Source organism: Corapipo altera, unplaced genomic scaffold, assembly GCF_003945725.1.
Source record: "Corapipo altera isolate COAL_440 unplaced genomic scaffold, ASM394572v1 48b, whole genome shotgun sequence".
NCBI classification, from domain to species: domain Eukaryota; kingdom Metazoa; phylum Chordata; class Aves; order Passeriformes; family Pipridae; genus Corapipo; species Corapipo altera.
The window spans coordinates 15,812,355-16,100,712 of record NW_020884884.1 but is presented as its reverse complement, the minus strand read 5'-3'; the positions used below and the strand labels follow the sequence as shown (position 1 = coordinate 16,100,712).

The following is a 288,358-nucleotide window of genomic DNA, read 5'->3' as shown; positions in this document are numbered from 1 at the left end:
TCAGTCATGTCCAGAGTGCTTTATAAAGGGTTGTCATTGTCATTATGGAGTAACAGACAAGCTTATATGTGTCAAGTCGATCTATTCCACATGCTTTCCTTTCTTCAAAAATAGGCAAGATGGACAAGATTGACTTCATATACGTCACAGAAATGACATTTTGGCATTATTCTAAGTTATTGCCAAATTCAGTCATGTATTTAAAATTTTTCTAAGCTACAGCAGCTAAAATTCACCATTTCAGGAGGAAAAAACCCACCGCTAATATTTTCACAGCATAAGTCACATAAGTATTTCTCCAGAAAAGCTTCATTGTTCCATGATTTGAGGTAAAGATCAAAGATATTAAGTAATGGAGCATACTTTTGTGGCCTGAGATTTCCAGCCCATCAATAGTTGTTAGCAATATTATTTTTGGGTGTGGTGGCTTTCTTTTGGTGAGATTTTTTTGTAGGGAAGAGATCTTTTTTGTTGTTGTTATGTCTGATGACATTTTATGTAATAATTAAGCACATGAAATGGGACTCTTGCATCCGTGTACTGTGGAGTTCAGTGAGAATTACACAAGTGAAAGGTGGAGATGTGATGTGTCTCATTCATTGTATCTTCTCATATTTCAATTAAGAGTTTTCTGACTAATCCGATAGTAATGTCCCTATGAGTAGTTGAAACAGTTCCATGGTATTTATTTTGAGTGTTGTGTTTAATTTATGGCTAAATATCTGCTTTACTTTTTTTCTTGCTTTAGTTCTACATGCCATGAAAGAAGATAGCGAGAAAGTGCCAAGCTTGTTAACAGACTATATTTTAAAGGGTGAGTGTGTTTCTTGGCAGGGATTTTATTTTATTCTAAATTAACTTAAAGTACATTTAAGGTGTATTTGAAAAGAATGATCCTACAGCATTCATGAATTATGTTGCCCTTCTATCAACATAACTTTCATTTATATTCTATTTTGTTCAAGATTTCTGATTATACAGTTCATAAATAAAACATGTTTACTTTGTTTGTGTTAGTATAATGTAGTAAGTATGCAGTGTATATTCAAACAGCTGAACAACAGCAGCAGGAGCAAAGAAATCTGGCTTATGAAGTTAAATAGGTACAACTTATGTTTTACAGGTTTTTCAGAATCAGAACTCAAACTGCATTTGCTATATGACTGCTTATAACTTTATTTTAAGTGTTACCTTCTGATCAATAGTAAAAATTATTTATCTATTTTACTTGTTATAGCTTCTTCACATTTTATTTTAAAAGTTTTTATATGAGTCATTTTTTTTCCAGTATTATACATTGATGATATTAATAGAATTTCAGGCATTGAAAGTCACTGCTTGCTTTACTTTAAGGAGGTGTTCCAGGTAGCTTCCAAGTTGTTAAATTATTTTTAAATGTTCTTCTTCTGACTTCATTTTGGCGTAGATCTTACTGATGCTCATGGTCTTACTTCAATTCTTGGCATATAAATGATACCAATTTTTTTTAGTGTTTTAAATTTAGCATATGCATCAAACTCCCAAGATCTGAACAAACAGCTGCCACTCAAATGTGTATTACATTCTGCTTTTCATGTGCTGCAAAAGTTTTTCTCTTCTTTTGATATCATGCTTTCCAAGTCTTGCTATTTTTTCAAATATACAATCATTTGACTTAACTCCAGGTGATTTTTAAAGGTTTTTGTATTTCTTACACAGACATTCTCATCTTACACATATTTGACAGTACTATCAGGTTTAAGTTATATAGTGCGTTGTTATTTAAGAAAATCTGAAAAGAGCTGTTCAGTATTCCAGAAGCTCCGACAGATTCCTGTTGGAAGAGGTCAATTTCTAAGTTTTGTGTAGGGTTGCACAAGTACCACATACAGTAAGAATGCAGAGATCCTTTCAGTTAATTCCTTTGATTTTTCCATTGTTTACTTACCCTTTCTAAAAATTCATCTCAAATTAGACAATTATTTGCTTATGAGCTGAGAACCATGTAGGATCAAAGGTTTTTTAATGGCGATGGCACTAGTCTTTAATTTTGTAAGTCACAATCTTTGACCCAATTGTTGTCAATAATTAAAAATTTTTGCTCTTCATAATACATCTGGTAGAAAGTGATTGGATTTAATAGTGCTGTTTACAGTGTCTGCTCTTATTTTTAGATGTAGCTATCTAGAAAAACCTTCAGATCACTAGGATACTGAGAAGAAACTGGCTGCCTAGGGAAATGGAGCAATCTCCTGTAAAGAAGGCTTGTAGACGTAGATTACCTGAACGAATGATAAGATGATCTAGGAAGCTTGAACTGAAGTTTCCTCCTGCCTCTGCATGTTTGTGACTTACAATCACCAGGGATGTTCTACTAGCTAGATGTGACAATTACAAAAACATCATACATATGCAAGCAAGCGCTGTTATCTCTAAATAATAAAACACAAATGATGGGAGTATAAAGTCTAATCACTTACATCGCTCATACTGAAAGGAAAACGCAATTTCCCCTCAGCTGTCATTTCCATAGTGAACAGGACCAAGCCTTTCTTCATCCTGTGTGGGTCTGTGTGCACAAGTGGCAGGCGGTTGTACAAGCTAGGGAGCATAGAATTTTACTCTTCCTTTCGGTGTGGCCTTAACTGAACTGTTGACATTATGTTAAATATTTATAACTCAGCTAACAATGTTCCATTGTAATGCAGATTTATCCTGTGAAACAAAGTCTTCCAGTTGTTTCTGAAGTTGTAACCTGTTTCTCATTTTCTGCCACTAAAACTTCTGGCCTGAAACCTCAGTGAGGCTTTCATGGCACAAAATACTTCCAGCCACCTGTCTATTGTCTGGAAATTACTTTTAAAGATTGTTAAAGGGAGATTAGGTGAATTCTCTACAATCACTAAGATTAACTTTTAGCTCAGCTTTTGTACCTGAAATTCCAAACTACTCCTTACATTCCAAAATAAAAGTAGTGACTTACTTTTTGAAGATTCTGCTCTACCATCAAATGTCTTGGCAAGGTAAAAATCTTTATGAAGATTTAGGGGTTTGAATTTGTTTTCCAAAAGAAGTTCTGTATCCACTGGTAATAATCCATATGGTATGGTGGTAACTGTATTCATTTTACAATTTTCTCTTCTGTGATCCAGCTGTTGTCTTAACTGAATGGATTTTATTGCTTTTTCTTAAGCATTAATCAAGAAATGAAATTTTGAAATGTGTGAATTATATCACCAAACATACTTTGTTCTTTTAAAATCTTTTAACTGCTTGTTCCTTTGAGGACCATTTTGTCCAATCTTACAACAAAAAAACCATGTGACAGTAGGAAATGTGTAGCTGTATGGAAAATCTGGTTTTTTTGGCATTTGTCTGCACAGGTAAGTGCAGACAAGGTTTCTATTTTATATATATTTATAAATATATATATTTTTTATTCTACACAGCAAAGAAAAGAAATCTTAAAAGTAAACCCTTAATGATTTTTTTAAAGCAGCACTGTCTTGTTATTCTATGGTATGTAAGAAATTAGAATATGCAGTCTTATGTGGGTGTTGTGGCTGTCCACAGAATTATTAGTAAACTTTCCCAGATATTGGTGGCCACTGTTGAAAAGTTACTTAAATTGTTTCAAAGCCAGAGCTGAAGAAAAAATATCAGGAAAAAGATTATTTTAACAATCGCCAGAGTATTGTTGGCACCATGCAGTGAGAAAAATAAAAAAAGAATGCTGTGAGCCTGGAAAGGTAAATGGAACCTTAAGGTTGAGCAGTAAGTGGTGATGTAACAGGAAATGTTACCACATTACTGGTGTTCTGATAAAAAAACCCCAAAAGTCAGTGAAATGAGTTTATGTTTTCTTTGAAATTCAGAGTGTTTTGTAGCATTCACCATCTTGAATAACTTGAACTAAATGCCAAAATAATTCTGAAATTTGGATCATGTAGGAAGACACGCACAGATCCCTTCCATCTGCGTTGTCTAATAGTCACTATCTGCATTTAATAATGATTGAATAGATTTGTTTTGGCAAGATATTTTGGGCAAGAGCTGGAGCATGGAATTGAAACTTGAAGGAGAATTCTGCAGCCAGATCACCTATTGATCTTCCATGGATCATTCTTGTATTTTTTTTTTCACAACCAGCTAATGCTTCTGAAATGCTGCAAATAGAAATCCTCAGAGCATCGGTTGTGCAAATCCAGTATAATAAAGAAATTACAAAGAACAGTGCAACTTAGTGCATTTTCTGTTAGGGAAAAAAACATATGTACTTCTCAATAGGATTATTAGGTTTGACATTATTTCTAATGTTTGCTTTTTTAAAAGCATCTTCTTTTCCCAATTTCTACTGCCCCCTTGTGTCCCCTAAAATGTTAAAAATACCATTTTTTTCCTCATGCTTAAGTCCCTCTTTCCAGGGGTCAGTTAGCTCTCCCCTGGCTCTTTTCCACAGGGAATATTTCCTCACAGGTAAGTGTTCAGAAACCAGACTAAGTACATGTTCTGTGTAGAGTTGGGTCCAATGCAGTAACTTACCTTCTCTTGTTCATGTTGCTCTTACTGAAGCCCAAATTATTTTCAAGGGAATTTTTTCCTTTTGTTGGGTTCTGTTTGTTTTTACTTTTCAGTGAACATTTCTATCCTTAACTTAACAATAATGAAAAGGACTTAGTGGTTTCCTTGGCAAGTAAATTTTAGTTCTTCTCCCACCAGCATATGATTAATATTTTAATATTGTGTAGCTTTAGAGTTAAAATAGATGGTAACATGAAATTGATTAGCATGTGCAATTGTGCTTAATTTTTTCTGAATATATTTTAATATATCGATATTGTTATTATATTTTATCGGTAGAGATCATGAAGTGAAAACTGGGATTTGAAAAAGAGTGTGGGAATGAATTTGCTGACAGGGAACGAAATACCAAACCAACACTGAAATTCTTTATCTTAAAAGGCACACTTCTGGACTGAATGAATTAATTAATCATTCTCTGTACCTTTTCAAGGTTAATATTTTCCTTATTCAAGAACACAAATAAGTGTAAATAATTGTGACATCCTTGAAACATAACTATTATATAACAATATATGAGTATGTATTCATAGTTGAATGCCTTTGTAATCAGATGTGTCATTACAGTAAACTGTTATAAGATGTATTTATTGATAAGCTCTGTGTTCTTTTCCTTAACAGTCTTGTCCTTAAACAGTAATCGTGACATAAAAATACAGTGCTACAAATAATATGCTATACATTACTACTTAGTAAAATGCATGACATACCTAGTATTGTTTTTTCTAAATGTAGATGTCATGAAAACAGTCATTTTCCATCTTTCACCTTGCTCTTTCATATCTGTCCTTACAAGTAAAAACTTAAATATTTTTTTGTTTTAATAAAGCCAGAATTTACACCTTATTCCATTTTTAAATTATGCAAGTATTTCAGATAATGAGAACATTTATTTTCTTGACTTTGAAGTTTTTGTTTAATTGTTACACCTGACTTCTTTATTTGCTTTTGTGTTGTGCTAGCATTGGTTTGAAAGCTGGATTACTCTGAGGTTTGTGTCTTATGTTGAAACAGGAATGAGAAACACATGAAGGACATGTCTTATCTTCCCACTGTGTGATTCTTGTACACGCACCAGAATTAGAAAGTAGAGTTAGAATCTCAAATTGTCAGTGCATATTTTTAAAATATAACTGCATGTGTCACCTGTTATTTAAAGTTCTGTTTTCTCATAGAACACTCAAAAAGCACTGTTTAAGACATGACCTTTAGTTAACTCATTTCTGGATAGCTAGTTAAAGATAGTGGGTTGTGTCACTTAATTACCTTTTGAGAGAGGCTGATAACTTAATTGCCAGTTTCAAAAGATTTCTAGATTTTACTGTGTTACTAATAGGGTAGAATTCAACATTTAAATATTTTAGTATATACATTACATTTTTATACAGACCAACTTCACTGATGTTTATCAAGATGTATTTGTGGTTCTTTTGCAGTTCTCTGTCCTACATGAAGAGGGCTGCCTTTCAGAATTAGCCATGCTCCTTTCTGTGATGAGAAGCTTTCTGTGGATATAACTCATAGTATTTTTTCATTTGGCACTATACCTAAAAGAAGTATGCATTTGCCTCCTCTGTGTGTACGTGGATTTTCTGATCCTACAGTAGGTCGTCTGGGCATGACAACTCATTCATTTTAACTTAATAGTGCAATGAACTGGAGCAGGGAACAAACATTGTACAGTTTTACTTGCATTGTTCAGACTTTTTAAAGTCTATTTTTACATTGTATAGCATGTAGTAAATCCTCCTGCACATTTTGTTGTTGGAAGGAAAAGTAAACTTTGAATAGTGTAAATAAAACAAGGCTTATTTCAAGGAATCCATATTTAAAAGCATCTTTAGTTCCTGTAGCAAAGATGAAAAAAGGATCGTAGCCAGACCTGGAATTAAGGATTCAAGTGAGTTCTCCAGGCCGCGTCCCAGGATGGTGTTGGTGAAAGTCTGCAATCAACACTTCTTTGAAAATGATAATGTTGAACTATACAACGGTATCGTTCATAGATGAACAAATCCAGATGCTTTGGTCTGACATAAGTAATTGTGTGTTACCAATTCTTTAACACAAATATCTGAAAAATGTAATGTTTCATATTTTGTTTTATTTTAATTATTAATGTTCACGTGGCTTAGATATGCTCCCATATTGCTGCTATAGTTTTAGAGGTTTTAATAAGTGTTTGATCTTAATGAAAATGCTTCAATATATAAACATTTTAAAAGACAATATCTTTTTAAAAGTACATGTACAGTTTGAATAACTTGCACCTGGCTTCCAAGTTAGTATTATATTGAGACATTTGTTGTTGTGTTTCTAAATTTTACTACAAATCTCTCTTATAAATTGTATGCACTGTCCCTTCTGTGATGATGTGTCTGCATTCAAACAGATGAGAATGTATTTTACAAATCCTGTACAAGAAACATACCCCATAATCTCAACCTTAAACACTTACCACAAGTAATTTTGCCAGTCTTAAAGATTAGATTGAAGTTTAAAGAGTACTAATAAAAAAAAAAAAAGGAACTATTTTCTAGATTGAATTCCTGTTGATTCTATACCCAGATTTATATACTGAATGTCTAAAGGCACTGGAATATAAGGTTCTAAAGAGATAAACTTGTGTTTTCTTCAGACAGTTTTTTCCATTTGAAATCTTCAGGGTTTTTGTTAGTTACAGAGAAATATGCTCTTGAATAGCTTGCATCACTTCAATGCTCAATTTTATCATCATCACCAAATACTATTTTGATCAGTAAAATATATTCAGTTTAAGAATGGTTCTCATAATGCTTTTTTTTTCCTAAGGGCCTCAGAATTTTTGTCTTTAGTGCCTTTTTCAGATCATAAATTTTTCAGTTTAAAATTCTTTTTCTCTCTTTCCCCAGCTTGACACATACTTGCCAGCCTGCTCAGGAATAAATAGATGCTCTGCATAAGTGTGTCATATGTAAAGTTTTTTCATTGCTTTATTTTATTTCATTTGTAGTTTCTCTACAAAAGAAAGCTGCCATTTATTTCTGTAGCTGTTGTGTTATGAACTCATTATGGCATGCTTTTTGTACAGAAATTCTTGATGTTGACTTGATGTTGATGCCTGGAAATTGGCAAAGGGGGTGACCCTGCTTTATTTTTAAAATGGTGCACATGTGAAACCCACCATGTCTCTATATGAGATCTATTCAGAGGTGCTTCAGTCTCCTGTTGAGGCTTGAAGTGAAAAGATGGAACAAAAAAACCCAAATAAACAAACAAACAAAACCAAACAAAAAAACCCCCACAACAACCAAGGGAAGAATTAAAAAAAAAAAAAAGGAAAGAGGAAAACAATAACAAAAAAACTTTTGACAAAGTTTGTGTTACTTGTAGCAAATCTTGGATGACTTAAAGTCATGAAATACTGAAAGTAGTGAAACGGGAAAGAAAACTCATCATTAAAGACCAGAAACAGCTTTAGTGAGCTAAGGAGCTGCTTTGTTATTTCATGCCCCTCATCAAACTAAGCAAAATGTCATTATGAAAAGTACCTGTTTACCTTGTATGCATTAAACAACAGCTGCCAAAGATGGCAAGTATTATATATATACCTATATATGTACATAAAAAATTAGATCTCAGAACATTTGAATAAAAAGAACCATGCAAATCTCCTTTTCTGCTGAGTTCTATGCACTTTGTATTCTCTATTATGCATCCTTTTTCCAGATTCAGATCCTGAATCTTGCATTCTTTCAGGGAGATGGATTTCACTGTTCATTTTAGTTTTTGCATGTGACAGCTGTAAATGGCCACCCAAAAGCAGTAGCTGAGAGATGCCCTACCAGAGATTTAGTAAAAATACATTTTTTACCAAAATCCATTTCATGTTTGATATGAAGAGTCCTGGAAGCAAAGTCCTCCTAAAGTCAATGAATTTTAAGGTACTTAAGTTATTTGTATCACTTGCTATAATAGCGTCTTTTTTTTTCTTTGTATTTTTTTCCTGTTTTGTTTTTTAATCTAACTCTTCTTCTGTGTTTTCAGCTGTTTCGTTTGAAGTTTATTTACTTGCTGGACAGAGCTGAATTTTGAGTCAGGAACTGTGGACAGTATGTCAGAGGTATTTAAGAGTCCTAGAATTATATTTTCTTGGTTAAGGAAAGAAACGGGAAAACAACGTCAGTTCCCTTCTGGTGAAAGATAATGATTTAGCTGGACTCTCAGCTGGTGTAGGAAATTGGTGATAAAGAACATTTGCTGTTGACTGTGCCAGGTAATTGTAGCCTTTAACTTGGAGTGGTCATTTACTGTAGCTGTTCACATCATTTTTGCTTCCAGAGTGTGTTACCTTGGGATTCTTTCTGCATGCTTGTCACTTGGAAGCCATAGCTAGACCAGAAACGGCATTCTGCCTGCTTGGCGACAGCGTTGATAATCAGGTGTGCGTCTGCACAGCCTCTTTCACAGCAGCTGCAACCTCACTTCCAAAGGGACAATTAAAAATGCAGGTTTAAACTCCTCCTGAACCTGTAGATGGTGCAGAGCCTGTGCAGCAGGAAGCCTACTTCTCCAGGTCTGGCTGCCATAGGCAGTGGAGATCAGCAGCTTCACTTAAGACAGCATCTACCCCATTCAGTTGGGAAGGGCCTATTGGCAAAGCTATTGGCTCTGATGCGCCCAAGCCGGAACCTACTGACTCCTCTTGTCATTGTACAGCCATTCTGACTCTTCTTGTCATTCTGCAGCCATTCTGACTCCTCTTGTCGTTTCTTTTGACCAATGGTGGAACTACTTTTTGATCAGGTATCAATCCTAATTTTTAAAACTTCACATGAACCTCCAAGTTATCCCTGGTTATAAAGACACTTCAGAAAACTCTGAAAGTGTCATCTACAAAAAAGGAAATATCAGAACAAAATGGTTCTTGAGACATATTGTGTGAATTTATTGTTCTGCTTCTCTTGGGGGCACAGCAGTGTTATTTTAAGCTTAAAAAGAAACTGTGATACAGAAAATCTACCTATTGTAATGTGAAGACAATATGATTTATTTTCAAGGTGTTTGCAATTTTGCAGGTAGCAATGTGCTAGGAGGGTTTTATAGGGTCCAGCTAATGATGGAGAAGTGCTAGATACCTTCCTTGCAGAGTTTCTTGCCACAAGGAATGCTTTTGTTTAAGTGCTTTCACTAACTGGTGAAAGGAACGTTACGTTCTTTTGACCAGGACCTACCTCAGGAATTCTTCCTATTTTGTTTGAATGTCATGATCAGCGATGGCTGTCTGGATTAGCTGATCAATGTCTAGTCATAACAATAATTCTTGAAGATCAACTATATGAACTGGGAGATCTAGTTACTGAATTTTGTTGCTGCAGGATTTTTTTTCTCGTTTATAATCTGCAAAAGTTGGATAGAAGCCTCTCTTTGCACTTAATGCTAATTTAAAAGCAACCCATAATTCTCTTATTTGTTTTCCAACCCATCTTTGTGTTTGGGTTTTATGTTAGCTTTATGTAATAAATATTCATTTTCATTTTCCGCAGCATTGCATGCAAATTTATTCAAGTTCATACTTCTAGGAAACAACATGTTATAACTTACACTGAATACAATGAAGATGAAAATCTCAGCAAAGAAAGTAAAGTGTTTGGATTTTCTTTATCAGGAAAATGTTTGGAGAATGCCTCATTTTTTTTTTCAAAACTATGGAAAGCAAATTCAGATCCTATGTCTGTTCCTGTCGATATGCAATCCTGCACAGTTCTGTGGTCCCCTGATGATATTCAGTGGACTGATCAATTCAAAGAAAATAATCCAGTTTTGCCCACTGACTGCATTTTTGGCCTTCAGGAATATTTTGTTCCCTAGCTCAAGCAGAGAGAGCACAGAGGTTAGTGTACTGGAAGTCTTTGGAGTGGGATGGCAGCATTACTGTTAAAATGCCAGTTCATTTTTATTTGCAGACAAATCTTTGACTGCTCCCAGGAATGTTTCTCCTTCTGCTTGTATTGCCTTCACAGGAAAACAAATCATGCAAAGTAAACACCGTATCAATCATGCTGCTTATCTTTGTATTTTGAAATCTGGGTTTGGAAGATTCCTAAATTAGCACAGAAGTCCCTCAAAATACAGCTGTTCGTTTCATCATGAAAAAACATCACAGTATTACCTGCATCGACCTCTTTCCAGCCTGAGGAATAGAAATTGTCCTTGAGATAAATTTGAAAAAGACACATGCAGAAACTCTGTCACTTTCATTTCCAGAAGAAATTGATATTGTCTCCTATGAAAATAGTTGAGTAGAGATCTGCTTCCTTCTACATGCATCCATCATTGATGCATGGAGGAAACAGTTATATTAGCGTGATCCAAACCTCATTGTCACCAGAAACACTGAGCTTTTGCCTAAAACTGAAAAATTGTTTCCTTTAAATCCATATCTGAGATCATAAAGATTGAGGTGTGCTGCATAAGCACTTGGTATTGAGTAAGGGTCTCACAGAACCACTGCACTGTCCAGTGGTAACAGCTTCAGTAGGACATGGTCCTTAACATCCTTGATATCTCTATAGTGCATTTCAGCCATGAAGGATAGACAGAGAGGTTTTTTTCCTAATTCTACTGGCTTTCCAGCATGCCACTGAATTTTGTACTGCACTGAACTGACTTAAGAAGTTAGAGTGAAATATGACTTTCCTGGCTTAGGAAAGTAATGTATTGAAATTTAGGGTAAAAATCAAGTAAGATCCTGTAGTCTTCAGGATAATTATAAGAGCCCTGCGATGTGTCTTTGGGTTAGCGAACTACTAATGACCATTCCTTGTCATGTCCCTTTGATGTAAACTCATAGCGACATTTTCTTTTAAAAGTTGATCAACAGCTCTGTTGGCTGCCTACAGATAATTCTGCACTCTTACAAATGGCTCCCAGAACAAAGTTGACCTATAACCAGATTTATTTTCAAAAAAAAAAGCTCAAAATTTGAAAAACGTATTTAAATAAGGAAGGGTATGACGAATCATAGAATCATCCAGGTTGGAAAAGACCTCTGAGATCATCAAGTCCAACCCTTGATCCACTACCACTGCGGTTACCAGAAAAGAACACAGAATAGATTTCAATATACTTTCTATTAGTATTATCTCTAAATAATCCACAGACGTGTTTTAATAGCTAGAGCAGTACCGGGAACATGAGATGAGAACATACCATGCAGACCATACCTTTAGCATCCTTTTGTAGAAACTTTATTCCCTGGAACTAACAGTCCTCACAGCTGAAAGCAGTAACAGTTTGAACTATTACAAGGTGTTAGAAGGTCAGGAGACAGCTGTGCTCTTTGCCACTATGGAAGAACTTGGGAGGAAGTGGAGATCACCTGTGGATGGATAGACCTGAGAAGGTAAGATCAGATACTCAATGTTGCCACCAGCAGTGACTCATTGACTCAGGAGATGAAACAGCAGGACCAACTGGAAGGTTTTCATTGCTTCCTTCCGGCCTGTGCTTCCTGAGCAGAACTGAGTCCCACAGTGGCCAACTTTCACCGTCTCTGCCCATGTTCCTTTCCAGGGGGACCTTTTTACCCCTTCTTCTGTTTGTGGTCCTTCATATTCCTGCTCATCCCCATTTGCTGAAGGCTACTTTCATGGTAACCTTTGCTCCACGCCTCAGCAAGAGGAACGTGGCAAGACCATTGTCCTCCCCCTGCTACTCCAGTGTTTTTAATTTTCCCATTTCCCCAGCATGGAGGCTCCTCATTTGTGTTACCATTTGTGTAAGCCTCTTCTCCTTTTTAACTATCCCATGTAGCACATGAAGTTGAGACTTACGTCTTTGAAGAGGGGAAGTTGCATCTCAGTAAGCAGAGAAGCATCTCAGAACCCTAGCAAAGTATATGTTGGGGGTTGCTGACAGCAAACAGGGAGCTGCAGGGCTGTCTGGCTGTGAGAGCACAGAGAGGCACTGGCAGAGGCAAAAGCAGCAGTGGGTGTGAGGCTGATGGGCAGAAACTGTTTGCCTGGCTGCTGCAAGCTGTTGAGTTTTGAGCCCAGAAGGAAAGGGGCTGTTGAGAAGGTGCAGGTCTGGGTGAGAGTGGAGGTTATCAATATAAATCAGTAAGAGAGAGCGTGCTGGAAGGCTGAAACTCCCATTTGGTCTTAGCTGGTTTAAGATGGTCTGTTTGTGGAGGCTGTTCAGTCTAATTCCCAGTTAGCTGATTGTTAAGGGGACTCTGAGGGTTTTCTGCCTGCTTTGTCATGTACTAAGGGGAAAACAAGGTTAGGCTGCACATGTATCCATGGGGCACAGCTCTACCGTGGTCTGTAAATGGCTTCTCATCAACTTTGCACAGATCTCAATTCAGAGATGATGCACATCATACCAGCCTTCCTAGTGTCTACCTATCCTTTAGGTTTAACAATCCAGGCTTTTTTCCTAGGGTCTTATTTAGAACAGGTGAAGTTAACAGGAGATAAGTGATATTTACTCTGCTGTGAATTGAACTTGGACTCTCAGAGAAACCTGATATCTGCAGAGTGAAAGAGTTTTTGTCTGCCCTAACTCTTGGAAATTGGGGCATATACAATCTGGCATCAAAGGCAAGACTCAAAACAGTACCTTTGGTGCTTGTGAATTGTTTCTGGTGGTGTCTAAGGGTTTGTGTTATCAAAGAGTGGGAGCCTGTCTACTTGCAGAGTGTGTAGGAGTTCTGCAAAGGTTGTTAATAGTGATATGAATCCTTCAGTATGTTGCTTTATGGCTTCTTTAATAAGTGTATAAGATTTTGCCTGTGAGAGACATGCATGTAGAAAGTGCCTTTCTAGAGGAGAATGTGGGTGCCGAGGTGCAAAGTCTCTGGGGGCTCACTCTATCCCAGGGCCCATTCCAAGGATGCACCATAATCTGCTGTAGGACACAGCAGCCTTGCATAGGATGCCAGCTAGTTTTCAGTCTCTGTGAAGTCTTTGGTTCGCTAACAAGAATAAGTTCTAGAAATCTGAGTCTCAGTTGTGGCCATGTTTGTCAGAGCCTGCGGAGTCTCAGGCCTCTTGAAGACTCTCTACTTCTCTCTGTTCCAGTCAGTTTTGGGGTCTCAGTCCCAATATCATATTTAGTCTTGGCCAAGGGTGAGATTTAAGTGCTGCACCTCAACCACAGGGAAACACCTGGTCTTTTTTGCGAAGTGTAGGTTTTCTGGGATTGCATGATCACTGCACTGTTTCAAAGAGTTCAAGTTTTCATAGAATCAAAAAATATCCTGAAGGGACCCAGAAGGATCCTCAAACTCCAACTCCTGGCCCTGCACAGGACAGCCCCAAAAATCACGCCATGTGCCTGAAAGCACTGTCCAAATGCTTCCTGAACTGTGTTAGGCTTGGTGCTGTGACTGCTTCCCTGGGGAATCTGTTCCAGAGCCCAAACACCTTCTGGGTGAAGAATCTTTTCCTAATATCTAACCTAAACCTCCCCTAACACAGCTTCATGCCATTTCTTCAGGTCCTGTCACTGGTCACAAGAAAAGAGATCAGTGCCTGCCCCTCTGCTTTCCCTCATGAGGAAGTTGTAGACTGCAATGACGTCTCACCTCAGTGTCCTCCAGGCTGAACAAACCAAGTGATCTCAGCCACTCCTTGTAAGGCTTCTTCTCTAAACCCTTTGCATTCTTTTTGGCCCTTCTCTGAATGCTGAAGCTTTATATTTTTCTTATATCGTAGCACCCAAAACTGCACACAGAATTCGAGGTGAGGCCACACCAGCACAGAGTAGAGTGGAACAGTCATCTACCTTGACTGGCCGGCAGTGCTTTTCCTGATTCACCCCAGGACACAATGGGCCCTCCTGGCTGCCAGGGCACTGCTGACTCAGATTCAACTTGCTGTCAACCAGAACCCCTAGGTCACTTTCCGTGGCACTGCTCTTCAACCTCTTGTTCCCCAGTCTGTATGTACCTCCAGGGTTGCCCTGTCACATGTGCAGAATCTGACACTTGTCTTTGTTAAACTTCATGCAGTTGACGAGTGCCCAGCCCTTTAATTTGTCTGGGTTTCTCTGTAGGAGCTCTTTGCCTTCGAGGGACTCAACAGATTCTCACAATTTAGTATCATAGGCAAACTTACTTTTGTTCAGGCTGAGATCTCTTAAGCCTTCAGTTTGTCTGTTTCTCCAATTTGTCTGGAGCTGAAAAGCATATTGCTGTCACACAATTGCAGAATCCAAGAAGGGGTCCGGTTGGAAGGGACCAGAGTGGGTCATCTGGTCCAACCTCCCTGCTCAAGGAGGGTCATCCTAGAGCACATGGCACAGAATTGTGTACAGACAGTTCTTGAATATCTCCAGTGAGGGAGACTTCACAACCTCTCTGGGCAATCTGTTCCAGTGCTCAGTCACCCGCACAGTAAAGAAGTTCTTCCTCATGTTCAGGTGGAACTTCCTGTGCATCAGTTTCTGCTCTCTGCCTCTTGTCCTATTGCTTGGCACCACCAAGAAGAGCCTGGTTCCATCTTCTTGTCATACTCCCTTCAGATGCTTAGAGACATTGATGTCATACCCTTGCAGTTGTCTCTTCTTTAGACTGACAAGGCCCAGCTCCCTCAGCCTTTCATCATCTTTGTAACCACCCACTGGACCCACTCCAGGAGCTCCATGTCTCTCTTGTACTGAGGAGCCCAGAACTGGACAAGGCACTCCAGATATGCCTCACCAGGGCTGAGTAGAAGGTGAGGCACCACTCGACCTGCTGGCAGTGCTTTTCCTAATGCGACTCAGGATACCATTGGCCTTCTTGGCCACAAGGACACACTGCTAGCTCATGAACAGCTTGTTGTCCACCAGGACCCCCAGGTCCTTCTCTGCAGAGCTGCTTTCCAGCAGGTTAATGCCCAGTTTGTACTAGTACATGGGGTTATTCCTCCCCAGATGCAGGACTCTGCATCTCCCTTTGTGGAATTTCAGTAGATTCCTCTCTCTCCATCTTTTCTCCTATTGAGGTCCTTCTGAAGGGCTGCACAGCACTCTGGAGTACTGGCCACTCCCCCCAGCTTTCTGTTTTCAGCAAACTTGCTGAGGAGTCATCTGCCCCTTCATCCAAGTCACTGACGAATAAGTTAAACGATACTGGACCCAGTATTGTCAATCTGTAAGTTCTCACATGTGTTCCCAGGTGCCTGGATCGCAGAGCCGTGTTACAGAAAACTATTTCTCCCACCAAACACTAAAACTCGGGAGAAGATGTGAGAAATAGAATCTCACAAAGTAGCAGCCCATTGGTCATTCATTGATTGATTTATATCAAACACCCCCCACAAACACACATCGTTCAATTTTAGGAATGGTGCTATTGTGTTGAGTTTAGATACAGTCTTAGCAGAAGGCTCACCTTATTCGAGCCATCTGATGGCTTTTCCAGTTGAGGCCACCAGTACAGTTACCATCAGAAACAGAGATTTCCTTTTATTTATGTGCATTCTGGAACTGGCAGTTTTATATGGTTAGGGTTAGAATCAGGTTAGGGTTAGCATACTTTCTGGAGTTAGACCACTAAATACTGCAATACATCTCCAAGTAAAAAAGTGACTCGAGCCCATTCTCACCTGGTCCTTATTTTCTGCTTAGGAGAGTAATTTCTAGTAGAATCGCTGTAATGGCCCACGGCTTTCTAAGCTCTGAAGATCGTCGTTTATGGAGGACTAGCTTTCCTTCTGTGGCATTTAAGAATAATATGAGTTAGTAAGAGTTCTTTCTAAAATGACACCTTCAGAAGGAGGTTTTCTCTCAGGCAAGCGTCGGTCTGAATTACATGTGCCTGCCACAGGATGGCAGCAATCCGTCACCGCTGACGCATCCGCTTCACTTCGGGTGTTATATTTCAAGATGAAGTCCGAAGATAAACTGTTCACAGTAGACCACTATGTGAAGGTGATATGACAAGCACAGGAAAGCCTTTGCATATACTTATTCGTTATTGGTTAAAGCCATGTTCTTCAACCTTTATTACAATATGAAATTTACTTAGCTGCAAAAGCTGGCCCGGGGGTGAACTCTTATCATATAGTAGTTGGTATGGGAATTCATTCTGTGGATGGTTAAATACTAAGGGTAAAGTATGGAATCTCTTTTTAATATGTCCCAGTGAGTACATATTTCCTACCAAAATCTGAGGGGTTTTCACCTTTAGACTGCATTTCCACTGCTTAGAATCATCTAAACAATCCATCACTGCAGCGTGATGCCCATCTGCAGTATACCTTCTGTTTCCATGGAATTCAGTGCCTGTTTGAAGACAATCAGTGACTGGAGCCAGTCATTACCATTTTCATTTTTAGGTACATTTGCTTGCAGCTAGTTTGCTGCTACCTCATCTGAAACAACAAATTAGTTTTTACCTTCAGGTTTTTTTAAGTCACTTGTAGTGATGCCTGGTTGGTTCTGTGGTCAGTGACCTGACCCAGCACCGACTGATAAAAACACTGCGTTCAGGAAGGCTCTATGTGAAAGCTGAAGGGGATTTATAGCCTTTACTGTGTAAAGGATTTTGTGAAACTAAATTATTCTTTGAAGGTCTTACTTGGTGAAAGCTGAGCCTTTTTGTTAGAGAATGCAGCTTTAAAAATCAAAGTGCAGGGGTGAAGCAGGATTTGTAGCCAGGGAGTTCTCTGCCCTGGCAGACAGTAAGTCGTGCTGCCTCCAACCATGGATCCACATCTCCCTCTCCACCACTGCAGGTGCACCCCCCAGTGCTGGATTGCAGGGCCAGTTTCTCTCACCCCCAAGACTAATAAGGCTACAAATGTGAGTCATGCTAATCGTAATGGTGCAGGGGTGTTTTGGCTGCTCACAGGCTGCTCGCAAAACAAAACTGCTCACGGTTTTGTTTTGGAACGACAAAAGAGTGGGAGGCGTGTCCTCTGGGCGGAAGGAGGCTACCCTACACCGAGGGAGCACTAGAGACTAGAAACTCTTCCAACAGGGCATAAAAGCTGGGGTGAGGCAGTCAGCATATAGTGGCTGGTATGACAGGGGGCGTGAGGAAGGCAAGTGACAGAGAGAAAGCCCTGGACTTCAGGGAAGCATATTTGGGTTCAGATGGCTTGTAGATGAGGTGCTCAGCTTCATAATGACAGAGGTAACAATACAGAGGAATAAGATGAAGGAAAATCTCAGCCCCACCGTGAGCAACAAAAGAGTGCTATAAACTTCAACTGTCTTGCTAAAATAATAATCTCATATGACTCAGTATGGAGAGCCCAATATCAGATAAGACATGAGACTCTCTTAAAGCTATTAAGCACTCTGACAGGTAGACTTTCCTTGCTGCTTCTGCTAGCCCACATAGCAGTGTATTAATTAATGTTCTGGAGCAGTCCAACAACAATATGCTTGGTTTTGCCCATTTTTTTCCCTGCACAGGTGATGGAAAGTGTCCTAAGTGTCTTTGCCCAGCTGTTCAACATATCCCTTTGGAGTCTGAGAAGTTATTTTCAGTCATTTGAATGAAAATATCCTGTGACAGTATAATACTGGGATGACATATTTGTATACCACCAAAGTGGATAATCTGAGGCTGTGCCAGGAATAGCACTGAGAGAAGGGCTTTTGTTCCTCTTTACTGCATAACCCTTTTTCCCATGGTGTGGGAGACATACTCCTTCCAGTGTCAGCTGCATGTAATGGGGGTAGTTTGGGGCACATACACATCTAAAGTGAGAGAAATCAAACTCTCTGGTGAGGGGTGTGAAGGTGCTCACCACCAGAAAACAAAAACATATGTGGAAAGTTCTGAGGGAAGTAGAAAAGGCACAGCTTAGAATTATCATAGTTTAAGATGTCTGACCAGAGGCGGGACCAAGGAGCTACTTAACAAAACATATCTCCTTATTCCTGAGATTTTAGCAAATATACAAAAGAAAGGGAACAACTGAGCTATTGGCAAGATCTATATGATCTCACATGGCACATAGATTTAGGTTACAGATTTAAAGATTTGAGAAGATAATTGTGAATTAGCTACATTCAGTCAGAGCTCTCCGCTTGTCATTCCTGCAGTGCTCCTCAGCTGTGTTTTGTATCACGGGGACAGCATCAAGCAAGCATCTGAAAGATGAGATTTCTTTGTGGTTCCCTCTGCTGTTCACACAGGTCAGAAGGTTTTCATTCTTGACTAACATCTGATTGCAGTGTTTGTATTCATCCTGCTGTATTCATCCTGCCGCCAACGGTTAATCTTTCCAGAAATCCCAAACAGGGTGAAAAATCTAGCATTTCTGCAGAGAACCATCATGGCCACTATGCTGTGAATTACTTTCCTGGTGGTTTTGCTGTGGGAAGAGAAGGAGCCTAACAGAGAGTGGAGGCACAACTTTCTGTCTATGACTGACTGCTAACATTTTTGTGAGTTTGTCACTTGGAATTACCCAGATGTCTTTCAATCTGACTTTATCTTGTTCCAAGTGGAAATGAACGTTCAGTTGCAGTACAGCCACATTACAGATAGCTCTACTGGCTCCTCTTTCCAGTTAGGATGTTTAAGAATCATTTCTTGTAGCCTTTTAAAGAAAACTCTCAGTAGCCTTGGGCTTTACAATTATCCTTCTCAAGAGACACAAAGTAATTGAAAGCATTATGAGAAAGCAAATACATCTTATCTCTGACCTAGTATAGGAAAAGAACCCTAAAACTCACCACAGGTGCAAACAAGGCTCAGATCACGCAGCAGATATGTGGCCAAGCCCTCAGATTGACAGGGATTCGTTGGGTTTTCCTAGGCAAATAAAATGTCCTTTGTGAAAGGCCTTGGCACCTTAATGGTGAAAAATGCTGTTCAAATTTGAGGCTTTATTTTTCCAATTTGCATTGGTAAAGTGACCTGAGGACAGTCTGGCAGTGTTTTGGAAGCTCACTTCTTGTGTTTCTGTGAACAGTGATGGTCTCTGTTTTTCCCTCAGCAGATGCAGCCTTGGCTGACTTGCTCAAAGGATTATGAGCAAAAATGGGCAATGTGGTTGCAGTGCCCAACTCCTTGGCCATGTTGACAAGCTGCACAGTTTTGATGTAACTCCTCACCTCTTCTGACCTTCTACCTTGCTTGGTAGTGTGTGCTCTTGCCCAAATAAGCACCCCATTTATTTGTACACCAAGCAAACAACCCTAGAAAACTGATACTCCTCTTTTTGAAGTGCTGAAGAACTTTGCCGTTCATTTACAAGATCAGAGAGACTGTAATTTTCAGGCAAGCCACTCACAAATCTCTACTGAAGTTGTTTGTTTCCGTTTCTTCTCTGAGAAGTCATCTGCTTCCATCCTTTACCTAAACTTGTGTCAGAGCAGAGTCCTTGCAAAAAGCATTGTTGTTTTAAAACTTTCCAGGGAAAGAAGATATGATATTTTCTGTTCTGTAGGCTATATGTTTTGCTGAGTCTTTTCTTCTTGTACGAATGCTGCATTCCTTCACATGGAAGAGCTATTTGCAGCCCCATATGTTTCTCCAGTGGAAGCTACCGATACCTGTTACTTATCCATTGTTGTCAGCCTTTTGATTTGAAATCACAGTGTCAATACCATTTTGTTAAGGACATGGACTTGGAAATGTGAAATACTTCAAAGTTTAAAAAAAAAATTGTCTTTAGATATGTATAGATATATCTTGCATTAATGTTTACCATGAAGAAGGCTGGCATCTATAGCCTTTTTGTGTACCACCGTGGCATCTTAAAATCTGCTGAGGCAATGATGTCTCTGTCTTCTGTAAAACTGTTGATCCCAACCTTGTGGTAGACATAGACAGATAACCACTGTTGCCCTTTCTTAATGTCCTTTTAATAGACAATGTTAGTAAAGTATATTAGTAATTCTCACTTGGCATTATTATAGGCTTAGAAAGCTTTACCTTTGTTTTACCTCAGTAAAACAGTCTTTGGCAGTCTTTGTAATCCTTACATCTGAAATTACTTTCCTGTTGCAGGTGGTCAGGACTGGCACATAGCTTCAAATTTGCAGGGAGGAGCAGGTTGATAGAGTGATGGCACACATGTTTTTTCTTTAGGAAATGCTGCTGGAGAGCACTCAGCTTCAAAAAAAAAAAAAACCAGTGAAGTGAGATAATCTACCTTCTGGTTTTGTACAAACCCTGGTTTTGGATGGGAAAGAAAATAAATGAGCACTTCAGCTCCGTGAAATCCTTATAGAAGAGACTGTAAAGAGAATCTGCCTTTCTCTACATATAAAAAGCTCAGGAAGAGAGAGTGGGGCGGGTAGGGCTGATGAGGGGAGAGACAGGTTGAAGTGCTGCAACAGACACAGGCATCTGCCTCTGTGCCCTTGTCATCCCAATATCACCCCTGTTTTTTGACAAACATGTGATTTCATGCATGCTTTATCCATCTTTGAGGTAGAATGTGGAGCTCTTGTAACTTCAAGAGGCAATGACTGTTAACGGAGGTGCTGGAAGTGCTGGGGATGAAGCTTGGCTGGTTGTGGTGGTGGGGCTCAGGTGTTAGCAAGTCGTGGAGGAGCAATGCTACCTCTCCTTCTCTGCCCCTTAGGGGCACTGTTTTGAAATCATCAGCTGGTTGTGTTTTACCTATAGGTTAACCTACAGTGTATCTATAGTGTTTCCAAAATATTCATAGACAGAGTTAGAGAAGCCTGTGCCCTAACATTTGACAGAGGTCTCCAGCGTTACAAGATATGCAGATTTTGACATTTTTTGCTTTCTTTCACCTGTCTTTTGGCAAATGAACATGAATCTAGCCTTTAATAAATAAAAGCTTAATGAAGTCAAAATTTCTTCTGTAAAATACCACAGCTTGCATGGATTTGCAGCTCCTTCCTCCCTCAGAGAGCGAGTATGCTTTAATTTGGTTATAAAATATGGTCTATACACAGTATATTGGCAGAAAGCTGTCTGCTATAAAATGCCAAATTAAATTCTGAGCCACAATGGAGTCCCTGAACACAACACTTGTATTCTGTGGCATAATAATAGTTCTGTTAAAACTGTTCATGTGAGAAAATAATGTTTGTGATAAAACTCGTGGGTTTTACTACATGGCCCAGATACCTTGGATTTGTACAGAATTCCTTTGACCGTCACACAAAAGAGTCAGTAGGTACCTAGTGGTAATCCAAACTCAGTCTGCTTTTCCAGAAATTGCACTCCTGACTTCTTCCCCAACTTTGGAAGAGAAACATGTGATTTGTCAAAAAATAATGATCACGTTAACTTTCCAGAATGTGGACATTAATATTAGAGTCATATATCCTGTTCAATGAGGGAACAAGCGACCTTTACCATTTTGTAAGTATGAGTACAATGTTTGTGTTTTTTACTATATTTTTATTCTATGGAAAAGTACTATCCTGAAGTAAATTAAATTATGTAATGGGAAGGATATTTCTATTTTCCTCTTTCTTGGGAACTTACACATACAGACTTGTGAGTGCTGATATCTTAATATATGGATCAAAACCTAGTATATAAAAAGAAATAAAAGGATAATATTTGATGTTAAGCAATGCATAGGCAGTAAGGAAAAGTGTCTTGTTCTCCATAAAAATTTCATAGCCTTGGGTTGATTATGAGTTGTTATATAGATAGCAAGTAATTCTCTAGACACTTATACTGTTTTCAAGTGATCTCGTAACATGTCAGATGCTTTCCAAGCTCTAATCTTATCTGTGTGAATGACATTCTCAGTACTCTGGAATTGTCATGACTGCTGTTAGTCCATGGGATCCTCAGAAGCATAAACTAGGTATCAGGAAAAAAAGGCATTTTTCCTTTTCAGCATCCTGAGAGGATGCATTCTTTCTGGTTTTTAACAGAAAAACAGTAAGTAAAAACAGTGGATCTAGAGGAAGTCCATAAAGGGTAAGAGCAGCAGAAACCAGCATGTCTAGGACTCCTCTGCTACAGCAGTTTCCTAGACTGGTCATTGTTATGATACACTTCTATTATCTACTTCTACACCTGCTGGAATGCTAGTATTAAAGACTTCATAAGAGTCTATTGTATATAGTTTATAATAGCAACTGGCACCTGGAAATATTTAGGTGGATTCAGCTGACAGAAGCATAATGCCAGGTTGAGATTATTTATATTTGCAGTAATTTCCTCCTCGTGTGATGTATTCTCTTAATCCAGGATTAAATTCTAATTGTGGCTAAGTCCTTGGAAAGCTCATCACTTTGAGTGGAAGTTTTAGCAAGTCAACATACCTGAGGTTTGAATGAGAAGCTGCAGGGTGTGAATCTTACTATACTGTAATTTCTGGATGTTTTGTGCAAGGCAAACATCAATTAAATAAAGGGAATGAAGAGAGAATCATCATAGGCTCTGTTCTCAGACATGATGGGAAAGGCAATGGATTGAAAGCATAGTGCCTTAGGTTTTGCTCTATTTTATGCTACCTGCACACAATCTCAAATTAACATATTAAGATAAAAATCTGTGTTGTTTTACTAATCTGGATGTTGGAGCTGATCGTGTAAAGCAAAAGCATCGTCAAAAAGGAAACCCACACTTTTTTCGAAGTGGTCAGAATGAATCTGTGCATAATTTGACTCAGGACAAGAACAGACGGAATTAAGCAGAAGGCTTACTTTGTTCTATAATTTTTTATATGAGTGAACAAAACTTTACTGCAGCCAATGCAGCTCTATCCAGGCTCTATCTGCCTGATCTGTGTAACCTGTAGCCCCAGAAATACAGTTATTGCTATTGCTATAGTTTTGTGCCACAGACTATGTACTGGCATTGCAGTATCAAGGTATACCAGGCTTGCTTGGCCTCAAATTGCCTTGGTCTGCCTGGAACTTCATTTTACCTGGCTTAGTTGCGATAGAAATTTATTTTAATTATCAGGTGACTATTTCCTGATCTGTTTTACTTGTTTTTTAATAATCATGGGATATAACTACGATTTTTGTACAAACAAGTGTAGCAAGTATTTATTCTGTGTCAAGTGAAATATTTATTACATCATCTTAATGTTGCAGTGTAAAAGAATATAGGCCTGGCCTGACAGTCAAGGACTTGCCTGTGGCAACCCAGGATGTGGGGGAGAGGAGTACAGACATGGAGGGGATAAAAATAGAGGTCATGAGAATGTCAGTTCAGGTCTATGAACAGCTCAGCAGCAAACAGTTAAATACAAACCTTGGAAGCTAGTACAACTGATTTATAGGCAGCAGAGAAAACAGAAGTATACAAGGTATGTAAGATATGTCATTCAGACATAATGTGGAATTGCAGACCAAATAAAAAGAAGGTGTAAAGCATGAAAAAAATGTACTAAAGGGTGACCCAAGTGGAATTTAGAAAGAAAAGGAAGAAATCAGCAGCTTCAACATCATGCTCCTTGGGCACCACCGTCGTACTCCTCCCAGGAAAAAAAAAAATAGGAAAAATGGTGGGTTCCCTGTAACTATTCCCTACCCCTGACTGAAGCCAACAGCCTGAAGACTTTCAAGGGAAACAGCAGAACAGTAGATGCTAGGAAGTATATGTTTTATTGAATAATTATTGAGACTTTTTTCCATGTCAGTATTCTTTATTTATTTTCTTTTGTCATAAAGCATTTCAAAATGTATTTATGTTTCCCTTTTTTTTCTCTGTCTAATTCCAAATTTGCTGAATTTGCAATAGTCCCTAGAATGCAACGTTAAGTTTCTCCTGACGTTAGTCCTGCTGATACATGAAACGGTGGGGATTTTGTTCTTCCTTTTTCTGCAGAGAGTGATTTCTTCACATGAGTCAAAGTGACAGGTTATTCAGTGTATCTGCCTCTGTTAGTGTGCTTCCTGGTTTGGTAAGCAGAAAAAAACCCCAGTACATTCTGCCGTTTTGAACCAACACCTAAGCAACTAAGGATCAGTTTTCATGGTTCAAAACATGTAAAATATCCAGAAATTCTGTATGAGATTGCAGGTGTATGATATGAGGCAAGCCCATATTTGGGCAAAATTGATGCTCTAGCTGGGCTCCCCTCTAAACTGGAGCACTGAAGCGCTGCTGCGACACAGATAGTTAAAGGACCTCGGTGACAGAATACCCAGTCAGTAGGTGTGAAGTAGGTTTGTCTTAATCTGTAATGAGCACCCCAAGGATGACTGGAATACTTTTAAAGCCAAAAAGCCAAGTTTTGCTAGAGCAGGAGCTATGGTAGCTTTCTTTCAATAAAAAAATAAATCAGTGCAACTCATGAAGACAGGGAGCTTGTACTCTCCTGTGCCACAGAGAGGCTCCTACCTTTCAGCCACTCTTTATCTGCAGTTGCCTAGAGTGGTTCTCTCTCTTCCTTAGGAAACTCTCTATCTCAGAAGCAGGACTTCCCACACTTCACTGGGATCTCTCACAAACTGATTCAGCTGTTCAGAAGATTTTAGTTTCCTTTACCATCACCTAACCTACTCAGTGTAAATTCAGCTCAGAGCAGGGAGTTTAAATAATACAAACCCTCAGTAACCTAATCTACACAAAGTAGTTTCGATTCTCTTGAATCTTTCAGCATGAAAGTGGTAAATATTTGAAGCTGCAAGGCAACCTGTCCTCATATTAGCATCAATCTAAACAGTGTTCCTTGAGAAATTGTTGATTTTGATATATTACTGTATATTGCAGTAATAACTGCTGACCAAGCATTCTTTTCCTAACAGGTAGTTTTCTAGATCTGTCACAAGCTACAGAGCACAACTTCTCAGAGAAACATTAGCATTCAGGATTGACGAGAATAAGAAGAAAATAGGAAGCAGAGGAGGCTAAAGTCCATTGAAAAGTCCATTTAGGTTGGATATTAGGAAGAAATTTTTTACAGAGAGAGTAATCAGGCATTGGAATGGGCTGCCCACACAGGTGGTGGATCCTCCGTCCCCGGAGGTTTTTAAGATGAGACTGGATGTGGCACTTAGTGCCATGGTCTAGTAACCACAGCGGTGTTGGATCAAGGGTTGGACTTGATGATCTTGGACGTCTTTTTCTACCTGGTTGATTCTATGATTCTATGAAATCATGGCAGAAGTACAGATTTAACAATACATTCATTATACGATGCAACCATTTTCTTAACTGAATTTGGCAAGTAACTTGTTTTAAGCATTACTGACCAGATCTGTTTATAATATTTTTTTCTTTTCATTCAGTGGGTGTTAGAAAAGACTTTGTGTAAATCATTTCAACAATTGTATTTTACTGGAATCAGGGAGCAAATACATGATCTGATTTTGGAAAAATCATCTGTTACTGATATGAAATGCATTTTCTGGCTACCTCAGTGAAATCTATAGGCATAACTATCATTGTGTGATTATTCCTTGCAAGATTAAATGATGTCTTGTTGAATATTGACAGTTTTTTTATTTTATAGTATTTTATAGAATATTCTAATGAAAAATGTGAAATAAAAATTAAAATTATTTATAATTATTTATAATAAACCATTGAATTTGGTTTGAAATACCCAAATTATATTTCTGTAAAATTTCAGAAAATTTTATGCCTTACACGTAAAAAACTGTATTTTTGTTTCACACACACACTTTCTATCTGCTTATGGTTTATTTTAACACATCCCTTCTGCACATTTTTCCTTTTGCCTCCTCCCTCTAATGTCTTTTTCTTTAATCCGTGTATAGCAGGTGTCATGCAAAAATAGTGCTGTGAGAACTTACATCAGCTTTCTGACAAAACCATTCCTTTGGCAACTGCCCCATTCTCCGTGCTCCTCAGGGAAAACAGGTGCTTGCTAGAAACATTCATCATATGTTTTCTGTCACACACAAATTTTAATTTTTAGGATTTTGCTGTCACTATATATTGGAAAAAGTATGCTAATTCTAATGTAGCTAGCCTGAGTATGTCAAACCAGTTAGCGCTACTGTGATACTTGCTGATAACACTTTGAAAGTGTTTAGAGAGGCAAACAGGGATTAAAAGGCTGTTGCACATTTTTAGCAGCCCAAATAGGAGGTACCTGCTGGCTTATATCCACAATTAATTGGCTTTGCCTGCCACCTCAGAGACCATTGTTTGGTTTGGGGTGTTCATAAAATGGGCTGTATTGATCTGTTGTCTCATAACCTGGTCATTTCATCGCTTGCTTTACTCAGGTGTCCTGAGGTATCAGTGATTTCAGAGGGTTTCTTCACTCATTAACATTCGAGCAGTAGCTGCCCTAAACCCTCAGGTGCAGCCATCCGATTAATACTGAGCTAGCAGTAGTTTTAGTGAGGTCATTAGATGTCAGCTGGCAGAGGCGTGTGCAGGGTTGGACCCAATCTGATCGTGCTGCTTGTGGAGTCCTTTCCAGAAGGTCTATGGAGAGCACTTTGCAGGAGGACTAAAATGTCTGTCTCAGACAGATGTTGCTGCTCATAGACAGGGCTCGCTGCTCTGGTCCCAGACCTGCGTAGGCAGGGGTGTGCCTGCTTCCCAGCTCGGCAGGGGTTGGGTAAGGCCACCTGTCGTCTGCTGAGAGAGCACCTTTATGTCCAGATCTCCAGAACTGCCACAGCCAATCTTCTGGCAGGGGGTGGGTCATGTGGCTCTGCTATACCTGGCAGACAGGTCACAGTGGGGGAAAACAGATGCATGAGTTTTGGGCGAGCAGAGGGAGTGTAATAGGAGGAGCTGTGACACCAGTCTCCCAAGGTACATTTGCATCACTTGTGTCTCTTCTGCAGACCCAGTCTGTAGTTCCTACATATTTAGGAAGGGGTGCTTTACGGTCTTTTCATGTCCAAATCAGTTTTTTTCTCATGCCTTCCCAGAGGCATAGCTATGTCAAACACAGTAATTTCCACCACAGCACTTCAGTATTCTCCTCTTACAGAAATGGCCATAGTGAATGCTGCTCTATTCCTTTCAAAGCGCTTTGTGAAGATAGTGAAGGCACTTGGGGAGCCCAGTAAATTGGTGAGCCCAGTAAATTGGTCACCACCAAAGCGCTGAGAGACATGAAACTAAGCACCTGTAATCTGCAGAGGGAGTGTTTCTCTCATTTGGAAGCACAGTGACCTGCAGATACAAGAAACAAACCTCAGGAGTTTGCAGAGGCTGGAAGGAGGAAACTGCAAGTAGGCCAAGATATTAATCACTCAGTGTAATGGGTGAAGACCAAGGCGGAAAACATCATCCAAAAGGATGCTTGACCATGAAAAACATTTTACTCATATTTATTTTTTTTCCTTGAATACCAAAAAATATTTTTTTCTTTTTTCCCCCTTCTAATTATTGCTGTAAGGGGCAAGGCTTGCCAGAGGGCTTTCTCATTGAGATGGAAAGTTGAAGTGTCCACAGAACTGTGGTATTTCTATGAAGCCGAAAGAAACTCACATCTGGGAAAAATTAAAATTCAAGTTCAGGATATCAAGGCGAATAGTACATTTGCCTTTTATTGTAGCAAAAGGGAAATAATTATAATTGTTACTTACTACCAATTAAAGTGCTTATGCCTAAAGAGGTAACATCTATGTAAATCATGTAGTTTCCTTGAACAGTTTGCATGAAAAATACTCTCTGCTAGTTGTCCCTCTCCCTATTTAATCAAAGTAGTGGGCATTGGCACTATTGTGACAACAGATGCCAAACTCAGACTTGGAAGCCCAGGCCTGTGTCAAATGCCATGGAAAAACTGCTTGTGCATAAAGGGATGTGGCTCTGCCACCTCAGCACTCCCTGTGGTGTAGGAGATCAACTCACCCTGTGCTTGCCATGAGTATGGATTCCTTTGAGCTGCAAAAAAAACACCCAGTTTTTTTTTACCAAATCCTGGATGCACAGCAGCAGAGATCTGCATGGGGTGAGAAGTGCCTATTTGCAGGAGGAAACTCCTCAGGGAGTTGTTATCTTTCCTCTCACAAAGCTCGGACTTGTCCCACAAGTGGGCTGTTGGGTGGCTGTTTTATTTTCAATGAGAGAGTAGAAGGAGCATGGACCAGGTATACAGTTTTTGCCCAATGTAAAGTGTCATCCTTTTGCACATCTTTCTCTTGGTAGTTGATAAAGTACACTCCAGTGAAGACATGAGCATCCATGGACAGGGACTTTGTGATGGGTTCTCTGCTGATGACTTCTTCTTTGACCCAAGCCCCTTGTCCCAAAGAGTAGGTGATATTGCTGGGCTTTGTTGCGGGCCTTCTTGAGCCCTTGTGAATGTCCCTGGGCACTACCTTCAGGCACAGCTTTATCCCAACCCTCCATCTGAACAGCGATCCACTTACAGGTCGATAACTAGCTAGAAATTGCTGCTGTAGCTCAATGCTGAAAATGTGTGATTGTACACATATTCCCTGTGAAAGCTGATGCACATCCAGGGCTTTGCTGGGGACCACAGATATTTACATGGCAACCTCAGAGAGCAGCAATACAGTAGAGAAAAGGCCACATGTGCTGGGCATGCCAGGCAGTCCTGTGAGGGCTGTTGGCAAGGCCAAGAGATACCTGAAACTGGGTTGAGGGTGGGAATATTGGAGGCAACCTGGGATTGTTGCAGGACCACAGTAATGAAGGACTGTGGCCTCAAGACCACTGCTAGGGCCATTTTTAATCACTGAGCTGGTAAGTCCCTGGTCACTCTGTCAGTAAGATTAGCCTACTAAACGGTGAGCTTTAGTAGCTTGTCAGGGTTCAATTCCAGCTGTCTAGAGACAGAGGGAGAGGTCTTTCAAAGAGTCAGCAGGAGGCAAGTAGTAGTGGTTGGAAAAACTGGGCCACATTGATGCTGAAATGTGATCTGTGGGCTCTGTCAGACCCGTCCTGCTGGAGTAAGAGAGAGCAGCACTCCAGTGACTGGTACAAGAGCAAAATGGCTGGGGACAAGTCAAGCCTACCATCCTTGCAAGAGACTTCAGTGAAGCAAGTGTGTGGGTCACTGTCCTCACCATTAGCAGGAAGGTGAGAGGCTTCTGTCTTTCATCACAACATGGCTATGCCTCCCTTCTCACTGTAAAGGATTGCTCTCCCCTTTTATTCTCATCATACTGCCACTATTCCCCTCTTGTGCAGTGATGCTTCCATAAAAAAACACAGTGAAAGCTTGACAGGAACAATCAAGCTGCCTCAGGAGGGACAAAACCAGCCTGTGGACAGTGGAAGTTCACAAGTGAGGTGCTTTGCTCCCTCCAACTGGGTGCCACAATTGGGGCAAATATGCTGCCCAGGATAAGAAGGAACAAGCTAGTCCAAGGCAGGCACAGGGATTTCAGTGCAGTAAGAGTGTTGCTCACCAAGAAAACTTTGCTGCTCCAGACTAATTAATTCAGACTCAAATTTTTTAATTATGACTGCAACCAGATTGGTAAGAGATGCCATATCTGAAATACAATTGATACCTCAGAAAAGCCTGAAAATACTCTAGGCTGACTCAAATCATGTGTAACAAATCACCTCAATAATACAAGATGTCATTTTTCAATAGTGTGGGAAAACCTCACACTGTACTTGGAGCTTACTCATAGAATGGAGGATGCTTAGGAGTCTAAAAGTATGATTTAAAATTTTTTTCGACCTGGGCAGGAAATTATCTTCCCTTCTTTTTAAATTAACAACTACCTTGCTGGTAAAGTAACTTCACAGCTGACTTTTTCTGCTATGTTAAAGTCATATCCTCAGGTAGTGACACCTCCCCATTGCTTTTTACTACGTTGTTTTTTTTTTAATCTATGTGAGAATTTTCCTGAATTTCATTTGAAATAAAACTCCACTTGTCTTCAGTGAAGACAAAAAGATGAAAGTACAGCCATTTTAGCCATGTATCAGTATGGTGTGGGTGGGCCTGTGAACCTGCAGGTTATGTGATATCACCTTATTTTAAAGGAAGTTAACTCTTTGTCAGATAAATGCTTTTCATTAAAGGTTTCTGCACATAGCAGTAATAAGGATACAAGGAAATCTGCTGTCTTGTGCTGGCCACAGGTTCTCAGGATGTATTAATAGATAGGATTAGTGAAGAATAGGTCAGAAGGCTGCAAAGCTCCTGTCCCCTGAGATTTTCTTCTTTAGATCATTAGTCTTATTGAAGAGCTCCCTTGAACACAGGGAGCAGAAACTGAGGAAAAGGCTGGAACCATTTTATTCACCAGGACATACTGAGGAAGGGGTAATTTCTGAATCATAAGCTCCACTGAAAATGTCTGTCCAGTTTTCTGCACAGGCACCCTGGAGGAACAACAACATCAGTTTTCTGACCAGAGAGGCAGCTGTAACAGAGCAAGGAGAGACTATCATAGGTTTCTACCTGTTGGCTTTAGGTATGTATTTGGCTTGGATGTGAAAGGAAGCTCTTAAGGCAGAGTTTGTTATCAAGTTCAAAGTGATTCATTTAGGTTTCATCCCTAATGGAACAGGATGTTAGAAAATGCAACTTTTTTTCTTCAGCTATTACAAGATCAGAGAAGTACAGTTTGTTTTTGTTAAAATGATTCATAATCAAAGCAGAAATCTTGAGTAAAAATAAATAGTCAAACATGTAAAATTTCAACTAATGTTCACCGAAATTAATATGAGGGAAGATTAAAAATGTACCCTATCTGAAGTACATGATAATTCTGCATCTTCTTGTGTCTCGGTAGCACTGAATTAATGTTCTCTGATTTTCAGAGTTACGGCTGTTAACAATCAGTTGTCATCCTACAATTACCTCCTGCAGAGACACAAAATATGGTTCTGTAGTTTTAACTTTTTTAAACTGTACTGTTCTTGTCTTAAATGTTTGATCCACATAGAAATTGACTTCTTCAAACAGGATCTGTGTTAGATCTAAGTACTAGAACATCATCCTGTGTTAGCAGTCACAATACCAAATGTTTATTTTAGTTCTGCTGGAAGACAGCACTAAGAGTGTACAATAAGGATTTGAAAATGGCAGTCAGGATGAACTGACTCTGATCCCAGTGCAATTTTGGTTTGCTTGTTTAAATATTATCTATTTTGGGCAGACTTATTGCTGAATACAAGGAAACTTTATGAAATTTCAGAGTGCAAGTCTGCTAGGTAATAAAAAATTTCAACCATAAAACCTCACAGGAAAATACAATAAAACTTAACTTTTATTAAATCTGTTCTTCTAAACAGCATATATAAAAATGTTTCTGCTTTTAAATGGTTGGTCTAAACAGATTGTTTTCTTATTCTAAGCTTTTTACATATTTCAATTAGCTTATTAGACTGCAACTTATGCTTGACAAAGGTCTATGGAAGTTAAAATGTAAAATGATAAGTATTTTAATATGTTTACATGAGAATTTCTTTTTTATCTGTAGGAACTAGGGAGGAACAAGTTGTGCTTAGAACAAAACCAGAGATTCTAGCAGAAACATGTATGGCTTCTATCTTAGGAGATTTAATTTGAAGAGTGGTCATAAGGTAAATTAGATGTATTCCAATTTATCCCCAATCTGTCCACATCTGTGTATTCCTTCATGAAAAGCTGTGAAATGTCTGCACCATCAGCTAATGAAATAATCAGTTGCACTTAAGACTAGAAAGAATATCACAGGTCAGCAAGGCCAGTCCCCTGCTGTGACAATATATAATCTCATTCACAAAGCTATCATGCTCCCTCATGTAACTGGCTAGAGTTTTTTTGATGATGTTACTCAGCCTTCCAATTGAAAGCCTGTTCTTCATTTTGTTTCTATGTGGGATAGGAGCCTTTCCCTGAGTTCTTAGCTAAAGTGATCACACAAACTTTATACCCTTTTTTGTCACTCATTTTAATTGAAATAATTTTTCTACCTGCAACTAACATCCTATGGCTGTTTCTGAAGGTATAATCATGCCTTGAGGTTAACTTTTGTATTCTTATTTTAAGCAATTGAGTGTTTGAGTTTTTTTGGTTGGTTGATTTTAAGGGGGGACAGGGAGGTTTAATTATAATTAATTTCTCTTCTGTCATAACATCCTTTCTCCTGTCATCCCAGCATATCATCCTAGCAACCTGATAGGCAGGACTGAATATGGCATCCAGGCAAGGTCTTGCCATCACTGTTCAAAATAATATTTACACTTTCCCAGCTCTAGTGATTCCTCCTAGTGTTGCCTCTGCATCACACTGGTAGTTCAAACTTCTTCCATCCATCGACCAACAGAGATATTTTCCTCTGCTGCTTCATGATGGTGACCCTACATCTTCTAGCAAATATCTAGGTGCCTAAGCCTTTAGGTTGTATGTTTATTGGATTTTGACTGCTCCAGATCCTTCTACCCAGCTTAAAAGTACTTGGCATGTCATAGCTGCTGTTCCTGAAACTTATCTCTGGATTCAAGACTCAAGTCGCATTTCTAGCAAAGTATATACAAGCAGCAGTAACACTAATCCAGTTTAAGTGTAGTGTGGATCTGGTTAAAACTGATGGATGTAGGTATACCTTTTTGCAATGAGAACTTTTGGAAAAAATCTGTTGGTAACACATAAATCAGAAAAGTCCTCAAGTCTTTTTCTCCTCAAAGATCTAGTGTCACACTTCTGCAAGCACCAACCACAACAATTTACAGCTATTAGTTTTATGTACACCAATAACACAGTCTATCCAGGGATGTGGTAGAACAAAGCAGTCTGTCATGCAGACACCCTCTTGCCCTTTTGGCAGCACAGGAAAAAGGCCAGTCCATGCATTACCTTCCTGTACCTCCATTCCTTCTAGGGGTCTGGCAAGACAATCTGTATTAGCAGGAGTCTATGGATGCTTCCTTACATAAAACTCCAAAGATGTTCATATTTGATACTCTTGGGTTTTTGATGCCTTGAAAAACAGCTTCAATGATTAAACTCCCATAACTACTGTTTTCTTTTCTTGAGTCTTAATATATCAGTGCAGCTTCTTGCAAATTCTGACATGCATTTCCAGCAGCAAAGGGATGTATGTGGTTGGTGTTTGCACTTATCTTGAAGATGGAGTTCCTCTGAATCTCTTCACCTTCACAGGATAAACTCCAAAAATCATTATCCTAGGCCAAGTCTTCCCATAGTCTTGATTGAGGATGTGAGTACCCAAGAACCATGATCTAACACCTTTTGCTGAGATAAGGCCTCTGTGTGCATCCCCTTCTGGAAATTCTCACAGGTCACAGGTAGCACAGATGTCATATGTGATAGACAGGACACTACTGTATGTGTTGTACATGACACACCAGCCAGACAGTTTAGGATCCAGACAAGGGGTCCTCAGCACACTGCATGGAAACCTGAGCTCACTGTTTTAGCACACTAACATCACAAGCAAATCATCATCAAAGTGTGTTTTGCAAATGCTGATGGATTTTGAGATGACTGCGCTGCTTCATGGCATCCAAGTCACTGTTTCATCACTCCCCTTGCTATTGCTTTGGCCAGGAGAACAGCAAAGTGTGGGGAAAATGCAATGCCAATTGGATAGAAGTGATCTATTCTCAGAGGGACTATCTGCAAGTGATAGCAGCCACTGAGTTACCCTTCGTTAGGTCATCTGCATCAGCATCCTCTTTCTGAAGGCAGCACTCTCTTTCCCTCCTCCCCTTCAATGAGCTCAGAACTGTCAGAGACAGACAGGTGAAAGCTTGTCCTTCTGCTAGGATTACATCTGATCCGGTTTTGCCTATGCCCTATGAGGTATAGTACTATGGAAAATCCTTGCGTAGTTTAAATTAGGAGGTGCAATTTAAAAGTACTGTCCACTGCTGCTGGCTGCTAGATATGGGGGAAAAAATATAAAGAATATTTTTCTTCAAAATTATTAGTTGGAATTCATAAGTTGTTTTTTTCCCTGCATTTATACACAATTTGTTCTATCCTTGTTTTCCCTAGTGTCACAGTTTACTGGGACTGTTAGAATGAATACTTGGCATAAAAGGAAATTTTAAGCCAGTAGGAGAGAAAAAACTTAGAGAAAAAACTCTGATTTTTTGTGAGTGCTTATATCAGAAAGACATGCTGAGAGCATTACCAATCCCATCAGAAAACAGGAACAGACCACAAGACCCAAACATGTCTTTAAAAGGCACACGTTTTCGAATGGTAATAGTAAACTGTTACTTGACAAGTGACAGAATGAGTGTTATTTTGGGACTTTGACAGATAAATCTAAGAAGGTGAGAAAGGAAACAAACTATTCACAGAACATTCATCCACAAAATGATTGCATTTATTGAACAAATAATCTCTCCATGCTTTGTCAAATCTGAAACATGATGACTTCTTCTTCCTGTCAGAATTGGCAATATGCCCTGGACAGGATATTGTGTGTGTACAATTGGCAGCAAAGACTGAAAAAAGAGCAGAGTCACTTCACAGTTGCAATAGTTAATGACAGCTTTGCAAATTCTCTGGATTTTATCCCTGTTTTAAATAAAGTTTCCTAGGCTGAAAATCTTTTACAGCAAATCTCTTCGGAGAGGCATTTATGCTTGTGCATAGGTAGTTGAACCAGTAACTGACTTCATTCATGCCTGCTCTGTATTGAAATGCTCAATCCCATTTATATCCTAGAGAAAGGTTATTTGCTGAACGAAGACTCTAGTTTGTCTTTTGCTCTCATTTCTTGGATTCTTCCACTTAAGGCTCTATGTACGTTTTAAACTGCATATGAGTGAATTGTTACACCCATTTTTTCTATTTTATTCTTGTCAGAAGGCCATACAATAATGTCTAATAAGAGTAAGTCTAAGTACAATGCATAACAACCTGTCTAGGTTGGACACAGGTAAAGTCATCTATTGGAAATGTGGATGACCAGCTCAGAGCTATCAATTCACTTGTACCACATTTAGTTCTGCAGAAACAAGGTTAGCATGAAATTTCATGCAGCCTCAGATGCTTATTTCTTGTTCAAAGACCATCTCAGGTACATAAGAGAAAAATAGGATAAATCTGGATGCTCAGGCTTGAGTCACTTTGCAGAAATCTTTGCGAAATTATAGTGTTCCTGCTCAATATTCCCAGAGTTAAACAATCTTAGTGTTCTCAGTTGTTTTCAGCAAAGAGATTTGCAATGTCCTTAGTCACTCTCGCTGGCTACTTTTTTGGTGCTTTCTTTGCATGGTCTGGCAGTCATCATGCTGATACAGGACTTTGTCAATAGGGTTTCAGTTCCTGATTACCACCAGCTTGCTTGGCAGCCTTCCTGTGCCTCCCCTTCTTTCCTATCCTCTGTTTCGTTGAGATGTCACCTGGTGACACCAAGGCACTTTAAAGTTCAGAGATTTCTTTCTGGGCTCTTGATCTACCCTGAGGCACATACCATGTGCAGTGAAATTGAGGATATCTTTGCCCTGACTGAGAGTGTCAGAGCTATTGCTGTGCTTTCTCACAATTGCATTTTCAACCTTTTTCCCTGTTATGGGTTTAGGGGAGAGAGGTTGTTTGGTTTTAGGTGTTTTTTTTCAGTTGGGGACGGTTGTTTTTCTGTTTTGGGGTGGTTTGGTTTTTTTTTTGAACCAGTGAGTCAATATAGGTAGCAACCTCAGACCAGCACATCTATCTGACGGCACAGAGATCCAGTGTCCCACAGTCACTACTGTAGTTGGTAGCACTTCTATGTGACCACTCTTTTTGTTAGTCTGTGATTTGCTGAGAATTGAGTTCCTTCAGTGTCTTTTTTTTTTTAATCCTGGTATTAATATGGTCTACTACCCAGACATCATTTTAGGCACTACATATGCCAGTGCAGGTTCTCCATGTACTTTGTTTAAAAGGACCGTACCTACCTGCAGAAGTCATACTTGCTCTGTAACCTTATCTCCCTCAATGCTTCCCTCAACTCCACCCTCGGTTTGTGAATGTAGTTCCAAAAAATCATCAAAACCACTGTGTCTCTGTTGTCTCCATCTAAAATGCATAATGTTGTTTTATGTGACATTTTGCTCAATTTCTTCTTAAGATACTTTAACAAAAAACTCCCTTACCCTCCAGGTTCAGGGGAATTTGCTCTATTCCTGGGAAGGGCAGGTGTCTGACACTTTAAGGGTAGCCCTCCTATACATTACACTGTGTTGAAAAAATTTTGCTGTTTACAAAGAGTGTGATTTTATTTTGTCTGCTATCTTAGCACTACATCTTCATAATGACAGGGAAAAAAACTGTCATGCCTACTGACTCGAAAATTATCCTACCTTACAGAAGGTAGAACTGACGTACACAAGCAACACAACTCCCATGTTTGCATTGCAGACCATCCCTATGCGCTCCCAAAATCTTCCTCCCCCAGTGCCCTGCTCTACCTACTTATAATACCTAGACTCAGACAATAGTCAGAAAATCCCTGACTTAAAGTGCATCCAGTTGTTCGAAACAAGACTTGATTAAGAAACATTGTCACCTAGTGGCCAGAATAAGATGTATTTATCATTGTTGATCTTATAACGAGATATATATAAATTATATGTGTGTATCTCAGTGTATCATTACACCAGTGACTATTTCTGGTTAATACCATACACTGACATTTCAGCTCTTCCCGTTTCAAAAGCTCTTCAGTAAACCATATGCATTTGCTAAGCAAGACAGAGCAGCAGCAGCTTGGCAATGCTGCAAAGAGAAGCTATTAAAAGGAAATTGCTCCACAGAAAAAGCAGTTCATAGTACTGTACAGAGATTGTCCCATCAACCACCTCCCCTCCCACTCCAAAGTATCCAGAGCACCTCAGCAGGGGGTAGGTACCCAACCCCTCTATTGGCAGAACGAGTGTCTTGCTCCTCAGCATTTCAGATCCTGATGCTCCCACATGGCCTGGAGATTCAGAGGCAATTTTCTCCCCTCCCTTCCTAGCCAAGGCAACCTGGTGGTGAAGTGCTGGGTTCTTGACATATGAGGTAATGCTTCCTGGAGGAAAGCAACTGCCCTCTTGCTGTAACATTAAACACACCAGCCATCTTTTCTCCTGTGAACTCCTTTGAATATCCAGAGATGCTGTGTAATACCATCATGTTACATCCCTCTTTATTGTGTATATCCATCTCTCACTGTGTTAATATACAACAGCCTTGCTCTGAGGTATCTACTGTTCGTGCTGGATAGAGGGCTGTGGATCAGCTCTTTTCTTACTTGCCTGGTCATACCCTGGCATAAACCACCAGGTGTTGCATTCCTAATCCTGTCCTAGGCTGAAGACACTTAAAAGAGGTCGTGTTTTGCTCCACCCTGCCAAGGTGAAGTGAGGCCACCAATGTCAAAAGTGGCAGAGCTGGTCTGTAGGACAGAAACAGGAACCAGCAGGAAGCCTGGTGCTGCCCAGCCTGCTGCTCAGCGCCTTTCCATCAGCCACCCTGGAACCATCCCCTTCACAGGCTAAGCCACATTTTCAACACTGAGCCTGACACTTACAAATAAACATTTTGTTAAAAATCATTCATTTCCATGTGCCTATGTCATCTCAAAAAGTGGGATGAAAATGAGTGGAGCAATAGCCATGAACATCTGGAAACTCTTAGGTCTCTCCAACTGAGTAATTGTCTGACTTTCTACAGCTTTATAGTCATCTCCCTTGTGTTTTCTTTATAAACTTAGACATATATATGTCAGGCATCTCTGTTTCTGGAGAGTAAGAGAGGATACAATTTTCTTTAAAAAATAAATAAAAGAGACTTTAAAATTCTGTTCAAAACCTTCACTACATATGGATTATCAGGTGCATTACTGAAAAATATTCCCATCTGGGACAGACTTTGCTGCAAGGAGATCCTAGACTGTTCTAAGAGAAGACACTTAATTATGTTAGCTGCCCTTCTCAAGAGAGGACTGGTAAAGTGGCTCTCTGGCTACGTGCATGAATCTTCTGTATCCATTTTTGTATACAAGGTACCTAAACAGCTGCAGCTTTTGACAGATTGTTTGTAGTCTCTGCTTAGCTCTAACAATCTTTCCTCCTTCCTATTTTCCCCAGATGTTACACTCCATGAGTTCATCTTCATGAATTTCACTTCCATGAATTTCATCCACTTATGGAAAAAAAACTTCTCTAGGCCCTTGAAGTGTGGATCTTTGATAGTTGCAGCAGCAGCTCTTTGTGTTTGTTCTATTACTGAGGTTATTCGCTCACTCCTGCTTCTGAAATGTACCCAGCTACTCAAAAAGCCTCCATGCCTAGGTTTTCTAGTGGATAATCTGGTTTAATATGCTTCTAATGGAGCAAAAGGGTAATTTTAGAAGAGATGTCATACATTGACACACTCAACCGCTTCTTGCTTTATTTGCTTTTTATATTATAGAATCATAGAATGGCCTCAGTTGGAAGGGACCTTAAAGATCATCTAGTTCTATGGATTTAATTTTTCTTTTCCAGGTTGGCTGTCTTGGTTTGGAAACAGCATTGTGATTTTTGTCCTGTATAAACAAAGACATCTTCTGCAGCCTACTGACTACCTCACATTTAACTTGGCAGTATCAGATGCAAGTATCTCCGTGTTTGGTTATTCACGAGGGATCATTGAAATCTTCAATGTCTTCAGAGATGATGGATTCATTATCACATCAATATGGACTTGCCAGGTAAGACTGGATTACACTTAATTAGACAAAACAAGTGCAGCTATTTCTGTGGGTGTGTGGGTATATAAATAACCAGACAGTTCCCAAAGAATGAAAAGAGATAGTGACTGACCTTTGAAAAGGGCAGTGTTCTGTTTTGTTGCACCTATAAATCTATGCATTCGATCAGTGTTTGACGAATTTTCAGTGGTTTTTTTCCTATATATTTGCAATAGTTCTTACCAGTCTGGGGTTTTTTACTTCATGTCAGAGCTCACGCTCATGTTGGAAAGCTAAGGCGTAGGCTCTGCTTGTCTTCAGCTCACCTGAAGTCAACCTGGTTGTTGGCACTTTAACATTTGGCTTAAAGCAATATAGACTCTTACTTGACAAGGCATGTAGAGCAAATCTCCATACAGCATTTGGTCATACCCATATATTTTAGCATACAACGTTTTGCACTAAGTCAATTGTAACTCGTCAATCACCTTCCTAAATTCTTGGTTGCTTCATTGCCTGTAGTAGAATGAGTATTTTTACTTAATGGCATAGTCTTCCCTGAACTTGGAGGCAGCTTTTTGTTGGAGAACTTGGAAAAGTTATTGCTAATTCTGAAACATATGTGCATAGACAGAATATAAATGCACCCCATGGACAGATAGGCACAAGCCTGGTTCCCTGGTGCTTTTAGTAACATCTGTGAGAAAGATTACACTCTGTTTCATGAGGGAATCAAAAATCTGAAAATGACAGGATAGCCTACGGCAAGGTGTAAAAGAGGTCATGATGAAGGAAATGGGAGAAAGAAATAATCCTCTTTTCTTGGTGTTTTGTGGTTTGGGTTTTTTTTTCAAAGAGGAAGTTGAGCTATTGTGCAACACAAATGAAAGGACATTTACAGTTCATGTTCTCTCCTTTTCAATAAAAAGGTTCAGTTTCTGCAGAGAAAACTTCAGTTTCCCATTGAAGACTGATTAACATAGGAGCTGTTGCTTGAACTTAAAAATTATTATTTTATTGTTTAAAATGCATGTCTAGTCATTTGGCACAAAAGGATTTATCAAAATGAAGCTAATTATTTCCTCAGCAAAATCTACTTTTTTGCTAATGACAACATCTACAATTGCAATCTAAGGTCTGTTGAGAAAAAACTTTGACTTTTTTTAAAAATTGAAAACTTTGAAGTCATCAGATAAATAAACAAACTGCAAACTGCAAACTGTAAAATTCATTCCCACACTCAGAACCAAACAGATGCTCATCTTCCCCCTATTCCAAGGATGGTTGGAGCTGTGACTAAGAAAGGAAAGGTAAAATCTGTATCTCCAGGTTTGGTTGTATCTTTGTTGCAGATTTCCTCTGTAAGAAAGGTTAAGCCATTCAGTGTGAAATCTTGAACCAAGATCTGTGGCGTAACTTAACATTTACAGCCTAACAGGTTGAAAGAGGTAATGTTAAATGACTCTTCTGCATCCCTACTCCAAGTTCTTTCAGATAGTTGCTTATACTGTGATTCCTTTTTTTGTGGCTGTAAAAAACAGCACACACAGGAATTGACAAGGCATGGCACACTGTGTCTGTACCTCTGGATTTCCATGAGGAACCTCTGTCAGCAACCTTACTGATTTCTTTCGTGATGCCTCTGCCGGGAATCCCTCTTTGGCTGACTCAGAGTTATTTAGACTTGTTATGATGATCAGACTTTCCTTTTTGAGGTGTAAAAATACTGGGATGGAGGTGTGCTTGAACTTTATGTGATGGAGGTGGGCTTAATCTCGCTGTGCTTGAACTACCTTTACAAGGAGAAAAGCGGACCCTAACATTTTTAGGGCACCCAGACAGTTCATTGGTCAGGCTATGTTAAGTAATCTTTTTTAGATCTTCTGGTTTTAAACAGCATTCATTTGGAAAGTTTGGATATCCAGCAAAATTTTGGGATCCAAAGATGTTGTGCAGGACACTAATAATTTATTGGCTTTTATTAACACTCTGATTTGCAGAACATTAAAGTTACTGCTTTGATAATCGTCTGTAGGCTCTAAAAGTTAACATTTATCATTCAAAATAGGAACTTATACTGTACTAGTGCTAAGTAAAAATTAGTGGTAATCTGGAGAAGTAAATTTGTACTCTGAATTAATAGTCTAAATTGATTGTGACTTGTTGAGTGGTCAAGCCGGTTATAGTTTTTCGAGAGAAAATCATGTAAGATTCCCATTTCAATCAAGATTTTGTTCTGTCTTGGGGGAGGGGGAGGGGGGAGCTCCAAAATATGTTTAAACCCTGACATCCATCTTCTTAATTGTTAAACTTGACAAAACAGAAACCAATGATGAAAAACTAGGTTATGGAAACAGTGGCTGTTTTTTAAGAAGAATATTGTGTGGAAATAACAGGAAACTTCTGTGCATAAAAAAGATGTGAATGTTCCCATGTGTATGTGGATAACCAGCACAAAGATCATTCTAAAAGTATTCCATGTTGAACCTTGGTAGTGTTTCGATTGCTTGCTTTTGGGTATTTATAAAATATGATGAGTTTGTAGTCTGACCAGAACAGGTCTCACATCTAGAACATGAGAAGTAAGGAGGTTGGTGCCAAGAAGGTAAAGCCCATGCTCTCTGTCACAACCCCTCAAAGTCAGTGTCTCTTGCTTCCCTCACTGCACTCAGGCTCCTCTGCAAGTAGCTGAGGTAGCAATTTGGGCTGCTGCCCACATGAACATGGCTCTTCCCTTGGCATGGCCCATGTGTTTTCCTTTACTTGGTTTGTTTTGCTTAGTCCAGAGGATGACCTTAATTGGCTTTCTGTCATTGTCTGGTTCACTACACATTTGCTCCTATTGATCAGTCAGCTTTTGCTTAGAGAAATTTTATTTTCCCAAGTTAGCCTGTCATTTCTGTTTATGAAGAAATTTCATCAGCTCACCTCACTTAATCCACCTAACTATTTTGTTTTCCTCTGAGTCGGATCTCCTTCTGTGCCCTCAGGTAAAATTTTTCAACATTAAAGTTCACCATTCGTGGCTGCCTCAATTAGAGGGAGTGGGGAAGACAGACCAATAGTACTTCTCTCAAATCAGCCTAGTCTTTGAAAACTCTCTGTAGCAAAAGATGTATCTCCAGCTACAAGGACCATCTTGCTGCACACCTGTTACATGGGACAGATAGGTGTGATCCTGTTCTCCTCCTCTGTACGGAAGAAATGACACTTTTCTTCACCATGCCAAACATTTTTTTTTTTTGACGTCTGATAGAACTCTTCTCTCAGGAATGAGGTAGTGTGGTAGGTCTGTATCCAAATGCTGCCCCTGTTGAATGCTGTGTACAAATATGGCTCTTGGAATTTGATTTCACTTCTTTTTTATCCCTTCTCTGCTCTACCACTGTCTCTTATTCCTGATCTGAACAAGGGGAGGATATTCAGTCTCTAGCACATTCATTTTTTAGTCTCTGGTAATATTATCAGTAAGCAAACTAGTTTGTATGGTAAATTTCAGATCAGAAAATGTAAGCTAGTGATGAAGTGGCCTCTTTCCCCCTTCTTACCATATTTCTAGTGAAAACTACCTCAGGGTATATTTTTGTCCTTCCCATATGTTTCTTCTATTCTACTACTATTCTACTATTATTCTATTCTACTGTTCTATTCTGTTCTACTGAATTAGAATTTGCACTGAAACCTCTAAATAACATTGTGTACAAATGTTCTTACATGTAGGAAGTAGAAAAAATATTAATTCTCTTAAGGTAAACACCACGGTTTTTACTAAACCTTATTCATCAAATGACAGAAAGTTTTTCTTGTATCTCTTAATCATGTGGTGAATACAACAAAAAAAGGAGACTTCAGGAAGCCTCTAAATATAGGGGAAGGATTAAAACTTATCTGATCCCCATACGTCTGTTGCAGTCATGTCTGAAACCAAGAATGGGCTGTGCAGTGCATTAGGATTTGAAATCCTTCATAATCCTGGTACTTCAGTTAAAACTTGTTTCCACTGGTTGACTCTTCTAAATTTCTTATTTTATTTTAGATTTTGATAGTACCGTTTGCTTATTTTAACATTAATTTTATAAATACTTAAGAATTTTACTATGAGCATCAAAAAAATTGACAGCTCTTATCATGTGCTCACTCTCTTGGCATAAGTTTCTTGAAAAAAACATTTTTTATTTCCAGCTGCTTCTTACATCTGAGATGTGTCTTGGCTGAGCACAACGTAGTTATCTCCAGGTCATGGTACCATCACAGACATACCCACTGTCACTGACGTGCTGACTGACGCTATTACGGCAGATGCCCTCACCTCACTATCAGCCTAGGTATTCCCGGTCCATCTGGCTAGCCAGATGGTGCCAGAGCATCCCCAGCAGATCTGAATATGCACAGAAACAGCCTCAGGAGGAAACATAAAAAAAAAGTTCTGCTTTGAGGTATTTGTTAGCACCACAGGATCCTGTCTGACAGGACCCACCCCCACTGCCTCTGTCCCTGCAGCCTGCCCTCACCATCCCAAGGGCCAGCCTGGATGGACCTGCCTTCACCCTCTTCTGCTAAAGCTGCTTTGTGTTGAATAATAAAGACACTGAGGGGAGCAGAAGAGAGAGAGAAATTACTGTCTCACCCTGTAGCTGGGTTTACTACAAAGCAGTGAGGAAACACAACATTTCTGTATTCTTGTCTGACATACCCTGGACAGAAACTGGCATTGTGGTGAGCAGCAGTAAGTCCCACGCTGCACGCAGGTGTTGTCCTACTGCATTAGCCATAATACACTTGTGTACAGTTGCCTGAAAGCATCATCTATGTGGTGTATGTGTATCCTGAAAGGGCGCTTCCTGGTATGGTCAGGGAGTCAAAAATTTTATAGAAGCATCAGACTTGTGCATTCATTGCATGTACATGCATTGAGGAGTACATGGCCCACAGAAATATATGGGATTTCTTGCACTGTAGTAGATTTTCCAAGTTGTGGTGGTGTAGCTGATCAATTTGCCAGCTGAAATCCCAGTTAAATGAGGGTTCCTAAGAAAAGCTAGATTAGATGTGCAATATCCCTGCTTTAACAATGCTGCTGTTGGACAAGGAGGGTCCTCCCTCCGGTAGGTGTCTGACTACTAATGTAGGGAGATTCTTTTTGTCTCTGGCCCCAGTATTTGTTTGCTCTAGGGATAGTAGGACATCCCCTTACGATGAATATTTTTGAGGCTATGGGGATATGGGTCTGGGCACCTTTGGATGGAGAAAAGTAAATCCAGCTCTCCCACACACTGCATGGAGCTAAAGTGAGAATGGGTCAGCAGTCCCTCTGCTTTTTACAGTGACACTGCTTAATTTTTAAAAGGTCTTGCACAGTTAAGGGAAGGATATGGCTGTGAATACCAAGAAATCCCAACCTTTTGCACCAAGAAGTAAGACTTCTAAAAATCAAAAGAGAGGTGAGATATGCCCCTCACCCTGTTCTCTTGGCTATTAGGAGCCTCATTTGCTCACCAGCTTTTGCCACCTCCAGTCTAAGAGCCAAACTTGGAGCCACAACCCTCCTTTCACCAAGCAAATGACCAAAGCCTACAAGGCTGAGCACAGCAGCCCTTATACTCTTTCATAGATGCAGCTTCCAGTCAACGCCTCTTGCTAGCACCTAAAACATCTAGAATCTTTGGTGTTATTATATGTTCAGAGGTCTAGTATGACATTTCTGAGAAGGAGTAATGTCTATCTTTTATAAAATTGGAGCTGAGGTTCTGAAACACCAAAATGAAAAGTGCAGAAGTAGGAAATTCTGAGAACAGTATGATGAAAATACGTGTGCTCTTTTCAGAGGGAAGGACTTATCTCTTTTCCTATACACGGATTGTAAAATATTGCTAAATCTTGTCTGAGGAGGAAACAGAGAATTAATACTTTCTTCTTTTAATAAAATGTTCCGTAAATTGTCTGATAAATCAAAAACACTAAAGACATTTATGTTCTTTTTTAAAATAGAGTAGATTTGGAGAACATTGATTTCTGTCCATTTAATATAACTCATAAAACCAACCAATTGTTTACTTAGCTAGACTATCGACTCTCTTGACTCAGTTAGTGATTTTATGCATTATGTAAATACCAATACAATAAATGTTTACATACTACCATATGTAGTATTGTTCTGGGGGAGATGAGCAACCAGGGGTAGCTCAGCAGTCAGTGTGACCAGATAACAAAAGCAATGTCAGATTGAAAGAACCAAAATGAACCCTCATAAATTTTCTTTCTCCTGCCTTCCCAGTACTGGGGAGATTACAGAGGAAAATGGCAGAGAGTGTCACTACTTCCCAGTATCTGTAGGCATTTTTTGTCAAACTTCTTCCATCTTAAGCACCCATTAACATTGCTCCATCATCCACTCATTTTTTCCTTCACCAAATCATCCAGCTTTCAACCCACTCCATATGTAACAAGCACCCTTTGAGTGTATGTCTCGCCCCCACATCTACCTCTCATTCTCCGCATTAGCCAGCTCTGTGACTACCCTACTCACCACAAAGCTCTTGCTCATAAACCCCACACAAATCCAAAAGGTGTTCATCTAGAAAAGTAAGTCCACTGAGGTGGATAAAGGTTTGCTCGTGCTCACACTCTGCTCCAGATTGCTGCTGCAAGATGTAGTGATGGTTGCCGTGACTGTCCTTGCCCACATCTGAGAATACCTGAATGTTCTTCCATGCTTTTCCTCCTCTCTCTTCCTGTGGGAACCAGTCTGTGCAGACACACTTTGAGTTCACCTGTACTTTCACTTGTGTTCTGGCTCCACTGCACTGCAGGAGCACCTTCCTCCTTAGCACGGTTTTCTGCAGTAGGCTAACTTTGGCAGAGGTTTTCCACCCAAAGATTGAGCTAATTCAATCTTGATTGGTGTAAAAAAATCATTCAATATCACTGTATATCCCAGTGTCCAAGCAGGTTGACTGAGAGTGGTCCAGAAAAAACAGGGTTTTTTCTCAAATTGTAATAGACCAGGAATGTCTGTTTAGTTGAAAACTTTTCAGCTATCTACCTATAAGATATTAAAAGAATTCAAAAAAAATGTAAAAGGGAGTGAAAAATAGTTATATACTATCCTAGCACAGTACAAGGGTGTGATAATGCTGGGATTTTACTTATATATAGCTTATCACTCCTGACATTTCAGTAAGATGAAAATAACCCAAAGTTAAATCACGGAGCTGGCACTAAGAGCATTAACAGATAAAACAGGTGTTAAAAGTGCTGGAGAAAAGCTGTGTACTGTTACCTCTGTATTCAGCTCACCTCAGCAGGCTGATTCACTGTGAAAGGTAGGATGTGGAGACTGATCTATAATGCAAATTCAAAAAAAAGAGTGCCTTTTACTTCACTTGTGTTGTGCTACTAAGTCTTCCTCTTGCAGATAAGTTTTTCTGAAACAAATTTATATCTCAATTATGAACACAAGAATGTATCCTCATTCTTGTTTACTTGCGCAACTGACATTTGGACACTGAAGAAAAATGTTGCAGAGATATTAGTCTTCCCTATATCTTTATGTCTGGTCTGCCTTGATATAATCTGTAGAGTGTGCACAGTGCAGTCAAAGATATTAAAGCAACTCATGTAGACATCTGTGAGCTAAATTTTAATGAGAAAAATACTTCATCTGCAGGGAAGGGGGGGAAAACTGCCTTAGCACAAACAGAACCATTAGCAACACAGAAGATCATTTCAGTGTAACTAATGTGACTGCAGGGAAGTTCCGCCAGCTTTTGTTATCCATGAGTTTTCCCTCATTTTCCTCTAAATTATTATTTCTGCAGTCAATTGTGAGAAATTAGGGAAGTTATATATTTAGTACTTGAAAAATTATGAATGCCCAAACTATCTGTTTCCTTGTTTAACAAGTCTGACGTAGCCCCTCCTGTGACACTCTAGAACAGTGTCAGACCACATACTGCTGCCTGGAAAGGCCATTGGTTGCCTGATAGTGCTCCTACAGAACCAGGAATTTACAAAGCCTTAGCTTTAATTCCTGCACTTGCTTTTCCTCTCAAAGGGCTTTGAAAAATCCTTTTCTTTTTTACTTATTTGGAAAATAGTAGCCTTCCTCATTCTTCTGTGCTGATGTGTGTTTCTAAGAGATTAAATGTCTTCCCTCCAAAAAACCTGTCCATCGCTCCTTCGTCTTTCAAGATCTTCCTAGCATGGGGCTGAACAATTGGTGTTCTTCTGGCTCCTGCCAGTGTTCCACATCCTCTCACTGACTTTTAAGCAAAATTTAATTTGAATCTTAAATATCATCCTGATAATATCTGTAAATATCTTAAATAGTCTTACCTCACACTTACTCATCTTCTATTTCACAAATATCTATTCCATTAAGTCAATACACTGCTAGTGTTTAGGAAGAAATTCACAATCTGAGCCAGATCCTATGCTGGCTGAATCAATGACAAGATGACTGTGGCTTGTAATGAGCTGTATATGACATGACGTTCTGAATTTCCACACCACTCTCCTTGCAGAAGGGATGACATTGCACCTGGTGGGTTTCCAGGTAGCTTTAAGGCCAAGAATAACCTGTATATATTTCAAAGTTTTCCAGGCTCTCCCTGGGCTATCATGACCCCTTGGCAATGCCTGGGACTCTCCTGTTAGAAGCTGTCTGTTTCTCTGATTATTTTGGTACAGGGTCCATAGGAGATGAGTACCAACCTAAGAGGATATCTGCTAGTATCCATGCAGCTTTTTCAGGCTTTCAAGGATGTAGGATATGCCTGTCTTGGCCACTCATGGCTGAGATGGTACCATCACTAACCTGCCCTATCTTTTTTCTAGGGACTTTATGAGCAGAAGAACAAGTTCACTGGTAGACGTTCATCCAGCAATCAGAGATGACTCTTGTATTAGAGGGTGGCTACGTAAACAGATTCCTTCTTGCTGGGAAACAGCACAATTGTACGTTGTAGAATGTGGAGGGTCACTTGTAATCTCTGGGCTCTCCTGGTGAAGTCTGTGAATGATGGGACCTCTGATTCCCTTTAGATATGAAAGCCTTCAGAAGCATTTAGGATGATAATCTGAAAAGACAAAGATGGTACTTTGAAAACAAAAGCATGACTTTAATCTGATGTGCATGGAACTCATTTATCAGAGTAGGATCACCACAGGCCACAGAGACAAGCCTTGCCTTCACATCACTGATGTGGAGAGGAGTTTTGGCTAGGCCCACTAGAAAGAGTTTTACACAATGTAGCACAGATGTTCCCAAAGGACACTGCTGGAGTTTCCTATCTAGTGCTTCTTAATTTCCCTCTACAGTAATTCACATTAAGACAATGGCAATTCAGCAGCTAACCTGAAGATGGGAATCTTTCCATTGTATCTGGATCATCTGGTGGTATGAGCTACATGCTCCCAATTTATTCTTCATGGGGGAACAGGAGAGACATTAAACCTTCCATGGTCCCATGGCCTCTACCCAGAGCTAGATAGCAGGTGTTCCCATGCGTTTGGAGATGGGGTACTTGAAATAAGATTATAATCTGATGAGGCTGTCTAAGGAAATTCTGAAAGCAATTTCTATCTATTCATTAAATGATATGCTCTTGGTGGGGTTGTTGCATTCATAACCATGCTCCCAGATAGGGACATGTGCTGCTATGACTATAAATTGTAAACTGAGAGGCTACAACTCTAATAGCTAAAAGTCAGCCTAAAGTAAGAATACACGTTGAGCTTCATTTGATTATCCTGGTGTACAAAACTAAAATAACTACAAGAAAACAAATAGATTTTTTCTGGGTTATCCAGTATTACTAAAGCCAAAACCTGACCTGCATGTATTAATAGTGGCACTGAATGTACATTAACCATATAGTATAATCAGTATAATTACATATCCGTACACATAATAATATAGCCTAAATACTGAATTCATATTTTTCTTATCTTTAGAACATATGATATCAACAGAAAGATTTAATCACTCGGTGAGTGCAAAATACTGAGTGTCTGATACTGTCAGTTAATGGTTTAAACTATCTAATCCTGTAGCAAATCAGTTCTCATTGTTTACCTTCCATGGCTTGGGTTAATGTCATCACCTCTAAGAATAGCTACCCTTGAAGCCTACTAAGACATTTTAAAAGGCAGAATGCAACCATAGCAGAGAAATGTCTCATGAGCAAGAGATGCTGTGGAAACTGTAGTAAATTATAAGTCTCTTTCACCTCCTGTATTGTAGGAAATCTTAAACGAACTATTTGAGTGCTTTAGGAATGCCGTGCATTGCTAGTTTGAAGTGGTCTTCTGTGAAGACTTATTTTGATTATGGACCTCAGTAGTTCCTCCATGTGACAAAATAGTTCTGTAGTCTAGTTGACACATTATTGTATATTGGAGGGATGGGAGAATTATGTTGTCTTCAGACCCAGGTGAGATACTTTTGCATTTACTGCAAACTAAGAAATTGTTAAATTTTAAAACATTTAAATTTTTTAATTTTAAAGCATCTAATCAAAAGTATCTACAATTGCTTTTACAAGTGTATTTCTGGAAGACTGATTTAGGTGCTTTTTTATCTCTTGGTGTTGAAAGGAGATTTATTGCCATTATCTATTTACATTATGATCTCGGAATAATCAGATCTGTATTAAAAAAATATTTTGAGACAGTTTGTTGTGGCAACTTTAAATATATGCTGTGAACAAATAAACCCTGTTTAAAGTTTATCTTTTTCTTTATATACTCATTATCTCATTTTCAACAGAAGAAAAAGACAGGACATGTGGTTCTGGAGGGAAACAAATGGACTTGGGGAAATTGCAAAAGATTCACCAGCTGGCCAGGGGAGGGAGCGATGCAGCCTTTCTGGCTGGTGAGATCAATATTTCGGCCTAAACTGAAATGAAAGCGCTATTTTGGGAATCTGCTTTTGTGCTGTGAAATCTTGATTAATCCAATAATAAGAACAATAGGTTAATTTTACCCTGCTTTAAATGAATCAGTAGGGATTCATAAGTACTAAAGGTAGTATAAGTGGAGCACACCCAAGCTCACAGCCAAAACTTTGATAGTGCACTGGGGATTCCTGACTCTCCCCACGTTGAAGTCAATGAATTTGCATGCAATAGGAGCTTTATGTATTGTGGGTTGTAAATAGTACACCAAGAGCATTAGTGAGATTTAAAGTCAGGCACAAGTACAAAGCAGAACAAAACCACAGTTTTTTCTCCAGTTATGTCATAGCTTTCAGGTAGCATAAAGATAATGAGCAAGTTCCATGAATATCTGTATAGCCAAGGGAGTAATACTGGTATAGCACTGAGAGAAAAGCTTTTAAAACTGCTAAGCTAATCATGTTTCTTAATGGGTAAAAAGGAAAGCTGGTGAACCAAAATTACCATGCAATTAACTTTGTGTTAGAATAATGTCAGAATTCATTATTGCCTATTAACACTGCTGCTATCTGATCATAATTAATAACAGAAAGGACAACATTTCATTACACAAAAATGGAGGAAATATTACAGCTATGGAAGGATGGGGTTGGCTGTGGGGTAGAATAAAAGAAAGGGAAATCCAGAACTGTGTAAGGGGAAGAGCATCCATCTTCCAAAGTAATTAAACGTTATCTACTATTCTAGTGTTTCCTTGGCTGTCATTCCATGTATCTTTAAAGATGCAGGAAACCAAAATTATCACACATTCTTGTAACCTACAGATATTAATCTTGTCTATAGAAATTGGTACTATATTAAAACAGTTTTTCTGTTGGTAACTACTTTGTGTTCCAAGCAGCTGCCTTGCCACCTATGATCAAAATTGTCTGTTCAGCAGCAGAAAAAGTAACAGAGATCTTTCTTCCATATCCAGTAGATATATGTTTGAAGTAAGTTGGTTACAGCTAGAGGAAGATTTCTTGTTCTCTTCTGAAGACATATGTCTAAGTGACACCAATATAAAAGCATTTCAGAATTGATAGACTTGCTGGGAAATAGTGTATGCATAGCTGTGCTCAAGAGGTAACTTGTTGCTAATAGAATTTTGGCAGGGGAAAGAGTGGTTTGAGAATCCTGCTCCCAAAGCAGCCTGTTGGATGTTCTCTTGTGTTTTAATGTTCCAGATGGTGTTGCCTCTGTATAGGCTGTTCTACAGCTTGAGAGCCACAATTTACCTCCTTTATTCAATTCACCTGAGCACTTGTCAGCCCCAGAGCTCCCTCTCCTCCATGATATGTCACCCTGTCACCTGTTCCTAAACCACCGAGCCTGTGGCCATCATGGGGACAGTGAGCACAGCTGGGCCCAGGAGATTGCTGCCACTTAGACGCTTACTAACCATATGCCCTAGTAACATCTCTGGTGGTCGCCCCCACAGTGGCAGAAGCAACAGTAATTTGATCTGATGAAATGCTGTTAAGAAATAATATGGAAATGAGACATGGCACTGACAGTGACTCAGTCCTATAAGCTAAGCTGATTTAGATAAAATTGCATTTTTTAGCAAGATACCACCCCAAAGAAAACATTTAGGCTTATTCTTATGGTGATACCTTTGTCTTAAATGGTAAGGGACAAGAGTGTATTTTTAGACACACCTTCCTCCCTTGTAAGTGTGCTCAAGGGCTGTTTGAACTGATCACTCAATATCATTGTCTCTCTTTGGTCTGACATCAGGGAAGGAGGGTGGGAGAAAAATATCATCTGCCAGTGATAAACCATACACAGATATGTTTCAGGAATACTCCACCAATTTCAGCATAGGGCTATGATATATAGCGAGAAGTCTGTCCTGCTATTTTAGCATTCAATCTCATAGCTCTTTAGACTTAATTTCAAAGTGTTTATTCGCATCATTGTTGAAATACTGCTTCCTTTCTAATCCAATAACTAATGCAATTGCTTAATTTTATGCAGCCCTTGGCCATGCATCTATGAAGCATTATTAGAACAAACGGAGAAGGGACAGCTGTTCGCATCAATAAGGTTAATGAAATGCAGAGTACATTTACACATCCAGGTATTTCACCAACCTCCACAGCACATAACAGGTCAAATTCAGCCAAGTGCAACTTCTACCAAGTAGCTGAAACATCCAAGGAAGTTTGTTTTGTGGTTTAAACATGGTTGCATTTATACACCAAGCATGAGCTGATTGTAAGCAGAACACAGGTGCATGTAGATTGTTGTAGGAGCAAGCCTGGCATGGGTTTAAAATGTGGTGGGTCTGTAAAAGCTGGCATTAAGAAATATATAATGTCTATAGAAGGTAGTAAGAAAAAACACCAGTAAAACAAATGATGAAGCAGTCCTTTCCTAACCCTTCACCCAATTTAATTTATACAATCTGCCATGGTCTTAGATTTAAGCCTGGATTAAAGCCCCAGATTCAGAGCTGGGATAAACCAAATTCCATGGGAGTTGTGCCCATTCACACAAAGACAGTTTGTTCCTGTAAAATAATGATGTGCCTTTCCACTGATAACTTTACCATTTGAATGCCAAGTGACAGTCCAGAGACGCTTAATATTCATGCTTCACTTGATATAAAACTGGCACCTCCAAGAGCTTCTCTGCTCAGGACAGTTTAGTATATCATTGCAAACTTTCAAAAAAAAGGACTTGCCTTCAGCATTTTGCCTGGATCATTTCCCAGTAATACAGTGCTCCCTAGCAGATGGCTACATCCCTCTCTACTACAGTCAACAGCAACTTCCTTCTTACATCCATAAGTGAAGCTTGCAGAGTTGTGACCATCCTGTGATCTCGCTGAGACACTGACGTCAGCAGGAGCCTACAGAGCTGTGCAGCTCTGCCTGCATCAGTCAGAGGTGATGAGGATCAGGGATTAATAAATAGCTGGCAACCATGAGCACCAAACATTGAGGCGCAATCTATTGGAATGATTTAGGTTTTATTTTATTTTTTTAAAAGCTTTTCTCACTCAGCCAAGCTCATTACCCCTACATTCTTCCTTCTTTGGCATAAATGTCGTAGGATCAGTTTGCACGTTTGTTCTGCCTAAGTGGGGCAGCTGCATCTAGTGCATTTTTGCCTATTCAGGGGTTTTCTTCTTTTCAGTTCAAAGTTTTTCTCCTTCATTTGGCAATCATTTAGGGGAAGCATAGATTTAAGGGTGCGTTTGCTTGTTTATTCTATGTACATGACAGATTACTTATATAATTTTTGAACATTTACTTGCTCACTGATCCTATAGAAGATAACTGCACCTGACATTTTGTATTTCCCTGCTAGTTGATTTTCCGGAAAAACTTTTGAGATCATTAACATAAAAGTGACAGAAGAAATTCCTGTAGTTCTTTTCCCCTTCGGCTCTCTGCAGTAAAAGAACATCCTGCACTGCTTTGTTTTTCAGGTTGATGGTTTCCTGACGCTTCTCTTTGGCCTGGCTAGCATTAATACCCTTACAGTGATCAGTGTGACTCGCTACATCAAGGGCTGCCATCCTGAGAGAGGTAAGGAATAAAGGCAAGTCCTATGCTGCCTTCACTGAACCTGGTGCAAATCTGTATTTCTCTCAGTCACAGATTATATTAAATATAAATTAAATTAATTGAAAACCAGGACATAATGCAGTCATACACATTGCAAACATGTTTCCGTAGAATCTTTCAGGATTAACTCCAGTAAGAGTCAAATTATTACTATTACACTTGGGTCATCATGGGTTAAATTCATCTTGTGCCAAAGATACCACAGGTCCTGCTGACCCTCTGTATTCTTCAAAATACAACTTCAATTGCTCCTAAGTGATACATCATCGTCTGGATCTGAAACAATGAATTTAATCTTCTATGAGATGATGTTTGGGAGGTTTCCAGTCAGATCCTTCATTCAGAAGGCTGCCCTACATACAAACATTTTCACTCTTTAGTGTTTTGCCAGGGTTTGCGCACAAAAGGCATCATGGACTGCTTTAGATGGCACTGGGAACATTCAGTCAGTGTGTCTTTCCTCCAGCTTTTGTAGCACTGCGCAACCTGCCATCCCCACATGCCTCTCCAGCCTCCCCTTAGTGGACATTTTCACACCATGAGAGATGAAAATTACTCCTGCCATTCCCAGAACTGACCATGACCCAACTCTGTCTGGACTGTCCCAGTCTCCTGCTTGTCTCCAAGATCTGTAAAGCATCATCACTACACCCTTGCACTCACACTTCTTCCTGCTCTAGTGCCTTGTTGATCTGTAACCTAAATATCTCAAACAACTCCAGTTCATTACTCTCTCCAGTGCTAGAAACCTTTTACTCACCACTCTCTGGTTTTTTGAACTCTGTTTTTTATTAATCTTTGGTATAAACGCCTCTGTGAGGGCATATGAGTGTCCCACTGTACAAATCTAGTCTGAAATCCTTTACACATTTTCTGCCCTGTGAAGCCTTCATCAGCAAGCCTATATAAACATGCCCATTCCCCTTTATGCCTCTTTTTATGATTATGCTCACCCCAGGGACTCACTTTCACAGGATCAGTAGAAACTTTTCCTCAACATTTGCCCAGTGTCTTCCACCTGCTGGAAACTTTGACTTCCACTGAGAGTCATATGTAATCTCTCTTCTTTATACCTACACCTACCTTAAATTTTCCCTAGTCTTTCTTTCACTGATCTTTAGACAATGTATGATCAGTTTTCATGACTTTGTTATGATTGGCTTGTACCATCTTTCAGGGAGGAACCTATTAAAATCTGCAGATAAGGCACATGTAAATACAAAGGATACATCATATGAGTTTTTCTCTCTAATAGCACAAGTAGTATTAGCTGTAAAAAGAACTTCTGCAGGGAGCTCTTTTTTCCACAGGAAGTTCTTCTGCAGTTTGTTGTAATGAAAGACTTGTTGAAGTTAATTTTCAACACAAACTGCTGTTGAAACTGCTAGAATTTGTCTCTAATATAATTCTACATCTCCTATTCATTTCATATTATGAAGTCATATTTAAAACCCATGTTTCTCTTTTGCGAAGCTGTACCACATATCCGTCTGAGGGTGTGCATAATTTATGTTTGACTCCTGAAGAAATCTTAGCAAGTACCCAATATAACATTAAAAAAATGTTGAGGAATGTTGAGATTGGTGGACGCACAAGTATTTCCCACATAAATGAAAAAATAACCACAGCGTATGGCAACAGCAGGATGGAATGAATCATTTGTATCAAATGGCTAATGCAGTTTCAGCAATTTTCTCCTTTTTAGCAGGGAAAACCTTAAAGTACGTGAGACTTTAAATTTAGACTTAATTTGTTTGTTTCTATGTAAAACTTAACACGCAAATGTTTTCTCTGTTTTACAAAATTGCAAAACATAAGTCTAACATAAAATTTGCTAATTCTGCAGTGCTCATCAAACTCATTGTCTCCTGCTTAAAAGACATTCATTTCCACTGTTCAATGGCCTCAAACACAAGCCTGACAGATGCTTTCAAAATCAAGTTTTTCCTATGAATATGCATTTTTTGTCTTGATTTTTTTTAATAGCCATATTTTACTTATTGGGTGTTGGTATAGATGTACATTTAGATTTCAGAGATATGTTTGCTTTTCTAAGTACTATTTTCTTTCTAAGTACTATTTTCTGACAAAAGCATGCCATTGCAGGTCACTGCATCAGCAACAGCAGTATGACAGTGGCTCTGGTTCTCATTTGGGTAGCAGCTTTCTTCTGGTCTGCAGCTCCATTACTTGGCTGGGGCAGTTATACAGGTAACAGGTATCTTTCAGTTGTACTTATTTGGCACCTCTCCACTTAACTGAACAAAGATACTTACCTTGCTTTCTTGCTGTTTGTGATAAGCCAGACCGACTATCAGTGGAACTAAGAAAATTATTCATCATGCATGATGTACTCACAGAGTGTTGCCTGCTTTAGTATCAGCTATGAAGAGGTTTTTTTTGAAGATATCAAATGAAAGACTTGGATCAACTGCATATTACCTATGAAAAAAATAGAGGCCAGAAATATTTGGCATGGTTAAGTAATGAGATAAAGGAAACTATCAAAAGACATCCTTCAAAAACTGTCAAGATTAGGAAGCTAGAAAAGAACACAAGTTCCAGCAAGTTAAAGTTGAAACTATAATAAGACAAGCTAGAAAGATCTGGAGAAACAGTTTGTTGAAAATATAAAACTAACATACTAAAGGAAGAAAAAGATATTGGACAGTTTGTCAGTCCAAGAAAGGATTAGGGTGCAAGATAAGGCCATATCAAAAAAGAAGTGGGAGGAAAAAAAGGAAAAAAATTGTATAGTGAACACTGCAGTAATTCAATGGCTAAGGGATATTCCCAAGAGAGAATATTTTCTTATGATGAAAAGCTGGGGAAAATGTCTCAAATTATACCTCTAAAAATTCAACAAAACATATATCTAGGAACAAATGGTAATGATACAGGAGTCCCAACAACTGAAATCATGTGACTAATACTGTCTAGCACTTACCTATCTGGATTCTGTAGGCTTCTGTATACTTTGAGAAGTCACAAAATCTATGGAGAATTATTAAACCAGCTACATGCATGTATCCTCTCAGTTATTAAACCCATAAGTGCTGAGGTATCTCTGGAGCCTTGAAATATGGATGGGTGTGAGAAAAGCATCCATTTCTATGGTTACTTAAATTTTTTATCCTTCACAAACCAATGGATCTTTGGTTTGAGACAAATTCAAACTGTTTATTAGACTGTTCCAATTTTGTGGGTTTTGCAGTCTGGACATGACATAAACTTGGTGGGTTTGGAGGGGTAATTTTCTGTGTATCTTCAGGTGATCTGTGTTCTTTTTATGTTAATCTTACTAGCTCTTCATTCGTAGAATGATTTCTGATGCCCGTTTTTGGCCTTAAACTAGAGCCAGGGACTTCTTGAGCATCACTGCCTTGTCAGGGTATTAAAGTGTCCCCATAGATTCAGTTTGTACTTTGAATTCAATTCCTTGACAGTGGTTTTCAAGACCACTTCTAGGAGTGCTTTTCCCTACTGAGACACACAGCAGTTTTATGTTCCTGGGCTCTCTGTCTCTAAACAGATTTTCTATTGAGGGCATCCGTGGAGATGCAGGAGCCCAGCAATGGCAAGTCCAGCAGCAGGTACCAGCAGACCATAGCACATTACACCTGGTTGCCTCAGACTTCTCACTTCTGCACAGTAGCTGCAGTGGTCCTCAGGACCCCAGTGATTTTTGGGAATGCTACTTGTCAGTGTCCCTGTGGAAGGAGAAAACACAGTTCTGAATTCCAATTAGCAGAAAATCATCAGGATTTTCTTTCCATGTCACCTGGAGGTTGCCTTCATTCTTCAGTCAAAATTATTCACAAAGCAGAAACCTGGAATTAATCCCGATTTTATGGTTATACTTTCGAATTTTGAGGTCTACGGATGAAAAAGGCAAAGGAGACAGAAATCTATTTCTATTACTGAACACACCCAGACAGCAACACCTAGAGTTTTTGGTGATAAAAATACCGAGCTATTTTTTATGAGAATCATAAAAGAGATTTTAATCTTTTGCTCCTTTAATTCATCCTGTCTAAACCTCCTGTCATCTGTGAGGAGTTAAGGAATTTTTTTTCTCTTCAGAATTATCACTGGATGTTAGGGAGAGATCTGCTGCTAAATCATGCAGTCTTCACCAGTATTGTATCTTCAGGACCTGTTAATACTTGACTTACATAATTTTGGTTCATGCTTCATTTATTTGTAATTCAATCTGCTGCCATAGCTTTCAGAAAAAACACCAGTTTTTTCCACTTAAAAGGAAAAATCCTCAGTTCACAATCTGCAGAGAACCTCTAATGTAATAGAACACAAGTTTTCTATCAGGACACCTTTACAAACACATCAAAAGGATCTAAAGAAGTCCATTGTTATTCATAAAAGCATTTAAGCCACGGACTGCACATTATTCCTACTGCCTTTTCCTTAAGTACCCAATCAGTTAGTGTCCCACTAGGTATAGATCCTGCAGTCTGCCTGACTTCATTTTTAAAAGTATGCAACTCTGTGTTGCAGGACTGTGTTTCCCAATTAGCTAAAGCTCTCCTATCTTTCGAAGTAGTTATGTTTATATAACATAAATCTTAATCATTAGCTGTATCAATTTTCTTTCATGGCTCTTGCTGCCATAAAAACTTCATTGCCTCAAGAAGCCCCAATGTTTTTATTTCCTACTTTGCTATGTAAGTAGTGAGTTTTTACATTTGGCATATTGCATCTGGAATTCCTTGTTATGCTGTTACAGTGATCATTTTAGGAAGTTACTATGTAGAGTATTATGACAAATAAAAGTAGGTATCACTCAAGAGTATCAAACCTACTGAAAGACCACTCTTTTTTTTTTTTTTTTCTGGTAAAGTATCACAATTTTCTATCCTAAAACAACAGTTTGTGCATTATGGATTTACACTGAAAATACAAATTGGACAGAATGATAATACACATTAAAACTTGTTACAGTCTAGCTGGTCTTGAAAAATTGTTTTTGTAGGAAACAGAGTTACGTCTCATTAAATCAGAAAGACCAATCTATTCTTTAGTGCTTAACAGAAGAAGAATTTAGCATCTTAACTGAAAAATTAGTGGCTCAAAAGCAGATAAATACTCTAAAAATGCTAACCAACCTATTCTTGCTTTCCAGATCGCATGTATGGCACATGTGAGATAGATTGGGCAAAAGCCAACTTCTCTACAATCTACAAGTCCTACATCATCTCCATTTTTATCTGCTGTTTTTTCCTACCTGTCACAGTCATGGTCTTCTCATATGTGTCAATTATCAATACTGTCAAACTAAGTCATGCATTAACAGGACTGGGTGATCCCACAGACAGACAGAGGAGAATAGAGCGAGACGTCACCAGGGTAAGTTTGGCTTTCACGATGGTTGAGATCTATCTTAATGAAATCTGTATTTCCTAAAATTGGTCTTAATTAGAACAGAAGACAACAAAAACGATCAATTGCATTTCATTTTGTTATAACCCCTAGTGACAGAGTCTGAACTCAGTGAAGAATATAAAGTTTGTTTAAAACTTCTACTGCATCAATTGGCTAATATTGGTGTTACATCTCATGTGAAAAATAATCTAAATATAATTGGAGTGGGTTATATAGCACGAAACCCAAAAATTTGGTTTGGCATATGCTGTTTTCTTTCAGAAGTTACATTACTTCTGAGCATACTCAGAAGTTAGAGTGAGGTTTTCAATTTACTTACCATTTACTTAAGTCTACTGGAAACCTTCTGCATTTATATAAACATACAGGGGAACGTAGCTATTTTCATTCCATTAGATGAGGTATCACCTAACCACACCATAACGCCAAAATTCATTATATTGAAGTCAGGCCTGCCTGACCTCGTCAGAGCGAATCATTTGCTTACCTGTATTCTCCTGTAAGCCATACCCTCAGGGCTACCTGAACATTTCCCTTCTGGTCAAGTGTTCAAGCTACTGTTCCCAGTGTATTGCTTCCCTGATGTAGTCTTCCAGAATAGATTTAAGACTATTCTTCTTCTGTCTTTCAGGTTTCTATTGTCATTTGCACAGCCTTCATTATTGCGTGGTCACCATATGCTGTCATCTCTATATGGTCGGCCTATGGTCACCCTGTGCCCAACCTTACCAGCATCCTTGCCAGTTTGTTTGCAAAGTCTGCTAGCTTTTACAATCCCATTATCTACTTTGGAATGAGCTCCAAATTTCGGAAGGACATTTTCATCTTGTTCCATTGTGCCAAGGAAGTCAAGGACCCTGTGAAGCTCAAACGTTTCAAAAACCTCAAGCAAAAACAACCACAGCCTTCTCAGAAAGAAGAGAAGTATGCAGCAGAAATGCACCCCGCACCAAGCCCTGATTCCGGGGTGGGAAGTCCAACCAATACCCCACCTCCAGCAAAGGGGGAAGTGTATTTTGGTGTTCTCGATACACCATCTAATAACCCTGATATTGAATGTGATAGATTGTAAGTTTTGCAGCTACTTAATACATACACACTTTCTGTTCAGGAAGACCCTCTTCAGATTCATGCTTGAGTGACTTCCTAATTCCCATTCCATCTGTTTCTTGCTGTTGCACTGATGACTATGCAACTCAAGCAAATCAGATGGCAAAGTGATATTTTCCTTCTATGTAGGTGCAAAACACTACAAAGTGTGTTACAATGTGGGCAGCACATCCAGTGCCAGAAACACTTGGTTTTCACATGCATTCAGGAAAAGAAAGACTGACTTGAGGAGAGCATTAGCTAGCAAAAATAACTAATATGTTCCTATCCAATTTTTTTCAATTCCAGATTACATTTCCAAATACATCTTTTGCTATTTGACAGTTACAGCCATAGAAGATTGTTTTAGCTCTGTGGTGCTGCACAGCCCCAGCTGTAGAAGATGGGCCCTCCTGATTGCTGTGGAGCTGCTGCAGCTCCAACAGCTGCGAGGGGCAAAAGCTGTGTTCTCCCAGCAGAGCCCCCAGGCATGCCTGCCGTGGGGCTCCCAGGCCCCAGAGACCTCACAGAACTGTGTCTGACTATATGATCATAGAATGGTTTGTGTCGGAAGGGACCTTAAAGATCATCTCATTCCAAACCCCCTGCCATGGACAGGGACACTAGACCAAGTTGCTCAAAAGCACATCCAGCTTGGCCTTGAACACTTCCATGGATGGGGCACTCACAGCCTCTCTGAGCGACCTGTTGCAGTGTGTCACCTTCACAGTAAAGAGTTTCTTTCAAATATATTATCTAAATCTACTGTTCTTCAGTTTAAATTCTTTTTCCCTTGTCCTATCACTTGTAAGAAGCCCCTCTCCAGCTTTATTGTAGGCTCCCTTTGGGTACTGGAAGGGTACTGTAAAGTCTCCCAAAGCCTTTTCCAGGTTAAACAGCTCCAACTCCCAGCCTGTCCTCACAGGTCGCCTTCATAGGTCATCGCCTGTACCTGACTCTGTGTGTCTCTATGCAAGGACTAGGAGTAGTAGATCCTGGCATTTTCTAGTCACTGTAGTTTAAGCAGTGGCTTCATACTTTTCCTCATTGGTTTGCAGATTTATTTCCACCTCCCCTGACCTTCCTGGTGAGCAAGGCCTGGCTGTAGCACTCTGATTCAGGAGAGCTGGCCTTTAAATTTACTGATCTCTCTCCAAACCAATTGTTTCTCCACCTGACTATAAAGTGGAGCAAGAGGTGTTGTACAGGCAATGAAACTAACACTGATACTTAAGTTTTAAGAGTACTGATGAAGTGTGGCATCAGAGCTATTTACAAAATGTAATCTAACACTTCACCGTTGCTTCTAAAGAAAGTTTTTGTACCTGCTTATGGGTAATAAGTAACTTTTAGGTAAACCCAACTAAGGAGTGATTAAGGATAGTGATATAAATAGCTACACTGTAGGCCTAAATCAACAGCCAGACTATCAGATGTTAAAACATCTGATTATTTTGGATTTATTTTACAGAATCAAAGTGAGAAGGTATGTCTTCATAATTCCTCATCTTCTAAGTTAACTGCATACTCAAAGACTTCTCTAAGAATGTCTCTGTGTTAGCTGTAGAAATTGCGAGTTCTTTTAGTGCCACTTGCAAGTTAAACAGGGGAGAAAGAAAGAAAAATAAAGAAAAAAGAAAAAGAAGAAGAAGAAGGAAAAAAACCTCAACAGCACGGTTTGCTAATATCTCTGCTATTTATGAATTTTTGGAATCTCACTATCTGGGTGTGCTGAAATGTAGTTGTTTTGCTAAAGTATGTTTTTCCAGATGTGTTTCTTGGGAAAGTTACAAAGAGAGCCCACCTTCATTTCCCCCATTACTCTATTCATTTTGAGAAAATCACCTATGTTTTGAAGTTAAAAACAAATAAACATTATAAGCAGCAGTGAGGAACTGTGTTTTCTTTCATGGCCACAGATCTGAACTACAAGAGTATTCATCTTTGTGGAAAATTTTGAGATATGTGTGCTATTTCATTACCATAAATAATTAAAAGCAAATAAGTAAACAGTTTGCTTTCAGATTAATGTGCTGCTGTAGCTGCAGAAATAGATGAAATCATTTAGGGCAAAATTTTGTAACAGCTGGATGAAGCAAGGCTGGGCTAGCCAAAGCTAGCACACAGTTTTGAAAGCTTGTTGGTGTTGCACGAAATTGACCTTAGTAACCATGCTGGACTGAGACTTCTCACTAGTGAAAGCTTGGGTTTTCCTCTAAAGAAAGAGAAGTGCCATGCGTCCCTATCGCATGAAGTTCTCAGAGATAACCATAGCCACAAGTGTGCTAGACACCTGCCTATAGGCACCCTTTGTCCATAGGTGCCAGGCTGGCTTTTAATCTGTGTTTCTGCTCATTTACAGATACCTAGAGAAAATTCTTGACCTGCTGCGTTGTAGCAACACTGTTGATCTGCAGGATTCAGACTCTGACATAGAAAGATGTGAAAAGGGCAAGAAGGAATGCAGAGCACAAGGTCATTTCCAAGAGTACCCCCAAACTCCAGCTGAAATTTCTGCTACTTCGTACACCACTGAGCACATATAGTGAGGTTAGACTGGGGTAAGAGGAGGGAGTAGGAAAAAAGCCAGAATAGGAGCAAAGCAGAGGAAAAATATGAGGGGGTAAACCAGATAAGCAGGGGAGCAAGGGGCCGGGAGCCAAAGGGAGCATACCTGCTGAAAGACAGCTGGGAACACCCAGCACAGAAACCAGGGAAGACTTCTCTCCTGCAAGGTTGACAGCTTTTGTGGCTTTGTGGCTATGTGGTAATACCACAAGACTGCATATCTGTAGAGCACAGTATTTGGTTTCACAGGTTTCACGAGGATGGATGTCTTTGCAGACACCAACTTGTGCTCCAGGTTCAGTAACAGCAGGAGCACATTTGTCACTAAAGTTACTCAGGTTGAAAGCTTCCAGCCCTAAAGCACCAGTGCCCTGTAGCTGCATCCACAACACCAGGAGCTGGTTGAAGGCAGAAAAAAGGTCCAGAATCCATTACTGGAGTGCAGGTAAGGGAATGTGCTCCAGTATTTTAAGTGTGGGAGTCAACACAAATCCATTTGTAAACACATTGCCTGTGTCCTGCATTTCCTCCCCTTGTCTCTGGTTCCACGTGTACCCAGACAAGGCTGGACCCTGCTGCTGCCTCCACAGAAGGGCTCCTCAGACTGCTGAGCCAATGCTGCCACTCGAGAAGGAGCAAAGAGCTTGGCAACTTGAGTCAATCATCTAGAACTAAATATTCTGAAGGGGGATGATGGGACTTTATGCTTTTTTAATTAGCAAGAATGAAGTACAGTGCAAGCAACATAGAGAGTCCTGGAGTCAAATTACTCCTCCCCATAACCTTGCTGCTCCTCTGAACCTTGGATTTTCTTTTACACTGGGTGATTTTTAGCAGCAGAGATGTAAGAAGGCTATTGTCCTCTGATACTCTGGTGGCAAGGATGCTTCTCTGGAAAACTGCAGCTTTGAACGCTCTCCATCCAAGATGGTCTTAGAAGGGAGGTCCCACTCACCTCGAGGAAGCAAAAAACTACCTGCTCCCAATGCTTTCTCTTTAGAAACACTACATTTTTACATTTTTCTAATGCAAAAAGCTGATGGGTGTCCCAAAGGCAGGGCTAGAATTCATATCCCATTTTGTGAAGGTACACAGCTGGCAGACACCAAGGGCTTCCTAATAGGATCTAGTCCTTCCTCTACCTCAACTGCCTATTTCAGTGTATTCTGTATTGAATGGCTTAGTGCCAGCCTGCACAAATGAAATCTCATATCTATTGCTAGTATCCAAATGGTCTCTTGTCATGAGGTAGGAGAACAATATTTAGATCTTTCTCTCTTTGGCATAGGAATTCTGGCATGTAGGCTCCTTCTGTCTCTCTTGCTCAGCCCCGGATATTACTGTGAGATTTTGTAATTGTTAGGGTTGGTTTCATGTGTGGCATGCTAAAACAGTAACATCATCTGGGAGAAGGCAGAAGGCTAAGTTATTCAACCATTTTCAAAGGATGCTGTCAGCATTTGAGGATCTGAGACATAGGTTAGCCCTCTCCTACCCTAGATGCAAGGAACCCATCCTTCCTAGCTGTTCATCATCCATTTCCATACTCACAACTCTTTTGACATTGCTGAAGCACCCTGACAATAATTATGTGCATGAGCATAGTAAAGTCACCCTGCGAAAAGCTTGAAGCCCCTAAGCCACCCTCTAAAATATGTGTTTATCTACTCTACATGTTCCTTTCCAAACATTTCTCAACTGTTTTGATTAGCTACTGATTAGTACACTCAGTAGGTGAGTTCTTAATGGCCACACAATTAATGTGTATCAAAATCTCATAATCTCTTACTTATTTCTTATCCTTGTTATTAATAATTATCAACATGTTAGTATTATACCATAATAGGTAACTGCAGTTATTAATCATGAAATGCAATTATTAATAATCACATGTACAACTTGGCCTTGAAAGTGGATTAGCAACATCCCTTCCACTGACACAACCCTTTCAGTTGGGCTACAGAGTTCAAATAATTAAGTTAATTCAGGATTGCTTCTGTTCAATTTCCATGTTTAAAAACATAGTAATCCTTTGTTTATTTGTGCCAAGAAAACCTTTTGGGCCCACATTTCCCCTGCTAGTATTTTTGCCAAGCTGAAAATCTTTTAGGGTGTTGGCATATTGAAATACCTAGCAACATTTCTTAATAGCTTTGACATTTCCAATGGTAACGTGAATAACTCGAGTGTGTAGCTGGAGGGAGTGGGCTGGCCTACTGCAGTCCAGTCCCTACTCTCAGTGTTATTACGCGGTTTTATCTAATGACTCATGTAAAAGTATTTCTTGTAGTATAGACCAGAAAACAAGAAACTCTCCACCTCCACTTAAGACAGAGTGTGAACTATTACAGTGTGAACTATTCAGGCTTGCACTCCCTTGCACGCTCTCTCTCCACCCCTATAAATTCTCCATTCTTTGCTGCACAGACCGACGAGATAAGAGAGATTCACAGTGCACTCATCCAAACATGGCCTATGCTTTAGCACTTTCCTCAGGAGAGACAGATGGGGAAAAAGCCCCTCCCTGCAGACAGAGCTGGACAAGAACCTTGTTCTCCTGCTACGCTGGTGAATGGTCTCATCTCAGGCAATAATGAAAAAGCTGGATAATGCCACCACATCTGTGTTTTCAAGGATTCTGAAGATAAGCCAGTCTGGCAAACCAGGTTCTCTTGCCATGCTGTGTGTCCTTCTGCCTGCCTCTCAAATTGCTAAAATCTTGGAGTCTGAACCTTCTCAGTATATCAACAAATGCAAAGGATTTTTGCAAGCACTTTAGGAACTCTGCAGACTCAACTGAAGGTGCCTACAGGGTCAAATGGGTTTGTGTCTAGTTTTGGCCTGGAGTGCCTAATTCCTATCTGCAGCAAAGACTACCCAGTAGCTGGACCCCAATCCCCTCCTGCATTGATGATGCAGGAATATGAAAAGCTAAAGTCTTGTGCAATTAGGAAAAAAAACCCTCCAAGGCCCTGATGATCAGCATATATTCCTACTTTCTGAAAGATTATAATTTAATTATTCCAGATGAAGCAGCCTAAAACTTAAAACAGGATCTTTCCCAGAAGAACAGAATAGAGGTACTACTACATACACATATATACAAATCTTGCAAGAAGCTTTAAGCCTAGAATACTCTTAAAAATCTTCATATACCCACATTCAGAGAGGTAGCTAAGTGAATTGCATTGACTGCAGGAGAGAACAAGAGCCTGTTATCTGCACCTATGTTTTTACCCAAATATCTATTTAATACATACCTCTTAAAGTACTTTCTTTTCTGGGTTGGATTATTTTTGTATCATCATAAGAAGGAAGTAAGACTGCATCCTTCTTGATGTGCAGGAAAAGCACAAGAATAAATTTAAGATTCAAAGGATGTCCAAATATTACTGTAACAGGAACATAGAACAATAAAAAAATTACTAAATGGAATGTAATAAGCCATTGTTAATAGAAAAAATGGCCACACTGAATAATAAAAATAAAATAAGAACTACTAGCTGTCTGTGCCAATAATCATCATCTTTGATGCTCACTGAATGAGACAAAAGCCCTCTAGGGACAACAAACACACAGCATTTAATTATGTAATAGGATGTAACCTAGTAAAAGGGGGTGGAAGGACTTACAAAAAGCACTGCAATAAAAGCCCTCCCTTGCCGATATTTGACAGCCTTCAGTAGCCTTTGACACTGTTCACCAGCCAGCATGGCTGCTGGAAAGAACCACTGCTAGAACAAATCTGGGATGGTCCTGCAGGACACATCTGCTGGGGTCCAGCACAGGGTCCGTGAAAACTGTCCATGCAGGAGGAACCTCTGTGTGTCACATCTGCCACAGTATTTGCAAAATGAAGTGTGAAGTCAAGAATAATGTTTGGCAGCACAAATGAGAGCGTGAGCATGTCTCGGTGATGTGGCCTTGCCAAGTCTTACCACAAGTCAAAGATAAATTTCAAATTAATCATGTCTTATAACATTCAAACAGAGAATTGGGAGAAAATCAGTGATCTTAAGGCATGCTACACACCACTGATAAACTGCTGTACAAAATGAACAAAACTAACTTCTCTGAGAACAGGCTAGCCTGGGAAAACATGTAATCTGTACCTGGATTTAAAGGGAATGGAAAAGGGGCTTTAGCTCATCCTTGACTGGTACCATGTTACCTGGCAATCCAACCCTCAGCTTCCCTTGCTGAAAGGCAGTCAAGTACAGCAGTATTATTGTGTGTACCATAAGAAAAAGTCATTCCAGACAAAAGACCACTTCAAGAATTTGAAAGTTTAAGTCTTATGTACAGCGATGAGACCCATATCTCCCCACAATTTGGAGGAGCTATTATCAAACCATTCCCCATCCTTGGAGTCGTGGCAAGGGAAAACATATGCTTTTGGAAAACTGATACACTTATTCTTTCAAAGATGCTATACATTCTTGGCAATAAAGTCCTTCATCACTGCCTGACTATCAAAGCACAAGAACACCTTAGCAAGTCAAGGAAGACTTGGATTGGCCACGCAGAATATAAAAGGACAAAGAAAATGGGCTACCAGGGCAGTAAAATTGTTATGCATATCTCATATTTCACTTCCTGGGATGACACAACCCTACTGAGGGATGCAAGGACCAGTGGTGTAGCATGGTATAGTTGCCCTGCAAATTGCTCTCACGGGTTGGCAGACTGGGAGTGCAGGTTAGACCTGTGTCTGGGAAGATGTTGCCTCTTTGGTGAGCTACAGTACTGCTTGAAATGTCTATTTTTTCTTTGGGTGACAAACGTCACTGCTAGAACTTGGCCAAATTCACAAGAAAACCTTAAGAATTTTATCTTCCTAAAGAAGTTAGAGCTTTTACAAGGGGTGAAGCGCATGGGCTCAGAAAGTGTGGGGAAAGGTGATTGTTAGAGGGCTGTGAGTAAAGACCTGAGTAGCACTAGAATAACTAGACAGGTATGCCTGCCGATAAAGGAGACAGAAACTTTGACATCACTACTTGGAATTAATAAGAGGAAGGTTCTATCAACTTCTGGGCTGCAGCTAAATGCTGAAGCATTTAGCACACTTGAGTCTTCCTTAAATCAGTTTAGACCTCCTGTTTGCTTACACTGCAGTCACTGTCTCTCTGTAATGGTTGGTGATGCCCACCCACATCTCTGTTGATTCAGTGTGACCCTAAGGAGAAACAGCATCCCAGTTTCCCATTTCCAGTCTAACAGAAATCCCATGCCTCAAGCTTCATGTTTTCAGCTTCTTTTATTGCCACACCCCATATTAAACTGAGTAGGCACCAACCATAGATGTTTTGGCAACAGATAAGGAAGAGCAGAGCCAAGAGCCAGAAAGTTAGTACAGGTGAATACACCACCAAAACACTTTCTAATAAGAATTCTTGCTGTGAAGGGGCAGTTTTTCCCAAATGTTTTTTCTCATCTAACCAACTGGGAAAATGGATCATCACCATGGAATAATGAAACATGGGGAGTTCCCACAAGGAACTCTTACTTGTTCTTCCTGTAAAGGGCCCTTTAAATATTTACCAGGCTAGCAGAAAAGAATAGGTCTAGCATATGCATCAAAAAAACACTACTGAGAGTACTCTCCCTGAAGTTATTCTGCAAAGACAGCATGGATTTTGGAGCCTTCCCCCCTTTAAAAGTATATGCAACAGAAATTAAGCTAACAATATTAGTTATATTGACACAATCTATATGTGGGAGGATATTTCTGGCCTTATAAAATTATATTCTCCAAATAAGACCCAGGCAGTGAATCTGCTCAATAACTTAAGACTTTTCCCTAATGTCTCCATCGGTAAAATCTGGAACTGTACTTCACTCAGCAAGTTCAGTTGCAGTTCAGTGGGCACAGTCATGTCTAAGGATGCTAAACATATGGTCTCTCAGCTGTAGATCCCAAAGGTTTTTAATGAAGATGACATGCCTCAGCTGCCTCTAATCCTGGAGAATTTGATTGCTTTCTGAATGGCAGAATGTACCCAAAGCACTTCCATCATGAAAAAATTAGGTTTATCTTATTTTCTGATATAGGATCTTACACAGTAAGCAAAGTGAAAACTAGTTATTGTCTGGGAAGTCACAGTCATTAAAAGTGTTGAAGTTATTTTCTCTACTTAATCATAACAACAGGTTTACTTCATCTGTTGATCTCACAAACTTGCAGCATCTTACTGACCTACCCAACCTCCAAAGAGCAGAGCTGTCCTGCTGTCCTAACCTACAGATGACTATGGGAAGACCTCATTTTGAACTGACCATTTTCAATATTTAGATTAAGGGCAACACAGCAAAGAAAGCTTTTCCAGACTCCCACAAGAAGACCAGCTCATCCCCTGTAAATCCCTGTATTAGCCCAGGTTACAAACAAAGATGAAAGACCAGACAAGGCAGCAAGGGGACACGCTTCCAGTTTCTGGCTTCTATCCAGGTGCCCTTCCTTGACACCTGGATAAACCCAGCAGGAATTAAGTATGCTCAGCCGGGCCAGGAAACCAGCCTGGTCTGTGTTGCTGGTCTCCCCTTTCAGCACTGCTTTGACTTAGTCACAATTATTTCAGGCTTTGTTAACCAGGCGTGGGTCGATTTGACTTGCTCAGCAACAGGCTTAAAAAACAAATAATCCAATTAATGAAAGAAGCAGAGTATAAAAGTGCTTGGAAAGGGTTGGAAAAGCCAAGAGGAGAGCTGGCACGACACCCTGGTGGGACATCTCCCTCCAAACAAGGGTGCACAGAGACCCCTTGTTAGCTCAGTGGGGGACAGCAGCATGGCTGTTCTTTGAACCCTGCAGGCCTCAGGACCGTGACACATCACTGGGGCTCAGCAAACCAACAAAACAAAGCCCTGTATGCCATGCAGATATAAGGCCTGCATACAAATAAAATCCAGGACAAATACTAATATTTGCAACTGATGCCCACTTCTGATCTACAACGACATCTCAGCAAGGGCTTATATAAAAATTCCCTCTAGCTCATTACCCCAGCTTTCATCAGGCAGCAACAAAGAAACATCAGAAGTTATTTAAGAGTATATCTTTATCCCTGAAATGAGCGCTTGTGCTTCAGCTGAGGTGGGAGTGGGGAGTGGGAAGAGGAAGATTGAGTAGGAAGAGGGAGATTGAGGAGCTGTTCACAGTTATTCACATTGCAGCCATGGAATATATGTGTAGGGCTATTCATTCAAAATGTTGCCATTGATAATGGCATTCAGCTGCAAAAATCCCTAAATATCATTTAGAGAGAAACAACAACTCTGCCTGCCTGGAGTGATAAAAATTCAGGTCTTTGGTTCAAATTCGTTGTACCATCGCTCCAGTCCTGACCCTTGCTGTGTAAAACCTTGTGATTAAGAAGATGTCTGACTGCAACAAACCCCACCATGGATACTTTCTTTCAGAAGGGGTCATCACAAACCTTATCCCTTCCAAATCCAGGATGAAATTCCCCCAGCCTCAAGTAATGGCATTGGTGTTTATGGCCACAGCAGTTTCAAGAAATGACCAGGTCTGTAGGAGTGGTTGTTGAGGCACTGAGGAAAATGCAAGATCTTCCCCGTTGCATTTGCTCCTGCCAAACCCAAGCAGCCAGGATCATGCCTGCAGCCCCCCTATAGCTTCTCCATTCAGGGCTGAGGGAAGAAGAAACAAAGGGCATCAAAAATGAAACATCCCCTCTCTCTTCTTTATCATGCCTTTCCTTGTGTTTACGTCTGTCCCTTGAAACAGGGGTAAAAAAAGGGCATCTCTTTTTATTTGTGAGATAGAAATCCTATTCCCTTGTAAGCAACAGCAAAATTATTAATTGCAACTTGCAAAGACTTCATCCACAGCATCTTAAGGTGAGACCAAGTCACAAAACATCTGAAATGTTGAGAAAGGAGAACATCAAGGCTAAGTGCTTTGCCGCTGCAGGATAAGGTTAGTCCCTCTTGTTGAAATTCTTGTGCATAAGACTGTTCTTAGACTTTTTGAAGTTTTGTTGGTTAGAAACAGTAGCCACACCGATAGCAGTAAAGTACACACTCTCCAGCAGCAGTTTATGGCATAGAACCTCATAAAATATGCACACACCACTTCCACCCTCCCACTGATGGGCTGACTGGGACAGCTCTTGGTCCAACCAGTTGATTTCTACTCTATACAATAGTTGACGACAGGGAGAAGTGCTGATGGTGTAAATCTCTTCTGAAAAATCAGCCCAAGCACTAACATCTAGTTCCTAGGATCCATCTTTTTCATAAAAACTGACTCCATGAAGGTTTGCTTGTACTGTCACAGTTTCCTACACATGAAACACCAAAGACATCACTATTTTCAAAAACTCTTAATATATATATATATATATATATAAAGAGAGATATAAATGAAATCTCGAATTTGTAGAAGTTTCCCCAGTTACAGGTGCTGCTAACCTCTTGATCCCTCACTTTCTGAACACTACTTTTTTGTACGTCATCATTTGTGTGTTTCACTCCTGTAGAAAAGCAGAATGGAAAAAAAGTGGTGTGTAGATCTCTTTCAAAGAAAATTTAGCTGTTGTCTTTAATTTCTTGGATCCTTAGTGGGCACCATCTTAATTTTATGCCCCTAACTCTGTTGCCTTCAGAAAGTCCAGCCTTGGAAGCGTGAAACAAACTAAATGGGTAGTTTCTTCAGAATTCCCCATAACTAGGCAGAGTTGTTTGGCAAACTGAATCCCTCACACTTTCCCCCACTTCATGTGAAAAGAAACAAAAGGAGCAACAGACTAAAAGCAAACAATTATTTACCACAAATTAACTCAATTTTTTACACACTAATCAGGACTTGTTTCAATTTTCTTAATCATTCTTGTAAATTGACTTTTTACTAGATGACAAAACATATTCACCTATTGAAAGAGAAGAAAAAATAAAACTGTAAAGCATTAATTTTGTGAAGACCAAAGAAGTTTACTTCAGAGCAATAGAATCTTTAAAATGTAATTTCCCCCAAAATCACTGTCTGCTTAACTGGATAGAACAAAGTATAGCTAGCACTAGGGCTTTCTCATTCATTGCCACAAAGGAGACAAAGTGAGTTTCTGATGGTCTCCTTTAATTAGTGATGCAGAGTACATACACAAGTTATTCCAATGCACAGCAATGACAGCTCGATGGCAGAAAGCCTGCGAGGAGAACGTGGTGAAAGGGGAGCTCAGCAAATACAACAGGGGCTAAATGCAGAACCACTGCACAATGCACCAGAGGCCTCAGCAGCCACTATTTACAACTCATCTGGGCTGTCAGCAGCAGCTCTGACAGTCCACCACGCTGGAGCAAACAGCCAAGGCAATCAGCATGTTGTAATGCAGGGTAGCATGTAATATTTCACACTGCAGCTGGCACAACTTGGTTACCTACTGCATTAGCTCACTCAGAAGGGGAACACACCAGTTTAGGCACTTCTGCAGGCCTGACACCTCCTTCTCTTATAGTGGCGTGAATGAGAATTGTCTCCTCTGTCCTCCCTGCAAGTACGTTACACAAGCACAACGTGCTGGACATGTTTCACACTGATCGTAAATGTCTGTCACTTTATGGTAAGGGACACACAGAAACCAGCACTAGCACTGAACAGCCTAAGATAAACTCATCACAGGGAGTCTAAAGCAGCTTTGGGCTGCTCTCTCTTGGTGAACTGTCAGTAGAGACACAGAAGCTGAACCAGGATCTGGACACAACAAGGTATGGCTGTAACTCACTAAAATTAACTCAACAGGGGCCTCATTCAGCCTTCCTCTGACCTTAGCTATTCCCTGGCCTTCTGCATGGGGCTCCCAACCTCTCCCAGGATGCAACAGAAAACATTAGATTTTGCAAACCAAAGCCCGAGCACTGACCCCAGCACATGGTGTGGTGTTACAGGCTATGGATGAAGCAGCAGGAAACATTTTCCTTTTGCTTGGTCCTGAGCCACTCCTTCCTCCAGCACATGCATTTTTACAGTCTGTGAATTCAGAGCCCTAAATATCTATAGGATCTTGGCCATGCCTCCCAGGGTTGGGAAACCCAGAACCTGTTTGCAACATGTTTTTCTTTTCGTTGTTGGATTTAAAAAAAGGCAATTATCATAGAATCATAGAATCATTCAGGTTGGAACAGGCCTTTAAGGGTCATCTAGTCTAGCCCCCTCACAATGAGCAGGAAAATCTTCAGGCAGATCAGGTTTTTCCTAGCCCCATCCAGCTTGACCCTGAATGTTTCCAGGCATGGGGCATCTACCACCTTTTTAGGCAACTGTTCCAGTGTTTTACCACCTTCATTATAAAAAACTTCTTCTTTGTACCTGGTCTAAATCAACCTTCCTTCAGTTTAAAACCATTATCCCTTGTCCTATTGCAACAAGCCCTGCTAAAAAGTCTGTCCCCATCTTTCTTGTCCCCTTTAAGTACTGAAAGGCCACAATAAGGTCTTTCAGGCAGGTGGCCATTTCAGGTAGGTGGCCATTGGCAACCACAGAGGGCAGCAAGCAGCTGTGAGGGGGATCACCTCTTAGACACCTTCTGTGGAGCAAGCCCTGAGAGATAGGCTCCTGGTCTTTTCACAGGTGCATGTCCTCCTCTATATTTCAAGTAACCCAAACATGTTCTTAAATTTGGTTCCATAAGCTCTGCACTTCTCAGCTTTCTTTTCTGCAAAAGCTGCTTGCCTTTCCTTTCTTCTGATACTTCTTAAAAGCATGCATGAGGTTTAATTTTCTCACTCCCAAAATTATTTTTCACCTTCTTTCATTGTTTGCCCTTCTTTGAAAAGAGCTTTGAAAACCTAAGGTGAAAAATGTCAATTATTGAATTAGTTTGAAAGCATTTATCATATTTTCCATGGTACAAAACATTCTGAGAAGTTAGCAAGCAGAAAATGTAGAGGCTTTCCTCTTACAATTATTACAGAGGTTTAATGCTGGCAATTATAGGAATGCAAATGATATTTCCAGCTAAAATGTGCTTGTGACTAAGCAATTTATGAAAAGTAATTTACTTAATTTGGGGATCAAAATACAGAGATCACTTTATAATATATGGTTGTGGCACTGGAGGCAAGGAATGGAGGATGGAATTTATTCAGAGAGATTTATTTTTTAATAAGATTTGAAGAGTTCTTTTTTCTTTCGCATGTAACAAAAGATCAGCATTTCTTCTCAAGTCTTGATTCCAGAGAAGGATTTAGAATTGCATTAGATCCTTGTGTAGCCTTAGATCCTTGTGTAGCCCTAAAAGGAATCATAGAGGAAAGATCACTCTCTTTCCTACTCTATTTCTACATTATTGAGTTAATTTAATTGCTACAGTGTTGCATGATGTTTATGCAGACTGCTTGTTTTCTGCTTTTTTAAGTGGAAATGGATCACGAAAAATTACCGCCTTATAAAAAGTACAGATATAGGCTACTGCACTGCAGAAACTTGTGTCTACATCTTTTGTCCCTAAGGGTACCCCCCATATCTCTGCATGGCTGGAAATGCATTGCTCTATATGGCTGGAAACCAGACGCCTGGGTAAAATGGTGGAAATGGACAGCAAAAAAGGGTCACAATAGTTCTTCATAGCCTGCACTCCCCAACCCCGACCCTTTTGCAATAAAACTTCAGTCACAAATATCCTGACTGGGAGGAAGGGAGTGAGTTTCCTTCTTGCAGCCCTGCCTACTCAGCTGCCCTGGGCAGACAACAGCCTTTCCAATGTTGGGCTGGTTCACACACAGCAGGGTAAATTCTGAATGTGTCTTAGTGACAGAGTAATCTGGAGTTTCAATAGCCTCACAGGGCAATCAACACCTTGGTGGCAACCAGTTAAAGAAACACCAGAAACACTGCATCTCCCATCCCACTGGAAGTGAGAGGAGCACACAGGCAGGACAGGGATGGTGAGGAGGGCAAGTGTTGGCATTTCTGCCAGTCCACTGGAGTCTGTGTGCCCAGGGTCGCTCTTGCATCACTCTATACCTTCCTTGTATCCACATCACAGGGCCCCCAAGTACACCCCCAGCATCCTCCTGCTGTCCCATTCCTCCAGCAGAACCCCAATTTTCCCCTATATCCCCCACTCTCCTAGCAGCAGCACCCTCCAGTCTCTCCTTTGCTTCCCAGTTAAATTCAACCTTGCCAAAACATGGGATGCTCTACCTTCACAATGTGTATCATCTTTCAAGGAAGGTGTTTCCAGGACCTTGATCCACAAAAAAACCAGGTTTATATGGGTGCAGCACCACCCAAGAGTTACAGGAACGCATGTATTCACATCCCATACTGAGATCCCCCATTACAACACAAGGCCATGCAATCCTGTTCTCCCTTTCACTAGCTGTATCTCTCTTAGAAATTTTGCCTCCCTAAAGGCAAATGGGGCTCTACAAGAACAGTGGGCAAGGAGACCCTGGAGGGGGGCCAAGCCACCACCACTCAACTGGGAGAGAACCCTTACATGATGAGCCTGTGTTACAATCTGATTAAATATTGCAGAAAGAACTTTCAGATTTGAATATTCCCTTGAGCAAAATTAAAACTCATACAAGTTATCTGTTGATATCAAAACTGTTTCTATTAATTGCTAAGAGATGCAAAGAGAAAGAGGAAAAAAATTAGAAAAGGCTGGAAAATGCTTAAGATTACTTTTAGAAGCAGAGAAAAGATACCACCAAAAACTACCTTTCCTTCGAGCTGGTCTGTGGAGTGGGGGAGGGAGAGAGAGAAGCAGTTTTCTGCCTTTTTTTTTCTCTATCTCTGCAGCTTTTTGATGTTATCTCTTTAGCTGCAGGGGGCCTTTTACAGCTTTAGTTCTCTGGAATGCAGTCAGGATGTGAGCTTCACCACTCACACTGGGCCATGTCCCAGGCCCTGTAGAGGTCCTGGTCCAGCCGCACCTCTCGGCCCTCAGAAATACGGTCAGGGTGGAGAACTCACTCAGGTGGCACGGTGGGTCTCAGTCCACTTCAAGACAGCAGAGGTCCAGTCTCTGTTGACAGGCAGGCAGCATATGGTGGCAGAAGAAAAGGTGAGGGCAAGACTCTCAGCTGCTATAGCCAATTCTCTTTCCCACTCCTCTTTCCCTAGTTTTCCCAAATTTCTCCTCAACTTTTACAGTGTTCAAAGGAGGTTGTGTGTGGTTTCTTGGCAAGTAGCCCTATTCAGATGTTCAAAGAGATATGATAACCATGAACGATAACAGGATCCTTTGGCAAGAAATCTCCAGTGGGAAAATTCTGGTGAGAACTTCTAGTGAAAAACTGACACAGAATTTTTGGTAGGAAGTTTTTTGATAGGCAGAAACAATGGCGAAACATAATTTTTGGTATTTGTATGTTATCTGTCTGTTACAGCCTGTGCACAGGGGCACATGCAGAGGGGTTTTCATGAACTCTGGTAAAAACCGGTGAAGAAAATATATTAATCCACCTATTAAACATACTGGCAGTTCTGGCCCTGCTGTGTATTTGGACACTTCTGCTTGCCAGAGCAGCACTCTGATTTCTAAGTGTTGCCTCCAGAAGCAACCTGCATTTTTAACAGTCTTCAGTGCCAAGAGCCAAAGCTGGAGGAGACAAGGATAAGGGCACCACAGAGGGGATGTATTCAGTTGCTGGGAGGCAGCCACGAACTCTCTACTGTGAAGTGGCTTTTACTGGCATCACCTACTTGCTCTGACACCTGATGCCCTACAGAGCGTAAACAGAAAACACATCGGGAAAACAGTCAGGAAGAACAGACAGAAGACTGTTACTGGGTTTACATTTTCCAGGCCTGATTTGCAGTGAATAGTTGAGCTTTACTGCCAAGGTAAGAGGTATGGGGATCCAGGGGGTATTCTTGTCGAACTGAATCAACAGTGGCAATGATAGCACATGGCTCACACTGGAAGTGGGCAGATGGGGAAAGCATGCTGAAAAAGGCATTTGTATTTTATGAGGGCTGTGGTCCTCAACTGCAAATTTCAGCACTGAATCCAGCACTGCTGAAACTTGATTAACAAAGAGTACTTTCCTAAACAGATGATTCTACTCCTCATACAAGGAGCTTTATGCTGCTGAATTAGGTTTTATATGAGGTAGTAGAGCAATGAAATATATCCCACTTACCCTGTGAAGACTCAATCCCCACCTACACTGGATTCTAGATGAATAAAGTCCATATGCTGCACTTCCTACAGACCCAGTTCTGTTCAGTCACCATACACTTTTGCAGTAACTGCAAGTTCTGCTGAAAAATGGTACCTAAAATTGATTTCCATTGTGGCAGCATCTTGGTTTCTGAGAGCAGACTGGTGAGATACAAACATCACAGCCCACCTCCATAACAACACAGCTTTTAAAGCTGGTTACACCTCTTCAGATCCATAGGTCTGCAGATGGAATCAGGTCAAACTCCTCCTCACTAGCCACCCTTAGCATTTCCTGATCCCAAATGTGGTGGAGGCTTTTCCAGTCCCTGCATTTACTGTTTACTTAATTTATGTTTCAACACAGCATTTGTGGCAACCTCTGTTCTAAATCTGGCATTGGGAATATGGGGCTTAGGACATATGGGTAGATTCAGCTGCATGGCAAAAATAATGAAGATTTCTTGATGCCTATGATAGCTTCCTGTTGTATTTCAAGGGTAAGAACATCCTCCATCCATTTTCTTCTTTTCCTATAGAGATATATCTTGAAAGAATTAAATGAAAGCAACATCTGAGCACTGCTTCTTTCTGCTACAGATCAAGGACTATAAACAAACCCACCTGACTTGTTGGTCCTAACTAGTACTGTCTGCGTGCCCACAGCTAATGCACTACACATTAAATTGCTCTCAGAGTATACAAACACTCCTTACAGATAGTAGTAACTTCTGAGTTCACTCAAATGCCTTATTTGACTCTCCTTCCAAGCCGAAGTTCACTTTTTTTTATGTCTTTTGATTATTAAAGAGGAAGGCAAGGTCAAAAGTTTCCAAAAGTGACTGCCTAGAATTTTAAGAAACCCCAAAAATTAAAATCCATGACAGTTACAACAGTCACTGTTCAATTGGAAAGACTTGAGCTGTCCACGTATCAGTCACAGAAAAGTGTCTCTTTGCCATTCCCCACTATTAATCCTCCTTCTTTGAGCCTGCCCAGTTGGGATAGCAGGCTCCCAGGCCCCCATTCTCCCCCTGTATGCTGCAGGAAATCCAGGGCAAAGAATTTACCAGCTCTCACTTGAATATTGTATCCTGGCAAAACTAAAAAGATTTTGTCATTTTTTGTCACATTTTGTCATCTTTTGTTATTGTTTGCTCTATGGGATAAACAAATGAACTGGTGACTTGGGACATACTAACAGAGCCCTGCTTCTCTACGGTCTCAGGAAACATGGCCATTGCCATCTTTGCTGAGAAACACCCAGTGGTTCAAATTTACACAGTGCATGTTTGGTATGCATCCATTTAAGCCAAGCGTGCCAACATTATGCATTCATTTGGCCCATGAGGTCTCCTCATTCATAAAGAGAAAAAAACAGAGGCCTGGCTACCCAATTGCTCTAATTATTTAAAGAAGTTTCTGATGCTGGCAAGGGCTACAGCATACATAATTCAGCCTCCCTACCTTTTTCAAACACTAGACAAACACGTCAGTGTATTTTATATAAGCCCTACAGGACATTGGTTATTTTATTTACCTGAGGTCAATTTTGATATTAGCACTTTAAGTAGCTAAAGCCAAACAATGTTAACCCCCTAGTAGCCTTGCCATTCTAATTATATTTTCAATTTCCTACTGTGTTCTCTCCATGGCTTGTTTTCTTCAGTAATAAATAGTTTTCAAGCACAATTTATCTGAAGTGTAATAACGCAAAAGTCAAGATTTTATTTCACGGAGTTTGAGAAACGTAGAAGAACTGCAGAATTTGAACTCCACTGACACTTGTTAGGAGTTAACACTAACACGTGTGACAGCTCTGTCTTTGAACAGAGCCGGCACTGTCAAGTTGTGCGTGATATCTTAGGGTGTTGTAAGATTCTGCTCTCTGATTTCTGTGGTAGTATTTGGCTGAAAAGGCTTGAGGGTAATTGTTTGAGAGCAGAAAACTTGTTCCTTTCTGTTTAAGCACCTGAATGGGATTAGATGTGACATAGCTATGTGTCATCTTGCAGAAATCATTTTTCTCTGTTTTCTGTCCTTGTGTGCAGAGTCAGGACTGACTTAGTAAGCCTACAGCGGTCAGCTCAGAAGATATGTTCAACAGTTTCTGTGTAATGATCACAGGCCAGTTAGCTCAGTCCTGGGCCACTGATTCCTTATATATTCCCTACTTATAACCTGGAGAGCAAATTATTTAATAGTTTTAGAAGTGTGGCCACAGCCCCACACCAGAAGAGTAGTGTGCACCTTGGGTCTCACAAGTGGGACAAAGTGTGTGAGAGAATCTGTACTTTCCCACTAAAAATTTTCCAGATAAAGTCTGGATTCCTCTAAAAATTGTGCAGGCATATCTTGTTCTATAACATGGATGAAGATGATTTTCTTTGCCTATGCCTACACCAGCGGAGTTAGAAGTTCCTCCTGAGTGTTGGGGAGATGAGAATGATGGGTTGGGCTGCAGTAAGCACCTGCTCCACAGGATCTATATACCTGTCATCCCTTTGCACTTGTGGAAGCAATTTATGGCCTTTGAAGTCACCATCCTCTGCTCTGACTTAGATTTTGACCTACTGTGTAAACCTACTACATAGTAAAAACTTTTTCTCTTCCCCTTTCTATGAAAGTTTGACCTGTTCATGTAAATCACTACGGAAAGATCATCAATGAACAAAAGATTATGGACTAAGACAGTAATGAACTTGGACTGAATTTGGACATGTAAGTACAAAACTACAGCTCTCTGTGATGGTGGCCTCACAGTTGCCTCACCTCAGCTCTGGGGCCATACCAGTTCATGAGCATCAAATCCAGAACATGTGAGTTTATTTGCATTTCCAAATAGGTGAGGTTTCCCTTATTTCATTTATCTATGCATCACTGCATGCAGAGGGGGAGAAACAAGAGGGATCTTACATTTTTGTGTTGGCTGAAGCATGTAACCACTAGTTATATTATAAACAAAAGTTTTTTTAAAAAGTCAGATTTGTAATGAGGATTAGACTAAATGCAGTGAGCTTCCCTACAGTGAAGTCAGATTTTCGGTTGTTACCCACCAAGGCCTTTACCCAGTTTTTTTCCAAAAGCAATGTTTTTTTCAAACAAACACTATGTGCCTTGAAAAATCTGCTTAACAGGTTATCTCAAATGAAGATTTATTTAAGAGTCTGTGACTATGGTCCATCAGCAAGTATCTGGTCTTCCAGGTTTGCTGCTACCTCTATTTAAAAACAGCGAACTTCCTCACTGAATCTTGGCTAGATTATCTCCTCTGTCAATGCTAACATTGCTTACGCACATCATCTCTCTCTTTCTGCTGTTTTATCTTCCAGAGTGAAGATAATGTCTGAGTAGATCATAATTCAGTGTGGTCACTAAATTTTCCTCAAAAATTAAGAACCTTCTCAAACTCTCTTTGAAGCCAAAGTATTTCTTCTCTCTGGTCTTGTTCTTTGGCTACTTCATTACAACTTTCAGGGAATAGGTTAGAGGTCTGCATTCTATTTCTTTCAGCTGTCTTTTCAATGGATCATGCTAAATCCTTCTTCAACTTACAAGCAAATGAAAATACAGTATAGTAAAAGTTAAGAACTATTACCACAAACAGCACTAACAGCAGAAAATAGACTAGAAGCAATGGTGGGACACATGAACACCTACAGATACAGAGCATTTGTCCCTCCCCTAGACCACTGTGTTCAATACCTATTGTCTTCAAAGCAGTGACTTCCTGACTGCATGGTCACCTCTTTTGCAAATAAATTTTTCCCTGTGGCAAGTCCCGGCAGCAAAATGGAGCCATTCAATGTGGTCCACCTCTTGCTCCTGCACTTTGTGTTGCCAGCTCTTGGGTGGCTGGAAATGGCTTTCTGTCAGGAAAGAGCACAGGCAACAGTATTCAGAAATGTTGTGATAAAAAGAGACAGCTAGTGCCCTCCTCAGTGTTTTGTTTTGATACTGGTCAGCTCTCCATTACAAATGACAATGAGAAGCTGAATACCCTGAATAATAACAAACTAGACAGCTTTTCTTATTCTGCCCACTCAGTGTTTCAGCTCCACAGTTCCCGGGATGCTTATTTCCAGGATGCCAGGTTAGCTCACAGGGAGCACTGCAGAAATGTGCCAGCCCACTGGCAGCATCTTTGACCCCAAGCCACGAGCAGAGACAGCCAGGCTGGGAGAGGGCAGGTGGGTGCAGCATGGACCATTGCTATGTTTTCCTTTTGCCCCTGAGTTATTTGAAGAATTAAACCTCACAAAGCCTTATGAAAAGGGCAATGATACTTTTAAAGTGTTAACTGGAATTAATATGACTTTTGGGGTTGGGTTTTGTGGATTTTCAGTAGATATTCTAGGTAGATCTACTAAAAGATTTGCTGACTGAAGAGGCTTCCTGCCAGTCCAATGCATTATGACTCACAAGGAATTACCATGGCAAGACTGAACTTCTGTATTAGGAGAATCAAATTAATTTATGGATCATTATATTTTACTAAACAGTTGGAAATTCCTGATAAACTTTTGATATTGTACTGTTTATTAATACGATGAGCAGTTACACAGTTTCCGTAAGTACTGAAGTAGAGACTTATAAATAGCAGGTAATCACTTTCACTTAAAGCCAGGTAATCACTTTCCTTTAAACTAAATACATTTAGGGGATTATTACATCATGAACTACATGTCTTTCTAAAGTGTGTTTTGAACTCCATCTCCTATATTTGTACTAGATTTTTTTTTTCACCAATGATCTTAGATAAAACAGTGTATGTTCTCTCATTAATGTTATCTATACACTTCTGAATACCTAGATGTAATTGCAAGTTATAGTTTGCATTCCAGCATCCTGGAATGTGGTAGCAGCACTTTCTGTGATAATCTTGTAAATGCTGTGATTTTGATTCTCTCGATGAATTTTCCTTCTGAAAGTTATCCAATCATTTTAGGAGATTTGTGTAGACATTTAAAGAAATTAGTAATTTTGTATATCTCATTTGGCCAGGTCAAACTTATTGGGTGCCAGTTAGTAGCCTTAGAGAGCATTTTACGAAATTCTCACACCCAACTGGAGAAAGAACCCTCATACCATACTTCTCTGTGCCCAGACTCACAGACTTGCTCTGTCACTAATCCTCTGAGTTCAGGGAAACTGTTGAGGGAATACAATGCTATTCACATTAGTAAAGGTAAAACAGTCTGTCTCTTCAAAAGATATTTTTCTCTTTAAACTTGATCTGCACCTAAATAATCTGGTAGTTACAACATTTAGAGCTGTATGGTTTACTCTCATCTACTAGTTCTTGTCCTTTCACTGGAATGCTGAACCAAACAGGAAGACAAAAAGATTCAGCCAAAACATCAGTCGATCAAAGCTTCACTTCCTGAAAGAGAAAAACTTGACAAATCTGACAGGCTAGTGCAAAAGGAGCATAGAAATCCCTACCAAAAATATGTGGGAGGGAACATATATTTAAAATAGGACTGCCTAATTCGGCTGCTAAATCAGTGTAAGGAGCTCTGTACGTCTGTGTGTGCGGGAGGGAAAGACAGAGGGAGGGAGAGACAGAGAAGGAGAGAGGAGCAGAGAGAGGGAGGGGAAGGGAGAGAGAGAGCAATGTGCCTTTCACAGAGCTGGGAGCTTGATGGGAATGTTTGATTAGCTCCTCTCTGAAAGAAAAAAGGTGTCCAGGCCTCCCTCTGCTGCCTGTTTCTCCTTCTGTAGAATAATGTTGGCTGGAGTTTGGGGTACAGAAAAGCTTGGAAAAAATAGCACTTTCAAACTGTGTGGAGAAAAGGAATAAAAAGTTGCACACCTCAAGCAAGGTAATTCTCATGTAATTTCTCTGCTATATTTATTTAGAGGGTAGAGGGGGAAGTTGTTTTTTTTGCCTGTTGATAATAGTTAAATATTTTCACTGCTGAGAAACTGTAGGGACATGATGTTTTATTTAGCAATCCAGCTGTGTGCTTAGGATCAAAGACTTAAGAAGATGAAGACACAAATGTAGAATGAAATTGTACTTTACATTATATATACTTCATAAAGTATTTATAAAAGCATTAAGCTCCTACTGTTAGAGTGGACACATATACTCGCTGCCTGAACAGCAAGGGCTTAACTATGTGCTGAGGAATGATGTAAATAAGCCACACACCAATAGACATTTATATGCCTTCTGTTCAAATAGTGTGTGATAGGCAATGCAGCTTGTTCCTAAATTTAAAACAGTTTTGCTTTCAATACTTTTTCTTTGTCTCTTTGATAAATAGTGTATCATTAATTAACACTACCTGACACTGGAGAACACTCATCTCCAAGGTACAGGATGGTACTATTCCAGTGATGTGTATTTCTATGATGTGAACTCCCTTGCTAGATGGATAGATACAGATGTATGAACAGTACAGTAGCCTAGACACTATGCATCCTTTTGTGCTGAGTGCTTGTTTTGCTGGTGAGGCTCCAAAAATGAATAGCTTTGTCAAGCCTGCCAGAGCCATTCAGCTCTCTGTGGAGAGATTAGAGTCTTGATAAGTCTCTTCAAAATGTGATTTCTCTCAGACTAGTACAAACATGAACCAAATGCCCCAAGCAAATTTTCAACTCTAGTTAATATTTTATTCCTAGAGTTTATGGGAACTACACCACATTTAGAGCAAAAAGCAGAATTACAGATTACAGAGGCAGGTCCTCCTTGGAACACATTTCTTTTTCTCTAACCTCTCCAAAATTTAAACAAAACACCATAACGAGAAAGCCCACACAGAGAAAAAGTAGTTCAGATGGCTTTTAAAATACATGTTATTGAGATTAGCCATGAAGTCTTACAAGTTTATAGTTTGCATTTTACTATATACATCCCAAAGTTAAAAACATCTTGCATTTGACTACACTCAAAGAAAATCTATGTTTTTCTGTGTCTGTAGTATCATGTTCTTCTGGGTTTACTCAGTTCATCACTTGAATGACAGTCATGAATGTAAGACTGATCTCTTTCAGAGATGCAAAGAGAGCTCTAGCAAAAATAATTGCATTACACACACCCACACATTAATTTTCAAATATTAAATTAGTATCGATATTAAACAGATTTATTTTGTTCGCATGTTTTATCTAATCCTTTGAGTTGCTGAAGTGATTCTCACTGGAATGACAGAAAAGTCTTGCCATCTTTCAGCTATTCAAGCCAGAAAAATATTTTTTTAAAAAGAAACTTTTACTGTCCTGCCAAAATAATTGAATATTGCTTTGTGTTTCCACCTGTAGAAGTATTGTTATGTTCTTAATTTGCTCTTAACTTGTTCTTACCTTTACTTTATGTGAGACACTTCTTTTCCTAGTGGTATTATTACACATGACTCATCACTGGCTGGTTGAACCAAGTAGTTTTACTAGCTATACCAGCTTTCCTCACACTTGGAATACATGAAAGATATCCTACGTGGATTTTCTTGTGTCCTACTAAAGTCTTTTCTTTAGAGGAGACATGAACAAGGTGTTCCTTCTTCACCCAGCTACTTACTTTCACAGAAATAGAGGGAAATTAATTTTTACACTCCTTTTTGTCAAAATTAATTGGAGTATTTCTAAAAGGGGACTGCCTGAGCCACAGTATGAACACGGAAGTTAAGGAAACAGGGTAATTACTTCATGTGAAACATCAGAATTATTTATTATTTCTGGCCATTGCTTTTTGAAAACATTGTTAAAAATAAACCTGAAGTTTATGTAACAATGGCAGAAAAAACTTGACTGTATCTGGTCTGCCTGGAGAATTTGAACGTTTTCCTTCCCAGGTCTGAATCACAAAAAAAGCTCTAGTCAGAAAATACTGCCCAGTAGCTTTTCATGTTAACTTAAGGCTCAGAATATGCATGTTCAAGTCTCCTGTTTTACCAAAAGTCTCCTAAATCACAGAATCATAGAATGGTTTGGGTTGGAAGGAACCTTAAAGACCACCTAGTTCCAAAACCCCTGACATGAGCAGGGACAACTTCCACCAGACCAGGTTACTCAAAGCCCCATCCAACCTGGCCTTGAACACTTCCAGGGATGTGGCATCCACAACTTCTCTGGGCAGCCTTTTCTGGTGCCGCATCACCCTCATGGTGAAGAATTTCTTCCTAATATCTAGTCTAAACCTACTAATCTTTCAGTTTAAATGATGTAAGTAAGTCATTTAAAGTACCTGGATGAAATGAGGAAGAAAAAGTGATAGCTCAATTTACTATCTGCAGCTGTGACTGTATTCCTGAGAAAAAAAGGTCTGGCACTCACAGACATGAACTCCCCATACAGTGGTACTGGCATGAGTAGGTGTCAGAGCAGTGAGGAGTGTGTTGGCCCATTGCAATTGGGTAGGATGGCATTGTCTTTTCTGGATGGGTGGTGAAAAGCAACAGTCTGGGATTTCCTGATGGTCCTGGGGGATATTTTCGCCCCATGAAGTTCTGCGTACACCAGACTTCTCTGGCATATGACAGCATAAGCTGAGGTTTAGACCTTCCATTCAGGGCTCAGGAAGTGGAAGCTGAACATAGTCCTTCCTTCTGAAAGCCTATCATCATACAGGTCTCATTGATCTGTGCTGGGAAACAGAAACACAGAACAAAACAAAAATAAACGCAAAACTGAAGCTTTGGGGCTTTTTTTTTTTTTTTTTTTTTTTAGTAAAAAAAAGAAAAATTATAATCATAGCATGTATTCTACATAAGGCCAGGGAGGATGCAGCTACAGCCCTCCGCACCTTTCTCCCGTGGAGTAGTTTTTAAGTCCGGAGTAGGAGAGAGAAATAGGTGCTTAACACCTACTTAGAGCACTTCAATTCCTCTTTTGAACTTGCCGGGGCACAAGGAGCCCTCTTGTCCCAGCGCTGCCTGGGGAGCCTGTGCTAGAGCTCAGCTGGGACCTGGGACAATGCAGCCCCTGTTCTGGGCTCGGCTGTCGCACAGAGACTATAATTATCTCTCTTCTAATGACCAGCCAGGCAAGATAACAGTTTTCATGCTATGTTTAGAAAACAATGTCTTACTACAAATTGACGGTTCATTCGCCTGTAAAAGAGACTCTCTAACAGTCCTAGAGCAGCTGCAGCTCTTTTGCATCCCAGTTCCTTTATTTGCTTCACATTTCCCGCTTGGAAAACCTAAGCAAATGCTGCGCAGGCAGCAAAGCTTCCCACTGCCACACGAGAGGCTCAGAAATGCCCAGAAAATCTGTAGCTGTTTAGATTGTATTCCTATTAGTAAAATAAACTCTGACTGTCTGTCTTGTAACAGCCTGCATCACCTCTGTGAACTCTTTAAACCCTAACCCGAAGGGGATGCAGGCACTGCTGTGACTGTGACCGCAGGGCAGCAGTAAGACTGCCTTGTACTGACTCCTGATAATGCCCTGTGGAAAGTAGGATGATGTAAAAAGTGGGATGTGAAGGGACTTGTTGCAGATAAAACAGGAGCATGTATTACTGATGGGCTTTTTCTTCCAGTGGCCCACAGCAGCATAGTCAGGACCTACTGAAATTATGTAGGCTCCAAAGGCATCTATGGGGTAGGTGTACTGGCCAGCTGAGATTGCAGACTGTGTGGGTATAGTGCCCCTTGCAAACACTGGGAGGTAACAGAACTGGACAATCCTGACAACATGGCACTCTTGTGCTAGCTACACAAGTATTTGCTCTGGCCTCTGCAAACATTTTGCACCAAACTCTATGCTGGGGCAGCTGTACATTTAGTGGTGTCTGAAGGCTGCTCCCACATCCTCTGACAGTACTCTGCCAACAGAGAGCAGAGCCTCCTCCCTCTTTCTGCAGCTGACTCGCCCTCACCTCTCTTGCCATCTTCTCTGCTCTCCTCTGCAGCAGGATGTGGTTGGGTTGCCTTGGGCTGTCTTTCCTCTTTGGGTTCATTTTTCAGTGACTGAGGCCTGGAAGAAAAATAGAAAATGTTGATCAGAAAGAAAATTTCCCAATGGCTTGGAAGAATAAATATGTCTCATGAAAATGCATTTTAACTTAGGAAAAAAAATCATCTGTAGCTTTCTCTTTCCCTTTTAAAGCAGAACACCTGAATCTATAGCTCATATCCCAAACTGGAAACATATTTGCATTTAGAAGAGTATTTATAACCATCTCTGGTTCATTCAAATCATCTAGGTTTAAGCAGTTCTTAACCTGACAAGTATTGCTGTCATGGCTGAACTCTCTTTCTAGCACCCTTTAAGTCCATCCCACCTCTGCTTTATCCTCAGAACTTCAGAGTGCATTAAGAGGTCAGTGACACATTAAGAACATGATCTGTGTCAGTTATCCTTAACATGTCTCATTCTACAGGACATCCCATAGACATAGATATAAAAAATATTTTCAAGATGAACTTGCATGTGCAAACTGTTTTTCGGTCTGTCACCTTATAAAATATCTTTGTAAATGTAACACAGCAGCCAACAGTCTTTCAGCTGGCAGCTTGATTCATATGAAAAAAAAAGCACAAGTGTCAGTTATACATGTGCCAAAATTTTGGGGAAAATCCTGAATTTTCATGCAGTCCTTTAATGTCCCCACCAGGATGAGCTGGGGATTTCCAGCACCTCCAGGCTTATACATAAAACTGTGGAATTTTTTACCTCTCAAAAATCACTTGTTTACAGGGAAGCTTGGACATGGCCACCTCTGTGCCTCTCAATCTCCCTGCCAGGTTGCTTTAGGGATTCAGAAGGCCCCATTCTTTTTTATTTTCCCCAAATATGTCGTTTACCCTTCAGTCCATAGAACAAGGGCGAGACACAGAGGAAAGCTGGCAGCAGTGCTGTGTATCCTGGCCCTCATCAACTTCAGTGAGTCAGAGTTAGGAAAGGGTAATGGCTCCATGACTACAAGGGCTATTTTCACAGCTGCCAGCCATCTGAGGATGATGGGAGTCCTTTCTGCTCAACTTGGTGGGAGCGCATCTTTCTCACTTCTCTTGCAGTGCTTCTGTAGCTCTTGAAAATTCTGTTCTCCTGGGCTTGGTTGAAGAAGTTTTTGGACAGGAAGCATATGAAGAAAGAGATTGTTTGGAAATAAGGCTACATGGGAAGGAGAGGAGTGTCCAGATGAGGGAGGTGAGAGATTAGAGAAGTTTAGAGTAGTTCCAATGGAACAACCTGGTACAGATAGTACAAGGTCAAATATTGGCATCACATAAGTCAGACAAGTCTTCTTTTACCCTGCTTTGGGAAGATCCTTTTCACCAAACTGCATCTCAAAATACGTAGTAATTTGGGATTTACAGTCTCAGTCTTCTGTGGTTTATATCTTCTATTCTCACTGGTGAAATCTGTGTGTAGAAAGAAATATGTAGGTTAGGCAATAACTAGATTTGAAGTAGAAGCTCATAGGGCAACGTCCTAAAGCCTAAGTTCAGAACAAAATTCTTGAGCATAATTTTGTTCTTGTTCAGAACAAAATTATAAAATACTGAGGTCTGCAGGCTTGGTTTGTTAAAAAACAGAAGACCTCAAATTACAAGTTCCTTCTTCCAGTCCATGTGGTTTTTATTTTTGATCTTGAGCTCTCAGAAACAGAATCCTGTGATTCCTCTCTATGCAAAACCAGCAGGTTTAAAAAGATTCTAATATGCAAAATTGGTAAATCAGTGTCAGGCTGGTCCTGAGACACATTTCTCAGCAGTTTTTGGCTGTACCTACTCTGTCACAGTGTTCAGGACTGGGCTCTGGAGGCCACTTACTTTGCCACCATCTTCTCTATCTCTTCATTTCCCCTCCAGGGCACTCAGATACTGAAAGATGTAGTTTTGGAAGCATAACCATCCCTCATGTTGTCTGCATGACCCATATGTTAGAGAGACCACTCCTGCATTGTCAAGGGCTGTCTACACACGTGCCATAAGGCTGCACAGCTTGGCCCACACTATGTCATGTCTCTCACCAGCCCCTCCACCACTAACCCAGCACTACCCATAATAGCCTCATTTATAATGCTGGCACTCATGCAAATTCATAGCTCCCTTTCATCCCAAGAGCAGCATGGAGTCCTGAAGTGTCTTCTTCAGTCATTAAAAATGGAAACAGTATATGTAGGTCCACAGTTTCCAAATGGCTCCCCAGAAGAGCCACGCCTGGCAGACCTCAGCTTAAATGTGCCTGTTGGGTTGAAGATGGGCGGTGGACCAGCACCAGCTGTGGGGGGTACAATTGAAACAGCCTGTAGCAAAGCCAAAGCAGCCATGCCCACTAGCTTGGGAGGCCAGCCTGCCACAGGAAAAAAATGTAAGGCTCCATCCACCCCGCAGCTTTTCACCTTGAGACCTTGAGGAGCAGGACTCACCTCCCAGCAGGACCCAGGAGCAGGAGACAGGACAGACTTCTAAATCCAAAGATCTTGCTGGAGATGACAGCTGAGAAGCATCCAGTTAATCTGCAGAAGTCTTGGTAGACTCTGCCCAAAGACTAGACTAGACTAGCCTAAAGATTAGCCTTTGACGCTCTCTGTAATAAATATGAGAAAGTGCAGTTTTAGTGAGTGGCCTTAGGAGCCCCTCATGGCTCAGACCAGCAGGATGTGAATGTCACCTCCAGTAGGAGATCCAGACATGCCTTTTGCACCCAGCTACCACAACGACTCATGCTTATCCACTCAGCATCCAGGTGGCAGCACCTCTATATCCCATGCCTAAGGAAGAAGGGAGCCTGGGCTCCACCTGCAGGGCATGTAGCAGTGTGGCCATGCACAATGTCCTGGGATGTGGGGTCGGGAATCTTGGCCTTCAGCAGCTGACCCTGCAAGGAGGCAAAGGATTTGGAGGTCCCAGCAAAGCAGCATTAGAAATAGACTGAGGGGCATAGGGTGGTTTGGGGTTGTTTTCTGATTTGCCTTTTGTAGTAAACCTCTCTTATAACATGGGTTAATTTTTTCTAAATTAAAGGTAACAGAGAGTTATTTATCTGAGAGGGCTGGAAAGAAATATTCTGAAGTAGGAATAATGCAGTTATTCAGGAAGAAATAACATTCTTTGAAAAGTACAAAATATGTAAGGGAAAATGTTAAGCAGTGCAAGGAGAATGAGACTATCATTTTTAAGAAATCTGTAATGCAAAACTGAAACTACTTTCTAACTTTGTTTTACTGGTTTCCGGTAAAATCCAGAAGCAGATTTTAGCTTATCTTTTCAAAATACTTTCTACAGCATTCCCATGCTTCCTGATTTGCTGAAGACATTTTGGGAAAGATGCCTCCTTGATAAAGTTGTCATTTCTAGGCATAAATGCCTTACTTCAAACTAGTACCACATGCCAGGGTGGGGTTTTTTTTAATTACATATATTTTCTGAATCCTTATCCAACCAGTCCATGGCTTTGGCGTAGTCACACAGGCTGCAGGAGATACTAAATTGATAAAGGTTTTCTATGAGCTGTGGTATAAATTTACTAGCATGCTTAAGAATGAGTTTTGGTTTTGACCTAGTCATATAACTCACTTTTGTAGTAAAGGGATATGTGTAGCTTTAATAAGCAGAGAGTAAACATCCTAAAATTTCTCTAAATTTCTGCTTCTAAGTTTCTACCAAAAGAAAAAAAAAAAAAGCTCTCAAGTTTTGTTTGAACATGCTACAGAAATTCCAAAAACCATCCTCAGGTGATGAGTAGTTTTTTCAGTGCCTTTAACGCAAATTCTTCACTTTTAGACTAAATATGTACCTTCAGGGGAATTCTTGCACACTACACTAATTCTTAGTTTGCAGGCAGCACAATAGCATGGTTACTTAGCGCTCTTTTTATAGTGTATAAACCATGTATTGCACTTTAAAAAGTAACTTTTTAAAAGTACTTTAAAAAGTAATTTTGACTTGTTAAAACCATTTGTTGGAATTAGAAGATGGCATATTTTCTAAAAAAAAAAAGAAAAGAAAGAAATGTGGCCACAAATCTCATGCCACAAAGCCAGCACAGCCCACGGTCACTGCTGAATTGCAGGTACTTGTCTTTGCCCTCGGTTTCTTGGGGAGATGGCAGTGCCAAGGACTGATGGTACCTGGCTGGGGTCTGAATGATATTAAGCTGAAGTAGTTAAATTAGGAAAGGGGAAGAAGTTTGCCTGGGAGTGAGGGGGCAGATACATGAGCAGACAAAAGCCATAGTGGGGAGGAGGACAGAGGGAGGGAGTTGTCTGTACAGGAATTCACAGGTTTAAGCTAACATGAATTCCCAACGAGGCATGAAGTTGTGCATCAAAATGAAAAAAATAATGCATAATACATTAGCAGAAGCCAGGGAAGTACAGTGTAATGACCCTCATGGAAATCATCATCCACATAGTCCAAATTACATTTTCTATGTGGGTGGGTGACATATTCTAAATGTATCTCTTCCTTTGCTGGAAGGGGCAGGTCAGACCAGCATAATTGATGGTTTTCTTGCTGAGACAGATGAAAATGTATAATCATCACAGTTCTATTTAAGCTCTGAGAAAGGTCTGGCAAGTTAAATCACATTGTAGTTTTAAATAAATTACTTTCTTCTGAAAGAGCTCTGTGGAAAGTAGAGAAATGATCGTCACTATTACTTCAACCGTATGTTGTTTTAATTTCAGGGCATTGAATGAACACAAAATGAATAGTGCAGAGCTGCTTGGGTGTTTTTATTTGGCTCTGAATTGCTGGGTATAGCATCTCTTCATCATATCTACCTGAATTGAGCTATTTTGGACTAAATTCTTCTTGCATATAAACATTTGTTAAATCAGCTCTGAAAAAAAATTACTCCTGTGCTCCAAGTGCAATTTAGGTAGAATTTAGACCTCTGAATCCACCGATGCCTCACTCCAGGGACTTAAGAGTGACTTGACAGGTACCCCACAAGAGGTACTGGCTACCAGCAGTCCCCCAAGCCCTATTCTGAGCCAGGGACCTCGCAAAGCAGAGTGGGCACCATTTAAAACATTATATGGCAGCCCCAACAATCAAAGCCTTGTAATAAGAAGCAAGTGGTGAGAACCCTTAACCAGGGATAACTGTATGAGGGCTGTCCCTGGCCTCAGAGAGTTCAAACCTATATTTTCTTCATCACCAAAGAGGTCTCCCATCATCAGACTCCAGGGCACAAAAGGTTGGGATACCCCAATTTTCTGTGAAGAAGCAGGACTCCTGTGCAACCAGGAATACCAAATGTGGGGACAGAAAGAAAGAAAGCTAGAAGGGAGCTAACTTGCTGCTTGCCTGGGAGCAGAGCAGAGCCAGAGTCTCCCTGCCTCCTCTTCCTCATGTGAGTGTGCAAACCACAGGGCTGCAGCAAGGCTCCATGCACATCTGCACAGCTCTTAGGATCCCAAGTGCACAGTAGACTAGTTCCAACAGAGAGGGGAGAGTGTGCCCAGTGATCCCTTGGGAGTGGCACCCTCGATCTCCAAAAATCTCTTGATCCACAATTGCCAAATATGTGACACACAAAACTTCTTACAGCCCCTCCAACCACTAGGGAAAGACCTGCAGCCATAAAAGCTTGCATTTCCTTGTCAGCTTTCTGAGATGCTGGAAAATTAAGCAGAATCCACCACAGTGCTCTGAAGCTCATCACTGCCTCCAGGAAGCATTTTTGGGTTCTTTCATATATGAAAGAAAACAGGTGAGCATTCACTCATCTTTTTTAATACCAGCAGTGATGAGGTCTGCAATATTTTTTAATTCCTGGATGTATATATTCTATTTCAGACCTCTCCAAGACTAAAGTCTAGCATGCAAATAAGCTCATCCTCGCAAAATAGCACCCTGTATCTTACTTTTTGTGACCTGGCCTGGGATACCTACAGAGCAATCTCAGCCTCTGAAATGAAATAGTTACCAATTTGAATTTTCTGTCTCAGCAGAACTCATTACCTCAATTTTTAAAATAAACAGCCATTTACTTTTTTTTTTTAATGTACAGACTTTCAGAGCAACACAGTGCACTGAGGGTACATAATTTCTTTCCTCTAATAAGAAAGGAGGTGAAACTAAATTGTACGTGACAAGTGTTAGCCATATTACCTAGTGTGCACCAAAAGGAACTTTCTTGTACTGCCAAGCAAGGTTCGATACCATAGGGACAGAGTATGAGCACGAAAAAAAGAAAGGGTTAAACAATTTAAAAAAAAAAAAAAAGAGAAATCTAAAATGTTTTCTTCTAGAAGATGATGATCAGCTCTTGTTTATCCAAACCAGTTTACTCACACCTACACCAAGCCCACTTGATTTTCTCATAAAGGGCACATATTTAACTCAACCCACAGCACTTAGAGATCATGCTGTTAACCCCATGCCACTTGCTCAGACAGCTTTCAAACAAAGTCCACTTCTGTTTTTTTTATGGTACCAGTGCTTCTGTGATATTAGAACCCCTTGAGAAGGGGAACAATAACACACACTATTATGGTACAAAGAGAGTATACAAATTAATTTCTGTGGCACAGGAGATTACAGGAGATAAACTGCTTACTTCTGCAGAGGCAAAGCACATGGTACCAGCAAAGAATTTCAGTTTGCACGTGGAATGGACAGCAGTGCCTGACACCAAAAATCAAGGACTTAAAACCTACACTTCCATCAGAAAATGTAATAGTTTGTCATACAGTGAGAATTTATGTGGCTCTAAACCATCTGTTTGTTTGTAGTACGTAGCAGCTCTCTCAGATCTTCATAAAAGTCAAGTTGCTAATAAAAGGTCAGTATAAAAATCTTACTTTATATGCAGAAAGAATAGTTTGCTAACTCTGTCTCTTCACTAATACTCAAGATTTTTCAAGTATTTGTGGTAGGAGAAAGGTAATCAACATGAAATAGAACTTTCATTTTAAAAGGTAAAATAGGATCTGCATTGGGAAACAAAAAAGGAGATGCTTCTTACTACATTTGTACTTAGCTGGGATTTAAGCACATGTTAATGTAATGCATACACTTAACTGCTGTCCTGGCATAAGGGTAACTTCTGATGTGACAGTCTGAAGGATACAGATGGGAAAATGTACTCTGATAAACAGAGATCCAGCATACGGTTTAAGAGATTTAATAGTGAATAATCACTAGTTACCAGTTCTGACTGGGACTGCAAATACTGTGTGAATAGAAATCTAATTAGGACAAATCTCAGCAAAACTCATGCTCCAAACTAACCCAAAGTAGAAACATTTGGTTTTGTTTTAATGGGACCTATTCATTTTGTAAAGGAACAAAGGAAGAACAGCTTTGTGTTTATTAGCAAAGTGTTATTCTTGATCTATAGATAAAACAACCCCAAGCCGGCCAGCGGATCCACACAGACTAAAAAGCCTGTCATATGCATGGACTGGAGCCCTGCTTTGCCTTTCCTTCCAAAAGAAACAAAACCCCCCATGTTTTTTTCCAGGCTGTTGTTCCCTTTACCAGTCTGAAGTAGTGCATGCCATGCTAGTGCACAGTATAGGAGATCTCACACAGCTTAAATCAGGTGACTCCCTAGGCCCCACATACAATGAATGCACACAGACTTCCCACAACAGAAAGCTTGGAGCTTCTATGCCTGTTACTTAATAGTCGGCAATGTAAATCCTCCTGCACATTTGCCCATGTGACAGCCCAAGGTCTAAAGGCCAGGACCCCCCTTGGAGTACTGTCATGCCTATGCACTTTTTCCTGATATACCAGTGCCTAATATAGTGGCAAAAATAAGTTTCTTCACTATTAAAATTTATTTCCATCAGGATACTAGCATTAACTGCACCAGCAAAAGTAGAGAGTTCACAATAAGATGCTTTTCTGTGTAGCTATGACAACAAATCTTCTAAGTAAATCTAACAGCCTTGACTAAATGCTTCTTTTAGCTCTTTTATTGATAAGCATCTGTTATTGCAGGCTAGTGGGTCTGCTGAACTCATTTGCCCCTTACTTCACATATTAAATCAAATTAGATTTTTTTGCCTCTTTCTGCAATAAATTCATAATATTTTATGAAAAAAGCCCACTTGCTGTTGCCTTGAAAAGCAAATGCCCACCAGGAGACCACGTAGAGATTACAATTGCAGCCAAGCCCAGGGTAGTGCCACCCAGGAGGACTGGGATAGCTCCTGGGGCAGCAGACCGTGGCCTGGGGGCAACAGGGCTCGGGGACATCAGAGACTCCAGGAAGCAATGGGAAGTGTTGTGCAGCACTGGTGGTACAAACTGTTATATGTTTTGTGAGACAGGAAAAGTTAAATAGCATTGGACTCTCTCCACAGAGCACAGCAACAGACCCATGAAGCCAGCTTTTACATGGATCCTCTATCATCTTAGATCTGTTCTACTCTAATTAAAAAAGAGACAAGAACATCTCAGCACCACACCAAATACTGTCAGGACACATTCTCACAGCTCTCTTTGTCTTTAAATAAAGATGCCGCAGCTGAATTTATTTGCTGCAAATTTTGGGAATGCTCATATTAAGATGCCTTTCCCAAAGCCTAAGCCAGTGCCAGTACAGTCTTTAATGGTGCATGGTGTTTCTGCAAACAATTTGCATCTCCAATTCTGCCTCTTCTTTTTCTGGGATTGACCTAAAGTGAGAACTCATTGCAAGGACGTAATTTTTTGATACCTCTGCTGTGTTGATGGGTTGAGACATATAAGTAAGGAGAAAAGCATCTGACCTAAGTTTCTCTGAACTCTCTTCTATAGCTTATTACTAGTTTCTTTAGCAGTTTCACAGTGGAAATACACTGTAGTAAATGCTTAAAATGGATTTTTCTTTTAGAAGTTGGGTGAAGTTTTTTGATAGAAACTAACTGTGACAGCAGAATATTACCACATAACTGCTCTTGCTGCTATAGCTTGTACAGCCCCAGGTCACCCCAACTGCACAACCCATCATTTTTCAGAAAAACACTGTTACCATTTTGAACCACTTTCCATGCCTCCAGGATCCAGTTCAGTGTCTTCTGAGCAACCCCTGTTGCTTTCAGGTTTAGCAACCTTAGCAGGAGGACTGTTTTAGGGAGATCACCAAGGAAAGACATAATGCTATTGGGAAGTGATACTGTTAGTATGTCCTGGCATTTGAAGTTCTCTGACTGTAGCAGAGAAGCAAAAATCAGAGGTGCATCTGCTTCATGTAAAAAGGGTTATAAATTATATAGATTTAGAACTGGATGAACTCAGTTTAATCTAGCATACTATTTTAGTCATCCTTGCCTTAGAAGTACGTGGCTTGCTTGAAAAAGAAGAATAATTAAAGTAAAAAAATGTGGAAACATTTTAAATGAAGACAGGGGATTTTTTTTCTGTTTCTCTCCTGTATCTGCCTTGTTAGTCTTAATTTCTTTCTGGGACAACCAAAGCCCTGCTTCTGAGTACATGAATTGCTATGTGAAATCTGCCTCTGCCTTTTTTCCAGGAGGCAGATATGTTGCTTTTCCTGATAATTTGCAGCTCTAACATTCCATGTATTTTCTTTCTTGATAGCAAGCTAGTTTTTATTTTAATATAAATCTTTCCATTTGTAAGCATGTAATAAGTTTCTTTGAAAATCAGGTTTATTTTGATTCTTAAGCTTTTCCCTGTACAACACAAAAATATTTTCTCCCTTTCAAACTTTTTACTCTGATTTGTCAAGCATTATGTAGTACTTTAATGACTGTGATTAATTATGAGTGTCCAACGTAGGATTCCCTCAACAATCACCAAATAACAGCAAAAGCAGCAGGTGATGCTCAGGAGGAGCTGAGAGGAGGAGTTATCTCTGATAAGTATGCAGTCTTGTAGCCTGGCCAAGAGCTTCAGGGATGGCAGGGGTCATGAACCACTTATGCAGACCCAGAAAAAAATGTTTCCCAGATGTTCTGACAGAGTCCTCTTAATCTCAGGTGCTCTCATACATGCACATGGACACACATCCTCAGAAAAGGGAAGAAACCAGTCATTTGGCTCAGAAAAGATGGAACCATTGCAAAATACTTTACGCAACATCCTTCAGGAGTGAATGGACTTATTTATGTTCCTCGTATCTACATGAGATTACATGGTGAGGTTTGATGTGTAGACAATAAGATTCTGTGATTATGTCTTGAAGAGTAGTGAATAGACTTGAATAGCCCTCAGAGCATGACTGTGCCCATCATGCTCTCTCCTGACACTGGCATCAGAAATAAGTATGTGAGTGAAATCTTGGTTTCCTGAGGAAAAAGGCAAATTTTGGACAGAAGTAAAAAAAACAGTCCATGGGAGTGCCACAGCTGAAGCACCATCTCCTCTGGGGATATCAGCTGTTCTACAGCATGAGAACAGGATGCAGCATGTGAGGACTGCGAAAGATCGAAAAAGAGCACAGTCCCTCTTCCCCCACCATTCCAGAGTCATCTGCGATACTTCTGAACACAGCCTGATGAGCTCTTCCTTTCCTTTTCAGTGCTTCTTAGTGACACACCCAGATTTTGCTTTACTCACCATGAAGGCCACAGCCATTGCAACCTTCTTTGGTAAGTAGGTTGATTGCCGCAATTAGGAGTTTATGGGTTTGTCCTGGCTGAGCAGTGGCTGCTGACTTATTCTCTTCCTTTTGGACTCCATGGCTGATGAAGTTCCCAGTGGCAGGTGTAAGCCTTGGCATGGCTTTTCAGAAATGGGCCACCCAACTTCTTGACTTTGGCATAGAAAAAATATTAATTGCTTGCAGAGATCTCTAAATACACGACCAACTAGTTGCATGCAGTCCATACCAGATGACACAACTGGGCCTGAAAAATGTCTGTAATGTAAAGATTCCCTCTAAAGAAAATCAGCTGTTTCTTCCATAGGGACAGCCTTTCAGAATTCTCTCAGTTCTTGCTCTTTCCATGAACAAGATGGTATCAAAATGTTATAATGTGTTTTAGTTTCTTTACCCTAGCAGTCAGACAGGATCTCACTTTTTGGGAACAAGTAGAGAATCTAGAATTTGCAATTCATCGTACATGAACATTCTGGTTGTGATATTCCCAGGCAATATTCCTTTAGCTGTTATCCTCAAGTCTGTCAGGACAGTAGTTCTTAGTTCAAATTCATAGCAATGTATATAGTTCTTCTACATAAATTACCAAATTACTTTCTCCACATTTTATTATGCTCTAACATTCCAAGTAGTTGAGACTTTTCACTTTATTTTCCACTAGTTCATTCCTTTTTATTTAACTTCAATTTTACCTTGGTTACACAACTGCACCAGTGATAAAAGGCCCAAATACTGCATCTGTACACTGTCACTTCAGACACTGTGGGACTGCTTTTTCTTTTGAGCAAGTTTAGGAGTGATTAAGTCTACAAATTCTCTGCAATCAGTCTAGGGGGAGAAGAGCATAAAAGAAAGAAAAGAATTCTGTTGCATATTCTAGTAAGATTAGCTTAACAAATGATAAGAGGATCAGCCGACACATCATAAAGGGTTTTAATTCCCTCTGAAAGTTCAGAGAAGGGAAAGGTGAATAGAAAAGTCAAGATACTTGTAATGAAGTTATTAATTACTCACAATACAGTTCTTATAAGCACACAGAGAATGAAGAGGTTTTCTATGTCATCACTTAGCAAGTAAACCTAACAAGGTAAGCTACATGCATTTATTGTGATGCATGTTTTAACATAATAGCGTATGTTTCTTTTACTATTACACTTTTCAAACCATAATTCTGCTTACTGACAAAAATGAGTGCCCTTGCGGGGACAGGATACTGGGACATGCCACATTAGAACCTCAAATGGTCTGTTACACTTCCCAGTATTCCCTACCTGCTACCAGCAGTGAGTGAAATGCCACAATGCACAATTACAGGATAACCTTCCCAACGGACTATTAGGAAGAGTCTTTCTCTCACTAATTTCCCAGTTGCTTTATACACAGAGCATGTTGTTTCATTAATGTCCCTATCACAGCAATTGCAAAGAGTTTCCACTGCTTGTGGAAATACTGGGACCTTTTGTGGTTTTCTGGATCACATGGACTCAATGGATCTTTAGACAGTGAGTTCCACGGGTGAGTACATGAGGTGAACTGATCTTTAATCCTCTTCAAAAAACTTCCGTACAGTAGATGTCATCTTGACTGCAAAGTTAACCAAGTAGGAACCTAGCTATGGCTGAGAATACTCCCATTTCAGTTTTTCAAACTGTTGATTCAAATTTGAGAAATCTCATGCGTGGGAGCTTGTGGTGACCGATGTTGATAGTCCTCCTTTTTCCTGATACTACGTTTTCTTTGTTCTAGGTGTGTTTCTTACATGTACATATACAGCTAAGGAAGCCACAAAGAAGCCAAAAAAACCTAAGCTATGTAAGTGGTCCCTGTAGAACTCTTGGCTGCTTTACAGCATGCATGTCTGATACATAAAATAAGTGCAAAGTGAGGTTATATTCTGGTAACTCTTCACAATTTTCTGGAGTCAATGGGAGTATATGTTAGCTAGCAGATTTTTTTTATTAAAAACAAATTACTAAGTAAATTGTGTGCTACTTAATATATATAAAGGGAAAATTTTGTACTTCACTACTAAAATGTGTCTTCATAGGTCATTAAGTACCACAGAAGGATCCAAGCAAGCACTAAGGTTTTCACAGAGAGAGACAGAGAAATATGTGAAATGAATCAGCTGTAACACAAAGCATATGTAGCTGAATAGAGTGAGACAAGTGGTGCATATCTACGCACCAGGATGTATAATTTTCAGCTATACTGGTATAGGAGCATTTCTGTCCACAGGTTATTTTGCTCATGTAGCTGACAAACAAGCCTGCTGTGAGGCTGTAAACTCACACTTAAACCCCTTGTTCAAAGTAAATTGCACCCAGCAAATAGTTTTAAAAATCAAGGGCAAGATAATGGGCTCTGACTGCAGCACAGAGCTACATGAGCACAGCAGGAGGCTTGGGAAGCATCCCTACCCCTCCTTCCCACGTGTTAACCACAGCCTGGGTGACAGCCTACTCCCTCTCTCCAGTAAAGCATCATAACAGAAATTCCTTCAGAGAACCAAACACTGAAGGTCAGAAACATCCGCAGGCTTCTTCATTTCATCCTTAGTTACTGCTACATCCCTTGGTATAGGAGTTATTATGCATTATGTTGAAGATGCAGAACACACAGAAGCCTTGTATCCCAAACCCATTGATATGAAGGCATAAGAGGAGGCCATTCCTGGCACTCAGTTACTCATTGTTTCATGATAAGATCAATCAGCTATGGAAACATTCAGTCTGACTTTACCAAGATTTTACACTCACAGATGTACCCCAGATTGATTGCGACGTCAAGGCAGGGAAGATAATCAATCCAGAATTCATTGCAAAATGCCCTCCTGGATGTCAAGATGTAAAATATCGTGTTTACGGCACAGACATTTATGCTTCCTTTTCCAGCGTCTGCAATGCTGCAATTCACAGGTGAGTGGGTTGAAATGAGCAAGGCACTCAGAAAACCACATTGTTTCAGTGTAGAGAGCTTTTGACTTTGCAAACCCTTTACAGTTCCCACTGCGTTCTAGGTCTGATTGCAGGGTGCTGTTCTAGTATGAAACCTGAGAGAAAGACCATGTATGATATAACGGATTGATTCTTATAAAGTGCTGTCAATCCTGTATTCCTGTTGAAATCAGTTGTTTGAAAAAGTTTCTCAGCCTTTGGAGAAGTGTCTTGAGATTCGCAGATTTCTCATTCATGCATAGCAAATTACTATTGTACTACTATTATTCAAGTGGTAGACAGGGATGGAGCTGCTGCTACTAATAAAGCTTAAGAAAAAAAACAGGCATATCACCAGCGATGAATACACATAACTCTCATACTTCTGGGATTGATTTGGTTCTCCAGATTTGAATTTAACTGTCCTTGACATCAAAGGCTGAGTAATGTGCTTTCCTGCCACATAAAAGGCCACTAGACAAGGAAATGTATAATACAAATTTTATAGCACAAATTTTGCTGAGTTTATTATCCATGCAAAAATGTGCATAAAATTTTAATGGAGAACAACTGCACAATCAAAACACCATAATTGGAGGCAGGATAGAGAGCAGGACGTATTCAGCTGAAAACGCAGTAAGAACTTGTAGAGCCTGATTTACCACTTGACTTCATTCAGAGTTATTTGAGCTATTGCCGAGCTTCCAGTTCTGTGAAATTGATGGGATCTCGAGTAAAGTTGCGTAGTTAAAGCTTTGGGACTTTACACCTTGCCTCTGTATTGTGCAGGTCTCAGGCTGAGGTGCCTGTGTGCATAGGGCTGCCACCTCCTGGCTGCAGCTCTGCCTGCACAGCCACTTGCTGGGGAGATGACTGCCAGGCTTTCAGCAACAAATCTTCCTTCAGATACTAGTGCATGATGGAAATTCTCTCTGTATGCAGAACTAGCCCCAAAGGGAATTATAAACTACTGGTAGCAACTGCAATTTCCCTCTAGTTCAAATGCTGTCTGTCTGTATTGTTGCAGTGAAGGTTTCAGTTTTTCTCATTTGCCAGCTGGATTTGGCTTTGTTAGCTTATATGTTGCATTTCCACAGACAGTGAATTTCTTTTCCATACATTTGTTTTAACTGCAGCTTCTTGCAATCATCAGAGAAAGCTACAGCTCCAACACATTCTTCTGCACAGTCATTACTGCCAGGCCTACCACACCTCTATAGTCACTTCCAGGTTTACTTGCTGTTCTAGTGATGCCAGAGCAGGTTTTATTCACTGGAGGTTTTCTATTTGTCTTGAGATACATTACATCATATGACAAACACCATTCGATGTACACAGCACGTGGAGCCTGCCAGGTTTTCTACAGCTTCCAGCAATATTGTGTCCAATTTACTCCAGGCTGAGGTCAGAACCAGGCTTATCCTTTTTCAGATAATACATACTGAAATTCAAAGAAAACATATTCTATCACATGGCTGGCCTAAAAACTCCTCTAAGTACCTCTCTCTATATCTTCAGTCATTTAATCAAGCTCATGGGAATTTTAACGAAGGCAGTAGTTTTTTTCTTGTGTGCAACTAGGTCAAACTTAAACACAGGACCCGTAAACCAGTGGGAAGAGCAAACAGATCCTGACAGCACTTTATAACAAACTGCCCTTCTCTGAGCAGAAGAAGCACAGATATTTCTTAGTAGCAGACTTAGTAGTAGCATGACAGCTCCAGTACTGCCCCTGGTTTAAAGGTAAAAGCAAATGCTTCACAGCTCTTGCATTGTAGATCAGTTTCCAGGGTTTTCGTGGAATTTCTGCCTTCAGACAGCATGTTGCCTCCTTGCAGTGGTATAATTGACAACACAGGCGGGAAGATCCTTGTCCAGAAAGTTGCTGGCCACTCTGCTTACCGCGGGAGCTTCTCCAACGGGGTCCGGTCCTTGTCGCTGCCGCGCTGGAGGGAGTCCTTCCTCGTGTCAGGTACCATTCTGAGGTGGAGCACTGGAGCCCCCTGCCCTTCCCGCCTGCTCCCCACCTCCCGATAGTTGGGCAGCAATGGGTAGAGACAGAAGCAGCCTCTCCTTTTAAAGACCTGGTTAGTCGCTACAGGCCCACTCCACCCAGCTTTAGCATGAATAATGCATTTGAGATACTTTTTGTTCTGGGCTTCCTATGTAGTCCGCAAAGGACATACGCCCTGCCAGCAGTGTACTCAGCTCAGCCCAGTGCGGGTATGAGCCCACTGCAGAAGGTGACAGGTGTTTTGGATTGAGTCTCTGAAGGCACCTTAACTGGGGCTATTGATGCCCAAGATCTGAGCTTTGGTACTCGCTGTGAGGTCTTCCTATTGCTCTCCACCCTGGCAAGCAGTGCTGCTCTGGGAACTAAAGGGTCTTTCGGCTATATAAAGCATCCTCAGCCTACACCTGAGTTTGCATCTCCTGAAGCAACTTCTGACTTCTGCCAAGCAAGCTCAAGCCACATATAGCCAAACTGTACGTATGCAAACCCTATATTAAGCAATTTGACTGGTGGATCCCAAGTACATCAGGAATTCTCTCCACTCTGTTAGCCAAATAGTTTTGATAGCTAGTCAGTGCAGGGACTTAATTTAATGATCATTCCTTTTTTCTCCTCATAGTATATGTAGGAACTCACTTGCATTCACTGACAAAATTCACAGATTAGGGCTTTTTTTGTAAATTAGATCCCATTTACATCAGATTATTTTACACCTACTTGCACTCATTCTACCTGTGTGAAAGGGTCTGCTTGACATTGCTTTACATATAATTTCTAAATCTAACTCCTTCATACATCCATACAGTGGGTCTGTTCTTGCTGGTCTGAACTTTTGGAGGTTTAAGATAGGTATTGATTATTTTACATTGAGATTTTATATTTATATTAATATATATTTTTATATATAAATTTATATTGTATCTTTATATTAAGATTGATGTTAGTAAAATACATCATTCCTGGAAAAATTAACAGCTCAAATAAATGAACAGCCTCTAAAAACAAAGAAATGTTCTTTTCATGTGAAAATTTGTAGACAGCAAAGGAGGTCTCAGAAACTGACCAAAACAGTCACCTCAATTTTGCATTCATGTATTTGGATGCACCTTTTTAAAGTAGTCTGCCATGGGTACACCACATTATGAGAGGGATTTATTTTGGATGAGAAGGAATTTCCTGGAATAATTGAATTGCTATTTGCACTTGTTGCAGTTTTTTCCCCCAACAAACAGCACATTGTAATTCTGGTACATAAATGGGAAATAGTTTGTTTGGGGTTTTTTACATTAGCAGCTGCTCAGTTGTTATCCTATAAAACTGTAGGAATTCTTCCATAAAACTGTAGGAATTTTTGATTTCTGGTAATAAACCTTTTTTCTTAATTAATGAGACACTGTAAAAGAAGATAAAAGAGGAAGTTACAAGTACATGTAAAAGGAGATGATCAGAAATCTGGATATGTGTAGGCATGATGAGATTTGTCCCTAATGCACTTACTTTTATGCATACTGAGTGCTCTCGCTGATGTCAGTGGAACTCTTAGTTTATAAACTAGCTCCAATGTAAAGCTAACATATCATACAACGTTATATTTCATATACGCATAGGAATGCATATATCCATAGGAAGAAAACTCACTGAAAATGTGGGAAATTTAGAGAAATTTAGAAGACTAAAACCCAGGGAGGCTGTGCTATTCATCTCAGCAGCCTGAGGCTGAATGCATACAAATCGCATTCTCAGAAAGTGATGAGTTGGGGTTAGTTTTTTTACAATTATGAGTCATAAAAAGATAGAACGCATAAAGCATTGCTGAATAAAAATACGAAGTCACCCAAGGCATTAATTTCAGAACAGCTTTATAGCATGAACTGAGTCCCCTATTCTCCAGCTGAATTTTCTTTCGGCAGACCAGACCTATATGCAATACTCCACTCTGGAAATGTGCCAACAGTTTATTCCTAGTTACGATATTGTCAGAGTTTGTGATGTTTAAATTGTGAATGAGCATCCACACAAAGGAGCACAGAAGAGGAATTCTTAGGGGACTCAGGCAATGAAATGGCATGATTTAGGGGCAGTGGAGAAGAAGGTCTGTCCTCTGGGATTAAAGCAGCCAGCACACCAGGAGGTATGCAAATGCCTTGGTATTCACTTTCAAGCACTGAAATGACTTGGCTCTCAGTTAAATGACTCCATTCAGTTTAGTAGGAGTTTTGCAGCTATTGGGCTAAAAAAATAAAGTCCTAAACTTCTGAGTTTGCTAGGCAAATGTAAGTGTGAGAGGGTGAGCAGGAACCAGACCATAGCTTGTATTTCAATGGCCAAAGTTTATGTTTTCAGCCCACAGGTAAACACATTTTTAAGTATATTAAGCAATCTCCAACTTAGATGTAACTTTTTCCCAACAGTGAAAAAGACATATTACCATTCCTCCACAGAGTAGGGAACATTCAGGTCAGGCCTCAGACCTACCTCTTGGTCACATAGAACATGCAAATTGCTGTTGATCAAAACCCCCAGAACCCAGCAGCAGCCAGCCTCCCCACACTAGCTGGTGTATTGCACAGCAGTGGGCTTAAGGTTTTCATTAGAAATCAGATCAGCACAGAAATATTCTGAATTAGGATCAGATTATTATGCTATTACAGCATCCATGTATCAGCTTCTCATACCTGACAACTCTTCCTTTGCTGGGGATAAAGAAAAGCATTTAGAAGTCACCTGTGATCCCATAACTTTTCTGTCTTTCTACCAAATTGGCAGAAGAGCTCCCTAGTCCTGCTTGGCCACTGATCGCAGTTTTAGCTTGAGGGGAAGTGGATGTGAAAACCTGCTGCCCTTCACTTAGACCAACTTCTGTGAGGGAAGCCCAGAGGGCAAGAAGGAAGCTCTTTCCAGGTTGTCCTTGCATGCTAACCTGGTCTTTGGTGGATCCTTATTGACTTCAGTGGAGCTGCTCTCAGTTTACATCACTGTAAGTGAAAAATGGGACAGTTTCTTACATCATTACCTCATTAGAGTAGTAAAACAAAGACAGAGACATGAAAAGGGACAAAGGACAGTGACTATCCAGCTCCATGGACATCCCTGCTCATAGAGTTCCTCTGCCATATACCTTTCTTTGTGTGCCATCATGGGGGAAACAGCTCCCATTTCCCATAAATGGCTCAGTCTGTAGGAATTAATTCTGTTCAGTGCTATTTGTCTCTGGACTAATCACCAAGGATGACAACTGACATGCTTGCAGTGCCATATGTACCTCCTCAAAGAATCCACCAAGGGAATAAAGGAAAGATCATCATGACTCAGATTTTGCAGGAGGTAGAAGCAGTTTTCACTTGAGGTGGTCCAGATACATAACACAGCACAGCATCTTGTAGAGACAGCCCCCAGGGTCCAGAAGACCTACATCCACCAGCTTCTAGAGGCCAAAGCAGTCTTCCCTCCACTGGGTTTCTCTACAACACTTTTCACTCAGTGATATATGTGAATATAAAAACTGTCCCCAGAGATGGAATTGCATAGCCACATGTACCAATAGAGACAGCATCTGCTGTTGCACTAAAAAGATTTGTGGTTTAAAACTTAACTGGGAAACATACCTCATTGTTTTAAGCCAGGACCCTCATTTTAGACCTAAATATAGGTACCATATGTTCCCACACAGAAGCACAGCCTTCTCTCACTGTTATTACTGCAAAAGGCTGTTGCCAGAAATGGCATCTCACAGAAGTGAGGCCAGAGAAGAATGCTATGTGCATGATGAAACGAATACCACATCAAATATGCTTTCTATGTCAAGCATTGGAAAAGACTGCCTAGGGAAGCTGTGGGTTTAAGTAGAAGTTATACAGATGTCCTTCAGGAATGATCCCTGTCTGTTTAATATCATTTGAGAGCAAAGGAATGAACTTACTGACCTCTTCAATTTCTCCCCAGGACTGTGTTTTCACGCCTTCTAACTTCTTTCTATGATGCTGGATTTAGGCATTGGTATTATAGTGGCATGGTTTTGAGATTCTGCCATCAGATGAAACAAATCTTCATGAAAATAAGTTTGGCAGTAAAGAAGAGGGGTCTAATTCTGAACACCTATGTTAGATCAGAATTTTTTTGCAAGAAAATGTAGACTATTTTGTGATGCCTTCTAATATTTTTTTTGTAGAGGGCAAGCCAAGAAAAGGTGTGACATATCCATCAACTCTTGAATATTCTTCTTCAAAAAGTACTGCTGCTAAATCAGGCAAGTAAATGTGACTTACTTTCCCTTACATCCATTCACAACTATCTGTCATAGCTTCTCAGTTGTGTAATACGAAGATATAATTATTCAGAGTCAGAAGTTCATGCAACCATTAGTATATCTCATCCAAATCAGTCATGGTATTTTTTTATGTTAAGCATATGGAAATCGTCTCAGACAATTTCTATTTTTCGGTCATACCATGCTTCACAGATTTCTGTTTCCAAGTAGTTTCCCCCTTGCTTTAGATCTATTACTGAATACAACATTGTACTGGTTATATGAAAGCATTTGAGGTTATACGTGTTGGCTTTTTCCTGGTTTTATTCATGTTAACTCTTGGGATATTCAGTGCTGAGAGTATAACAATAAATAGTAATGTAATACTAATGACACAGATGGCAAGGCACAGCAGCTTAACTAAGGAATCATTTTAGTCAGGATCCTATTCTGTAAGACTCAGTTTAAATAATTTAGTTGTTTTCGGAGGTCTTTGATCAAGTCTCACACTGGTTGGTCACTGATATTCAAGAGCATGTGGCTTGCCTCTGTCACTGAAATGACACTTGTTTGGGCTCCCTGTAACAACTGAGTAAGGTTCAGACTCCCCCTTGGGGGTGTGAATGAAAACAAAATTCATGTCCCATACTGCTACACACTTCCCTAACACAGTCCTTTTGCTGATTGCTGAGCCTGACCCTTCCTGAGTGTATCCGCTGTGAGCTGGGGTATAACGTCCCACAGGTAACAAAGAAATCTGATAGTCACAACCCGTCTTCCCCAAATCCCACTTGGACCTGCCACCTCGGCCCAGCCATCTCAGACACGCTTTGTTAGAAACAGCCTGTTTTAAAGATAAAAATCTCTGTAATATGGTGCCAGGGCCATCTTGTGCTAGAGGATTTCCTACTTATTTTTTACTTTTAAAAGAGTGAATTTTTTATTCTAATTTATATTACAGAGACCACACTGTTCACTTTGATACTTAAATCCATTATCTGTAGAAAGTAAGTATTTCAGTATTACACTCACTAGCTGTCAGATTAGCAAAAAATCCTACTTCTCACCTGATCAGCTGTCAGAGATGCAGTTTTGGTCCTCACCTCAGGGACACCAGAGATTCACAGTGCCTGATGTTTCTTTAAATGCTGCTGGTGGTTACAATGCTTCTCAAATGCTGGGCACAGCAAGAAAAACGTTCCCAAAATTGCAACTCTTCACAGCTGGTAAAAACAATTAAAATGTGTTGTTTAGAAAAAATGTAGTACAATTTTTTAGGAAACTAGTAACACTGGAGTAAATTGTCTAACAGTTCAGTGCTGCCAAAAGAGCTAGAGAAGAAAAAAAAATCTTGAAGATCAAACCCTGCAGTACTCAGTCAGACATAAAAGTAGAAGCAGACTATTTAGCAAGGTTGTGGTAAAAAAACTATAATGAGTGTTTCAAGTACTTTGGTGATAAAAAGAAAAGAACCAAAAAATCTCCCTCTTCCAAGACAGTACATGGTATTCAGAATTTGGCTGCATAATGATCTCAAAATGTCAGTCAAGAAAGAAATACATCTGAAAATTAATTAGTGGCTGAAATACTGCACATTAGCTGGTATTCCCCAAACATCCCACACACACCATGACCATGATTCTCGGGACATGCTGATACTCAGAGGGAAAAATCAACATGATGCATTAATCTTATGAGCATTGGCTTATTAGTGGTAAACCCCCATATTTCTTGCTCACTTCAGAAATGCTTCTGATACTGGCAGGAGCTTTTGGGCAGTAAAAATGTCTGATTTTGGCATCAAAGATATGGGGTGACTACTCTCTAGAGGCATCCAGTCATCACTTTTTTTCACTGGGTGATAAAGCTCTGGTTAGACTGACTGATGAACCTATTGGCATGTGATGGGTTGTCTTCTTTTGGGGACTGATAATCTCTAAATAGGAGACTTAAAATTATTTACTTCCAGAGCTGCCTTTTCTAATGTGCTCAATTTTGCTTCAGAGCCTAAAAAGCCAGAGCAAGACCCGAAAGGTATGAAGAGTGCAGATACTAACACATCAGAAAAAGCATCAGAACAAGGTAAGGGTTGGGGATCTCAGTGCTCTTCTACAGTATCCATCCCAGCCTAATCTGCCTGCAGATGCTTATAGGACGCAGTTTCACACTGATTAGGTGTACAGCTTTACCTCGCACATCCAACCTCCTCTCTATAGTCCCTTTCCCACCAAATCAATCCCATTATGTGACTACCTGCACTGGTGCTTGAAAGACATTTGCCAATTCAGAGAAGAGGGTACCCTCAGATTTTAATTTCTGCCTGTGCTTTGGGCAAGTTCGGGTGTTGTGAACTTCAAAAGCTTGCATTATGGCTCTTTGCAATCTCCTATGCAGGGCACGTGCCCTATAAACCCTTCGAAGATACTGTGAGAGAGATGGGCATCCTGCCCACAGGAGCACTGGGAACAGCTAACCCTTGACAGCCCTCCTCTTGTGCTAAAGGATCCCTCACAAACCCAGCCAACATGCACCAAGGCAACAGCTTTTCTCTGCTCTTACTATGCTGCTTCCTCGGGGTTTTCTGCTAATACTGTTAGTTCCCAACTTCCTTGCTCCTCACAGACTGGGGTATAAAGCTGGCTGATGTGCCTGTTCCCAGCTCCAGCAGCATCAGATCACAGGGGAAGACTCACTGTGCCCTCTGTCTTCTTTCTTTTAGCACAGCTTCATGGAGTGCAGCACTGTTCAGCCCAAAAAGAGCCATTCATACTGATTTTTTTCAGCTGAGCTGTTTTGTTTTTCTTCTGAGCCCTCTTTCAGCATTATCCCATTAAAACTGTCTGAGATCTGAGTTTTTCACTGCCTAGCATTAGGTGGTAATTAATCCACCAGACAGTTTCACAACGATGCCTTCCAAAAGGAGAACATCCAGAAATAGCAATAAAATACAAGCTTGTGTTGTGCAGCAGCGAAAAAAGTGCACACCATTCCTTTTCAGTGTAGACTGTGTGTTAGGCCATCCCCAGGGCTATGGGCAGGAAGGAGAGAAACAAGACTGAGATTAACATGGAATATATTTTAGGGTAAGCTTTTGTAGACAGATGGAGAAGATAACAGTAAAAGATCTTTTTTGAGACAATTGACTTCAAAGAACTCAAACATGTTGACAATTTTTGGTAAGGATATTTAGGGTGCAAGTTTTGCAACTAGAATGGTCCTTGTTCTCACAATAGCTGAAGCATTTTAAAAGTAGTAGCAACTGTGAGATGAGTCAAACTTAGATGAGATTGGTACCTCCCAGGTGGTGCTCTCTCCCACTCCCCTCAGCCAAAGTCCTAACACTCTTTGCTCAGACCCACTCTCCAAATCACCATTATCTGAAAGTTTTCTATCTACCAAAAATATTTCAGTGCTGGACTGCGTATTTTATTCTGGCCTATGACTCAGATTGGCCATCTTTTACTACCAGATGCCATTTGATTTTCATTTATATGCACTAAGTACTTAATTACACTGAGAAAACATAATAGCAAAACAGAAACTGCAACTGGCTGATTGAACCATTTCATAGGTCTGAGATGTCTCTGCGGTTGATAAGTGTCCCTGGCCAAAGCAGAAAAGTGTAGAGGGAACATTAAGACTGCAACAGGCTGTTGTCAGCACCCTCTGAGAGAAGGGTAGGAGTGTCACTCAGGCACCTGTACCATGAAGCACCACACAGCAACGAAGGCACTAATGGCTCCACAGTTGAGGATGCTTGTAGGCAGCCTGAGGAGAATGCCATTTTCTGGGTTGCTTTCAAACCATGAGTGCTGTTGATGGTGCTTCCATGCATGACAGACATCCAGCTACAGTGACCATGTCAATGTTCTCACAGGGGATGCAATCCACAAAGAGTATCAGACGTCTCCAGTGCCAACACCAGCCACACAAATGGCCACCACAACCCCAACACCAACGACCACAACGACAGATCCTTCCACCACAGTGCCACAGCCAACCACAACACCTGCAACAACCAGAACTACAGCAGCTGCAGCCAAGACTAGACCTGGACTGCATAGGGTCAGAGATATGGGTCAGTGGCATGGATGTTTGCATTGCTTTCCTCCCAAATGACAGCTCCCCTAAAATTTAAGGAACAAGACATACAGCTGGATATATCATGATTTAGTGGATCACAAATTCAATAATTCAATGTAGAAATATTAGGACTGGAAAAAATATTTAATTCCAGCAGATGAGCTGGAGTTAGAGTTGTGCCTTTGAGACACATACAAATTTAGTGCATCTCACATAAATACAAACATGCAGATTTTCTGAGGTGAGAGTCCATCCACAGTAAAATTTATGCCTAGTCTTTATCTTTACTTATAATGTACTGGCATATAAACTAATTTGTGTGGGAGTAAGCTCTCCATCCCCAAATGCTGTGATGATTTTCAGGTATGTGAGGCTTTTCAACAAATAGTTCTTTCATTCACATGTCTAGACTGAGAGCTCGATACATAGGTCAAGACTTGTTTTAGAATTAATTTTGTGATAACTTTCAATAAATGAAAGTTGTAATATATTTTTTGTAACAGCTTTTGAATTTTAAAGATTAAAACACTGTGAAGGAATTCTCATATGATTTTTGCACACCTCGTTTTCCCTAATCTTTCCTTCCCCATTTATTATTATTCATTAACATTGTAGGTTTTCCTTTAATAGCTGAAAATTATAATCTCTTATTTTTAGGTTCTAGCAGTGTCCACCCAGCATATGCATCTGTGGTAGCTGCAGCATCAAGTAAGTATGGTGAAGTAAGTATGCCACAAGGCATGCAGCACAGTGTATTTTAAGGCAGCAATGATTCAATAACCTTTCAAGCCTCAGCAAACTCAATGACTGAATCGAAGTCTGGATTTAAACTGAAAACCAGATGCTTGGCCTGAATGTCAGAGATCCTGATCACCCACAGTTCTCAGGGAGCTTCTCTAGTGAATATCTGTGCATTTCAGCCTTGGCAAAAAGTTGGGTTTCGTAACACTCGAGACAAAGATTGTGCTGTTTGAATCATATTACATTTCCTATTACTTCCTTCTGTCATATCTCTCTAAGGGAGACTTGATTTAGTTGTTAAGTTTAGATGGTTATGCAGCCCTCTGCATCATGTACTTAAGGCTGAGAGCTCTGAAATGCTGACATATGCTAAACCAATGCTCTTTCAAAAAACTGAGGCTGTGGTTCTGAGCTTGGCATAAATGTGATGTTATTCCTGGCATGCCACTTGTTATTGACAACAGAGCAGCGGCTGCTCAGAGCTCCGCATCTCAATCCAGGAGCCTGCTCCCATTCCAGCCCACAGCCTGCAAAGCAAGTATTTAGAGGTGTTTTCCCATACACTGTGTAATTGCTTAGCTGTGCAGTCAAGTAAAGGAGAATATTTTCAACTGTTTGCAAGTTTCTGAGCATGGGGATATGATTGCTTTTGGGTGAAAAGGGAGCTGGGCCATCATTAGATTTTATGCTCCATAGCCATTTCTGAGTGCTTGCAGCTCAGCTTTGCTCTCGCGTAAAAAACTGCAGTCATCTCTGCCGCCAAGTAATTCAGAGCCAAGAACGTGGCAGGGAAGGTATCTTTTGGGTAATTCAGGTCTGGAGGAAAAGCATCATTGAGTCAAATTTAGTTGTGAATGCAGAGTAAGGGTAGGGGCAGGAGGGGTTAATCTTACCAAGACAAATGTACAGGTAGGTATGTGTATGGCAGGATTTACAGAAGTGACAAAAAAATTCAAAGGGGTTTAAATTCAATGGGAATCTGCATCATTCAGTGCCTAATGTGCCTGTAAACCTAGTTCTGAATGTTGCTTTCTTTTCTATCAGCTATTCCCGCAGGCTGAGCACAGAAGAGGCCATTACTGGTTTTACTAGCAATTAGAAAACCTTGTTTGAGATTCCCCAGTCAGGGACAGATGCATGTTGAAAGTAAAGTTTTGGCAATACTGAGATCAGTGGGAAGGTTGTATTTGTCTTTAATAAGACCAATCATTTAGTCAAAAAAATGAAAAAAAAAACCCAACAACAACCCCAAAACAAACAAATAAGCACTCCCATTTTCCAAGCCTTTCAGTGGTCATATAATTATAATTTGGACCCATCTTTCTTCACTTCTTTACTGAAGTCTAAACATACATTTACTCCCAAAAGATTAAAGTGATCAGACTTAGGGACAGCTCTGTTGTGAGTTGGAGTGGTGGAGACCTACTTCTGACTTCACCGGCTTCATTTCTAGGACTATGTCCAGCATGCATGTACCTGATATCTGGATTCCTGAATTCTCCTGACCTCTTCTTGATTCTAAAAGAGAAGAGGTGGATAAGCAAAAAAAAATACAGAAAATATAAATACAGTTCTGATGCAATGACCATATACAAAGCAGTTTAGCAGGTGTCTTTGTCTGAGGAGCCCTTCTGATGATGCCGTTGATCTTAATCAGAGTTTGGCTTGACCAAACAGAATCAAATGTTCTCCTGTCCATCTTGGCTCACAGGGACTCACAGATCTACCTCTCACTGTGCATTGGTAGTTTGCCTGCAAAACACACCTCAAAAGTAAAAAGCCATGAAATAGAGCACAGTCAGAACGAACATGGCTGTGTTAGCTCTGGTGTTACCACTTCTAGCCACTTGTACTGGCAGAAGTTCACAGGGGCAAACAAAAGCAGGACTTGCAGATTAGAGCCCTAGTTCTGGCTGTTCTTGCTATTTCCCCTTTATCTTCTGTTTGTTAAAGAAACAGGAAAAATATCAGAGACTCTGCTCCATTGTAGAACCCCTGCTTTAAAGACTTGATGTGGCAAAACTGCTAAATGAAAAACTAGTTTAATTTTCAACCCAGTTTTTGAGATTTGCCTGGTGACTGTCCATCCCCAGTTTGTTACAGACTTCTCCTAGTCCTGTCTCAGCCTTCAGCTTGCACAGAGCTCTGCTTAATGAATGCACATTCACATGGCACAGCCTCACTGGCATCTCAGATTCGAACAAAGAACAACCTTTTCAGACCATGGAAGTGCAATTCCAACCTTTCCTCCTCTACCATGACTGTGTTTGCCCCAGTCAAAAAAAGCATGGCAGAAAACAGCTTACCAGTGGTAAAGTGCCTTTGGGTAGTACAGCAAAAGGGAACAGCCTCAAGGCATAGCACAGTCAAAAGGAGCATAGAGAGAAATCCATGTTGCTAACATGGTTGGGTTAATTAATTAAAAAAGTGGCATAAAATACTTGGATACTGAGCCAATCTCTTTCTTACCCCCTTGTACTCTGTTTCTACTGACCTTGTAAAGAGTGTTAGATACACATTTGGGCTCAGTTGTGACAAATGTGAAACAAGGTAAGCTCTGAGGCTCAGAGTTAATTTTCTACCACAGCTTTGGCACCTACTGATCTCCCGTGGAAAGCATGCCCTGCACGATCCCATACAACACTGACTACTGCACACGCAGACTTTTCCAAGCCACAGTCTGACCAGGCCTGGTCTTGCTGTGGTCTATCTGAAGCCTTACAAGCTTACAGAGTTTAAAAGCCTTGCCAGTTTTGGCAGATGAGCCTGTTATTTCCTTAAATAAGATCTCTTTGGCATCTGGAGTTTACACGGTCTCTCAGGACAGCTCCTAGAAATCCCATCAAAGGGCTTCTAGTGGCCTGGAAGGTTCAAGTTTAGGTCAAAGGCAAGCTATTTGCTGTCACCTAATTTTGCAATATCAAGTTTCCAAGGAGCAGCAATTCCTGTTTTCTGAGACAACCCTTCAAAATGGTCTCATTGATGACATCTTATTGACAAAATAATCTCGTGGGCCCCTGTCCAGTGTTCATAGGAGTCAGTTAGAACATTCCCACTGCTTTCATCCAGCTTTGGAATTAATCTTTCTGGGAAAACTAATGAATAAAGGCTTGTTAAAGGATAAGTTTGTTAACAAGTTTCTTAAGAATAATTAATGAAATGAAAGGCATGATTAAAGACATGGTTTTCATCTGCAAATGCTTTGAGCCTTTAGTATTTTTGAACAATGTGAATTTAATAACCCAACCCAATCACCTTAAAAAAAGCCTTCTGTGTAAAGACATTTCAGACACACGAATTCTCCCATATTATGTTTCATTGTCTCATTATTTACCATCTGCCTGCTTGCTCTCTGCAGAAAGGGTAGTAAATTGTCTGGGGGGGGGGGTGTTGGGTTTGGGGTTAAAACCTTCCACACAACCAGTACAACTGGATGGTTCTGACATAGAAATACATATAGATAACCAGTGTGGATGAGAAAGAAAGTTATAAGGGAAAGTAAACCACCGAAGTAACTTCAAATCTTTTAAATGCAGACCAGAGACCCGTATAAGTAATAATCATAACTGAAGGGAACCTTAATTAGGCTGATCTGTATGACAAATAGAGCAAAGCAATCTTTTATTTAAGCAGGCTCAAATGATACAGTTAACATCTGAGAAAGTCTATTGATGAAAACTTCCTATATGAAGCATTAATTCTGACAGCTAAAAAATGAGACTAAGTGAAAAAGCAGGGGAGCAGTATCCTGAACCAAACATGGTATAAACCACAATTTTCTATTTTGTTATCTACTTAGGACAGGTTCAGGCTGCACAAGGAAGAGGACAGAACACAGGTATGTCGGAGATTTGTATTGCTAGAATACTAGAAAATGTTGGTTTTAAGTTCCATGTGCTAACCAATACAATATTTCCAAAGCATTCAGGGGCACTTCCACCTCTACAAGTAACAGGAATATCGTACAACACAATACAGGTAAAGGCATTACAGTCTTCCTCTATTTTCTCCCTGTAGATAGTTCCACAACTCACATCTACTGAGTCAAGCAGTAATGCACTGTTTTTCCCTCCTAACCATATTCATAGCAGGATGTAGTGACAGCCTATATTATACTGGTCATTGCGTGACACTAGTGTAACCTGTAGGGAAAAAAGTAAACTGAATTAATAAAACTTAGAATTGTTCTCAACATAGTATTCTAAAACTATTTATAGAGGTCTTTTATAATATTTGCTGTTGCAAAATAAGGGAGGAACTTCATGTCTGTGTAAGTTTGTGGGATGAAGGCCTGACCCTGAGAGACTTGTTTTCAGGCCCTAAACATGACCAGCATACCAGGACCCACTACCACTTGTTCCAGTGCACCAGCTAATACCTGCACTGTGCAGCATGTACTAACATTGAAACTTTACTGCTTTTGCCAACCTCCTTCAGCTTTTAAGTTCTTTTTTTTTTAGATTCAGTTTCCATCTTCCTTTTCATTTGGTTTGAAAATGTGCAGAAAGTCAATTTGGGATCACTGCATCCCTTGTGATCATGCTTCTCTCTCCTTGCCCACTGGCATCTAACTTCTCACCTCTTTGTCGGATCACCCAGGTATTCAGCGCCAGGAGCCTGTTGCCACCTTCCAGAGGGCTGCCGGCTCTCCAGCCCACTTAGGTGAGCACAACTGCTAGCAGCAGATTTTCCACTCTCTTTCATAGTTTTAGCAACCCCAAATTAGCCCTTGTACTGCAGATTGTTTTCCTGTATCCTGGAGGAGGACCAGGGCAAGACTCATGCACCAAAAGCCAACTAGCAGTTTCCTGAATGCAAAAGCCAAAGGAAAGCTCTGGTGAGCTGTTCTTCCAGGCTGTGGGAATCAACATCTACGAAGTCTTTGCAATTTTCCCTATTTGTTAGTCAAAACAAGAAACAAAAGAAACAAAAAACCAGCTCTGTGCAGCCTATCAGGTCTTCAATAGAGCTAAATCTGCTGTTCATGTGGTTCCCAAGAACTGTTCTTGTCCTAGTCAGCTGCAAGGGCATTCACCTGCCTGTAACTCAGAGCAAAACATCACTTTTTGAGACAGTTTTTCAGCAGGCTCCAAAACCAAAGAAATTTGGGGGATCCCAGGAATGTGTACACTAATTGTGAAGATAGAGGTTCCTTTTAATACTGAATGTAGAAACATTACCTGTACTGTTCTTCTTCCCTGGCCACGCAACTGATCCTTCACCAGCAAGCAGGCTTGTCAGCAAGTGGCCAAGGCAAGAGCTGCACAATGGTAGAACTGACCTCTAGCATGGGCAACCAGACCCACTGAGGAGGGAGAGGCTGCAGCACTTTAAGGTGTCCCTGGGGCCCTGCGGGCTTTGGTGAGAGCTGGGAAGCACGGGAGGAGTATTGCTACATTAAAGAGCCAAGTGGTCATTCACACTGAGGCTAGAGGACGCTGTTATGCAGCGGGGCTTTCTGAGTAATACCAGCCAAGTAAGCTTACCCAGCAATCTCCTCATCAAAATGACAATTAGAAGTCGACTTAGTTGCAGCATATTTAAAATGGATACAGTTCTCGTCCTAAGATTTACTCTGTTCCTTCACTTTTCTACTCCTTGTTTCGTTCCCCTTCTCTTCCTTCTGGTTTCCACCTGTGTTTGTCTTTGTCATATTTTTGGCCATACAGCTGTCATAGATATTTCTTTTTTTTCTAATCTCACACTTTTTGTGCTCCTTCAATTCCATTTGCCCTTGTCAAAATTCAGTACCCACCTTTAGAGGGAAGACAGGGGGGCACTATTTTCCTGGGCTGAATAGCAGAGTAAATATGTTGCCTGTAAACGCATCGGTCATGGCAATGCACTAATTATGTGACACCATATAAAGGCCGGGGATAGTCTGAGGCAGCAGACCTGCCTTTCTGGCAGGGCCAAAATGGAAAAAGCCCTAACATCTGGACCAAAGGATGTGCTGGCTAATTCTTGGGCTAACCAAATCTTTGATTTAAATAAGGCTCAGCATTATTCTCCTGTTTTTTTGACAAAGTCAGTGTTTGACCCCACCTAATCACTTGAGGCACCTTACAGTCCCCCCAAAGTGAGTACAAAGCACAGATTTCCCACCATCAACTATTCTGTTTTCTTCATCAGAGAATAAGCAGGAAAAATCCCACAAACACATACTTGCCATATTCCCGGCGAGTCCTGATCCTTTTTTCAGCCCAGGCTTTGGCAGCTCAGATGTGCTGCTCTTAAGCAGCAAATTTTTCTAACAATCAAAAGGAAATTCCTGAACAAGTCCTTTCTTGGAAAGGTGAGTTGTTCTTCTTGATCCTGCTGAGCATGTGCACGCTGCTCTGCAAACAGCAGCGATCGGTTCTGGGGGTTTGACCATGCTGTCAAGAATCTTCCTCTCTCATCAGCTCAGGTTAGCAAAAGGGTGTGCTGGGAAATCACCTTCCCTGACATACCAGTTGGTTGTGCAGCTTCTCAATGCATTCTTCAGAAGGTCTCAACTCTTCCAAGCTCTTGACAACACACATTAACTCTCTTGAAATCCCATACTCACTTTAGCCCAAAATTGCCTTTTTCAAGGCAATTATACTGAAGAGTTGTGGTGATGGTGTCTTTTTTTTTTTAAAGACCAGTCTTGGAGTATTTTAAAAATCAGTCCTTTGCTTTTATGGGCATCTTCAAGTGGGGAACAAAAAAGCCTTAGTTAAAAGAATAATCATTTCACTTTCAGATATGCATTTCATTGACAGCTTTCTTTGTTATGTGCCTAGGACTACATGCAAGAAATAGCACTTTTCCCTGGATTAACAGGTCACCCAGAAAGCTGCATATTCTCTATATTTGCAGCCAACCACTACAAATCCTTGGCACTTATCTTGTGTTTTTCCTCATTAAGAAAGTAAACCACCACAGAAAGTTCTAAATGGGTGAACTGAGAAGACTGGTCGAAGAAGCAATAGACAGCTCTTATCGACAGGGATTTGGACAGACTAGAGCATCTGTCTGAGTTGAAGCAGTTCTTAAGAGTGAATCTAGAAAAACTTAAGCATTGCACCTAATGACAAAAACCAGTCTTTTTCTTTTCCAGCATCTGCCTGTCTTTCTGAAAAGCATCTGTCTGTCTTTTTTTAGTTTAAACAGTCAGAGATGTTAAAGGAGCCTGTGTTCTGAGGATACTATCTGTCAGTGAGGTGACAGCAGAAAGAAACCTGTGACACATGGGATGCACACATTCTATTGCTCTGATCTTTCAACTCACATCCCTACGTACAAAGAAGAGAAAAGATGGGCAGATCTATATGCAGCTCCACAATGAAAGATGACAGGGTTCCTCCTACCCTAAGCGAGACCACACATCTTATTCATTCCTCTGTCTCATGCAACAAGTCTCCCTCCCAAAGAGAAGCTGATAGCTCCTCACTGGAAAGGCAACCTAAGGGCAAGATCAGTGCTTTCACTAGGCTGGAGGACACTGGCAAGCCCATGCATTACTTTTTCCAAACCTACATTGTAGTTCACCCACTGGCTCTAGTCAAGAGTGCTCCAGCTCTGTGCAGCTTATCAGGTGTTCGATAGAGTTAATCTTCTGTTCCTGTGATTCTCAGGAACTGTTCTGGTCCTAGTCAGCTGCAAGGGAATTCAACTGGTGATTACCCATCACTTTTTGAGATGCAGCAGGCTTCAGAAACAAAGATATTTTGGGGTTTATTTATAAAAGCAGCAATTTTGATGAAGTTATCCATGCCTGACAAGTGGCAAGCAATATTTAGGCAACTTCTCTGTGTTTGGATGAGCTGTGGGGATACAGAAATCTGTAGTTGAGAAGTATTTGCAGATTTTCAGTGCAAAACAACCTAAACCAAACAAAAGTATATTGAAGTCAGTATATGTGCCTCAGTATCAACGTAATTTAGAGGAACAAGACCAAAACAGATCTAAAGAGGTGTATTTAAAATCCTAAAAAAGATCAGAGCTCTGGAGGCAGTGATACAAGACTCCTAAATATGGCTTGAAATGTGCGCATAAAGGTTTCCAGGTTTACTGATTTCCTCAGTTCCTAAGTTGTTAATGTAAGTCATTGTATGAACTGACATTTCTAAATTAAGTCAGCACTCTGTAACCTCTAGTAATTCCATTATTTTCAGTCATAGTTTTTCTTCTCTTTCATGTGTAAAAGCAATGGAAACAGACTCATGGAAACCTGGATTAAGCCTTTTTGACACAGGTAAATATTTTAAACATCCAGCAACTAGTCAGGGAATAAGTGGTTTCCATCACACATGGGAAAAGCTAAATCTATTTATTCATCAGGCCCGTGACACTAGTGATAACAATCTCATTTTATGAAGCAATTACAGCATGTAAAATTATAAAGAAGATATGTCATTTACATCTTAGTAAATTATTCTGTGCTTGCATCAGTCTCGAGTTCCTGCCTAAAGCAGGAGCACAGCAGATGAGTTCTGGAAAGAGTTGGCAGCTACACTACAGGAAAAGAGTTCTAGCTACTGAAATCCATTTGTAAATGACAAAGTATTTTGGGAATGTCACAACTGGGATCACAGTTTAGACCTGCAATCAGATTATTCTGATGTCAATGTACTTAGGGAAGACATTCAGATAAGAAAAGGAGGATTGAAGTCAAATGTAAAGAATAATGAGCATCAGTGACATTTTCTGATATTTTATCCTTAAAAACTGGCAATCTGGAGGTGATAATATTTTAATAAATAGTGGTGAGGGGGAAAAAGCCCTACATTTGTAGCAGGCTCTAGTAGCCACAAGACCAAGACTTGTGCAACCCTTGATCAAGAGCATTATGAACTGCAGGTTCTATATGTTCAACATTTAAGGGCTCCCTTTGCTCAGAAACACTAAAAGCAGACTACACAAGATACAGGCCAATTCATGACATGGAACTCTCTCTTACAAGGGGCTTGACCATTCAGTATAAGACATCTTTTCCATCACAGTTTTCTTGCTATAGAGGGCTGTGCTGGTGGCCCTTGTAAAGGCCATTCCTTCAAACACTCTGCTTACTTCAAAGCTGAGGCATGACTAATCCTTGCACTGGCTATGATGAACAGCATAACCCATATGCATTACCTTGTGAATCCAGGGTCAGCAGCGATAGCTGTTGAGGCAAAATTTGCATCATCCCAAACACAAACAGATTGCCCTTCTCCAGCTGCCTGAGCCAAAGACAGGAAGCATTTCTATTCTCTGTAGCTTAAGCCATTAGTGTGCTTATTTGGGAAAAGCTACAGCTCTAGGGCTGGAGTGCAGAGTGACATTTTGAGGCAGAAAATGACAGATTGCATTAAATGCAATGAAAGGTTGGGCATGGGGGAAGGGATGTTGTATTAATAGTTTCTCAGCAACTGAAGTGCCAGCGTAGACTAGTGTGATAAAGTCTGATGAATTCAGATTGTCACTTCAAAGGAATTGTTTCTGGCGTGGATGTAGTCACTGCTGTCTTACTCAAGTGAATGGGAAGTTTAATCAGTGTGGACAGCTGTGACAATCAGTGAAGGGAACTTTAATTAGCATGGCATAGACTGCCCATGCAGCAAGTTGAAATTCCCATGGAAATACCAACGTTAAATTGGACTGGTAGAGCAGGGAGGCCAATAGAGACTGACCACCTCCCCAATTAGTTGGGGAAGAGCATTTGGTGGGTGACCTTATTGTTCCATTAAGCACAAATCAGCCAGCTGACCCACAACCTTCAAGAACTGATAATTGTACTGGCAAATAAAAACAAAAAATGCTGCACTGCCCACACTTGAGTTTTCTATACCAACAAAGCTAATGCCAGGTATATGCCTGGGAAAGGAATATGGGTTTTATTGGATGCAGATAAATGCATGAGGCAGATAATCTGAAGCTATGATTTAGCTTCCGTATACAATTTAGCTGCTAAAGTGGATGGCATATGTTAATATCTAATTTCACCACAGTGTTAAATCCACCTACTTTCTGTTCTGCAAATAAGGCAAGGTTGGGGAGGAACTGCACATATGGGGAACCAAGCTGGCACATGTGAGGAAAGCAGTGTGCAGGCTGCAGGATGAAGCGTGGCTTTGGTCTGTTACTGAAGAACTATTACATGCCTGTGTAATGAAAGACTGTATTGGAACGTACACAGTCAGGAAGGCAAGCTGATGACTCTTTCAGGTTTTAAAGGAAAAAAACAATAATAATTTTCATCCATGTGGTTGACAAAGAGAGGATGAGTATGGATCCAAGTCACGTTGCCCTTAACTTCCACATCAGATAAACCCACGATAAGCCTGCACAAAATTTGCCTTGCGCCCTTCCTCCAAAGGCAGATTTAGTCCCTGTCAGCAAGATTTTGAGGCCTGAGAGAGATCAAAAGTGTTTGCTGCCACAAATGTCACGGGATAGAACTGTTTGGTGTCACTCTGTTCCACATGATTTTTTCTCAGTCGGGAGCAAGCACCCAGCCTCAGGTAGTGCTGCCCCAGAACCACCACTCTGCCTCTCCCTGATGATGTTTCCCGCATCCAAATGGGCCTCCCATGGGCAAACACATACTACATGGGAGGCACACTCTCCCCTGTTCCTTGCCTGGGAGCTCATCTCAGGTGTGCAAGAAAAGAGGCTTTCCAGCCCACTTTTGAATGGGTCTAGCCTGCTCTGGCACAAGAGGGCCAGCTCCACTAACTGTGGGGGCAAGGCATTTCTGTCACAAGAGCCAGTGTCAGGATGGGTGGAGAGCTCCTATTCTCTGTTCAGTAAGTATCCTTTCCAATGCTTGGGCAGGAGTACAGGGAGGCTGCATGTGGGGCTGCAGGCACCACAGGGCACCACGTACAAAGCATCAAAAAGCAACACCAGCCCTCAGACGGTCCTAACCTGGCCAGACATAGCCAGGGATATTCTCAAACAAAACACATAAGGCAAAGTCTAGCTCTTGCCATAAACAAAGTAGGGCTACTCTTTGTGCCTTTCATCTATTTCATTCACAGGTTACCATAAGGGCTCCTGTACAAGGCCAAGCCCAGAGTTCCAGCTAGCTTTGTGGTTCTAGTGACAGGGCAACAGCAGATGTCTAGGGACGAGCAAAGGAGAGGGAAATCACACAGTGCTGCTGTTAACAGGTCTGTATAGTCTCTGCAGCAGAAACTTTCTTCACTGTCAGCTGAATTTAAAACCGAGAAGCCAAAGCAACCTGTCCCATACGGATGCTGCAGTGTGCTATAGCTTCTTGGTGGGGGAGCAGGCAGCAGGCCAGTTCTACACTAGGTCCTGCATACTCAGACTTACTACAAACGTGGCCCCTGACACAGAACTATGCACAGCTTTCAGCATGCAGGTAGAATGACTCAAAGAGGTTATATTTGACAATTATGAGGGGTGGATTATTAGACTTAACTGAAATAGAAATAGGAGTGGTGACAGAGGGAGGTGGAGCTTGTGTTTCCCCCCCTTTTCTTGGTGGTTTTCTGCTTTAATACGGCTTGGTCATTAATACCTTCAGCAACCAGCTTAGGTTGTTACGCCTCACGTCATATTCAGTTGGTGACCTTCCCTGATGTCCCTTGACATACACTGCTCTCATGCTCAGCTTGCTTACGGCTGGCTGCTATATAGAGACAAACTCTGTGGCACCTAGTAATTTCTCATCTTTTTTCTATATTAAGCTCACATTTTATAAAGTTACCTTTTTACTATGTCTCCAAAGTCCATAATACTCTCCTTGACTTATTTGGTGATGAAACTTTAAGGAAGTCTTCCTCCTCCTTTTCTTATAAAAATGAATGTGCTGTTTACAAAAATAATAAGCTGTTCTGGTGTTCTTTAGACCAACTCCTTTCTTAGTGAGTGTTCAGTTTGTGGCTTGCCTGATCATTGATGCCTCTTCTGAGGATTAGCCCAGCTAAATCCCCTTAATCTTTTCATGCTGTAGTGAAAAGGAACAGCTCTTTGCCCTTGCTTGGAAGGGAGATACTGCACTGTAGGAGACACTTGCCAGGCGTTCAAGTCATGAGTGAAGTTCAGTATTTTCAGACCTTCTGATGCCAGCCTAATAGTGCCCTATGAGTCAGTGCATCTCACAAGGACATAAACACATGTTCCCAAGGCTGCTACCACCCAAATACCTCACCTTAGTCCTGAGCTAAAATCCACTAGTGGCCCATGAGACTTTTCCATGACCTAACTGTATCACTCTGACACCATTTACCCCTCTTTCATGCTTTGTAAAATAACCCAGTCCTCCGGGGGCACGCAAGGAGCTTCCCCAGCTATAACATGGCAGGATGAGTCACTCACTACCTGTGCCTTCCTCTCCAGACAGAAAAGCAACATGCTAAATCTGTTGCTCATCTGCTTCAGACGTCGTGCTGCTCACTGTAAAGCGTGGTGAGCCAGCAGGGTGGCAGTGCCAGTTCTTGGGGGCAAACTGCTGGGAAGTCACTGTCCCACACGGTGGGCCATCAGCCTCTGCTCCTGAGGAGCCCTCTACTTGTGCATGCTGCTCCCAAGCCCTGGCAGTTAGGGGGCTGACTCCCAAAGGGGATTCAAAGTTGGTGTTTGGAGAGAAATGTCTGCTCTTGTTTTACCCTGGGAGTGATGTAGGTGGAAAAAGGTAAGCTCCAAGGAGCTTACCCCCCATTCCCTCCCACATCAATCCTCTGCAGTCACTCTGTTGCCTGCTTCCTTACAGAGCAAGGGCAGCCACTAAGCACACACCGATGGAGCCTTTCGTTTCTCTTTCTAGGCTTCAGCTCAAAGGAAGAATTGAACCCGAAGCCACTGGAGTCCATCTCCCAGGGTAACCAGAGTACGTACTTCAGAATTAATTTCATAATTAAGCCATACCATATTATTAATTACGTATTGCTAGAATGCATTCAAATTAGATAGCAAAGGTAAGTTTTCAAGAAAGCCTATGAAAATCCCAGAACACATTTTTCTCTTGCAGAGAAAGAGCAAGCACTCTCTGCCGACCCCTCTTATACACGTAATCGGTTTTTGCTTCTACGAGAAAGGAAATAACAGCCAAAATTTAGCTCACCTGGGCAGGGAGATGGTAGCTGCTCCCTGCTGCCTCTTCCCAGGCAGTATCAGCTCCATGCTCCTGGGGCGCAGAGCTTCTGCCCTCAGGGACTTTGATGGTGGAGGATGGCAATCCAGTGTGTTGCAGTCAGGGTTAGACAAGCAAGCCCTGCTGACCAGAGCAGACTCCCATGGCTATGCTGTGTGCGGGTACCCTTCTCACAGCAGTGGGTGGGAGGAAAGAAAATCACCTAAGAAAGGGACCGGGCACCTGCCACAGCAAGGAGAGAGTGGATGCAGAAGGAGCATCAAGGATCCCTCAAGTCCAGTGAGGAAAATGTAGGCTCCCCTACTCTAAAAAGGAAGTCTTCTATGCCCTTTACAATTAAAGGCAGATTTGCCCATTAACTTATCCTTAGATAAGGACCAGAGTTGAAGAAGAAAGAGAAAGCAAGCTGTGAGTGGAGAGATGGGGTTGTCTGCCGCCTCCTCATGAGAAGCCACCTCAGAGAGGGGGCTTCACCCTCCCAGCGGTGCCTGGGTCCTCTCTTGCCCACCCGCTGGCAGCTGAATGCTGACTGGACTCTTTATATTAACTACTGAACCAAATGTCTGTATATTCCCAGGCACTCCTTAAAAGTACTTAAAAAGTACTCTTAAAGAGTACTTAAAAGTATTCTTTTCCCTACCAAAGATGTCAAAAACACCTGAAATTGATACCGAAATAAGGCAAAGAAGAAGAAAAGGGGAAGGCTCTGCCCTACAGACCCCATAGCACTGCAGGAAAGCAGAGCTCAGTGCAGCGGAGATGCAGGCAAGGACATCTGTGTTTATAGCAGTCGAACTGAGATAAGACACACCAGAAGCAAAATTCTCATCCTGCTGATACCTCTAGGATCATAAAAGCTGTAATTCAGATCTTGCCTCCCTGCAAATCAGAATGTGCTCACCTCCCTATGAAGTACCTTTAGCCTGTGCTCTTGCAGTGTCCCAGCATCAAAATACCCTTCCTGTCCAAACCCTCCCCAGAAATTAAGTCTGTATATAAGTGTATGTAAATCTTTGCATACCCAGACCCTGCTGGCTAACAAACTGCCTACTTTCCACATCTAAACCTCACGGTGTAGCTCCCTTTGAAGGACAAGAAATTCAGGAAAACTTGGCCATTAATTGAGACATTCGTTGTGGGTTCCTGACCTTGCCTCACGATCTGCTGTGAATGGACACAGTTCTCAGTCACGGTCCTGTAATTCAGCATTATTAGAATTAGAAAAAAGAGACAGCTACGGGAGAAAAAATTGAAGGTAATGAGATGGGAGGAAGTTGCATAAGCCAGTAAGAACAATTGGTGCTTTGTAGCCTTCGGGCTACCAAATGATTAAAACACACTAGTTTGGACAGTCTGATTGGTAGGAGGCATCATGACAGGGAAATCAAGAGATAGGGATGACCCAGATGCCAGAAGGGGAAAATGTTAATTAACGCTCTAGTTAAGCCAAATTTTTATCGCACTCCTGGTCGCACACCAATGATGAACATTTCTCCACTAACTTTCAGAGACATGAAAGCAGGTTGGTAGTGATGAAGACAGCATTTGTAGAAGCACAAAGATGAGGTTCACCTGTATAATTAAAGGGAAGAGCTTGTTTGGGTGCAGGCATACCTTTTCTAGAACATTGTTTTCAGCCCAGAGAGGCAACACATAACAGCACACCGCTGCTGCTGCTGCACACACGTAAAAACCAGCTTCCACTCAGTTTGAGTACACCAGGCAAAGTCATCATCCCTGATGTGAGCTCCAGTCCAGAATGAAAGTAAGGAACTATTTGCATTCAAAAGTGCAGAGTTGCCAGGATTATTGTCAGTAATCTTGGATTGCAATCTGCTTGAAAAGACCCCATGGCTTCCTTCCCCTGAGGCACATCCCAGTCATCACACATTTTGGGAACCTCCCTGCCTTCTGAGCAGCATTAACACCATATGCGAAGAACTGTTCCTGTTATGTCTGTTACATCAATTAAGTGCAGAGAAGTATAACCAAGGAAATTCCTGTAGCTTATGCTCTGCAGGTGGCCAGACCACAAAATCCAAGGACCATGGTTGGCTTTACAAACTCCCACCACCCCTGGGCTGCAAATAAAGCACGCTGAGCCCCAGCTGTGGCTCTGAGGGCACAGGATACAAGTCAGCTTGCTCTTGCATGGCTGACCTCCCTAGCTGCCAAATCCAGTGCTCCCAGACTGACCCCTGGGAAAAGATTCTTGCCCTTTTGTCACACAGCCAAGCTCAGAGGCTGTTTAGGACAAAATTACGCCAAGAATTGTGTTTACCAGTGAGTAGGACAGACTTGAGCCCCCAGCTGTGATTTGTCCTCGTCAAAGGCTTCTCATAGAGTTTACACAGCAGGACAAATCACTGGATGCAGACATTTTAGGCCTTTGCTCCTCACAAGAAGCACAGCTCTCAGAAAGGACTAAAAATATCTTCTGTGTTTCTTTATCTCTCCTCAGACTGCAAGGTTGATTTGTCCTTCTTAATGGATGGAAGCTGGAGCATTGGCAAACGCCGCTTTCAACTTCAGAAGCGGTTCCTTGGTAATGTGGCTCAAGCCCTTGGCATTGGCAGTGCTGGTCCTCTGATGGGCATCATTCAGTATGGGTAAGAATTTCTAGTGCAGCTACTCCCATTGCCACAGGGTGTGACTGCACACTCTGGCAGCTGTAGCTCTATGGCTGATGTGTGCTAAAGGTCTCACTCCAGCTCATACTCAGGAACCAGGTAGCACAGATCAGTCCTACAGCTTTTGTGTTGCATGTGAAGCAAAACACTGATACTTGCTCTCATTTCTTTTAGTGATGACCCTTCCACAGAATTTAACTTAAAAACTTATGCCAACTCCAAGGACCTAAGAAACGCCATTGAGAAAATTCAACAGAAAGGGGGACTTTCCAATGTTGGTAGGTGATGGGGCTGCTTACACATCCTCAGCTCAGGAAGGACTTCAGAGCCTGGGCTATAGCGAGCCCATACCTCCTCTTGGGGTACAGAGGCTGTGACCAAACACTGCTCAGTGCTAGGACAGTGCTGGTGAGAGGGCACTGCTCCCACCATGACCTGCATGTGTTGGTCCAGGGCACTGCAAATCCATTGCAAGTGGAGAGGATAGACCTATCTCTTTGTGGGCAGTTCCCATTGTACTTTGGGAATCCTTGCTAACTCAGCTCATCACCCCAAGCTTCTCTGGGAGGGGGTTCAGTGCAGGAGGGCTCAGGAAGCACTAGCACTGACAGCAATGACCTCCCTTCCACTCATGCAGCCACAGAAACTGCTTTCCCCAGCTCTCTGCAGCCTCCAGTGCTTGAGTCAGCCCTCTGCTTACCATTTCATGGGATATTATCAGGCAGAGTGCTTCCAGATCTGTAACTCCCCAACTCCTCTTTTATTCCAGGGAAGGCACTTTCATTTGTTAACAAAAACTTCTTTTTGGATGCTAATGGAAACCGAGGTGGAGCACCCAATGTGGTTGTAGTGGTGGTGGACGGGTGGCCGACGGACCAAGTGGAAGAGGCCTCCAGGTTGGCCAGAGAATCAGGGATCAACATTTTCTTTGTCACTGTTGAAGCAGCTGCCCAAAATGAAAAGCAGAATGTTATTGAACCGAACTTTGTGGACAAGGTATTTAGTAGGCTGGATCTGGCCAGGTGCTTGGCTCTGACTGTGTTTTCCAACCTACTTAATTCAGGGCATTTCCCTTTCCTTCTTACCCTTATGGTTATTTCTTGTCCTGCTTGAATGTACTGTCCTGAGGTCTCCTGTACAAAAAGCCAGGCAGTAATGCTGAAGTCAGAAAGGGGATGAAGTTTAGTAAAGTTCTGGTTTGAGGTACATCATGGGGCTTTTGACCGACTAAACATTGGCACACAGCTCCAGTCATGCTGAGGCGAGAGTTTTTCCAAATATACAGTAGCATGACAAAGCAAAATTGAAGCCTGAGCTTTCCATGAGCCTACTGTTGTACATTTCCCACTCAGCAAAGGGTGAGAAGCCCTGTCAGCCTACTGCCAATGTTGCATTTACAAACAGGTCCCATACAAGCGAATGTTGGGACAGTCGCAACATAGGCACATCTTAGTTTTTCATCTATACTGGGTAACTCAAACATTTTTTTTCCACTGTTGATGCAGATGATTTTTCAGTTATTTGTTTCTGCTGCTTCATGGTAGCTCTTAGAAAAAGAGTAAACCCCTGCCATGTGCAGCCAAAACCGAGAATGCAAGCCTTGATCGATTTGTATTTGGCATCAACAGTAGCTGCCTGCTCAACAGTGCTTCAGGGCAAGCTGGCACCCAGTTACAGCAGGAGATATCTACCAAGTGCCAGAACAGGCTGGGCTCAGGAAGCAGAGTTTAGTTATCCAGTGGTTTCAAAAAACAGATTCCAATCTGAGCTGGGTTGCTCTGCCATGAATCATTCCCATGAGTTTCAGAGCTGCTCCAGAGAGCTGCATTGTCTCTGGTCAGCATTTAATTTGATTGTAGTCTCATTTGCATTTAATATTTTTGAGAGCAAAACTACAGTGAGTGTCTGCAAACCTGCCAGGGACACAGCAGAAGTGGGAGTAGAATGGACTCAGAATAGGAAGGTAAAGAGGGAATGGTGACTTGATACTGCTGCATCGTAACACTAAAATAGAAGCAAGACAGGAAGAAGAGCAAATGAGGGCAGCACACCGTGAGGAGCCCAGACTGGAGGGAACTATAACTTCCTTGGAGCTGTTAGGCTTTATGCAAGTGCCTTGGCCTTTTAAAATAGTCAGATACACACACCATCACTAAGTTGATAGATAAAGCCTGGCTTAACAAAATATTTTTATCCAGAGATCTGAGGCATTAACATTTATAAGGAATTAAAGCCAAGGACAATTTGATCCAGCCTGTTCACACCACCTCCCTCCCTGCCCCCCCACTTGACTCTTCCCACTTCCTCTTCTGTGCCTCCCCTACTTCCTACCCACACTCACCTGACTCCCACTACAGAAGCCTCCCGCAGATCTGGCCTCTATGAGTATTTACTTATAAAAGTTAATGATTTTTTTGTTTGTTTATTTTTTACTATTTGGCAGAGTCAACACAATGGGGAATCTTTATAGACTTTTTGCATTTTTCACCAAAATTGCCTGCGTTTTTCTGCTTAGAAGAGTATGAGCCCAGGATAACCCAAATTAAGTCCCAGGTTTCACTTCAAGGTAGTAGGGTTTGTCAGCAGGCAAAATTTTCCTTGTTGCCCTGAACAATGGGAGCTGAAGTTGCTTCCCAGCGAACACACAGGCTCCTATAATGCCATTGGAGCCACGCTAACAGAAGCTCTGTGATTTGGATGCTTTTCCTGTGAACAATGTAACTCATGTAAAAAAGCTGGACAAGTGCCAAACTTGCTTATTACGTTTCTTTCACTACTATAATACCAGCTCCATCCCACAGCTTTTAAAAAAAGGCAGGAAGAACTTTCACACTACACAAGTACCTGTGATGTTACATTGACATCATTTCCCAGAGAAGCAGATGGTGACTGGAGGAGTGGCCATTTCAGACTCTAGCATTGCTCTTTCCAGGAGCCTACTTTGCAATTTAGCTACATACCCCAGCAGAAACAGGCAGACTGAATTTCCACTGTGTTCATCCTTGTGTTGCCTTGCAGGCGGTGTGCAGGACAAATGGTTTCTATTCCATCAATGTGCCCAGCTGGTTCAGCCTACACAAGGTGGTCCAGCCTCTGGTGAAGCGGGTCTGCGACACCGACCGGCTGGTTTGCAGCAAGACGTGCCTCAATTCGGCCGACATCGGTTTCGTCATCGATGGCTCCAGCAGTGTCGGCACCAGCAACTTCCGCACAGTCCTCCAGTTTGTAGCCAACATCAGCAAGGAGTTTGAGATTTCAGACACGGACACCCGTGTTGGGGCCGTTCAGTACACCTATGAGCAAAGGCTGGAGTTCAGCTTTGACAAGTACAGCACAAAGGAGGACGTGCTGAGTGCCATTAAGAGGATCAGTTACTGGAGTGGCGGAACCAGCACGGGAGCAGCTATCAGCTATGCCTCAGAGCAGCTGTTCAGCAAATCCAAACCCAATAAAAGAAAGATCATGATTCTCATTACAGATGGCAGGTCTTACGATGACGTCAGCGTGCCGGCCATGGAAGCTCATCGAAATGGTAAGTTCCTCTGTCACTACTTGCTCTCCCCATGTTTCTCAGCATTTTTCCAGATAAATGCAGTTTGTTATGATATGACAGCATCAGAAGAAACTTTATGAAGGAAGAGTAATACTTCACCCTGGGGTCTCTTTGAGCTCTAACAAGATCAGTAACTGTTTAATATCTGAATAAGGAACTTCAGGGGGAAAAAATAATCCCATAAATCATTGCAAATGCAGCTATGTCTAGGAGATCTCAAGGGATTTCTACTGTCTTAGTAACATATGACTCCTTTGGCTTTCCAGTCAGGATAGTCATATCTTCCAAAACATTTGCACTGGAATATGACCTTGTTGTTCAGGAGCCTGTTGGTTAGACCCAGAACAAAAGCTTTACTATTGTTTAAGCCTTTTTGTTGTTGGCAAAAGGTACTTCCAAAGCACAAATTAGACCTTTCTTTCAATTTGAAAATACTGCTTTTTTATACAAAGAGAGCACTCCAATTCACTGTCCACTTTTTTGTGGTCTGGAAACTACATTTGCAGTATTGGTATTAAATTAAATTTAATGCAAAGAAAACATTTATGCTTATTCTAAAATATGGGTTTCTTTCCAGGAGTCATTGCTTACTCCATCGGAGTTGCTTGGGCAGCCCCAGATGAACTGGAAGCCATTGCAACAGACCCCGATAAGGAGCATTCCTTCTTTGTGGATGAATTTGACAACCTCTATCGCTATGTTAATCAGCTCATCCAAAACATTTGCACAGAATTTAATTCCCAGCCACGGAACTGATGGACTCAAGCAAGGCAGGACCCTTGGGCACCATGCTGAAGGCATGTCAAGTGCCACAGGAATAATGACAGCCCTCAGTACAAGAAACACTGAAGGTGTTTTCCTCTGGCACTTTCTAGTCAGCAAGGTTGATTGCAGCTCTGTCCCTATGCATGCTCTGTGTAGACTGTTGATGTGTTTTTTTTCCTTGCAGCCTTCAGAAACTCTGATTTGGATGGATAGCAAAAGAGGCAGTAAACATGGAGGAAATAAATGCAGCAGTTTGAAAAGGTGCTTCCAGAATAGAGCCCCAGCTTGCCCAATTCTCACCCCTGAACACACACAAGCTCCTAACAATGCACCACCTGCTCCTTGAAGTAGCCAGGTCCCTTCAGGGAGTGGCCATGCTGCTGAGCAGCTGTGGTAGAAGCACCTCTGTTGGCACTGCCCACCAGATGACACTCAGATCAGGGCTGAAATATCAGACCACAGCTCAAATTTGAGTACCTTCTTAAAAGCAGGCACTCCCTCCATACTGCTGTCTTGCCAGCAAGTCAAGCTTCAGCTACTGTAAACTCAAGCACTGAGATTTATTGAAACTGGGAAACTGGAGAACAAGTGAGAGGAAAAATCAAGTTCTGGGACCATACAACCCTTTGTCAAGTCCAATAAAGCCCCAAATCCACAAGGCAGCCAACATGCAAAAACTGGTATCTTCAATACTGCATTAATATTTGATTTTGAGAAGTGTCTTGCCTCCTTAGCACTCTTCCTCTGCTCTTGGGTGGCTCAAGGCCTGCAGGACCACAGGAAAGTTGCCAGGACAGAGAAGACTGAGAAAAAATGTGGGTTTAAGTTGCTCACACTCAGAAAAGCATCTGAGACCCACCATTCTGTTGTTAAAACACTGCTCAGAACAGCTTACAGCAGTCTGTAGTGTGAGGAGAGCCATTCTGTATTATATACTGGGAAACACAGCATTTCAAGCATTTACAGACACCCTTTTTCAAATTTGGGATAGATTTATGTTTTATGGATTGATTTAAAAATGTAGATATTACAGCCCTGATCAGTCAAAACACACAGTGGTTTCTTAAGTGAAGAACTACCCCTATCATAGTCAGTGAGGGGGGACTGACACACTAGGAGGACCAAAAGAATCACACTTTAATTAGGAAGCAGCAGTTGCTGGTTATGTTCCATCCAGTATCATTTAAGAAAATATGTTCATTAAGCAAGATTATCAAAAAGCCAATAAAAATGTATGTGTTCATGCACCTTAAGGTAATCGAAGCCATGCCGCATCAGGCTTGTGGAACTAACAGGAAATGGGAAGAAATTAAAACTTAAATTTCCCATATTACTTGCAAATCAAGCTTTTAACAGCATTGATAGTTTTAATAACCATGACCCAAGATATTTATTAGCCACATAAAAATTTAATTGAAGTTAACTGCCGTAAGGGAAACTCCTTTCTGTCGGCAAAAGTAGTACAATCTTTTAAATAGTTATGTTTGGAAACGTGGCTGAAAAAAGTGCCAATTAAATAAGCATAATGCAAACTAGTGAAACCAGCAGATTTTGCATGATCCCCCTCGTGTGGTAACATAAGCCAGGCTGGGGTCCTCTCAAGAGGTAATCAAAAACAGTCCTGGATGAAAGAGTGGTTTTACACAGGGAAGGTTCAGATCTTCCTCTTAGAAAAAAAACATTCTTAGAAGAACATCATCAATTCAACAATGCTACCCAGACAGAAGGTGCAGGCCATTGCCAGCTTCCAAAAAAAAAAATCAAAATAAAGACATAAAATATATTTGTATGCAGAATTTTTAACACTAATCTGTGCTGCTGCACTTTCACAGCAATAGTTTCTTGGCTTGAAGAAATGATTAAGAAGAGAGTTAGGTACAAGCAGAGTTACTACTAATACTTCCCATCTTCCACCTCCTCACTACTGTTTGGCTGAACACATCTTTCTCTGTCAACAAGGGACATTACACGGGCTGGACAAAACTCAAAGACATGAACTGAATTTAATGAGGACTTCAGTTCACACACCAGATTTATTGTCTGAAAACCACTTGCTTGGGGCTTGATTTGGGGCTAGCTGAGAAAAAGACCTAAATCTTAACTTATACCTACTCTTAATATTGTGGGTTAATTTTTAATGCAACAATTTAGCACCACATATTCTTCTCCATACTGACCGTACAGTTGTGGCACATAAAACTGGTACCCCACAGAGACTCCCCAGTATTTCACTCGTGCTCTGCAAAAAGCACAGCAATGATGGCTAAGATATTAGGAACAGCTAGAGCCATACATGTTCTTTAGGATATGCATAAGGGATATATGCATATAGGATATAACTTCTTCCTAAAGCTTAAACCTCAAGCAATGACAGTAAGCTTTCAAGAGCTCTTTCACAGGGAAGTTGCAGAGCTATCTTATGTCAAGCATTCATAATGGGCACTTCAGGGTTTGTTATTGTTTATATGGTTTAAGTTTACAGAAGAACTATGGTGCTCATTTGCCAATGTGCCTTTTTATTTACTTCTTCAGATGACCTTGAAATTGTTGGATCTCAAAGTGTGAAAGTGGTTTAATCCGACTCTCATCTAAACTTAGATGTCCTATTCATAAACATTGTAAACTTAAGCAGAAGCCTCAAAACTTGTAAGAATATACTCTTCCATTAACAAAAGCAACATACTCCTCTTAACCTTTACCTCATAGCAATCAAATTAGTTGCCACCTACAAAAGTCTCTAAATACTGTTTTATTAAAAAACAAGATAACTTACGTATATATCTTGATAAATGTTCAAGGAGGTATACTTGTTTCAGGAAAGCAGCAGAACTCCTTCTGTAACATATACAAGCTATTTTGAGCTTATCTATATAAGTTGCTATATCTTTTGCAATAAAATTGTCTTAAAGGCATATGCAGTGCACGTCATCTCATATGGGGTTAAAAAATAAACACCAAATATGGCCTATGCCATTTTAGTTTCTGAAGCACAGCTGAGGTGATTACTGCATTATGGAAGACTGGCAAAGCCCCAGGTGCTTCAATATCCTTTTATATGCTCAGATGTAAAAAATCCTTACAGTGAGCTTTCTCAAAGTTATTTGTCAGAGGAATCAGTCACTGAAGGAGAGTCTAATGACTGAAAGGCATCAAAGACATAAGTATTTTCAAAAGTCTGCAAGATCATGTCTTATTTGAAACTAGACTTCCTTTGGAAGCTGAAAAAAATAAATCACAGAGTTTCTACACACTTTCTAGAGGCAGGACTGAATCACGAGAGAATCTAGATGTCCAGCTGCTTGATGCTGGGCTACTCAGTTTCAGATGCCTGACCAGTGCAGTGGAACCTGCTGTCTGACAGAGGCATCCCAGAGAAGGGTACAAGACAGGTCCCACCCAGGACGGAGAGCTGTCTGAACTAGTCACTAGATACCCTTTCCAGAAGGTGTTGTCTGATCATCCTCTCCCTAAGAAATAAGCATTTTTGCACTCGAGAGTTGGGCTGATGGCTTATCAGTGCTCAACGATCGCAGTGCAGAACACCCACCTGGAAATAAATACTGATGCCCATGCTCTGGAAGCCTCGGCAGAGCTCAGTCTCAGCACCTCTTGCCTCTAACTCCAGCATTAGCCACGCACATTCTCAATGATACACCAAATTCAATTAAAAGTTCAGCAATCCCTTCATAGAGAGGTAACTCAAAGTCCTGTTTCCCAGAATGGGACACACAGCACTTCTGCTGTCACTGTGCCACCCTGCACAGAAAGTATTGCCCCCTGTGTGCACTTTCCTCAGCTGTTGCTGCTTTGCTGGTTCAGCAAGAGGAGGGTTTCTCCATGGCTGCTGCTGACAGGTGGGCAGAGAAGCTTCTCCTTCCTCCTTGCATTCCTTCCCCTATGGCTCTCCAGCACGAGGGAAGCCATTCCAGTAAACAGGAAAAGCTCTGGGGTTAAGCATGCAGCCAGGACCAACCTAATCTAAACATGCTTAGTGTACTGAACATCTTACCTGTAAACTCCACAGCAAATTATTCACGTTATCTACTTAGCAAGTCAAAGTGAGCAGTAAATATCAAGAAATATTACCTAGACACCAAACTTAAGTCAGTCTTCTGTGGTATACATACCTTAAATTACTTCATGGTTGAGCGAAGTCATATCGTTCCTCTGTTTTTGTCTGCCCATGAGCAACATTATGGAAACAGTTTGATCCCTTTTCTTTTTCATTGCCATCTAATTTTTAGAAGTCTAAGTCAGTACCAGGCCATCTACATTTGCCAAGTCACCTACATACTGCAAATGTACATCTACACAGCTCAGTGCCTCAAATTCCTCAAGGTAATTTTTTTTCCTTGTTAAAACTTAAACTGGGGGGGGTGCATGTGCAATATTACAGGTTTTAGTGCTGCATCAGCTAGACTGCTCACAATCAACTGCGTCACTCATATTGAATGGCAAGAGACATAAGTGTTATTTTTCTTAATACCAGTTTAACCCCTTCTCCGATTTGTAATAAAAACTCTGATAAGTTCAAGAACTCCAGCACTCACAGAAATTACTTTTTTTTAAGCACAAGGAGAAATGGTAGAAGTTTCACTGTATCACCAAATATAGTCACTTTTCTCACACCCAAATCATCATGGGAACATGTCTTGTTCATAGGCAAACCCATAAGCGTGTTAGGAAGGCCTCCCATGTGGAAGGGTCACTCCTATATTGTTCCCAAAATCGTCTTTCTCACTACCTCAGGAATCTTCTACTGACCCTCTCTGGAGGCAGAACATGGGGGGGAATGCAATTGTATTGTCAATTCATAAAGCAATTCCTCCTTTCCTATGAGGTAGGAAGATGAGTAGGACCAAATCAGAAGGATTATTTTACACCTACCAAGAAGACGAGATAAGAACTTCGCTTATCCCACCTACAAGCTTAGAAAAAAATAGGATGGGCTCACTAACAACAAGTTGTTCTGCTCAGTTCTGTGTAGGTTCCCACACCACCCCCTCAGTGCCATTCTGAGCACCTTCCTGTAGCAACATGACTACCATCTGTGATGTGTGGTTTGCTCTCCCTCATCCTCTCCCCAGGGGCAGAACTATACACTTATTTCTATTTTAAATGAATGCTGTCCTCAGGAAGTGTACTGTGTCTGGCTGCGATCAATGCACCGCTGACAGACCAGCTCCTGCACAACAGCACCACACCCACGCTGCACCTCTGCTCACCCCATATTCACCTAAGCACATGGAAAGACGTGGGGTGCCAAACAGTGCTAATTTGGCAGAGCAGTACAAAACCAAGACATATGGAGAACAGAAACACTGAGGCATTACTGTGAACGGTGAGATATCGCACAGTTCCATAGGAAGTTCACATGGAGTTACCTCAAGCCCTTAAAAACATGTCTGCTTGTCTTAGTCTGAGTGCACCTCCCCCTCCTAGCACATGCTCTAAAACCACACACATCTTAAGCAAAATTATGAACACAATGCAAAATGTTGAAAAATAGTATTTATTAGCACCCAATTTACATAATTATATGGTACAAATGACACTTACTTGCTGCTGCAACATTAAATAAAGCTGTTCTTAAAAACCATCTTTTATTTCTGGAAGTCCATGTGATTTTGCTCAGCACAGAATGCGGGTACACTACACAGATACCCCACTTCACTATTGTCATACCAATACAAATACCTGCATGGTTACCTCAATGAGGTGTCATTTTAAACGGCACACTAACATAAGCAGATCTATATAATTTTAATGACAAAATATTTATTTTACTTATTCAGGCAAGTGAATGTAGCTTTAAATATAACCTATCCAAAAAGTTTCACAAAATATGGATTGCAGTGAAAAAGAGAAAATTCAGGGCTGCAGTTGAGAAGCTCGAAATTATACTGGTATATTTCAAAATAATTTCCCTCTGAATTTTATATCTTTGCCATTTTAGATATTTATCCAGGATTTTAAACTACTGAATTTTAGTAAGAAGTTTAATATTAAGTGTTTGAAAAAGGATTTCCATTTAAAGCAAAAATTTATACTTATAATAATAAATGCTTAACAAATCTTTGGAGAATGAATCACTTCTTCACTTTTCTCATCTCTCATGATTAAGAAGCCTTTTCAAAATCATGAAATATATTACAGTTATGGATGCTTACTCTCAAGGAAACAATTTCCTTCACAAATTAGAAAACAGAATTTCTTACTTAAAATAACATCCACTTTTGCAAGACAGTGCCATTTAAACAAGGTAATTTCATGGTACTGAAATTTTGACACAGCCTTGTACTGAGCCATACACAAAAAATTGACAAGCAGACTATTACACGAAGAGTAAGTATTTCTCATTTGGATTCAACCTTTTGCAAGACGTTTGAAGCCCAACATTGTTTCAAAGTAGTCATTCAAAACTGGCATCCAAAATCATAACCTCAACATAGTTCTGAAGGGGAGTTCTAATTTCCCTTAGCTGTTTATATATCACCCACAATAGCATTTTCATATCAACTATCTCATGGAAGTGACCCAAACAGAAGAGGAGCCACTGTAATTACTAACATTTAAGTGGTTATCACCTGTGGTAACTTCTCTTAAAGAGAAGTGTCAGGTTCAATAGTTATTTCTTGTAGAGAGGAAAAAAGTGTATTAATATAAGTAACAACAACAAAAAAATCTGAACTACAGTCCATATGGCAAAAAAACTTTTCTTTTTTAACCTGACAGTCAATTGAAGATAATTATGTAAAATACAATAGTTTATAAGCTGACAAATGTCAACAGAAAAACTTACAGCAACAAAAGTCATCTTATCACGGAGTTCCTTCTCCAAGTTTTTTTTAGATGCACTATACAAGGAAAACATAGCACAAGACCGCTTTTCAGTCTGCTTGGGCTATAAAGGTACAAGAAATTATTAGCTAACATGCTCAGTTTTCATTTCCAGAACAAGTGCTAACACATATGAGACAGTTTACAAAACCGATGCATGTCTGTAAATGTCCAACTGCAAGGAAACAATTCCAGGAGCCATACATCTGAAAACAAGCTACATCCAAAAAGGACTATATCTTAATGACAGGAAGAATAAAAAAATAAATTCTTAATGGAAAAATATTAGCTTGAAGTCCATTGTTTATCCCTTATACAATGTTTTTGGCTGCTTTTAGAAAGTAATCAAAAAATAATGAATATATTTGGCTTGGCAACAAGTTATCCTTTCCCTTTCAGAATAGTACAAATCCAGCTGCATAAATCTTTTCTCAACTTTTCAGTCTAATACTGTGGTGTGAGGATCAAGGGTTTCTCGAAATAGCCAGGAAGTAATTTTGGGAGCCTGCAATTCAAACCCAGGGAATGCAAGGAGACTGGCCTTGAGGACCATGTCAACACAAGGCTTTGAGCAGCTTAAAAACACACACGTGGGCATGGTTTAAACATCTATGTGATCTCCCAGGATCACAGTATGGCTTGGCAGCACAAGCAGGGCAAAACTAGTTTAACATACAATACCACAATCCACACTTAATCAGAAAGAAAGTTGGGCTGAAAAGCATATATTATTAAATATCTTTTTAGCTCAGCCATAGTTCGGATCTTGGAATCTAGAAACACATCTCCTGGCAATGAACCAGCTGAGACTCATAAATTGTACTATTCAACTGGATTTAAGCTTTCTGTAGTGGAATTCAGATTCTCAAAAAAATCTTAAATGATATCGCACTTTGTAAGCTTTCACAAGTGACTACAGAGCAGCAAAGCTAAGTCAGCAGGTAGGGTAAGAGATAACTCATTAGAATTAAATGAACTAGGAATAAGGAGGTACAAATCAGTCTTTTGGTGGTGAGAGGGGTAGGGCTGAAGCTGAAACTCCACCACCCTTCCAAAAAAACGCTCCGAGAGAAAAATCAATAGACTTTTATGAAATCTACCCTGCAATAAGAGCTCACTGAGATTTTAAGATTCTCTGAAAATGTAACCTCAAAGGGGGATTTAAGTGGGAAGATAAAAAAAAGAGATCAAAAGGATAGATATCCTGCACAACAGGTGTGTTCATTAGCACAGGCAGAGACATTAGTTTAAAGGTCCTATTTCCAACCATCCTCCCTGCTGGGAAGAGTCCCACCAGCTAAACAAGATCACTTGCCTGAACAAGGACTATTTACACAAAAGTCATCCTAGTCCCTCCCTACCCCCTCTAGGAGTTTGTTCATTTGCTCTTTTACGATAAGGGTTGTTTCTTATATAAAAACCCTGATATAACTGGATGGATCAACACTGGTTTCCAACAGTTTCTTTGCCGCTCAGTAGAAACATGGCAGAGGTTTTGACTGGCAGTTTACAGGTGACTTGTTATAATGGTGTTCATCTCTAAGCCTAAAGAAACTGATGATGAAAGAGTCAAGTCGTAATTCTCTTCAACTAACACATTATCAGATTTAGATAAAATATTCTCAATGCCTTCACATCCTTATGGAAAAAAGGGCGCTTCCTGAAACATCTCAGTATTTTTTTCATGGAAATATTTTCTTCCTCTCTGTCACTCAATAGAAACAGCAACAGTGTGCATCCCTATGATGCTCCCAAACAGCAGATGCCCAAAAAAACTCATATTACCATGTCAAAGATTACAACATTACGCAAACCTATTTCCCACATTGAAGAGGTATTCTGACTTCTTCATTCCTAATAGTGTAGTCCAAACCAATTTCCACTAAACAGCCACAAATTTCAGCATATTTTTAAATGTTACATTATAACTATTTTTCACACTTATTTCCATGAATCTTATCAGCTCTCCCATTAGAAAATGGAGAGGCAATACCTGTTAAGTGAGTCACAAATTACCTGGAACCATTCACATCACACTTGTGTGACAAAGTACTTAAGGGATATTTTTTACAGCATGGGCTGTTTAATGTGAAGTGTGTCAAATAGATGGTACTGTATATAATATATATTAACTATGTAGGTTATACCTAAAGAAAAAAAACAAAACTGAGGAGCAAAGCTAAAATTCTACTCTGCAACCCAAACTTTGTGGCTTTGGTTCAATACTAAAGGACATGAGACAAAAACTTAGTCCTGTGTTCTGTTTTTAAATAAATGCTTATCCAATGCAAAAGAGTAGCCCCACTGTCTGAGGAGTTTATCTTCACATAAGAGGGTTCTCCAACATGAAGACTGTGTCAGCAGAAGAGTAAGTTCTGTTCTTAGATTTTAAGTAATAGCTATTACAAATCTCTTGCCATCTCATCCAAAATTTTGAAATTTGAAAAATCTTCGCCTTCTATTTTGACAAAACAGTGTGTAATTTGGAATCTGGATATATAGAGTAGATTTTATCCTTTATACAACCTGCAACTTTGGGAAAGCCTTCGTAAATTTGTTATTCTAAATTTTTAAGTTTTTCTTTGTGGCACCATCAGGCTAACCACTGCACTGCTCCTCAGCCAAATCCACCCACGATGACACCAGTCACATGAAGGGCACATCAGTTCCGGCCATTTAACCTACACTCTATCCCCTAGAGAGTTCAGCAAATGGTTTCCCTGCTTCCTACAGTCTCCTGTACAGACACAGGACAAGCACAAAGGCTGCATTTCCTTCCTTAATGCAATTCAGGTTTACGAGGTATTTCACACAGGTATCAAGTAGGCTTTTGGATACCTGGGACAGTCTGCAAACACACTGCTTAACCACAGCCTGTAAATGCTCCCAAATACACACCTTGAAAGGCATTTAAAAAACCCCGAACTTGCTTATCTGAAGGTTAAGCCCCCTTTTCAATTTTTTGTTTCGAGATAGACTAACACTTCTGCCCATCAAACACTGCTCAAATGACACATGAGTTTATGGAACTTGCTGTTCCCCAAAATTACATTGTTAAAACATAAGGAAGAAGGAATGGGGACACATCTGTGATACAACAAGTGTACTGAAAAGGTGGTGTAACTAAGCCCTTTGTCTCTCCCATATTTATTGAAAAGGACAAGTTTCTGGTTACTTTAAATTCACAACCGAAAAATGGTGTTGTATGACCTAATGACAAAGCTGTATGGTGAACACCACACACTTACTCAACCACATTGCGTATGGAACTGCTTTAACTTAACATTATTTGAAAATATACATCCTAAAAAAATAATCCATAGAATGTGGCATATAGTTATACAGGCTTCTTGCTAGAGAATAAATTTTATCAAAATAAAGACAAATGAGATTCCAAAATATTCATCAGGTGATTCTTTTAAAAGTAATAAAATCACTTATGTGGTATGTCAAAAGTTTTCTCTTTGAGGCACAAAAATAAATGCACACACCAGAACTTTGTAAGAGTGACACAATATATCTGGAGCTTCTTCCAGGCTACTCCAAATCATTCTGAGCAGGCATTTTGGTAACATGTGGAAGCAAACAGCACAGTGAAGTAAATTAAAAATAAGAGTATTTAAAACTAGCAGACCAACTTTCAACATACAGAAAAACTGAAAATTCTCCATTAAATCAGTTAGTAAAACCAAAATCAGTAGCACAGGCTAACATGCACAAAAAATTACATGAGTTAACCATTAAAAGAATTTAGCATGTAAATTAGATATGGGAAAAATAGCAATGGTAAAACACTATATACTGATGTTGCAGAAAAATAGTTTTTGCAAGAATAAGCCTTAGGTCCAGTTTTGTTTACACTTTCAATTAAAGTATGTACCACATTAATTAGTTACCAATTACATTGAACCAGGAAGGAGGGCACACAAAAGGGGAACAAATAAAAATAATTTAGTGCCCTCAGGGGTCAGAAGTTCAAAGCGTGTAAGACCCAAGATAATCATGAAACAGGAATTAAGTCTCTAGCTGCAAAAGGTTCATAACAATATATTGAAAGTGAAGAAGAAACTCGAAAAGCAGCAATGCTCAAAGTTATTTAAAGCAGTTGTGAGAAATAAAGAAATACGATTTGGGTTCGGGAGACAACAGAATTTTGGTCTTCCTACATAAAAGCATCACGTTACAGAGGATAAACCCTACCGAACAACAACCACACTTAAGAGATGACCTTCAGACTAAGTCCAACAAATCATGCATGTGGAATGGTAGTATGGACACCGAGATATGGAGAACTGAGCTAAAAGCTGAAAACAAGAAAAAGTTGTGTAAAAAAAGAAGACTAAAAAAGTAGCATGAAGAAAGCAGAAAGGAATGGAAATATACAGATAGAACCAGTGTGTGCATGCGGGTTCCAAATTACAAAGACCATGAGGAATATGCAAAATGGTACAAAAGAAGGCTTGGAATACTGGCACAAAATTACAAAAAAGAGCTATTAAACATCAAGTAAATTCTCCTGTCAGTGAGATGTAATCATTGAAATAATCTTCCAAAGGCAGCCTAATTGTTTAGAATATATATAAAATCTCACTGGCCAAGACAATATTAAAACTCACAAGTGTACAACCCTGCTTTTGCAAGCAGATGGACTAGATAACCTAAATAATTTTTTCAACCCTATCTCCTATGATGATGTTCAGAAGATCTGACAGGCTCATGCACAATACCCTGCAGTCCTACAAGTATGTGAGCAAGTTCAGTAAAAAGACATTGACATCAATTATGAAGACAAGCACAAAAATATATATACTCCACAACCTCTTTGTAAGGCTACATTTGTTTTGTTTTTGTTTTTTTTAAAGGCACCTCATCCTCTAGCTATTGCCAGCTTTTAAAAAAAATCACTTTTCAGTTTGAGCAAGAGCTCAATAGCGAGAAGGAAACATCTTTCAATTCACATTTGAACAGCCACGTCTTACATTCCAATTGTAATCAGAATGACAGTCTTTAAAAACAAGCATGCTGGCCTACTAGTTTTTATGTACAGCAATTTAAACAACTGTGACTACATATTGTACTGTGTAAGCAAAAGCACAACATTCATTTCATACTCACACCATTATCCTCTGTATACACAAACTCAAGAGAACTCTTAATACTAAAACATTAAAATGCACCCATGGAGTCTTCCCTTACTAGACACATTTAATACATGTTTACAATATATATACACATATATAATATACATAACTTTTAGAATTTTTCAAATAAATCTTTGCAATTTTCTCTTCAAAAAGAAATAAAATAATGACACTGAAAGAATATGAGTCAAGTACACAGAATTCTCACAAAGTTGAATGCTCAGTTTTGCAGCCAAGTTTCCCCCCTTCCATCATAACCAAAACATTTTATAAAAACTAAATAATCTGTATTATTATTGTAGTCATCTGTTTTATGGTAAAAGTTCTAATCTTATCTATGGAAATATATTGCATATCAATATCATTAAGTGAAATATCTGAATATTCTGAGCAATAAAAGGTATTCCAGGATATTTTAGCAGTACATATAATGTGTTGCAGGCTCAAACAGCACACAGGTCAACCTTTTACCTAAATAATATACTTGATTTAAACTCTTCAAATGTGGTCCCATCCCCTAATGCCATCTAAAAACAACACAGTCAAACCCTATTTTGATATCTTTCAATTACTTCTGTTTACAAAGTGTCAGTTTAAAGGTAAAGATTTATTTATCAGTTTCCAGTCTTAACCTCAGGCTGGTAGTTGCATTGGGTTCTTTCCTACTCACATCAGCATCAGAAATCATCTCCAGCAGAAATTCTGCTTTCCATTCCCATTAGAGGAAAAGTCCAACTTCACGCTTTATGAACAATAATAACTCTGATGATGACACATAATAGAAAAGAATCCACTCACCTTCCTCTAAGAAGGGATAAAAAGACTAAAAGATTGGATTAAAAGTTATTTGTCATTCGAGTCAACAGAGAAGCTCTGAATAGATAAACAAAGCACATGTGTTGAGTAGTTACAAGAAGCACTCATTCTTCAGGTAACCTAATCAATGGCACGATACATCCAGCAAAGCGGACAAGTTAGAACGTCCCACAAAAGGTGAAGCTGGGAAATACCTCTAGAAGTAGCAGAATCTCTCAAACTGATGGAGTTTTCTATAGTTCCCACCTATTCCACTAGCAGGACTCATACAAAGCATTAGGTATAAATTTAATCTTCAAAAAAAGTATTTCATGTTATCTTTTAATGCCCAGAATGATACCCTTTTTAGCAGAAACAGGAAGAGGAGATGAATGTTTGGTAACTAAATTGTATGACAGCTTCTTTGGAAAGCTTTAGGATAATTTCTTGTGCCAGATCTCCAAGAATAAACAGCATTGAATAAGTTAAGATCGCTACTACAGTATATACAGACTGCTTCAGTCTGTTGTTAATTGGGACTTAGAGTAAAGGCTCAGCTTCTAGCCATATGCTAATACAGTCTTTAAAAATTATATAAATTTTTTTGCAAACTAAATATTTACTGTATAACATAGAAGACATAACAGAAACTTTGCTGCATTTTAATTTATGTTAGTAATCTGCTTTCCTTTAATTGCATTTACCTTAGGCTAGCAACCAAATTAGGCTGAGATTAACAATCCTCTACTGCTCTCTGAACAAGATCTACTTTATTCATACCAAAGGGATGACAAAGTGCCTCTCACGTGATACAGTAATGAGCATGTGAACTGACTCTGAATCACTTTTTCCAGGTGATTTAACATTAAGATTCCTCAATGAGAAGCATCCTAGGAAGTTTCCCTCTTTTCCTACTCCCTGATGCAATAAGACCCCTTCTTTCCAGTACTCTCATTTTATTAATAGAGAATACGTAGACCTAGTTTCACCCAAGGCCTGCCTGGACGAAAATTCACACCCTCTAAAATAAAAGCATTTATTTTTTATTTTTTTTAACTATGTGAAACTGAGAGATTCCAAGCTCTCAGCACCAGCTGAGCTCACAGAAATCAGAGCAAACATCAATTTAGAAAACAGCACCCTGCAAAACTAAACACTTACAAACATTCTGAATTACAGGGCAGGATAAAACAACTCATGCCCTCCTCTTCTCTTTGTGCAGCTGGTTAAATATATACAAAGTTAAAGTTGAACAGGAAGCACTCTGTCATACAAACACTTTAGCCAGGGCATCAGCTCCTGCACTGGCAATATAACATTTGGAGGGGTGGAATGCCACATCATGAATTGACTCATCAAATTTTTTGCGATGAGCAGTAAATTCTTGGATGCAGGTCTTGCTTTCAAGATTCCACAAGCGAATGGAGCAGTCATGACCTAAAGAAAGGGGAAACAGTTTTCTTTACAATTCTCATGTCTGCCACCATTATGAGAAAAAGAAATGAAATCTGAATGTACTTACTGCCAGACATCAAATACAAGCCATTAGGATCAACAGCTAAACTTGTAACTGCATCTAAGTGAGCTACCATGGAGTGGATCAGTTTTCCTTTGAAAGAAAAGAGTTATTTATGTTATTTTCTGCAATTAACTTTGTTATTTGTATTCACTGCTTATGACCCTACCACAGCTGACACTATAAATAGAAAACCCATGACTGAATCATTAAAATTATACAAGAAGTCATTCTTTTAAATTTACAGTCTCCAGAGAGGCACAGTAGCAGTATCATCAACATTGTGAGACTTTTGTTTTATGTCTGCAAAGCCACCCTGGTGCTGCAACCACTGCATTTTAAATAACTGCCTCTTAACTGAATTGAGTTCTGAAGTAAGATCTAGAATGGGAAGGAAAGCAGGGGCTGAGTATACTAAAAGCAATGATACATAAGAATATGGCATGATTTTAGTCAACTCAGAGAGAATTATTGTTCTATTACAGTTTATTGCAATTACAGCAATGATTTCAGATTAAAAATAAGAAATCGGGGTCAAGTGCAGCAGAGGTCTAGAAAGCACTAGAGTGGCAGAGCTTCCTGTTCTCCAGATCAAAATAACACAGACAACCAATAGAAGAAACATAAACATAAGCCCATAAAGATTTTGAAAAAGCTTCCTTTTATGTTAAATATTTATAAATCCCATACATAAGGCATTTTATAAGAAGGGACAGAAAATTATGCAGGTTCCTTATCACTGTGCCAACAAAGTTTTAAGTGGGCTGGCAATCTTTGGGATCTACTGGTGACGAGAGATTTCCGTTTCAGAGGCTATCCAGTTCTTGACATCCCTCAGCATTCATCTGAATAATATTATTCTTAATGAAATTCTAGTTATGATTTACATTATACAATGGCTATACCTAAGACCTGCTGAAGAGAAGCATACCTGTATTGTTGTCGTAGAATTTGATGTGTCTGTCTTCGTGAGCAGTGATACTAATTGGAAGAGTTGGATGGCTGATGACTCTGTTTATCTGACAGGAGGAACTGATTGCTTAAAAAAACCAACACATATCATACATGTCAATTTCTAAATACTTTGAAAGATTGCTACTAAGAAATAAATATGTAATCCATTTTATTTGCAAAATAATTCTTACATTTATATACTGGAAACTCTCAGCTAGCATCTTATTTTATATGGTTTACTCTAAAATACTTTCCAAATTACACAGGCACAGAGTCATACATAAACCATATGTATGCCAAATAAGGTCCAACCTTTGGACATAGTTTTAGGTAGACACGTCAGGCAAAAATGTGAAACCAAAAACTGAGTGAAAACATCTTTTTTGCACTTCCCTACTGCCACATTCCTCCTCCTGCCAAGTAAAACTTTCTTCATAACATACAAACAGTACAGGCAGTTTATTTCAAGCAAATAAACCCCACCTATTATTATTTGATATATATGGATTAAAATTATGATTACTGGGAAAAAAAGGATGCTGGACTATTCATAGGAGAGTCATTTTCCTATTCTTCAATAATTTTGAAACAGCATGCATATATATATACACATACACAAACAAAAAAAAAAGTATAGAAGTTTTCTGATTAGAAATCTAGGCATTGTTGTGATGCACAGATTAGTGCAAAGGTGGTCTTAAGAGGCATAAATTATGACAAAACCAAAACCAGTCACTCCACAGTACATCAAAATACAGGTATTGTCTTTCATGTTGACTGTATTTAGTTAAACTGCTTCCAAAGAACACATTATTTAATCAAAATTCTTACTAAAATAAACAAAATAGAATACTACTATAGGATCACTTGCTATTAAAGTGGTAAAAACTTCAGTTTACATATTTCTATAAAAATCTGAACCATCAAGCCTTGTCAGCATCCATGGAACACTTAAAAATTATTAAAGTCTAAATTAAGCAAGAAAACCCCATTCATATGAATAAACCCCCTAAAATAACTGAAAGCACATGAATCTTCATCACAGGCAGCTATCCTCACAGTTTGACAATGACAAGCAAAGTGAGGCTTATACTGAACAGTGGAGTCCCTGCGTAGTGGTGGTAGGGCATTTCAGGTGACTCGTTTTCCTCTTGCCTAGTTCTTGTAGAAATAGTCATTTACTTCTTTAAAATACTTGTAAGCTTTATAGTACTATTACATAACTAAAGATACTAAATGGGGACTGCTGGCTGCCACATCACGGCCTTGTTTTCTTAAAGGAACATTACTGAATTACAGCAAGGAGGAGGTAAAAAAAAAATAGAAGGGGGAAGGAAGAGGGAAGCAGAAAGGTAACTACCACTGACTCAAGTTAACTAATTTAGGACTGTTTTTTCAGATAGGAACAAAGGTGTGAGTTAAAAGAAGAAATCCTGCACAGTAAGGAATATAATACAGAAGGGAGATGGCACTTTCCATTCCATCTGATAAAATGACAGGCATTTAACTAGTTTAAAACAGACAAGCAAAGCCAACAAGAAGGGCTTAGTCCTTTCAAAAAACCTAATTAACAGCAGAAGTCAGTGACATAAAACTAAGGAGCATGTGTGTGTGTGGGGAATATAAAAATTTAAAAAAAAAAATTATATTGTTATCAAGTTACCATTGTGGCTTGAATATTAAACCTTTGGTCTCTTTTCTAATGCCAGGGTAAAATAATTTACTTATAGAAGGCTCCTCACAGTATCCTCTACAACTTCTCATATTGGCCATTGTCATGATCCAAGGCATTATACATGACCTTGTCAATGAATACTCTTCCACTGGAGTTTTGCTTTTCTCCTGCAGTGAAAACTTCAACTACAGCCCAAGTCCAAATGAGGCAAGAGTGTAAGAAATCATTGAAAAGGGATACCTCTGAGGAAAAATAAAAAAGAATCCACACACACTCCTGAATTTTTGATAAACTCAACTTTAAGTTTTCCTGATATTACCTCTATTTTGCAATTTTGTACTGAAGAGGAAAAAGAAATCTTGAATCTGCAAAGACCACTGAGCTGTACTAGAGAAACCTGTGTTTTTCCTTGTTCTACTGTCTTTTGAAAAGCAATTCAGTGTCATCTTGTTTCTTCTACCTTATTTCAAAAGCACATGTACTCTTCTGCTACTGAAATATCCACAAGGTCTGTTATAGTAATAACAATTTACTATTACATCTCAAAACACAGCTTGTAACATAATTCATGTTATAATTTCTCATGACACTTGCCTGTTTGGAAACACCGAAAAGATTATCAACAGTATCAATCTTAAAGAAGCAATTTTTTTTTCCTTTGGTCAATTTGGTTTTTTTTGATACATACTTGTATCCACACTGGACTCCAGGGTAAGAATTCGTTGCCGTGTCTCCATGTTAAAAATGCTAGTGTGTCCACTGTTAAATGATGCTACCATGAGGCTTGGGTCACTGCTCACAAGATCTACTGAGGAAGGGATTCCCATTTCTAGAAAACAACGTAGTGATTTAGTTGGTATAAAGTAAACAAAAAAACCCCAAACAAAAAACCCCCAATCAGTAAGCACTTTAACATCTAAAGGACCATGATTATGAAAGGAAATATTGCATTTTAAAACATACATTATGCCAATCTAAACAGATTGCCCAGTATGATCACTATTTTAATCCTTTTTTTTTTTTTTTACGTGTATCAACAACATTCTTTACTAAGATCCTGTATCTGGAACTGCAGCTGGGTAGAAATCTACTTCGAAATTAAGAAAGTAAGAACTCCCTAGCCCCTTTTCCTTCCTTTAAGTGTAACAGCAATTCTCAAAAAACACAAAATGACTCTATTGCCTCAAGTAAAATGACATGAAATTGAAATGGTAAAACCACTGACATAACAGATGATTAACATTATTATTATTATTAACTTGGTTAAAATCAGAGCTTAAAAAAATCCACCAAAGTTCTCAAGGTGCAAATTTTATACCCTGACACTGCCATCATAGGAAGTTATATAAATACATTATAAATTCATATTTCAAAGCTTTGTCCATCCTGCTGATTGTGGTATTTATCTGACCTCCTTACACTGTAGCTATCTGAACACTACCGGACATAAGGTCAAATCAGCAAAGCTTGGGTATAGGATATATCCCTTGGGATTTTTCTCCTCAAATGTCCTGTTCATCACCTGCTATGTGAAAGAACAATCCTGGTAGCAAGAGATGTCAGGAGGAGGAAAAGATAAATAGTGAGACACTGAATTTTAAGCAAACTAATGTTATAGATTCAGATAACACAGGAATATCATCATGTCTCTCTAAACTCTCTAAAGATTCATGGGAGAAACATCTTTTTTGGACACAGGACCTCTGGAATATTTCTAAGGAATGGTGGTACTTATCTAGAGGTGCTCCAAAAAGAACAAAAAAAAGGACTGGAGTGAGAAGAAAACACATTGTTTCTGAAGTGACCTTTTCTACTGCTGTCATGCATGGTGATCTGCAGCTTCTTGGGAGGCCTACAATGGTTAATCTAAAGGACTTAAATGATGAATGCCAGATATTTTAGAGAGTTTGTTCAAGGTTATCAATAAGTCATATGAAAACTGGGTTTCAAAGGAGGATCTTTGAATTTCACAACTTTGGCAAGACTAGTCCTCCCTCCCCCTTAATTTAATAATTAAAACCAAAACAACTCCCAAAAATACCCAACAGTTACCAGGAAGTTTTCAAAGTAGGCAGATAGGCAATAAGCTGGTAATAAGCCAGTTATGTTTTTCGTAGAATCCTGCAGACCTTTGGAAACATATTTTTGCAAAAACTAAAATATATGAAATATTTTTTATTTTGCTCAGTATAGCATAACAAGTAATGGTATATTTGACCAGCTTTATACTATAACTTGATAAGTCTGTTGAGTTATGCTAAAGTTTATTTTGCCTCAAAGTCTTTATGAAGAGCCAAGGAACTTTCGCAGCTCATAGGCTGTTTTTAGGACAATCAACTCCAAGAGAACTTGGCAACATCAGTGGGCTCATTCTGGACCACTTAGACAGCAACTTCAAGAAATTAGACTCTAAATAGTGGGATTTTGATTTGTGCAAGACATTTCTGTAACTAAATCCAAAGATTAACATTATTTCAACTAGCAGTGTTTAGGATGAATAGGCTATCTATATATTCAGCTGGAATCTCTGTGCTAGAGGTACAAGGAACAATTCTGGAAGGTACAATGACACTGGCCTGAGACGAAGCAGTGGCTACTCCAAACTTCTATTAGAAGAAGAAAGGGCTTTTTATTCTGGAAAAACCAAAAGCACATGCCTAAAGGAAATTCAATTTGAATCTGAATTATGGAGTTGATACATTATACTCCTTGGTGCTAGTAACATCAGCAGATCATCTAAAGCAGTTGGCTTTTAGATGTATGTGACTGTCCCCCTGCACATAGGTATATATTCAGCTAGCATCAAAAAAGAAGGGTCCCAAAATTTACTCTTCCCATATCATTCATAAGTATATAAAATCCAGCAAAAAAAGCAAGAAGTATTTCTATTCAGTAACCAAAATTATGTCAGTCTGAACAGAGATGTTCATGAACTTCTAAGGCAATTTTCTATACCTTGATTATCATTAAATATATTGAGAGCTGGAGCAATTTCTGTAGCTTTCCATAAACGTATAGTGCCGTCTGCTGAACAGGACAGCAATCGCTGGTGCGCTCCACTGTAAACCAGACCCCACACTGCATCAGTATGGCCTACAAAAGCACCTCTTAGAACAGAAGGATCTGTGAACAAAACACAACAAAACACATTTCAAAACAAAATTTGAATTACATCAATAGCTGTATCTTGATCTGTGTTTATGCACCAACCTCACGGAGCTAATCCATAAAAAAAACCCCAAGCCAATCATGTCATACCAACATGGAAGTTTCAATTATTCTGGTATTAAGATGCTTGAATTTCATCAGCATACATGATATTCAGTTACCCAGTTTGCAACTAAAGGAACAAAACAACATTTCAGCAGAAGGGACATTACAGAAATGGGATAAACACACTTCAGTTTGTTTCACTTTCAAGCAGCCATTAATGGTACATCAGTCCCTTTTATGCAAAAGTCAGCTTTGAGGCCAACTGCTAAAGAAGCTAAAGAAGTGAAAAATAAACTTAAAATCCAGAAACAAGGCTGACATCCATTCAGATCTGGTAAATCGTACTGAACTGGGCCTTTTTACGTGTTTGTGGACAACATTAACAGCTTTGGTCTCAGACCATTAAATCTCTTTATCTAATTACACAGAAATTCGTCAAAGAAAAGAACACTAAAATATACATTTGCTGTACTTGCCAAATTATCAGGTTTAGTCCTGGACTTTTTGAATCTAGCTGTTTCTCAAAACTGTGATGAAATTAAGGCCTTTCTAAAGAAAATTTAGGACATTTAAAATTTAAGAAATTTTAAGACATTTTATTTTCTTATCAACGAGCATCAGCATTAAACCAAAAATTTACTTTAAGTAATTGAAGCTAACATTCAATTTGCTCCTTTAAATTTTCAAATAAGCATTATCTACAAAGTATCCTATTTTAACAAAAAACATTAATGTCACTAAACAATCATTTCACTGGTGTGTCTGACAGCAACATACCGTAAGAGTCATAGGGGTCAACGTTCGGGTTGGTTGTGTTCCAGCCATGGATAAGGCCATCTGTTCCCCCACTGTAACACTGTTCACCATTACTGCTCATCACCACACAGAGCACTGGTCCACTGGAAGAAACCCCCAAAGAAACATTTAATATTGACATTTTCATTATGTGAAATGCAATGCCAACAGAATCTTCAAATTTTCCTGCTAGATACAATTCACTTGCTGCACGCATTGCAACAAAAATTCCGCATAATGAAATCATAAGCTACAACACTTCCCACAAAAAAACCTCCACAATATTTGGTAACGTAACTACAATCAGAACAATATAATCATTAGGCACATGAGATGTGAGAAGTGTCCCACTTTCAAACTGTAGGGTTTTTTATTTTGCATAAGCAGTTTCTTTTCCCTTCGTAAAAGACCTAAGGCTCTTTCACGAAATAATTTCAGTAGATTTAAATTCACTGCATTCATTCTTCTTCAGCTTCCTTCTACATATGCACACATCTGACAAAAAGGCAAGAGCTGCAATAATGAACAGAACACTTAATCAAATTGGAACTGTATAATTTGTAGGTTTTTAATTTTAAAATTTTGGTCTACCCAGCTTCAGACATAAATAACTACGCAGAAAGGAGATGGACACATGCAGATATTTTAAATAAAATGGGAACTAAAGACATCACAACTAAAGAAATCAGTAGCTGATAAGGTGGAAATTACCTTTTAAAAAAATTCTGTTTCTGTTTAAAAAACATATCTTTCTCATGACAATATTTCCCAGGAAATACTTACTTATGTGCTCTGAAGGTGTATATTGGCTCTACATCAAGAGAAGCACTCCTAAATGAAGTACAAGGAAATGTTAACATGTATATGATCTTACACAATGCTTTACAAAAACGTGTTAAATTCTTAAAATCACTGTTATGTCTTTTGCAATGTTTCCCCCACAACTTTCAACACAATTTTTCACATGTCTAGGAACTATTCACAATCTTTCATTTGCAGGATTTGTTGTTTGGTTTGTTTTTTTTAGTTTAAAGACCTTCAAGGTAGTTCACAAACTCACAGATCAATCAAGCCAGTAGGTAGCTACACCAGTGGTGGGGAAGGAATGGAGAGACATCAGTATCACATGGAATATATCATTAAGTGCTCCAAACCCCTATTAGAGCAAAGGAGTTTTTGACTCCTTGTTTTTATGTCAAGGCTGTAGCAAAAAATTTGCTGCTCTGGACTTTATCAATCTGGTGCTTGTTACAGGCTGAGGGAAGACCCCATGTTATGCCCAGTCCTCCTCAAAGGTCTGATGTACTTCCTTACCATTACCATTATTAGCCCTGCTACCAAATTGCTCTCATTTCTGCAAATCCCCAGCAACTCACAAGAGACAGTGTACAAAGGCAACATCTCAAAGTTTAAAGCTGTACACATGTATATGCATGTATGTGTATACATACATATGCATATATATAAAAATGCATCTTGTACATTTATATCCACATGCAAGCACACTGACAGGCCGCATCCAAATATTTTCACTAGTAAATTAATTTGTCATGTTATCTGCAAGGAAAATATAAAAATGTGAATGGTTTTCCTTCTTACAAACAAAATACACTCAGGAACACACATGGATTTCTTCTGGCACTCTTCAGAAGTCTCCACACTACTCTATGAGCTTGTTTTCCTACTCTTAAAGTCAAGTAACACTTTCCATGAACTCCAAGGGCCATCCTGTGAAGTGGTATCTACAATTATCTCTTTTCTTCATATATTAAAACTGTTCTTGAAGCAAAGTAAAAAAAAAATCTTACTTTTTTGCTGGGGCTGTTTTTTGTAAATTCCACATTTTTAAAGTATGGTCCTCTGAAGCTGTTATTAAGACTGGTTCAACCGGATGAAAAGCGAGACCTCTTATTCCATCAAAGTGACTTCTTAATGTAAATTTGGGGTTCCAAGTCTTTCTCAATGCATCCTTATTGTTGGCTATCTAATAAAAAAAAAATGCCAAACTTGTAATTAATCTGGAAGCCACAACAAAAGGAAGACATTAGAAATTTAGTTTGGCATTTTCAGAAGATGTGAAATTACCTCTTCCGCTTTTCAAAACAACCTGCTCTTGAAAAACAGACCACTTAACACTAACCAGATAATTCAAAATGAGAATGAAGGTAGAAGTATTCCACACAATAAGTAATGTCCCGTCCACAGTCATATGTTCTATGAAAATCTGAAATACTCCCATGTCTGTAAAATTACACAATTTAAAAGCACTGATACTTAAATGAAATCAGCTAGGTATTGGAAATTTGATCTATACCTACTAGCTCATTCACTTTAACACTGGGCTTGACTTAACCAACCAGCAGTCCCTGAATATCCAAAATACAACTGACATGGCACCTCTGAAGTAAAGATCTGAGAGAAACAGAAGATTCTAGAAGCACAGAAAGGAACACAACCTAACTTACTCATCTAAGGCAACTCAAGCTCTGTAATAATGCAAGACAAGTAAAGGTTGCCAGAAAATGAAAAAAAAAAAAAAAGCAAAAAAGATTTGGCTACACACTAAGAATATAACTGGCAAGTGATAAGCTATCATGAATACAGACACAATTATTTGGCAATAAATGCATTTTAGAAGATCATAAAAGAAAGCCTTTTAAAAAAATAGCATTTACTCTAATATTGCTCCTCTGAACAAATGTTGACACAAAATGCTGAACAGACTTTTTCACTCTGTCAGTCAACAATGCCATAAGTTAAATTTACCTTTCCATAACCACTATGGTTATGGAAAACCAAGAAAACAAGCAATTGTACTGATGTTTTATTATCTTGAAATCTACAGATAATCCGAAATAATTTATATGATTAAGTGCAAAGAAGAGACAACTGTTTTGAGCTTCTCCAAGAATCTACATTTTATTCTAGGCAGTGGAGGGAGGAAGAGGAGGTTTAAGAACAGAAGTGCTTTTTCTTAGGTTTTGTTACATCTGGATTTAATAATAAAAATATGCATCAATTAAGAAGTTCTGTACATTTTAAACCAGGAGAAAGGAGCTGTAACAAATGCAGGCTTAGTCCTTCTTTTAGTATTTCTTAATAATTATATACTGTCTTGCTCGGGGAGACAAGTCAGTTTCTTTGCCAGTTTACTGAGCCAAGTTGGCTCAATGAGGGAACAGACAAATGCTCAAGCTGGTACAAGGATGGGGCAGGACTGCACAGTTAGCAGCTCTGGTAGGTTTTCTGGAGATTGGCCAAGAAAGCCTCAGCAGAAAGGGTACAAGATGTACAGAGTATTCACAGATATCTGGAGAGGAATTTGGTTGCCTCAACACAGGCACTCAACGCCAAACAGGTGACGGAGGGAACCCGCCTGCCCTCCAGCTGCCATGCCAGCAGCACAGGTCCTGCATCACACCTGCAAACGCCACAGAAGACACCTCAGATGGCCTAACAGTGAATTCCAGTTCTGGACGGGTAATAGTCTTCATTTGCTTCTCATTTATTCAAAGGTGCCCTTCCAAAGAAGTCCAAGATGATTAGCTTACAAATTGGGAAGTAGATGGAGGGATGCAGATGAGGGCAGTCCCAAGCCAGCAGACTAGCAGCAGAGGAAACAGATCCTAGCTCTGATGCACCACCTACCTCACTGCACCACGTCACTCTGCCCACCAGCCTCTCTCAAGCTGTGAGAGGTTGGGTTAGTAAACACAACAGCCAACCTCCTTCTATCTCTCCCCACTGAAATGCAACTGTGACAAGCAGTTTGGGGGAATGTTCAACCCCCAAATTAGCACCTGATCAGGATTTGCTACTAATAATAATATTTGCATCTACACAGACAAATCAAAAAGTCCAGAAACAGCAATGACATGCAAGTAGGATTCCAGACACTTCTTTCATTCAAAGTTGTAGGAAATCAAGCAAGAGACTACTGCAAAGTCCAAAACCTCTATTATAATCTTATGAAGCTGCTTAATCTGTCCAGAAGATTAGAAAAAAACCAAGAACAAACCAAAGTGAAAGGCTAATGCTAAGATAATAATGTGTAAAGCAAGGAAAAAGAAAAGATAAACTTGTGATTATCAGTTAGCAATCTGGAAAATATCACCTTGTTAGATATTCTAAAAATGTACTCATAGATGAAAAAATTTCTCTTTCAAGTAATAAATTCATAATATTCATTACCAAGTGAAAACCATTCTTTATTTACAGACAGTCAAAGCAATATGTAGAAACCGAAACCATGAAATGAGGTAGGCTAATGCTGCCATGTTTTAGAAAAAAAGAATCTAGTAAAAATGTCAGTGGGATGAAAGGGACTGAAAATGGGAAAGTGCCTGCAGCTCTTGAGAGCAAATATATTTAAAGACAGATGTACCTTGTCTTTCAATTTTATTCTCCATATGATTCAAAATTGACACTTAAAAATAATACACTAAATTTTCACTAATCCTTCGTGATTCACACTTGGCAGCTGGAAGAAGATATGAAATAGGCAAAACCAGAAACATTATCTGTAAGCTAAACTTCCAGTGAAACTTGAAATAGAAAAAACAGGCTTTCATTTTGCTTCAATGAAGTGCACAGTGACAATAGTGAGTAGCTTTGTAAATGCTGTGGGGTTTTTTTAATCATCAGCACTAAAAAAAGGTAAGAGTTCAGGTAAGTATAACTATGATTTCCTGATCATAGAACTCTATAAAGGCATTTAACAAACGAACAAACAGAAGTTAGTACTCTCAACCATGCAGGATAGGATAGGAGTGGCTAAAGAAATGCTGAATTCCATAAATGAAAGCTGTTAATTCAGGATACAGAGACATGAACAAACAAAACAGTTTATATGGACACTTGAACAGTGAAGTCAAGCAATGAAAGCATTACCATCTCATTCAGATGGTTTAGGTTTGTCATGTCCTCTGAATTTAAAAATTCAGCATCTAAGTTTTAGGTGTACCTGTAAAAGCAAATAATTTGTATACCATCTTAACCCTTTCTGAAGGCATAATTAGAGAAGACGAGCAAAACAATTAAGAACTGAGTCCAAATTAGGAGATAATGCTAAAATACTGAATTTTAGCAGAAATGTTCTGTATTATTGTAATCAAAATGATTCACAACACATCACATGCTCACAAACTTACTATAGTAGTAGAGCATATCTCTGCAATGGCACTCTCAAAATGTGTCTAAAATTTCATTAATTTTATAATTTATTGCTTTACAAGTACACACAAGGTTAGAACTTCAAAGTAAGGACCCGCAGGTTATTTCTGGAGTCTCAGACTTGACTTGTGATAGTAAAATCCCAGATGATGATTACTTAAGGGTCAGATTTACTGAAAGGTAGGATTCTTCACCAACACACAATACTGAAAATGATCTCTGAAATCCCTCAACCTTGACAGAGCTGGGCAGTGCAATAGCAGGATTGATCTGAAGCTGACAGATCACAAGGAGCACCTTAGTAAAGTAATAGCTGGAGTATCTTTTCCCAAGAAATCAGAAATACAGAAAAAAATTGTGTATGACTGAAAAGAAGCAATTTTAAGGAAAGCTTTTCATAAAAAGTGAAAGAAAAACAAGCTGTAGGCTACACATACAGTCACAGAAGTGCTGGCCACAAAACCCTCCTAAACAGTCTCTGGTCCAGTTTCCCATTTAAAATGAGACTACTGCCCACATAATGTAAACCACAGGGTTCCCCCAGCCAAGTCTTGAACATCTCCCAGGAGAGGGATTCCACTGTGTCTCTGGACCAGTTGTTTCACTATCACCTCCTACATAACACTTTCTCCCCCAGTGTCTTACCTGAACCTCCCAAGCCAGAATTTGCTATTGTTTCCTCTTCTTTTAATACCTGGCACTATGGAGAAGCTTGGCTCTGTCATCCTTATAAGCACTCTTCCAGTACCTGCAGAATGCTATTTGAGCACCCCTCAGCCTCCTAAGAGCTGAACAAGAGTAGCTCCTTTAACATCTACTCATCAGTCACATGCTACTGGACTCTCTACAATTTCTCTAAAACCCTCTTGAAGTGGAGGGGCCCAAAACTCCATGCAGACCATGCAGAAGGGACATAAACTTCCCTCAATCTACTGGCCATACAGCTCCTAATTTTGCTCAGTCACTGGGGTTACACACACCCACATGTATCACTATAAGTAATTACATTTATTTTCAACTACTCGCATGACATGGCAGGCAAATGAGAAGGAGAAGGGCTTGCAGAGAGCTTGAAGGCTGCTGTGTATGGGAAAAACAATTTTATCAAGTAAAAATTTGTGACAGCCTCTGGCAGCATAATTTCATCTGGAGAATGTTTTCTGCTGAGTCTACACACATGTAACTTGCATCCACCTTCAACAAAAAGACAGTAAGACCTTGAGTTACCAATAATAACCACTTACATCATAAGTCAGCGAATCTGCCTCATTTGCTACAGTAAGGCCTGCCAGTTCTCCAAGACCCAGCTCATTTTCAAGGGCTTCATCTGTTCCCATAATGAAAGATTTCCCTGAAGAAGGAGGGAATGTTAAAGCTTCCACTGCAAGAAACCAAAACAAAACAAAAAAAAATCTTGAAACTTGAGTTTATACAACATTGAATAACAAAAGTACATTTTCCACTTTCAAAATGCTAAACATCTTACAAGTAGTTGAGGGGGAAAAAGATATACAGAGATGCATAAAAAAAATCTGTTCTAAAAATAATCACTGTACTTACCAATAAACAGCATCCTCTGAACATACTTGCACTTGAGGTGTGCAATTAGCCACAGGTGGGAAGAGGACACTACCATTCGCCCATAAATAATGCACAAGTAACACAGAACAGCTCAGACCCTTCCCCAACTCTGCCACAGAATATGCAAATAGGTGCTGAAGAAGCAACAAAAATGCATATAAGAATAGCTGGTGGGAGCAGTTGGGCTCTTCCTTCCTAACATGGTATCCACACCTTCCTAACGTGGTATCCACACACATCCAAAAACACATCCACAATGAAGCTGTTTACATGCACTCCAATCGAGCAATACGACCAGAAGCTGACAATTCATTGCTACTTGTAAAATCAGTTTAATTACCAAACAGGCTGCTCAACACTGAATTCCATGTTTGTACTAGCAGTATCCAAACTTACTAGTTAACAGCTTCTATAGCATGCCTATAGGAGCTCCAGTCACTGTAACATGAACACATCCATAGGCAGATTGTCTAGAAACAGGAAGATCAAAGGCTAAGGAGTACAGCATACACACTTATTTCACATAAAGCTCTGCATCAAGTGGTACAACCCAAAAGCTTTACGAAGTTCCCTGTACAACAGCTCTCCAAGCCTATACAGCGCAAAAGGAGGACTGAATAGATGAAAATGCGTTATCTTCTGGATACAAGAAACTTCACTGATCTTTATACACCTTTTGTCTCAAATTACAAGGGTTTTTAAATAAATTATAATCTTTTCGCCTTTTAGCTCCATTGTAAATACAAGCCTTGGCAAATACTGTTGGAATCAGGGAGAGAGAGAAGGAAATGTCACCTCATTCTCAGCATCTGTTTAAGTCTAACAGCACCAATACTAAGTTAAAACCGAGAAAAATGCAGTTTACAATCAATAGCCTGATCTGTTCAGTCTGCTTCCCTCTTGTCCCAAAGGCATCAGGTTCAGATGTCATCCAATTCACCTTCAGTTCACCCAGCACAAAGTAAGTTAATCTTTCCATTCCACATTCACATCTCTATTGCATGTTCTGTTTGCTTTCCACTACTTTTTACAACCAAATAAAAGCCTTTCAAGCTCTACTGTTCGATCAGGTCTCTTAGTTATTACCTTTTAATCACAAACATCTCTTACCTTCTTCACCCTGAAGTCTACACTACCATTCTCTTCTTCTCTTTTGAATTTATGACAAAATATTCCACTCAATACACAATGCATGCAGGACATCAAATCTGAAAAGTTACTAGAATAAAAAAATTGTATGCCAAAAATATCATGGTGTCTCAGTTTTACAAAGGAATACACAGCTCATAGTTTGCAATACTGAACTCAGACTGATAAAAATCAGCTGTCCTCCTCTTTTTTTGTGAGAGTGCATTTGAATGTCTGAATTAAAAAACACATTATTGAAAGGACATGAAAATAGTGCTCTGCTAACATAGTTCTCACTACATGTGAGAAAAGTTGGAAATGAAACATTCAACAAAAAATTCCTCCACTTCCCCAAGCGTTGCTAAGTTACCCCCTTCTTTCATAAAGAAAATCACTGAGCATGAAGGAAACAGAACTACTGAGATCTTTGGTAACTATGCTGCATGCTGGGACTTTTTATGCATCTTAATTATAACTTGGCCGACCTACTATTTCACACTCACTGAAAGACTGCTAAGTGGAACTCATGTCTTGTTCATTTTTCAAAACACATATTTACTATTTAAATAGGGCACATGATATCATAGAATCATAAAATGGTTTGGGTTGGAAGGGACCTTAGAGGTCATCCAGTTCCAACCACTCACGTGTAGGGACACCTTCCACCAGACCACATTGCTCAAAGCCCCATCCAGCCTGGAACTGAACACTTCCAGAGATGAGGCATCCATAACTCTCTGGGTAATCTGTAAAGAATTTCTTCCTAATACCTAATCTAAACTTGCTCTCTTTCAATTTGAAGCCACTCCCCCTTGTTCTATCACTACATGCCCTTGTAAAAAGTCCCTCTCCAGATCTCTTGTAGGTTCCCTTTAGGCACTGGAAGGCTGCAATATGATCTTTGACAAATTAATAAAGCCTCATACACTATTATGTTATTATGCTTCATATTATAGCATTCAAATATTGAATCAAATAGATGGTTCAGCATTTTTCAGACATAATACTAGTGAAGATAAACACATGCTTCATTGCAAAGATGTGTGGCCTTCCATACAGAATTTTTTTTAATGTTTGGAATACATTATGGAAAGAAATACAGAGGCAAGCTCTAAGTTGTTCTGTATGATTCACTACATAATCACCACATGCATTTAAAAGCTGTGTTTACCTGCAGAGCCTCTATCCTACACTTAAAAAAAAAAAGAGTACATTTGTATGTATGTGTGTATACATACATACATAAATTTAAAATTATGTGCATGGGGAGAAAAAAAGATGATCTTATGTCCTCAGAATTAATGTTCCCCGATTGGCTACCAGGTTTGAGCACAAACAAAAGCAAGTGATTTAAGATCATCATATTACAAAGCCACCATGTGCCAAATTATGTTTTCTATCATGTTCAAACATGACTTGACCTTAGGTACGTGTCTTGACCTTACTAGTAGGGACCAGAAAGAAGGAATGGCAACGCCATGTATTGCACTTAGACAGAATCGGAATTTGCTGAATTGTAATTTGTAAAGTGCTCGGAAAGTCTTAGAGGATAATCTTTAAGAAGGAACTATAAACATCCATCCTTTACTAAGGTGTTATGCACATCTTTAATATTTACCTTCATCCGTCCTGTTTATCTCATGTTCAATGAGCCTTGAGCTACTGGGCCTAGAAGAAGGTGCAACAGATGGCTGTAACGAAGGGAGATCATCAACATCTCTCAAGTTTGCAAGCATATCTTGCAGCTTTGACCTGTTGGGCCCTAACCAGAAAAAAAACCAAAAAATTAAACGGTTTATGCATCGTACACGATGACACTACTTAGATATGCTACAGCAGCACATGCAACAATGGATCCTACCTCGCATTATGACATTACCACAGAAAAACTAATGAGCACCTATTTTCAGCAGTAACTAATCATCCAGCATGAAATGAATTTCTTGAAAAGAAAGCGATAGAAGCAACTGAGAATTCAGAACGCACAATTTTCCCCATATGTATAAACTCATACTGCTACTTTTACGGGATGCTGAAGAATGCCTCCAACTGAGTCATACTGATTATTAGAATATTTACTTTTCCAAAACAATAGCTGACATCTGTGAATATTTTAGAATTTGTGCATCAGGTACTTTGCGCAGCATATTGTTATGACAACATTATTATTTTAAATTTATTTGTGCAGTAGTGTAGTATTGTGAACTATATAATCCAAAAAGTTTTACTTATATTAAAATATAATGCAACTGGATTCACTGGCCTACTTCCTGAAGCTACATATGGTGAAGACCCATGCCCTTCTTGACACTTACCTGTGCTTTGCTCCATCATTTTCCCACATCCCTGTTTTGACTGTTTTATATAGGATTGAGGCTGAAACATATCTTCGGTAGTTTTTCCTGTTGTAAGTTTAATTAAGAATGGGAAAATGTCTTACCCATAGTCCATTATGTTTTTTCCTAGACCAGTAAATAATACAGCTATTTTTAAGCAGCTTTAATACAGTAGTGTACTCTAATATATGTATTTTCTCATAAAACGATTTTATGATTCTATTCTCTTACTACTTCACAGGAATGTTTACTACAGCCTTGCAAAATCATAAGTTTACTAATGCAGTTGCAAACTCTACTTTGTCCACCCTAACCATAATGACTGATAATAAACTAAATCGTATTTAACTTGTCTGTCACCAAAATATTACTCAATCGAGGAAAACACTAAGAAGGATTTTGCAAGATTGTTTTATATAATATCTGGTTTATAAAAACAATATTTTACTTAGTAGCAGTTCAGTGTCTAAGCACCATGTATGATGGGATTAAAGTCATAGAAACAAACTTTATAAAATTAAGGTCAAAATATTTAGTCCCTTCTTTTCCTCCAGACTGCCTTCCTCATATTCTTCTTCACTATTGTGCAATATCATGAATAGCTGAAAACAGGCTGCGATTCTTCCTGATTTTTCTGCATTGATGCCCTTCCAACAATAGTTTGTACATGGAAAGATGCTTAATCTTACTGCTGCAGTAAACCATTTTGTCTTCCAAGATGAAACCAATCAAGTCAATCCAAAAGGTACTGTAAAGGTACTGAGCAGTAGTTATCTTCATGAAGGAGCACTGGATGTCCAAGTGCTACCTTTATATCATGATTTTTTCTCATAAATATATAAAACATGTTCCAATAATATCTATGTCTATACCAGCAATTAAGTTTTATTATCAAAAATAAAAATTCTCAACAGCTGTTCAAGAATAGAATTTCAACAGTTTGATTAAATAATTTCTGCTAAGCTAACCCTACAGCTATTACCCTGAACTACATAGCATGTCTGTGTATTTTAAAAATAACAGACAAGTTAAAAAATCAATTTCACTGAAGTCATATATTGGCATGCCCTGTCTACCTTAACTATAAAGAAATTTAGAATCAATTTTGTGAAACATGAACACTTTAGTTGGTCAGTTCAGCTTCTTGTGAGACTTGCAATTAAATTCCGGTAAATTATATTATCCCAAAGATGAGAAAAATATCTCTTGAGAAATTTAAAATTTAGTAATTATTTACTTTTTTTATTAAAAAAGAAAAAAAGGACGTTTAGAGTATGTGTTTGATAACACAATTTCAGCAACATAACCAACTGCTGAGCAGGATCTTATCAGAGTATCAATACAAAAAGTAACATAACAAGTCAGCCTCAGTGATGGGAGGATCTGACACTTCTGTATCATTATGCATATCTCTTTGGAAGTAGGAATTTCCTCGGTATTCATAAGCATCTTCCCACAAAGGAAGAAACATCTCTCATATTTCTTACCAAGCTACATGCAATATTATTAATATACATCTTTCACACATGAATTCTCAATATGGCTAGATGTTTGAAATATTGCTGTCAATACAGTGTTTCATTTTAAACACTCCATCTGAGTTCAAAAAGTTTTAAGGTTTACTTATCAAAACCCATTGATTTTACAAAATATATCTGTATTTCAAGAAATAAAACAAAAAAATAATACAGGGCTAGAAACTGTATTTCAGATACTGGTCATAGTTTTTTGTTTGGATAACAATATCCAACTTTTTTAAAGGCTAGTCCCAGAGGTATGGAAGTCAATAAAGAAATCCTGTGATTTACAAATAAACTGATGGTCATAGTTGCTTCCTATTTCGAGCCCTGCATAACAAATTATGATGATAGTATGACTTTCATGTTGTGAATGTTAAGTATAAACAGGGGTAGAAATTAACCTGTTTTCTCCCACTGTCATCTAATGAGATACTCAAAACAGTTTCCAGTTTGGTTTCTGTATTTATTTATATACCAGACTTTAACTCTTCCTGTGAAACTGGCATGTTTCCAGCTAAGAAAGGGTTCTGAAGTCTTCTGTATTGAAGTGTGAACTATTAAACCAATGCCTTTTACAATTTAAGTATCTAAAAGTATAAAATATGCTCAAAGTAAGAATTTTTAACTAATCCAACACTTGGTTGGAAGAAGTTATATCTAATCCCCAACTATTTATCAGGCAACTTGATTGTCTGTCATTAATTTCAACCCCTGAGAACTGGTGAACAGGAAAGCAGTCAGGAGCAGCAAAGTAAAAGAGTAAGTAATTTTAGGAAAACATTGAAAGAGAGATAGAATTAAGGGTGTGAAAGATGTGAGATTTATGATTTTAAAGTGCAATGTTTTCCACTTACTCTTCACCCCCTTTTTCCCCTTGCGCTCCTTTTTGTATTGTTCCTTGAGTTTGGTTATAACTCCCTGGTCGACATTCCAGGCTTCAGGCATGAGACACTGGTCTTCCTTTTCTAAACAAAGTGAAACAAATGAAACATCCTTTTTCAATAATGTCACCAAGTGATCTCCACTGAAGGAGGCAACAGCTGCTGTCAATGGCATTTGTCTTTTATTTTAAACAGACAGAAATAGCACCAAGCTTGTGAAAGCTGTAAAACTGCTACTCACGTTCCACTTCTATTTGCTCAGAATTTTCTTAAGAAAAAATTGAGATGAAATTTCACGTCTAATTCTTATAACCAAGCACAGAGCTGTTCATAAACGTAAGCAACATTTACTTTATAATAAATCAGGACATATTTTTCAGGTTTTTTTCTTTCCTCCAGGGAAAGAATTACTATATCTAGAAGAAACAGCTATGTTACTTGTCAACATAACTTTACAACTCAGATGTTGCATCACTGCATTTTAATTTCTCATTTTATTGTCTTTGTGCTATGTTGTCATTTACACAAAGCAGTAGCACATTTAAATAATCTTGGAACATAGTATACATGTCACCATGGTTTAAACAAAATCTTAAAGCGCTAAACCCATGAAATTTCACAAAAAGGTGAAAGTCTGAATTATTAATCTTTGGAAAAGAACCCCAAAATATTTCAGCATGCCTAACAAAAAAAAATCCCCTTTTTTGTTTTCTTTGGTTTGTTTTTTTTTTTCTAAATATTTCTCCCAAATTGCTTTCACTGTGACATGATACAGAGAAGAAATATCCTTCCAATTGTACGGTATTTGGAGATTTTGAACAAAACATGTTACATGAGTTCAAATCTCCAAGTCATTTTTCCCATATATGGAGAGACTACTGAGGCAGCTTAGAAAAATAATTTCCAGGAGAAGGGGAGGTAATACAGCTTTTCCATATATATATTTATTTTCATAACCACTACAGGTACAAAATTTTTTTAAATTCGTTAACTTTTTGCTTTATTTTCTCATTAAAATCTCAATCTTTTTATTTAAAAATTAATTCCTTTCAGACCAACTTTGCTTTGCAGATCAGTAAGCTATTATAGACCTTTTTAAAATATGAGCAATAATAAAATTACCCTCAGACTAAGCTGCAGAAATTACATGTCTGTAGAGGAAGCACAACACTATCAATCACAATCTGAGCAAGTCACTATGATTGGACAGAAGACAAAAACCAGACATGGGTTATTACAGGGACTGACTTGTCAGAAATGATGCTTGCTAAAAGAGACCTAGGAATCCTCCATAAACATTGAATTCAACAGGATTCAGCAGCATACTCTTGCAGGAAAAGCAATCAACCGCATCCTGGGCTGTATTAACAAGAACGTAACCAGTGAGGGAAGTGACTGTTCCCCTCTATCCAGCACTTGGGAGATCACACCTGTGAGTACTGCATCCAGTGTAATATCTGTAATACTCAGAAACCTTTTAGGTATAATGCTGAGTACCCACTATTGGTGTAGTGTAGCAAGTCTAAGGGAGCCACTAAGATGGTTAAGGCAGCTGGAGTTACACGGAGGGGCTGAGACTACTGTGAGCGTTAAATAATAGCAAAAAAAAGCATCTTACCAGCCTATAACTACCTAATGTACAAGCAATTGAGAAAACAGACTCTGCTTAGACTTACACCACAGAAGAACAAAATACTTTTTGAGATGACCCCTCCTTCATTTGAACCCTCCAGTCATGATTCTGTATTCATGAGTGACAGACTAATTCAAGATGCAAATTTTAGCAGCATAAGTCCTTTGCAGAAGCTATGAAAATAGGTATTACTAAGCTGAAGAGAGACTCTAAAATAGTCTATGGGCTAAGTCATGTCCTCTTAATACATATGCCCCAATTACCACTAATGATCAAAAACTGCATGAAGAAGTCAAATAAGATATGAGAAGATCAGGCTTCAGAGAAACAAGTATGTATTCTTTCTGGGATTAGGTTTCAAGTTCTAATTATGCTTTTCTTCCCTGGCTGGACGAGATTTTTTTTTCCTCTCCTCCAGACAAAAAAAAAAAAAAAAACAAGTTTAAACAGCTTTTTATTAGACTGTGTTGTTGCCAGTAAAATACCTAATATATTAATTTTCTACAGACTGTCCCAGGATGCTTCCCACATGTCCTAAAGATTCTGTTCAATTTCAGAAGTGGATCCTGAGCTACTCCTGTTCAAGTGCTTTATAGTTTAAAAATTACCTGAACACATCTGAGGACCTTTCAAGCTAAATGGATTCAACAGATTACTAGAACTGATACTTGGGATCCAAAGAAAGAATTTTGTCTGTTTGCTTCTGAGGTCACTACACTACATCAGTTACACTTCAAGTAACATCAGTGATTCATAATGGCAGTTCTTTGAAGAAGCTTAGTCTTATATACAGTTACCATAAAAGACACAGGTTGTGAAACAAGTAACTGAAAAACATGAAAACCTCTAACTCATTTCTAGACTACTACTTTTCATGACAATTTATTTTAAATGTTAGAATTGTGCTTATTTGTACTCAGCTTTCATCAATGAAAGTAAAAATAAACCAGAAGTGTGAATTTGAGAACACAAAGCTCCTGTTGGCATACTGACTTTTCGGTGACACAAGCAATAGCTACACTTACCAAGCATAAATGGATAAAATTTTAATATTAAAGATGAGTATCAGAAAAACCTTTATCATAAAAACGGTTTTTTGTGAATAGAATACTGACTGCTATATCTAATGATATTACAACACATCCTCTTAAGCAGAAAGACTACATCACACAATAATGTGTAGTCCAACCAGGAGTTTGACACGGTTTCAGTAAAATACAGCATCTCAGAGCTGATGGTTCACGTGAGAGCTACAGCTACCATGGCTTATTGGTCTGTCACAGTTGTAGTTCCATTATAAAGCTCAGTTATTTCCCATTCATTGTCAATAGCTCCCTCTGTATTCACTTATCCTTAAGACTTTCCAGAGCAGCTTAAGTAGGAAACAACTCCCCGTCAATATATTTAACCAGTTTTCTTCTTTCTTCCCTTCCCTACACAATGGGTTTAGGCAAATAATTATGTCAAGATAAAGTGGATGCTGGCATTCTGGGTTGCAGGACATGAACATCAAAGGACAGAGAACAGTCTGTGAAATGCCTCTTTATGAGTAGTGGGCTTAAAGATAAATTATTCTGCTAAATTTTTAAGGAAAGTTTGAGCAACTGAAGTGTTTATATTGCCCAAATTGCTAACTCACAATAAGAGTACAAGAAATTCAGCCTTTATGACTCACATTATTCTCTGGAGAAAGCAAAGAACACAAAATAACTTTCATATCATAACTGTAAAATACAGCCTTTCATTAGCATGAGTAATTGGAAAAACACATTGAAACAACACTCAAAAAATTTAAATTCTACCTGCCTTAATATTCAAAAGGAAAAATTACCAGAAGCATAAACCACAAAGAATCCTTAGATTAAAGCAGTGTACAGAAAAATGAGAATATTTTTTCAAGAGAGCTTTGATCTGCCAATTATTTAGTATAGAAATACTCAAAAGGTGCTGTGATCCTGCCAGAGTTCTCAACTGATCAATCACAATACATTCTTCACGCATTTTGGTTTTTTCCTGGTATGATGCATTCAGTTTCCTTACCCCAGTCTGTTCCATCTCCTGAACTTCTCGATTCCCCATCACCATCATCTGAGGTAACCAAAAAGTCAAACTCTTTCAAAGCTTCTTCTGTATCTCTGTCTTCACTGCTCTCAGACAGCACTCTTTTCCTTACAATCTGAAAGGTCAGAAAGGACAGGAAGAAAGGCTGAATTAAGTTACACACACATCTTTATACCGAGCAGTAGTCTTGTCTTCTATGCAAAATCCAAACAGAAAGTTGAAGAGGAAGTAGAAAAGTACACATTAATAAGCAAATCTGGAATAGTATGCAGACTTGGTTCCAATTTCTAAGTCAAAATGGAATTTGTCTGTAGTTCTTTCTTTCCTGTGACCATCAATAACCAATCATTGATAATGAATTTACAGTGACCTAGACCATTACTATCTGTTTTTACTACTGGAAAGTGCAAACTTTCTCTTAAAACTGATTTTAAAACACACAAAACCCACAAACAAAAAACCAAGAATGCTGTAGAAAACACTTCAGCAAAACCAAACTTACTCTACTTCTGTGAAAATAGCCTTTCTGACCTTCACTTCTGAAATCACTCTACACGTGGACCAAAATACAGGTCTAGGAAAAAAAAATGAAACCCCAAACCCCACAACTGTCAAAAGCTAATTTGCATAGATTTAGCAAATCATTCCACCCTGAATACTTTCTCAGGTATTATCATTATTTAAATGTGGTGTTTTCATTTTTAAACTGCATTTTCCTTCCAAACTCAAAAGCAAATTCTGGTAAAAGAAAAAAAATACACGTTTTAATGAAAGATCTCACTGAATGCTTTCTGCAATAAATTTACTTTTCCCTCCATAATCAAAATGGACTAGATGCTTTACAGTTATTTGACTAACAGGTAAGCTGATGCCATGATACGTGAAAACCACAGCATAAATTCTACTTCTACAGAAGGAGAAAATTTACAATATTAAAATATTTTGACTTGGAACCTTGCTAAGGGTCAGTCTGAAAAGACTTCAGTACATAGGCCAACATCTCATAGTTCATGACTGACTGTTTCCTCTAAATACAGTGAAAAAACTTCAAAAGCTGAAGCAATTCTAAACTTCAAGCTTCATTTCTTCAGCAGGCTTAGTGAACATACTGTATTACAGAAGATTTACAGAAGAGTCTCCAACATTAGTTCACAGCCCATGGATGACAGGAACAAGTTTACAAAGAGCCTCTTGAAAAATGCTGTAAAACTGATGGGGTTTTAAGTGTTTTAATTCTTAAAACTGACCACAAAAATAATCACATCCATCATAACTCTTATCTGCTTCAATACTTAGGAAACACAACTCACTGAATAAATATTAATTTCTAAAAGAAAAGGATAAAATTGAGTACTGATTGCATGTATCTATTTTATGTCATCATATGAATAAAACATAGCAAAGTATAGATCACAGAGTTGGTAGGTTCAGGCATTTCACTGAACAAAGAAACAAAAAAAGTTTATTAATCACATTAGAGTTCTTCTGGTTATACTTTTTTGTTCGTTCCAGAAGCTATTTAAAGAGAAATGTATTTCTCAGTTCTATATTCTACAAGGACAAATTTCTACAGGTGATTTTAATTATCAAGAATTTTTCAATAAATATTCAAGAATCAATGCATTTTTGACAGGCAACATTATGAAAAATACCTTCAAACTAAGCTGAAAATTTTTAAAAGAGGACATCTGATACTTTAAAAATTGTTTCCAGTATATAACAAAAAATAGAACTGGAACAGTAAAAAGGAAATTTTAAAAAATTCAATATGTTACTGCAAACTTAGATGGAAAAAAGCTTAACTTGTATGCACAAAGTCAGAAATACATATATAGTTCCTCTTATGCACACATGCTTGGACAGAACATCATAAAGATGCATTAACGATTTGCACGTGTACATACACAGTCATATACTTTGCTTATAGGCATCTCATTAATCTCACTTTTTCTGTTCTTCGTAACTTTTTCAATTATTTTTTCCACTCACTGTTGCGGTGTCAATGATTGTTTTCTCTCTTCCTTCAATATCTTCTTCATCTTCTTCATCACTAAATTCTGCAGCTGCATTTTCAAGAAACTTGAAGGTCTCTAGCAGAGAGGCAGAGTCAGTCAATTCAGGTTTCCTAAACAACAACAATAACCATCATCATGAGACAAAAGAAATCACAATAAAGTCACTTTTGCAATTACCAATTTGTTTTGTATTATTATGTTCAACAACACACAAGACTAGAATTAGCCTACAAGTAAAAATGGTCTATAACAGGTATAAATTTTTGTGGCTAAAGAACTAAACATTAGACATAAACTACCTTATTAGAACCAATAAAACCAATATTATAGACAACAATTATTCTTCATCCGGTTGCTATTACCAGGATAGACACTTCAATTTTTTATTCAAAAAGCATTTTAAAGCAACATTCATCTGACACATGCCCCAAAGCGACACCAAATACTGATATGCCATCACTGAAAGCCTCAGAACAAGGACATGAGTTACAGCTACCAAGCTGGGTTCCCACATGCACATCAGGGTACAGGAAAATTTTGCTGCTGCTAGCTGATGTTCCTTGTCTTGCTGGGAGAAACACCAAACTCTAGATTTATTCATTAACTTTTGAGACATGATAAATTTGCCACTGTAAAACAATATAATGGGAAAATATCATTGATGACTAAGTAATGTTTACACAGGTTTTTATTAAACAAATAAGGAAATGGATGAAGATTGGATAAGACTACGAATGTACTGGCAGAAATTTAGGCAGTGCCTCAGAACAGGAAGCATAAGGGTTGTTATATTACAAACTGAAGAGGAAGAATCCAGGAAGCAGGACTGTAACAATTATTAAAACTCTGGCAAAAGTACAGATAAAGCAGTCCTAAAATTATCAACATGTTCTGTGTTTTCTATGCAGAAGATGCACTTTTCCATCAACCCCTCAAAGATAAAGTCGTGAAAAAAATTTATTCACTTTGAATTGTTACAACTACTTGCAGTAAAACCTTGTACATTCTTTAGACAGCTTTACAACACTGAAGACAAGCTTTATTGTTATCTTACCTTTAATCAGTAGTCTGTTTTTCATAGTTCATCACTAAATGCATGTCATCTTGATTCTCACAACCACTGAAACAATAGAAGTCTCTCTCTCTTTTCAGAATTGTAGCTCTATATTGTCTTATCCAGTCTCCTTAATACCAGCAAGTGTTTTGCTTCAGCTACATTTTGCTTCTGCTATGACCCATTTCAAAATGTTCAATCAACTAACACACCTGTACAGTAAGGCCTTGTAAACTCCCTGCAGTGTAAACAAACACCCAGTCATCCCTCCATCGCCCACTTACTCCAATGCTTCTTCATAACACTTTTCAAAGGTCTGTTACAGGAAACATCCAAGGGCAAAAGCTTTGATGTGTAATAAGGCACGATAAGCAGCACACTTCCTTCTTTACGCACTCTCTGCTCCAGCAGTTCTATGCTTACATGTCAATGATTGCCAGGAGTGGCTTCTTCATAGCCCCATTATATCTGCATCTCATTAAGACATTTTGCTATTCTACTTTTTTTTTTTTCATTTACTTCCCTTTAAGGCCCAGAAATACCAATAGAAATTGGTATTTCTTGCCATTAGAAATTCTCATACACAGCAACATAATATACCATGATGTACAGCATGTTTTCATGGCCACTGTTTTTTCTGAGAATATTCCTTCCACTTTTCCACATCCTAGCTTAGATAAGAACAATCTCAAACATTTTTCCAATTTGCCCTGCTTCCTGCAGTATTTTGACCCTCTTGTTTCTATCAAACCTGAAAACACTGTAATATTTTTCTCTTTCCTTAAGCAATCACTACTCTGGCAGACTATAACACCTCATGAATCTGTAGTAATAATGTATATTTTCATAGAAATCCTATGGTACTTTTGCTTTGCTGTTTCCAAAAGACAATTCTTGATAAGACAAAACTTCTAATGTGCTTTGTTTCTTGACTAACTTCTTGACTTTCAGCAAATTCTGCATGTTCTGGTCTACTTTTAGTGGACTCAAATCATCCAACCACAGCTGTATTTCTGTTTTTTCCTCTGTATTTTGCCATGTAAAAATTTGCCATGTAAAAACAGTATGGCTGCTGATCTATGATAGCAACTATCAGACACGCTCCAGTAAACAGCAATGTATGAACTAATACCAAATATAGAATAAAAAATTTCAATTAACAGAATTTATTATTAAGAAACAGACATCCTTCTGTAGGTCCACGTATTTGCAGTAATTCATACCAAGATTTGGCTCTGTACTCATTTGATCTTAAATCACAATCTCTCACACTTAAGTTCAAAGTGACTACCAAAACAGGTTATATCTTTTCTAACTGGTCTGAATTCAAATATCCGATCCATTATTCCGCACTTTAGTGGGCAGGATATATGTATAATCCTGCATCTGCAGCTACAGGAGGAGAAGGGGTAAAGGGCATCTTATGCATTGAGAAACATAGTAGCTTATTTATCATGTATTTCAAAACTGCACAGTACAAAAATATACAAAGTCAGCACAGTACCACAGAATATTATTTTGCTAAGGTACAACTTCCAAGAAAGAATTCATAAGAACCAGAAAAATAAAACAGAAGTGACAGAATATTTAAACTATTCAAAGGTTCCGAAAAAGAAAAGTTTCAAGCTGACAAACAGGTTGATTTGCTATATTGTACCCCAATACACTTTAGTAGTCAAATCAAAGTAATTTAATAATTTAGCTATTTTTAATCCTTTAGCAACACATAAACATAATGTATTTTAGATATTACTGTCAGCATTAACACTTAAGAATAATGTAAAATGTACTTGAGAAAATGTCTGGCCTTAGCTAATTTATGTTATGTACTTTGATGGCAATTTGAAGTTTGTTTGTTTCATTATTTTCCATCTGGTTAGTTCGTTTTTCTTATGAGGTCATTCACAAAGCAACATAAAAAGGCAGAAGTGGCAAAAATATATTCAGAGATAAGGTAGTAAAATTAATTACTTTAAATTCCACTTAAGAAAAAGAAAGTCAATTCAACATTACCAGGGGTTTTGTAGCTTGGAGTATTAAAAAAAAAAAAAAAAAAAAAAAGGGTGAAAACAATAGAATGGAGTTCCAAAAGCAGGGACTGATGCACAAACTGTAGTATTATAAGTATGAGTGAGGCAAGAGCACGGCAAGGTTCAGAACCTGCTGCAAATAAATAGAGATCAAAAACCTCAAAAAGGTCTCAAAAAGGACAATTCCTTTTTCTGGACTGTTCCAGATCACAACACATGTAAGGGAGAACGTAATTTTCAAAGTGCAAGAACTTAGGATGGTTTTTTCCTTCTTCCCTAGTCATATAGTCTAATGAAAAACTACTGGAGAAAAATAAGGCAGAAACCTCAGACAGCAGGAGCAGCTACAGAACCTGCCAAAGCAGAGAGCATAGAGCAACCAGACTGTGGCAGGACTTCCAACCCTGTGCTCCTCAGCAGCTTGCTCTGAATCTCTTTCTCACTGCTCCTTTCTCAGTGATACTCTGCAGCAGCACTCTTGTGTGGTTTTTTCCCCAACACTTAACTTATTTCCCTGAGGTTTCATCCCAGTTGACTTAGCACCTCCTAACCAACCAACCAACCAACCAACCAACCAACCAAAAATCATTTAACCAATATAAAATCTTCTATCTGATACTGTTAACTCTGTGTATCACATTCTCCTTTCCAACAGCCTTATCCAATTAGACAGGAAATTCTTTGGGACAGAGAGATTACCTGCTACTCCTGCCTGCACATGATTAAGTACAACAGGACTAACTGCTTGTCCCAGCCATACTAATAAGTAGTGCCAGAAGGTAAGTATAGCTAGACTAATGCTGCTGAGTACTAACGGATGGGACAGTGCACCAATTTCGTGAACAGTATTCTTAAAAAAGGGAACTTCTGATCCCCAAAGACAAAACACACTTCCCTGTTTAAAACACAAAATTCTTGTTACAAATGGGATGGTAACTGAAGTACTTACCTCCCCTAAAGCAACATAAACCTGAACTCATGGGAATATTTTCCTCCTCAGGGGAAGTTGCCAGAATTTTCTGCAGCTGTGATGGCTGTGAAAATCTGATCCCAACTTATATTTTACAGGCTGTTCAAATATTCAGATTTGTCTTAACCCATTGGCCCCTTTACGACTAAAAATAATAATATCTTCCCATGAAATCTAAAAAATATGATTTGTGGATATTCCACATGTACTATTTAAAGCAAGCCTGGCTCTCTCTGGGGCTCTGCAGGCCATAAAACCAACTCTTTATTTTCTGCCCAACAGTGACATGTCTCAAGGCAAGTATTTTGTGTAAAAATCCAATTGGTTCTGACACTGAAATATTAGCAGCTTTACAAAATGTATAGTTGAGAGCGAATGTATTTGCTCTCAACATTTAATATTCAGGATCTTAACATAAATCCTGTTTCTTACTGAGTGAAAAGTAGCAGCCTATAGATAAGGTAAAGTTACGTGGAAACTAAAACAGCACATCAGTGATACCTTTCCTGCTTCCAACATGATCCAGAACGTTTCCTATTGCAAAGTCAAGTTTAACTTAGACTAAAGTCACATCAGAGACACGTATTTTTTTTGTAACTAACACAATCAATATATCTATCATTACCTTTTCCTTTGTTGATAATAACTCTGAAGTCTGTGGTCATGCCCAGGGAGAGTCTCAAACTTCTACCATGAACTGCCCAACCACAAGGCCATTAACTGCCTCATGTCCTACTCACACCCCAAAGGAAAAAGTAAAGCCTTTTTTGTTTGTTTCTTTTATCCAAGACATACACCAGTTATCTTAAATAAAACCAGGATTTTATTGTTAAATTCAGAAGCAGGAAGAAATACCACAGTAAAGTTAAATAAATACAAGTTAAAGTTAGGCTGAGAAATGTTTGTGGGGCCTGTACAGGAAAGAACCTGTTGTAACCCAGCATTCAGAGCTATTCTACTGTAGTCTTTCTTGAGCCATTTTCTTTGGTTCAGTTTCCTCCTACTATCAAAATATGCTACTGCATGGTCATCATAAGTTTTATCTATTTCCCCTAGAATTTAGTTATCATATGTTTTACCATAGTCTTTTCAATGTGGCTAGTTAAGTTCATTTGAACTGTACTCGTTTAAATAAACGCATGCAAATTCAATGAGGACTATCTTTAAGAACAATTCATTAGATCTTCAACACTGTGTAAAATCTTTCATAACACAGCACAGAAAATATCAACATAATAATTTATAAAATTATGGAACATTTAAAATCATGAAAATTTACACACAAAGAACACAGGGCAGGTTAAACAGTCTGTCACAACCTTTGAAACCTCTTATGAATTCACATCACACAATGCAAGAACTAGTGCAAAATATTACAACTAGTAAGCAATACTTACAAAATGGTTTGGATCTAATTTGGAATTGCGAAGGAATAGCATTTAAAAAGGAACAGCCACTTCTCTTGCCAAATCTAGTCAGATAACTATAATATAATCAAATAAACAAGTTTTATAAAGAAAAAAATAAAACCTAATGTTTGAAGTACCAGAGTAACTTTTATAAATTATTTCCCTATTCACCTCCCCTCTCTTTTCTTTTCTCTCTACCGCTGCACAACTCCTCTGCCTCTTTCTCCCCATTCTTTCTGTACCACGAATCTTACGTGACATTTCCGAGAAGCATCCCTCAAACCCTTAAGCCATAGAACTGTGCCAATCAAAAGTGTGGTTCATTCATACTATTTTCTTCACAAAAAAAAAACAATTTATCTACTTTATCTGGCATAAACCAGGTACCTTTGAAATGCCTGTTAGGTCACTGCAAGATGGAGGCAGGGAGAAACAGGAAAAAGTTGAAAAAGAAACCCCACCAGTAAAGTAAATAAAGCAAACAGATTTTGCATTTTTTTTTCTTTTTGTAATTAAATATTATAGTCTTGCATGCCATTTTGGAAGTCTTCATGGCAGATGTTACCTCAGGTTGATAAATTCAGAGATATTTTCCCAAATAAACCATTTTATAAGCTAGCCAACACACAACATTCATCAGCCAGTATGCAGCATTTTCATTACATGGGTCAGTGTTAATAGGATTTAGAGATGCAAAAGAGTTATTAAGGCCTTCTGGTATAGAAAGACGTTCATTCACGGAAGTGTCAGTTAGAATGATTTGTTGTACATCAGAAAGGTAAGGTTTTCAAAATGTTTAATTTTAATCTTTGAAAAGGTGTTTGGATTTGCTTTCAAATCCTGAGGTTTGATGCCTTTTTGCTCATGTAAAGTAGAGGCGGTGGAAGCCATATACAGCTCAATAGGGAAAAAAAGGGCAGTAGACTAGTTTCAAAGAGAGACTGACATATCACCCAGAACGGTTTTTCTTTAAAAATTTCTATTGGCTATTTACAGTTCTAATGATCAAACCCATAGGAAGAACTCAGATAATTTACCTATACCATTTCATATATACACACATTCATACATATGTATATACATACATATGTTTGTTATATGTTCATTCCTTTCCAGTTCTGTTCCTTTATTATATTTGCTTCCACTCACATCAAATACACACCTTCAAGAAGGTAAACTAATTTTACTGTTTAGGTTTCACTCATTAAGATAAAACTACTAAAAATGAGGTAATAAGTGAACTAAAGACACTTAAGTAACTGTCATGTTTTCAAGGCTACAAATGATGTTTGCAGGCAGCTTTCATTTCTGCTTCAGTTTGTTGGGGGAAAGCACCCATTTCTCTCACTGCAAGTGTTAAGAATTTAAACCATTATTATGAGGTTATTATTTTAGTATCTATTTTTGAGTCCAGTCATGCCAAGTGGTACTTATCTTTTGTAATGCAAGTGAGCTGATTGAAGAAACTGAAAACTGATTCCCTTTTACATTCCATGAAATAAGTGAAAACAGGACTATATCTAGCTCACGTTATCATATTAACATTTCACTTATGGATTCAAAATCTTGCAGGGTGCATTCAAAATCCACATGATATCTTGAGTGCTAAAGTTTTCAAGACGATCTGTGCATTAGCAAATAAATAGGCAATGTAAGAATACAAGTTTAGGCACAGATGTAGCAGCTAGTAACACAAAGTCTGAAGCTACTTCACCTAAGGATGAAGAAATTCAGACAACAATAGTTTGTTCATCACTGTACCAAAAGGGGAAGGTCTCTGATGTAACTGCAACCCTTTAAGATACACAAAATTAAGGTGAGAGGTATGAGGGACCAGACGGCAATTTTCTAAACTGCGGCCTAGTAGAAGTCAATTTACATATTCTCTGCTGCAAATAAATATTGTTATATTAAGTATTTGCACTACAGTAACCATCTTATGCTTCTACATACCAAAGCAAACAGCATCAACTTCACAATAATTACTCCAAACATTCTCACTAATCTTTCCCATAAAAAGGCTGAACTTTGAGGTGTCCAAACCCTATCTGTTGAAATAGGTATGAAGGACAGACAACAAGATATAACTTGTATAACAGGCAAGTTCTGGTATAACAAACAACTCAAAAATCTGTAAAGGATGTAGTAAGCTGAACAGAGGAGGAATATCCTCCCTGCACACCACAAAGTATACACTTCACACATCTCCGAGGTCAGAGGGAAAATGCCAGGGCATCCTCACAACAATCAAAGGCATTTAAAAAAAAAAAAATAAGAGAAGTATGGATTTCTGCTGTGGTCAGAAGTACAGTCAGAGATCGATGAGAGGTATTGCTGAAGGAGGTTGAGTAGCAGCAACAAGTACTATGCACGAATTAATAGGCTTACACAAAAAATTGTGCTAAAATCAGACTGTGTTGAGAAGGAGTTTTCCCATTCTTTTACTGGAATTTCTTTCAGTACTAATTTATTTTGTTCTCCACCACTCTTCCATTTCACTAAGAAAGTATTGATTGATTACCAAAAAACAATAGTTAAAACATAAAGGAAGTTTTGCTTCCCGTTTCCATTACTCCCTCTCTCCCCAAAGAGATAACCATATGGTTAAGTGGTTTATATGCATAAAAGCATCAAATATCAATTTTTAATTTTTTGTGGATTTATCACATCGGTGTTCAGTTGTATGGAAGGCAGTTTAGCCAATCTGTTCTTTCTGCAATTTACACTGCTATATGGATAAATCTTTAAGGAAATTAAAAGCTAATGTGCCTTCCATCTTCCTGTAATTGAAATGCATCATTGAAACTATATTCCTTGTGTTTTACCCTACTTTTTCTCCTCTATTGTACATTGTCTTCATCACATTCACCCATATTCTTTCTGAACTCCTATTGATTTGTCTTTAGCATTTCTCCTGCATAAGCTTTCTCTTCACTCAAGTCCTGTACTCTCTGCTTCTCACATTCTTCATTCCATGTAAAGATTTTTCTAAAAATCAGACTTAAAATCCACAGACTCAGTTGGGTCCGTATTACACAGTTCTTCCAAGATCAAACAAATCAAACAGACTATGAGTTGTCTTTTCTCACTCCAACAGAGGTGCATTCCTTGTTAGACTACATTTATTTTCATGCATTACTTTTTGCCCAGTGCTCTGCTCCTCAAATGTAACTAAAACATCTTCAGGCTGACCACTGGCCTCAGAATTGCTAGCAGATATGTATCAAAGTTCATTAAATGTTTTGAACCAAAAAATCTGCTTGAGCAGTTCACAGGTTTCTGTGGCGATAGCAAAGTTTTCTCCTACAAAGATTTCACTGTATCTGTACAGTTACAGAGTCTTCCATCTCCATTTTAGTTTGTAACTCTCCCAATGTCTGATGGTCCTGGTAACCACTCACACGTGTCCTTAAACTTCCTGGAATTGCACTAAGGTTTTGTTTGGTTTCTTGTTTTTCCGCTTTCTCACTGTAGCTTTCTTCTTCTACCACTACAAAACTGCAAACACTTGTTCATTGCATTCCTTCCAACTGTACAAGTTTGCTGTGGCCCAAATCCGTTTCTCGCTTTACATACATGCAAGGAATAACAAGAGGCTGCTAAAGAACTGCCAATCCTTTTGCCCTCACAGTAAGCAGCCTAGTGCTAGTGAGTTTGCTCCAAAGGGTGCACCTTCCTCAACTGTAAGCCACAATTTAGCAGAATAACCTAAATTTTTCCCAGTTCTGCCACCCAGGTAGAAAAGCATTGAATTAAATTTTCAGACACTCAGTAAGAATTTCAGTTGGGTTTAGGAGCAAGATCAGTGTGCGTTAAATCTTAGTGACCTATTCAATGCTAATACTTTTCAAAAAGAAGCTGTTCTATATATGTTTAAGTAATGTCTCTTGTCAATAGATGAGGCAGGTAACATTTCTGATTTCTCATCTACCATAAAGCTGCACTTTGAAATCTCAGAGGCAAGTGATGATGCAGTTGGGAGGAGGTGAACAGTGCCACAAGCCACAGAAACAGCAAGGTGTAACATTTTACAGTATCTAGTAGCACAGGATAAAATAGCTGTTAAATAACAGGCAGTCTCTGCCAGGAAGAAAGCCACAGAATGCTTCCTGAAAGGTAAATTGGAAGAGATGGTCTGAAAGTGTAATTGAAACACCCAGAAGAATAATGGCATTGAAAGCTAGTCCTGTACTCAGACTGTTCAAGGAATTTTCATAAAATCATGACTTTTTCCCCTCAGTGAGGCCATCCACAAACTCAGAATTACCCAAGAAGACTGACATGACTATGTTGAATAAGAACCCTGGAAAATTCTTCCACTGGAGTCCCTTCTTGCTCATCATGTTCTCAAAATGCTCCCCTGAGCTTTCTAATAGAGTCTGCCATCTTATGCATCACCAGCAAGATGAAAACAGCTTTACAAAGTGTGTAGCCTGACCAGCCTTGCAGCAGACAAGCTGCAGAACTACAATGGAAGGGAGCTCATTTTAGACCACCAGTGAATGTCCTCAGCCATGGACTAAACTACAAAGTGTTAAACCTAATATCATATCTACCCCAAAAGCAAGTAGATAAGAAAGGAATGCAAATGTATCCAAAACTGCTATATCAAAACCACTGTCCCAGCATTTCATCCATCAAATAGCTAACTTATACATACATCTGTTTAAAACTAAGTAAATACATATAAATAAATTTTGAAGTGTAAGAAGAGAAGCTTTGTTTACCCACTTCCTCTAAGAGGAAGTGATCCCTTCACGAGAAATAAAGTCAAAATTGTTATTGCCATCTATCAAGCATTCCTTGTTCTTAAAAACAAAGTTGCTGTACAGAAATGACATGACTTGTCAATTATGTAACAGCACAATATATTTTAGTAGTTTACAGGTTTTCTCAAATGTTCAAATTTTCCACCTCACAGCATTAAATTTAATTATATAACAATGAACTTCTGCTCTTATGTAACTTTTCGGCCTAAAGTTGCTGCAACTATCTGGTAGGTATAAATGAAATTTTACAAATGCTTTTTAAAAGACAGAATGTTTCATATAACAGTGTTAGACCTTAGAAAATAAAGGTCTTGAATTTTGCCACATCAGTATAGAAAAGGAAAAAAGAGTGATAATCTTTGAGGAATGCTGTACTTGTTGATGCAGCACAAATTACTGGAAGCAGCTACCTCATCTATTGTTCATACAATTCTGCATGATTTTCATTATTTTTCTAGTTTTGCAACTACAATATCTTAAACAAAACCAAATAGGTTATTTTCCTGAAGCCTTTACAGTTAAGTTTAACTTTACCTTTTTTTTTTAAACTCTGCATGGAAAAGAGAAGAAAAAGGAAAAAAGCCCCCTAAATTTTCAACATTACTTAAAAGCAAAAGTAAGCTTAAGTTTTTACTGTCTTGGACTGGCTTTCCATAGTATTAGAAATATTAAAAGACAGAAATTAGTACCTTACATTGAGTCACATTTACCTATGCATATTCATCAGTGGAAAATCAAAAACTTACTCAGAATGTAATGAGTGACTTTGTTTTTCAGATTCAGTCAAAAAAAAATCCTGTCCCTTGTATAGGTTATCATGTCACAGTCAGCACAGACCAGAAAGGCAAAGCCTGCAATCTACCCAGAAAAGTTTCCAGCAATACAAATAAACCACTAACTTGAAACAATGCCGACTTCTAAACACTTTGCAACCGTATCTCAAGAGGTTTGACTTGACTTAGTGCTGCCATTCAACTAAAAAAAATAATTTATGGTGCTTTTAAGATGTGAATCTCAAGAGTTACTTCCATACTTATTGTTTAATATAATGAAATTTGCCACAATTGCTCTAATCTCCAACTAGGGAACCCTGAAATCTTCCTGGTAAACAAAAATTTTGTTCAACAGCATTAAGTGCATTTATACATAAAGATAATGCCATCTTGATGCTTACCCGATCATTGTGCTTTCTTTCATCTGGCCCTCTGTGCCATTTACCATCGGCTCTTGATTTCTGTTTTCTTTTTCTGAAGCATCACTTGAGAGGCCCAATAAAGCTCGCACTCGTTTTGACTTCACATCCAATATCGTGTCCGTGTAGCCCACTTCTTGTAGATACCTGTAGGAAGAGAACTCATGCTAATCTTCCATGCACATCCCACTTATGCAAAAACAGTAAATGAAAACTTCTCCCTAAATTCATCTTCAATCCCTCAGCTTAGCAAAGGATGGTGCTGAGCTAATGAAACATGCTTATAAATCATCCTGTACCAGCTGCAGAGGGATTGCCTCTTGCAGTACCAGCCTCTACAGTCACTGAGAAGCCTAGCAGTCAGAGGTTATACAATACGTTATTCATTCATTTACTAAAATGCGTGGAAAAGCACTTTCAATTAAAATATTTACAATTGCTTTATAAAAATCACCACAGTTGCATATACAACATGGTCATTTTATTCCGCGACACATGGAAACTAGATACAAGAAGTATCAGATATGTTCCAATATAAACATTATTAGAAGCCTAGAAAACAGAGAAAATAAAACCCAAACTCTATAGCTGTAGCTATTAGTGAGAGTTGTTATTTATGATGCGCTAGACTGGATAAAATCTTTGTCTTGCCTTTCCTTTATTCTGCAATGGATCTGCTAAATATTAATTTCTCTTCCATATAAAGGCTGGGCAGCAAGCATCCTTGTATGAAAACCTCAAGGTCTAAAGTTGGCTCTTTAGGTCTAAAGTTGGTTCTTTCATCAATATGCCATATTGCCTTTGAGGGAAACAGGAGGAATATATGATTTAAAAAAAGAAAAATTAAAAATTGGTCTCTGTCCTTCCCTCCAGAATCTGGAGTTAATAGCACTGAACTGATTAAAGGGTTAATATTCTAGACAACTCTAAAGAAGGGAAATGCTATCTTACAGTAACAGCTGTTACAAATCAAGGACATGCACTCTTCCTGCAAGAACATTCTCCTCCAATTATTTAACAATATCATTCACATAACCACATTAGGAGAGAAATACTCATTGTTGGCTATAGAAAAATCAAAAAAGTCACCTATGCAAAACAGAGTCTGTTGGTAATATGCACTCTATTCAGCACTGTGTCACTCATGAATTGCACTGAGAAGGAATGACTTGTCTTCAGACTCACTGATCCAAGTCAAGACCACTCTATTTACATTTATCCAACATGCATGTAAAGATTTGAGCTCTTGCAAAAGAAAAGCATGTATAAGCCATCCAACAAACAAATTTAACTTCTGAACAATTCCTTGGAAAAAGGTCCTTTTATATAAGCTCCAGACTGTCCTTATTGACTCACACCCCTCTCATTTAATTCTTTGCAACAAACCAAATATCTTGGCAATTAATTTATTCATTATGATCACAATTCAAAAACCAATTTAGATTTATAGACATTTGCTTCATTCAGATGAACTGAGAATTATAAAATGTCTCGTCTAGCCTCCTGGATGTTACTCTTTTCTGCACCTCGAACAGGCAAAAATAAAAGTTTTTCCTCTCCAGTGCTAGCTGGTTTTATTTTACACAATACAATTCTGCTCTTAGCAGAATTACTTCTGTGTGTTGTTTTTTAATTGCAAAGTGCCATGACCCACTGTTCTCCCAAGCAAATTGTTTGATTATACTCATTGAAAGAAAAGTAAATGAGATCAGGCATTTGTGACTTGACAAACCTTCTCACCTGAAGTTCCGAAATATTGAAATGTTTCAAAAACCAAGGAAAAGTAGGGTAGGAGTTGAATGAACTTCGTCACACACAATAACTTTTCTTTCAATAAAATCTAATAAAATCACATTTCATTACCAGATTTGTTCTTTCGCATTCAATATCTGAGTCCTTTTATCAACACTTACTGTCTTAGCAGTTGTCGTCCTTGTTTCCATATTAGCTGACTATTCTGTTGTGGCTGAATCTCTGCCTCATTCCCTTCATCTGAAAAAGATTATTTTATTAATTTTTTTTCCTTTTCCTATTTTCATAAAAGATGCCCATCCACTTGTAAAGACAAATGTGATCTGTCTTAAAATGATTAGGAATGGTTTAATTAAAAAAACCTAAAAAATTCAAAGTGCCAATAATCAAGAGAGAAAAAAAATGCACATGGCACATAATTGTAGTACTACATACACATAAAATTTGCCAGGATCATCCTACTCTATGAGAGCATGTTCCACTAGTCATTCATGCCTTCCCTCTGGTCTCACATGCCCAAGTCCCATGTAATACTTTTTCTTTCAGGGTACATAATGACATAGACAATCTCGAGTTCCATTTTTGCATTAGCCTTCAAAAATAACTGCTGCTCATATTAAGTCTGAATACAAATATTTTAACTGCTAACGATACCAAATGCAACGGCAGCATGACATCAATTTTCAACTCACCTTGACAGTTCGACATAAACAAACAGACCTGCTCAATTTAAATTCATCCTTATTTGTATCAGTTTTGTAGAAGGAAAAAACCAAACAAACAGCAGGGATTGTTTGCTTATTTTTTAACTGAAAAGTTATTGAAAAATTTTCACCACATTTTCCCCAACCATAAATTTGTATGCAAATGTTGCTACCCTAGAAAAATCTACAAAAAAAAAATAATTTCACTGCTCTGGTAAGAAAACTATCTGAATGCTGGCAACAAACAGCTATGTGTTGACTGCATGTATAGCTTCAAACTACACAACAGTGAGGTTCTTTTATTGTCCTCCAGGAGATGCATATTCTTCCCAAGATAAGAGATCTTGATTTATTGTCTATGAAAACCACTACAAAACTTGAAAACCTTGTGGTCCAAACACTGAAGGATGAGCAATCTTCCTGTGTAAACAAAAATTAAGAACAAGAAAAACCTCTAGTATAATCCTATGAGTAACTTGATATGGGATGTGGGAAAGCTGTTATTTTCATTAGGAAGTCATTTACCTTTAAACTGAATTAATGCCACACACAAAAAAACCCCAACACCTTCCCAAAGAAACTATCAAAGATTGATCAGAATTCACGTGCAAGGAGAGCCATATGAGTTTTAGCCATCTTGAATTCACAAATTCATTTAATAGCAACCACAGGAAATAATCAACTGCACAATAATTTTCCAATGACAACTGAACACAGCTGGATCCGAAGCACAGCTACCAAAGCTCAGTCTATAATTATTAAAACATGACTGAGGTAAATCTGCCTGAAAATTCCTTTGGAAAGCAAAAACCCTTCTTCTGAAGGCACTATTAACTACATCCACAGGCAAGAATGTTCTTGTGCTTAGTCTCCTCAAATCTGATGACCACTACCAGTGACAATGGTTCATAGATAAGAACAGAGGGACTTGCATCATGAGCAAATAATAGCAGAAGGTATCACAAATAGTATAATTTTTTTTTAAAAAGGCATCCCTTTACCAGGAGATGGAACTCTTTTCTTCTAAATTGTTTTACTGATTCCCAAGTGATTATAAAGAAAACAACCAAAAAGGACCCATTTGGAAGAACTGCTACAAACACTTTCACATTTTTTCATGACTGGGCAGGAAAAACAGGGACAGAGCAGTGAAAATATATGGACATTCAACTATCTATCAAAGACAACTTCAAAGGAGCATTATAACAAAATTTCTATAACAAAATTTCTACTTTAAGTGTATCACCAATCAGTCCATATTTAATAGAGAACAAAAGTATGCATTTCTGATAGCTACATATATAGAATACAATGGGATAAATGAGGATAATGGAATTTTAACACAAGTAATTGCACTAAAGTTCATTTTGCAGAAGTAATGCACAGGCTATGGTTCTGCTTGCAAGACAGGCCTTGCATGACATTCCTCCCCTAGAAACTGAGCAACATGCTGTAGCTGCATTCTGAGAAATTACAAAAAAAAAAAAAAGAAGTTGTCTAGGATTTTAGTATGGTCAGAACAAGGTTTTCTAGTGGTCCAAATAAAGAGTGGAGTCTTCCACTTAGTTAAGGAAACAACCTTGATAATAACATGAAGTAAAATATCTCAAAAATTCATTATAACTTGAACAAGAAAAGTCTTTAGCAGTTGGTGTGGGGTTGGATTTATTGTTTGTTTAGGGTTTTATTAATGACCTTCTGAAACTAATGAGGCAAGAATTAACCATGACAGTAAACCAGACCGTCCCCTCCACAAACCAAGTAACAAAGCTGAGGTCTGCAGACTTTCTATGATCTACCTTTATGTACAGGGGCTCCAATTTTGTTTTAGTAAGAGTATCAGGGGACTAAGATACAAAAAACATCACCTATTACTTCTTTCAGTGGCTTGACCTGTAACCAAATCTCTGTACCTCTTCCTTTTTTTCTGAGGAAAGGATAGGGAGATAGAAGAATAAAAGGAAATAATTTAAATTCTTAATTCCTCAAGTTCAGTGCTTATATCTATTTGTCTGAAGTAGCAGATGAAAACTCTAAGTAAATCAGCTTTCCAGAGACCAAGGCGAAAAACTGTCCTCTTACAGCATTACACTGAAGTTAGTTGAATGCATCTCCAATGATGATTTGAATTCTCTAAATAAATCCCCCACTCACAAACTCTCACTTATGTCTAATATGTACTTTCATTATTTTTCTCCCGAAATATCACTGAGATAATCGAACAAAACATTATGTACTATATATTTCATTCAGATAAATTATCCAAAGATAAAAGGATTCTACAGTTATGAATCTAGTATCATCCTGTTCTAAAATATCCATACACATTACTAAGAGAGAGAAAAAACTATTCTCCAAGAGCAGATTTTTCATTTGGGTTTAGATTTTTTAAAATCTAAACTAATTTGATTTATTAATAGACTCTTTTAGAGCATTAGCATTATTTTTAATTGTACAAGAGTAAAATACAGTCTTTATTAATTACCTCTATTCTCACTGCTTCCATTTAGCAACTTATTTTATCAACACTATCAATTCAGCATTTGCACAAACTGCAGTTATATTTTTATGCCAGTAATGAACTAATGTTTAATAAATTCTTACCAGAATCATAGTTTGGTGGCTTCATATCTCCCTGATTCAATTCTGTGCCATATTTTAATTTGTGATATTTAGCCCTGAAAGAAAACAAAGGAAAAAAATGAAAAAAACCCCAAACTATTAGCACATATAAAGGGTATCTCTAAACACACAAATGTCACCAATTTTCACTTGAAAAGCCATTCCTTTCTTCTAGGCTAGGAACAATACAAAACAAATCATTTGACCACAACTTCCAATAAGTGATTTTGTTTAATTATTTTTTCCAAGATTTACATGCAAAGTGAATAGTGATGAAACACAGATATCAGTAGACTTCAGATTTTACAAAATGTTCTTGCTACAGAAAAGGTTCTCTCCCTGTGGACACAAGTTACTCTTCTGCTTCCCTCCCCCAGTGTTTCACTGTGAAATATTTTTTACTATCCATGTCAGTTCAGCACCATCTACTTCATATCTCATATTGTCACCTCCATTAAGCAAACTTTAGTTTTATTCTTCGAAATGCTGTGCTTTCCAACAGCAGCAAGCTCTCATTTAGAACTATTATAAGTGAGATTTAGCAGTGACAGCTCACCTACCCCAGTTTCTCTCAAAGCTGCTACATCTGTCACTTGACCAAGTGCAAAATCGAGACTTCTCTTCCAAAAATATTTAGCCTTCAGAAGGCCTAATGTAATAAACTCCACAAAGTATGCCATAAAATGACAAGAGTAGCTATTTAAAAAAAAAGGAAACGCTTTTTAATTTGAAAAGTTTCATCCTACTACAGAGTCAGTAAAGACTTTAAAACACACGAAATAACACCACAGTAGTACAGGATTGCAAATGCACACATAAATTCTTCAAGATTCATTAGAGTAGTCTTACAACACCATAACAGAGAAACTGAGGCAAAGAAAGCCTTAGCTAGTTTCACAATCTGTTCCCTCCTTCTCTCACACTCACTATAACTTTATAAGATCGTTTTCTGGCAAACATGAAAATTTAGACAACCCAAACAAAATCCTAATGCCCTGTAAAGTTTTGTAGACATTCACAACTGGGTAGAAGAGTGGCACTTATACTAGTTCCTACCCAGAACAAAAGGCAGAGAACTCAGAAAATGCTGAGTGTGCAGCCTGGCAGTAGTGGGACAAGCATCAAATACACACATACACACAGTTCCAATGCAAATGTACAGAGCTAGGTGTAGGGCAGTAAGACACAGGTTACAAAAGATAAAAAAACCTCTCAAATACACCAACATGAAAATGAGTGCATTAATTCTACTAGTCACAAGGGAATTCTTCCACTCAAAATTTGTTTTTTTAAAAAATTAACAGGTGTGACACTTTGTAATTGTATGAAGCAAGTCTCGCTAAGCTCAAATGACTGTATAAAGAACGACTGTAGAAAATGTTTTCAAGTTACCTACACCTCTTGATTGTTACATACACCTGGTTGTTTCTCAAACATCTTCACTGTATCACTGTTTTCTTTTGCCTTTTCTCATTTCACCAAGAAAACTCATTATTTCTAACAAAATGGTGCTGAGGGAACTGATGCTTGGTAGTTCTCATGCTTCAGTATTGACAGTACTAGCTTCCTACTAATCCAACTGCATTTTAATGATAATAAATATTTAATTCTGAATGAGAAGGGTAAGTGAAGAGTGAAGAAGTGCCTCTTAGGTGTAGCAACATAGACAAACGAAGGAACCAAATCCCCAAGAGCCAGAGCACTAAGTTCTAACTCAGCTGAGCAGCAACCATCAAGGAAAGGAGAAAGGATGCACTTGGAATGTATTAACAGTAATAAGTGAAGGTTACACATTCTGGTCAGTACAGAAAAGAATAACGAAGAACAGAATAAAATCAAAGCTGGATGCTCAATCAAAATATTTGTCTTTCCTTTTCCAGCTATCTGTTTCTTACACCTCAACAGCAGAGAGATGTTACCCTGGTAAAAAATTATTGTTTAATACTGAGGCTATGTTTACTTTTTCTTCCAACATCACTAATAAAAAGTAATGATTAATCAAGAATTAGGAAATCCTCTATCATCAACCTACCTCACCAACTTTAAACATTACGATTTTTTTATACAGTCATGAATTCAAGTGACCTTACTGTTTAATCTGTTTTGATTTGACTTTACATAGCAAATATTAATACTCTACTTTAATCTGGATTACTGACATATGCTGTGTTCTAATCCATTCCTTCAAATAATTTCAGAAAGCAGTTAGTTTTTGTAGCATTTGCTTTCAGTTCATTGGTCTTATGCAGAGTTCCCCTATGCTCTAAGCATTCACTAATTTTCTTATCAGGTTTTTGTTAATAATTTCCTACCTAAGTAAAATATTTGCTAGGTTCACTGAAAGGATCATTCCTTGTACATTTCCTTTTCCTCAGATCTCTCCCATGTTCTCCAAAATCCATCTTTTAAAGATTCAGTCTGCAGATTTTGAAACTTCTCAGTATATTTATTTCCATCTCCTAAATCCATGTATGCTCATTTTTTAAATTTCTTTCCCTCTTAAATCACCATTAATAGTCTTCCTTCCTCTTAGTAAAAGCATTATAAAGTCAGTTCAACAAAATGAGACTTTTTCATTCTATTCACATTTTAAACTGTTAATAGCAGGTTTTTGTAACTGGTTGCACCTCATAATGCAACAGCTTTTAAAGCTTTTGTTGTTATTCTTTTCTTCAAGAGGATAATGCAGATTACATGGTCTTGTACACCACTGGCCCTTAAATCTATTTTAAAGCCAAGCTGGACTAAGATTTCATCTTTCAGAAGATCTAACTCTGCATATCACAGGCAGAGACCAGTAGCACTACAGATAAGGCAGAAGAACCGGAGAGGTTGTTCTTCTAACAGAGAGGTAACTGAAGAGCTGAAAATCCAAAAAACCAATACTTATTTTCAATATTGCTGGGAAAGTTAAAAACAAAAAGCACAAAATGACAAAAAACCCCCAAGGTTACATAAATTAAAATAAGGTTAAATTAAAATAATTTAGTACAAATTCCTGTGTCTGAGCGAGTCACAGACTTGAAACAGAAGCATGAGTATCATGTCATAGTACTTGACTCAGTGAACTCATCTTCAGCTACAGTATGCTTCTAAAGTTCAGAGGAATATTAAAAAAAAATCCCATAAAATCAATATAGACCACTAACAGTCCATCAAGGAAGTATTTTCTACACTTCTTCAAGTAGCAAGTATGAGATTTATTTTCAGAAACTTTTTTATGGCACAGTTGAAAATATCACAGGTATGAAAGAGAAACAATCTTCTTTCTAAAGTACACTAAGAAAAGGGTTGAAAGCTGTGATTCAGACACCAAGACTGGAAGGTAGAGTCTTGACCATTCAGTTATATATATTGTAATCAAAGGTTATCAAACTTCTCACAAAATAACCTTGAATTCTTTTCTATACAAATTCTGATTAGAGTTTATTCAATTAGCACGTTTTAATTTAATCTGTTTCTATAATAACATCTTCTGCTCACCTGACACACCTAATTTCACTTTTTCAGAAATCACACGGGCCACTTATTAACAGCTTTAAAACGGCCTTCTGCAGTTCACAGCAGTGTGATACTATCATCACAAAAAAGAGGTCTTTTTTTGTGTAAATAAGTATGAAGTAAAATCAATGTTTCTCCAACCTTTGCATCATCTGGTCAAAAACAAGTGGTTTGGGGGAAAGAAAAAGGGAAACAAGTCACAAAGATTTATTATCTGAACTTGTTCAACTTGAGTGATTTACCTTTAATGACATATGGATCATTAACAGTACGCAGAGACAGAGAAATTACTTGAAAATAACTACCTGAAGGATACAACTTCATAGAAGGTATTTTCCATCTGAAAACTAGCCTTGAAGTTGTTTGGAAGAAAGCTACTTTGGTACTGTGAAAATACGTTGCTGGGTAGATGCCCTCACTAAGATAAGAATGAATATTAGCACTTCTTTGGCTTTTGCCCTTCATTACACAATTCTCCTTTCTTGATTAGCAGTATTTTCTTTGAACTACGTGTCTTCTACACAACCAGTGCTTGGAGACATTCAACATGGCTGCCACAACATTTTAAGAGCTGCTTAGGAAAAAGCTAAAAGCTGTCATCCTTCTAAATTTCCTAAGACTAAGAGCAGTGAAACTTTTCTGAATACTTCACACAGAAAAAAGTCTGACCCCAATCAAAACAGGCCACTATTTCTTGGAAATATCTGTCGCCAGACCTGAAGCATCTAATCCAGCTGTGCTGAGGGAGCCTGCCAAAACATCCGTAGAAGATCTGGGAGCCGACGCCAAATCAAGAGACATAAACAAGAATGACTGCCAGGAACAGCACGGCAAGATATTCTACACAGGGTAGAAGGCGCCAGCCTTACACTGATCAGACACACCAGCGCAGAAAACAACACAAAATTAAATCAAGTGTTTCTAGAGACATGGCTCAGGAGTCCAGTTCTTTGGTTGAAATATGTTAAGACAGGAAGCGAGCTAGACTAAGTGAAATAGGACATGTACTTGAGAGAAACAGTACTACATTTCAGCTAGCTCCTGAAAATTCAGAGGCAACAATGCAATTTACTGGTGGGGGAGTAAGTATTGATAAAGTCATAAAAAGTAACCCTCAACTGTGAGCAGCCTCACACTGCAATCTACTGGGTGTTGGCAAAACTACATCAAAACTGCTGTTGAAAAAATGCTAGACTCAACTACACACTAGCTCTTTCTAAGCTCTTTGCTATTTAGTCTATTAAGACTCCAGCAGAAATAATCAGCCTTCCTATGCACACGACAAAAAGGTAATCTCACAATTACTAAAATAAAGGCCAAACATTAAACTACGTTTGTCAGAAAACCATGACAATCAGTAAGTAATTTTCTACCTCACCCACCACAAAATGACATGACATGAAATAGAGAATAACAATAATGCTCATGAAGTTGTTTATTTATATTAAAATTTGAAACCATTTGGTTGATAAAAGAAATGCTGAACACCCACTATAAAGAACAGGAGTTCATAAAAGCATGTTTTTGAGAAAACCTATGGCACCTTCTCCTAAGGGCACTGCAAACATGGGAGTCCTCTGGGCCACAATTACATATTCTGTCCCATTACTCATAACTTAGTTCATCTAGCTAAGAAACATTTGGTATACTGCAAGGCCAGGACAGAAATAAAGGAATACAAGAATGATTCCCTGCCCCCTCACACTGCATCAACCTTCCCCTAACTTGACAGAAATATCTTCTTCCTACCTTGTAGGATCTCATTTACCAGCTCTGAGATCCCAGCAGAAAAAGCCAGCATTGCAGCTGACTACGGCCTGACCTGGCTGACAGCTGATTCAGGAAAACGCTGGGAAAGAGAGCAGTGCTTCCAAGCTCAGCATGTTGCCATTCTTTGAAGTATCAAGCAAGAACACTTGCTGGGAGACATTTCCAGCAGAAATACAAGACTGTTTCTTCAGAAACTGGCAAATAAAACTGCTGTTTAAAACCACAAACTCATAAATAGCTGTCTCTAGGACACATCAGTCACAAGCATCAGATTTACTTACAGAACCATTGCACACCGGTACTGAAACTGTCACACTGGATCAGACCAGCTGACTGTAGCCTACTGACCTGGGTAACGAAGGCTAGTGCCATACACTGCAGGAAAACATACAACAAAAGATAGAAGATACCAATATACAACCTGCTAATAAGAAGGCACCAGTTGTTTTTTCCCAATCCTGACAGGAACTACTGCTCTAGACTTTAAATGTCATAATTTAGGTGGATTTTACAGATAAAACTGAGGAACATTTTCACTATCCATATGGGAGTTTAATTTTTGATTTTTTTTTTAATGTTACAAAGTTTCTCTGATAGCACACAGAAATGTATTAATATAGTTTGATAATTTTTGATTGCCAATTTGTCTGGGTTATGAACATGAAGTACTAGAGATGTCTTTAAGTAACCAGGAATAGCTCCCTCAGTTTTGAAATACAAGAAATCTTCACAGAATATATATAACTTAGAGTATCTCTTTAAGAAATACAAGAAATCTTCACAGAATACATATAACTTAGAGTATATATTTAACTGAACAAGAACATACTCTATTGTCTCTTATTGTGACTCTAAGCCTTGCGATCATGCCTCAAATGTGAGCCTTTCCACAGCTATAATCTGCAATCTCCATTATGCATACATTTGATATTTTTCTTGCTATGTGATATAAGATCAGTACCCAGTGCCTGGGCAAAAAGAGTATCTACCTTAAGCATTCCTTCAAGAACTCCCCAAAGGGGAAGCAAGTACACTGGAGCCCTGAGGCAAATGCTGGCCAGAAAACTGGCTGCAGCTCCATGTTAGCAGATGAAGTGGTTCCTACCAGAAAGAGATGAACTGGATGATAGAAGGCATGTATTCTGCTAAAGATGAGTAAATCTAAATGCTATACAGTGTTGCACAACCAATAGCATCCATTTTAAATTATCTAGCTGCAATATCCTATTCCCCATTTGCAAATGCGTATATTTTAAATATTATTTCTACTAACATAAACTATTTGAGAGTTTTATTTTATTAATATTTTATTAAAGAGAAGCAGGAATTATCTGATAGGAAAATGGTATGTAAGCAATTATTGTTTTGCAGTAGTAACATAAACACACTCTTTATTCAAGAATTTTAAATTACATTTTACTACTAAAAAAAATATAACAAATTTGGCCTAAAATAAATCAGTTGAACAGAGAGATTTCTGAAAACATGATTAAAAAACCCAACTTGTTTGCCTCAAAGATTAGAATAACAGGAAAGTGTAGGTAGGAATAAAGCAAACTGGGGACTTCTACTGAAAATCCCCATGAACAAAAAAATAGAAATTGATCAACTGGTAAAGACGAACATAGAATAGAATCATAGAATCAGCTGGGTTGGAAAGGACCTCTGAGATCATCAAGTCCAATCCTTGATCCAACACCATCGTGGTTACTAGACCATGGCACTAAGTGCCACATCCACTCTCATCTTAAAAAACCTCCAGGGATGGAGAATACACCACTTCCCTGGGAAGCCCACTCCTATGCCTGATTATCCTCTCTGTAAAGAATTTCTTCCTAATATCCAACCTAAACCTCCCCCGGCACAGCTTAAGACCATGCCCTTGTCTTACTGATAGTTGCCTGGGAGAAGAGACCAACCCCCACCTGGCTACAACCTCCATTCAGGGAGTTGTAGAGAGTGATGAGGTCTCTCCCCTGAGCCTCCTCTTCTCCAGGCTGAACAACCCCAGCTCCCTCAGCCTCTCCTCATAGGACTTGTGCTTGAGTCCCTTCACCAGCCTTGTTGCTCTTCTCTGGACCTGCTCCAGCACCTCAATATCCTTCCTGACCTGAGGGGCCCAGAGCTGAACACAGGTGTGGCCTCACCAGCGCTGAGTATATTACAGTGTAGAACAGTTCCTACTTATTTTATTTAATTACATAAAATAAAGTAGATATACAACTTATCCACTGCCCTGCTCCTGCTGGCCACACTGTTCCTGATCCAGGCCAGGATGCCATTGGCCTTCTTGGCCACACTGCTGGCTCATGTTCAGCTTCCTGTCAATCAGCACTCCCAGGTCCCTTTCTACCTGGCTGCTCTCCAGCCACTCTGTCCCCAGTCCGTAGCTCTGCATGGGGTTGTTGTGGTCAAAGTGCAGGATCCAGCACTTGGGCCTTGTTGAACCTCATCCTGTTGGAATCAGACCACCTCTCCAGCTTATCCCTCACACAATTAGTTTCCAAAATATATTTCTGTAGAGTCTTTCATATTGAAAAGACAAAAAACTTAGCAAGATTAAAAGCTAGTAGTTACTAGACTGAAAACCGTTATTTAAGATTTCACTTGTCACATATTATTAAACAAAGCTAGTACTTTGAACAAAAAGGGAATACACAGTAATTCTGAGGTACAATCTATTCAGTTAGGTGGAATTTTACCAAGGAAAAAGTATTCTTTATTGATCAACAATGGGTTTTATTAGCATGTTTTTGTAGCAGTATAATGTTATCTATTGTTCTTACTATAATGCAGACATTTAGACTACTGGTTTTATTTAGTATAATATTATTTGTCAATTTGAGAACTGAGTATATACAGAAAAAATATTTCTTGTTTTTTTAAAATAAAGAAGAGAAACAAAGTATCTGTCTTCAGAATTTCTTCATTATGTGCTCATCACTAAAGCAGCATACCTTTCCTGTTTAAGTGCATATTCCAGCATTTTGATTCTTCTCACTAGATCCTTCTTCAGATTTTCCTGTCCTTTCCTTTCACCTTGAAGAAAGGCAATCTGGGCCTGCAAAAGAAAGGGTTCAGTTTAGAATCTGCTTCCTCAAAATCATTCAGCATAGCTCCTAGGTTTGTGTGTCTTCCCAAGTTATTTTAAAATTTATTTGTAGAGTTCAAAAGAAATCAGCTCACTGTGTTTCATAAACATTAAGTGCTTACACAAAACACTGCAAAGATAAGCCTTCTAAACTTGCATGCTCATTACAGATCAAAAACAACAAGGAAGAAAAAGATAAGAAATAAAACAATTTTGGTTTGTTTGACAGAGTTTATTTCCTCTCTTGGCTAAACATTCAATAAAGGATAAGGAATAGATAAAATAAGCAAACAAAAAGCCTTCAGCAGATAAAAGTATTTACCAACAATAAGCAGAAGATGATGACAAAGTATTTCTGCTCACTAACTGATGTATGGTATAATTAGTGTACTGTTCTATAGATACATGTTAGCTACATGATACTAGTAAAAAAATGTAAACCATGTTCAACTAAAAGAAAAATAAAACCCCATTTGTAATACAGTGTTAATTATGATACTTACTAAAATAGGTTAAAGAAAGTTCTCCAGAAATACTGTAATTAAGACAGGAAAAAAAAGGGAAAACAGGGAAAGGTATTTTGGTGAGGGAGACAGAGAGAAATGGTACAGAAGTAAATAAAGTCAAGTAGAAAATACACAGTTAACCTTTATCAACTTCCAGCACAGAATAAGTATTTAGTTGCCTGTGAAAAATCTCCTTCAAATAAAAAGCTATGACAAATACAAGATCCTAATTCCTAATCCTAAAGGAAGAACTACCTGCTTTTGTACCTAATGCTCAAATCATGTCCATTATAAGATGCAAGTTCTTGTGCTTGCTCAATTCATGAAACACTTTTAGACAGAAATACCTACAGGCAGTCATCACTTCATGCCTCAGCCTCACCTGGCATTGCAAGCTACCTGCCATTTTCAGGATCAGAAGCTTTCTGTCACCTCTGAAGCAAAGTCTCCAAGCACCTCATTTGTCTCTTGAGAAGCACAAACAGGATAAAAGGCAACTGGTCTAGACCATCAGCTGTTGAACATGAAGACCAATAAGCCTTTCATTTATACAAATGCCCACTGCAGGCCTGTGTTTTCTGTAGGCACTGCACTCTGTACCAATCTCTAGGGAAAGTCAGGGAGAAATGAGCAGGAATATGTTATCCTCACAACCTTGCAAGCAGTCCCCAGATAGTTTAGTTAATGGAGACAGTCGTTTCTGAAGAATAATTTATCTGACTGCAGATTTTTACTCCAAGGTGAGAAAAAACAGAGCCTGTAAATGTCATTTTCTCTCCATCAACTATAAAGTGAATGCGTACAACTAACTCGGTTGAATTTTGGAAACCAGACAAGATGAATCTTACTCTAAAAGGCCACTTGTTGGTGGCCATCTATAGCAGTTGCTCTAAAATATGACACCAGCTGACATAATTTTATTGCTCAAGTACAGCCAGTAGACAGCTTGACAAACACCTGAAGGGTCTTTAACTGCCAGTCACCAACTAGAGCAGCCAGTTTATGTCAAGTGAAAAACACTGGCTGTTCTCCAACAAAGTCAGTCTTCAACTTCAATAGGGGAAACACATCTGAATTAAAAAAAAAAAAGTCAACTGAATCAAAAGAAATGCCTCTTGCTCTGGCATCAAGCTTTCTTTCCACTTAACACTTGAATTGGGATGAACAAGAAACTACAATTGAATTCTAATGTTCATTTTACACTCAGGTTTAAAGAAAGGCACAGAAGAAAGAAATGCTGGTGCTAGAGTCAGCATTTCCTCTCCTGAGGAATGTAACTGTGCAAGAAGCATGTCAACTCAACAAGGTCACCATCTGAGTAACAAGAGGAACGCCTCAAACACATATAACTCAGTGTGCAGTAACTGTGCAGACACCCAGTTTCTCTCTCCCTATCTCCAAATATGCCCAGCAGAACTAAACATTCCCTTCTAGTCAAAAAGGGAGAGAACATCAAAACACACTTTTCAAAACAGTAGAAGGTGATGTAAATATGTATTTGGCTGGAATGAGAAAGATCATTCAATGCCATCAGGACACAAGCTGATATGATCTATGATGTGACCTGCTGTCTTCAAGCAATTCTAACCAAGAATGAACTGAATGAACACACTGAAATAAAGCATTTTTTATCTGGTAAGTTGGCAAAGGACAGCCAGTAATGACCCTGCTCACGTACTGCTATACTACAAAGGTCAAATCAGCATTACCATGCTAACAACTGAGGCTAAAGTCATCTTCCACTGGCAGCAGGCTAAACAAAATAAAAAATGCAACTTCTCAGTAGTTTTGACAGTTTACTTTTGCAAGAGGGAAAGACATTAATGGGTATGATTAAGAAAAAACATACAACACCACCTTCACGCGGACATCTTTTACCGTCAGTAGTACGTCAATGCTCTTATTGATGTCTTATGGCTTTTCTTTTTCTTGGACTTCCATGAAATCCTCGTGTTTCTTACTCAAAAAGCATGCAACAACAATGGAGTCAAATCCACAAGCCAAGTCTTCAGCCCCACACAAGCTTATTGCTAGGATGCTTCAGCGTTACTGCATATTTTATAGATAGGTAGTTTTACTGGTAAATCAAGAAACAGAGAATAATTTTGCTCTCTCCTTGGAGGCTGCACAGTTTCTAGCATTGTTTGTTTATGCTTTTCTTCAGAGTAGCAGCCTTATGTCCAATACTCACTATTTTTGAGAAATTCTGGCTCTGAAAATGAGAATAGTTACAGTTCATATGTCTTAAGCAGACTTAATTCTTTAGAATGTTTTGCAATTAACTGAAAATGTGCAAAGGAATCTAAATGTTCATACCATAAATGAAACATTTTGTAGTATAAATGAAAACTGAACGAGTACACTGAGTTTAAACAGCTAAAATAACTAATTATGACATCTAGCAGTATTTTCTCAGTCTCCAGAACAAAACAGCGATAACTCCAGAATCACTATTTCCAATCAAAATATATAGACAACACCTGTCTAAATGTCTGTGCAAACATTTAATGTGTAAGAGGTTTGCGTTTAAATAGGATGAAAAGTATAACTGAACTGAGCAACTACGGTTTTCTTATAATTCACACATAAATGACGGAATTTTATCAATAGTTTGAGACTCTATAGGCCACTTCCCAGAGCTGCAGCTTTAGCACAATTCAAACCTGAAGCCTGTGTTATCCCTGAGTGAGCAGGAGAGAAAGGAGATGCACTTCTGCTTGGAGTGATCTGCAACACTGTTCTACACTTGCGCTTTGGCCACTCCTGGGAAGGTTTGCCAAAAATTTCAAGAATTTGCAAATATTCCCAACAAACAGGTTCCGTGACAACTGACCTTCTAACTAACGAGGTTAAAATGCATCAGGTTGTAAGCTAGTCATCACAAACCTCAAAATCGCCTACGGAGATCACGCACAACCTCATATTGTTCCCTGCCTTATGGGTGGGGCGCATCTTCTCCATAAAGCACCCAGCCCCGCTGGCTCCGCAGCAAGGAATCAAGGCAGCATCCGCCTCTCATTTATTCCAGGCTAAGTGCTACAAGTTACTGTATTCCAGCTCAACTGTGAAATTAAAATCAAGAGAGTAGGAGAAAGTAAATAAAAAAAAAAAACCATACAAAACCAGAGAACACTGGGAAGAGAGATACCTGGCACGGCCTATCTCTGTTGCAATTGTAGAGGTCAGTATTTTTTTATCCCCATTTTATCTCACTGAAGTGTTTCATATTATCAACTGCAACAAAACTTAGAAGTGTCATACACATCCAGTCTAAATTAATAGCACCGTAGTTACCTTAACTATTCCACTTCTTTATTGAGAGATTTTAAAAATAACATTGATTTATACATTTAAAAAATTTTTCACAGGCAACAACACTGTTGTTTTAAGAAATTCCCCAAAAGACTCTAAAGTCTTCACATTACTGTGAAGTAGACAAAAAGGTTTTAAGTAGCACTGGGTTAGAAACAACTTTTTTTAAAATGCTGCTGACTTCTTAATACAGGCTTAGGAGGCATAACAATATAATCAGATAATGAAATTACATCTTAATAAGTGTGGATTTTATCAATGTTTAAAAATTTAAATTGAAATCTACACTTCCTAGAATCAGCAACCACAACTACAAGGATGTTAAAAAGGATCTTACATCTGGACACCTTTTTAGGCTGACACCTTGACACTAAAAAACAGCATGAGATAAAGAATATTTATCTTTAACAGAAACTGTTTAAAAATAAACATACTCCAACTGCTAAACAACTGATGCATGTTTAATATCAACTTCTATCAGTTCTTGAATTTTACAGCTATTTCAAGTTCAAAAGCAATTTAACTTTTTTCATTCTTAACACTTAAGAGCTATAAAAAGCCTATTCTTTTCTTTAAAATATTTATCTTAATATTTTAAGGCAAACCTCACTTCAAATTTATGGGCACTTGAAGGTCAATGGGCATCATTTGACAAAGAGCTACAATTCTCTATATAATGCTTCCATAATTCAACAGGGTTTTCACAGGTCAAGAGAAAGAGAACAAAGGAGGAAAAAAACTGCAAGAAAAGTATTTCAAAAAATATGCAGATGGCTAAAATAACAAAATACATAACAGAGATTAATCAATCTGAAACAGTTGTGCTAACCGGTCTACCAAGATCTGCCAGAAGGATTCTGTAGGCTGCCAGGGTACTCAGTATTTTAGATTGTAGCTGGCTCACTGAAGCACTGCATATTTAAGTATATTTGTAAATAAGTGTAGCAAGCCCAGGGGGTGAGAAGAAAAGAGATAAAAAACAGGTACAGGGGAGGGGGGAAGGAAAACATCAGTGGTCTAGTACAACTAGCAAACAATTTTTCAGGCACCATACTCAACACCACAACGCACACCTACTAGCACTCTGTCAAGAGAGGCTAGGAAGCTTTCGTAAGGGCGTGCAGCCATCTAAGATAACACAAAAGTGAAGTGGGGTCACAGGCCGAAACGACTGACAGCATCAAGGCATATTTAACTTCACCCCACACATAAGTACTTCATCCCATTTATTCCAAACACACTCATGCTGGACGATAACACCTCATGGGACTAATACACAGTACAGTCTGCTACTGGCACATTATTTTTGTTGGACTTCTCAGAGATGTCCTAAAACTGGCATCAGAGCTAAACCCTGAAAAACCACCCAAAAGAGTTCAAAGATTTAGCTCACAGTAATAAAAGATGGTTGAAAATGCCATTTATTTACATTCTTCATCTCTTTGAAAACATTGTTTGAAAAAAAAATTCAGTAAGACTGAAAAACTCCTAATAAATGATCCAGAATAAAAAATTGTTTCACAATTTATTTCTGGCAATATCTTGACTACTAACATAAACATCTCAAAAACAGGAAGACTTCTCTTTCCATGGTTTGAAGTGTTTTACTAGGCAGATCTCAGAGAGTTAGTCTTTCTTCCATCCACTCTTCAGTGCTGCCTTTCACTGTTCTGGTAATTGCAAACATCAAAATAGTTTCTGAGTTAGCCAAGCAATGTATATTCAGCTTATTTAATCATTCTTCATAAGCGAAAATTCTCTCTAAACCTCCAATAATTTTCGTGGTACACCTACTTAAGCGGTGAGCATTAACTTTTTTTCGACCCGAGAGCACACTGCATGTAGACTGATATAAGCACAAAAGGAGTGCAACTTTTAAACATGATGTTGTAATTCTATAGGCAACACCGAAATGACATGTCACAAAATAATCACATATTATGAGCTGGAGTCTAAATTGCAAATGCTCAAATTCCTTTCCACTTGCTGTACAAGAACGGCAGAAATGCAGCGACAGCAATCAGCACCAGAGCTGATAAACAGACTCATGGCCCACATTTAAACTGAGACAATGGAAGTTCACAGGCTGAATGAATCACTTGGGGTATGGCAAGACAAGGGAGAACAAATCTGGAGGAGATTTTTAGATTTGGCTTCAGTAACAAAAAGAGTCGCGAGCCAGACTTGACCACACAAGCATTTGCAGAGGCAACTGGCACACTCCTATTCCTCACACCTACATCCAGGATCAGCTACTCCTCGTATTCAAGCATGAATTGCTTGAACCACCCTGAGCTGACTAGGACATCAAGTGAAACAGATACAAAAACAAATGAGTTTGTTCTCACCTCCTGTTTACAAGCTTGGATATGAATATCATGCATGCCATTTTTGCTCTGATGCTTTTGCAATCCTGCCCTATGTGACTGCCCTAAAGGGAAACATATTCCTGGCTAAGAGCAGAAAAAATGCAGTCTTTCCACACTGCAATTTTTAATTTAACTTCTTTGTCACTGGGCTATTTTCAGTATATTCAATACTAGTGAGCATATAGCAAACTCTTTTCAAATAGGAAAAGAACATCTTCTAAATGAATTCATCTACAGGCCCATGTACAGGTCACTCAGATAAAGTGAACCTTTGTTTTCACATTTCAGAGTATTTTTATTTCTAGTGTATTGTCTGCAAAGCTTGGATTCTGAGCATTCTGAAATGATTCAGAGGAGTTGTTTCAGGTATCTAAGCATTTCTCAGCATTTAAAAAGACAACAAAACAATCCTTAATCTACTTTAAAATCAGTCCTTGCCACTTTTTGGCTAAAAAACTTAGAAAGGAGGACTTGACAAGGCTTGGCAGCCTTGTGAAGCCAAATATGTGAGTAGGTTGCTGACCAACAGCTATTTTCTCAGAAAACTGTGTGCTGATAACAGTTTTAGTTAAGGCTTGGTATTTGTACAGTCTCAGTTCACTCAGCAATAAATTAAGATGAACCAAAAGTCTCTGGAGATACATGTGACCTTCCTTGGGGAATTTTACACAGCCTGTTCTAAAATTAAACAAAGTTTCCCTGTCTACTGAAATGTCAATAAAGGCTAAGCTACATTTGCAACTTGTTGTTCAAACACTCCTGATGCAATAAAACTGACATGAGTCAAGACTTTCAACAGAAAAAGAAGGGCTAAAATTTGAGTAGGCCACAGAAATACCAACTGAAATTATAAATTTACACTAGTAAAGACACACAGGATATTTCACCATATGACAACCTGACACTGAAAACCAAAGCTCTCCATTTATTCCATTTTTGCTTAATTCAACAATTCTATAGCAAATCATGAAAAATATAAAATGTTCTGCTTTTTTTTAAATGCAACTTTCTGTCAATATTTACGGCACTTTCCTAAATGACTTAGGCCCATTTAAGAAACATGTTTTCACTACACTTTAAATTATAGGTTTAATAGATTTGAGAAGAATGGGAATATCTGATGCTAGGAAATAGTCAGATCATTTATGCAGTTGAAAAAAAAATAATCAAACAACTATAAAAACCAGGTACAAATGTGCAAAGAACCAGTCTCATCGGTTTGTATTTACATTCTGCTTCTACAAATTTCTATAATGCTCTTTCATCACTGAACATTTACTCCCACTGGTAGCCCAGCTTAAATAAAACAAGCCCTGAGAGCTTATCAATGAGTGTACTGGAATTAGCCGGCAAACATCAATATAAGCAAAGAGAAGAGCACAGAGGTTTCTCTCCTCTGCTTTACATGAATTTGGCAAATAGAAAGTTTGCTTAAAAAGCTTGCAAAAGAAAGGATATATGATAGTCACCAAGACCCATTTAGCACCATCTTTCCCAACTAAACACAGCTCAGTATTCTGACCATGGTTTATTTTCTTCTGCCTTTCTTTTGAATTATCTGACATAAATAAAACAATTAAGTTGAAATTGTTGCTTCTCTGGGGTGGAGAGGTATTTAACCAGAGTTTTTTGTAGTATCTGCCTTAAGAGAAAAAATTTTACAGAAGACTTCTACAGCACTTCTGCCAATTTATCTTTCACAGCGAATCTCAGAAATTTGACCCACATCATCATATTTGAAAATATTATACAGAACTTCTTCAAATTGTATTTTATCTTCTATTTTATTGGTTAAACCAAATCTTCAGGAGTTTTTAATTAACTTAATAACTGATTTCACCAACTCACTGCTCATTACTTTTTCTGTGAAGAACAATTACAGATTACCCAGCTATCAGAATGATTTTTAACTAGAAACTTAATCCAACAAGAGGACTGTTATCTAAAAGCCAACAAACTGTAAATATCAACAATTTCTGAATCAAGTAACCAGTGTCCTAAACCACACTATAAATAGCCACAGCCATCTGTCTGATTTGCCCCTTCTCCTCATTACTTTAACTTGTCTATCTCCAAGGACACAATCTTACCATGTAACGTGCCTGGTTTCACTGTCTGCCTCTTGCAGGAGGAAAGCAGCAGCAAGGGAAAGATCACCATCCGTGACCCCCACCCAGAGAGCTAACATTACCAAATCTGACTTCCATATCTGATCTCAAGTGCTTATCTGTTATTTCCACCACATTCCTTCTATTACAGCTGTTTGCTATCATTTAACCACATTTTATCTCATTTCATTATCTCTTTCCCTATCGTTTGGGTAGCGTTTTCTTTCTCTTTTGGCACTGTCCTCCAAGGAATATTTTTAACAAAGTTGTGGAAACACAAGCACATTGTATCCACCCATTCTCTCTAATTTCCTTGCAAACCTTTTCAAAGGAAAGCTTACCCAGGAAAAACAATTTTCATGTAATGCTATCAGGTCCCACCACTCCTATGCAGTCTACTACTCTAAAGAAACAGTTACTAGTTAGAAGAAATTAAAACGCAGTAGTGAAGAGGACAAAAGCTGGAAAATTCCTTAGCAGGATGAGGGCTATACAAGCAGTTACATACAGCATAGCAGTTTGTTGCAATTTAGACCACTTGTGAAATGCAGAGAAAAGCCAAAATCTGCGAAACTGCATTTTTTGCCAGAAAAATGTTTGTCAGAAGGAAAACTTTCCACAGCAACATACGCATTGCTTGCAAAGACAAAATTTCTAGTCAAAACAAAAGCCATACACACACACACACACACACACACACACAAACACACACAGAGAGGCCTTCCAAGCTCATCCAGCCCTGAAGCAGCAGAGCTTGACAGTATTGTCACTTGCTGGGACAAGGACGGGTATTGGCAGTGCTTGGCTCTGTGGGGTCCCAGCCACAGGGACAGAGTCCTCATCGCTGTCCCCTGGGGGCAGTAGATGGCTAATTAAAAGGGAGATAACATCCACAACCATCACTCACAACCAGTCAGAAGACGTATGGTTCAGGCAAGACACCAACATGGAAGGCAGCTCAACCGCTGCTTGCCTCAAGCAAAGATATGGATTTCAGCGCCCTGCATATGCATTTGATCAAACCCTTGGCTATTTTGGGATGGGCTTGTCCAACACATAATGACAACTCTGAAATGTCTCGGAAACACAGTCCAGAAAAATGCAGAATGAAAAAAAATCTAGAGTTTAAAACTCTCGCAGAACAGGAAACCCTTTCCTGTCAATTCTCCCAAGCAGCTGTTAGAAGAACCTAAGAAAAGGAAAATAAATAATTTCTGAAAGATATGAAAATAAATTATAATGCCATAAAGCACTGTTTGTGAACATTTAAATGAGGATTAATAACGTTAGTCTTTATCCTAGTTAATTACTTCACAGGGCATCATGAAAGTCTATTCTTAGGATAATTTTTCAATCTGCAGATGTCAAAGTACTGTAAACAGAAAGCAAGCATTAAAAGTGAAATATGTAATCAGCAGATAAGCATCTAGGGGAACCTCATATGAATCTATTTTCCTTCTTACTTGACATACACAGCTTACTAATGATGCTTGCATAGATATAAATATTGAAGTCCTCTTTCACTCTAAATGAGGAAGATTATACAATAGAAGCAACAATAATTTCAAAAGGTTCAAGAAAAATAATTAGAAAATCAGAGTAAACATGAATACTCGCCAGGGAAAACAAAATATAGGCACTGATGGGAAGAAAAACCTTGGAAAGGCAGTACTAGACCAGTAACTAAGAACAGAGATTAAGCTGTCCAGCGTGCCAACTCACATATGTTATTAGCTTGGGTGTGTGTCACCTGAACAAGCACCACTTAACACAATAGACAGGTACTCTACCTGAATACACATTTAGTTCCACACAATTAATTACAAGGATAAGAAAAGGAGAAAATAAAAAGAAGCCCAGAGAGGAAAAGGAAGACAGGAAATCACAGTGGGACTGACTTAAAAGGTGTTTTATGGAGAGAGGGTACAGCTTAACTAACCAACAACCACAGAGCAGAAGGCAAGCGCAGTAATACTGGGGCATAAAGTGTCTCAAGTAGTTCAATATTATAGCAGGCAAGGAACTGGAGATGAAAGAAAGCTACCTCTAAGAAAGTAGATGAATTGCTGGAAAAAAATATGGGATACTAAAGCCACCATACAAAATAGGTCCTTTGCCACACAGCCTCCCAAGAGAGTGGATAATCTAGCACTGGAACTTGCATTGGATAGAAGACTAGTTAAGTACAATGGGGAGCACTGCATCTTTATCTCAACAGAGGGAAACTGCCCAACCTCAAATTTCCATTATTCTGTTAAACATTTCCTAATATATAGACCAAGAAAAGGCTTCAGAAGGAGCACAGGACATTTAATTAATGCTGCTCATCCTTCCTGTGTACATGTACAATTTCTAAAAGCCATCCTGTAGTTGCTGAACCCCTAACACAAACCTCTCACATGGATCCAAGAACATTCATCTGCAAATGGTCACAGCAGACGTTTAATGCCTGATGCCTATAGAGAGAGCCAAGAATTTTGCACCTTCCTGAACATGACTCTGCAGTAGATAAATGCTGTTACAGCTCATGGCACTGCCAGCCACAGCTAATTATAACTTTATTGAGATGTTTTGGCAAGAGTCAAAGGCATTCAAGCAAACAACTTGTGATGGGGTTATCTGTCACTGATAATGCAGGACTTTGACAAATAGTTTAAATACTCCACTTCTTTCCTCTATCTCATCCATAACATCAAGCTTTTGAGGGATACCTGGGGAAGAAGGAGGAATGGCATGCTAGCCTCTCTTGAAGCAAACTACAAATATGCAAAGTGTTATTACTTTTAACACACTGGTAGGATTTCTTAGGTCCTGTAAAATAGATTTTTTTTTCTCCAAAGCAATATTTGATGTCTGTATCAGCTATGAAAAAATGTCAAGATATTTATGGGCCTCCAGTGGACGTTATTCTTATACATAGCTAAACTAGTTACTTTCTACATAGTACTTACTGGATGTAGTGAATAGAAACGTGATTCAGTTACTAACAAATTTCTCATTTAATCATTGCAGTTAACACAAAAATTACTCTCTTGTCCTCATGACCACTTTCTTTAAATTCCTACAAGAAAAACCCTCAGCAAGGAACATCACATCTTCCACTCTTCTCAGAGCACTTGTTTGATGTTACTATACAAAGTACAATTAAAAAGATTAAAAAAAAAAAAAAACAGTCCAAAAAAACCAACAAAAACCAGAAGTGGTTTGCATTGCTAAACAGACTCGAGACTCTCTTGACAAAGACAGTACTTTCAAGGAAAGATGTAGAAAGAAAAGAGATGGACAGGAAGCAAGAGACAAAGAAAGGAGACCTCAAAAGAAAAACGAGTAGACACTTTTCAGTCTCAAACACGGTCAAATGAGAATCAAACAGTGGGCTGCTGGTAACATGGGCAGCGTTAAGGTTTACAACAGAGATTTTCTAGTAAACAATGCCAAAGAGGAACGAAGGTTGCACTATCGACTGTTATTGGAGTTCATGCAACATGCCCATCACTGAAGTATCTGACAGCAGTGGCTCTAGGCCAGCAGTTCATAAGTTCTTTAACCACAAGATCCCTATCAGTCCTTTCACGCACTAATGAGCGTATCAAGCCCATCGCTTTTCAACCGAAAACACCACACAACGTGTCCCACAGCACCGAAGGGGCTCCAGCGGGTCTCACGGGCCAGGCCCGGGGGCCGAGGGGCTGCGAGCCGGGGGCAGCTGCGGCACAAGCGGCGGGGCAGCGGCACGACGGGGGCAGGTTTTAACAGGGCGTTACGAAACTGGTGACAAGTTTGGGCGGCCAGCCCCGAGGGGTAGTCGGAGAACTGCGGAGAGGCGGCGGGAGCGGCCGCTTCGGGCCGGGGCCGCCACGTCCCGCCCCTCGCCCGGCGGCGGCCGCCCCCGGGGAGAGGGAAACAGCCTCGGCGGCCGCTCCCTCCCGGGGAAAGGAACGAGCCATGGCAGCGCCCAGGGCGGCTGCGCTCCTCCGGCTGCCCAGGGACGCGGGATACCGAGGGGGAGCGGCCGGCGGAGCCGGGGGCGCGGGGGGGGGTGGAAGGTCGCGGGTGTTACCTGCAGCTCCGCCCGCTCCGCCTCCCACTCGGCGCGCTCCGCCTCGAAGCGGCCCCACTCGTGCTGCAGGAAATGCAGGATGCCCGGCACGCTGTACTGAGCCCGGGACGCCGACAGCGGCGCGGCGGCTCCGGAGGCTGCGACCCCCCCGCCGCCGCCGCCTCCTCCCGCTACCGCCGCGGCGGCCGCCGCTGCCGCCGCCTCGCCCGGCTCGAGCCCCGGCCCGCCCGCCGGCGGCGGCAGCAGCAGCGCGTTGTTGTTGTTGTTGTTGCTGAAGAAGACGCCGGGCCCTGCTTGCTCGTCCATGGCCGGGCCGGGTCCGCCTGGCTCCCGCCGCCGCTCCCGCCGCGGAGGTCCCGGCAGCACCAGCACCAGCAGCAGCAACAACCTGGGCGCGTCCCGCCCGCCGTCACCGCCTGACAGCCACCCCCACCCGCCGCTACGGCGGCCCGCAGGGGACAGCGCGGAGAGCGACCCGCCCGCACCTCTCGCGGCATCCTGGGAAATGTAGTTCCGCTGGAGGACGGGGAGGATTCCCCGATCGCCGCCTTCTCCCCGCACCGCCCTTAATTCGACGGATGGCGTTCGGGCGGCTGAGCCTCAGCCCCGAGATGGAGACCGGCAGGGCCGCTGGCAGCGCGCCCCCGGGGCAGGGGTGCGGCAGCGGCGGCAGGGACAGGGCAGCTCCTGCTGCAGCAGGAGCACAGGGCAGTGGGCACCTCCACCTCCGAGCGGGGTCTGAACGGCTCGGGCACTCCCGCGGCCCATCCCGGGGACACGGTGAGGGCAGGTGTCTCGCAGCAGTCCCACATGCTCAGGTCAGGCCCTGCTCTTTCAGACCCTTCTTTTCTGCTTCGGCCCTGCTCTGAGCAGTGCTCGGCCTCATCTTGCCGAAAGCTGCAAATCCTGCCCAAGGCAGCAGGGGTTTCTTGAACATCGTTTGGAATGCTGGAAGAGAGCAACACAAAATTTTTCAGGAATTGCCACGCTGCCTGTTCCCACATGAGGAAAGGGAAAACAAGATCCTGTGAGGCAGAGGGCGCAAACTGCTGGCAGCACTGCCCTCTCCCCCTGTCCCCAAGGCACAAAGAGTCGAAGTTGGGCTTGCTTTCCATGCCATGAGCAGACCAGCACCAGAGCCTTACTGGAGACACAAACACGCTGCTCCAACGGGCTGTACCACAGGTGTGTGACAGAGGGCACATGCCACCAAAGAGCTTCCACGGGGTTCCTGCGCGCCCTGAGAATGGGCCCTGCTTGTGCCACTCGTGTCCTTCGCCATGCCTCGGGCATGCAAGGAGTGCCCCACTGCTTACTCAGGCTGTGTTTCCTGTTTCCTTCTGGCTGCTCCAAAACCGAACTTGCCTGCTTCATAACCCTGCCCTCGGAGTTAGAGCTGTGGCTGGTGGGCGACCTCTTTGGGAAAGACAATTAAAGAAGCTTCCAGAGAGCAGAGGGGAACTGAAGGGAAAGCACTGAAGAGGGACTGTGCTACTGGAGTAGAACAACAAGGCTCACTCAAAAAGGAAGGAAACAGCAGAGAGAGAGATGAAAGATGTGAAAGGGAAACGGAGCACATTTAAAAAGCATTTGACAAAGAAAAACAACAAAAAGAGAGTGACAAACAATAAGCACTACAGACATTTCAAGTTACTTCAGGGTTTTTTTAATCAAATGAAATTTGATGCCAAAATATTATGTAAAACCACACGGTTATACCTTTAGTATCAGGAGTAAGCAGAGAAGCAAATGAGGACTAAACTGGGGAAGGATGTATACAAATGAGAGTTGTGCATGTTGTAGACAGCCACACAATATACAAAGAAAAACCTCTCCCTTCTCTATCCCTCTACTTCTATCTAGTACCATTTTCCCTTCTGCTAACTTATTTCTCTTTTTCTACTGACTTAGTTATGGTTGATTGCTACACTTCCCTCCCCCCCCTTTTCTGAGTTTTCAGACATCTTGTCAACTAGAGTCTAACCAAAACTTAAAAGTGCTCAGATAAAAAGGTAAACAAAACCTGATTACAGATAAAATCATTCCAAGAAGTCATTATTTACTAGACTATCTGGTGGGGAGGAAGAAATCTAAAACAGGTTATAAACTCGTTTTCTTAGTTTTACTTGCAAAATGTTTGTCTTCAATTTTGTACTGAAAGAGTTTCCGTAATACTTTCTCTGAAATGTTAAACAGAACTTCTTAAACTTAGAACTTCTTCTAAGCAATACAGCTTTGTAATGCTGGAAACACATAATAGAAAGTGATATATTTTAATCAATTTAATTCCCACTACTCATACTAAGATGAAAAAAGTAGCGAAACTACTTTCTTCCTCATGTACAGCATATTGTTTTTACTTCCACATATATCTTTACTCCTATAGAACAATGGAACAAGACTTAGAAGTTAACAGCTTTATGAAAAAAATTTGGGAGATTAGAGGATGCACCATTTGTTGTGTCATCACTTTAGTATTAAAATGTTCACTGTGAAATGAAAGCTTTTCTGATTTTATGTTAAATATTTTGCACACAGCAAATGCAATAGGGCAGAAGAGCATTGTCTTGACCATTTTGCATAGGTACTCAAAGGGATATTAGATAAGGTCTTACAGGAAAGTAGAAAGCCCAGAGGCAAGTGACTATGCAAAAATAGCGATCTAAAAATATCTCAACCAGCTATGAATCATGATCAATTCTATTTACTATCCCTTTGTCATATTTGAGGTTGATGCATCTGAAATACCCAGTTTTTACAGAGTATCCAGAAAAACATCAGAGATGAAACTCAACAGGCCTAGCTGAGGCCTCTAGTTATGCAGCTTCTCTCTATAAAGCAAAATGTATAGAAAGATCCCTATAGAAGCCCATAAATTCAACAGCTGTGTCAAAAAATTCACGTAAGTCAGTCTTGTATACACAAGAAAATACATGGTTCCACACTTCTGCCAATAGGAAGGGTGAGGCCTGGCAGCAGACAAACATTGGGAATCACAGCACTTGAGCTCTAAGCTCCAAAATCTGCAGACCAGACTCACCCAGATGCAAGAGGAGTCACATGCTTTTTAAAAAAGAAAAGCCTGGTAGGGGAAGGAGAAACTGGAGGAGCCTGACTCTCACTGGTGTTCTGCCCCCTGAGTCAGTAGAGGTTCAAAGGACTCCAGTAATTCTGCTTGCAAACTTTATCAAGGATTACAGGTATGATATATTCACTGAGACTAAAATCTTGCAGCAAGGTCAAATATGAGTCTGGACAAAGGGCAGAGCACTGACTCATCACATACTCAACCAGTGGCTGGCAGAACAGGAAGACTGCAAACACAGAGCACCTTACAAGGGCCAAAATCTACACCTACAAAAATGCAGATAGCAGGCAGTTCTCTTTATAAACTCAATTTCCAATGCATTCCCTTAAATTTTATCTTAGAAGAGATAGGGGATTAGATTCTTTGCATCCTTTATTCATTTTCAAGCATGGAAACTAATTTGAAAGCAATATACACCACATAAATAAGGACAACTCATTAAGACAGCATGCTTGATCATTCACCTTGAGAAAGGCTGAAAATTTTCAACTCTTTTGTTGTGTGTTTTTTTTCATGCAAGCTGAGATGATCTACAAAGTCTGACAATCTCCTTCCTTACTTTGTTTTTAAAAGGAAAAAATGCATACTTCTACACTTGAAATTCCCCACGGTACAGGGTAAGTAAGTACTTCATAACAGTTTTTCTTCTTCCCTCCGTCCCCACTGTGCTAGTGTGTTGGCACAAGGGTAGGATAACAATCATCAGATTTCAAAAACCAGTGGAGGGTTTGGGGGAGCTTTTAAAAATAAATAAAAGTATTTAGATATAGAATAATCTTTTTGTGGATAATTTATAACAGAAATTCATAAATATGATCACAATTTCCTAAAAATCTATACAAACACAAGTAACGCCACTTCCCTTGTAATGCATGGATTTCAAGTAATTACACAAAGCTCCATTAGACAGCCTTTCACATACAAATTACACAAAATTAGACATGTATGCAGGGATAATGTAATGCTTCTGACTACTTAATGGTCCAAAAATAATAAAAGTAATTCAAAAAAAGCTAGTTTTCAGTTTAATTGTTGGGGTGGAATGTACTGTGGGTGGTGGTTGCCTAGCAGCTGCTTTTGCTTTGCTGGCCTGACTTGCTCGGACTGCAGTTTCTAGACGTGTTTTTAACTCAGGAGCAGCTCCCATTACTGTCTTGAAAGCATGTGGGTAAAGTGGACCAATGTGCATTAGATTCTGAAGTGCAAACTCGTGAAGATCCTTAGATGCTGCAGATGCAGAAGCGAAGGCATTTTCATTCAGTAAATAGGAGATCAGAGTGGGAACGAGAAGGGCAAGCAACTGTACTCCTAAAAGTGAAAGAAAAAAAAAATTGCCATATCAGAGAATAAAACAAAATAAAAATAATTTTATCAGTTACTAGACTGATAAGGGTAATCTTGTTTTCAAAACTGACAATAAACACTGTAATTAAAAAATTATCAAATAAAATCCAACTTAAATGTAGATGGTTTCATGTCCTTTCATCACTCAAATCTTTCTTACCAGAATTGTGTTTCAGACTTCTATTATTGTTCATTACAGTTATGTTGATCCTGACACTTATTTAAAGATGCTTTTGCACCATCTGATTGCAGATCATTGATAAAGATTGTAAGATGTAGAGTGCCTACCATATTAAAGGGTTTCAAAACACTTTTCAGGAAGACAGAAACGCTATTCAATCGAATCTGAGTATCAGCCTCCCCAGTGAGCATAAAGTGAACCGCTATTAGTATGCAAATGTTCATAAAAAAGTCAGGGACAGTTTTCTGCTGTTATATTATATTAATCTGGAAGATTCTAATCCAAAAACTAGCACCACAGATATACTTGGCCTAGCATGACCTAATGAGGCCACAGCTCAAAATGGCAAAGAGATCAAAAGGGTTGACCTTCAGAACAAAAAAGGCAGCTGAACTTAAACAATAAGGTAAATTTTTGTATCTAGAAAGGCTACAAGTATGCCTTCGAAATGTGTAATAGGCTAATTGTACATTTTAAGCTCAAAGAATTTAAACATTAATGGTAACTTATTTATCTAAAATTTTGTAGATTATTTTCCCCTAAAGGTTTTGACTAATTCATACTCAATGGGGTGATTGTCTCCAGACAGCAAAAATCAGATGTTCTGTTTTCTCATTTGCTTCAGTTTCTCTCTCATTTTAAACGTCTTTCAAACATCTGTGCCCAAACCAGAATGGGGCTCAACAAATTTAGTATTTTATCATCAACAAAACGAAACACCAAGAAAGAGTACCCTGGGGGAAAAATAAACAAACCACAAAAACCAAGCAAAAGAAAAACCCCACAAAAAACTAACAGTAATATTTTTACAAGGAACTTTATCAGCATTTGAAGTCAAATATCTGCAGAGTAAGTCTTCAGAACGCACATTGTTCCAGTTAGAGAATAACTAACTTAAATTATAAATAGTGTATTCTATCTACTGAAGCAAACAGTAGGCTTCATTTACAATCAAGACACTCTGACCAGTACTGCTCAACTTTTTGGGTTTTTTAGATAAACTTTGTTGAGCTGGTAGAAGCAATCTGATAGAAGTCCACTAAAATAAGTAGAAGTTAACAATGAGAAAAAGTAAATTTAAATAGTGTGAACTACTCATTCCCAAACAGAATAATACATCACTCATTACTGCAGTTCATGTTCAGAAACTTTTTTCCTGCAATCACCAGAAATGCAAAGGTTGCAGTATATCATACTGCATGTGCTATACAAGTTCATGTACGCAAAAGTTCTAGTACTGTAATTACAAAAGCATGTTGCGCACACGTTCTATTTGTGACTGTGCCATCAAGTGCCTAACTGCAAGTTTCTGATGTTCAATATTCTATTTTAGCATTACACATTTCTCTAGAAAACATAAATACTTACTATTCTGCTCCTCACCAAGGGCGACCAATGTTTCAAGGACTTTAATTCCTTCCTGGACTGCTAAAAGCTCCAGGTTGTTGTTCGGGCGGCTCCTTTCCACAGCTTTCAACTTCTCAACCATGATAGGGGCCAATGAATGAATATACGGAGTTGATAGGGCACGATTGGTGTGTTGGAACACAGAAAGCAGAAGCTGGTAACACTTGGCTTGAACCTAATCAAATCAAAGATAAATACACTGTCCTCAAAGTTATTTGTTAACTCACAGAATTCTAATAAACTCTGTTATCTATAATAATAATAATAAAAAAAAGGACTACTAAAGGGGAAGGAAACATACTGAATAAGAGGAAAGCAGCAACGCAGCCCATCTGCTAAAACAGTATTAGCCCAGTTTTCAATAAAAGGAAGGCCAATTAGAAAGAACATGCAGGTACTAAAAAGCAGTAATAATATAAACTCAGAGAAAATAAAGGCATAGTTAATGTCATACAAGTCAGTTACACTGGTTCACAGTGAACCACATCTTTAAGTCTCAGAACCACTAGTTCTAATAGTAGATGAATCTTCAAAATCATGATATTCTATTCCAATCCCAGAAGGGTAACACAGACCATAAAAATGACTCAGATCAAAGGGATCTTATTGCTCTAACTCAAACCAAGGCTGTAGCCAAAAGTGTCAGGCCTGTCCATCCTTCCTTCTCATTCCCTATTTTGTGCTGGTAGTAGTATAGGAGTATACAGGTAGCCATACTGTGAGCTGGATCACAGAATGCTCTCCTTATCTTCCTTCTATTTTTCTTTTTCCCTCCTCCCTCTCTGTGGAAAGCAGAGATTATTAATGCCAAGGTTTGGGAAAATAACTCACTGATGATCTTGTTTAGATGAACTTATGAATACTTTTTTTTTGGGTGTACAACGATCTTCCTTCAAAATCTCACACAAACAACCCAGAACTCTGGAAAAGTAAAACCCCACGCCAAATAAGAGGATAAAACATTGCACATGTTTTCAAACTGCACTAAAGTCTGAACAGGATGAGTTATTGAGCACATGCTGAACAGAAATGTTCTAGAGGAAGTACTACTGGACACAGTGATCTGTTAGAAGATCCGAGGGTCAGTGAAAACACAGATATATACATAAAACTATTGAATAAAAATCACAGATAATAAAAACTAATGGTAAGAAAATAGAAGTTACACAGCTCAGGTCACTAGTACACAGCTTCAAGTGTTCTATACAATTCAAATTTAAGGCCAGAAGTAATAACACTTATTCTAATATCATTTGTATGGTAGCTCCACAGAAGAACATTTTCCCTTAGCATCGTACTCAGCATCATCTTTGACCTGCTTCAGAAAATTTTTCCTCTATCTCTCCATACCACTCCTAATAATTCCCTTCCCTTTCTATGTTGTTTAAACTTCATTTCTTATTAGCTTGTTATCATGCTAAAGATCATTAGCCTTTGAAATAAAGAGTAGAAGTATTTTCTTAACTGCATACAGATTTCAAATGCATTTTATGACTGCATCTGATGGAAGAATTTCATCCAAGTTTATTTTCTTCCATCTCTGTAGTACAAAACTTTTGACTATTCTGCATACACAGAAATCTACAAAAACTCCTGTGAGGTAAAATCAGGGCTTCTTCAAAGCATATAAGGTACAATCCCACATAAAACTTGCCCATTATCATTGAGACACTTGGGTCTCTCAAGTGAGTTATCTGATTGGAACAAAATGGAATTGAGCTCACCAGACTTCTGGTTATTATTATACATTATATTGAACCTTTTCAGACTTTTGCAGGTGGCAATACTTTCAAAACTACTTCTGTATTTCTTATGAGGCAGCAATAGTTCTTTAGAAGACTTTTTTTTTCCTTAATCAGTTCAAGGCTTTTAGTACAGTCAGTACCATGCTTTTATTACAAACGGGTGTCTAGTTATTGACTGCAACAATGAGTATAATAAATTTAAAAACCTAGAATGAACACACAAAAAGTATCACAGAGTATATGTACTGCACATTAGTGAGAGGAGAATGGACACAGACTGGCCGCTGTCCAAGTTTTCTCTGTGAGTTACAAAAATAGTGGTAAGTTCCAGCTGACGGGCAGCTTTCCAGCAGGGTGGTGGGCAAAAATGTACTTCTCTCACAGTTCATGTGTTTATACAGACTGGAGAGAGATCATGACATAAAAGTTTCTGCTTAATATAACTGACATTTCCATTCATGCACTAAAATTTTAAGTAGCTTTCCATCTAAAGTAAGGCTTCAAAACAAACTGAATTTTATGTTCATGCTGGAAAACACCTGCCCTGCTACAGAGAAGAATTATCAGTCTGAACAGGATTTTACATGCCTCACTGTGACCCTAAACATATCCGCATTTTTTGCCTGTTTTTTTCTCAGGAATCTCTGCAGTGCTTGCTTGTGGAAATACTACAGATTTTTGTCTTTAGCTCCCACCCACAGACTTGTCTGATACATACGTGGCTGGAAAAGTTAAGCTTAACTATCCATACAGTGCATTAGCTTGCTTGAACAAAGTCAGTCTACAACTTTTTAACTTTCCCATTTAATGAGAAAATAATTCAGAAGATAATTCATAAAGACAAGCCGAAGGGCAGAAGTGAAATCAAGAGACAAATGATTCACAATGTGTAGATGCTCTGATGGCAACTACAATATTATATTTTTGCTCTTAAACTGAATTTTGTATCAACGTGTAAAATAAGTACAGGTTTTGCACAAACAAATATGAAATTGATCAAAATTGTGGGCTGTAATTTTATCCACAGAAAAATGGTTAATTTGTATTATAAAAGATCAGCATAATGTAGAGATGTCGCTGCTCTCTGGTAAACAACCTTTTCATTTGAAAAAATTTCACATACCAAAGATTGGTTTTGTCTTTTAAAAAGCTCCACATCAAGAATCTGGCATCAGGCTATGAACGCACTTTATCTAGAAGCACTTAGTTTGGGTTATTTTGCTTATGAATTTCAATAAGGTACGGTTGAAAATTCTAATTATTTTGACATGCAGTATCTGTCCCTGAAGTAAAGGCATCATTCAGGAAATGTGTTAAATATATGACAATTAGTTTTTGTTGTCTATATATCATTCACAATCCCATAACATGATCTTACCCAAGGATCACAGGAATTTAATGCACTTCTAAATCTGTTCATACATCCATTTTGTAAAGACTGCACTCCAATTATTTCACTGCTTGCTGACCAAAGGAAGAGAGCAATAGCTGTAAGTATGCTTACTTCATCAAGAATAGGTTTAGAGGCTTCTGAAAAACAAAATCAAACATGCTGTTAGCTTATTCCAAAAGGCTTTAGAATTTACTTAGTAAAAGACAGTGAACACAGATAAACTCAAAAAGGAAATATAGGTACTTGAAATTATCTGCAACTACACACGCATCTAATTATTACAAAATCACTTTGTCATTATTGATTGTGACTGACAAAAAGCTGAGCAACTCTATTCTAATAGTTGTTTTAATAAAAGAAGTCAAATTTTCTGAAACATCACACCCACACTTTCTTGGACCGAGTCATATTTTTTGTTTTCAATGTGTAAACAAGAGAGGAAAAAAGTCTATTTTGTTAGATCCTTTGTCCATTAAAGGTTTACCTCATTTTAGTTTTATTATCCAGCTGATACAGCAGAGTAAGGAACTGATATCCAGCATGGCAACAACTTTTACTTAACATGAGGTTTCACAGAACAGACTAGTTGATCTGACAGCCACCTGTCACCAATAGGAACAGTCCTAGTTTAACATTTCTTGCTTTTCAAATAGCCTGTATTTGCCATTGTCTTTTTTTTTTTTCTGTGCACAAGCTCTGTCTTCACAGATCTCATTCGTGAATTTACAACAGGAACAAAAAAATGTATGTTTTTATATAAACTATTATAATATACATAAAAAACACTGTTCTGCTGATTTGGTTGGCCAGATTGGTTCTGTTCTCCCCTGAGAGGCACAAAGAAACAGCATGTATAAAGTCAGCAAAAAAGAAAAACAACATGACTGCCCTCTATAGATGTCAGCCAGTCACTCAATTGGCTTAACCACGATGTGAAACTTCACTTCAAAAAACTACTCCGAGCATTTTAAGTGACAACTTTCCTTACATTATTTAAATTAAGGCTTGTTTAAATTTTATTGAATGATGAGACTTGAAATTGTATGCAGTAGACTTTGCTTAGATTTTTGTATGTGTGAGCTATCCCACTTCAAAGAAAACTGGAAAGAAAAAGGAAAACATACACTCTTGCAAGGAACCAAAAAAGATTTCTGAAGTCTGCAAAAAAGCCTAAAGCCAGTAATGTTTCTAGAAAGAGGGACTGGGGAATCTTTACAGTAACAAAAGGTTGGAAGACAAGAGCTGATGTGATAAATCAAATTAGAAGTTTGGCTTGGTTAACACAAATCTAGTGATCCTCCCCCTTCGGATATTTCAGAATCATTTCCAATTACCTACTCGCTTCCCATTTCTCACATGAGTAGCTCCATTCAACCTCTTCACTCTCTACAAATGGCTCCTTGGCAATGTAATGGGATGGTTTTTTCCCTGAACTACCATTGTGCAAATGGCAAATCTTTGTGTCTCTCTTTTGCTAACTATGCAGATGAGACCGTACATCGTTTTTACTGTTTGAAGGGCAAGGCAAAGCACTCATGTGAACCAAGAGAAGTAGTCTGCAGTTCTCTGAAGAGACACAGTATCCATCCTGCTGGTGAGTAACAGGGTTTTTTTTGGAAGGGGTAGGATTTCTTTCTCACCACTGAAACCTTGTAACAGTATTGTGAGTATCCTACTCAGTCCGAACCTTGCCACAATTATCTGTTGCTGCCTTCACACTCAATTAACTTTACCACTTTATATAGTCATTAAAGAATATATAAATTGTGCAAGCACAAAACCTGAGAAAGGTAGGGCTGCAAGATGAGTTGCAAAAGAGAAAAGTTCTAACAGGAGGTTATGATCAACACTGTCAAAGAAAACAGACCAAACAAGGACAAATCCGGGATGGGAACTCTTTGAGATGCAACAGTATTTTATTAAAGCCAATGTTGTGCTTTTCTTCAACACAATCTGTTTAGCAACTGATAAGTTATGCTCTCTGCACTTAGGTCTTACATAAAATTATAGGCAGATACCATACTTGCCTTTTCATTACAGCAAAACTCAGTTCTCTTTAATTTTAACCCTGCTGCAATGAGAAACTACTTACCAGGTTGAGAATCTTCCAAGATAGATGCCAGTGTGCTACGGATAAGACCTGTCCATTGTTTCTGAGTTTCATCAGTCTTGACTGTTGGAAGAGTAACAATAGTTTTTATCCCTTGAAGGGCTGCACTGACTGGAGGTGGGACCTGATTATCTGCCGATTTTACTGCTGTTTCTTTCAATACTCTTGTTATCAGAAATAGGATAGTGGGTAAGATTGTCATACACCCTAAAAAAACAGAAAAAGAAAAGATAAAATAGAATTTCTGAAGTGTGGTAGATAACCTCTTTGGCTTTCCCAATATGCATACAATGGTTGGAAACAAAGGATATGCCAAGATAACCTGCAATTCAGGTAACAAGTGACAGATGCCATTCAACATTTTATCACCAAATTCATTCATCAGTACTACTGAAGCGTATCTTAATACAAGTCATAGAAGCCAACGCTTGAAATGCTGATGTCAACTCAAGAATGATGATTCAGCTACTAAAGCTTTGTCCTACAGGGCATGTGATACACAGTATGTCATCCAGATTGTTTGCACGATCTGCATATCACTAGGGTTCTTTAAACAACAAGAGTAAGAGGCCGGGAAACAGGTATCCAAAGCAAGTCATAGCACCTTCCAAGGAAGATGGTGTGTAGTAAAAGCCCCAGAGCAAAGTAAGGAAGATATCTGTCTCACATCCTGGGCAGAAGCTGTAGGAGTTTCAAGAACACATGCAGACTTCAAGCCCCTGCAGGATTGAAAGAAGGGTGCTATTGGGTTTAGGCACACAATATCAATCTGCAGGTTACTTGAGACAGTCAAGTCTCTTTCTGTATCTTTTCTATACCTCATTTTCCCACATCTGTGGAAACATAAATCCTGTCATGTTCCTAGTTCTGGGAATCTGTAAGGATAAATACATTATGCAGAACAATTATGACAGGAAGGTACTGCTGGAGGTCATCTAGTTTAACTCCCTCTATCAAAGCAGCAGTTCTTGAAGATCAAACTGCCCAGGATCTTGTCCAATGAAGACTGTAAGATGCTCATATTTGAAAGAAGACAAAAAACCACTCGATCACAGGAAGTCATGAGTTCTTTTTGTTTAGTTTTCCTTACATCCAAAGGCTCAATTAACACAAATGTTTGTGCATGTGCTATCCCCACTTCCCTACACCTATCAGCTGGCTACATCTTCTGAATGAGAAAAAAACCCAGACTCTATCAGTCTCTGTAGACTAATAGTTTCTGAGCCACTTGTTAAATGCTGGGAGGCACACCTTCACTCCAGACAACACAGAAGTATTACTGTTATTCTTTTAGTGCACCCTTCTCCCCTTTGTCCTCCCCTCAAAAAAAAAAAAAAAAAGAAAAAGAAAAGGAAAAAGAACTAGGAATCAAATAAAAACAGTGTAGGATTCCAGATCAACTCAAAATCTACTGCTCCTTAAAGAATTGCAAGACACAAACTGTCTGTTTGAAGACAGGCCATACTGTCTTTTGAGTATGACATTATCTATATCAGTGTGTGAAACTTCCCAAAGATCCTCAAGACAACACTTAAAGCAATTTGTTCTCTGAAAAGCAAAACTCCAAGACTGCAGCTTCCCATGCAACTATGTCCTTTACCCCTGAACTTCACTCAATGCAATTACCCTTGTTTACACATATCCTTTGTGATAGTCTTTTGGGGCAGAAGAAAGCTCCATTTAGGTTAGAGTCACATTTGGAATGACAGACATCCAACGGCTGCAAAACCAAGTGTACTGCAGCTGAATTGCACTGATTTTTTCTCAGCAGGATTCTCTTTTCATACAGATGCTGCTTTATGAACTTTTCAGGAATTTAAAGATTCCTGTGTTCCTCTACAATATGATTAAAATTTGCCAAAATGTTTCAAAATCATGAAAAAAGGGAAAAAAACCCAATAAAATCAGAGTTATGCAGAGCTAATTTCCTCAGCAAACTTGCAGCATACGTGCAAAATTTAAAGTCAAATAATTTCCTTTATGCTGCTCACTGGAAAAGCCTGAATTCTTAATTTAGTTTACAACCTAAACATACTTATCAATAGATGACACTTAAAGCATCTCGTTACAATATATTTACAGTTTATTTTTAGCATCATATCCTCACGGCACTCCCACTAGAGTAACCTAGTGGTTATTCACATATTCTGTTACATATCTGCTGTTACAATACCTTACCTGCTGGAGAACAGAGAGAAGGCAGGTCAGACAGAATATTAATGGTGGCAGCCACAAGACGAGCACTTTCCTCAGAGAGGTGGGATTTGGCAGCAATGTGACTTGGAGAATCCGACACTTTTGAACTCAAATGGGGCATGTGTCGTACCAGGATAAACATGAGCAATTCCATGGCTGCAAAGACTAGAGATTTTCCAGGCACAAGACCACCACTCTCACCTCCCTCTCCTAAAGCAACACGATTTTCTTTTTCCTCATTATCATCTTCATCTGAAAAAAGAAAGAAATGTATGAGGAGACAGTTAAGGGAGATCCCATAACAAAGATTACGTGAAACTCTTCACAAAAAAGTTAAAAATCAAGAAGAAAAAGTTGCTTTACAGTAAGATAGCACAAATACGGCTCATGTCAAACTAAATGTTTTAATTAGAATGACTTACAGGCATTTAAAATGCTTCAGAAGTATTGTGATTGCAACAATACTTACTAAAAATCCATCCAGAACTAGAAAAAAAGAGTATTCTTACACACAATAAAACTGCAGTTAATTATTTCGCTTCTTTTAAAACTGATCATAAAATTAACAGCAATGGCTGCCAAATAAACAGGCGGGACAATACTTTTTTAATTTAATAGCTATTAATTATATGTTCCACCCTGACAAAATCTTATTCCAGCCTAAATTGATTATGAAATAAGAGAACAGAAAAGCATTGTAGGGTTCCATGTCTGAGTTCATGATTTGAGTGTATTCAGTTCAAAAAGCCTCTCTTTTGATGGCAGCTTGGCCAGCTGCAGTCTTTCCTTCTCCCAGTAAACAGCAACAGAGATTCAGTAAGTCAAAGCTGGCCTGAACTACCCCTATATAGCTCCTATGAATTTAAATGATTGCTACTGTTATCACATTCATCGATTTGAAAAATGCAGCTTACTGGGCTGACAGCAAACAATTCCATTAATTCATATGAAGGAACAGAGCCTGCATTTTCACTTGTGCTGGCTCGAGTTCCAGCAAAATCCTCTCCCTGTTTTTATGTGGAAAATGGGTAAAAGCTATCAGTTGGGGTTTTTTTTATGAACAGTATATTGTGCCAGATTAAGATAGTAATTTTCCGTAGTAAGAGAATATTCTTTGGGTTTCAATTCACTTCTTTCAGGTAACAGAAAATATGGCAGACCTAACTTAACCAGGTTGCTACTTGGAAACTAATTTACCTAGCAAAGATGGAAACAGTACATATAATGTGAGATTTTTAAAGAAATGGTAAAGGGATGACTGAACAGGGAGACTCTCTGCTAAAAGGAAGAGGTTACTAAAAGTACCTCAGAAAGTAGCTTTCAGACTGATGCTAGTTTCAGACTCCTGGTTCAGTGTTAAATATCTGCAAGCATGGAGATGCCACAACATCCCTGGACATCTGTTCTACTGCTTCACCACTCCCACAGTGACTAATTTTTTCCTTGTATCCCATCTGGATTTCCAGTGCTGCAATTTGTGTCCATTGCCTCTTGTTCCTCTACCATATGCCTTTCAGAAGTCTCTGGATTGGCCTTGTATTTAAATCCCTTTTAAGAAGGGGATTGCTATTCTATCCCATATTAACCCTCCCTTCTGCAGACTAAACATGTTCAGCTCTCTCAGCCTCTCCTCATGGGGTCACATACTTCACCCTCCCTAAGCAGCTTAGTGGACCTTCACTGAACTTCCCTCATGTTTGTCAACATGTCTCTTATTCAGAATGAGAAGGAAGGGCGAAAAAAAGTAGACACTGCTCCAGATGCATCTTCACAAGCTCAAGCTGAAAGGACAACCATACCCTTTAATCTACTGGTCACGCTTTTCTAACACAGCCCAGTAACAGACTCTTCAGCATTGCATAGGTTTCATACTACAGATTCACATACACCACTCACTATCTGGCAAATCTGCTATCCAATCTGTCAGCCTGCCAGCCTATACCAATGCACATTCCATCCCAATGCAGGATTTTGCATTTGTCTTTGCCAAACTTCAGCAGGTTCTCTGTCCCGCAGTTCAAAATTCCCCTGAAAGGCAGCATTGCCCTTCAGCATATCTACCACGTGCACAATTTGGTATCATCCACAAATTTGCTGAGGCTGCACTCTGTCCTATCGTCCAAGTTGTTCACGGTGATGTTTAACAGTAGCAGGCCAATACTGATCTCTAAGAAACACCAGTTGCAACCAGCCGCAAGTCAGACTTGAATCTCTGAACTCCATTCAAGCACAGCAGTCCAGTTATTCTCCCACTTTTCAGTCGACACTGCTCCAATTTGACAATGATATTATGAAGTACTGGGTCAAAAGCCTTGCAAAATATCCACCATTCCACATCCAAAGCCAGTTATTTCATCACAGAGGGGGATGAGGCATTATTTGTCCTTGGTAAGCCTGTGCTCATTATTTCAAATCACAGTTTTCTACTTCATGTACTAAGAAGTGGTTTCCAAAGGAATTTTTTCAACACACACAGCAGGCTTACTGGCAAGATAGTATCCCAAAAATCCACCTTACATCTTTTGTTTTTCAAAGTTAGTCATAGCATCTGGTTTTTACCATTCTTTGGAAAGCCTTCTGGAGCACCATAGCTTTTCAAAGATAAGTGCAACGACCTTAGCATGTCATCAGCCAGCTCCCCCAGATGCATCCCATCTGGTTCCAGGGTATGTCCAGCTGTTTTGTAAGCAGTCCCTAACCTGATGCTTGTCTGCTGCAGGTAGCATTTCTCTTCTCTAAACTTGCTTACTACACACAGACACAGGAGGACTAAGCAAAGAAGATAACAGCGCCTCGGTTTTTCCCTCACCATGTTTTTTCATTAGATCATCCATTCCATTCAGTAGCAAGTCCAAATTTCCTTCATCTCTTTGCTGCCAACATATCTATAAAACTCCTTCTTGCCATATTTGACATTCATCATCATTTAGCTCCAGCTAAGTTGTGGCTTTCCCACTTCCACTCCACCATACCGAAGCAGGAGTCTTCAGGAGTCTTCCTGGGTAGTCTGGCCCCACTTCCACCATTCATATACTTCCTTGTCACATTTGAGTTTGATCAGAAGTTCCTGTTCAGCCAAGTCAGCCTCCTGCTGATGGTTTTGAATGAGCTTTATTTTGTCATCGAAGATGAACAATCCCTCTTTCCTTTGCCCTTCAGGGAAGCTTACCACAAAAATCTTGTCTACAGGCTCCCTGACAAGCCAAATTCTGCTAAGTCAAGCCAAAGCTTTTGCTCTGCTACTTGCTTTCTTCATTTCCCTCGAGATCATGAGCTCTACTATCACATAGCTGCTACAGCCACAACTACCATTAACCTTCATAACCATTTCTTCTGTATTAGTGAGGAGCAAATCCACTGAGCCTCTCCCTTATTTGGACTGAAAAAACCTGTGCCTCATACGCTTCTCAGTGTTAGCATCCTGCAGTGTCACCCTTCCAGCACACGACTGGATGGTAAAAGCCTCTCTCAAGGCTCCCACAGCTTGAATGGAAGCTTCTTCCAGTTGTTTTAATATGGCTTCACCCACCTTCCCTTCTTGATTAAGCAGACTGTGGCAACCAAGAAGACAGTTCCTGATTGGTAACACCCTTCACTACTTCTAAGTGGTATCAGTTCTGACCCATCAAAGTGGGTCAGAACTGGCTCCTCCTCTCTTGGCAGATCTCTATAGTGTTCTCGAACTGGATATCTGGAGATAGAGCCTTTTGTTGCTGAAGTCACCATCTTCTAGCTGCCACCTTCATGCAAGTGTCATCCTCCAAGGCCATATTCCAGCATAGCCTATGGCTGCCTTTCCTGAGAAACATGGGACTTCAGCCCTGCACCTGTAGGACCTTTGTGAAGAACATTTCATTCTTCCATTGCCTTTCCAGAGATCATACACTCTGCTCACCTTCACATGCATGCATTTCCTTCACGTCTCACAGGTGAGATCAATGCCACCTCTGGCCCTAGCTGCACAGACAAGCATCTGGAGGACAGTCACATCAGCACTTTCATCTGAATTTCCAGCACGGTCAGTAGACGTCTGATGTACCAAGGTGATTATTCCTCAGTCAGCAGAATGTGTCTTGTTGTATGTCACTGCCACCATTATGCTGACTCCAGCAGTCTTGTACAGTCTTGAGCAGCACTTCTGGGCTGCATAAGCATGCCTTTCCATGCCAACTGCCTTGCTTCTGTTTGCACACCCTGTTCCCAGAGCTCCTGGTTGCTGACACACCCTGAATGCCAGTGAAGTAAGAACCCAGGTGCAAGTCTGCTCCAATTCCTGGCAAGATCTTCTGGGCAGGCAACTTTTCATCCTGGTTCCACTAGCAGTTAATTCACTTCATGGATGCCAGTTGTGCCAGGGACACACCACAATACCCTACACCAGTGACTAAACCACTGAACTTCAGAAAAAAAGGTAAATGAAGTGCTAAGGAGGCAGTTAACAGGGAAATCTTAAGGAAACTGAGCAAGGTATTAGAAAGTCCTAGATCTTAAGTGGTGTGCTGGGTATAACTTTCACCACTCAAGAAAAATGAACGAAAACCATGACATGAAAAGAATAACCACTAGAATGATCAGAGGAAGAAAAATTACATCTTACAAGAGTTAAGAAATCAGCAGGTAATTATGAATACAAACAAAATTATCTGTGGAATACACAGCATCTTCCTCCTCAGTGTAACCATACTCTAATGCAACTGAGTTCCTTTCCCAAGACGAAAACCTGTTACTTATTTACTCTGCAAAGCAAGCCACATTTTCAAAATCTTACTTAGTGTGTTTCTTTTTTCCTGCAAATAATCTTGAGCTGCTCTTACTATCTGTTGGACAACACCTGTAACCAGTAGCTGGACTGAGGGAGGATCCCAGGTCAGGAGTAGTCGGTGAAGCACACTCAAGAGTTCAACACCAAGGAGCTACAGTAAAACAAAATACATATAAAAAAATTAATTAGGACTTAACGATTCCTGATTGTTATGTCACTTGTTTATGAGGAGCAAATACTTTTCTCACATGAAAAATAATTACAGCTTTTGTAATCATCATAGAGGAAAGACCAAGACCTAGAAAAAGCTGATTGTCACAACATGCTCATACATTACCTGATCCTCTGCAATATGGATCCTGGCACAAGGGGAATCCAATAAAGTATGAAGTGCTTGTAAACAAGATGTAACATGCTCAACAGGTTCTTCAGGTCGTGGGGAACACAGAAACTGTATACTAACACCTGAAAAGAGCAATAATTAAAAAGAATGTTCATATCATCATAAAATCAAGGTGTTTTTTGAAATTTTTCTGTAAGTATTGCAGATTCTTAACTTTAGAAAGATACATGTTTTTCTCAATTCTTCTTCCTTTAAAAGAAAAGAGAGTCTATGCATTAAAAAGACCAAAACTGTATTTGCTTCCTCTTCTGCATCAAGTCTTCCCCAAAATTTGGCAGGATAAAAAATAAACAGTGACAACAAGCAACTTGGACTACTGAACAGAAATCCATCTAAATCTAAAGATCTTTAAGTCAGACTTCTGAATTCTTCAGTTGTAAACTGAGTTTTATTTTCCTGAACTCTTTAAAATGTAAAGATAAATGAGATGAAGTTAAGCAATATTCATATTATACATATGGCACTTTATTCTGTTTTTAAATATCTGTATATCTCAGGAAACTGTTGGCATTTCTCAGATCACATCCACCCCTTAAAGCTGTTAGGTAACAACAAAGGACAACAGTGAGCGCTGTTCACAGACGAAAAACTGATACAAAAGCTACTCATGTGAATTGTCAAATATCGGTCTCTGCTGAACAGTGTTTTTATAAGGGTATTTTAATTAACCCTGCAGCTTTTGCATCTTTAAAGCACAAAATTTTGTATCATCTGTATTATAGAATCATAGAATCAAAGAATCAGCCGGGTTGGAAACGACCTCTGAGATCATCAAGTCCAACCCTTGATCCGCTACTGCCGTGGTTACTAGACCATGGCATTAAGTGCCACATCCACTCTCATCTTAAAAACCTCCAGGGATGGTGAATGCACCACTTCCCTGGGAAGCCCACTCCAATGCCTGATTACCCTTTCTGTAAAGAATTTCTTCCTAATATCCAACTTAAACCTCCCCCGGCACAGCTTAAGACCATGCCCTCTTGTCTTACTGATAGTTGCCTGGGAGAAGAGACCAACCCCCACCTGGCTACAACCTCCTTTCAGGGAGTTGTAGAGAGTGATGTCTGCCCTGAGCCTCCTCTTCTCCAGGTTAAACAGCCCCAGCTCCCTAATTCTCTCCTCATAGGACTTGTACTCAAGTCCCTTCACCAGCCTTGTTGCTCTTCTCTGGACCTGCTCCAGCACCTCAATATCCTTCCTGAACTGAGGGGCCCAGAACTGGACACAGTACTCCAGGTGTGGCCTCACCAGTGCTGAGTATATTACAGTGTAGAACAGTTCCTACTCATTTTATTTAATTACAATAATCATACTGACAAATATTCTGCCAATGCTCAATAAAGAACACAACAGACAGAGAGATAGAAAGGAGACATAGATTTTCAAAGCATTAATGTCCAGACATGTAATGCATCTTAAACCTTCTAGATTTCAGGCAAAGTATCTTTTCTTATTCCCATAGAGTTTCATACCATAATGTGCTGCTACTGAGCTCTTAACTTGTAACTCTTACCCAAAATTAAGTGCATTCGATCTTTGTTTATCTCTGGCAAAGATTTAGTGGCAGGTGGAGTTCCAGGTGTCTGGTTTAACATAATGGATGTAGCACGTTTCTGTGAACTGGGCATTGCTGCAGCAGTCTCTTCTGTTGACTCTGACACATTAAATCCTGTACTGTTCAGCCAAAGTGCCACTGCATGTAGTATGGGAGCCCAGGAGTTTCGGTAATGCAGTCTAGCTGTATCAATTGTTTCTGGAGTGTAAAATGCTCCTCCTGTTAAATTAGCAAAGCAAAGGTAAATTCTAAAATTATCTCTCAATAATAGACAACAAGCACGCACTTTAAATTTATCAGTATATTTATTCTGGGTGCGTTGGATCATGTAAACATTCAGGTATAACACTTGTTAGTGAGAGTAAATTCCAATTGTGTAGTAACATTGTAGCAACATCAGTACCTCTCATAAGAAAGTGTGCTGGCCATGATGAAGCAGTGAGCAGAGAGCAAAGGCAGGCACAGTCATCAGGTCTTGCAGCATTTTTCATATAGAACATTCACTCTTAACTCAGTAAAATAATGTAAGACATATCCACTCTAATCTTAGAGGCTGTGTTTTTCTTACAATAACATCTTTTTGCATTTCATATCAAGGTATTAGAGGTGCAGACGTATTCTTAATTCTACAAAGACATCGTTTTAATGACCTCAGTAATTCAGATAAAGAGTCTATTCATGCAGATTGAAGGGAAAAAGCTCGAAGTTGAAACTCATATTTCTATCACACACAGGCAGAAATTTTTCACTTGCAAAAAAACATGCATGCCAAGTAATTTATAGAATAATTCTGAAGGTTCAACTACAGTTTTCTTTCAGTGCTTACCATCTGGAGGAAGTTGGGTAGCAAATTCAGCTGGTAAAGTTAAAAGAGCGTAATCTTTCAGCGCAGCTAACCAGAGTCGGCTGAGCGCAGGCAGTTCAGGTTGTACAAGTGTGATCAAACTGTCTGGTGGCAACTCATCTACAGTACCAAAATCATCCTCATCCTCCTCTGTGCTCTTTAAAACACGCTTTGGTTTGGTCTCTGCTTCTTTCTTAATCTTCATGGCAACAACATACACCTAGAAGATATGAAAGTACATGCTGTGAGATTTTTAAAAGAAAGAAAAGCAGTAGCCTTTCCCTTGTGAATGTAACAGATTCCATACATTTACAACTCACCAGAAAATGACTGAAAGAGATTTTCAATACAACTACATTTTATTTATTTTTTTCCTTTTATTTCTATCAGTACATATATAACAGAGTCATAAATGGCATTTTCTTAAAATATTTTGGCTACACGCTTTTGTTTCTAAAACGTGTCAATCAGGAACACTTTGACAAACTCTTACTTAACTAGCTGCAATATTATGTCAGAATATATTTCAAAGTTGTTTGATTTCTGAGGGGTTTTTTGTGGGGAGGAGGGTTTGCTTTTTGTTTGCTTGGTTCTGGAGGCTTTTTAAGTTTAAGAGCCATAAGATGAGAAGAAATTCAAAATGTGATAGGGTATGAGTGTGTATTTTGACACAGAGAAGTGCAGTAAAACAAAAAACAATCAAGCCTCACTGTAAATATGGACTGACAGAATGGCAGAAAAAGCAACAGAGAAAGATATAGAGATTAAAACATCCCAGGAGTGAAAGTGCAACAGGTTTAGGAGGTTAGAAGGACAGGTGCAGCCAGGGAGGTGTGAGGCTGCTATTACCCTGTAAAATGTTTTCAATCTTTTAAAGATTTAATGGTCAATGTTTACCTCAGCCCATGCTTTCAGAACTGCAAGTTTTTCCATAGTAGTTGCACTCTCTCGGTAAAGCTGGCTAGAAGATCCCTTTCCTGCTTGCACTTTATCCAGGGAAGAGACAAGAAGGTTGTGAACTCGGCGAAGATCATTCAGGTCACTTACAACCCCACTTCCTATCCAAGCGCTACATACCTAGACAACAAAGTTTAGAATCATTCTAAACTAGCAAAAAAACCCAGCAACCTTATAAACAAAAAAATTTAATCAGTAAGAAAACAAAACCTAGAACAATCACCACCAAAAACTTAGCCACTCTCTTCCTGCTTAACACAAATAAACCTGAGGTTTTCCTTTTTTTAATTCCCATCCATGACAACAGAACTGCTCAGGTAAGTCGTTACAAAGGCTGTATTTGCAAGCATATTAACACTTAAAATAGTATTTTAATCCTCCACAAATATGTAGTAACAATTTTTTTATTCTGTTCCCAAGTGTCTGCTCAAATTGTTCAGGTAATGTGCCACTGCATTCCCTGTGAAGAATATACTGGACAGAAGTCAATAAAAGTACATCTTTAGAAACCCATGCCTCTCTAATTAATATATAAGGCTCCATACTAATGAGAAGTTTCAAATCACTATTGTCAAGAAAACACCTAGAAATGAGGGAAATATAAATCTTTGAAAAAATTGGTTATGATTTGGAACCAACAGTTCTATATCTAGAATAATCAATATAAGACATGGTGGACAGACAGTTGGGTGTCTCTTTACTTTTCAATTGAATTAAATGGATCCAAATAGGTACTTAAAATAACAAGCATCACACAGATCAGCTGCTCCTGGCTAATGCTATACATTGGCATTCATTCTCTGAAACACATTCATGCCCAGTCATAATGCAGACAACAGAATAATTTCGGTGCAACTGCTTTTCTACAAAGATAAAAAGGGACAAATTCTTTCAGAAGAACTGCTCTTATTCTAGTGATGACTCTACAAGGATGAGGAACAGAAGCAAAAAAGCCAAGCAGTTCAGGTTTTACAAACTCTTTATCCAAGGCATTTTTGACCAATCTCCAATTTATTTATTTTGCTTCTAGAGAACCAGTTCCATGAAAGCCTCTGAGGAAGGGACTCTCATGATCTGGAATGATGGACATATTTAAAATAATGTAAAAACAAACATCAAAAGTGTCCCAAAGATGTACAAGACAAAGCTGTTGAAAACATCTCACAAATCCATTATTCATTCGCAGTAGGACTAAGACCAGCTTCAATCTTGCCGCTCAGCAAGTCAACACCTGTTTCATTCATATGAATACATAAAAATAACAACATCCAACTCGTTCAGTGAAGCTTCTCTCTGTTCATGTAACTTCTAGAGAGAATTCAATATCCAAAACTAATCTCTAACCATTTGATCCTGTACATGCACACATCCACTTTGAAATCAGCTGAACAGAGAAGATTTTGACAACTTATACAGAATAAGTTTTCACACAAACTGCCTCTTCATCTCGTTTTAAATGCACAGAAGCATTCTGTAAGTCAGGATGGATATAGACTTTTCTATGTGTAGATACCAAATTATGCAGTACTTGATCTATCCTTACAAGTTTAGCTGGAAATTAAGATTATAAAAGAACAAGACAAAGTCACACTCCTTCTGGACCAAATTCACTAAACAAAACTCACGTACGCAGCATTATTGTTTCAAAACTGATGTTTGCATAGATAATTAAACTGCTGCTTTAAACTACAGTAGTAATTTCACTGTGCAAAACACATTCCAAATACTACCACAGCTATGTTGCTGATAGTTGGTTTAAACTACAGTACGCAAGATCACACACAAGAAAAAAACCACACACGAGCAAAAAAAAAAAAAAAAAAATTACCAAAATTTCACTAACAAGTTGTTATTATGGTTGTAATGAGAATGTTCAGATCTTCTAAATTGTAAAATCTAAAATAGAGCATTAAACTGAATGGAAGTTTAGTGTTGGAAGGTACATTATTAGTAATCCAAGTATTTGATCAGACTGAAAGAAAACTCAATAAATACATTACTCTTGGTCTCATTAAGCAAAGGTTTTTTTCCTTTTTTTTTTTTTCTTGTAGCAACAAACGCAGAATTGACATGAAGACATAATTAGTTTCAGACACGTTTATGTAGCTCCCTAAAAGGACTTCTGCATTTCTGAGGAACAAAATACATTACTAGAAAACTCAAAAGATGCAAAAACATCACAGCCTAAGTTTACAGCATCTTCCAGACATTTGATACTACTTCTCTTTTGCATCCTTTTTCCAAAGAGAAGGAAAATTAGTTTTTTGCTCATAGGATCTGAACATTTTCCTTCATACCTGACAGGCCTTTGCAGTTATATCGGATGGTGTATCTTGGGAAAAAGCCGGCCTCAGAGCAGCTCCAACCTATTGATAGGAAGAAAAATTAAGAAATCCAACTAAAACAACAGGGATACAACATTGTTTATCTCATCTTGTTTAAGGCTCAAGGACCAATACAAAACAAGTAAGACAAAATTCCTAATTTTGGCATTATAGTTACACCCCAAACGTATCCTTGCGGTCTAGAACATACTTGCAATACCATTCTTTAAACAACAACTACAAAGTCTTAAACCACCTTTTTCCTGTTTGCTCATTGTCTTTTTTAAGTCTCAACTACCTTTGTCAAATATGTGGTAGTATCTTATGTTAATGAGTATCCTTTTAATCATTCAAGTATTACAGGTGAAATTTTTGCTAAGGCTCAATAAGTCAATGACCTTTTGATGTCCAAAGGAATAGAAGTGTGAAATCAAATATTTATGGCTGGATTTGCATCAGGTTCCTCAAATGACAAATACTGACCAAAAAAAGCCTTTTAGGCAGTTGCTGTAAGGCAGCATTTTTCTGAAACAAAAGGAATCAAGTCAAAGAGAAGAAGTAATGGCTACAGCTCCAAAGAAGGAAGGAAAAAAAAGGGTAGAAAGTGAAAAGTATGAAAGTCTGCCTTTAAAAAGTATTGAGAAAGATCTTGAAGACACAGTGAAGACAAAGGAGGTGAAAATATTCAGCTACACAAGAAAAAAAAGCAGTAATACCCTAAAATAAATCTTCAACTGTCTATTTCCCATTGGTATACTTTTGTAGTTTTCTTTTAAACAGAAGTATATTCACTCATTTCCAAGAAAACAGATTTATTAGATTAGATCTAGAACTGATTCAGCTGTATTTTCCAATTCCTAATTCTACAAATGAAAAGCCACTTTTGTCAAAAATTTAGTCTAACTTACAACATTTGGCTTTCAAGCTACTGAATTTCTCATTTTGTCAGCTACTGAACTACAATAAATAAAAAGAGATACAAAAATAAAACTTGAAGAGGTAAATAAGCGTGTCTCTTCAGCACAGTTTCACACAGAGAAAAATCTCCTCACAGGTCTTTTGAAGTTACAAAATGTTCTCAAAGTTAATACTGGCATATTGGCACAAATACACAATTTCCTGAACTTATAAAGGAGGTCTCACATTTGCCTGATACTGCTCCAGTATCACATGGCCTGGAAACTCTGGCTCAGGAACAGATGCAAATTTCTTGATAATGTCTTCAAGAGCCTGAAGACCCGCCATTCGTAGCTGGTTGCTGTGATCAGTCGCAGCCATGAATGCCATTCGAATAAGGTCAGAGAGATGGAGTACTAAGAAGTCATCTTAGAACAAAATAGAAAGAGCTATTTAGTAACTTAAAAGACAGCTAACATGACAGATACATGTAACATTTTCCTCACTGACATGTATAACTTTTACCTATCGGTTTTCAAAGGTCCACATTTAAGGAATGGAAGAAGGAAGGAAAGAATGTTACCTAGTATTCTTGCTCACCTTTACCCCCTTAAAGTGATTCTATGACTCCTATTCCTAAAACAACCTTAAAAATTGCATAGAATAGAGCATGTAAGTGTAGCTAAGTAGCATAGAATATATTAAAACATTTCGTAAAACCTACAGGAAGTCTTCAAGGCAATTCCTGCTCCTGCTCAAGTCCTATGCTTATAGTGACCCCTGTTGATGTCAAGCTTAAACACTTAAAACTGAGTATGCCTCTAATTCTGCTCCCAAAAACCACATCCAAGGCCATAAGCAAGCAGTAAAGAACAATATTTAACCCAGTAACATTTCTGAAAGGATTATTCTTCTGTATTTATTCAGTTTATTTATTTTCTTACTCTCAATTTGAAATTACCGTATGTTGTACAACTAATATGAAAATAAACTACTTTAAAAATCTAGTGTGACTAACAAAAAATATAAATTGTCTAAGCTATTTTGAAGTCTCAAGGTAAAAAAAAGAAAAATTATTTTGTGGTTGAAGCTTTTCAGAGGCACGTCAGTAAAGAAGGACTGGAAATCACATAAAAACTATAAAGTGATGAAGTCTGCACTTACTTTTTCAGACCATCAAAGACAGTAGTAAAATTTGAGTATTTTGAAGCTGAATTTGGGGGGTAGAAGTTTGCTGAGTTTTCCTTTTTACAGTGATACCAAACACATCACAGTTTACTTTAAAAAAATTTAGAGATATAAATTCTCATGATTATAATATGCAATCCTCTGTAGGATTCTATAAGCAGTAGTTATTCTGTGATTTTCGCTGTAATACAATCCCATCTCAGAATAAACTTTGCCCAAACTCTTCCTTTCTAGTCTTCAAACAGTGACCTCAGCCTCAAATCAAGTCAAAAGCTGGATTCTCACAAAACCAATGCACAGTGCTGGAACCAGGTTGCACCAAAGCAACATAGGCAAAGCCTTGGTAACTCTCCATATCCTAACAGACACTAAACCTCAATGACACAGACACTAAAATCCATTGATCTCACACATTCTGGCATGCTCACAGCATTCATCCTATATACACAAGGTCCTCACAAGCACTACATTTGTGAACACAAGCAATCATTACAACAGCACAACCAATACAACATGGACAACTTAAGGACAGAAGCCTCTCACTATCTGTTCAAAAACCATTTCTTCACAAAACAACTATGTGAGATATGACCTCTCAATTTTGATTCTCTAACTCATAAAAGTACGTTTGAAACATGAGCTTGAAAACCAAGCTCATGGTATCACTCTCATGGATACCAAAAGAATAGACTTTTAAAAGTCCATGTCTTTTTATAACTCCCTCCCACATCTCTCTCTCCACAGCCAATTATGTAGCCTTATGTCCTCTTTTTTTCTTTCCTAGCACCCCTTCAGTCTGGAGATGATAACGTAATCTCTTAAATTCAATTCATTCTGTCATTACATTGAACTGTGAAACCATTCCCAGCTCGCCCTTAGCTACAAGTTTATTGCTTCTGTTTCAGACTTGAGAAAAGGTTTGCATATCTAGGCGTTTTTTTTCCCTAAGCACATGAGTCTGTTAGAACCTAGATTTTCCACCAAACCTCATTCTTTGTGTTCATGGTACAGAAATTACAGTATTATATGGTTACAGTTTTATTGACTTTTGCTGGACATTTCCTTTGGGTTTGGCCATGAAAGGATAAGTGCTTATACTTTTTTCTTGATTGTGTAATCTTAAGCTATAAAAAGGTGTCAAAAATAAAATAAAATAAAAAATTAAAACCAAAACATGCATGTTCTGTAATTACTTTTTGGGTTTTTAAGTCTGGCTAAACGAGCCAGTGCCAGATCGAAGTGTGCCTTGTTGGCATTCTCACACAGCATGATAATTCGGCACAGACAGTCTGCTGCAAACACACGAGTTGCCCAGCGAGGTGCTACAGAAGGCTTGGACTTATCCTCTTCACCCAAGGTGGTAAACATTGTATCATCATCCATCTCATCTTTCTTCTCTGATTCCTCATCCTTCCCTCCTAAGGGAGCAGCAGTGCTCATGTCTACAACAGAGAACAATTAAAAGGGGAAAAAAAAAATCCCACTGTTACAATCCATAAAAGACACCTAAGGACAAGAATTCAAGTCTTTCCTTACACTGAGATTCAGAACAGACTAATTCATCCATTAAAACAACATTTGACACACATCAAAAAGCAAAGGAATATCAGTAAAACAAATGTTTTTCACCTCTAATCTGGGTTATATTACCCTTTATTTGTCTTAAACAATATGAAATAAATTCCTGTAACATCCATTTGCCACAGGCACAAACTACAGTTGAATCCCATATCTAAACTTCTCAGCTTTGAAAATTAACCCATTAAATTACCAATAAACAGAGTAAGGAGATTATCAGGCTCAGAATCAAGAATCAGCTTATCTTTGAATTATTCAACCTCTGTTTCAAGTAAAAGATAAAGTGCCAGTTAAACTGAAACAAAACTACAAAGCTCCATGCCATGGGACAGATACACAGCCAAATAGGCAGTTTATGGCACCCAAAAACGTAATTAACATTAAAAAAATTCTTTTCTCTAAGTGTGGCTTTGCAACTTCATTTCAGAAAATAAAATTGCTTCAGGGATCACATAAAAAATCAAAAGCCAAACAGGGACAAAAAAAACACCTCACCAAACATGTATATACACTTCTGCTATTCAGAAATGAGAACATAAGTTCTCATAAGTTCTCATAAGCTGAATGCCAAGATACTGACAAAAATTACTCCAGAAATAATTAGAGGAAAACGAGAAGAAATTATTGCAAGGGTAACCCATCCCAACTGAGGCACGCTTCTTAGAAAGTCTAAATTAAAACTACTGAAGAGCCAAGACATCCAATAAAGAAAAAGGTTGTGGCAAATAAAACATGGATGACACCAGTTCATAACAAGTGTTTTGAAAGGGCATCCAGGATCTTATGTAGATGATTTGTATATCTCTGCTTAAAAAGCAAGATTTTGGATCAAAGTAGTTCAAAGTGAAGTTGTTGGCTTAAAGCACACCTGAGAGAAATTTATTTAAATATGGTTCTCTGAGATTATGTCACCTACTAATAAATAAATAAGAAATTGGACAACCATGTTAAAAACCTTAAGACCCATCCCACATGAAATGATAAAAGGACATGTCAACTTCAAACTTGGGAAATGAGGTCTTTCTCACTGGGCAGATATGTGGTAACTACAATACAGAAAGAAATCACTGGTAGCATCACTCATCAGTAAATGTAAAGCTGGCAGCATTTAGAAACAGCTTCAGGATGAACTCACATGCCAATAAACAAGTATAAATGCAAGGGAAGTGAGTAGAATCTGCATCACAACTACCCTACAAGCTGAAAAACAGGAATAAGGTCACAGAGGACAAAATCTGTGCAAACAAATCTTCAGAAGCTGAGCAACAAACAAAAGTTTCATCACCATGGTAACCCACCATCACATCAGTAACTCATAAAACCTCATAAAAGAAAACTCAGAATGTATACAGCACTCTTTTTTCTGTACAATCTTGATGTATAATGGCTAAAAAGAATGTCTGCTTTCACTAAGATACTGAAATGTCAGAGTTATAAACACACTGCTTCTCCCTTGGAAATCCTCCTTTAAGCAGCCTACGTTTTAATCTTAAAAGCAATATTCTGAAACTTAACATTGATGATTTCTTCTTTCTAAGGGATTTTTAATGCACTGTAATCAAAGTTCTATATGCAATATGACCTACATCTTAACTAGGATAAAAGACAAGCTCCAAATCAATATTGCTAGAACACGCTAATACTAAGAACATATTGTTGTTTCTGTGAACAATACGGAACACTTACCACTTGAAGCTGCAAGGACATCCTTACAAAGCATTAGCCAGTGAGAAAGGTTTTCTACTGCCAGCGACGAAAGCATATGTCCCAGAGTGTCATGGATATCTGAGCACAACTTCCGATCAGTCTCCCGATCCAACATTCCAAAAAGGACACCTTCGAGCCCTGTCTCTGTTATATTGACCCCCTGATGCCGGGAATGAGCATCTCGACGAGAACCAGCTCCCGGTGCAAAAGGATTAACATCTGCAAAATGATAACAAGAAATCTTTTCTGAAATCAGTAGTTCAGTTTTAAAATCCAGAAAAACAGACTAGAATTGGATATTGTGTATTTGTGTGTGTATAGTCCAGTCAATGATACATTAAGATGTCACTGATTTTTTTCTGAATTAACACTAGAAAGATTTTAATATAGCAATTAATTTTATCTGCAAGGGAAATAACACTGCCAAGTACTACTTAAAAAAAATATCTCACTATTTTTTCAAGGTACATACCCCCAAAATTTGTAAAAAAAACCCTAGTAGTATTGGACTCTAAAAAATCTTTCCAGAGGCAGATTTAACTGGTGTGATTTAATGAGTAAGCTCATGATTCTATGTTTGAATGAAGACTGTGCTGAGCCTCCTATTTTCAAAATAAAATGATACATCTAAGAATTGAACCAACCAGCAAAGTCTATACCTTTGCAGATGTGGTGCTAACATAACATAACAGAACCAAATATCTTGATCAAACAGCATATAATTAAGTCAATTTTCAAAATAACAAGAGCTGAAATACCAGAAAAACTGTAAAATGTTTCTGCTGTATATATACTGTGTTCCCTATTTGACTGCCAGCTTTAATGAGGCAGAGAAGTTTAACTCTGAGCTTAACAAACAGCTAAATTCTAAAAGAAATTCAAGAGGTAATCAGGGGTGTGACCAGAATTTATTGAAGCTGGAAGGGACAGTTTAAGGGTTTTTTTCATTTGGGGGGAGGGAAGCAGGTGTTTCAGCTTTTTTTTCCCCTCTTTCTAAAGGCGCACACATAGGCGCACATGCGCACTCAGCTGTTACAGAAAGGCCACGTGTCAGAAATACGTACTGATGCCACTGTTTTCTTTGTCTCCAGTGTTTTTTGCTAAGCTCATGGCATATTCACATACTTCTGATGCTTCCCTCTGAGCAAGCTGTCGTAAACACGCAACTGCAGCCCGGCGAAGCAGCAAGTGAGAGCTGCACAAATGAACCTAAAAATCAGAACCATTACAGATGAGTGAACTGCTGCACCCCAGTATCAATAAATCGATGCTGCTAAGGACTAAAATCATTCTACTTTTCAGTTTTATGCCCAAGTGTGATCTGCTGGGTACCAGGTCCTGGAAGTTCAGAAGTAAGCACTTTTTATAATATACAAATATGAAAATAAAACTGACATACATAGAGCTGTTACCTGGTTAAAAGAGATAAAAGCATAAATATTGGAACTACTGTGCCAGTGTAATTTAGGTTAATTACCATTTCCAATCTGCTATACTCTAGTAGCACTATGCCTCATAGTCTCCTATAGCCGTAAATCATATTCTTTTAAACAAAAATCCATCATCTGGTGCACCACACATGACAGCTATCATAAAAACTTCCATTTCCAATTTGTAACAGAATCTTATAGCAGTAAGTTCTTAGAAGCCTCTCAGTAAGACAGCATCAGATTTCTTTGCTAACCAACACTGGCTTTTAATTCCTTTGAATCACCTCAAGTGCAAGCAAATATTTTTCTTTTGGAAGAAATGTGCATGGTCTCTATTTTCCTGAGAGGAAGTAGCTGCACAGAGAAGTGTATGTTTTTCCACAGTGAAAGAGACGAAGAGTGCTCTTTAAAAAACTGATTCTTTATTTATCTTGGGATAATTTGTTTTTAATAAACCAAACACACATTTGCTTTCTTCGTATTAAGTTACTATGTGGACGGAAAATGCTTTCCTAAATGAAAGGATTGTATAGTTTATAAAGCATTTTAACAGTAGATCTATATTCGACATAGGAATATACAAGATTTCACTCCTGAAAAAACAAGCAGACTTTAAAGAATTTCTAAACATCACACTGAGGTTGTTTTAATGGAACTAAAATGCAGTACATTTGGGAGATTTAATTAAAGAGTATTCCCTGCTTCAAATTACAAAACAAATAACTAGAAGTCATGAAGCCAATGCAGAAAGAAGAAATTAAAACTAGACTGTAGAACTGTACGGTTTAATTTTAATACCAGGCATTAATTCCATTTAAAAGCGAATCTGAAAAGTTTGCTAATGCAGCAGGGAAGGCAGACCTTGCCTACATATTTGTAGTATGAAGAAAGGCATAAGATAACTCAGAGGAAACCCTATCAAACTAAGTATAATTTGAAAGTAAGGAATATGAGAAAAGAAAATGAAAATAGCATCTGCTTAGCAGAAAACAAACAGGAAAAGGTTTCAAAACAGCACTAGTTATTCATGTATGAACTTCACTGTCTGTAGCATTACGCTTATTACATATGGGTATCCTTGACATCTTGCTAAGTACTTCCCCTTATCCTCTGCTAAACACATGCATAAAACTTTGAGGAACAAAAGGGATGCATTTTGTACTCACACAAAGACTGGGAACCAGACTGGACAGGTTGACATGCCGTGGTGCAAACATATGAAGCTGCTGAAGACAGGATATAGCAGCTGCCTGAACAAGTGAGTCTGAATGGTCTTGTGTGATTGCACATCCCACCAAACAGGAAGAACGGATCGTTGAAATTGTAGCTCCATTACCTAATGATGTAATATGATATCCTTAACACAGCAAAACTTTTGTATGACAACTGTGGACTTTAAGGCTTTGAGAAGCTTTAATGCTTCAAAGTTGACAGATTAACATGCAATTTTTCTGAATTCCCACGAAAATTAGAAACACTACAGAGTGTTTTGGTATTTCTTTTTAAGATCAGTTAAACCATGTCCTGTCCAAATGAAATTCTGGATTGATAATCTCCAGTCAGAAATATTTTGAGACTACCTTCCCAGAAGATCAAAACATTATCTGAATTTAGATTCTAAAAGTCTCTTTCCTTCTATATATATGAGCAACATTTCACGCACTGAACTATTTCCTAAAATATCAAGTAACTCTCAAGCTAGCATATATGTATGCAGGCAATTTTAACTAACATACAAAAAATATAAGTTCAATTAAACCATCTAGAAATATTTCATAACTAGAAACTTAAGTCCAGTTATTTAGAGTTAAAATTTCACTAGTAGTCAGCTCTCTGGCAATGCGTCAAAGACTATCCCATAAATATTCCTAAAAATCCCAGTTAGACAAAGCTACAAATCTGTGTTTTTAACACCTGAGGTACAGAATTTCAGAGACATGACAAGATCTTGGTCTCTACAGTAAGGTACGGTGATGTAAAAATATCAAGAATGAATGGAAATGAGCTACAGTTCATAATATTATCAATTATTTCAAACTTAAGCTCTTGCCATCATTTAAAAATAAAATAATCATATGTTAAAAAAGCAGAGGAAAAACCCTGCCTCATCCCCCAACTGCACAACAAAAACATACACAACAAAAGCAAGGGTTTCATTGCTTACCTACCAAGCAAATTTGCCATTAGCCAGAACACCATACATCACTTCAACTTCTTTATATAAATCTCTAACTGCAGTCAAAAAAGCCCCAAGCAGTTATAAGTAGCATCAAAACTGAGGTTGCTTGCAGGACTGTAACCAAATTAGTCAACATCACCTGCCACCATCTGCAACTAACAAAAACTTGTATTCTTCCATTTAAGATTACAATATCATCTTTATACAAGGTAGAATTTTTTGTTCTCTCTTCAAATTCCCACTGACCTTGCAGCTCAGGTCCAACAGTAGTTATTATAGCTCCAAGACATCGGCCTAGGCACTGATGTACTTCTGTATGTGATGGTGGCACAGTTAAGAGCAGAGTAAGAACCAGAGAAAGCGTTGGCTCCACGTACCCACGGTACATTGGTCCACTAGAATCTACTATCAAGGCAAGCGAATGGAGAGACCAGGTCTATCAAAAACACAAAGGAATATTTTTTTAGTAATGCATTCAGGAAATTAGTTTTATATGCAGATGGAGCCCAGCTCCATACATCCACTCTTAAACATGTCTGGTTACCTACTCTGACTCCAGAAGTGCTTCAAAAGTCTCAGGAGCTCAAGTAATCACCTGAGAGTTTAAACATCTCTAACATACTCTTTGGTTATCAGCAGTTCTGCGGATAGTGGAGATAAGATGACAAAGAATTTGAGAAAAAATATTTTTAAGCACTTTCAGGAAGAAAAATACAAACACAAACAACATATCTACTTAAAACAAAAAGGAAAAAAGAGAGGTGACTCAAGGCAGGAAAAAGACAGAATCATTCCACTGTAAAACTGGATGCAGCGTCTGAAATGGGCAGCTAACAAAGTCCTTAGTGGGGAGTGCCTTTTACAGTCCAGTAGGAACTGATTTTCATGACAAGTTGAAAGGCTTACAAGCATTTTCTAATTTTCTTATTAGAGGCTGCAAGAGAAGAAAGCAGTGCTGTTCAGTCAGTGTACTACAGCATGAGGAAAAAAATGGTGAAAGATCCGCCCATTTCGGTTGCAAGATCAGTACATAAAAGAGCACAGTAATTCATTGCAATTGCCAAAGTAAGAAGTGGGCAAGAGGACAGTCCTTCAGAATACTGACATTTCACAGGAAAAAAATTCCACTGACAGACCCGAAAACATTAGCTATTTCTCCCCAGCATCCTACTAAATGATCTTATTTTACAATTTTCTTACAATAAATACATGAAAAGACTATGATAAAAGAATATTACTATTAAAAAGCTAGACCCTCAGGAATAAGCTGGAAAACCTGCTTTTAAAACTGCTCCTTTTCAATTGTCTCTAATGTAATTCAAAGACCATTAGCACTAGCAATCATGTAACTACTTCTACAGTCCTAACCCCATGGTAGCACATTATGGTAGCTTATCCTTCCATTCCTGTAAATTTCCATTACTCATATTTCCATACAGTTTCTGTATATCCACACTGATCTAGTGAGGGATGAGGTTTAAAAGCTTAGCTTTTCCCACTGGCCTAGTGCTGTATTCTCAACAGAAAATAAGGTAGATATGCAAGTCCCACCAGGACTTCCACTTCATATTTTACTTCCTTTTTTTGTTCATAAAACAATAACCTTTCCATACCTTACCTACTCATATATGAAGTTAGTTAGATATGCAAACTGCACGTACTCTTACCTTAAGTAAACCAGGGAAATTCAAGAGAGACTTTAAATTGCATTTATAGATTTTTTTTAAAAAACATTATCTTCAAGCAAAACTAGGCTTGTTTTCCCAAGTGATAAGCTTTGTTACTTTGATTTCTTTTTTATTGCTCTGAGAGAAAGAAATAAGAAGGTACTCTAACAGTTTAAACCAAGGTGAAGTATGATTCCGTATAGTTAGTGGAGGCTTCAGCTTCTCAATTTGTGGGTATAAAGTGCCCCTATTCGTGGGTGGCACACAACTTCCTGCTGCTAAAGCTTAATAATCACTATTCCAGATAATCATTTCCTTGCAGTAACTTGTGAAAAGAATGACAAGAAGTTACCTATTATATCATGCAATTATACCATAATCTTTGAAGTACAATAATTACAGACAAAACACTTGCTTTTACTCCAAATAGGTTTCTTTTTAGTTTTTTTTTCCTTCTGAAGTAATTCTTTTAGTGCTTTTTTTCTCTGCTGGAGAAAAAAAAATCAGCACTTTTCTCTCTAAAATTTTACTATAAAGACACATGTAGTGGTCCATCTAGCCCCCTCTTTACAGCAGCAGCCACAGACACTTAATGGAAGTCTTAAAAGACAGACCGAGACACTGACCTCTCCTATTTCTCTTGAGAGATAAGACAGCATTTTCTCCCAATTTTCCAGTATTTTCACTTTAGAAGTGTTCTGAACTGTATAGTGTCTACACATATTCAGCAACTCCAAAAATGTTACTCTTTAAACAGCATGTTTAGTCCCCTTTCTACTCCACCAGCAACTTTTAGCAGTCAAGTTGTCCTCTTTTGAGACTTTACATGTCTATAGTCCATAGTAGATAGAAACCCCTTCTCGACTTAGGCTTGTCTTAGACTTAGCTACTGCTAGTTCTCCTTCTGTCCCCTAACTGCAGTTTAACTTGCAACAGACTTCTGTTTTCATAATATAACCTCCCAAAGATGATGTACTGCCATACTGCATATATATCACATATACAGAAATTACTTGACAAAGACAACTACTGTTCATCACCTGAGACTCCAGTAACTGATCACATGTTAACCATTAGCCAGTTATTAAAATTTCTGTTTAGGTAGCTAAAATAAAACTAGCACATTTTGCTTTACAATTAAAGTCAGTTAGGAATATGATCACAGTGCATTACTCTGGCACAGCTGACAAGCAGACACTTGAATTAACGTGACCACTTGCAACTGCCTCCCTAACTAGCTATAAGGTTATGTTTTAATTGCACAACATTTTTGGGATTTTGTACTGTAAGAGTTTATAAGGGAAGTTGCACTTTCTTTGTGTTCCCTGGCACATGCTACATGTCTTACATGTCACAATTAAAGCACAGAACAGTAATTTAATTGTTAATTTTCATCCTGAACATTTTAAAATAGTTTTGCGGTGATTGCTTTTTTTACCTGGACTTCAGGAGAGGTTCCATCCTGTGCCAAAGCCAAGAGAATACTGACACTAGTTTTCAGATGCTGTCCAGAACCTATTCCACCAACATACCGATGGAGACAGCCCAGAGCCAAGGAATGGCCTGTTCTTGATACAACGTCTCGAGCAGATTTTAACCTATCAACGTTTAAATAAAAGCAAATCATATCATTCACTAGGTTTGTTACAAAGAACCTTTGAAGTACCATAAGAGTGCAAAAAACTAACAGAATTTTGTAGGCCACCCTAGAAGAGCTAGAGAAGCTTTAACAACAAAAGCAAAAACAATATACTTAATCTACATTGCTATTAACCCAGATTACATAAAAGACAAGTGAAAACAAAAAGCTATTTTAATAGCTTTTTTCTTTCTTTCTGGTCAGAACTTGACATTTTGGATGAAGAAGAGTTTTGGAAGGATATAGAAAAAGAATTGAGAGTTTACCAGTGTTTCCCAGCAGACTAATTTAATAATCAGAAAAGTCATTGCTAAACCACTGCAATGAAAACGGAACCAAGAATGAAAAGGAATCAAAAATAGAAAAATGACAACACATACTGATAAACGACAAAGAAATCCACAGCTACATCTTCCACTACAAAGTATAGGTTTTAATATAGCTGTTTTCTTCTACAGTTGATTTCTATGACTTTTCCAATAAATCATTTTAATTTTTTTTTAAATACCGAGCCTTTTATTAATGAAACTAAAACAGAACATATAGCATTTTGAATGATCTAGTTGTATGAAGCAGACTTACTGAATATTTTCCACAATATTTCTGCTTCTGAATGCATGTCACATACATAACTCAGTAATTAAAAACCTTTTCAGTGGGTGGGGAAGAGAGATAAAAGGATTTCCTAATTAGGACAAAGAAGGATTTTTTTTCCCCTGATTGTCTGTATATTAGATACATGCATGCTCTTAGTCATCAGTGAACAACAAAGCAAATGCACATCTCAAACATACAAAAATTACTTGACAGTGTTAACAGAATGACAATCATTAACAACTTTACCCTAGACAAGAAACCAAGAAAATAGTCCCAGCAATAGAAATTCAAGGGAAGACAGTAAGCATGATGTACTTTATTACAAAATAAAAGGAGGAGAAAAATTGAGTTGCCCAGAGGTAGGAGAGCTGGACTGAGGGTATGTGCATGCAGCCTGACCAGCCAAAAACATGGGTTGCAGCCTTGAGGCAGTTGCATTCTCTTTCACAAATAGGCTGATGCCTTAAATTTAAGCACAAAATTGGGAAACATATTGTCTCATTATTTCTACCAGACATCTTTCTAAAGGCCCAAGATAAACAACAGAATACAAAAAAAAATATGGGCCAGTACATAAGTTAAATCGATGTGGAAAGAGGATGTTTTAATGAAACACAACCACTATCACACAATTCATATTTCAGACATGCTTAATGTAAGCTGTGGTTATCTATCTGAAACAGCTTCATAACCTTCAAGTGACTCCTCAAAAGCTATTCTCTGGTATCATTTTACATTCTGTGTGTTTAACAGCTGAGCTTTTATTCCTCACATAAAATAAATCGAAAAGAGAAGAATCTGTTTGAAGGTTTGTTAGATCTACATAACCATAGCAATCAACCATGAAGAGAATAATCAATATGTAATTTAGAAGAGGAATCTTCCAAACTATATTAAATTATAATTTTATTTCCTTTTCTGAATTAGAATCAACTTACTTATCAAAACTGTACTGAGCCATTCTAGCAATGAAAGAGGCTTCTCCAACCACTTGAGCCATTCTGCCAAGAGCTTCGCCTGCTGCACATCTCAAAATAGGGTTAGGATTATCAAGGGCACCCATTACGAGTGTCAGAGCAGATTTGCGGACTTCTTCTGGTCCTAAGGTGCTTTTATTCTCAGCTAAACCCTACAAGAAAAAAAAAAACCAAAAAACAACATTCGATGGAGGGGAGAAAGGGAAGATATATTTGAGACCTTCAATTAAAAATTGTACCCTTTTGCTTTTGTTGCAATTTGTGGTAGCTCACCCTAAAATATATTGGTTGAAAACATTTAAAACTCAATATCAACAACATCCTGGATCTTATGTTTGCCAACACTCTACCTATTTCACACACAGGAAGATGTGTTGCACCAGCCTTTTTTATCAAATGCATTATAGCGCACCCTAGTCCTACTGAATCTGATCTAGCTTTACACAGGACACCTCAGAAAAAAAGAGAAGCTTTAAAAATCTAACAGCAACATCTTTCTGTCAGACAGGAAAACCACAGCTCAGTTATGTTTCTGCAAGAATCACTTACAAAGAAGACATTTTAGGTACAAGAAAATATTTTTTTCTTAATAATCACATCTTTACAAACATTTATACAGTCTCTTAAATGAACACTGTACAGAACAACAACAGTAAACACTGCTTCTGCAGCTTCTTTGGTTTCCATATTTCATTAATAGGTACATCACCTTTCACAACTTTCAAGAAGTATTTTACTCTGGGAAAAATAATTCAACACATGTAAAGTAAAAATACTGCATGTATTATAGAGGAAAAAGTCAAAGGCTTTACCATAGATTGTCATTTTCTGATCTGAAATCCTTATTTCAGCTCAATTTTGACAATTCTTTGACCATTTGGCATGGTATGGGAGATTCCAGAAATCTGCCTCAGAATCTACTTTTCAACTTGTAGCAAAATAGTTCACATTTCTAAGAACAATGCAAGAAGTGAGGTGCTGTTTCGACGATGTATTTTGCCAATCAACCAAAGACATGAGGCTCCAGCAACAATCAGCTTAAACGAGGCAGGCATTATTTGTGCTTGCTGTCTAGCTTCCTGACCTGACAGTGTGAGGCTGCATTTCCAACTGCAGCTAGAGAGCACAGAGCTGCAGCTGAAGTCAGTGGGACTGCGCATAACCATCTAGAATTCAGTGCAATAGAATTCAGCAACCAAACTGTAAACCCAATTACATTTGTGTTTTTGTTTCCACAAGCCTCATCTGCACAATACTGAGGGGTTTTTTGAATATATATGACAAAGTACTTAACTCCATGAGTCCAGTGCAAATAAAACTACAGGATTGATAATTAAAAGAAAAAGTGTTAAAAAAGAAAGTCTGAATACTAGAGAATGCTGAATACTGCAGAATGCTGACTACATGAGCCTCATTTCTCCTCTGTGCTGATACACGCAGACGAGAGCTCATACTAATATCTGGGAAAAAAATGCAATTTTAGTATTTTCAGACTTTTGAATGTTTGAGTGGTAACTTTAGCAATGGTTCTTCTAACAGCTCTTTGTATTGAATACAAACTGATGAACTTTGGCATCCATTACAAGCTTACAAGTTTTACCTTTAAGGCACTAAGAACAGCTGTAAAGATATTAAGCTGTACAGCTTGCTGGCGAACACCTTTAGCCTGCTTGACACATTCAGCAAAGTGATCCAACATCTGTAATCTAAAACAAAGGAAAGAACATAATTGAAGTGATAGCCTTTCAAAATACAAACTAAAACACAGCTGATAAAAAACACACACAACAAAAGGACCTTTCAAGTTCAGTTACAGAATTTATGCTTCAAGGGCTGCAGAAGGTATTCACTACAGGCAGAAAGAGTAGAGTTATTGTGAACATCCCTTTGCTGGTTCTTTTAGTTCATCCACAAATTTTTTCATTTCCTTTTGAAGAAAACACCACCAAGAGGATGTGAGTCCTCAGGTGCATTTGGCTGTATAACTAGAAACCAAAGAGGAAAAATGTTGCCTTTCCACTACCATTAGTGTTACCCTCCATATTCATTTTATTGTTCCTATTGTTTTTCCTGTTTAAACTCCACTTCCACCCAGAAAACATACTGGGAGGAGGAGTGTTCCTTAGAAGATACCAACAACAAGAATGTAATGAATAATCTGTGTTCTTAATTACTCAGCTGTTTTACAGCTAAATCTTTTCATAGTTAACAACAGATAAAGATCAAGCTCACTTAATGCAAGCTGGCCCCAAGTCTATCCTGCCCTTGCTGCAAAACGAGATTGACTGCTAGGAAAAAACTGTTGCCATCAGGATTGTACTGAAGGATGATTTTACTTTGAAATGCATCTTGGAGCTGCTTTCACTGTGTGTTCAGTGACAAATTAGCTAAACTGAATGACAAAAGTAGTCCTGACAACTCATAACTCTGTAGAGGTAATGTGGAACACAAAGGAAAAGAAGGTGAATTCCATTTCCTCCTTTTCATCACGCATACAATTATCTGCTGAGTATAAATCAAATGTCTCAGTTGTGGAAGTCGAATGAAATCCAATGCATGCCACTGCTGTTTTTAAGGCTGAAGTTAATTGCAATGGGTACTTTTGCAGGAAATTTTGATTGCAGAGATATTACTACTGTTAAATGCAGTACGAAAAGAGAAGAATCTAGTCTCCACCTATGAACATTAATCTTCAAAAGTGATAAAACTGAGGAAATTACCTTATTTCTAAACTGAGTAGACATATTCTGGAATCCTGAGACACAGTGGACACCAAATAGTAAACTATGAATTTAAAGGCAGTTGATACCACAGTCGATTCTTATTTCGGGGGGAAAAAATACAAACAAACCAAAAAAACCACTAGCATAATAGCATCCAGAGAGTAAGGCACTAGGTTCTGAAAACTAACACTGATGTAAACTGACCTGTGTTTGTAGGACACATGAGGAAAAACCACGCCAAAGAGAGCCACAGATGCATCAATGACAGATACTCCTAAAGGAAGGGGACCAGGTACAGCTTCACCAGCAGGGATGCGCAAATAAATAGAAGAGGGATCATGTTCCAGAGCACCACTTCCAGATGCACTGTTTGGCTGAAGCTGCAAAATGCCACATAACATGAATACCTCTGAATATACCTTTGCACATAAAACCTGGAACTAGAGATAACCAAAACACATATGCAATAGCTTAGAACAACAAAACAGCCTACAAACATCTGAATGCAACTGCAGTGCCCCCATGCAAACACAGCAGTATTTACAGGGTCAGCTGAATCCTGAAGGGTCAAAGCAGTTAACAGCTGGATAAATACAAAAACTATCACTCCTGGTAGTGAGAGGTGGAAAACAGAGAAAAGCAGATTAATTCTGGTACTAATAGTAGCTTCTGAATCACTGATTATGAAGTAGCATTTCATGAAAAAGGTCATTCATTCACTCTCTGAGCACTGAGTTACAATACTGTATAATAAATGATCAGTTTTGGCTATGAGGATTCCCCACACAGAAAGATGTAGAAACAGTACTAAAACTACTAATGCTCCAATCCTCAAGAAAATACTTTCTAACCATCATTCCTTCAGGAAACACAATTAAACAATTATCTATTTTCTCTGAAGAAAATTTTATATTCCTGTCAATTATTTAATCGTGAAACCAAATTTGAATCCAGTAGGTCTATATTCTTCTTAAAGGTTCAGAAAACAACAGCAAACATTTGTTGAGACCTCTGTATCACTAAAACAAAATGTGATCAAGCAGAAGAAAATCATAGAATTATAGAATGTTAAGGGGTTGGAATGAATTGTAAAGATCATCTATTCCCAGTCCTCTCTGCCATAGGCAGGGATACCCTCCACTAGATCAGGTTGCTCAAGTCCTTATCCAATCTGGCTTCAAACACTGACAGGGCTGGGGCATCCACAACCTCCCTGGACAACCTGTCCCAGTGTCTCACCGCCCTAAGAGTGAAAAAGTTCTTCCTAATACATAACCTAATTTCCTCTCTTTCAATTTGTACCCATTACTCCCTGTCCTATCACTACAGTTCCTGATGAACTCCAGCTCCCCTGTAGGCCCCCTTCAGATACTGGAAGGTTGCTAGGAGGCCTCCAGACAACCTTCTCTTCTCCAGGCTGAACATATCCAAGTTCCTCAGACTGTCTAGGTAGGGAAGGTGCTCCATTCCTCATATCAACTTCATGGCCTTCCTATGGACTTGCTCCATGTCCTTCGTGTGTTGGGGACACCAGAACTGTACACAGTTCTCCAGGTGGGGTTGCATCAGAGCAGAGTAGAGGGGCAGAAACACCTTCTTGAACCTGGTGGCCACGCTGCTTTTGATGCAGTCCAGGATTTGCTTGAGTTTCTGGGCTGCAAGTGCACAATGCCAGAATCCTGTGACAGAATCCTGTGACACACTACAGATCTTCACTTACCAACAGTGCCATGGTTTTACAGGTAAGAGGTTAACAAAAAAAAAACAAAAACGAGGGGAAGGAGCACCCCAGAAAGCTCTGTGGATTGAAGACTGCACTGGAAGTCTACTATGTCCACCACAACAAACATGGGAAGTTTATAAAAATTTTTTCTGCTTTGACATGCTGCTCGTGGCTCAGAAACAGCTTCCCTTTAGTTTCTCACATTTGGTATCAGTCTTAGCTTTTGGATCTGCTGCATCAAGCCTTCTCAGAAACCTTTCCATTATTAGATGGGCTGTTGCAGAAGAGGCATTTTCAGCCAACATCGTGTCAACATTTCCAAATGAAATGCAAGATTTCATACTACACCTATAAAACCAGTTAAATTTTGTTTTGTTGTAACACCATTTGTAATATTGATATTCTGACAGCAATTTCATTATAAAACATGTTAAGTGGAACCTACATTTCTCCTGGTTCAGAAAAAAAACATATATATATGAGAACAACTGCTAGACTAGGAAGATTGGAGGATGGGCTGGGAGTGTTGGGTTGGGTTTTTTTTAAAGAAATTAGGCTAATTCACTAAGCACAACCCTGTAAGTAGCATTATGCAATTTATATCTCAGCTGCAGGTAGTTTTTAATCAAAACAGTACCCTGTAGATGGAAGAACTTATATCTAACAAAGCTCTGAAATAAGACTAAAACCAAGGCATGAAGCTTCAGTTTTAAAAGGCTTCCCCATACACACATCACACAGAGAGGGCAGATAATTCATTATTCCAGTTTTTTATTACCTGATCTTCAATTGACTTATGATCCGTTTCCTGCAGCCAAGAGCCAAGCAAAACACTATCATCATAATGACAAAGAGACCTTAAGAGTGATGTGGTTGTATTAGCAGAGTTGTCTGTCAAAGTAAATTCCGCTACCAACTCTCGAAGCAGCGCATTAAATGATCCTAAAAAGATAAATATTAAAAAGAGTCATTGCTGCTTTTTAGCCAAAACATTCCAGCTACTGATCAAAAGTTACACATGTACCATTACTTCAATTTTAGAGGTAGAGAACAGAGAAGTAAACCTGACAAGACTAGAGTTGAGAGCAAGGCTTCAAACAGAACCCTAGGCTCTCAATTCCCAAATCATGGGTACCCAAATATCCAAAGAATGGATAAGGTTGAGAACCATTGGGAGTCATCTAGTCCAAACTCCCTGCTCAAGCAGGGTCCACTAGAGGACATTACTCAGGATGGTGTCCTGTTCTAAACAACAGATTGGGTCATTCCTTCCAGGACATAATCCAGATTTTGAAAAAATTTGCTCATCCATATGCTCATGTAAATTTAACGATATAACAAAACCAAACAAAAACCAAAAAGCTAATCTGTCAGACCCTGTGACAGTACCTGGTAATTTAATTATAATAGATATGTCTAATACAGTAAATCAGGTAAAAACAAACAAACAAAAAACACTTCAAGCAAAAACAAAAGCACAAACAAAAAAGCAACACTGAAACCAAAACTAAACCTTCATTGTCACATCTGTCTTTTCAGTATACCAAAAAAACATGAAATAATGTTCTCCATCTTTTAAGTAACAATGACTTAAACCACCATTATTGGATCTCAGAACATAATCTTCATACCTCCCAATCCTATAAACAGGACCATAACTTTTATACTGTGTTACTCTATGAATGTTTAGCAATATTCATCCTCTGTAGTTATACTGTCAAGATGACATACAGAAGATGAGGAATATAGTACAAGATTCTCGGAGATTCCTAGAATCCTATTTTCAATCTTGTATTTGCTTCAAAGGTAAACACCAAAAATACATCACAAGGAGCAAGCAGAATTTTTACTTGATTAAAAATTGTTAAAAATGTATGTACCTTCATATGTCTTTGGAGGCAATAAAGCCAATATATCATAAAGTCTTAAACGAACCATAGCTGCACTAGCTTTGAGATGAGCTCCATGGGCTTTAATTACTGATGGAATGCTACAGAATTAAAAAAGAAAAAGAGACAACCAGAAATGCTGCAGTTACTGAAAATAGTATTTTCAAATTTCTTTTCACAAGACATATCTCTAGCCAAGGCAAGAAAAAAGTGTTCAGAGAACTACCCTGGACATCACTCAATTATCAGTACATTTTCAGAAGTAATTGTACAGAGAAGACTTTTAAAAGAAACAAAAATACCAAAACAACAAAACCACAACACACGCTGCCCTAAATCAGTGAAATGCACCTCCTCAGAAGAAAGCTCTATTTTAATTAGGGGTGGGGCAGAGGAAAGGGACAGACACCAAACCACAAAACCAACTCAAGACTATGTTTTATTTTTATTCTGTAAAATGCTGAAAGTCTTTTCATTAGTTCAATTTATAAGAGAAGAGCTTTTTGAATAACATCTAGTATACCAGTATCTTAGTTTTGTCATTTCTTGCACAGGGATAAGCAAACCATGAATTCAAAAGCTCACTGAACTGGAAATCAAAGCACAGTTACCAAAGTTACCACTGTAGGCCCTTCAGCAGTAATAATTTTACAAAGCTAAAGACCACAAACACAAGGATAAAAGTTTTTCTTCAAAATGGATGTGCAGCAACAGTGCAGTACTATGTCAGAACATGAATTAAAACAAATTAGTTGTAGCATTTCAAGAAAAGACAAAAGTGAATAAAGAGCAAAAACTGCCTACTTACTGCGACATCATTGTCATGGCACATTCTATGGGTGTCATCAGTTTCCTGATCACATCCTCAGTAAGCAGCTCAGGACAGTGAGCAACAAAACTTCTCATAGCTAATAACAAAAAAGTTTAAATAAAACTTTCACTGAAACAAACAAATATAAAACATAAGCAAGATATAGATCCTAAGAGAATATCAAAAAAGCAACAATTAAAACGTTTATTCAAAGACTGTATGATATCCTCCAAAAACTGTATGCCAAAACCAGGTCACATTGATGAATGTCTGACACATTTTACTCATTTTCAAAGAAAGCAGGAAAGTTACGAGAGTTCTCTCTGCAATACTTGAGATCACATTTTGGTTTACTGTACAGGTGCAATCTCAAAGTCTGAAATTCTTACCACACAGAGCTCCAGCACGGCCTTCCAACGTTACTTGCCAGGTAAAAGAATCTCCTCTCGCCTTCTCTGCTTCCAGCTCCTTCAGAGAACGTGGAAACACATTTCGCCAGAGCAGCAACATCTTAGGCAGATGATACCGAACAACAGAAGGACCTATGCAAAACAAATAAAGTGACAGTATAATAAAAACATGTATTTAACTGAGTGTGGAAAATCTGCTATGAAGGCTTTTGCTCTTTGAGCTGTTTTTGTCTTATTTCACCTTTTCTCCCCATTTGAACAACAAAAACCAAATTAAATTCTTTCTCATTTCTAGGTTAAAAGTGTGGCAAACAACTACTACACATTAAGTCTGCTTCTTGATATCAGTACCAAAAATATAGGAAACAGGCTATTCTACACACAACTATGTCCTATGGAACCACTGCCAACTGTTTTTTTACTATCTTTTTGACTTCAAATTTTTTTATGTTATTGTTTTGAAGGTAAGTTCTTTAGCCTACCATAACTTGTCCAAAAAACAAATATAAAAATAACTGACAGTTACTGATTATCTAAATTACTTTAACAGTCAAATCTTTTTCTGAGCTTCTGAAAAAGGTCTAATGCAAGTACACTAAAAACACATTAGAGAAAGATAACCAAAATAGGGATACACTGTTAGAAAAACATGACAATAAACTGGTAAAAAAGAAACAATTTAGAGAAATGAGATTAAACATAAAATGGTATTTTCTGAGAGATCAAAATACTGCAGAACGCATCAAAACTTTATCATATTTTCCAGTATAATAAAACTCAAAACAGAAAAAACACTACTACCACAAAATTCAAGAGTACACTTAACAACCTCTCAAAATACAGCTTCTGATACTTCTGTTATGGCAGATACGAATGTGAGGCTGGGTATTTTAAAAAACTGAAGGGCTTTTAAACTGACAACACTTTGAATCAGTACTGTTGCCTATCTAGAGGTACACATGCAGCTTGTTGGAGTGCTCATTGCATTTACTTATGGTCTATTTCTTCTGCACCACAGTATTAAGGAAGACTGTGGGCAATTTTGCCCTTTCATAGAATGAGTAAACGCTAGGTTTCTAAAAACAGAACAGAATTTTTTTTTTTTAGGTATGGCACCTTCTACTATCCTTCAGCTTACATAAACTCTAACACTTCATCTCCTCCCAGCATAACAATACTACTGAAATAAGTGTACGAACACTGTTTCTCCTGTATAAATACTCTTGTGCTAGATACTGAACTGATTATGTGTATAGGCCATTTGCCAGAGTGGATAATCAGAAATGTTGGAGAAGCTTGAAGTAAAAGAAAAAGCAGACCATTTTTACAAACCTAAAGTCATGAGTGCTCCAAGTAAAAGCCATCCAGCTTGAGTCCGCTGCAAGGAGAGCCTGCTGTTTTGCGCAGCAGTTCGTAACAGATCCTCAGCAATACTGACCACCATCTGCACCAAGGACAAAACACAAGAGATTTAAAAATATAAATGAAACCACTGCAAGCTACTGCTACTTGTTCACTTCTATAGACTATATATAAAGATGTTCTCAAATCATTTAAGTTGACCTCGGAAAAAGAATGAATGCACATTACATTTCATGCAGATGATTACTGCTTTTCATATGACAATACAGCTAGAAATATTCTCATCTGCAGTTATTTCAGAGATTTTCCAATATTTCAATTTCTCTTCAGCAAATTGAAAAGAGAGAGAGGAAAACAGCTGTTAAATATTGCAACTCAGATACTACAAACATGTACTCTGGCCACTACTCTCACGCTAGGCACAAGTTTAATTTCAATAATGCTTTAACTCACTAGCATGCCACACATTTTGCAAAGCTATTACTTGTAGATAAAAAGGTATCTTTTAGTACACTCACAGTTGAAACACTCATTATCTCACCTTTCCTTTGGCATGAGGAATACCTAGTGGACACTGATGCACACCACCTAACAATGCAGCCATTGCAAAACTGTAGCCACTAACAGCTTCAGGGGAGGTCTTCAGATTGTTGAGTCTTTCTGCACATCTGTCTAAAAATGGAGTCAACTGAAAAGGCAATGCCACGGCTACACACCGCAAGCACCACGCTGCAGCAAGGCGAGCAGCCATGCTGGGATGAAGAAGAACTGAAGTTACTGTCTCCAACAGACCTACAGAAAGGAGAGTTTACAGTCTTTAACTTATGCTGTTTTTAATACACATCGACAAGTAAACTGAATCAATACTAAACAGTCAATGTGAAAGTTAAGAAAGACAGAATTAAGAGTACTTGAATTTTATGACTTTGCCTTTTCCTTTAATGAAAGAAAGAGGTGTTATTAGCATTATACTGCTCCACATCAGATTCTACCAGAGCCATGTCAGAGCCATAGAAGAGACTTCTACTTGAACACTGAAAAGAGGTAGCAATGCTATATAAGGAAACAGGCACTGGATGTGATGATTCCCACAATGTTTTACACAGATTGCCAATAACAGAGCAAAAGTAAGACTATCTTTGGTTTTGTTTCACATTGTAGCCAAGCATATGCTACAGATGTCACTGACTGCTGTACTCTGCGTTTGACACAGTGCTGTCTCCTCTGTATCATGTTTCCAGCCCTTTACACTCTACAGAAACCTCTGTGCTTACTTAATCCCACTTTCTGAGTCCTTCAGTCCAACCTGTCTCCACACCAAGACCTTCTTTGGTCCAGATCTTGGAAAACTCTTACTTCAAACCCCCACTGCTGCTTTATCTCTTGCTTTCTCTTGAGTTAGTGAGCAATTTCTACCTGCTTAGTTCAAGCCGCTAACAGAAATAATGCTGAGATACGGTCCCCTCTATTCTTATGGGATGCAGCAGTCAGAAGGAATAAATATGGGCAGTCTCCCCCACCCCAGAGCTGGCACAAATCAGTATGAGAAGAATATCATATGCATCAAGACAACAATCCGCACAATGAAATATCTAAAAGAGCTTGCACTTCCATTGGAAAAGACCATAGGCATCCACAAACTGAAAAAACTTTTAAAACTGCAACACTACAGCATAAATGTGGATTCAGATACTGAAACAAACAAGAAGAAAATCTCCCACAAACCCTAGTCAGCTTAAGACAAAGAACCACTTTTTTTAAATGGTACTACACACAGCTTCACCTGAACAAAATACTTTTGCCTCCCCGCAGAAATTTGGTATTTAAAGGCAATACAGTTTTCCAGGAGCAAGTATTTCAGACCTTACATAACAAAACAATGTACTTCCTATAAAACCATTATTGTAAACAGACCAAAAATTACAACTTTACTGACCCTAAGAAATAGCTTCAGACAGACTCCAATGAAAACAGCTTTTTAACACTTTGTCAAACTTGAACTAAAGTTAGGGTACTAAAAACAATGAGTTGGACAACTGTAGCCACCCGGAGTGCTACATGAAGTGCCAGCTTCACTGATTTATTTCTTACATATTCATTCATTATTTAAGTAGATTTAATGATATTTCATATTCATTGCTCAAATGCCTCACAATCTATTTCCTTTTATTTGCGTACCTATAGAGGGTTCTTGAATAAGGGGAGATGCAGTGGCATTCAGACTCTGAACCAGACTACCCAATTCCTGGAGGGCACACACCATTACATGCTGGCTTGCAGCTACATCAGCAGCTCCTGATTTATTTTCACTGTTAGCATCATTCACGACTGCTTCTGCAGAAAAGAAAAACAAGAGTATCTTTCCTAACTACCATTTGAATCACACATGAGCTGCACAGGACAGAAAATGACAGTTTTGTTTTGATACGAACCCTATATTAAAACAAAATCACAAGTCTGGTGATAGTGAGAACTTGCAAAGTGAACACATTCTGGAAGGGAATAGTTTTATAGCTATCAGCCAAACACAATCATCCAAAGACCATAAAACATAGTTGCCCAGCAGTTAGTATGGGTGGTAGATCCCTAAAATTACAGCATTAACAGCATAACACAGCAAAAATAAGTATACAATACACAAATGCTGTATATGTGTATCTATACACAGTAACAAAAAAAAATACAATCTTGACATATCTAGGTTTTGCATACAAATTTGCATGCATACACACTCAGTGATACTGAGACCTTTAGTAATTAATTAATCACAATCTCTAATCACTTTAAAGATATCCAACTGAGTTCCTAGATCCCACTGTAGGTTCTTTCTCCTACAAAATATCCCAGAAGCAGCAACTGTCTTTTCAAAGAAAAGGTGCTTTAGTATCAGCTTAATGTCTGTGTGTCTACTACAGGTCAAATTTAGAAAATGGTCCATCTTATATGAAGGGAAGCTATTATTACCAAGTAAAAACTATCAATTTTTCATCAAATTCATTGGAAATGCTCAAAAAAATGAAATAGTTCTTCCAACCAGCCAAATACACAATGGAATTTCCTGCAACTTTGATAAGATGGCAGGAAGAGTAATTTCTGCAACTGTTTCCCCTCAGAAATAGCATTTCTAATAGTCTTATTTTCCTGGAAGTAATACTTATGGTAATCAGAAGCCTTTTAAGGTTCCATACTTACCCTATCAAAAAATAATTATGAGAAAAACCTGCAAAAGTCTCAATATCAATTTCATTTCCAGAGGTTAAACATTGCTTTAAACCTGAACTAAACGACAGCAGAAAAGGATAAGAAACAGATGCACGGTAAATACAGGGATGTGTAATTCTAATTTACTTGTTAAATCTCCAGTTCAAACTAATTCATTTCATAAGAAACAAATACCAAGACAATTTTGTCAGCCCTCTTAGGGATTCCATATTCTGCAAAGTTTAGCAAAGGGATCATATTTTTCTTCTCTCATTCCAGTCTTCAGATTACATCTTTACTTGTCACAAAATCCAATTGGTTACTATTATGGATGTTAGCAGCAGAGACACAAGGACCTACAAGATCCTGCCCTACCTTCAGCACTGTTAGTAAAGAACTCCGCATGACTTTCAATACAAACTATCCCAAGATAGATGGCACATGCAGATTTTTTTCTCCCCATTTCCATTCTAGGCTTTTGACATTGCATTTGCTATCACAGGATAACAAGCCAGTTTTATACAATCACTTTTCAAGTAAAACTTACATTTTGGATAGCATATTTTAAACAGAATGCAGCTGAACTATCATTTACCATAACAACAAAATTACTCCTCACAGTAGAAGAAAGGTGAAAAATGGCTAACCCAGTATAATGACAGTAACTTTAAACTGGTCTCAAAATAAAGAAGAATGGTTCTCACCCACTGCCTTCATTTGTTTACCAATGGCTTGACATATATCTTTGGCAGCTGCAATCTGTGCTTTCTCCCCGAGTAAGCTGCCCACAGTTGCTCTCAGGATAAATGACACACATCTTCGAGAGTAAACTGCCTCCACGTGGGTCTGAGTTGCACGAGGATGGGAGACCAGATCAAGTACATGGGACAAAAAGGTAGCAAAGTTGCGCTCCAACCACTGACCTCCTAATGTTGTAACAAAGACAACGTAGGCCTGCAAAATTCAGAAGTCGCACAGATTAAAGTCCAATTAAAACAGAAACAAAAGACTATACAAGACTACAGTTATACTTGTGTATTATGCAGAACAGTAGCAATACCAGTTAGTAATAAGCAACCCTAATCAGGTTAGGCAGTATGAATCCATGCAGTAGCCAAGTCTCTGTTGCTGAAACTATACTGTTTCAAGTACCAAGAGTAGCCCTTGTACTGCTATGGATACTATGAAGCATAAAATACTCTCTGCACGACAGCAAGAAAACCCAGTTCATCACTTTAAATGTGTCTCCTTCTAAAAAATTTGAAAACACAATGTAAATAATAGCAGCACCATCAGTGTGTTACAATTCACAATGAAGACCTCATGTACATCTCCCAAAACAGGTGAGTCAAACCAGATTTGTAAGTTATCAACAAATACAGAAGAGTGTATGTTTCCTACTAAAAGGGTTACAACTATGTATATATAATATATATAACATAAATTTTACTTAATTAAAAAGTTACAAACCTGGGTAACACCAACTCGCACTTCCCTATTGACAGATCCTCCTACTTTTAACATCTCTCCACCACTCTTCAGGAAACCAGATCCTCCTCGCAAAAATCCTGTGGCCATGAGCTCCAAGACCTCCTCAAGCGTGGCTCTCTTCACATTTTGTCGCATCACTTTTGGAAAAAGGGAAGTAATAGTTTGACCCCAAAGTTCAATACAAGCAAACCAATACAAGCAATGATCTTGAAACCGGACTTATTAATTCAAAACTGTCTTGCAAAAATAAATCTACCCAAGATTTCAGATAAAAAATTTGTTTTCGTTCTTAAAAAATAAGAATAATCACTTTTCCCAGATGATTTTTGTGATTACAACAGATATTCTGCACTCTTTCCTCTTTTTAGCTTATTGTTTATAAAAACAAATAATCCACCTACGAGCTCTCATCTACTGGAACAGCAATGTGTTGTGCAACACTGTCGTGTAACATGGTACTGAAGGTGGAGTCTGCCCACTTAGACATGGAATCCAGAAGGGCTTGTACCTGTTGCTTGTTTTGGTATCAGTGCTGTAGCCATGACTGTCCCCAAAAGCTTTGACACTGCAACACGCACACCATAGTTTGAGTTTTCCAGAGCTTTGAAGCACAGGGTTGCAACATTCTCTAGTTCAGCTGTCCACATAAACACTGCTTCATTCTGCAATTCCAGCAGACACTGTAAGAAAAATAAGACCAGAAGACCATTCTTACCTTTCACGTAAGTATCAGACTGCAGTTGTCAGGTTTATTCAGCAAATATTTTAATATGAATATTTTAAGAGTTAATTTACACTCTCCCATATACCAAATAACTTAGCTGAGTAAAGAATCAGAAGAGTCATAGAACAGGCTAATACATAAATTAAAAAATTAAAAGAGATCTCAAAGAAAGAAACATGTTAAGAAAAACCTCTCCCACTGAGGCTCACAGTTAATATATTCTATCTCATACATGTTTATGAAGTGGGGAATACGTTACTACAGTACCTGTGAAATAAATCAAATGCCTGAGCCTGCAGTATAAACTAGGAAGAACTTACCTTGCCCAACTAATTATCAAATTTCCTATCATACACAACAAGTCACAGTTCAACTACAGGTTCTTCACAGTCACAGTACAAGAACTTCTAAGGCTAGTGAAAAACACACCCACCTTGGCCACAGCACATCGTACAGCCATAGATCTGTCCGTCAGCAGAGATCGCGCATTCTTATAAATGTCACGGTGACAAGAAGCTGCTGCTCCTCCGAGTCCATTGAGGACTTTCTGCAAACTCATCAGAATTTCACTGCGGCCCTGAGACTGCACACACACAAAAGCACAAATGCAAAAATGTGGACACAGTATATACTAAGAACCAGCTGTATACTTTTGCATTTTCTTGCTTCTATACAGGAGTATTTTTGGAAACACTGACAATGAAGGCATATGTAACTGATATCCAGCTGATTTTAGATAGCAGTAAGCACTACATACAGCTTTACTAAAACTCCCTGTGTTGTCACATAAATTAAGCCCGGGCAACCCAACAAATTGGCTCTAGACAAAATGCTTCTGTCCTGTTCCACTATTTATCTGCTGCAGACTCAGGAAAAAAAAACAAAACACCAGCTGATACAAGAGAACAGGAAGCTCAAGTAGTTAACAGCTTCCTTCTGTACCTGCACACAGGTAGGTACTTACAATTTGAGGACACACACACACATAAACAAATAAGATCTGCACAATCAGTATTTCAACTTGTTTCAATAGAGTTATTTCTATAAAACCAAACCTACTGACAGCCCAGGATACATTCTCGCAATATTATGACATACTCTCTCTTTTCAGGGCACAATGTATCCTGCTCACATTCAGAGTAACAACTTTGCTGCAAAACTTAAGTATTTATTACTAATTTTTAACAACTGAATGTTTATTCAGGATACTTGGGCAAAAATCCTAACACAGTTGTTAGAAATAATACATACAGTCATCTTGCAATTTTAATTACTGATGCCACTATGAAGCAACTACTATAATATTCATATGATAAACTCAAAACTTTCTGCAGTAGATTTGATACTAACTAGGTAAGGGACTTCCATTTATAGATGTAAAAGAAAAATAACTTAGGCATTCTGGCAAACACCTTTGGCAGAAACAAGTTTCAGTTTAAATGGAATCAAGACCACACAAATAATCTGCAAATTACCTCTGCACTTTTCAGAGACTTTAAAAGATTATTCACAGTTTCTGGAAAAGAACTACCCAGCATTCTGCCCATTTTTTCATAAAATGCTCCAACACACGCCACAGCAGCCCTAAGAAAAAAGACATTAATTGGTGTACTCTTTTTCTGTATTATCTAAATGAAGACAAACAAACAGAAATGTATGTTTTAATCATCATTGATGAATAAAAATCTGTTTATTATCCACTACTTATACTGGCTGTTCATTTAAACAATCTTTTTGTTTACCAGCTTCTAAGAATACAAATGTATTTGAAGGGGTGTTATTACAGGATCTACACACAGAATGAAAAGTTCTGGAGAAAAAAAAATATGCTGAAATCTCAGCACTATTAGGGTTTTATCTTTCAATATACTGTCTCTTTTTCCAAGCACCTGCAAGATAACTCTTACCCTATAATATATCCTGACACACTTCTGTAGATACTGAATTATAGGGTTTTTTCGAGACTAAGAACTTAAAATGAATAAATTATTGCATAACATAAGAAAAGTTATAGGTACTGTAAAATCACTCAATCCATAAACAGTTATTTACATGTTTTCCTTGCCCTGCCACTTAAGATTAGGGGTATTTAATTAACACCACATTGCAGTTATATACACAAATTGTTCCAGGACAATCACAGAAGCAGCTCCTGAAAACATACACTTTTTCATCACAAACGAGGCTTTTTTTAAATCTGTAGTTCTTGGTTAAATGATTTTTTAGTAAAACTATATTACAAAGTCATTACAGACTCCTCCTTAAGGGGCATATCTCCATTAAAAAAAATTCTGGACTATCACTTGGAAAGCTTAAGTTTCAGAGCATATGTACAGTACAAAACCCTTCCCACTTATACAAGTTCCTCACAGAGCTGCATGAGCTACAAACAAGAAGACAGTACCTACCCAAACAGTGACTATTTCAGACTTTATTGTTAAATCCTTTCTTGTTGTGATAATGTCTGAAGGCAAGACCAAATTAGGGTTCACTAGACACTGTGAACATATGAAGCAGTATGTGCAGGAAAGTACTAAAACCAGTTTCAGTGGAAGTTTTTTGTGGCATTAACCAAATTCCTACCATTGAGACTGCTCTTATGAGTAAAGACAAACTGTATCATGCATACATGCACACCACATATCCAAGTATAGAGACTCTGCTTGAGAGACCTGTGTGGCATATCACAGTGAAGGAAAATAAAAGGCAAGATTTGACAGGGAAAAAAACATGTGATTACAAGTCTATGGGCATAGACAATGCTTTGGTTTGACAACCTGCAGGTTCCATCTTAAATGGGGTACCTGAGAGCAATCAGCAATAATTCCACTGACAGAAAGTCTTCATTGCATTACTGCATTAACTGTTATCCTCTCCACGCCATAAGCATGTGAAGAAACATAAAATAGTGCCTTGCCTAGGGAAAGACATTTCAGACAGCCATGTATGTGTAACCTTTGAGTCCTGCCCTGCACAATCTCAATCCAGTGCTTTTCTTGCTATATCAAGCATCTGTGAACCTCAAATAAGCACACAAAATATAAATAAACATAACATGCACATATATAGGCAGATTGTTCTGTAATATCCAGGACCACTTAAAAATCATTCCCCTTTCCCTAGTAATATTAAACATACAGTTTTGTGGGCAGGTAGGCTGCAGTATCATCTTTGCTCTTGATGATGTCATTACACTTGTCAAGTGTCTGAAAAACAGTAAATGTGTCTCCGATGCTGTAGAGAGCAGCGAGATTTTTTGCAAGCAGCTTTCGCGTAGGTGGCCCAGGGGAACTGCTGATGAGTCCTGTTAGCTGTTCTACAAGTTTCTTCTGTTTTTCCTTGACATCTGTCTGTTAAAGAGATCAAAAATAAATAAAAAAGTCATTTAATCCTGTCTCTTGCCACCAACACCCCAAAAAACCTACAAGAGATTGAAGTAAACCTTATAGCACTCCCAATTGCATATAATTTAGCAAACTGCTTGTTTCACAGAGATTTGAGATACATTCAATAATAGCAGAGGTAGATGTTAAATGCTCAGAATTAGCTGTTATCCTATTTGAATTTTACTTTTTGAAAATACTTACTACTTGCCTACTGACTGCCTACAATTATACACTTAAGAGCTACAAACTAATACAAAGGCTCTTCAGGTTGAATCTGAAACTATACAGTTGTCATCTGGCCATTACCTGTCAACTGTCTCTGGTATGAAATTAATATAAATGCTTTACAAAGAAGCGGGAAAAAAACCATAAAATTACCTTGTTGGCAGCTACTAGCACTTTATCCAAAAATCTTAACCACTCAAAGATAAAGACTGGTCTCTTTGCTTCTGTGATTTGAGCTAATGCTTCCTCATTCAGTAACAAACTGTGAGCCAGCTCCATGACAGGTTAAATTCCAGTTTTATGCAAATTTCTGTAGAAACTCTAAAATAAAAATGTAAATATTAGTATAAAGTATAGTAAATTAGTACAAACCTTTGAAAATCAAATTAAAGTTTCCAGCTTGCTTAAACTTGTCTTAGCTAAGCAGTCCCAGATAAAACCTACATGCATATTTACAAACTGAGTGCATCCATTAGTATTTCAGGGAACAGAGTTGCTAGTTATAAAAAAAAGGCACCTATGGGCAATTTCAAGGTCCAAACTCTCAGCCAAGAAAAATATACTTAAGTTCCCATTTAAAGAAAAAAAGTATGAAAGAGGTAAAGGAGTCATCTCACTGTCTCCTCTTACATAAAAGAGATTAAGGATTGTCCCAAATCAAGACCCTTGAGCACACTCCCAAAGTTTGGGCATGAACCCAGCCACCTCCTCAACACCCTTCAACAGACAAGGTGTGAAGATGAGCCTACCAGAAGCAGGAATTTCCACCTATCATAAACTTGAGAAAGGTAGGAACAGTGATATTATTTGGCATCACAGACCTAAGACTTCCCAGATCCCACTAGCCTTGCTTTAAGTGCTGGACAAATAAGCCCTCTGAAACCTAGCAAGCCTTAGGTGTGACAGCCTGGAATACAAGCAGCAGCCAAATGACTGCAAGACTCCCCAGCAGGCAAAATACTGGGAAACAAACACCGGAGATCCTGCTCAAACACTGAATAGTGGGTAGCTCCAAAGCATGACCAAAAGCACACTGTCAGTGTAAGCAAACACTCTGTGGACAACTTAACCTTAGCAAACCACCTTTAAACAAAGTGCAGCTGTTTAATGAAGAGCTGACAGAAAAAAAACCAACCAAACAAAACTTACCTAAAATCACAAAATTAAGTCAACCATCTTCAGAAAAAAGAAACCCAAAAATAAAAAAAAAAAAGCCCAAAATCTGAACGCAGTGATGCTGAAACTAGGATCTCAGTCAAAACAAGAGAAAGCAAAACAACTAAGGAGTATTATGTAAGACATCAGTTTTCAACAGACATCATCTTTTGACAGCTGCACAGTTCCACTTGTGTTCTCAAGAGCTCAAAGCTGCTTCCTCATTCATGGTCAAACCCAAAAAATTCTTAAAGTCAAATGAGGTGATTTAAATTATTATTTTTTTAAACAGACATTGGTACGGGTAACATGTTAATACTACAACTGTATTATGGTTCTGAATTCACCTCAATGATTTGGTGCTGATGAAACTAAAGCATTACAATGTCTGTAATACTAAGGTTGTTCTCTGCACTTCAGTACTTTGCATAATAGTTTTCACTACATTCATCTCCAGCAACAGCTCAGCAAATGTAGAAGAGCCACATATGGAAGCCTGCTCTGACACCTCCAAAGACATCTTCTGGATATTTTTTTCTCATTTATAAAGAATTGAGGAGGTACTGCCTGTCAATAATACACAGACACATCACCTCAGAATACCTTTTCATGACAGCAGAGAGAAATACAATGAATGACAGCACTACAGTTCTTTGGATACCATCCCAGAGATCTACACTGCTTGTCACACCCACACAGCACAGGAGTGCTGCATGACAGCACAGCTCATTACTCCTTTTTCTCCCCACATAAAAGGTTTCATTTACCCCTGGCCACAACCTTCCACGCACTCTCGTACCTTTCCATCTAAATTTAGGTAACACAAGCTCCAAGCAACCAAACCTGCACGTACATTCAACTGTGCCACTGAAGCACAAGAGATCAGGCACAAAAACAATTACACAAATATTTAGCTGAAGATTCAGAGTCTAACATACAGCTACACACATAAGCAATCCAAAACTCACACTGGAAAACGGTTTGCTCCAAAATGCAGTGAAAAATGCCCACCAAGCCCTACTGATTCTGGTGACGGTTGGGTCTTGCTGTGCCTGTTACAAGAAATAAATACACTGTGATCTCCCACAGGATGCACAGCGAAAGCTGATAAAAGTCAACCAGCGCCCAGCAAAGTATGTTCAAGCATTACAGAGGTTAGAAAACATTCAGATGCACTAAAATTCCTTTCTATTCCACAGCTGGTTTTCTGTAGCCTAAATCAACTATTCATATCTTCATCACGCAAGCACTTCAGTGGACTGAGAAAGCTAAAAACCAGGCAAGTTTAGGCAAAGTGACACCCTCCCAAAGGGTTGCATCGGGGGAAAAGGCTTTCGCGCTGGGTCCTCCTACCTGTATCGGCTACTTTAATAAGCTGTAGCACCTCTCCCAGGGTTCTAAAAACCCCACAGGAGGTAAAGCCGCGGTAAGGGAACGATGCTCAAGGCAATGACGCTAGAGGCAATGATGCTATGAGAATGATGCTAAGGGAGCGATGCGCGCTGCCCTCCATACATGGTACCCCCGCACACGCTCACCGACCCCCCACACGCCGCCAACGCCGCGGAGCGAAGCGCGGACGACCGTCCGGCCCGCTCCCCGCAGCCCCCGGGCCGGGCCGGACCGGGCCCCACCGCCGCTCACGGTCACTTACGCTCGCACCGTGCGGTGGCCGGGTCCCGCCGGCGTCGGGCTATGCCAGGCGCGACACCGCGGCCCCGGGGCCGCTCACGGACACGGTCACCGTCACAGACACGCGTGGGCGCGATGCGCCGAGCGCGCCCCCGGCCGCGGGACCATCCCTTGCGGGCTCGGCCGCTTCAACCCCCGCAGAGCCCGGGTCCGACGGGTGGGGTAGGGCGGGGGAGGGGGAGACACGTCCCAGATCCGATCCCAACCCCGACGCACCACGGAGCACCCGCGGCCCCGCAGCAGGAAGCGTGAGAAGCGCAGGCGCCGGCGGGCGGGGCCGGCCCCGCGCAGGCGCCGCGGTGGTGCCGGGCGGGTGCTCGGTTCCTCTCGGCGGCCGCAGCCTTTGCTGCACCTCGGCCGCGGCTCTGTGGGCGCCCCGGCGGAGGGTCCTGGGCAGGAGCAGCGGTAGCGGAGCGCGGTAAAACGCGCTGAGGGCGTGAAGGCGGGCGCGGGTGCGCTGGCCTTGGGAGGGGGCGGCCCGGCGGGTTCACTTGTGTTCGTGCATCAGCCCCCCCTGTCCCGCAGGACCCGGGGGGCGGCGGGGGGCGCCTCTCCGTGCGAGAGTGGGCTCTGCCTTGTGGGGAAATAAAATGCCCCGTGGGCCGTACTGACGGTGTCCACAGGCAAGGGGCCGGCACAGGGCTGGCGTGCCGACATGGAGGGAGATGAAGAGGAAGACTACATGTCTGATTCGTTTATTAAGTAAGTAGCTGGCTCTTTTTTTTTGCCCCGCTTTTAAGTGATTTTAGGGTTATGGTTTTAAGAAAAGCTCTAATATCTGCTGGAATTATTAACTCCCAGGCAGGATGTAAGGCCAGGCTTGCCCATGGTAAGGCGGGTAAAGGAAGCTATTCAGAAAGAAGAAAAGCAAAAGGAAGCCAATGAGAAGAACAGGCAAAAGAGTATAAAAGAAGAAGAAAAAGAGAGGCGAGACTTGGTGTTGAAAAGCGCGTTGGGCAACGAGAACAAAGGCTTTGCTTTGCTCCAGAAGATGGGCTACAAGAGCGGCCAGGCCCTTGGCAAAAGCGGTAAGCTCGTTGCTCTCTGAAGTGTGTGCCTATATTCAGCTGTACCTTTACATTTACGGACTGCAGCTGTCCGTAACTTTCCTTGCAGACAGGGTCAGTAAGTGCCTCTCAGAGAGCCCTAGCGTTACTGAACTGTGAATGTGTTGTGACAGAGCAAAGTACGAGAGCGAACCCCTAAACCCAAAGTAAAAACAGTACAGGCTATTGAGAGATGTGAGGGAAGAGCAGTATTTGGAGCTCGATAAATGCACTTCCATATGTGCATGCCTACAGAAATTGCATGAAGGATGTTTTGATGGTTTTGCAAAGCTAATAGTGTTCCAAAAAATGTCAACCCCTCTCTTGGAACTTAGAGTCTTCAGAAGAAATTGTGCACACTGTCCTACCCTTATGAAGCCTAAATAGATGAAGTAAAATCAGTAAAACAAGGCATCAGTAACTTGCTGTGCTGGGTCTCTAGCAGACAATTGCAAACGAACTGGCCCAGACATTGTTTTTATTCTTCATCATTGTCAAGTTGTAAGATTCTAGACTGAAAATGCTATAGAAGGTGTAACAAAGCAGTCTTCATCACAGACATGTTATACCTGTCACATCAACACCATTTTCTTTCAGTCGGGTCACGTCCTGAAGAAAACATTTAGGAACCCAGCAGACAAGCCAAAAAAGAGAGGGAGTTCCAGTTCAGCTGCATCATTTGTAGTGCACTAAATGTATATCAATTTGTGATTTTTCAACTTCCAGCCAAAAAAAATCACAAGAAAATCTACATATTTCATGGCAAAAGCAACTTGCCTACTTGAATACACTGCACAAATCGTACTTTGAGAAAAACTTAATTTCTTTAATTGACTTATTTTTTCTCTCACAGGAGAAGGCATTGTTGAACCTATTCCTCTGAACATAAAAACAGGTTTGTGATGCTTTCTGATTTACTTAGTTGGGTATCAGAGCTTCTCCACTGGTTACATTCATCTTTTGAACCAACATAGGCAGAAGTGGTCTTGGTCACGAGGAATTAAAAAAGCGAAAAGCTGAAGAAAAACTGGAAAACTATAGACAAAAACTCCATATGAAAAAACAAGCAAATGAACAAGCTGCAGATCAGTTCAGGTAAAGTCATGTAACTGAATTCCAAGCAATGTTTAAAAAACAATTCTCTTTATGCTCCAAGTTTACTTATTCTTTTATTGTGTTACTATTTTTGAATGTTTTCAATGAAGGGTGAGAGTTACAATACAGTGTAATTGTTTCTCAGTTCTAAAGGAAAAGTCGATGAACACTGCAATGCTAAAAGCATGTGCTGCATCATTTAGTTTTTTGTTAATAATGCAAACAATATACATACTAACCTTTCTCAACTTTTTAAATTGGGGAACCATGCTATCTTTGTCTGGATTTTACATTTAAAATCTTGAGCAATGTCGCTACAATGGTTTTAAGAATCGGGGTAAATTTGTCAAGGTTGTACTGGTTTTGTTTTCTCCCAATCTGCATGTAGTATGTGGAAAAGGAAAGCCTAGAGAAGGCTGTATAATTTGCAGATGTTTAGTGAAACATTTATGTTTTATGAAAACCTGATGAAGAAACAGTGTTCAGTGTAGTATGATCACAAAAGCACCATCTTGAAGTTACAATTCTGAAGAAATAAAAGTGTGCTCCCACAGAAATAATGTCAGAATGTCTTCTTAACTCATACGTTGTCATGGTCTGAAAAAATCAGTAGGAATAGAATCTTACTTTTTCTATTTTACAGCTGTGGACTGTAATGCATGTCTTACTGTGTGTCTGCCTGCTTATTTACCTCTCTGCTTTTTCTTCACAGAATAAGATTCAAAAACAAACAAGAAGAACGTAAGATGGAAGGGGACCTACGAAAAAGCCAGAGGGCCTGCCAGCAATTAGATATGCAAAAAGTGAGACGTGTGGGGTTTTTTGGGGGGTTGGAAGGAAGGCTTATAGGTTAGAGATACAGGCTACAAAGTAGTGATGAAATTCTTGGAAGTTGTCTAAAATTGTGGGGTAACTAGCCTGAAGTCTTAATGTTTGGCAACACTTCAGCCCTTTTAAAAAAATAAGTAGTGTATGTTTGCACCATTAAGATAGTTGAAGGTGCACACCAACTTCATGGTATCTTATGTGAGGACCCATGTTTTTGCTCCTGTATTCTTGTAGTTACTTCTGAGCTGTTTGCATATCTTTCAGTATCAGGCCATCTTAAATGATGGGGCTGTTTGCCTCAACTGAGGAAGCAACACCATCACACAAAGGTTGATGTTGGGAAGGGACTCTGGAGGTAATCTTGTCCAACCCTCCTGGTCAAGCAGGGTCACCTAAAGCAGGTTGTCCAGGACCATGTCCAGGCAGCTCTTTAGTGTCTCTAAGGATGGGAATCATCATTGAGGGAATTAGCAGATTCACCAAAGCAGCACTTAAACAAAAAATCCAACTAAGTAATCAACGGCAAAAAAACTCACAAAACTTAAGTACCTTCCACCTGCAAGGAATAACGCAGGTAATAGGAGTGAACTACTATAAGTTTTTGCCACTTGAAACTTCAAGGTTTTTTTTGCTCTATGAACCTTTTAGAGGTTAATACCACCTCACAAGTTCTGCTGAGATTGTTTGATACTACTTAGTTTTCTTCAGATGAAGTCACTTGAATTAAGCTTAGATAATCGTTGTTGACTCTTCTTCCTGTAACATTACCTGAAGTGGATTAGGAAGCACCATGTTATCTCTTGACAAAATAACTTGGGGCAGCATGTCTTTAACTGATAAACATGGGTGTCTGCTCACAGCCTTGGTGTGAGATAATGTTGCAATGTAGCCTCACACGTACCAAACACAGATGGAATAGACTAGCATGCATTTCATCATTTAAAAAAAAAGTGAATAATCCTTCTTGTGGATTGCTGTACTTAGTTTCTCACTACAGCTTTAGTAATCCTTGGTTCTACTATACATGCAAGTTTTAAAACTTAACACCTCACCTTCTAGAAACTGGTTTTATTTGGCACCTTACAAGAAAACCTACAAAGGCAGATAACATCAATTTAAATCCCTCATTATTTAAGGACATTGAAGTTCCCAAAGAGACTTGGTTTTGGATGGAACCTGAAGAGGAAGACAAAAAGGATGAGGAAGACAAGGAAGATGAATGCACAAGCTCAGACTTAAGTGTAAGTTCTGCAACTAAATTAATGGCTTGATTCAGAATTAAATTCAATAATCCCTTAAACAGTATGTATGTATACATATATATATAAGCCATATATGTATACATGTCATTTTCCAAGCTGTAGTGAAGGGCCTCTTTGCAATCTCAAAGCAGTGATTCTTATAGCAGTTACATGATAAAATATAAAACATTAAACCACTGATTTATTGCTCATCTGTTTTGAGGCTGATCTATGCAAGGTCATAGTTCCTTGCTTTTGAGTTTTAATTTGGATGCCTCATCTGATGTCTGAGATTGAATTTTGGAATCACCGAGTAATTTCTGAAAATGCTTTGCAGATCGTCTCAGCTTGGACACAGGAAATTCACAATTTTTGAGAACTAGGTTACACAGTCAGAGATTAGGTGTGAAAAAATCCACAAAAGATACTGTATACTTGAAATCGGGTAGCTAAGTAATGTTTTTAGGTAGCTCTCTTTAGTGCAGATTACTTAGCTAGAAAGAAGGATGAGCAAACAACAGCCATTAATTTTCCAGAGATGATGAATTCCTGTGCCCTATTCTACTGATTTGGAAAACTTCATGTCTTACTGAGCTACAGTGTTGTGTAGCTTTTCAATAGCAAAAGGTTAAAAATTTATTTTAGCAAACCAGTAGCTTAAATTGATGTTTGTCATGTGAGCCCCAGATCATTGCATTCCTGTATATATCTCTAGGTATCAGAAAAGCTACACATCCTGACAGCCTACTTGAGAAAAGAACACTTTTATTGCATTTGGTGTGGAACAACCTATGAAGGTGAGAGTAAGCCAGTCTTTTGTGTTTTGCTTTGCTTATGCAGCTCAAATAGTAGATAATATCCCTTGTGTTTCTCTTATGGCAGTATTTTAAATTTACATAGCAAATTTATCTTACAGGCTACTGGTTTTGCATAAAGCTTTGTACATTTTGATTGTAAGGCAATTTTTAGGTTTACATGCACAAAAAAACCCCACAACCAAACTAAACAAACAAAAAAATCCCACAAAAAATGAAACAAGCAAAAAAACCCAAAACCAAAAACAAATGAAAAAGTACACAACAAAACACAGCCAACCATATTGAAATGTATTTGAATTTCTATTTGTATTAATTTAGTTTTGAGAAAACAAAATTCAGATATTTAATACTATGTTTCTGAAACAATTAGAAAACTATACATTTCCACTGCACCAAAGAGGATGGAATTTTTTTCCTTGTTTTAAAACAAATTTGGAAGTTAATATCTTGTAAATCTTGAATTCTATTTAATCTGTTTTACATGGATTCTGCAAATATTTCTAGTAATCATTTTTTCTCCTCTGAGCTGGAATTACTCACTTTCTCTCTGCTTATCCTTTAGACTCTGAAGATTTATCTTCAAACTGTCCTGGAGACAGTGCTGCAGATCATGACTAAAACCTTTCTAAAGGAAGGAGTCCTAAGTAAGTATGTATAATCCATAATATCTTTTAGAAGGTTTGGAGCCGTGTTATACTCAAGAATTCACACCAAAGAAGAAGAGTTAGGTTGACAGGTTAAACTCACATTTTCTGTTCGATGCACAGTTTAATAGGAATTAAAACTTTATATTTATAATTGAACTACCATAATTGAGAGGTAGGTTAAGACTTCCACATCTTTTTTTATGCCCCGCCCAACTGAACAAGATCAGCCAATAATAAAATTCAAGTCTGAGTAAGGGAATAAATATTGGCTAGTCCCTTTGTTGTATAATGTGTTAAACAGGGGTTTTCATCTTTATGGATATGACTAAATATCAGATTCTTTTTGCTTACTATCTTAAACTTGGTGGGGAAAAAAAGAAGTTTGTGAAATATTACAGTGATGTTATTTGAACCAATATTCTGTTGTATGTGAAGGTGCATATTTTACATAACTAAAGAAAACTAGATCATGATGTTGGGTTTTCATTTTCTTAATATAAAAATACATTTTAGTAGAACTTTTATTTTTAGGAAACAGAAGTTGCTACTGTAAGTAGCCATTAATAAAAAGGTACTGCTAAAGTATACAAATACTGTTGAGGAAAAATGTATCAAAACTACTGGGGCAAGCTCGATATTACGTAACAAGAAGAAGATAACTGGTGCTCTGTCCAAAAACTGTAAAGGATATTCAGACAAAAGATTGTCACATATCCACCCCCATATTATGAATAGCTTTATAGAATCATAGAATTGTTTAGTTTGGAAAAGGCCTTAAAGATCTAGTAAAATCATATATGGCAATTATACCTCAATGGGTAAAAGAGAAGAGAAAGTGGGTAGTAACTAGTAATATATGTGAGTGAGGATATAATTTCTCACAGATCTTGACCACTGCAAAGAAATACTAATTAGCCCATGGGAGGGCTCTGGGAGGACCTTACAGCAGCCATCCAGGGGAACATACAAGAGAGCTGGAGAGGGACTTTTACAAGGGCATGTCATGTAGGATGAGGAAGGGAATGGCTTCAAACTGGAAGTGTGCAGGTTTAGATTAGATATTAGGAAGAAATTCTTTACTGTGAGGGTGGTGAGGCACTGGAGTAAGTAGCCCAGAGAAGCTGTGGATGCCCCATCCCTGGTAGTGTTCAAGGCAATCTAGTCTAGTGAAAGGTGTGCCTGCCCAGGGCAGTGGGGTTGGAACTGGATGATCTTTAAGGTCCCTTCCAACCCAAAGCATTCTATGATTCTATATGTATGATTCATGATAATGAGAAAAAAACCCAGAACTGCTTAAGGCCTTACAAAAGTATGTACATTCAGATTCTTATTTAGCAACAAGTACTCACAGTAGAACAGCAATAATTTGCATAAGATTATGAAAATTAGCAAGCATTAATTTACATTATTCCTTTTAAGCAATCACCCACGTTGAACCCATTTAACATTTCAGGAAAGGCATACAGTACTTGACCTATTTTTCTGATTAGAAATCTCTCTTCATTTGCCCTTATAGAGTTACATTGGCTCTACAGCAATGAACAGTTCGACAAGATACAGCTCAAAGGCAAGCAGTTGGAAGGACTAACATGCCTGTCTTTTCGCCCTGCTCCCCACCACTGCACACACAATACTTTGAGTTCAGGCAACTCTGAACTCTTTGAAGTATATAAGTGAAGAGTAACAGAAAAACTGCTGCTAACTTTTGTGGGGCTGACAGTGGAAGCACCAGAGGTATTCAGTACACTGAATTAAGGGTTAGGCATTCCTCAGTATTATAATAGGGATTAAAACCTAGCAGCATAGGAAGGAATGTAAAAAGTCCTCTCTCAGCATAGGACTTCAAATGATTACTACTGAGGAAAGTCTGGAGAATTTTGCTATATTAATAGCACCTTAAGTGTTCCTTTCAAAAAAATAAAACCAAACCATCGAAACCCAAGTTTTTCAGAAGTTTAGAACTTTCTCAAGTAGATTTCCTAGAAGCTGAACATTTAACATTTAAATTCTTAATAAATGCCTACTCTAAAAGTATATCTTATTAAATTTTAGAGCACTGAAGGTGCTAGGTCATCAACAGATGTAAACAGATAAGAAAGCTCACCTTACAGTACTGAAATTCAGTGAATAGCCCATGCCTATTCCTAGTATCTTTTCTACCAAGACTAGTCTTAGTTTTAAAGGGAGCATTCCAGTAATTATTAAAAGTATCACTGAAAAATCAGAAAGGTTTGAGTCACATACCAGAAGACAGCACTTCTTCCACAGAAAGCAATAGATAACCTCAAAGAATAATGGATGCAGCACCACATCCAGGGATTTGCCACAGGCCAGTTAGCACTTAAGCCCATCAACATAATCTTCTAACAGAAAAGGACTAGGTTCTTTTACTTATTTGTAGAATACAGTTCAGCTCATCCACAACCTGTATTTTCAGGTAAAAATTGCAAGTGATTCCTTGCAGAAGTATCCAGTCCTGGTCTGCAGCCAATGGACACGAATGGTGATGTGGCCTTCGAGCTGACAGACTCGACAGTGGCAGGAAGGCAAAGCACCAAGGAAAAGACATACCCCAAGTGTTGCTGTTGCTTCTCACATCTATTGTTATGTTGTCAGTTTTAATAAATCCATGAAACTCTGGATTTAAACAGAGTCTGAAAGCCTTTTAAAAGGGCATTTAACAAGTGTAATTTTTAGGTGACTTCTCTTTATCAACAGACTTAACAAGGTCAAGTATTCGAGTTGCAGAGGGTCTCTTCAAAGGGTCTGTTGAAAGCATCTTTTTGATTATGGATGCCTGCAAAAAAATTTAAATGTCAATAGATTTTTATTTCTTTTAGTAAATAAAGTAATCAAAATAATGTATTAAAATCCCATACCTTTGGTGGAAATTGGTTGGTGAAACTCTCTGGAAAATTACCTTCTCTAACAGAAGGCCATACCTGAAATTCATAAAAGAGAACAGTTTTAGTATGCTTTCTTTGATTATATTTTACATGTCTACCTTATGACCCATATAGTTTACTGAAGTAATTAGGAAACCACAAATCTACAAGAAAGTAAGTAACTGTATACAGTTTGAAAGTTTCTTCCATTTAGTTCTACATTGTTTTGGTTTTATGGACTTTTCATCAACTATTGTTCCTTTCTAAGCTTAAAAGCTTTGCACTCTACAATGATGTGTTTGTTTCAGCAGTTCTCTCTATTTCAGAATCATTATCCTTCTTTCCTTAATTTAAAAGTAGTGGATTTATGTCATCTAACCACATTGAAAGAAAAGAAAAAAGCAAGACAACTGAATTTCCTACTTTGGATGTTGCTGTTTGCAAGCCAAGCAGGTGTGCTTCCATGTTCAGTACTACACACTGAACTGAAGTATGTCACTGCCAAAAATGCTATGTGGAGTTCAAAGCAGCTAACATATAGAGGATTTCTAATTAGATGCTTTAGAAACCGGGTTTGGGTAACTTTTTTTTTTTTCCTGTATGACACTGTCTCTCTCAACATCCTCAGAGGCAAGCGCAGGAATTGCAGGCTGGATGAGTGGATGGTGAGGTGGATTGAGAGCTGGCTAAACGGCAGATTCCACAGTATAGTGCACAGTGGCAGAGGGTCTAGCTGGGAGACTACAGGGACTAGTCCCCTAAAAGTGGATACTGGGTCCGGTATCGTTTCACTTGTTCGTCAGTGAGTGGGATGGAGGGGCAGATGTCTCCTCAGCAAGGTCGCTGATGACACAAAGCTGGAGGGAGTGGCCAATACCCCCGAGGGCTGTGCAGCCCTTCAGAAGGACCTTGACATGTTGGAGAGATGGGCAGGGAAGAACCTTCTAAAATTCAATAAAGGCAAATTCAGGGTTCTGCGCCTGGGAGGAATAACCCCAGACACTGGTACAGGCTGAGTGCTGACCTGCTGGAAAGCAGCTCTGCAGAGGACCTCAGGGTCCTGGTGGACGACAGGCTGTCCCTGAGCCAGCAGTGTGCCCTGGTGGGCCAAGAAGGCCAATGGTATCCTGGAGTGCGTTAGGAAAAGCATTGCCAGCAGGTCAGGGGAGGTGCCTTCCCCTCTATTCAGCCCTGGTGAGGCATATCTTGAGTGCTGTGTCCAGTTCAGACATCCTCAGTACAAAGGAGATAGGGAGCTTCTAGAGCAGGTCCCGTGGAAGGTAATATAATTAAGGGACTGTAGGAAAGACAGAGGCACCGGTGCCTGTTCAGCCTCCAGAAGAGATGACTGAGAGGGGATCTCCTCAATGTCTATAAGTATGTAAAGGGAGGGCGTCAAGAGAATGGAGCCAGTTTCTTCTCGGTGGTGCTGAGCAATAGGACAAGAGGCAGCAGGCAGAAACTGATGCACAGGAAATTCCACATGAACATGAGGAAAGAATTTCTTTACTGTGCAGGTGACCAAGCACCAAAACAGATTACTCAGAGCGGTTGTGGAGTCTCCCTCACTGGAGATATTATGGACATAAGCCCGAGTAACATGCTCTAGGAGACCCTGCTTGAGCAGATAGGTTGGACTAGGTGAGCTGTAATGGTCCCTTCCAACCTTACCCATTTTGTGATTCTGCCATGATGTAGCTTCCTGGGTAAAAAGAGCAGTCTACTCAATTCGTTTTTTGTTAACTAGTGTAATGTCTGCCTAAAGATGATAGTTTTGTTCTTACACTTAGCTATGCATCCTGAATCATTAGCTAGACTTATGGATCCTATGCCCCTGATGTACCAAGCCCTTACAACCAGTATCCAGTAAAACAACAGCTCCCACCAACTTCCAAGCTTTTTCCCTACTCTTCAGCAGTAGCCTTATGCCTGTGACCCTACCTGCTGGTAGGGTCAGCTGAACCAGTTACTCAACACAAAATAATCATCAACATGATGTTCTTTCAGCAGGGCTTGCCAGCTGAAAGTTCATCATGCTCCATTAAGTGAAATTACTTTCTAAGGTAATGGAGCAGCTGAAGACCATCCTAGACTTTCCATCCGTGTACCTGCCTACAGTGCTCAAGATTTTGATACTTAGGGAAATGATAAATAATGCCTTTCCAACTGTAAATTCCATGGGACTGTGCATGCATTTGCAGTCAGCTGTGAGCAGGAACAAAGTATCTTAGGAGGTACTGCAAGGTGGCTGAATAGAACCAGCTTGAAAAGACACGCTGGTATGATTTTCTCATACTGGTAAAAGGATCCAGCTAACAGTGTTCAAAGCCTTCTTGTTCTGACCACTGTTACTTTAGACAAGACACCCAGCAGCTACATCACTGTCCTAGAAACATTTAGGTTTGTGCATATGAGCTGTAACAATAATAATGTACGAAGTAGCAGTAAAAAACTCAAGATGTGTAAAAGTTGCCTTTAAAAAAAAAAGCTTAAGTAACACTGAGTTTCTTTTTGAAGTAACATCTTTTTCGCTTAAAGCTACTTATTCCAAATCACTTTCATTTTCATTTTGAAAAAGTGCAAGTGTTTTGCCTTGGTGGAAACCTTGTTCTTACTCCACTGTGCAGTGAAGACAAGCATGGCAGAGACAAAACTCACCCATTCATAATTTTTATTTTCTAAAATTAGAAAACATCCGCTTCAAGTTTCTGATCAAACAGAAAGATTTATAAGAAACTTAATATATTTTTTAGCTTGACATTAGTCTTTAGTATACTCAGGCTTTAATGTATAGGTAACAGGACACAGGAGAAATAAACTGTAATATTTCTTCAGTTATGACATTTCAACTAAGGTGTGAGGACTTACAGGCCTTATGGAAATGAATTAAGGGGGGAAATGTAAATGGAGACTCTCCTCTAGATACACAGATTCCTTCTAGTGTGCAATCAACATGTGATCAGCAGCAAGGCAAAACAATATCAGAGTTCTTTTTTAAATTTAAAGATTACATACCTCATTTTTCTCATGATTAGTAAGTGCTGAAAGAATTTCAAACCAAATTAGTCCCAGTGCATAAATATCTACTTCCTTTCCATATCTGTCCCCGAACTAGAAAGATAAGAACCAGAACAATAAAAGCATCAAATCCAACTGTACAGCAACACTTCCTAAAGCAAAATTTGAAGTCAGCAGAAATTTCCACCCCGATGCTACAGGACTGGCCCTACTCAATATCCTTGTAAGTCATTAACACTTTCTGCCACAGACCTATTTAGTGACTATTGTATCACCTTAAACACACAGAAATTTACTTCTACAAACCTATATAGATAAAACATGCCAATATTGCCCTGTGACAAATAATGAAACAAATAGAAGGACTCAAATGCCACAGTTAACAGAGGTCCTAAATTAAAATTTAAGTACGTATGCCTGGCAGCCTGGTTTTGCAAAAGCATTCCTTACAGCATGCAGTGTCAGACTGTAGGTTAGCCCAGAGAAAAAAACACTACCACACTGGCAGACAGCTTTCTCCAGAATACAGTTATCCTCATATACAGTCATACCAGGGAACTTAAGGCAACTTGCTTTAATACTGAGATTAGGATTTAGAACATCCAGTGCTGACTTTATAGTTCAAATCTAATTACAGAGACACTAATATAGCAGGATAATTACCTGTTCTGGTGCCATATATGATTTTGTTCCTATGTTCTTAGTCAGAGTCTCATATGCCACAGGAGTCACAAGACCGAAGTCACCTATTTTTATTTTATCATCATGTGATATGAATATATTCGGAGGCTATATATATTAATATTAAAAAAAAAAAAAAAAAAAAAAAAAAAACACCATATGAGCAAGGTTTATCATCAAGCATAATCAGCCACAGAAGTGTTCCCCATAAAATTTGATAATTGTTCACAGAAAACAGCATTAAGAAACTGATGGGGTGGGAAACAAAAAAGTTAAATTAAGTTTCAAAACCACAAACTAAATTTCAAGTAGTATATTCTGCAGTACCTGCACCTTTTTTTTCCACTAGCTCAGTCATAAGTATCATTTGATGCTCTTCAAATACATTGTGCATACTTTATATCCAGAAGTGCTTTTCAGTCTTCAGTCCTAGCCCTTGGATTTAAAACACTTGGAAAAGTATTTAGGCTCACTAATGGAATTCCACTCAAATCAGAGTTTCTCCTAGGCACAGCAGGATCATCTGTAGTAAGTCAATTGCAGAGTTAAGGCTTACTACAGGTGTCTCGGAGTATCATTTTTACATTTCCATTGAACTTCCCTTTTTTAAATTTGACAAAGTGTCATGGCTTACACCCAGCTGGCAACTAAGCACCACGCAGCTGCTCACTCACTCCCCATGCCCACAGTGGAATGAGGGAGAGAATCAAAAGTAAAGCTTTTAGATTGTGTTAAGAACAGTTTAATTATGGAAACAAAAGTAAAATATAATAATAATAATAGTAAATAATAATAGTGATAGTAATAAAAGCCAAAATAAAACAAGGAAAAAAAAGTGATGCATGATGCAATTGCTCACTACCTGTTGACTGATGCCAGACCCTTTCCACAAACCCAGATCAGCCTCTCTTCCACCTCCCCCAGTTTATATACTTGGCATGACATTCTATAGTGTGGAATATCCTGTTGGGCAGTTTGGGTCACCTGTCCTGGCTAGATTATCAACATTATTCTCATCCTGATTCCAGAACACAGCACTGTACCACCTACTGAAAAAATATTAACTCCATCCCAGCCTAAACCAGAACACAAAGTGATAAACAACTAAAACCAGAACCGTATAATGTTTCAACGAAGTTACCCAAAGAAGATCAAGAAACTACACTTTGGAATGTTTTTAAAACAAAACCAAATAGCCTCATGCTATCTTTTACTCAAAGAGGCTCCAGTGGACCGTAAGGCTAGGAGATACAGGAAGAGATCTTTGTGTGAAGAATGCCCAATGCAGTTGTTCTGTTCAAGTCCAACCATGCCCACACATATTTAATACAGTACCTATACCTGGCTACACTGTTTAAAGGCTCTGTTCCTACCAGGCACAAATTATGTCCTATCAGGCACAAATATCAGCTTGAACCTATCCTGCAGCTTTGATTCTGGCATATGCCATATTAAAGCCCTGAAGGCTTTGTCCTTTATATTGAAATAAAATCTTCTTATGAAGATGCACATGTAGAGAATGAAATTCTATCCAGAACTGTAACATTCAAATATTTATACGCATACATGGACAAAAGCAACTAGAGTATGTTTTTACCAAGCACAGCACAGATAAACCTGTCCCTTTACAAAATGGCAAGAGCAAACTTCCTAGACTCAACTTTTCTTTTTCCCATAGGCAGTCTTGTGACCCAGTAACACACTGAAAGTGCCTGTTAACTGAGGACTACTGATTTTTTGGACTATTGCATTCCAAGATCCTCCAGTTTACCTTTTGATTTTAGGCTGAGCTTCAGCCAGTTGCTGAAAAAGAATTAATCACTAACGATATCTGAAGAGGCACACTGCTAGGGTACATAACAGAGTGAACAAAGACTATAACAATTTAACATTTTTTTAAAATTCTAATAAGTAGTATCTTCTTTTTTCAGGTTTGTTTTTTTTTTAATTACCTATCCTACTTACCTTGAGGTCTCGATGAATTAACTTTTCAGAATGAATATATTCCACTCCTTTCATTATTTGTAAAAATTTGTTTTGTGCCATTTCATGATAGTTTTGGTCTTCTCTATTCTCTCCAATCCACTTTTCCAAGGTCCCTTTTTCACAGAATTCCATTTGGATGAAAAGACAGCGAGTTGTTTTGTCTGAATTCAGGCTTCAAAAGAAAATTACATACCATATTAAAATTGGCAAGATACAATTGTTGCTAAGTCATCAGTGATCTTCAGATTCCTCTTCTTTAAAAAAGCCTTTTTGTTAATAATTATTTTTGGAGTTCCCCAAAACAAAATCTGCAAGTCCTTTAATTTTAAAAAAGACCCTAGACCAATATGGATTAGATATAAATAAATAGGACTGCAAACCAAAGAATCCCTGCTCAGTTCCTACCTACCCCTGGAAAATACTCCTAATGTTTTGCTTGCTTCCTAGTTCACACTGAAAGTTTTCAGAGTGCCCAAGTTCTATGTCACTCATACCTAGAGGCATGTCTTATATAGGAAGAAATAGCACTGTCCTTGGCTCCCATCTTGACGTGTAGGAACTGCTGCAAGTCCCTGGCAGATATTCTCTATTCCACACAACAAACACAGCATCAGCCAGCCTTCCTCTCCTACCCAGAATGATCACATTCTTTCCGACTGTCCTGTCAAGAACGTAGTGCCGGGACCATCTCTGACATCAGACTGCTAGAGAAACCCTTCCGAGAGCTGGAGATCTAGATGAAAGATATTCACCCCCCTGACAGCCTCACACTTTCCAGAAGAGTTCTCTCACTATCAGCCCATGGGATAGGCTGGAGCTGGTAAGGGGAAGGACAATATGAAGAGGAGCAGGCACCACTTTTTCCTATGTGCACTGTGTGGTCTAAGTACCCTGGAATATAGCTGCCTGAGGCACTGAAAGAACAAACATTAGGTGGCTCGGGACTCTGTAGCCTTGAGGTCAGGGTACTAATTCCAGGCTGGGACCTCAGCTCTGAGTACTATTTTTTTCTGTCTTTGACATAATAACTGTTCAATGTAAAATACATACATGACATTGAGGCTCCAACATATTAATGATTGGGTTTTGACACGAGACTTTTTTCCTCCGTTTTATTTCTCATTTACTGAGCACACTGGAGAGATATTATGCCAATCATAATTTTGAATGCATTAATATTTTATGGCTCCAGGTAAATATGGCAACACATCTGAAGGGTATGAATTTACAGCTGGTAAAAAAAAGCTTCCCACAGAAGCTTTGTAAAGTTAATAGCCTAACTTACAAGTAAAACTCTCACCACAGTCTTCCCAGAAGTCTTAGTGTTGAAAGACTACCTCTAAATTAAAGAGCATTTCATTTTGTATTTCTGTCCTAAACAACCAAAACTGTTACAGGCATCATGGCTAAAATGCTAACTTAAAAGAAATAATTAAATCTATAAGAGCTATTGGCTGACCAGTACTTATTACAAAAAGGAAGCTTCTGATTGGGAATTAGGCAGCCAGCTGTCAAAGTCTTTTAGTTTCTGTTGTTAATTTTTGCCCCAAATTTTGAGTTCTGCATTCTATACTCTCCTCTATATATTCACTAAGTTCCATATGTTAAGACAGAAGAGAAATATAACATTATATAATGTATCTTATTAATCAAGCAAAAGAAGGTATAAATATACTTAATTTTATACAACCTGCTGCTGGAAAGTACTGTGCCTTTTTTCCTAGCAGTAAGTATATAAGCATGTGTATGCATTTATATTTGTACAATAACTGGTAACCAACCATCAACCTTTCATTTTACAACATAAAATTCACTATGATAAACAAGTTTGTGAGTTCAAACTACTAATTTGTTGTTACCTTGCATCTCGACTAGTTATATGGTCGTACCCTTTCCAGCTGCAATGATACCGCACTATGTTTTCATGTGTAAGTCTTGCAAGTCCTTCTGCTTCACGCCTTACATTCCTATTAGGAGGAGAGGAAGGAATAAAAAAAAAAAAAAAAAAGGCATTTCCCTATTACAATGTAATAGTAAGTTAGGTAGCAGTATACAGACAGTTTTACATTAATTTAGAAACAAAGCATATTATTTGCCTTCATAAAGGTTCAAAGTTCAAAATCATAGTGAGAAATTCAGTGAGTTTTCTTTCATCTGCTCAGTTATTCAAAGTGCAAAAATGTTTTCACCATATTAGAAATTAAATCTCCACTCAAAAAAAGCAGATGGTTGCAATGCATAATAACATTAGGTCACCAAACACAATATAGCAAACAACCATGTTTTGTTTCTACCTCTATGAAGTTTGTCTATACAGAGAGAAGTCAGTATAAATACTCATGAAGAACTATTACTAAATTAGCCCTGCAGTCGTTGTTGTAACGTAACCTAGTGAAGCAAGTTCAAACCCATAAGCAGACCAGCAGTCGTCACTTGAAGGATCAGTTGAACGTTTTTAGTATCGTTCTCGGGATTGAAATACCAATTAAAATAACATATATTTGCAAAGAACACAAGAATCTGAAGGGAAATGTACACATCACACAATTTAAGGACAAGTATCTCCAACAACTTAAATATTTTTCAATGGATTGCCTAAAAGAAATTAATTTTTTCAGCTGCTGATAAAATATTCCACTTGATACTAGTTACAAATAATTACCTTAAAAAATTAAGATCATCATTCTCTGTTGAGATTTATAAAGAACAAGTAACACAGTGTGAGAATAATGACTACATGGATAGTATATAAAACATTTTCCAACTACAAACCACAAAACTTATTACTTGGATTTTTCTCTATTTTCCCTAATTGTAGTTGTTATGCATTACTGATGTGTAAATTTTCCATGTAACATATCAAAAGTAACAGTGCTGTTTTCAATGTTTTACTAACCAGCAAGTTTTCTTCAAACACATTTTCAGTATTAACAACCAGAGCACTAGTGTGTTCAGGGAAAGTAGAACTTAACCAATCTACATTTTTACAGCTCCAGCAGAAATTATCCCAGTACATGCAAAAATTAACAAAGTCGTATGCCATTTTCAGCATCACTTAGAAATAAAGAAAACGGTTTTCCAGAAAGAATAGACAATTAATAATGAAAACTGCTTAAATGCTCCTAGGATTGTTAAAGAGAGAAAATAAAGTATTAAAATATTGATTAAGGTTGTCCTAAAATAAAAAGTGGAAGTAAATATACAGTACGTACTTTGTGAATTCAACTCGTTTGATTGCATAGGTTGTCTTATCGCACTTTGATCTTGCCTTGAAAACATTCCCAAAACCACCTTCACCAATAGGCTCTATATTTTTAAAATTATCAAGAAATCTTAAAAAAAAAAAAAAAAAGGCAGCACAATTATGTTTAATATTAAATTTACAGGATATAAAAATAATCCTGACAGATACATCTGCTGAAATATCATTCTACAGGAATCACTTGACAAATCTACAGGTCTAAACCATAGTCTGGAATATTAAACAAACAAGGGAAACTGACCCTTGCAGGCATGTTGGGTAATTACCCTCTCACATCTTCATACAAATGATGTTTGACCATGAGCATTAAATACCATTGCATGCCAGTTTCTATGCTAGATTTGAAATTTCCGGGGGGGGGGGGGGGGGGAAAATCAAACACCAATTTTCTTTGAATGTTCTTTTTACAGCAGTATTTTCCCTCCTTGTGTCATAAATAAAGGAACAAATCTAGATCCCTACATACTGTAATTGCCATACAAATATTATTAAAAAAACAAATCCTTCTTACATTTTATCAACAGTGTGTGGATTTCCATTCCCTTTTCTGGTATTCATGTCCACATCTGGCAAACTTTCATCTGAATCTGACATATTTTTGTTCTCTTCCTCTTTTCTTACATTAGGAAAATTAGCTGCCAATTTTCTGTAAAAAGGATAAAAGCAAAATTATTTGTAATGAGTCATTTTTCTAACATGTGACAAGAAATGAAATGTACCTCCCAATAGCGACATTTCTTTACTAGATACAGAAACACTGAAGTGATTTGCAATATAGTTTACAGGAGATAGCAATAAACACATACTTAGAAATAAACACATACCTTTTGGACTTCAGGGCAGAACTCTGTGCATTTCTCTACATGGAAAAGAGAAAAAAGCCTAACTGAAATAACCTGAATATTTTCTCTACAGTTCGCTTACAATGTTTCTGAGAATGTATTTAGGAATTGCCTATAAATATGTTCATACCTTAGGTAAAAAATGTAATAAGAATGAAGCCATATCTCAGCTTTAACTTTTTCACATATGCTATGCACAACTTTATCATTGTTCCCACAGAAAAAATTGAGCTTAGTTTGATCCTCCTTCTTGGGAGTACTGCCCATTTCTTCAACAGTACATGAACTGAGTCCACAGTACAGAGGCAAATGACTAATGGTTAACAGTAAAAATGTACTGAATATTTTTAGGAAAAAATGCACGTGTTTTCTAGTGATTAAAGGATAAAAGAACAAACTGATGTTACATTCTGACAAGAAGCTTGCCCTATTCATGGTCTAAAATGTAATTAGGAGGAAGACCATTTTCATACTATACCTGAGAAGGTGAAAGCTTTTCACATACTGCCATGTCTTTCATTTTTTCTACCAACATTGGAGCTGAGTCTTCAAAGGAAATACTGCTTTATTGAAAAATAGTGGACTATTTTTAGGTAAAAGTAACACCATCATAAATAAAACTGCCACAAGAGAAGAAGCAGTAACAACATTTACATAGTTTTTTAAAAGCGAAACATAAGAAAGTATTAGCAATCATGACTGATTTAAACTACCAACTTCCTGCTGGAAACCTACTAAAGTAACACCACTTTGCAATATACTCCTATATTTCTATATTATATGATTCTATGACATCTAAATATCCCTAAGTTATACATTCTATTATAGTCTTAAATAGGTTAAATACAGATATTTATTTCAAGGTAGTACAGCCACCTCTAACATTGTGCAACTATAAAGCAATCAGATACATACAAAGAACATAAAAGAAGGGGTTGTGGCACTACAGCCAAACCACTGGACACAAAAGGCTTGACCTAAGGTTCCCAAATCACAAATGAAACTTCATGTATGTTCATTTTCTCTCGCTAAGCAAGTTTTTCCTTCGGTGGAAATTAGGATTTGAAAAAAGAAAAAAACAAACAAAAAAACCCCAAAACAAACAAACAAACAAACAAACAAAACTAAAAAAGGGAGAGAAGAAAGCAAAATATGGAGCACAGGAAAGTACTGAAATTGAGTTATACTGAGTTCACAATTGTGTCACAATAGGAAAATGAGTGTCAAAACGGCATGGAATAATGCTACTGAATGAGGTAGATTAATATATTTACATCATAGTAAAAATTATTCTGAAAGAACTACTCATGGCAAAATATAAATATATCAGAAAACTCTAAAATCATTATAAGCTCATCCATATGGACTCAAAATTGCATGAGTACAACAAATTTTGCTCTGAAGTTGAAGGAATATAAATTCAAATTAAATGGGTTTATACTGCAATAAAACAAACTATGACATATTTTATTTGGAATTAGATCACACAACCCTCTAAGATGATTAGTAAATACATTTTGTTATCACATCAGCAGTGAACACAACTTACTTTGAATCAGACTGAGTTGGCACTTGAGAGGAATTACTATGTATGCTAAATATTGAATTGCCATTAGACTTTTCAGTTTCCACCTGAAAAAAAGAAAAGCCAAAAATGTCTAACAAAATCACATCATCAAACCCCTAGTGCAAAACTTGCCATTCAGAGAGCAGAGAGGGAAGATTACAAGGTTCTTAGTGGAAGTTTTTAACTGCACTGGACATTCAAAGCCCTGAAGAAGAAAGGCATCTACCCAAATTCCACCCAGAGAAAGGAAACACAGGGCCCTGTCACAGTGATCATACTATACAGACACATTTACAGAAGTGTCTGGATTCTGTTTAAAACTAGGGCAAGAGTAAAAGATGAAAAGCAAACATTTTCATTGTTTGTTGCATATATATGCATATGCCTATGTGATATACACAGGCTTTGATAAATGTAATCAGCAGAACTGAAAATTGAGCACAAATTGACATTCGATGTCCTCAGCATGGAAACACTGCAAAATCTGTAAAACTAAATTGAGGTTGACTACAAAACAAAAAAAATATCCCAAACACTTATTAGAGGTTCTTTCACTTCCTCCCTCCACCTATGTCCTAAGAGCATAAAAGTAACATTAAAAGCAACGCCTACAATTGATACAGACCATAACCTGACAAAAAGTAAACAAACTATTTTTTTTTTTTGTTTCATGGTTTTCCATCATGGTATCAGGGAAACAAAACCACAGGCTTTATGTTTCAACGATAGCGAACAAACAAACCCCATGTTTTTAATTTGGGAGTATTGGACTTTTGCTACTTTTTGGCAGTTACGTTTTGTCCGTTACAAAGACATCACTGAGAATTAATAAAAATTAAAACCATACCAAAGCCCACCCCAAATTTACACTAATTGGTACAGGAGTTCTGCTTGAGGTAGTAAATTTCAGACTTTGATGAAAATGCAAAGGTCCATGAGCTTGCAACACATGGAAATATTAAGAAAGAATCCTAGAAATATAACAGGCCATTAATTACATGGTTAACTTAAAAACAACAATAAAAGAAGCATTGAAAATTCACAGTAACTGCCAAATAATTTAAAAAGTACTTTAAAAACGATTTCTTCCCTCCCCCACACTGCCATCCTTCAAGTTAAACTACACTTCATTTAAGTTAGTTCATATATTCTGTGCATTTCAGAAGTGGGTTTGAATCAGTATGGGAATTCTGATAAATTTTTTGCACATGTGGAAATAACAATTGCCAGGATGAAGACAACAGCTCTGCTCTCCAGAGGATGATGTCAGCAGTTGATTCGCTGCACTCTGCCTTGAAACACTACAGAAGGCAAATCCTGTTGATTCTGATTCCTGTTTTTGCTTTTCTCACATTTCAGAATAGATTTGTGATCCAATAGAAGGCAGTAAAAGACTTATGTTCATAGCCAGACAGCTCAACAGCACTTCACACAGAAGACAACCGGTACATTAGTCGGGATTTAGACATTTTTAATACGTATGGAGTATGGATCCTTGAATGACAACATAGGAGACCATATTCTGAAATACAGAGAGATATCAACTGCTAGATTTTTTTTAATCCAGCAATTGAATAGATAAACACAACAAATTCTACCAACAGAATCCTGCAGCCCAAACAACACACCAAAATATAGGTGGTTTCCCTCTTTAGTGGAATCCATGGACTATGCTTTTAAATACAAGGATATCTGTTCAAAGATTAAAGATACAAGATTTAAACTTCTGTCTTAAGAGTAAATATAGCACATACTGTTAGAGAGCCTTTCTTATTTACCTTCTCAAATGCTTGTTTTGCAGCAGCTTGTTTTGCAGCAGCTACAGTA

At 38.8% G+C, this 288,358-nt stretch overlaps 7 protein-coding genes across 23 annotated transcripts in view; 4 read left to right on the top strand and 3 right to left on the bottom strand.

Moving 5' to 3' along the window:
- The window catches only part of FEZ2 (fasciculation and elongation protein zeta 2), a 26,832-nt gene extending 18,623 nt beyond the window's left edge, over positions 1 to 8,209 (top strand). The window contains exons 8-9 of the mRNA XM_027641521.1: positions 749 to 814; positions 5,997 to 8,209. Of these exons, the coding sequence (XP_027497322.1) occupies positions 749 to 814; positions 5,997 to 6,013 (83 nt within the window). The 3' untranslated portion in view covers positions 6,014 to 8,209. The remainder of the gene's footprint in view (positions 1 to 748; positions 815 to 5,996) is intronic.
- A 22,450-nt stretch (positions 8,210 to 30,659) lies between these two features.
- On the top strand, positions 30,660 to 60,152 carry LOC113946458 (opsin-5-like). The gene is made up of 6 exons (XM_027641701.1): positions 30,660 to 30,780; positions 38,786 to 38,991; positions 53,347 to 53,446; positions 55,592 to 55,696; positions 58,626 to 58,849; positions 59,517 to 60,152. Exons 1-6 carry the CDS (start codon positions 30,660 to 30,662, stop codon positions 59,955 to 59,957), a joined length of 1,197 nt encoding a protein of 398 aa, XP_027497502.1. The 3' UTR covers positions 59,958 to 60,152.
- A 22,034-nt stretch (positions 60,153 to 82,186) lies between these two features.
- VIT (vitrin) lies at positions 82,187 to 133,347 on the top strand. 5 transcript variants are annotated; one of them, XM_027641275.1, is made up of 19 exons: positions 82,187 to 82,499; positions 97,063 to 97,132; positions 98,890 to 98,955; positions 99,890 to 100,061; positions 101,918 to 102,051; positions 106,262 to 106,339; positions 108,344 to 108,421; positions 110,217 to 110,417; positions 111,080 to 111,130; positions 114,963 to 115,001; positions 115,085 to 115,141; positions 115,763 to 115,825; positions 119,337 to 119,384; positions 123,906 to 123,968; positions 126,694 to 126,841; positions 127,037 to 127,140; positions 127,632 to 127,858; positions 129,881 to 130,394; positions 130,993 to 133,347. In XM_027641275.1, exons 2-19 carry the CDS (start codon positions 97,102 to 97,104, stop codon positions 131,169 to 131,171), a joined length of 2,253 nt encoding a protein of 750 aa, XP_027497076.1. In that variant the 5' UTR covers positions 82,187 to 82,499; positions 97,063 to 97,101; the 3' UTR covers positions 131,172 to 133,347. The 5 variants fall into 5 exon arrangements, with proteins under 5 accessions (XP_027497076.1, XP_027497074.1, XP_027497073.1 ...); XM_027641273.1 differs by lacking the exon at positions 82,187 to 82,499 and having other exon boundaries at positions 96,894 to 97,132; positions 99,905 to 100,061; XM_027641272.1 differs by lacking the exon at positions 82,187 to 82,499 and having other exon boundaries at positions 96,894 to 97,132.
- A 7,634-nt stretch (positions 133,348 to 140,981) lies between these two features.
- Positions 140,982 to 208,035, bottom strand: STRN (striatin). 6 transcript variants are annotated; one of them, XM_027641265.1, is made up of 19 exons: positions 207,656 to 208,034; positions 195,167 to 195,270; positions 186,921 to 186,994; positions 183,774 to 183,852; positions 181,843 to 182,007; positions 170,411 to 170,546; positions 168,401 to 168,536; positions 164,701 to 164,811; positions 162,306 to 162,392; positions 161,609 to 161,752; positions 158,526 to 158,662; positions 153,918 to 154,093; positions 152,893 to 152,940; positions 152,092 to 152,213; positions 151,057 to 151,224; positions 148,790 to 148,930; positions 146,404 to 146,511; positions 145,479 to 145,565; positions 140,982 to 145,393 (listed from the first exon to the last, which is right to left on the bottom strand). In XM_027641265.1, exons 1-19 carry the CDS (start codon positions 207,959 to 207,961, stop codon positions 145,224 to 145,226), a joined length of 2,499 nt encoding a protein of 832 aa, XP_027497066.1. In that variant the 5' UTR covers positions 207,962 to 208,034; the 3' UTR covers positions 140,982 to 145,223. The 6 variants fall into 6 exon arrangements, with proteins under 6 accessions (XP_027497066.1, XP_027497072.1, XP_027497068.1 ...); XM_027641271.1 differs by lacking the exon at positions 207,656 to 208,034 and adding an exon at positions 207,085 to 207,250; XM_027641267.1 differs by lacking the exon at positions 164,701 to 164,811 and having other exon boundaries at positions 207,656 to 208,035.
- A 1,268-nt stretch (positions 208,036 to 209,303) lies between these two features.
- Positions 209,304 to 266,801, bottom strand: HEATR5B (HEAT repeat containing 5B). 4 transcript variants are annotated; one of them, XM_027641261.1, is made up of 37 exons: positions 266,578 to 266,795; positions 265,892 to 265,975; positions 263,922 to 264,089; positions 263,296 to 263,507; positions 261,633 to 261,741; positions 260,591 to 260,740; positions 259,942 to 260,113; positions 259,413 to 259,570; positions 258,647 to 258,896; positions 256,920 to 257,075; positions 255,283 to 255,533; positions 254,712 to 254,823; positions 253,359 to 253,511; positions 252,967 to 253,066; positions 252,150 to 252,259; positions 251,048 to 251,211; positions 248,751 to 248,926; positions 247,424 to 247,529; positions 245,785 to 245,975; positions 244,049 to 244,208; positions 241,190 to 241,379; positions 239,931 to 240,100; positions 238,399 to 238,543; positions 237,314 to 237,553; positions 235,243 to 235,491; positions 233,108 to 233,289; positions 231,938 to 232,006; positions 229,581 to 229,760; positions 228,666 to 228,903; positions 227,798 to 228,058; positions 226,219 to 226,346; positions 225,888 to 226,032; positions 221,102 to 221,371; positions 218,906 to 219,130; positions 216,799 to 216,950; positions 213,637 to 213,850; positions 209,304 to 212,051 (listed from the first exon to the last, which is right to left on the bottom strand). In XM_027641261.1, exons 3-37 carry the CDS (start codon positions 264,045 to 264,047, stop codon positions 211,747 to 211,749), a joined length of 6,219 nt encoding a protein of 2,072 aa, XP_027497062.1. In that variant the 5' UTR covers positions 264,048 to 264,089; positions 265,892 to 265,975; positions 266,578 to 266,795; the 3' UTR covers positions 209,304 to 211,746. The 4 variants fall into 4 exon arrangements, with proteins under 4 accessions (XP_027497062.1, XP_027497063.1, XP_027497064.1 ...); XM_027641262.1 differs by having other exon boundaries at positions 265,945 to 265,975; XM_027641263.1 differs by lacking the exon at positions 265,892 to 265,975.
- A 181-nt stretch (positions 266,802 to 266,982) lies between these two features.
- Positions 266,983 to 274,938, top strand: GPATCH11 (G-patch domain containing 11). 3 transcript variants are annotated; one of them, XR_003527366.1, is made up of 10 exons: positions 266,983 to 267,317; positions 267,417 to 267,643; positions 268,515 to 268,556; positions 268,636 to 268,756; positions 269,469 to 269,559; positions 270,721 to 270,825; positions 271,541 to 271,622; positions 272,206 to 272,291; positions 273,807 to 274,024; positions 274,728 to 274,938. XR_003527366.1 is itself a non-coding variant. In XM_027641281.1 (9 exons), exons 1-8 carry the CDS (start codon positions 267,271 to 267,273, stop codon positions 272,259 to 272,261), a joined length of 771 nt encoding a protein of 256 aa, XP_027497082.1. In that variant the 5' UTR covers positions 266,983 to 267,270; the 3' UTR covers positions 272,262 to 272,291; positions 274,755 to 274,938. The 3 variants fall into 3 exon arrangements, 2 of the variants coding, with proteins under 2 accessions (XP_027497082.1, XP_027497081.1); XM_027641281.1 differs by lacking the exon at positions 273,807 to 274,024 and having other exon boundaries at positions 274,755 to 274,938; XM_027641280.1 differs by lacking the exon at positions 273,807 to 274,024 and having other exon boundaries at positions 266,984 to 267,317.
- The window catches only part of EIF2AK2 (eukaryotic translation initiation factor 2 alpha kinase 2), a 19,972-nt gene continuing 6,552 nt past the window's right edge, over positions 274,939 to 288,358 (bottom strand). For 2 of the 3 annotated variants that reach the window (XM_027641277.1, XM_027641278.1), the window contains 12 exons: positions 288,310 to 288,358; positions 286,514 to 286,596; positions 285,443 to 285,527; positions 284,947 to 284,981; positions 284,634 to 284,768; positions 284,073 to 284,192; positions 282,720 to 282,827; positions 280,840 to 281,032; positions 278,857 to 278,982; positions 278,191 to 278,286; positions 275,170 to 275,232; positions 274,939 to 275,087 (listed from right to left, as the gene is read on the bottom strand). The exon at positions 288,310 to 288,358 is cut by the window's right edge and continues 54 nt beyond it. In XM_027641277.1, the coding sequence (XP_027497078.1) occupies positions 274,968 to 275,087; positions 275,170 to 275,232; positions 278,191 to 278,286; positions 278,857 to 278,982; positions 280,840 to 281,032; positions 282,720 to 282,827; positions 284,073 to 284,192; positions 284,634 to 284,768; positions 284,947 to 284,981; positions 285,443 to 285,527; positions 286,514 to 286,596; positions 288,310 to 288,358 (1,213 nt within the window). In that variant the 3' untranslated portion in view covers positions 274,939 to 274,967. The remainder of the gene's footprint in view (positions 275,088 to 275,169; positions 275,233 to 278,190; positions 278,287 to 278,856; positions 278,983 to 280,839; positions 281,033 to 282,719; positions 282,828 to 284,072; positions 284,193 to 284,633; positions 284,769 to 284,946; positions 284,982 to 285,442; positions 285,528 to 286,513; positions 286,597 to 288,309) is intronic. The other variant, XM_027641279.1, reaches the window with a different exon arrangement.

What these genes read in the sequence shown, in the direction of transcription:
- LOC113946458 (XM_027641701.1), top strand. Translation starts at nt 30,660, where the DNA reads ATGTCTGTCCAGTTTTCTGCACAGGCACCCTGGAGGAACAACAACATC. An exon ending in TTTCTACCTGTTGGCTTTAG is followed by an intron (nt 30,781 to 38,785) that starts GTATGTATTTGG and finishes TTTCTTTTCCAG; the next exon opens with GTTGGCTGTCTTGGTTTGGA. An exon ending in CATCAATATGGACTTGCCAG is followed by an intron (nt 38,992 to 53,346) that starts GTAAGACTGGAT and finishes TTTGTTTTTCAG; the next exon opens with GTTGATGGTTTCCTGACGCT.
- VIT (XM_027641272.1), top strand. Translation starts at nt 96,943, where the DNA reads ATGCAGCATGTGAGGACTGCGAAAGATCGAAAAAGAGCACAGTCCCTC. An exon ending in GCCAAAAAAACCTAAGCTAT is followed by an intron (nt 98,956 to 99,889) that starts GTAAGTGGTCCC and finishes GACTTTACCAAG; the next exon opens with ATTTTACACTCACAGATGTA. An exon ending in GCATAGGGTCAGAGATATGG is followed by an intron (nt 110,418 to 111,079) that starts GTCAGTGGCATG and finishes TCTTATTTTTAG; the next exon opens with GTTCTAGCAGTGTCCACCCA.
- STRN (XM_027641265.1), bottom strand. Translation starts at nt 207,961, where the DNA reads ATGGACGAGCAAGCAGGGCCCGGCGTCTTCTTCAGCAACAACAACAAC. An exon ending in GGACGACAACTGCTAAGACA is followed by an intron (nt 182,008 to 183,773) that starts GTAAGTGTTGAT and finishes CTCTTCCTACAG; the next exon opens with GTATCTACAAGAAGTGGGCT. An exon ending in GGAGTCCAGTGTGGATACAA is followed by an intron (nt 146,512 to 148,789) that starts GTATGTATCAAA and finishes GGTTTTTTTAAG; the next exon opens with CAATCAGTTCCTCCTGTCAG.
- HEATR5B (XM_027641261.1), bottom strand. Translation starts at nt 264,047, where the DNA reads ATGGAGCTGGCTCACAGTTTGTTACTGAATGAGGAAGCATTAGCTCAA. An exon ending in ATAAGTCAATTGAAGATCAG is followed by an intron (nt 248,927 to 251,047) that starts GTAATAAAAAAC and finishes GGCATTTTGCAG; the next exon opens with CTTCAGCCAAACAGTGCATC. An exon ending in TTCTCTCTGTTCTCCAGCAG is followed by an intron (nt 219,131 to 221,101) that starts GTAAGGTATTGT and finishes CTGTTTTTTTAG; the next exon opens with GGTGTATGACAATCTTACCC.
- GPATCH11 (XM_027641281.1), top strand. Translation starts at nt 267,271, where the DNA reads ATGGAGGGAGATGAAGAGGAAGACTACATGTCTGATTCGTTTATTAA. An exon ending in ATGTCTGATTCGTTTATTAA is followed by an intron (nt 267,318 to 267,416) that starts GTAAGTAGCTGG and finishes ATTAACTCCCAG; the next exon opens with GCAGGATGTAAGGCCAGGCT. An exon ending in TCCTCTGAACATAAAAACAG is followed by an intron (nt 268,557 to 268,635) that starts GTTTGTGATGCT and finishes GAACCAACATAG; the next exon opens with GCAGAAGTGGTCTTGGTCAC.